General features: G+C 39.7%; 5 protein-coding genes across 8 annotated transcripts; all 5 read right to left on the bottom strand.

The window, feature by feature from the left end:
* Positions 1 to 55312: 55312 nt before the first annotated feature.
* Positions 55313 to 69186, bottom strand: LOC310941871 (uncharacterized protein; the record flags this gene model as incomplete). Its single annotated transcript, XM_083907119.1, has 10 exons — positions 68602 to 69186; positions 65949 to 66180; positions 64299 to 64406; positions 64035 to 64218; positions 62275 to 62399; positions 61658 to 61725; positions 61407 to 61520; positions 57580 to 57814; positions 57070 to 57395; positions 55313 to 55346 (listed from the first exon to the last, which is right to left on the bottom strand). The coding sequence occupies exons 1-10, from the start codon at positions 69132 to 69134 to the stop codon at positions 55313 to 55315; spliced, it is 1959 nt and encodes a 652-aa protein (XP_083763245.1). The 5' UTR covers positions 69135 to 69186.
* A 1776-nt stretch (positions 69187 to 70962) lies between these two features.
* On the bottom strand, positions 70963 to 204656 carry LOC310941869 (pleckstrin homology domain-containing family A member 5-like). Its single transcript, XM_083907117.1, has 32 exons — positions 204448 to 204656; positions 204241 to 204317; positions 203388 to 203445; positions 134272 to 134355; positions 128162 to 128215; positions 122188 to 122362; positions 118391 to 118495; positions 113942 to 114014; positions 111187 to 111287; positions 109554 to 109669; positions 107373 to 108479; positions 101182 to 101468; positions 100018 to 100256; positions 99059 to 99142; positions 96199 to 96318; positions 94231 to 94284; positions 93291 to 93371; positions 88873 to 88926; positions 88708 to 88788; positions 87264 to 87416; positions 86150 to 86251; positions 85957 to 86065; positions 85080 to 85123; positions 84566 to 84769; positions 82751 to 82883; positions 81850 to 81971; positions 80163 to 80354; positions 78712 to 78831; positions 78426 to 78545; positions 76300 to 76442; positions 75397 to 75563; positions 70963 to 74249 (listed from the first exon to the last, which is right to left on the bottom strand). Exons 1-32 carry the CDS (start codon positions 204537 to 204539, stop codon positions 74215 to 74217), a joined length of 4686 nt encoding a protein of 1561 aa, XP_083763243.1. The 5' UTR covers positions 204540 to 204656; the 3' UTR covers positions 70963 to 74214.
* Positions 204657 to 211050: 6394 nt separating this feature from the next.
* nfyba (nuclear transcription factor Y, beta a) lies at positions 211051 to 222895 on the bottom strand. Of its 2 annotated transcripts, none has more exons than XM_083907373.1 (7): positions 222800 to 222895; positions 217814 to 217907; positions 217605 to 217735; positions 214965 to 215162; positions 211623 to 211701; positions 211444 to 211523; positions 211051 to 211365 (listed from the first exon to the last, which is right to left on the bottom strand). In XM_083907373.1, exons 2-7 carry the CDS (start codon positions 217905 to 217907, stop codon positions 211333 to 211335), a joined length of 615 nt encoding a protein of 204 aa, XP_083763499.1. In that variant the 5' UTR covers positions 222800 to 222895; the 3' UTR covers positions 211051 to 211332. The 2 variants fall into 2 exon arrangements, with proteins under 2 accessions (XP_083763499.1, XP_083763500.1); XM_083907374.1 differs by lacking the exon at positions 222800 to 222895 and adding an exon at positions 222530 to 222751.
* Positions 222896 to 227010: 4115 nt separating this feature from the next.
* On the bottom strand, positions 227011 to 255979 carry tmtc1 (transmembrane O-mannosyltransferase targeting cadherins 1). The gene is made up of 19 exons (XM_083907007.1): positions 255904 to 255979; positions 254197 to 254374; positions 252655 to 252728; positions 252251 to 252427; positions 251521 to 251596; positions 251239 to 251342; positions 249711 to 249900; positions 247257 to 247378; positions 245635 to 245802; positions 244502 to 244615; positions 243035 to 243178; positions 239888 to 239996; positions 238447 to 238549; positions 234288 to 234423; positions 233392 to 233536; positions 231062 to 231199; positions 230067 to 230189; positions 228662 to 228739; positions 227011 to 227357 (listed from the first exon to the last, which is right to left on the bottom strand). The coding sequence occupies exons 1-19, from the start codon at positions 255957 to 255959 to the stop codon at positions 227172 to 227174; spliced, it is 2421 nt and encodes an 806-aa protein (XP_083763133.1). The 5' UTR covers positions 255960 to 255979; the 3' UTR covers positions 227011 to 227171.
* A 3128-nt stretch (positions 255980 to 259107) lies between these two features.
* On the bottom strand, positions 259108 to 282399 carry ipo8 (importin 8; the record flags this gene model as incomplete). 3 transcript variants are annotated; one of them, XM_083907196.1, is made up of 25 exons in its annotated part: positions 259108 to 259587; positions 259998 to 260127; positions 260383 to 260610; positions 262070 to 262275; positions 263069 to 263289; positions 264359 to 264454; positions 264552 to 264649; positions 265493 to 265618; positions 267181 to 267256; positions 267340 to 267465; positions 267572 to 267732; positions 268405 to 268570; positions 269616 to 269705; positions 270824 to 270940; positions 272946 to 273022; positions 273199 to 273298; positions 274642 to 274776; positions 274867 to 274951; positions 275048 to 275142; positions 277257 to 277346; positions 277976 to 278132; positions 279145 to 279303; positions 279493 to 279649; positions 279846 to 279927; positions 282316 to 282399. In XM_083907196.1, coding segments are annotated over 25 exons (3063 nt in total). The 3 variants fall into 3 exon arrangements, with proteins under 3 accessions (XP_083763322.1, XP_083763323.1, XP_083763321.1); XM_083907197.1 differs by having other exon boundaries at positions 267190 to 267256; XM_083907195.1 differs by lacking the exon at positions 259108 to 259587 and having other exon boundaries at positions 259994 to 260127.
* Positions 282400 to 288358: the final 5959 nt, after the last annotated feature.

Raw genomic sequence — 288358 nt, 5'->3', positions numbered from 1 at the left:
TTCATTAAAAATATTCCTTAAGCGATATGCAAATATTTTCAATGGATTCTTGTTCAGGGCGTCGTTGACTATGACCGAGTACAATTTCAAGACATTCCAACATACTTGGAATGTCCAAGTGCATGGATCGCTTTCCGGATTTTCAAAAATTCATTAAAAATATTCTTCAAGAGATATGCAAATATATTCAACGGATTCTTGTTCAGGGCATGCTTGACTATGACTGTGTACAATTTCAAGACATTCCAAGATACTTTTGGGGTCTTTTTTGACGAAAAAGTTAAGTCACTGCCTAAGTGCACAGACTTTCCTCATTTTCAAAAATTCATTAAAAATATTCCTTAAGAGATATGCAAATATTTTCAATTGATTCTTGTTCAGGGCGTCGTTGACTATGACTGAGTACAATTTAAAGACATTCCAACATACTTGGAATGTCCAAGTGCATGGATCGCTTTTCGGATTTTCAAAAATTCATTAAAAATATTCTTCAAGAGATATGCAAATATATTCAACGGATTCTTGTTCAGGGCATGCTTGACTATGACTGTGTACAATTTCAAGACATTCCAAGATACTTTTGGGGTCTCTTTTGACAAAAAAGTTAAGTCACTGCCTAAGTGCATGGATCGCTTTCCTGATTTTCAAAAATTCATTTAAAATATTCCTTAAGCGATATGCAAATATTTTCAACGGATTCTTGTTCAGGGCGTCGTTGACTATGACTGAGTACAATTTCAAGACATTCCAACATACTTGGAATGTCCAAGTGCATGGATCGCTTTCCTGATTTTCAAAAGTTCATTAAAAATATTCTTCAAGAGATATGCAAATATATTCAACGGATTCTTGTTCAGGGCATGCTTGACTATGACTGTGTACAATTTCAAGACATTCCAAGATACTTTTGGGGTCTTTTTTGAATAAAAAGTTAAGTCACTGCCTAAGTGCACAGACTTTCATCATTTTCAAAAATTCATTAAAAATATTCCTTAAGAGATATGCAAATATTTTCAATTGATTCTTGTTCAGGGCGTCGTTGACTATGACTGAGTACAATTTCAAGACATTCCAACATACTTGGAATGTCCAAGTGCATGGATCGCTTTTCGGATTTTCAAAAATTCATTAAAAATTTTCTTCAAGAGATATGCAAATATATTCAACGGATTCTTGTTCAGGGCATGCTTGACTATGACTGTGTACAATTTCAAGACATTCCAATTTACTTTTGGGGTTTTTTTTGAAAAAAAAGTCAAGTCACTAAGTGCATCAGGGCAAATGGATCGTTTCCTTCGTCTCACCTGATATCCTGCTGTGTGATCCACGGTGTCCAAACGTTTGTTTCCAGCGACTGGACGACATGGATGAACTCCTGCAGCTTTAATTCTTTAAAAACAACCCAAAAACATCAAAAGTTAAGTCACTGCCTAAGTGCATGGATCGCTTTCCTGATTTTCAAAAATTCATTAAAAATATTCCTCAAGAGATATGCAAATATATTCAACGGATTCTTGTTCAGGGCATGCTTGACTATGACTGTGTGCAATTTCAAGACATTCCAAGATACTTTTGGGGTCTTTTTTGACGAAAAAGTTAAGTCACTGCCTAAGTGCATGGATCGCTTTCCTGATTTTCAAAAATTCATTAAAAATATTCCTTAAGCGATATGCAAATATTTTCAACGGATTCTTGTTCAGGGCGTCGTTGACTATAACTGAGTACAATTTCAAGACATTCCAACATACTTGGAATGTCCAAGTGCATGGATCGCTTTCCGGATTTTCAAAAATTCATTTAAAATATTCTTCAAGAGATATGCAAATATATTCAACGGATTCTTATTCAGGGCATGCTTGACTATGACTGTGTACAATTTCAAGACATTCCAAGATACTTTTGGGGTCTTTTTTGACGAAAAAGTTAAGTCACTGCCTAAGTGCATGGATCGCTTTCCTGATTTTCAGAAATTCTTTAAAAATATTCCTTAAACGATATGCAAATATTTTCAACGGATTCTTGTTCAGGGCATGCTTGACTATGACTGTGTACAATTTCAAGACATTCCAAGATACTTTTGGGGTCTTTTTTGAATAAAAAGTTAAGTCACTGCCTAAGTGCACAGACTTTCCTCATTTTCAAAAATTCATTAAAAATATTCCTTAAGAGATATGCAAATATTTTCAATGGATTCTTGTTCAGGGCGTTGTTGACTATGACTGAGTACAATTTCAAGACATTCCAACATACTTGGAATGTCCAAGTGCATGGATCGCTTTCCGGATTTTCAAAAATTCATTAAAAATATTCTTCAAGAGATATGCAAATATATTCAACGGATTCTTGTTCAGGGCATGCTTGACTATGACTGTGTACAATTTCAAGACATTCCAAGATACTTTTGGGGTCTTTTTTGACGAAAAAGTTAAGTCACTGCCTAAGTGCATGGATCGCTTTCCTGATTTTCAGAAATTCTTTAAAAATATTCCTTAAACGATATGCAAATATTTTCAACGGATTCTTGTTCAGGGCGTCGTTGACTATGACTGAGTACAATTTCAAGACATTCCAACATACTTGGAATGTCCAAGTGCATGGATCGCTTTCCTGATTTTCAAAAGTTCATTAAAAATATTCTTCAAGAGATATGCAAATATATTTAACGGATTCTTGTTCAGGGCATGCTTGACTATGACTGTGTACAATTTCAAGACATTCCAAGATACTTTTGGGGTCTTTTTTGAATGAAAAGTTAAGTCACTGCCTAAGTGCACAGACTTTCCTCATTTTCAAAAATTCATTAAAAATATTCCTTAAGAGATATGCAAATATTTTCAATTGATTCTTGTTCAGGGCGTCGTTGACTATGACTGAGTACAATTTCAAGACATTCCAACATACTTGGAATGTCCAAGTGCATGGATCGCTTTTCGGATTTTCAAAAGTTCATTAAAAATATTCTTCAAGAGATATGCAAATATATTTAACGGATTCTTGTTCAGGGCATGCTTGACTATGACTGTGTACAATTTCAAGACATTCCAAGATACTTTTGGGGTCTTTTTTGAATGAAAAGTTAAGTCACTGCCTAAGTGCACAGACTTTCCTCATTTTCAAAAATTCATTAAAAATATTCCTTAAGAGATATGCAAATATTTTCAATTGATTCTTGTTCAGGGCGTCGTTGACTATGACTGAGTACAATTTCAAGACATTCCAACATACTTGGAATGTCCAAGTGCATGGATCGCTTTTCGGATTTTCAAAAATTCATTGAAAATATTCTTCAAGAGATATGCAAATATATTCAACGGATTCTTGTTCAGGGCATGCTTGACTATGACTGTGTGCAATTTCAAGACATTCCAAGATACTTTTGGGGTCTTTTTTGACGAAAAAGTTAAGTCACTGCCTAAGTGCATGGATCGCTTTCCTGATTTTCAAAAATTCATTAAAAATATTCCTTAAGCGATATGCAAATATTTTCAACGGATTCTTGTTCAGGGCGTCGTTGACTATGACTGAGTACAATTTCAAGACATTCCAACATACTTGGAATGTCCAAGTGCATGGATCGCTTTCCGGATTTTCAAAAATTCATTTAAAATATTCTTCAAGAGATATGCAAATATATTCAACGGATTCTTATTCAGGGCATGCTTGACTATGACTGTGTACAATTTCAAGACATTCCAATTTACTTTTGGGGTTTTTTTTGAAAAAAAAGTCAAGTCACTAAGTGCATCAGGGCAAATGGATCGTTTCCTTCGTCTCACCTGATATCCTGCTGTGTGATCCACGGTGTCCAAACGTTTGTTTCCAGCGACTGGGCGACATGGATGAACTCCTGCAGCTTTAATGCTTTAAAAACAAACCAAAAACATCAAAAGTTAAGTCACTGCCTAAGTGCATGGATCGCTTTCCTGATTTTCAAAAATTCATTAAAAATATTCCTAAAGCGATATGCAAATATTTTCAACGGATTCTTGTTCAGGGCATGCTTGACTATGACTGTGTACAATTTCAAGACATTCCAAGATACTTTTGGGGTCTTTTTTGACAAAAAAGTTAAGTCACTGCCTAAGTGCATGGATCGCTTTTCTGATTTTCAAAAATTCATTAAAAATATTCCTTAAGCGATATGCAAATATTTTCAATTGATTCTTGTTCAGGGCGTCGTTGACTATGACTGAGTACAATTTCAAGACATTCCAACATACTTGGAATGTCCAAGTGCATGGATCGCTTTTCGGATTTTCAAAAATTCATTAAAAATATTCTTCAAGAGATATGCAAATATATTCAACGGATTCTTGTTCAGGGCATGCTTGACTATGACTGTGTACAATTTCAAGACATTCCAAGATACTTTTGGGGTCTTTTTTGAATAAAAAGTTAAGTCACTGCCTAAGTGCATGGATCGCTTTCCTGATTTTCAAAAATTCATTAAAAATATTCCTTAAGCGATATGCAAATATTTTCAACGGATTCTTGTTCAGGGCGTCGTTGACTATGACTGAGTACAATTTCAAGACATTCCAACATACTTGGAATGTCCAAGTGCATGGATCGCTTTCCTGATTTTCAAAAGTTCATTAAAAATATTCTTCAAGAGATATGCAAATATATTCAACGGATTCTTGTTCAGGGCATGCTTGACCATGACTGTGTACAATTTCAAGACATTCCAAGATACTTTTGGGGTCTTTTTTTAATAAAAAGTTAAGTCACTGCCTAAGTGCACAGACTTTCCTCATTTTCAAAAATTCATTAAAAATATTCCTTAAGAGATATGCAAATATTTTCAATTGATTCTTGTTCAGGGCGTCGTTGACTATGACTGAGTACAATTTCAAGACATTCCAACATACTTGGAATGTCCAAGTGCATGGATCGCTTTCCTGATTTTCAAAAATTCATTAAAAATATTCCTTAAGCGATATGCAAATATTTTCAATGGATTCTTGTTCAGGGCGTCGTTGACTATGACCGAGTACAATTTCAAGACATTCCAACATACTTGGAATGTCCAAGTGCATGGATCGCTTTCCGGATTTTCAAAAATTCATTAAAAATATTCTTCAAGAGATATGCAAATATATTCAACGGATTCTTGTTCAGGGCATGCTTGACTATGACTGTGTACAATTTCAAGACATTCCAAGATACTTTTGGGGTCTTTTTTGACAAAAAAGTTAAGTCACTGCCTAAGTGCATGGATCGCTTTCCTGATTTTCAAAAATTCATTAAAAATATTCCTTAAGAGATATGCAAATATTTTCAATTGATTCTTGTTCAGGGCGTCGTTGACTATGACTGAGTACAATTTCAAGACATTCCAACATACTTGGAATGTCCAAGTGCATGGATCGCTTTTCGGATTTTCAAAAATTCATTAAAAATATTCTTCAAGAGATATGCAAATATATTCAACGGATTCTTGTTCAGGGCATGCTTGACTATGACTGTGTACAATTTCAAGACATTCCAAGATACTTTTGGGGTCTTTTTTGACAAAAAAGTTAAGTCACTGCCTAAGTGCATGGATCGCTTTCCTGATTTTCAAAAATTCATTAAAAATATTCCTTAAGCGATATGCAAATATTTTCAATGGATTCTTGTTCAGGGCGTCGTTCCAAGATACTTTTGGGGTCTTTTTTGACAAAAAAGTTAAGTCACTGCCTAAGTGCATGGATCGCTTTCCTGATTTTCAAAAATTCATTAAAAATATTCCTTAAGCGATATGCAAATATTTTCAACGGATTCTTGTTCAGGGCGTCGTTGACTATGACTGAGTACAATTTCAAGACATTCCAACATACTTGGAATGTCCAAGTGCATGGATCGCTTTCCTGATTTTCAAAAGTTCATTAAAAATATTCTTCAAGAGATATGCAAATATATTCAACGGATTCTTGTTCAGGGCATGCTTGACTATGACTGTGTACAATTTCAAGACATTCCAAGATACTTTTGGGGTCTTTTTTGACAAAAAAGTTAAGTCACTGCCTAAGTGCATGGATCGCTTTCCTGATTTTCAAAAATTCATTAAAAATATTCTTCAAGAGATATGCAAATATATTCAATTGATTCTTGTTCAGGGCGTCGTTGACTATGACTGAGTACAATTTCAAGACATTCCAACATACTTGGAATGTCCAAGTGCATGGATCGCTTTTCGGATTTTCAAAAATTCATTAAAAATATTCTTCAAGAGATATGCAAATATATTCAACGGATTCTTGTTCAGGGCATGCTTGACTATGACTGTGTACAATTTCAAGACATTCCAAGATACTTTTGGGGTCTTTTTTGACAAAAAAGTTAAGTCACTGCCTAAGTGCATGGATCGCTTTCCTGATTTTCAAAAATTCATTAAAAATATTCCTTAAGCGATATGCAAATATTTTCAACGGATTCTTGTTCAGGGCGTCGTTGACTATGACTGAGTACAATTTCAAGACATTCCAACATACTTGGAATGTCCAAGTGCATGGATCGCTTTCCTGATTTTCAAAAGTTCATTAAAAATATTCTTCAAGAGATATGCAAATATATTCAACGGATTCTTGTTCAGGGCATGCTTGACTATGACTGTGTACAATTTCAAGACATTCCAAGATACTTTTGGGGTCTTTTTTGACGAAAAAGTTAAGTCACTGCCTAAGTGCATGGATCGCTTTCCTGATTTTCAGAAATTCTTTAAAAATATTCCTTAAACGATATGCAAATATTTTCAACGGATTCTTGTTCAGGGCATGCTTGACTATGACTGTGTACAATTTCAAGACATTCCAAGATACTTTTGGGGTCTTTTTTGACAAAAAAGTTAAGTCACTGCCTAAGTGCACAGACTTTCCTCATTTTCAAAAATTCATTAAAAATATTCCTTAAGAGATATGCAAATATTTTTAATGGATTCTTGTTCAGGGCGTTGTTGACTATGACTGAGTACAATTTCAAGACATTCCAACATACTTGGAATGTCCAAGTGCATGGATCGCTTTCCGGATTTTCAAAAATTCATTAAAAATATTCTTCAAGAGATATGCAAATATATTCAACGGATTCTTGTTCAGGGCATGCTTGACTATGACTGTGTACAATTTCAAGACATTCCAAGATACTTTTGGGGTCTTTTTTGACGAAAAAGTTAAGTCACTGCCTAAGTGCATGGATCGCTTTCCTCATTTTCAAAAATTCATTAAAAATATTCCTTAAGAGATATGCAAATATTTTCAATTGATTCTTGTTCAGGGCGTCGTTGACTATGACTGAGTACAATTTCAAGACATTCCAACATACTTGGAATGTCCAAGTGCATGGATCGCTTTTCGGATTTTCAAAAATTCATTAAAAATATTCTTCAAGAGATGTGCAAATATATTCAACGGATTCTTGTTCAGGGCATGCTTGACTATGACTGTGTACAATTTCAAGACATTCCAAGATACCTTTGGGGTCTTTTTTGAATAAAAAGTTAAGTCACTGCCTAAGTGCACAGACTTTCATCATTTTCAAAAATTCATTAAAAATATTCCTTAAGAGATATGCAAATATTTTCAATGGATTCTTGTTCAGGGCGTCGTTGACTATGACCGAGTACAATTTCAAGACATTCCAACATACTTGGAATGTCCAAGTGCATGGATCGCTTTCCGGATTTTCAAAAATTCATTAAAAATATTCTTCAAGAGATATGCAAATATATTCAACGGATTCTTGTTCAGGGCATGCTTGACTATGACTGTGTACAATTTCAAGACATTCCAAGATACTTTTGGGGTCTTTTTTGACGAAAAAGTTAAGTCACTGCCCAAGTGCATGGATCGCTTTCCTGATTTTCAAAAATTCATTAAAAATATTCCTTAAGCGATATGCAAATATTTTCAACGGATTCTTGTTCAGGGCGTCGTTGACTATGACTGAGTACAATTTCAAGACATTCCAACATACTTGGAATGTCCAAGTGCATGGATCGCTTTCCTGATTTTCAAAAGTTCATTAAAAATATTCTTCAAGAGATATGCAAATATATTCAACGGATTCTTGTTCAGGGCATGCTTGACTATGACTGTGTACAATTTCAAGACATTCCAAGATAACTTTGGGGTCTTTTTTGAATAAAAAGTTAAGTCACTGCCTAAGTGCACAGACTTTCATCATTTTCAAAAATTCATTAAAAATATTCCTTAAGAGATATGCAAATATTTTCAATGGATTCTTGTTCAGGGCGTCGTTGACTATGACCGAGTACAATTTCAAGACATTCCAACATACTTGGAATGTCCAAGTGCATGGATCGCTTTCCTGATTTTCAAAAGTTCATTAAAAATATTCTTCAAGAGATATGCAAATATATTCAACGGATTCTTGTTCAGGGCATGCTTGACTATGACTGTGTACAATTTCAAGACATTCCAAGATACTTTTGGGGTCTTTTTTGACGAAAAAGTTAAGTCACTGCCTAAGTGCATGGATCGCTTTCCTGATTTTCAGAAATTCTTTAAAAATATTCCTTAAACGATATGCAAATATTTTCAACGGATTCTTGTTCAGGGCGTCGTTGACTATGACTGAGTACAATTTCAAGACATTCCAACATACTTGGAATGTCCAAGTGCATGGATCGCTTTCCGGATTTTCAAAAATTCATTTAAAATATTCTTCAAGAGATATGCAAATATATTAAACGGATTCTTATTCAGGGCATGCTTGACTATGACTGTGTACAATTTCAAGACATTCCAATTTACTTTTGGGGTTTTTTTTGAAAAAAAAGTCAAGTCACTAAGTGCATCAGGGCAAATGGATCGTTTCCTTCGTCTCACCTGATATCCTGCTGTGTGATCCACGGTGTCCAAACGTTTGTTTCCAGCGACTGGGCGACATGGATGAACTCCTGCAGCTTTAATGCTTTAAAAACAAACCAAAAACATCAAAAGTTAAGTCACTGCCTAAGTGCATGGATCGCTTTCCTGATTTTCAAAAATTCATTAAAAATATTCCTTAAGCGATATGCAAATATTTTCAACGGATTCTTGTTCAGGGCATGCTTGACTATGACTGTGTACAATTTCAAGACATTCCAAGATACTTTTGGGGTCTTTTTTGACAAAAAAGTTAAGTCACTGCCTAAGTGCATGGATCGCTTTTCTGATTTTCAAAAATTCATTAAAAATATTCCTTAAGCGATATGCAAATATTTTCAATTGATTCTTGTTCAGGGCGTCGTTGACTATGACTGAGTACAATTTCAAGACATTCCAACATACTTGGAATGTCCAAGTGCATGGATCGCTTTTCGGATTTTCAAAAATTCATTAAAAATATTCTTCAAGAGATATGCAAATATATTCAACGGATTCTTGTTCAGGGCATGCTTGACTATGACTGTGTACAATTTCAAGACATTCCAAGATACTTTTGGGGTCTTTTTTGAATAAAAAGTTAAGTCACTGCCTAAGTGCATGGATCGCTTTCCTGATTTTCAAAAATTCATTAAAAATATTCCTTAAGCGATATGCAAATATTTTCAACGGATTCTTGTTCAGGGCGTCGTTGACTATGACTGAGTACAATTTCAAGACATTCCAACATACTTGGAATGTCCAAGTGCATGGATCGCTTTCCTGATTTTCAAAAGTTCATTAAAAATATTCTTCAAGAGATATGCAAATATATTCAACGGATTCTTGTTCAGGGCATGCTTGACCATGACTGTGTACAATTTCAAGACATTCCAAGATACTTTTGGGGTCTTTTTTTAATAAAAAGTTAAGTCACTGCCTAAGTGCACAGACTTTCCTCATTTTCAAAAATTCATTAAAAATATTCCTTAAGAGATATGCAAATATTTTCAATTGATTCTTGTTCAGGGCGTCGTTGACTATGACTGAGTACAATTTCAAGACATTCCAACATACTTGGAATGTCCAAGTGCATGGATCGCTTTCCTGATTTTCAAAAATTCATTAAAAATATTCCTTAAGCGATATGCAAATATTTTCAATGGATTCTTGTTCAGGGCGTCGTTGACTATGACCGAGTACAATTTCAAGACATTCCAACATACTTGGAATGTCCAAGTGCATGGATCGCTTTCCGGATTTTCAAAAATTCATTAAAAATATTCTTCAAGAGATATGCAAATATATTCAACGGATTCTTGTTCAGGGCATGCTTGACTATGACTGTGTACAATTTCAAGACATTCCAAGATACTTTTGGGGTCTTTTTTGACAAAAAAGTTAAGTCACTGCCTAAGTGCATGGATCGCTTTCCTGATTTTCAAAAATTCATTAAAAATATTCCTTAAGAGATATGCAAATATTTTCAATTGATTCTTGTTCAGGGCGTCGTTGACTATGACTGAGTACAATTTCAAGACATTCCAACATACTTGGAATGTCCAAGTGCATGGATCGCTTTTCGGATTTTCAAAAATTCATTAAAAATATTCTTCAAGAGATATGCAAATATATTCAACGGATTCTTGTTCAGGGCATGCTTGACTATGACTGTGTACAATTTCAAGACATTCCAAGATACTTTTGGGGTCTTTTTTGACAAAAAAGTTAAGTCACTGCCTAAGTGCATGGATCGCTTTCCTGATTTTCAAAAATTCATTAAAAATATTCCTTAAGCGATATGCAAATATTTTCAATGGATTCTTGTTCAGGGCGTCGTTCCAAGATACTTTTGGGGTCTTTTTTGACAAAAAAGTTAAGTCACTGCCTAAGTGCATGGATCGCTTTCCTGATTTTCAAAAATTCATTAAAAATATTCCTTAAGCGATATGCAAATATTTTCAACGGATTCTTGTTCAGGGCGTCGTTGACTATGACTGAGTACAATTTCAAGACATTCCAACATACTTGGAATGTCCAAGTGCATGGATCGCTTTCCTGATTTTCAAAAGTTCATTAAAAATATTCTTCAAGAGATATGCAAATATATTCAACGGATTCTTGTTCAGGGCATGCTTGACTATGACTGTGTACAATTTCAAGACATTCCAAGATACTTTTGGGGTCTTTTTTGACAAAAAAGTTAAGTCACTGCCTAAGTGCATGGATCGCTTTCCTGATTTTCAAAAATTCATTAAAAATATTCTTCAAGAGATATGCAAATATATTCAATTGATTCTTGTTCAGGGCGTCGTTGACTATGACTGAGTACAATTTCAAGACATTCCAACATACTTGGAATGTCCAAGTGCATGGATCGCTTTTCGGATTTTCAAAAGTTCATTAAAAATATTCTTCAAGAGATATGCAAATATATTCAACGGATTCTTGTTCAGGGCATGCTTGACTATGACTGTGTACAATTTCAAGACATTCCAAGATACTTTTGGGGTCTTTTTTGAATAAAAAGTTAAGTCACTGCCTAAGTGCATGGATCGCTTTCCTGATTTTCAAAAATTCATTAAAAATATTCCTTAAGCGATATGCAAATATTTTCAACGGATTCTTGTTCAGGGCGTCGTTGACTATGACTGAGTACAATTTCAAAACATTCCAACATACTTGGAATGTCCAAGTGCATGGATCGCTTTCCTGATTTTCAAAAGTTCATTAAAAATATTCTTCAAGAGATATGCAAATATATTCAACGGATTCTTGTTCAGGGCATGCTTGACTATGACTGTGTACAATTTCAAGACATTCCAAGATACTTTTGGGGTCTTTTTTTAATAAAAAGTTAAGTCACTGCCAAAGTGCACAGACTTTCCTCATTTTCAAAAATTCATTAAAAATATTCCTTAAGAGATATGCAAATATTTTCAATTGATTCTTGTTCAGGGCGTCGTTGACTATGACTGAGTACAATTTAAAGACATTCCAACATACTTGGAATGTCCAAGTGCATGGATCGCTTTTCGGATTTTCAAAAATTCATTAAAAATATTCTTCAAGAGATATGCAAATATATTCAACGGATTCTTGTTCAGGGCATGCTTGACTATGACTGTGTACAATTTCAAGACATTCCAAGATACTTTTGGGGTCTTTTTTGACAAAAAAGTTAAGTCACTGCCTAAGTGCATGGATCGCTTTCCTGATTTTCAAAAATTCATTAAAAATATTCCTTAAGCGATATGCAAATATTTTCAACGGATTCTTGTTCAGGGCGTCGTTGACTATGACTGAGTACAATTTCAAGACATTCCAACATACTTGGAATGTCCAAGTGCATGGATCGCTTTCCTGATTTTCAAAAGTTCATTAAAAATATTCTTCAAGAGATATGCAAATATATTCAACGGATTCTTGTTCAGGGCATGCTTGACTATGACTGTGTACAATTTCAAGACATTCCAAGATACTTTTGGGGTCTTTTTTGACGAAAAAGTTAAGTCACTGCCTAAGTGCATGGATCGCTTTCCTGATTTTCAGAAATTCTTTAAAAATATTCCTTAAACGATATGCAAATATTTTCAACGGATTCTTGTTCAGGGCATGCTTGACTATGACTGTGTACAATTTCAAGACATTCCAAGATACTTTTGGGGTCTTTTTTGACAAAAAAGTTAAGTCACTGCCTAAGTGCACAGACTTTCCTCATTTTCAAAAATTCATTAAAAATATTCCTTAAGAGATATGCAAATATTTTTAATGGATTCTTGTTCAGGGCGTTGTTGACTATGACTGAGTACAATTTCAAGACATTCCAACATACTTGGAATGTCCAAGTGCATGGATCGCTTTTCGGATTTTCAAAAATTCATTAAAAATATTCTTCAAGAGATATGCAAATATATTCAACGGATTCTTGTTCAGGGCATGCTTGACTATGACTGTGTACAATTTCAAGACATTCCAAGATACTTTTGGGGTCTTTTTTGACAAAAAAGTTAAGTCACTGCCTAAGTGCATGGATCGCTTTCCTCATTTTCAAAAATTCATTAAAAATATTCCTTAAGAGATATGCAAATATTTTCAATTGATTCTTGTTCAGGGCGTCGTTGACTATGACTGAGTACAATTTCAAGACATTCCAACATACTTGGAATGTCCAAGTGCATGGATCGCTTTTCGGATTTTCAAAAATTCATTAAAAATATTCTTCAAGAGATGTGCAAATATATTCAACGGATTCTTGTTCAGGGCATGCTTGACTATGACTGTGTACAATTTCAAGACATTCCAAGATACCTTTGGGGTCTTTTTTGAATAAAAAGTTAAGTCACTGCCTAAGTGCACAGACTTTCATCATTTTCAAAAATTCATTAAAAATATTCCTTAAGAGATATGCAAATATTTTCAATGGATTCTTGTTCAGGGCGTCGTTGACTATGACCGAGTACAATTTCAAGACATTCCAACATACTTGGAATGTCCAAGTGCATGGATCGCTTTCCGGATTTTCAAAAATTCATTAAAAATATTCTTCAAGAGATATGCAAATATATTCAACGGATTCTTGTTCAGGGCATGCTTGACTATGACTGTGTACAATTTCAAGACATTCCAAGATACTTTTGGGGTCTTTTTTGACGAAAAAGTTAAGTCACTGCCCAAGTGCATGGATCGCTTTCCTGATTTTCAAAAATTCATTAAAAATATTCCTTAAGCGATATGCAAATATTTTCAACGGATTCTTGTTCAGGGCGTCGTTGACTATGACTGAGTACAATTTCAAGACATTCCAACATACTTGGAATGTCCAAGTGCATGGATCGCTTTCCTGATTTTCAAAAGTTCATTAAAAATATTCTTCAAGAGATATGCAAATATATTCAACGGATTCTTGTTCAGGGCATGCTTGACTATGACTGTGTACAATTTCAAGACATTCCAAGATAACTTTGGGGTCTTTTTTGAATAAAAAGTTAAGTCACTGCCTAAGTGCACAGACTTTCATCATTTTCAAAAATTCATTAAAAATATTCCTTAAGAGATATGCAAATATTTTCAATGGATTCTTGTTCAGGGCGTCGTTGACTATGACCGAGTACAATTTCAAGACATTCCAACATACTTGGAATGTCCAAGTGCATGGATCGCTTTCCTGATTTTCAAAAGTTCATTAAAAATATTCTTCAAGAGATATGCAAATATATTCAACGGATTCTTGTTCAGGGCATGCTTGACTATGACTGTGTACAATTTCAAGACATTCCAAGATACTTTTGGGGTCTTTTTTGACGAAAAAGTTAAGTCACTGCCTAAGTGCATGGATCGCTTTCCTGATTTTCAGAAATTCTTTAAAAATATTCCTTAAACGATATGCAAATATTTTCAACGGATTCTTGTTCAGGGCGTCGTTGACTATGACTGAGTACAATTTCAAGACATTCCAACATACTTGGAATGTCCAAGTGCATGGATCGCTTTCCTGATTTTCAAAAGTTCATTAAAAATATTCTTCAAGAGATATGCAAATATATTCAACGGATTCTTGTTCAGGGCATGCTTGACTATGACTGTGTACAATTTCAAGACATTCCAAGATACCTTTGGGGTCTTTTTTGAATAAAAAGTTAAGTCACTGCCTAAGTGCACAGACTTTCATCATTTTCAAAAATTCATTAAAAATATTCCTTAAGAGATATGCAAATATTTTCAATGGATTCTTGTTCAGGGCGTCGTTGACTATGACCGAGTACAATTTCAAGACATTCCAACATACTTGGAATGTCCAAGTGCATGGATCGCTTGCTGGATTTTCAAAAATTCATTAAAAATATTCTTCAAGAGATATGCAAATATATTCAACGGATTCTTGTTCAGGGCATGCTTGACTATGACTGTGTACAATTTCAAGACATTCCAAGATACTTTTGGGGTCTTTTTTGACGAAAAAGTTAAGTCACTGCCTAAGTGCATGGATCGCTTTCCTGATTTTCAGAAATTCTTTAAAAATATTCCTTAAACGATATGCAAATATTTTCAACGGATTCTTGTTCAGGGCGTCGTTGACTATGACTGAGTACAATTTCAAGACATTCCAACATACTTGGAATGTCCAAGTGCATGGATCGCTTTCCTGATTTTCAAAAGTTCATTTAAAATATTCTTCAAGAGATATGCAAATATATTCAATGGATTCTTGTTCAGGGCATGCTTGACTATGACTGTGTACAATTTCAAGACATTCCAAGATACCTTTGGGGTCTTTTTTGAATAAAAAGTTAAGTCACTGCCTAAGTGCACAGACTTTCCTCATTTTCAAAAATTCATTAAAAATATTCCTTAAGAGATATGCGAATATTTTCAATTGATTCTTGTTCAGGGCGTCGTTGACTATGACTGAGTACAATTTCAAGACATTCCAACATACTTGGAATGTCCAAGTGCATGGATCGCTTTCCTGATTTTCAAAAGTTCATTAAAAATATTCTTCAAGAGATATGCAAATATATTCAACGGATTCTTGTTCAGGGCATGCTTGACTATGACTGTGTACAATTTCAAGACATTCCAAGATACTTTTGGGGTCTTTTTTGAATAAAAAGTTAAGTCACTGCCAAAGTGCACAGACTTTCCTGATTTTCAAAAATTCATTAAAAATATTCCTTAAGCGATATGCAAATATTTTCAACGGATTCTTGTTCAGGGCGTCGTTGACTATGACTGAGTACAATATCAAGACATTCCAATATACCTTTGGGGTCTTTTTTGAATAAAAAGTTAAGTCACTGCCTAAGTGCACAGACTTTCATCATTTTCAAAAATTCATTAAAAATATTCCTTAAGAGATATGCAAATATTTTCAATGGATTCTTGTTCAGGGCGTCGTTGACTATGACCAAGTACAATTTCAAGACATTCCAACATACTTGCAATGTCCAAGTGCATGGATCGCTTTCCGGATTTTCAAAAATTCATTAAAAATATTCTTCAAGAGATATGCAAATATATTCAACGGATTCTTGTTCAGGGCATGCTTGACTATGACTGTGTACAATTTCAAGACATTCCAAGATACTTTTGGGGTCTTTTTTGACGAAAAAGTTAAGTCACTGCCTAAGTGCATGGATCGCTTTCCTGATTTTCAAAAATTCATTAAAAATATTCCTTAAGCGATATGCAAATATTTTCAACGGATTCTTGTTCAGGGCGTCGTTGACTATGACTGAGTACAATTTCAAGACATTCCAACATACTTTGAATGTCCAAGTGCATGGATCGCTTTCCTGATTTTCAAAAGTTCATTAAAAATATTCTTCAAGAGATATGCAAATATATTCAACGGATTCTTGTTCAGGGCATGCTTGACTATGACTGTGTACAATTTCAAGACATTCCAAGATACTTTTGGGGTCTTTTTTGAATAAAAAGTTAAGTCACTGCCTAAGTGCACAGACTTTCCTCATTTTCAAAAATTCATTTAAAATATTCCTTAAGAGATATGCAAATATTTTCAACGGATTCTTGTTCAGGGCGTCGTTGACTATGACTGAGTACAATTTCAAGACATTCCAACATACTTGGAATGTCCAAGTGCATGGATCGCTTTTCGGATTTTCAAAAATTCATTAAAAATATTCTTCAAGAGATATGCAAATATATTCAACGGATTCTTGTTCAGGGCATGCTTGACTATGACTGTGTACAATTTCAAGACATTCCAAGATACTTTTGGGGTCTTTTTTGACAAAAAAGTTAAGTCACTGCCTAAGTGCATGGATCGCTTTCCTGATTTTCAAAAATTCATTAAAAATATTCCTTAAGAGATATGCAAATATTTTCAATGGATTCTTGTTCAGGGCGTCGTTGACTATGACCGAGTACAATTTCAAGACATTCCAACATACTTGGAATGTCCAAGTGCATGGATCGCTTTCCGGATTTTTAAAAATTCATTAAAAATATTCTTCAAGAGATATGCAAATATATTCAACGGATTCTTGTTCAGGGCATGCTTGACTATGACTGTGTACAATTTCAAGACATTCCAAGATACTTTTGGGGTCTTTTTTGACGAAAAAGTTAAGTCACTGCCTAAGTGCATGGATCGCTTTCCTGATTTTCAGAAATTCTTTAAAAATATTCCTTAAACGATATGCAAATATTTTCAACGGATTCTTGTTCAGGGCGTCGTTGACTATGACTGAGTACAATTTCAAGACATTCCAACATACTTGGAATGTCCAAGTGCATGGATCGCTTTCCTGATTTTCAAAAGTTCATTAAAAATATTCTTCAAGAGATATGCAAATATATTCAACGGATTCTTGTTCAGGGCATGCTTGACTATGACTGTGTACAATTTCAAGACATTCCAAGATACTTTTGGGGTCTTTTTTGAATAAAAAGTTAAGTCACTGCCTAAGTGCACAGACTTTCCTCATTTTCAAAAATTCATTTAAAATATTCCTTAAGAGATATGCAAATATTTTCAATTGATTCTTGTTCAGGGCGTCGTTGACTATGACTGAGAACAATTTCAAGACATTCCAACATACTTGGAATGTCCAAGTGCATGGATCGCTTTTCGGATTTTCAAAAATTCATTAAAAATATTCTTCAAGAGATATGCAAATATATTCAACGGATTCTTGTTCAGGGCATTCTTGACTATGACTGTGTACAATTTCAAGACATTCCAAGATACTTTTGGGGTCTTTTTTGACAAAAAAGTTAAGTCACTGCCTAAGTGCATGGATCGCTTTCCTGATTTTCAGAAATTCTTTAAAAATATTCCTTAAACGATATGCAAATATTTTCAACGGATTCTTGTTCAGGGCGTCGTTGACTATGACTGAGTACAATTTCAAGACATTCCAACATACTTGGAATGTCCAAGTGCATGGATCGCTTTTCGGATTTTCAAAAATTCATTAAAAATATTCTTCAAGAGATATGCAAATATATTCAACGGATTCTTGTTCAGGGCATGCTTGACTATGACTGTGTACAATTTCAAGACATTCCAAGATACTTTTGGGGTCTTTTTTGACAAAAAAGTTAAGTCACTGCCTAAGTGCATGGATCGCTTTCCTGATTTTCAAAAATTCATTAAAAATATTCCTTAAGCGATATGCAAATATTTTCAATGGATTCTTGTTCAGGGCGTCGTTGACTATGACCGAGTACAATTTCAAGACATTCCAACATACTTGGAATGTCCAAGTGCATGGATCGCTTTTCGGATTTTCAAAAGTTCATTAAAAATATTCTTCAAGAGATATGCAAATATATTCAACGGATTCTTGTTCAGGGCATGCTTGACTATGACTGTGTACAATTTCAAGACATTCCAAGATACTTTTGGGGTCTTTTTTGAATAAAAAGTTAAGTCACTGCCTAAGTGCACAGACTTTCATCATTTTCAAAAATTCATTAAAAATATTCCTTAAGAGATATGCAAATATTTTCAATTGATTCTTGTTCAGGGCGTCGTTGACTATGACTGAGTACAATTTCAAGACATTCCAACATACTTGGAATGTCCAAGTGCATGGATCGCTTTCCTGATTTTCAAAAGTTCATTAAAAATATTCTTCAAGAGATATGCAAATATATTCAACGGATTCTTGTTCAGGGCATGCTTGACTATGACTGTGTACAATTTCAAGACATTCCAAGATACTTTTGGGGTCTTTTTTGACAAAAAAGTTAAGTCACTGCCTAAGTGCATGGATCGCTTTCCTGATTTTCAAAAATTCATTAAAAATATTCCTTAAGCGATATGCAAATATTTTCAACGGATTCTTGTTCAGGGCGTTGTTGACTATGACTGAGTACAATTTCAAGACATTCCAACATACTTGGAATGTCCAAGTGCATGGATCGCTTTCCTGATTTTCAAAAGTTCATTAAAAATATTCTTCAAGAGATATGCAAATATATTCAACGGATTCTTGTTCAGGGCATGCTTGACTATGACTGTGTACAATTTCAAGACATTCCAAGATACTTTTGGGGTCTTTTTTGAATAAAAAGTTAAGTCACTGCCTAAGTGCATGGATCGCTTTCCTGATTTTCAGAAATTCTTTAAAAATATTCCTTAAACGATATGCAAATATTTTCAACGGATTCTTGTTCAGGGCGTCGTTGACTATGACTGAGTACAATTACAAGACATTCCAACATACTTGGAATGTCCAAGTGCATGGATCGCTTTCCTGATTTTCAAAAGTTCATTAAAAATATTCTTCAAGAGATATGCAAATATATTCAACGGATTCTTGTTCAGGGCATGCTTGACTATGACTGTGTACAATTTCAAGACATTCCAAGATACTTTTGGGGTCTTTTTTGAATAAAAAGTTAAGTCACTGCCTAAGTGCATGGATCGCTTTCCTGATTTTCAGAAATTCTTTAAAAATATTCCTTAAACGATACGCAAATATTTTCAACGGATTCTTGTTCAGGGCTTCGTTGACTATGACTGATTACAATTTCAAGATATTCCAACATACTTGGAATGTCCAAGTGCATGGATCGCTTTCCTGATTTTCAAAAGTTCATTAAAAATATTCTTCAAGAGATATGCAAATATGTTCAACGGATTCTTGTTCAGGGCATGCTTGACTATGACTGTCTACAATTTCAAGACATTCCAAGATACTTTTGGGGTCTTTTTTGACAAAAAAGTTAAGTCACTGCCTAAGTGCATGGATCGCTTTCCTGATTTTCAAAAATTCATTAGAAATATTCCTTAAGCGATATGCAAATATTTTCAACGGATTCTTGTTCAGGGCGTCGTTGACTATGACTGAGTACAATTTCAAGACATTCCAAGATACCTTTGGGGTCTTTTTTTAATAAAAAGTTAAGTCACTGCCTAAGTGCACAGACTTTCCTCATTTTCAAAAATTCATTAAAAATATTCCTTAAGAGATATGCAAATATTTTCAATTGATTCTTGTTCAGGGCGTCGTTGACTATGACTGAGTACAATTTCAAGACATTCCAACATACTTGGAATGTCCAAGTGCATGGATCGCTTTTCGGATTTTCAAAAATTCATTAAAAATATTCTTCAAGAGATATGCAAATATATTCAACGGATTCTTGTTCAGGGCATGCTTGACTATGACTGTGTACAATTTCAAGACATTCCAAGATACTTTTGGGGTCTTTTTTGACGAAAAAGTTAAGTCACTGCCTAAGTGCATGGATCGCTTTCCTGATTTTCAGAAATTCTTTAAAAATATTCCTTAAACGATATGCAAATATTTTCAACGGATTCTTGTTCAGGGCGTCGTTGACTATGACCAAGTACAATTTCAAGACATTCCAACATACTTGGAATGTCCAAGTGCATGGATCGCTTTCCTGATTTTCAAAAGTTCATTAAAAATATTCTTCAAGAGATATGCAAATATATTCAACGGATTCTTGTTCAGGGCATGCTTGACTATGACTGTGTACAATTTCAAGACATTCCAAGATACTTTTGGGGTCTTTTTTGACGAAAAAGTTAAGTCACTGCCTAAGTGCATGGATCGCTTTCCTGATTTTCAGAAATTCTTTAAAAATATTCCTTAAATGATATGCAAATATTTTCAACGGATTCTTGTTCAGGGCGTCGTTGACTATGACTGAGTACAATTTCAAGACATTCCAACATACTTGGAATGTCCAAGTGCATGGATCGCTTTCCTGATTTTCAAAAGTTCATTAAAAATATTCTTCAAGAGATATGCAAATATATTCAACGGATTCTTGTTCAGGGCATGCTTGACTATGACTGTGTACAATTTCAAGACATATCAAGATACTTTTGGGGTCTTTTTTGAATAAAAAGTTAAGTCACTGCCTAAGTGCACAGACTTTCCTCATTTTCAAAAATTCATTAAAAATATTCCTTAAGAGATATGCAAATATTTTCAATTGATTCTTGTTCAGGGCGTCGTTGACTATGACTGAGTACAATTTCAAGACATTCCAACATACTTGGAATGTCCAAGTGCATGGATCGCTTTTCGGATTTTCAAAAATTCATTAAAAATATTCTTCAAGAGATATGCAAATATATTCAACGGTTTCTTGTTCAGGGCATGCTTGACTATGACTGTGTACAATTTCAAGACATTCCAATTTACTTTTGGGGTCTTTTTTGACAAAAAAGTTAAGTCACTGCCTAAGTGCATGGATTGCTTTCCTGATTTTCAAAAATTCATTAAAAATATTCCTTAAGCGATATGCAAATATTTTCAACGGATTCTTGTTCAGGGCGTCATTGACTATGACTGAGTACAATTTCAAGACATTCCAACATACTTGGAATGTCCAAGTGCATGGATCGCTTTCCTGATTTTCAAAAGTTCATTAAAAATATTCTTCAAGAGATATGCAAATATATTCAACGGATTCTTGTTCAGGGCATGCTTGACTATGACTGTGTACAATTTCAAGACATTCCAAGATACTTTTGGGGTCTTTTTTGAATAAAAAGTTAAGTCACTGCCTCAGTGCACAGACTTTCCTCATTTTCAAAAATTCCTTAAAAATATTCCTTAAGAGATATGCAAATATTTTCAATTGATTCTTGTTCAGGGCGTCGTTGACTATGACTGAGTACAATTTCAAGACATTCCAACATACTTGGAATGTCCAAGTGCATGGATCGCTTTTCGGATTTTCAAAAATTCATTAAAAATATTCTTCAAGAGATATGCAAATATATTCAACATATTCTTGTTCAGGGCATGCTTGACTATGACTGTGTACAATTTCAGGACATTCCAAGATACTTTTGGGGTCTTTTTTGACAAAAAAGTTTAGTCACTGCCTAAGTGCATGGATCGCTTTCCTGATTTTCAGAAATTCTTTAAAAATATTCCTTAAACGATATGCAAATATTTTCAACGGATTCTTGTTCAGGGCGTCGTTGACTATGACTGAGTACAATTTCAAGACATTCCAACATACTTGGAATGTCCAAGTGCATGGATCGCTTTCCTGATTTTCAAAAGTTCATTAAAAATATTCTTCAAGAGATATGCAAATATATTCAACGGATTCTTGTTCAGGGCATGCTTGACTATGACTGTGTACAATTTCAAGACATTCCAAGATACTTTTGGGGTCTTTTTTGACGAAAAAGTTAAGTCACTGCCTAAGTGCATGGATCGCTTTCCTGATTTTCAAAAATTCATTAAAAATATTCCTTAAGCAATATGCAAATATTTTCAACGGATTCTTGTTCAGGGCGTCGTTGACTATGATTGAGTACAATTTCAAGACATTCCAACATACTTGGAATGTCCAAGTGCATGGATCGCTTTCAGGATTTTCAAAAATTCATTAAAAATATTCTTCAAGAGATATGCAAATATATTCAACGGATTCTTATTCAGGGCATGCTTGACTATGACTGTGTACAATTTCAAGACATTCCAATTTACTTTTGGGGTTTTTTTTGAAAAAAAAGTCAAGTCACTAAGTGCATCAGGGCAAATGGATCGTTTCCTTCGTCTCACCTGATATCCTGCTGTGTGATCCACGGTGTCCAAACGTTTGTTTCCAGCGACTGGACGACATGGATGAACTCCTGCAGCTTTAATTCTTTAAAAACAACCCAAAAACATCAAAAGTTAAGTCACTGCCTAAGTGCATGGATCGCTTTCCTGATTTTCAAAAATTCATTAAAAATATTCCTCAAGAGATATGCAAATATATTCAACGGATTCTTGTTCAGGGCATGCTTGACTATGACTGTGTACAATTTCAAGACATTCCAAGATACTTTTGGGGTCTTTTTTGACGAAAAAGTTAAGTCACTGCCTAAGTGCATGGATCGCTTTCCTGATTTTCAAAAATTCATTAAAAATATTCCTTAAGCGATATGCAAATATTTTCAACGGATTCTTGTTCAGGGCGTCGTTGACTATGACTGAGTACAATTTCAAGACATTCCAACATACTTGGAATGTCCAAGTGCATGGATCGCTTTCCGGATTTTCAAAAATTCATTGAAAATATTCTTCAAGAGATATGCAAATATATTCAACGGATTCTTATTCAGGGCATGCTTGACTATGACTGTGTACAATTTCAAGACATTCCAATTTACTTTTGGGGTTTTTTTTGAAAAAAAAGTCAAGTCACTAAGTGCATCAGGGCAAATGGATCGTTTCCTTCGTCTCACCTGATATCCTGCTGTGTGATCCACGGTGTCCAAACGTTTGTTTCCAGCGACTGGGCGACATGGATGAACTCCTGCAGCTTTAATGCTTTAAAAACAAACCAAAAACATCAAAAGTTAAGTCACTGCCTAAGTGCATGGATCGCTTTCCTAATATTCAAAAATTCATTAAAAATATTCCTTAAGAGATATGCAAATATTTTCAATTGATTCTTGTTCAGGGCGTCGTTGACTATGACTGAGTACAATTTCAAGACATTCCAACATACTTGGAATGTCCAAGTGCATGGATCGCTTTTCGGATTTTCAAAAATTCATTAAAAATATTCTTCAAGTGATATGCAAATATATTCAACGGATTCTTGTTCAGGGCATGCTTGACTATGACTGTGTACAATTTCAAGACATTCCAAGATACTTTTGGGGTCTTTTTTGACAAAAAAGTTAAGTCACTGCCTAAGTGCATGGATCGCTTTCCTGATTTTCAAAAATTCATTAAAAATATTCCTTAAGCGATATGCAAATATTTTCAACGGATTCTTGTTCAGGGCGTCGTTGACTATGACTGAGTACAATTTCAAAACATTCCAACATACTTGGAATGTCCAAGTGCATGGATCGCTTTCCTGATTTTCAAAAGTTCATTAAAAATATTCTTCAAGAGATATGCAAATATATTCAACGGATTCTTGTTCAGGGCATGCTTGACTATGACTGTGTACAATTTCAAGACATTCCAAGATACTTTTGGGGTCTTTTTTGAATAAAAAGTTAAGTCACTGCCTAAGTGCACAGACTTTCCTCATTTTCAAAAATTCATTAAAAATATTCCTTAAGAGATATGCAAATATTTTCAATTGATTCTTGTTCAGGGCGTCGTTGACTATGACTGAGTACAATTTAAAGACATTCCAACATACTTGGAATGTCCAAGTGCATGGATCGCTTTTCGGATTTTCAAAAATTCATTAAAAATATTCTTCAAGAGATATGCAAATATATTCAACGGATTCTTGTTCAGGGCATGCTTGACTATGACTGTGTACAATTTCAAGACATTCCAAGATACTTTTGGGGTCTTTTTTGACAAAAAAGTTAAGTCACTGCCTAAGTGCATGGATCGCTTTCCTGATTTTCAGAAATTCTTTAAAAATATTCCTTAAACGATATGCAAATATTTTCAACGGATTCTTGTTCAGGGCGTCGTTGACTATGACTGAGTACAATTTCAAGACATTCCAACATACTTGGAATGTCCAAGTGCATGGATCGCTTTCCTGATTTTCAAAAGTTCATTAAAAATATTCTTCAAGAGATATGCAAATATATTCAACGGATTCTTGTTCAGGGCATGCTTGACTATGACTGTGTACAATTTCAAGACATTCCAAGATACCTTTGGGGTCTTTTTTGAATAAAAAGTTAAGTCACTGCCTAAGTGCACAGACTTTCATCATTTTCAAAAATTCATTAAAAATATTCCTTAAGAGATATGCAAATATTTTCAATTGATTCTTGTTCAGGGCGTCGTTGACTATGACTGAGTACAATTTCAAGACATTCCAACATACTTGGAATGTCCAAGTGCATGGATCACTTTTCGGATTTTCAAAAATTCATTAAAAATATTCTTCAAGAGATATGCAAATATATTCAACGGATTCTTGTTCAGGGCATGCTTGACTATGACTGTGTACAATTTCAAGACATTCCAAGATACTTTTGGGGTCTTTTTTGACGAAAAAGTTAAGTCACTGCCTAAGTGCATGGATCGCTTTCCTGATTTTCAGAAATTCTTTAAAAATATTCCTTAAGCGATATGCAAATATTTTCAACGGATTCTTGTTCAGGGCGTCGTTGACTATGACTGAGTACAATTTCAAGACATTCCAACATACTTGGAATGTCCAAGTGCATGGATCGCTTTCCTGATTTTCAAAAGTTCATTAAAAATATTCTTCAAGAGATATGCAAATATATTCAACGGATTCTTGTTCAGGGCATGCTTGACTATGACTGTGTACAATTTCAAGACATTCCAAGATACCTTTGGGGTCTTTTTTGAATAAAAAGTTAAGTCACTGCCTAAGTGCATGGATCGCTTTCCTGATTTTCAGAAATTCTTTAAAAATATTCCTTAAACGATATGCAAATATTTTCAACGGATTCTTGTTCAGGGCGTCGTTGACTATGACTGAGTACAATTTCAAGACATTCCAACATACTTGGAATGTCCAAGTGCATGGATCGCTTTTCGGATTTTCAAAAATTCATTAAAAATATTCTTCAAGAGATATGCAAATATATTCAACGGATTCTTGTTCAGGGCATGCTTGACTATGACTGTGTACAATTTCAAGACATTCCAATTTACTTTTGGGGTTTTTTTTGAAAAAAAAGTCAAGTCACTGCCTAAGTGCATGGATCGCTTTCCTGATTTTCAGAAATTCTTTAAAAATATTCCTTAAACGATATGCAAATATTTTCAACGGATTCTTGTTCAGGGCGTCGTTGACTATGACTGAGTACAATTTCAAGACATTCCAACATACTTGGAATGTCCAAGTGCATGGATCGCTTTCCTGATTTTCAAAAGTTCATTAAAAATATTCTTCAAGAGATATGCAAATATATTCAACGGATTCTTGTTCAGGGCATGCTTGACTATGACTGTGTACAATTTCAAGACATTCCAAGATACCTTTGGGGTCTTTTTTGAATAAAAAGTTAAGTCACTGCCTAAGTGCACAGACTTTCATCATTTTCAAAAATTCATTAAAAATATTCCTTAAGAGATATGCAAATATTTTCAATTGATTCTTGTTCAGGGCGTCGTTGACTATGACTGAGTACAATTTCAAGACATTCCAACATACTTGGAATGTCCAAGTGCATGGATCACTTTTCGGATTTTCAAAAATTCATTAAAAATATTCTTCAAGAGATATGCAAATATATTCAACGGATTCTTGTTCAGGGCATGCTTGACTATGACTGTGTACAATTTCAAGACATTCCAAGATACTTTTGGGGTCTTTTTTGACGAAAAAGTTAAGTCACTGCCTAAGTGCATGGATCGCTTTCCTGATTTTCAGAAATTCTTTAAAAATATTCCTTAAGCGATATGCAAATATTTTCAACGGATTCTTGTTCAGGGCGTCGTTGACTATGACTGAGTACAATTTCAAGACATTCCAACATACTTGGAATGTCCAAGTGCATGGATCGCTTTCCTGATTTTCAAAAGTTCATTAAAAATATTCTTCAAGAGATATGCAAATATATTCAACGGATTCTTGTTCAGGGCATGCTTGACTATGACTGTGTACAATTTCAAGACATTCCAAGATACCTTTGGGGTCTTTTTTGAATAAAAAGTTAAGTCACTGCCTAAGTGCATGGATCGCTTTCCTGATTTTCAGAAATTCTTTAAAAATATTCCTTAAACGATATGCAAATATTTTCAACGGATTCTTGTTCAGGGCGTCGTTGACTATGACTGAGTACAATTTCAAGACATTCCAACATACTTGGAATGTCCAAGTGCATGGATCGCTTTTCGGATTTTCAAAAATTCATTAAAAATATTCTTCAAGAGATATGCAAATATATTCAACGGATTCTTGTTCAGGGCATGCTTGACTATGACTGTGTACAATTTCAAGACATTCCAATTTACTTTTGGGGTTTTTTTTGAAAAAAAAGTCAAGTCACTAAGTGCATCAGGGCAAATGGATCGTTTCCTTCGTCTCACCTGATATCCTGCTGTGTGATCCACGGTGTCCAAACGTTTGTTTCCAGCGACTGGACGACATGGATGAACTCCTGCAGCTTTAATTCTTTAAAAACAACCCAAAAACATCAAAAGTTAAGTCACTGCCTAAGTGCATGGATCGCTTTCCTGATTTTCAAAAATTCATTAAAAATATTCCTCAAGAGATATGCAAATATATTCAACGGATTCTTGTTCAGGGCATGCTTGACTATGACTGTGTACAATTTCAAGACATTCCAAGATACTTTTGGGGTCTTTTTTGACAAAAAAGTTAAGTCACTGCCTAAGTGCATGGATCGCTTTCCTGATTTTCAAAAATTCATTAAAAATATTCCTTAAGCGATATGCAAATATTTTCAACGGATTCTTGTTCAGGGCGTCGTTGACTATGACTGAGTACAATTTCAAGACATTCCAACATACTTGGAATGTCCAAGTGCATGGATCGCTTTCCTAATATTCAAAAATTCATTAAAAATATTCCTTAAGAGATATGCAAATATTTTCAATTGATTCTTGTTCAGGGCGTCGTTGACTATGACTGAGTACAATTTCAAGACATTCCAACATACTTGGAATGTCCAAGTGCATGGATCGCTTTTCGGATTTTCAAAAATTCATTAAAAATATTCTTCAAGAGATATGCAAATATATTCAACGGATTCTTGTTCAGGGCATGCTTGACTATGACTGTGTACAATTTCAAGACATTCCAAGATACTTTTGGGGTCTTTTTTGACAAAAAAGTTAAGTCACTGCCTAAGTGCATGGATCGCTTTCCTGATTTTCAAAAATTCATTAAAAATATTCCTTAAGCGATATGCAAATATTTTCAACGGATTCTTGTTCAGGGCGTCGTTGACTATGACTGAGTACAATTTCAAAACATTCCAACATACTTGGAATGTCCAAGTGCATGGATCGCTTTCCTGATTTTCAAAAGTTCATTAAAAATATTCTTCAAGAGATATGCAAAAATATTCAACGGATTCTTGTTCAGGGCATGCTTGACTATGACTGTGTACAATTTCAAGACATTCCAAGATACTTTTGGGGTCTTTTTTGAATAAAAAGTTAAGTCACTGCCTAAGTGCACAGACTTTCCTCATTTTCAAAAATTCATTAAAAATATTCCTTAAGAGATATGCAAATATTTTCAATTGATTCTTGTTCAGGGCGTCGTTGACTATGACTGAGTACAATTTAAAGACATTCCAACATACTTGGAATGTCCAAGTGCATGGATCGCTTTTCGGATTTTCAAAAATTCATTAAAAATATTCTTCAAGAGATATGCAAATATATTCAACGGATTCTTGTTCAGGGCATGCTTGACTATGACTGTGTACAATTTCAAGACATTCCAAGATACTTTTGGGGTCTTTTTTGACAAAAAAGTTAAGTCACTGCCTAAGTGCATGGATCGCTTTCCTGATTTTCAGAAATTCTTTAAAAATATTCCTTAAACGATATGCAAATATTTTCAACGGATTCTTGTTCAGGGCGTCGTTGACTATGACTGAGTACAATTTCAAGACATTCCAACATACTTGGAATGTCCAAGTGCATGGATCGCTTTCCTGATTTTCAAAAGTTCATTAAAAATATTCTTCAAGAGATATGCAAATATATTCAACGGATTCTTGTTCAGGGCATGCTTGACTATGACTGTGTACAATTTCAAGACATTCCAAGATACCTTTGGGGTCTTTTTTGAATATAAAGTTAAGTCACTGCCTAAGTGCACAGACTTTCATCATTTTCAAAAATTCATTAAAAATATTCCTTAAGAGATATGCAAATATTTTCAATTGATTCTTGTTCAGGGCGTCGTTGACTATGACTGAGTACAATTTCAAGACATTCCAACATACTTGGAATGTCCAAGTGCATGGATCACTTTTCGGATTTTCAAAAATTCATTAAAAATATTCTTCAAGAGATATGCAAATATATTCAACGGATTCTTGTTCAGGGCATGCTTGACTATGACTGTGTACAATTTCAAGACATTCCAAGATACTTTTGGGGTCTTTTTTGACGAAAAAGTTAAGTCACTGCCTAAGTGCATGGATCGCTTTCCTGATTTTCAGAAATTCTTTAAAAATATTCCTTAAGCGATATGCAAATATTTTCAACGGATTCTTGTTCAGGGCGTCGTTGACTATGACTGAGTACAATTTCAAGACATTCCAACATACTTGGAATGTCCAAGTGCATGGATCGCTTTTCGGATTTTCAAAAATTCATTAAAAATATTCTTCAAGAGATATGCAAATATATTCAACGGATTCTTGTTCAGGGCATGCTTGACTATGACTGTGTACAATTTCAAGACATTCCAAGATACTTTTGGGGTCTTTTTTGACAAAAAAGTTAAGTCACTGCCTAAGTGCATGGATCGCTTTCCTCATTTTCAGAAATTCATTAAAAATATTCCTTAAGCGATATGCAAATATTTTCAACGGATTCTTGTTCAGGGCGTCGTTGACTATGACTGAGTACAATTTCAAGACATTCCAAAATACTTGGAATGTCCAAGTGCATGGATCGCTTTTCGGATTTTCAAAAATTCATTAAAAATATTCTTCAAGAGATATGCAAATATATTCAACATATTCTTGTTCAGGGCATGCTTGACTATGACTGTGTACAATTTCAAGACATTCCAAGATACTTTTGGGGTCTTTTTTGACAAAAAAGTTTAGTCACTGCCTAAGTGCATGGATCGCTTTCCTGATTTTCAGAAATTCTTTAAAAATATTCCTTAAACGATATGCAAATATTTTCAACGGATTCTTGTTCAGGGCGTCGTTGACTATGACTGAGTACAATTTCAAGACATTCCAACATACTTGGAATGTCCAAGTGCATGGATCGCTTTCCTGATTTTCAAAAGTTCATTAAAAATATTCTTCAAGAGATATGCAAATATATTCAACGGATTCTTGTTCAGGGCATGCTTGACTATGACTGTGTACAATTTCAAGACATTCCAAGATACATTTGGGGTCATTTTTGACGAAAAAGTTAAGTCACTGCCTAAGTGCATGGATCGCTTTCCTGATTTTCAAAAATTCATTAAAAATATTCTTCAAGAGATATGCAAATATATTCAACGGATTCTTGTTCAGGGCATGCTTGACTATGACTGTGTACAATTTCAAGACATTCCAAGATACCTTTGGGGTCTTTTTTGAATAAAAAGTTAAGTCACTGCCTAAGTGCACAGACTTTCATCATTTTCAAAAATTCATTAAAAATATTCCTTAAGAGATATGCAAATATTTTCAATGGATTCTTGTTCAGGGCGTCGTTGACTATGACCGAGTACAATTTCAAGACATTCCAACATACTTGGAATGTCCAAGTGCATGGATCGCTTTCCTGATTTTCAAAAGTTCATTAAAAATATTCTTCAAGAGATATGCAAATATATTCAACGGATTCTTGTTCAGGGCATGCTTGACTATGACTGTGTACAATTTCAAGACATTCCAAGATACCTTTTGGGTCTTTTTTGAATAAAAAGTTAAGTCACTGCCTAAGTGCACAGACTTTCATCATTTTCAAAAATTCATTAAAAATATTCCTTAAGAGATATGCAAATATTTTCAATGGATTCTTGTTCAGGGCGTCGTTGACTATGACCGAGTACAATTTCAAGACATTCCAACATACTTGGAATGTCCAAGTGCATGGATCGCTTTCCGGATTTTCAAAAATTCATTAAAAATATTCTTCAAGAGATATGCAAATATATTCAACGGATTCTTGTTCAGGGCATTCTTGACTATGACTGTGTACAATTTCAAGACATTCCAAGATACTTTTGGGGTCTTTTTTGACGAAAAAGTTAAGTCACTGCCGAAGTGCATGGATCTTTTTAATGATTTTCAGAAATTCTTTAAAAATATTCCTTAAACGATATGCAAATATTTTCAACGGATTCTTGTTCAGGGCGTCGTTGACTATGACTGAGTACAATTTCAAGACATTCCAACATACTTGGAATGTCCAAGTGCATGGATCGCTTTCCTGATTTTCAAAAGTTCATTAAAAATATTCTTCAAGAGATATGCAAATATATTCAACGGATTCTTGTTCAGGGCATGCTTGACTATGACTGTGTACAATTTCAAGACATTCCAAGATACTTTTGGGGTCTTTTTTGAATAAAAAGTTAAGTCACTGCCTAAGTGCACAGACTTTCCTCATTTTCAAAAATTCATTAAAAATATTCCTTAAGAGATATGCAAATATTTTCAATTGATTCTTGTTCAGGGCGTCGTTGACTATGACTGAGTACAATTTAAAGACATTCCAACATACTTGGAATGTCCAAGTGCATGGATCGCTTTTCGGATTTTCAAAAATTCATTAAAAATATTCTTCAAGAGATATGCAAATATATTCAACGGATTCTTGTTCAGGGCATGCTTGACTATGACTGTGTACAATTTCAAGACATTCCAAGATACTTTTGGGGTCTTTTTTGACAAAAAAGTTAAGTCACTGCCTAAGTGCATGGATCGCTTTCCTGATTTTCAAAAATTCATTAAAAATATTCCTTAAGCGATATGCAAACATTTTCAACGGATTCTTGTTCAGGGCGTCGTTGACTATGACTGAGTACAATTTCAAGACATTCCAACATACTTGGAATGTCCAAGTGCATGGATCGCTTTCCTGATTTTCAAAAGTTCATTAAAAATATTCTTCAAGAGATATGCAAATATATTCAACGGATTCTTGTTCAGGGCATGCTTGACTATGACTGTGTACAATTTCAAGACATTCCAAGATACTTTTGGGGTCTTTTTTGACGAAAAAGTTAAGTCACTGCCTAAGTGCATGGATCGCTTTCCTGATTTTCAGAAATTCTTTAAAAATATTCCTTAAGCGATATGCAAATATTTTCAACGGATTCTTGTTCAGGGCGTCGTTGACTATGACTGAGTACAATTTCAAGACATTCCAACATACTTGGAATGTCCAAGTGCATGGATCGCTTTCCTGATTTTCAAAAGTTCATTAAAAATATTCTTCAAGAGATATGCAAATATATTCAACGGATTCTTGTTCAGGGCATGCTTGACTATGACTGTGTACAATTTCAAGACATTCCAAGATACCTTTGGGGTCTTTTTTGAATAAAAAGTTAAGTCACTGCCTAAGTGCACAGACTTTCCTCATTTTCAAAAATTCATTAAAAATATTCCTTAAGAGATATGCAAATATTTTCAATTGATTCTTGTTCAGGGCGTCGTTGACTATGACTGAGTACAATTTCAAGACATTCCAACATACTTGGAATGTCCAAGTGCATGGATCGCTTTTCGGATTTTCAAAAATTCATTAAAAATATTCTTCAAGAGATATGCAAATATATTCAACGGATTCTTGTTCAGGGCATGCTTGACTATGACTGTGTACAATTTCAAGACATTCCAAGATACTTTTGGGGTCTTTTTTGACAAAAAAGTTAAGTCACTGCCTAAGTGCATGGATCGCTTTCCTCATTTTCAGAAATTCATTAAAAATATTCCTTAAGCGATATGCAAATATTTTCAACGGATTCTTGTTCAGGGCGTCGTTGACTATGACTGAGTACAATTTCAAGACATTCCAACATACTTGGAATGTCCAAGTGCATGGATCGCTTTCCTGATTTTCAAAAGTTCATTAAAAATATTCTTCAAGAGATATGCAAATATATTCAACGGATTCTTGTTCAGGGCGTCGTTGACTATGACTGAGTACAATTTCAAGACATTCCAACATACTTGGAATGTCCAAGTGCATGGATCGCTTTTCGGATTTTCAAAAATTCATTAAAAATATTCTTCAAGAGATATGCAAATATATTCAACGGATTCTTGTTCAGGGCATGCTTGACTATGACTGTGTACAATTTCAAGACATTCCAAGATACTTTTGGGGTCTTTTTTGACGAAAAAGTTAAGTCACTGCCTAAGTGCATGGATCGCTTTCCTGATTTTCAAAAGTTCATTAAAAATATTCTTCAAGAGATATGCAAATATATTCAACGGATTCTTGTTCAGGGCATGCTTGACTATGACTGTGTACAATTTCAAGACATTCCAAGATACTTTTGGGGTCTTTTTTGAATAAAAAGTTAAGTCACTGCCTAAGTGCACAGACTTTCCTCATTTTCAAAAATTCATTAAAAATATTCCTTAAGAGATATGCAAATATTTTCAATTGATTCTTGTTCAGGGCGTCGTTGACTATGACTGAGTACAATTTAAAGACATTCCAACATACTTGGAATGTCCAAGTGCATGGATCGCTTTTCGGATTTTCAAAAATTCATTAAAAATATTCTTCAAGAGATATGCAAATATATTCAACGGATTCTTGTTCAGGGCATGCTTGACTATGACTGTGTACAATTTCAAGACATTCCAAGATACTTTTGGGGTCTTTTTTGACAAAAAAGTTAAGTCACTGCCTAAGTGCATGGATCGCTTTCCTGATTTTCAAAAATTCATTAAAAATATTCCTTAAGCGATATGCAAACATTTTCAACGGATTCTTGTTCAGGGCGTCGTTGACTATGACTGAGTACAATTTCAAGACATTCCAACATACTTGGAATGTCCAAGTGCATGGATCGCTTTCCTGATTTTCAAAAGTTCATTAAAAATATTCTTCAAGAGATATGCAAATATATTCAACGGATTCTTGTTCAGGGCATGCTTGACTATGACTGTGTACAATTTCAAGACATTCCAAGATACTTTTGGGGTCTTTTTTGACGAAAAAGTTAAGTCACTGCCTAAGTGCATGGATCGCTTTCCTGATTTTCAGAAATTCTTTAAAAATATTCCTTAAGCGATATGCAAATATTTTCAACGGATTCTTGTTCAGGGCATGCTTGACTATGACTGTGTACAATTTCAAGACATTCCAAGATACCTTTGGGGTCTTTTTTGAATAAAAAGTTAAGTCACTGCCTAAGTGCACAGACTTTCCTCATTTTCAAAAATTCATTAAAAATATTCCTTAAGAGATATGCAAATATTTTCAATTGATTCTTGTTCAGGGCGTCGTTGACTATGACTGAGTACAATTTCAAGACATTCCAACATACTTGGAATGTCCAAGTGCATGGATCGCTTTTCGGATTTTCAAAAATTCATTAAAAATATTCTTCAAGAGATATGCAAATATATTCAACGGATTCTTGTTCAGGGCATGCTTGACTATGACTGTGTACAATTTCAAGACATTCCAAGATACTTTTGGGGTCTTTTTTGACAAAAAAGTTAAGTCACTGCCTAAGTGCATGGATCGCTTTCCTCATTTTCAGAAATTCATTAAAAATATTCCTTAAGCGATATGCAAATATTTTCAACGGATTCTTGTTCAGGGCGTCGTTGACTATGACTGAGTACAATTTCAAGACATTCCAACATACTTGGAATGTCCAAGTGCATGGATCGCTTTCCTGATTTTCAAAAGTTCATTAAAAATATTCTTCAAGAGATATGCAAATATATTCAACGGATTCTTGTTCAGGGCGTCGTTGACTATGACTGAGTACAATTTCAAGACATTCCAACATACTTGGAATGTCCAAGTGCATGGATCGCTTTTCGGATTTTCAAAAATTCATTAAAAATATTCTTCAAGAGATATGCAAATATATTCAACGGATTCTTGTTCAGGGCATGCTTGACTATGACTGTGTACAATTTCAAGACATTCCAAGATACTTTTGGGGTCTTTTTTGACAAAAAAGTTAAGTCACTGCCTAAGTGCATGGATCGCTTTCCTGATTTTCAAAAATTCATTAAAAATATTCCTTAAGCGATATGCAAACATTTTCAACGGATTCTTGTTCAGGGCGTCGTTGACTATGACTGAGTACAATTTCAAGACATTCCAACATACTTGGAATGTCCAAGTGCATGGATCGCTTTCCTGATTTTCAAAAGTTCATTAAAAATATTCTTCAAGAGATATGCAAATATATTCAACGGATTCTTGTTCAGGGCATGCTTGACTATGACTGTGTACAATTTCAAGACATTCCAAGATACTTTTGGGGTCTTTTTTGACGAAAAAGTTAAGTCACTGCCTAAGTGCATGGATCGCTTTCCTGATTTTCAGAAATTCTTTAAAAATATTCCTTAAGCGATATGCAAATATTTTCAACGGATTCTTGTTCAGGGCATGCTTGACTATGACTGTGTACAATTTCAAGACATTCCAAGATACCTTTGGGGTCTTTTTTGAATAAAAAGTTAAGTCACTGCCTAAGTGCACAGACTTTCCTCATTTTCAAAAATTCATTAAAAATATTCCTTAAGAGATATGCAAATATTTTCAATTGATTCTTGTTCAGGGCGTCGTTGACTATGACTGAGTACAATTTCAAGACATTCCAACATACTTGGAATGTCCAAGTGCATGGATCGCTTTTCGGATTTTCAAAAATTCATTAAAAATATTCTTCAAGAGATATGCAAATATATTCAACGGATTCTTGTTCAGGGCATGCTTGACTATGACTGTGTACAATTTCAAGACATTCCAAGATACTTTTGGGGTCTTTTTTGACAAAAAAGTTAAGTCACTGCCTAAGTGCATGGATCGCTTTCCTCATTTTCAGAAATTCATTAAAAATATTCCTTAAGCGATATGCAAATATTTTCAACGGATTCTTGTTCAGGGCGTCGTTGACTATGACTGAGTACAATTTCAAGACATTCCAACATACTTGGAATGTCCAAGTGCATGGATCGCTTTCCTGATTTTCAAAAGTTCATTAAAAATATTCTCCAAGAGATATGCAAATATATTCAACGGATTCTTGTTCAGGGCGTCGTTGACTATGACTGAGTACAATTTCAAGACATTCCAACATACTTGGAATGTCCAAGTGCATGGATCGCTTTTCGGATTTTCAAAAATTCATTAAAAATATTCTTCAAGAGATATGCAAATATATTCAACGGATTCTTGTTCAGGGCATGCTTGACTATGACTGTGTACAATTTCAAGACATTCCAAGATACTTTTGGGGTCTTTTTTGACGAAAAAGTTAAGTCACTGCCTAAGTGCATGGATCGCTTTCCTGATTTTCAAAAATTCATTAAAAATATTCCTTAAGCGATATGCAAATATTTTCAATTGATTCTTGTTCAGAGCGTCGTTGACTATGACTGAGTACAATTTCAAGACATTCCAACATACTTGGAATGTCCAAGTGCATGGATCGCTTTTCGGATTTTCAAAAGTTCATTAAAAATATTCTTCAAGAGATATGCAAATATATTCAACGGATTCTTGTTCAGGGCATGCTTGACTATGACTGTGTACAATTTCAAGACATTCCAAGATACCTTTGGGGTCTTTTTTGAATAAAAAGTTAAGTCACTGCCTCAGTGCACAGACTTTCCTCATTTTCAAAAATTCATTAAAAATATTCCTTAAGAGATATGCAAATATTTTCAATTGATTCTTGTTCAGAGCGTCGTTGACTATGACTGTGTACAATTTCAAGACATTCCAAGATACTTTTGGGGTCTTTTTTGACGAAAAAGTTAAGTCACTGCCTAAGTGCATGGATCGCTTTCCTGATTTTTTAAAAAATTCATTAAAAATACTCCTTAAGCGATATGCAAATATTTTCAACGGATTCTTGTTCAGGGCGTCGTTGACTATGACTGAGTACAATTTCAAGACATTCCAACTTACTTGGAATGTCCAAGTGCATGGATAGCTTTCCGGAATTTTAAAAATTCATTAAAAATATTCTTCAAGAGATATGCAAATATATTCAACGGATTCTTGTTCAGGGCTTGCTTGACTATGACTGTGTACAATTTCAAGACATTCCAAGATACCTTTGGGGTCTTTTTTGAATAAAAAGTTAAGTCACTGCCTCAGTGCACAGACTTTCCTCATTTTCAAAAATTCATTAAAAATATTCCTTAAGAGATATGCAAATATTTTCAATTGATTCTTGTTCAGAGCGTCGTTGACTATGACTGAGTACAATTTCAAGACATTCCAAGATACTTTTGGGGTCTTTTTTGACGAAAAAGTTAAGTCACTGCCGAAGTGCACAGACTTTCCTCATTTTCAAAAATTCATTAAAAATATTCCTTAAGAGATATGCAAATATTTTCAATTGATTCTTGTTCAGGGCGTCGTTGACTATGACTGAGTACAATTTCAAGACATTCCAACATACTTGGAATGTCCAAGTGCATGGATCGCTTTCCTGATTTTCAAAAGTTCATTAAAAATATTCTTCAAGAGATATGCAAATATATTTAACGGATTCTTGTTCAGGGCATGCTTGACTATGACTGTGTACAATTTCAAGACATTCCAAGATACTTTTGGGGTCTTTTTTGAATAAAAAGTTAAGTCACTGCCTAAGTGCACAGAAATTCCTCATTTTCAAAAATTCATTTAAAATATTCCTTAAGAGATATGCAAATATATTCAACGGATTCTTGTTCAGGGCGTCGTTGACTATGACTGAGTACAATTTCAAGACATTCCAAGATACTTTTGGGGTCTTTTTTGACGAAAAAGTTAAGTCACTGCCTAAGTGCATGGATCGCTTTCCGGATTTTCAAAAATTCATTAAAAATATTCTTCAAGAGATATGCAAATATATTCAACGGATTCTTGTTCAGGGCATGCTTGACTATGACTGTGTACAATTTCAAGACATTCCAAGATACTTTTGGGGTCTTTTCTGACGAAAAAGTTAAGTCACTGCCTAAGTGCATGGATCGCTTTCCTGATTTTTTAAAAAATTCATTAAAAATATTCCTTAAGCGATATGCAAATATTTTCAACGGATTCTTGTTCAGGGCGTCGTTGACTATGACTGAGTACAATTTCAAGACATTCCAACATACTTGGAATGTCCAAGTGCATGGATCGCTTTCCGGATTTTCAAAAGTTCATTAAAAATATTCTTCAAGAGATATGCAAATATATTCAACGGTTTCTTGTTCAGGGCATGCTTGACTATGACTGTGTACAATTTCAAGACATTCCAAGATACTTTTGGGGTCTTTTTTGAATAAAAAGTTAAGTCATTGCCTAAGTGCACAGAAATTCCTCATTTTCAAAAATTCATTAAAAATATTCCTTAAGAGATATGCAAATATTTTCAATAGATTCTTGTTCAGGGCGTCGTTGACTATGACTGAGTACAATTTCAAGACATTCCAACATACTTTTGGGGTCTTTTTTGACAAAAAAGTTAAGTCACTGCCTAAGTGCATGGATCGCTTTCCTGATTTTCAAAAATTCATTAAAAATATTCCTTAAGCGATATGCATATATTTTCAACGGATTCTTGTTCAGGGCGTCGTTGACTATGACTGAGTACAATTTCAAGACATTCCAACATACTTGGAATGTCCAAGTGCATGGATCGCTTTCCTGATTTTCAAAAGTTCATTAAAAATATTCTTCAAGAGATATGCAAATATATTCAACGGATTCTTGTTCAGGGCATGCTTGACTATGACTGTGTACAATTTCAAGACATTCCAAGATACCTTTGGGGTCTTTTTGGACAAAAAAGTTAAGTCACTGCCGAAGTGCATGGATTGCTTTCCTGATTTTCAAAAATTCATTAAAAATATTCCTTAAGAGATATGCAAATATTTTCAATTGATTCTTGTTCAGGGCGTCGTTGACTATGACTGAGTACAATTTCAAGACATTCCAACATACTTGGAATGTCCAAGTGCATGGATCGCTTTCCGGATTTTCAAAAATTCATTAAAAATATTCTTCAAGAGATATGCAAATATATTCAACGGATTCTTGTTCAGGGCATGCTTGACTATGACTGTGTACAATTTCAAGACATTCCAAGATACTTTTGGGGTCTTTTTTGACAAAAAAGTTAAGTCACTTACCTAAGTGCATGGATCGCTTTCCTGATTTTCAAAAATTCATTTAAAATATTCCTTAAGCGATATGCAAATATTTTCAACGGATTCTTGTTCAGGGTGTCGTTGACTATGACTGAGTACAATTTCAAGACATTCCAACATACTTGGAATGTCCAAGTGCATGGATCGCTTTCCGGATTTTCAAAAATTCATTAAAAATATTCTTCAAGAGATATGCAAATATATTCAACGGATTCTTGTTCAGGGCATGCTTGACTATGACTGTGTACAATTTCAAGACATTCCAATTTACTTTTGGGTTTTTTTTTGAAAAAAAAGTCAAGTCACTAAGTGCATCAGGGCAAATGGATCGTTTCCTTCGTCTCACCTGATATCCTGCTGTGTGATCCACGGTGTCCAAACGTTTGTTTCCAGCGACTGGACGACATGGATGAACTCCTGCAGCTTTAATTCTTTAAAAACAACCCAAAAACATCAAAAGTTAAGTCACTGCCTCAGTGCATGGATCGCTTTCCGGATTTTCAAAAATTCATTAAAAATATTCTTCAAGAGATATGCAAATATATTCAACGGATTCTTGTTCAGGGCATGCTTGACTATGACTGTGTACAATTTCAAGACATTCCAAGATACTTTTGGGGTCTTTTTTGAAAAAAAAGTCAAGTCACTAAGTGCATCAGGGCAAATGGATCGTTTCCTCCGTCTCACCTTATTTTCTGCTGTGTGATCCATGGTGTCCAAACGTTTGTTTCCAGCGACTGGGCGACATGGATGAACTCCTGCAGCTTTAATGCTTTAAAAACAAACCAAAAACATCAAAAGTTAAGTCACTGCCTAAGTGCATGGATCGCTTTCCTAATTTTCAAAAATTCATTAAAAATATTCCTTAAGAGATATGCAAATATTTTCAACGGATTCTTGTTCAGGGTGTCGTTGACTATGACTGTGTACAATTTCAAGACATTCCCAGATACTTTTGGTTTTTTTCTGTTAAATCAATCAATCAATCAATCATTTTTTGTATAGCCCACAGTTTACAAAACATAGTTTGTCTCAGGGACTTCACAGGGTTGGTAACATCCTCTGTCCTTAGACCTTCGACCAGGGTAAGGAAAAACTACCAGCGAAAAAAACTCTTCTAACAGGGAAAAGGGTAGAAACCTTAAGGAGAACCACAGTTGAGGGATCCACTCCCTGGACGGACAGACGTGCAGTAGATGTTACCAAAAACATACAATACACAATGACAAAGAATAAAAAGTGAAAAGTCTTTAAATGCCAGGATCATCTGTCACAGCCTGTCGTGAAGGCTGTTGTGGTCAGAGACTTGAAGATGACGGAGTCCTCTTTCCTGTCCTGACCTCATGTCGTTCACTGGTGTCAGCAGAACTGTAAGAGATTAAACATCAGTTAGAGAAGGTCTACATGTGAATTTATGGTCTACATGTGGATTTATGTGCTACATGTGGATTTATGGTCTACATGTGGATGTATGGTGTACATGTGGATTTATGTGCTACATGTGGATTTATGTGCTACATGTGGATTTATGGTCTACATGTGGATTTATGGTCTACATGTGGATGTATGGTGTACATGTGGATTTATGTGCTACATGTGGATTTATGGTCTAAATGTGGATTTATGGTCTACATGTGGATTTATGGTCTACATGTGGATTTATGTGCTACATGTGGATTTATGGTCTACATGTGGATTTATGGTCTACATGTGGATGTATGGTGTACATGTGGATTTATGTGCTACATGTGGATTTATGGTCTAAATGTGGATTTATGGTCTACATGTGGATGTATGGTGTACATGTGGATTTATGTGCTACATGTGGATTTATGGTCTAAATGTGGATTTATGGTCTACATGTGGATTTATGGTCTACATGTGGATTTATGTGCTACATGTGGATTTATGGTCTACATGTGGATTTATGGTCTACATGTGGATGTATGGTGTACATGTGGATTTATGTGCTACATGTGGATTTATGGTCTAAATGTGGATTTATGGTCTACATGTCATGGGGGACATCGGGTAAGTGGTGAGGGTTGAGAAATTGAGGACGGGGTAGAGAAAGTGCGGCTCGTGCAAAGTCTGTGTGCTCATTCTAAGTGCATGATGGGAAATTCCTCCAGCAGTCTAAGCCTATGGCAGCATAAGATAGACTATTCTAATCAGGACATACCTGATCTAGCTTCGACTATAGTCTATGTTAAAAAGGTAGGTTTTCAGTCTCACCTTAAAGGCAGAGACAGAGTCAGACTGTCTGACTGAAAGCAGAAGTTGGTTCCACAGGAGAGGAGCCTGGTAGATAAATGTTCTACCACCGATTCTACTTCTAGTTATTTTAGGAATAACCAGTAGACCTGAGTTCAGGGTCTATTGGGTTGATATAAAGTGATTAAGTCACAAATATAAGAAGGTGCCTGATTATTCAGGGCCTTGTATGTGAGTAGAAGTATTTTAAAATCTATTCTACTTTTCACTGGGAGCCAGTGAAGAGAAGCCAAGACAGGAGTTGTATAATCACGTCGTCTGGTTCCAGTCAGTATCCGTGCTGCTGCGTTCTGGACAAGTTGAAGGCTTCTCAAGGACTTACTAGGACATCCAGACAGTAAGGAGTTACAGTAATCCAGCCTAGAGGTTATAAAGGCGTGGATAAGTTTCTCAGAGTCTTGTCGTGATATAATATTTCTAATTGTCTTAATGTTGCGAAGGTGGAAGAAGGCTGTTCTACATATATGCTTAATATGTTCATCCAGTGATAAATCCTGGTCAAACAGGACTCCTAGGTTCCTTACTGTAGTGCAAGGGACTGAAGTGTTACTGCCTCGGTTTAGAGCTCCACTTAAAAGTGCTGCTCTTATATCTTTTGGCCCAAGGACCATGACCTCAGTTTTTTCTGTGTTAAGCATCAGAAAGTTCAGAGTCATCCACGTCTGTATGTCTATGAGACAATCCTGGAGTTTTATAGATGGGTTTGGGTCATCCGGTCGTACAGATACATATAGCTGGGTGTCGTCTGCATAACAATGGAAATCTATGTTGTGTTTCCTGATAATGTTGCCTAATGGCAGCATGTACAGGGTAAAAAGAATAGGTCCGAGCACGGAACCCTGAGGAACTCCGTAGTTGACCTTAGTGAATATGGAGTAGTCCTCGTTAACACTAACAAACTGAAATCTGTCCCATAAATAGGACTTGAACCAGACAAGTGCAGATCCTCTAATCACAACATCTTGTTCTAGTCTATGTAGCAGGATCTCATGATCTATCGTATCAAATGCTGCACTGAGATCCAGCAGGACCGATCTGGCGTTGTCTGGTAAACCAGCAGATGGCAGCAACTTTCAAGAGACCAGCTTCTCCATCTCTGAGCCCAGTAATGTTCAGGTAAGGCATTGGATATTTGAGATATTATTCAATAGAATCTTCCTCTTACTTCTAATCTTACTCTACGTATGTAGAAGATGTTTCTCCTGCTTTGATCTATTCTCTCTCATGCTCTGCTTCATCAATGAAGAACGAATTCATCGACAACATCCTTTCAGCTAATGTTCTACCTTAAAAACATCCCTACAGTTTCTTCCTTTCATCACAGTGACTCAATAATGATGGATTGTCATGAGTGAAAGTGGCTTCAGCTGCTTTTCCTTGTGTTTCAGGTCCGTGGAGATTTGAGGCCGAGGAGAAGCGAGCCTGGTGATGAGTCCAGAATCCCTCAAGGCTCCATCACACTTCCCTCCTCTATCACAAAAGTCACTTTACATGTAGAGGGAAAAAAAAGAAAACAAAGTCACACACTCATCCAACAAAGCAGCCTTTCAGCACCACGGACAGCGCCCGAAGCTCCACAGTTACCGTAGCGACCCGCCCTCACCTATTCCATTCTTACTCACACACACAGGGATTGGATTGGAACAGAATGGCTACTTGAACTTTTTAAATGTTAAACTTCAAAAAAACATATATCTATATTATATATTTTATAAAATCTAAAATAAAATGCTTGAGGGGCTTAACTGGGGCTACACAGATGTTTGACGGTGTAGCGTGTTCGGTGTGAGTGAATGGGGCGATGGAGGAGGTCTGAAGGTAAGAAGGATTTGTAGGTGGTGAAGAGGATCTTGAAATGTGTTTACATGTTGAAACTGCCCTCTGGTGGACACGTTTGACATTACATGTAAGGTCACATGAGATTTAGAGCTGCTAAACTGGTGAAATAAATAGTAACTTTTGTGAGGGAAACAGTTTTTTTATGTTTAAGACCCTGCCAGGCCATAAATAATTCATCATAAAACAGAACTGCAAAAACCTGACCTCCAGTGGACAAAGGTGACATTACGTGTAGATGAAAAATGTATTCAAAGCTGCTGAATTCAAGTCACTGCCAGCCCATAAATAACTTGAGAAAACATTCAGGGTTCAGGCCATACAGAGTTTCACCGAGGGCCAGACTGTGGCACACATTTGTTCAGCCAGTTCAGCAGAGTGAGTGTGAGTGAAAGAGCGAGAGACTTCAAATAAGTGACTTATTTATTTATTTAACACAAAAGATTCAAGATGGAAAAAACATCAACACAAAGCAGAAAAGAAACAAAACGGCATCAAAGAAACATATAAAGGTTAAGTAGAAATTAAAGTCAAACAATCACAGGCTCTTTTCTTCAACGCAATAAAACAATACAGAGAAGAAAATACAGTTAGCTTTAAATAACAATAAAAACAAGAACTTATTCTTCATAAACCCTGTTGGCTTTAAACCCCACTTACACTGTGAATTAGAAATGGAAAAGAAAAAAGACTCAGCTTCACCCACTGAGGCTGAAGTGGCTGTGACGCCCCCTGCTGGTTGGACTAAAACCTCATTTAATCAGAAAAAGGAAGGAAGCAATAAAGTCCATTAGAGAAGGAGAGAACACAGGGATGGAGGAAATGGCAAAAAGAAAGGGCTGAAAGACATGAAAAAGAATGGAAGGAAAGAGAAAAGGAAAGCAATAAAAGGACAGCAAGGAAATAAATGAGTTTGTCGACTCACAGGGAAACCACATCAAGTCCAGTCGGTGAAATCCAGTCCATGTTTTGCTGCCGTTTCTGGACACATGAAAACACATGAAGTGAAAATTAACTTGACTATCGTCACAACAATGACAAACATTCAAACACATTCTACACATTAACATTTACTCAAAAAGATCAACTTTTCAAATAAGTCACAAATGTCCGGGTAAACTTATCGTTTGCCGCCGTCGTTAGCGTTACCCAGAGTGCACCACGTGGAGGTGACAGTCGGACTTGCACTCCTTTTTTTTTTTTTTTTTTTTAAATCATTCATAATATTAGAGAGAAGAGAAACCCAACAATTCACACAATGAGCAAGCAATCGTGGCAACAGTGGAGAGAAAAAACTCCCTTTTAACAGGAAGAAATCTCTGGCAGAACCAGACTCAAAGTGTGCGGCCGTCTGCCTCGACCGGTTGGGGGGAATGGGAGGGGAACAGAAAGGACAAGAGGTGGTAACTTTTGTTAGTCAGTGGTTTTGGTTGGACGACCACAAGGAGGCCATTTTGTGCAGTTCATGTTGGGTTTTTTTCAGATTCTTGTGTTCCGTTCCTCCAGGTTTTGAATCCACTGATCCCATTTCCTCAAAGATCATCATGCAGATCCATCCATTTTCCAAGAGTAGATTCACTGAGGTGAATGAATTCCTCCATTTGCTGCATCATCGTGTTGACAAAGTTGTCCAGAAAGTTACTTTTGCATTTCCAAGCCATGATTCCAGTTTGTCCATCCTTGTGAGCAGATTTTTGTTTTGCTGTCACGTATGGAGAGTTCCGTCCAATCAGAGTTATCAATCCTCCGACACCTGCACCCGTTTACTGTCAACTAAGTTTTGCTAAGTGTACACATTTGTGTAACAACGACAACACAGGAAGATGAAACGACAGACCAAAGTAGAAGTGCATATTGACACAAACAAAAAAACACTCATCTTGTTTTGACAGCCGGTGTTCAGAGTTCGTCTAAGTTGTCCAGGACGTAAGAAGTCCACCAAGTGTTAGGGTCTCAATTCTGGAACAGATTAGGAAAAACAAAACTGAAAAGCAGTAGCAAAGTGTCATTGATGTCAAAAGGAGTCTAATATACTCACCACTGTAGGTTCTTGTGTAGTGGAAGTGGTTAACGAGCTCTGCAGAACTCTGATAACCTGTGCACCTGAACCAGGTGTTTTGGGGATAACTAACTAAGGTTAGCTAACCCTAACCCCCTCATTTGTTCCTTGTTGCAGAAAACGGCCCCTTGCCAAAAACTGCTGTAAAAATATCTTAATATTTATTTCCACTTTAAATGAGTCAGTCTTTTGAAGCTACTTCATCCTGAAATATGCATATCAAATATTAATATTTTTAAAAGGTGAACCTTTTAAAAATATTTTTAAAAGGTTCACCTTTTAAAGGCCATATTGTTTACGCAACTACACTGTTTTTATTGGGAAAAAAAAACTACAATAACTTTTGATTCTGATGCATTCTTATTTTTTGCAATGTCAGATTTTTCTAAAAACAGTCTCCTACAAAAATATTGTTCATATTTTTTTCAACTTTAAATTGTCACTCTTTTAACGCTACTTCAGACTGAGATATACTCATCAAATTATATTTTTAAAATTCTAACCCTTTAAAGGCCATAATGTTTATGCAACTCTTTAAATCAACAAAAAAACTACAATCCTTTCCAATCAATCATAAAATACCTTTCAAGGACTATTTATTATTATCAGGCCCTGAGATGGTCAGTGATTGGAAGAAACATTGATTTTGATGCATTGTTAGTTTCTGTAGTGGCAGATGCAATTTAATAATCTTGTGATATGATGGATTTTGAACCGTCTCCTTATATAAGCAAACTTTTTTTCCTACTAAATAATTATTACCCTGTTTTGTTTTAAGATAAATAAACAAGAATAGGTTCAACCTGAACAAATATTTATTTTGCAAAGACGACCCTGAATGATGAAGACTGAAATATAAACATTGAATATGAAACATGGGGCAGTTGGGTGTGTTGTTGGAGATGGGGAGAAAGGAAGAGAGATGGTGAGTGAGTGCATCATGTGTGACTGAGTGAGGGAGTGAGGGAGTGAGGGAGCGAGTGAGCGAGCGAGCGAGAGTGAGTGAGTGACTGTGAGTGAGTGAGCGAGCGAGAGTGAGCGAGCGAGCGTGACTGCGAGTGAACGAGCGAGATTTGGAGTCTCTGCTCCACCTGAGCTGAACTCTCACATTCACACATGATGAACTCACTCACCATCTCCATCTTTTCCCTTCTCCCCATCGCCAACAACACACCAAACTGCCCCATGTTTCATATTCAATGTTCATATTTAAGTGTTCATCATTCAGTGTCCTTTGCAAAATAAATGTTTTTCAGGTTCAAACTATTATTGTATGTTTATTCATCTTAAAACAAAACCAGGCTATAATTGGGTTAGTAGGAAAAAAATGTTTTACTTGTAGTCGGAGACCGATTCAAAATCCATCATATATCACAAAATAAGATTACATTGGATCTGCTACTACAAAAAAGTAATAATGCATCAAAATCAATGTTTCTCCTAGTCACTGACCCATCTCAGGGTCTAATAACAACCAAATATTCCTTTAAACCACACCAAACATTTCAAAAATGAAACAAACTTGAACCCTGAGTCTGTTTATATATCAAAAAACAACCTGTGTTTGAATCGTATTCAGTGCTTTGTGACTATAGTGATTTTTGTACACTTAAAAAATAATGGAAAAAACTAAATAATGAAAAGGGACGAGAGCAGCAGAAAACAACAATACTCATCTTCTTCTGACAGTTGGTGTTCAGATGTTCAAAGTTGTCCTGGACGTCAGAAATCCACCAAGCCTTGGGTCTCCATTCTGAAACAGATTAGGAAAAACGAAACTGAAAAGCAGCATCAAACTTTCATTGATGTTCAAAGGAATCTGATATACTCACCACTGTAGGTTCTTCTTGTGCAGTGGGAGTCACCGATGAGATCAGGGAAGAGGCGACTGTAGACAAAAGTAGAGGTCAGTTTTCCGGCCAGTTTTCTGCTGCCTTTAACCAGCTCTGTGTCCCCTCTGAATTATTACCAAACACGGAGGTGCTCAGTTCTTCGTTTCACTCCTCCTGCCGAACCATATTGGACTCTGTGGCTCCATTTAAAACCGTGCAGCCCAAAGCTAAACCTGAGCCCTGGTTCAATGCGAGAACTCGCGCAGCCAGACAGGATTGCCGCAAAGCTGAACGCAGGTGGAAAAAGGACAAGCTGCAGGTTTCTCGCCAAATCCTAAAAGACAGCTGGCGCTGCTACCAGAGCACTGTCAAAGAGTCCAGAAGAGAGCACCTGTCAAATATTATTGAATCAAACTCTCACAACCCACGTGTGTTATTTAAAACCATAGAGTCTGTTCTTGGCTCACCTCAGCCTGTGTGCACAGAGGAATCCCCTGAAATGTGCAATAGCTTCCTGCAGTTCTTCATTGATAAGGTTGCTACCACAAGGGCTCTAATCACCACACCTGTGTCTGACCCCTCTGACAGTGTGCTTTTCTCAGCTGTGCTTGATTCGTTTGAGCCCGTGTCTCTGATTGCCTTAGAAAAAGTGGTTGCCCAGATGAAGCCATCAGGCTCTCCCTGTGACACTGTCCCGCCTCACTTTTTTAAAGAGGTATTTCCTTGTATAGGGCAGTCAGTCCTGGCCATTATTAACAGCAGTCTGTCTTCTGGTGTTGTCCCCCAATGTTTTAAACATGCTGTTGTACAACCCCTGCTTAAGAAACCTGGCCTTGATCGTGTTATGCTAGCCAATTATAGACCTATCTCCAAGCTGCCTTTTATTTCAAAGATCCTGGAAAAAGTTGTCCACGCCCAGTTGCAGTCGTTCCTGGACGAGCATGATATTCTGGAGATTTTCCAGTCTGGCTTTAAAACAAGGCATAGTACAGAGTCAGCTTTATTAAGAGTGTTCAATGACATCCTCCTGACGGTTGATTCTGGAGACTCTGTGATCCTTGTCCTGCTGGACCTAACTGCAGCGTTTGACACTGTGGACCACAATATTTTAGTGGCACGCTTGCAGCACCTAGTGGGCATTAGTGGTAGCGCCCTTAAGTGGTTTAGATCGTATCTTGAGGGAAGATCTATGTGTGTACGCCTCGGTGGCTCTGAGTCCCGCTCTGCTCCACTGTCATATGGGGTTCCACAGGGCTCAATTTTAGGGCCCCTGCTCTTCTCCCTGTATCTGCTTCCCCTGGGCTCCATCTTGAGAAAACATGGCATCTCATTTCATTTTTATGCAGACGACAGTCAGATTTATGTCCCACTGAGTAAGAAAAATGCCTGTCTGCAACCACTTCTATTATGTCTTGATGACATAAAAGCATGGATGTCACTGAACTTTTTAAAATTTAATGAAAAGAAGACGGAAGTCATAATGTTTGGTCCTAGCGGCTCTAGTGAACCCCCCCCTGCTGATTTGGGCCCTTTGGCATCGTATGTGAAGCCTTTAGTGACAAACTTAGGTTTTATTATGGACAGTGATTTTAAATTGGACCGGCAAATTGGGGCAACAGTAAAGTCCAGCTTTTTTCACCTCAGGCAGCTGGCAAAGGTGAGGCCCTTTCTCTCACAAAAGCACTTTGAAACAGTAATCCATGCCTTTGTTACATCTCGGCTGGATTACTGTAACGCTCTTTATCTTGGAGTCAGCCAGTCCTCCCTCTCACGTCTCCAGTTGGTCCAGAACGCTGCTGCTCGCCTCTTAACTGGAGCACGTAAGAGGGAGCACATTACTCCCATTTTGGCCTCCCTTCACTGGCTGCCTGTGCATTTTAGAGTCCATTTTAAGATTCTTTTATTTGTTTTTAAATCTTTAAATGGTCTTGCCCCGCCTTACCTCTCTGAGCTTCTCCATCCTTACACTCCTGCTCGGTGCCTCAGGTCAGCTGACCAGCTGCTCCTGGAGGTACCGAGGTCTAAACGGAAGCTCAGAGGGGAAAGAGCTTTCTCCATTGCCGGTCCCAAACTTTGGAACGCCCTCCCGCTTCATATTAGACAGGCCCCCTCACTTTCCATTTTTAAAACTCATCTTAAAACACATTTTTATTCTTCTGCGTTCAACTCAGCATGAGACTCTGCTCTTGTTTTAGTGTTTTATTGTTTAAACATTTTTATTGTTTTATAGTTTTTTTTATTATTTAAACATTGTTACTGTTTTATAGTTTTATTGTTTTTATTTTGTCTCCTATGTTTTATGTGCCATGTTTTATTTATTGTACTGTTAAGCACTTTGTACCAGCTTTAGCTGCCTAAAGCGCTCTATAAATAAAGTTGAGTTGAGTTGAGTTGAGTCAACAACAATGACGCAAAGAAAAATAAATATCACCATTCTCCTCCTCTTCCGACAATCTGTGTTCAGAGTTCGTCGAAGTTGTCCAGAACGTCCACCAAGCACCGCCTCGAGGTTGACCATGTTGGGTCTCCATTCTGGAACAGATTAGGAAAAACAAAACTGAAAAGCAGTATCAAACTGTCATTGATGTCCAAAGGAATCTGATATACTCACCACTGCAGGTTCTTCTTGTGCAGTAGGAGTCACCGATGAGATCAGGGAAGATGCGACTGTAGGGTAGAACGTCCAACAAGCACCACCTTGAGGTCGACCATGTTGGGTCACCCTTCTGGAACAGATTAGGAAAAACAAACAAATTAACAGAGACAAAAGCAGCAGCAAACACAACTACTAACAATACTCATCCTCTTCCGACAGCTAGTGTTTAGAGTTTGAAGTTGTCAAGGACCTAGGAAGTCCACCAAGCCTTGGGTCTCCATTCTGAAACAGATTAGGAAAAACAAAACTGAAAAGCAGTATCAAACTGTCATTGATGTCATAAGGAATCTGATATACTCACCACTGTAGGTTCTTCTTGTGCAGTGGGAGTCACCGACCAGATCAGGGAAGAGGCGACTGTAGACGAAAGTAGAGGTCAACAATAACTCAAACAAAAATATCACCATACTCATCCTCTTCCAACAGTCTGTGTTCAGAGTTCGTCGAAGTTGTCCAGAACGTCCACCAAGCCCCGGCTCGAGGTCGACCATGTTGGGTCTCCATTCTGGAACAGATTAGGAACAACAAACAAATTAACAGAGACAAACGCAGCAAACACAACAACTTACAATACTCATCCTCTTCTGACAGCTGGTGTTCAGAGTTCGTCAATGTTGTCCTGGACATACACCAGGCGTGACCGTTCCATCACAAGGTCCATGTCGGGTCTCGATTCTGGAACAGAAAATTTGTGTCCAGCCATGGCAAAAGGGTTCACATGTCTACTTCGGGACATTTGGAGTTATTTACAGATTCCGAAAGTGTGATATCTAAGCTTTCCAACAATGTCAAACCCATGTCCATCTGATCATTTTTGAAGAAGATGTGGTCATTTGAATGTAGACACTCCTCAAACTGCTTTAGGGAGAAATTCAGCCTGAAAGATTTCGACCCTCTTGAGGAGCCAGGCCAATAGCTGCTCATTTGCATGACATTAACATGGTCACAACCCCCCACCCAGTCTAGCTGTCAGTGACATCTGATGTCTGTTAGCCCACAGGACAGTAACAGTGTAGCAGTTTGGAAAAAAAAAGGAATGAATGTAGTTCATGTCAATGTAAGGCAAGGCAAGGCAAGTTTATTTGTATAGCACATTTCAACAACAAGGTAATTCAAAGTGCTTTACATAAAGCATTAAAAAGCATAGAAAAGAGACATTTATAAAATCAGATATAACATCAAAATAAAAACAAGCAGGTAAAATTTAAAGATTAAGATTAAAAAATAAAATAGATACAAATAAAATAAAAAGATAACAAATAAAATCAAGAGTATATATAAGGAATAAAGGTTACAGTGCAGTATTGGAAATGACTGAAATGCAGCGGCAAACAGAAAAGTCTTCACTCTTGATTTAAAAGAGGTGAGAGTTTCAGCAGACCTACAGTTTTCTGGGAGTTTGTTCCAGATATATGGTGCATAGAACTAAAATAAAGAAATAAAATATATCTAAGTGTGTGAAGGAATATTTTCCAGACCATGGACTATATTATCATCTTCAATACCAGTTCCTCCCCCACAATGTGGCTGTACCCACTCTGTCCATCACAGTTGATATGCGGACTAAATGATGACATCACAAACGCACCCTCTTCTGTGCTGTAACCTTTGGTGCTGGGCATGTGAAGAATTTTGCCTCATCAGAACAGAAAGGCCGGATTTTTTCAAAAAGATACGTCTGCCTGTCCATGGTCAGTCCAGGTGGGGCCAGGACGGGGAGACTGTCAACAGGGGGCAGAACTCCTGGGTTGCGCAGTAGCTGAAACTCGATAGGCTCTGCATCACTGTGAGTTTGAGCAAGCACCACACCTGGTCTGTTGGCATCAAAGCTGTGACAGAATAGAAGCACACAACAGGATATTTAAAACATGGCTCACTGTTCACATGGAACACTATTATGTTCATTCGTGATTTTTTTATTCATAAAATGCAGAATTTTGAATATAAATACCTAAAGTTCTGATAACTCTTGATCTGTGGGAGCTTTTGAAAGTAGGGACTCAGATGTGTCTGCCAGTCGATGGTCTTTACTATCACTCTGCCATCTGCCGTTCCAACAAGCTGCGGAATATTGAGGCGACTTTCAGCAGAGCTGTGTTCCACTACCTGTTGACAGCAAGAACCACAATGAAAATAATGATTTTATTTTTCCAAAAAAATCACATTTTACACATTACATATTGCAGTCTATATAAGCATTTGGCTATTGTATAGAAATCAATTTATACACATACCAAGAGCCTTAGCCGACCTCATGTATTGACGCCACACTGAGGCCTTGGACACATGGGTTGGCAGCAACTTCACATGCCAATCCTTATGCCCAGGATTCTGAAAAAATTTTTAAAAAATACTTATTTCAGATCATGGTTCATGTTAAAAGGCATTTAATCACTGAATCAGTATAGATTGATCAGTAGTATTGCTTGAATTATGTGTGAATGCCACACCTTTATGTGCATGAATTGCACGTGTAATTAACACGTTCATCACACATTGTGTTAATCATGTGTGATTCATGCATGCAAAGGTGTGGCATTCACACATCATTCAATGCAATGTTAGGTTTCGAACACGGGAGTTTCGTCTCAAAGCATTTGAATTATCAAACTGAACCTGCGGGTGTACAAAATCTCAAAGAGGGCCGTGACATGCTCCTCTTACGGCTTATAATACGCTCATCTGACCGAACAAAAGTTTCGATGTGCGCATCATTCTCATTGTAATAATACAGTACCGAGCTAGCGAGCTAAGCTAGCGAGCTAAGCAAGCATGGCTAATAACAATGTAGCCAAACGGCGTTATGAAACGCACAGTGGATTATTAAAAGACAGCTTCCCTATGTGCGTCTGTATGTGACTTTGAATGAACACTAACATAACATCGATTAACAACGTTAAGGAAAACTCACCCCATAAGAAAATGAGTTCCTCTGATCATAAGAGGTCCGTGCTTGCTTCCTTTTCGTTGCAGTTTTACGTCTGTTCGCCTCCAAAAGTCCAATTCGATAGGAGATAGAGCGGTGCTGGCGTCATGTCATCATCTCAGACAACTACCGTGTGTGTCCTGCTCTCTTTCAGCCGCGGAATAATCATCTGTTTGTTGTTTTTGTGACGATGAAGTCTGCTAACACGTTAGCATAAAGATCGCTAGCTTAAAATGCTAACAGTCCACACACAGCAGTCTCTGTACGTTCGCTGTCCTTGTCCGTGAAGAAGCTGCTCAGCCACAGACTTATTGTCCTTTTCTCTTTGTCTTCCTTTGTCAAACAAAGCTTTGATGATGACTGCTTTGATGATATTCACGCTTTAATTTCGCACTGCACACACACACACTGCACACATACGCTGGACATTCGACACACTCTCTCTCCCTCTCCCTGTCTCTCTCTCTCTCTCCGTATAATTAGCCATGTGTATTCTCTGTGATCGTCAGCTGATTGGCTGAAAAAGCCGATTGGCTGACACTGTTTTCTTCACTTTTAAGTTTTCACAAAGCATTATGGGTAATGGATTGGTTCACATGGTGTAACAGCTTCCTGGTGAACCAATGTGTTTTTCATGATATGTTGATTGTACTTAGCAACCACATCACGATAAGGACCTTGCATATACCGGTACAAATACATGCACACACACGAACGCGCACACATACACGCACACACACGCACGCACGCGCACACACACACACACACACACACACAGATAGTCGGGCAACTACACATACACTCACAGACACACACCCCACATACATACATGCACACCAGGACTTACACCTACACCCATATACAGGATTATAATACTGATTACACAGATACACACACACACACACACACACACACACACTCACACAAACAGACAATACACACAACTACATTACACAATTAGATAAGCCAGGATGACCACACTGAAGCTTGTCTCTTGGAATGTACGAGGAATCGGCTCTAAAAATAAAAGACTTAAAGTTCTTAATCACCTTAATAAGTTGGAAGCAGACATTGTCTTACTACAAGAGACTCACCTGCCTAAGTCAGACTGCCAGTTAACTTCACTACAATTCCCTCACATGTACCTAGCAAACTATAACTCTAGACAGAGAGGAGTAGCTATTCTGATCAATAAGAAGTTACATTTCACACATAAAAACACTATTACAGATCCAGAAGGCAGGTTTATAATAATTACCCTACTAATCAATAGTACAGACTTCTGCATTGCCAACATATATGGACCAAATGTTGATGACCCTTCCTTTTTTCACTCCTTCTTCTCCTCACTATCCACTCACCTGGACACAACAGTCATATTGGGAGGGGACTTCAACATGACACTCAACCCAGAATTAGACAGGCTCAGTATGACAGAAACAACACGAAACTGGCAGTCGACAGTGATTCTTAAAAAATATATGGAGGATTGTGGTCTCTGTGATGCTTGGCGCTCCCGGAACCCAGCTACGAAAAAATACACCTTCTTCTCACCGGTACACAACTCATACTCACGACTTGACTTCTTCCTGACCAGCAGCTCAACTTTAGCAAATATTGCAGACACCGATATCCACCCTATCACTATCAGTGACCATGCACCAGTCTCACTAAACATAACTATAAAGGCAGTTACCCCACCAAACAGAAACTGGAGACTTAATACATCTTTGCTAAATGACCCAAACTTCATCAAATACATCGAGGACGAGTGGGCAACCTTTCTGGAGTTCAATAACCTACCAGGAACTTCGCAATGTATCCTGTGGGAAACAGCTAAAGCAGTAATAAGGGGTAGAATAATCTCCTTCTCCTCATTTAAAAAAAAGAAAGACAATTCACTAGAAATAGAATTAGAACAGAAAATTAAAACACTGGAGACTGCTTACACCACCTCACAAGACGAACACCTTTTGAACAATATACGACAATTAAAACTTGAATTAAATAAAATAATTGAAAGGAAAACACAGTTCCAACTGGAAAGGCTACGCTTAGAAAACTTTGAACATAGTAACAAATCCAGTAGGTTTTTAGCTTACCAACTTAAAATAAATAAGGAAAAAACAACTATCCATTCCATAAAAGGTCCTGACGGGAACTTAACCCACACACCGGAGGAAATAAATAACGTCTTCAGAGATTTCTACAAAAACTTATATTCTTCCAATAATACCTCATCTAGTACAGAGATAGACACATTTCTAAACTCTATAAATCTGCCAACACTTAACAATGAACAGATCAGCACCATAGAATCTCCCATTTCAATGGTAGAACTCTATGATGCCCTTCACCACATGCCAAACAGGAAAGCCCCAGGACCAGACGGATTCCCAGCGGAATTCTACAAAACATTTTGGCCCATACTGGCACCCATATTTCATAAAATGGTAATGGAAATTAAGGAAAGTGGCACTCTCCCCCCACACATAAACACAGCACATATCTGCCTCCACCTCAAACCAGATAAAGACCCCTCACTCCCATCCAGCTACCGACCAATCTCACTCATAAATGCAGATCTTAAAATCATCTGCAAAGCCTTAGCGAGGAGACTGGAAAAAATCACCCCCTTCATAATTCACCCAGACCAAACAGGATTTATCAAGGGCAGACACTCAACAAATAATACGCGCAGGTTAATCAATATAGTAGACTATTGCACAATCAATAAACTTAAATCAGCAATTATGTCACTAGACGCAGAAAAAGCATTTGATAGAGTAAACTGGAAATTCCTTCTTGCGACAATGGATAAATTCGGATTCAAACAAAACTTTGTCTCCTGGATCAAAATTCTTTATAGTTCACCCAGTGCCTCGGTCAGGACAAACGCTCAAACATCTCCAAGCTTCAAGCTCCAGAGAGGCACCAGACAAGGTTGTCCACTCTCCCCCTCACTGTTTGCCATATTTATCGAACCGCTTGCAGCTGCAATTCGAGAAAATGGAAATATCAAAGGTATTCAAACAGAAAATCTGCACCACAAGATAAGCCTATATGCCGATGATGTATTACTCTTCCTTCAAAACTCACAAAACACTCTCTCTGGTACTATCTCACTCATCAATAAATTCTCAGCAGTCTCAGATTACTCAATAAATTGGACAAAATCGACTATTCTACCGATCAACTCCGACTTCAAAACATCTTTACCGACTCCTTTGAAATCAGGCAACATTAAATACCTAGGAATTAGTTTATCCTCTAGGATCTCAGATCTAACTCAACTAAATTATACACCGCTACTTAAAACAATTGAAAATGACCTCCAACGATGGACCTCTCTACCCATATCACTTATGTGTAGAGTCGCCACTATAAAAATGATGATCTTACCAAAAATTAATTACCTCTTCTCTATGATCCCTACCAAACCTTCACCAACCTGGTTTAAATCATTAGATTCAGCTACCACAAAATTCCTGTGGAAAAATAAACCAGCACGTATAAGTCTAAAAACCCTTCAAAAAGTAAAAACCTGTGGAGGATTAGAACTTCCAAACTTTCATAATTACTTCTTGGCTAATAAACTACAGTATGTCCATAAATGGATGAAACCTGACCCACTGGACAATCAATGGTTAGACATAGAAAAAACATTCTGCAAAGATATCCAAATCTGTGATCTACCTTTCATCAGTACAACCATTAAACAGCACCAATGTTTTAAAAGCATAACTATAAGTAGCTCCCTCTCAGCCTGGTGGGAATTTATTAAAATCACTAAGTCCTCACATATACCCTGTAAACTTACCCCAATCTGGAACAATCCTGACATCCTGCGAAATAAAGTTATGTTAAACTTCTCAACATGGCACGAAAAAGGAATAAGGCACCTGGAACAAATACTCGAACATAATACATTCATCCCGTTCCAGAACCTGATGGAGCAATATAACCTCCACAGTAGTAAGTTTCTCAAGTACCTGCAAATTAAATCTGTAATTCGAACAAGGTTTAGAACTAGTAAATGGGAACTAGAACTACCTCCAATAATAAATCAATTTCTAAACCTCACATCTCCCAGAAGATTATCAAAAACGTATGCTCTACTGACAGAAAATGACACAATAATCTCCTTACCAACTAAAAAATGGGAAACAGACCTAGGCATCAGCCCAGACGAAACTTTTTGGAGACAAATATCAGCTAACATGTTCAAAATGATTAAAACCCCAGACTTACAACTCATACAATACAAAGTTCTACACAGAATACACTACACAGGACAAAGAATGTTCAGAATGGGGTGTTCACAATCAAACACCTGCTTAAACTGTAATGAAGACAAAGCCAATAATTACATGCATGCTATATGGATGTGCACACCTGTACATACATTCTGGTATAAGATATGTGAGGACCTATCAGCATGCCTAGACCACACTATACCACCTTCTCCTGCACTGTGTATACTGGGAGATTTAAGTCAAATAAATATAGAAACAGGAAAAGAACGCATGCTAATTACTAGCCTAAGCATCGCCAAGAAAACAATCCTCTTAAACTGGAAAAACAAACAAACAATAAGTATAAGCCAATATAGAAATCTTCTGCTTGACCACATCTCTATGGAGAGAATGTCTGCCTCACTTAAAAAACAGTTGGCCGACTTCAATTCTACCTGGGCACCTTTAATTAACTATATTACTTAGGGCAGTGGGGGGCTGGCGTCTCTGCTGGCCGGCCTCCTGGGGTGGGGGCCGGGGGTCCGGGGTACTGGGGCTGTTTGGTGGCCTTTGGCGTCTGGTGGTCCCGCTTTCCGGCTGTCTCTCGGTGGCTGTGGGCCTGGCCCGTGGGGACTGGGGGGGGGGGGGGTGGCTGGGCGGCTGCCGCCCTCGTGCGGGGGGCGCTGGGGGGGGGTTGGGGCCGGCGGGGCTGCGGGTGTGGGCTGGACTGTCCTGCGTCTTGGGTGGGGGGGGGCCCTAGGCCTCCGTATGCTGGGGCTCGCTGGGCCCCTATGGGTGGGCTTGGCCCCTGCAGGTGGCGGGGGGGCCCTTCTGGAATCGCTCCCCAGTGAGGTGGGGGGGCGCTCGCTGCGGCGCCCCGGCGTTGCCCTGGGGTGGACCGACGCGTCTCTTTTCCCCTGGGCGGGTAAGGTGGTAGAGGCGGGTGGGCTTCCTGGCATGGGGGGTCCCGGGGACTGGGGGGGGGGGGGGGCCTGGCCCGGCCTGGGCTGTCTCCGATCGGTGGGTGGGGCGGGGGCCTGGACTGTCATGGCGGATGCCGTGCTGACCTGGCTACGGGTCCTGTCGGCGTCCGGGGTGCGGCGCTCACTGTTGGCTTCCCCCCCCGGGGGAGCGGGGGCGGACCTGGCCCTGCCGCACCGGTGGTGCCTGTGGAGAGCTGCGGCGTCGCCCCGGTCTGAGCGTACTGGCCTCTGCTGGGCTGGGGGGCTGGGTGGGCGGGGATACACGGTCTGCTAGTCAGGAAGCTAGCAGCCGGCCCGGGTGGCCAACCTTGCCTGCCCTCCGTGCCCCCCACCAGATCTGGTATATCACTCTCACACACACAACTAGGGTATTGGGGGAGATACAGGAAGACCATTGGGGGGGTTGGGGGGCGGGCCCACCAAGTAGTGGGCCTATCCCCCATCTTCCCCTCCAGGGGTCTCCGCTCTCCCCCAATATTTTATGGCATATTAGACACTAGGGCCTGGGGGTGGGGTGGGGCATATCGACTACCCCGCTGTCAGCAAGCAGCGGGGTGTTGTCACCTCATCCTCCCCCCCACATTTTTAATGCATACTAGATACCAACATCCGCCATACACACATCCCACAGCACACATACATACACACCACACCACATCCTGGTGGGGGGGGGTGGGGGATGGGTGTGGGGGGCCTCCCGGGTACCTGTGTCCCGCCCGCCTCCCGGCTGGGCTGGGGTCGGTGGTTTGGGCTGGGGGGCGGTTGTGGAGCTCCGGGGCGCTGGCGGCTGCGGCGGGTAGTTGGGTAGGCTGTCGGTCTGTCGGGGGGAGCCCCGGGGGACCTGGCCATGGCTCTCCATGACTCCTGGGAAGGGTGATGGTGGGCGGCGGGCTGGTCGCTCGGCGGGGGCTGACTTTGGGCGCCCTGCCCTGGGTGGACGGTGGGTCCCTGTGCCGGGTGGGCGTGGGGTCTGCTGTGACAGGTCTTACGGCCTCTGACCCATACCTGCGTGAGGGGGCTTGCCCGGGGCGGATCCGGGACCCTGCTGCCTCCTGTTCCTTGGGGGCCCCCCCCGGCTCCCCTCTGGGGGGGAAGTCGTGTGGTTGGCTCCGGGGTAGGCGTCGGGGATAGCTGTGGCGGGCTCCGGCCTGCCTCCTGGGGGGGCGTTCTGGGGGAGGCTCTACTGTCCCTGGTGATGGGCTGGGCTGCCCTGGGGGCCTGGGTGGGTCCCGGGTGTGGGGACCTGGGGCCTCAGGACCTGCCTCGGTGTGTGGTGGGCTGGTCTGTGCTCGTGGTGCCGTCGTCTCCTGCCCCCTCGGGGCGTGCTCTGCGCGTGGGGGGCGCCGGATCTGCGGCGCCCTGCCCTGGTCCTGTGCGGGGTGGACCCGCGGCTGGCCCTGGGTCGGGCGGTGGCGGGTATCTCCGGGCCCGGGGGGCTGGTGGACGCCCCGTGTGCCTGGGTTACCGCCGGTCTCCTTCCGGGGGGCTGGGGGGCGGCGACACGGTTTCACCACCGATTCCCGACCACACCAAGTGACAACCTCCGCACATACATATATATGGATGCGCGAATACACAGACATACAGATACACACACAGACAAACTCTGGTTCATGATAGAACCAATATAAACTGATACAACCGTTATAGACAAGATCACCTTATCTATATGTGGTTGTTAACAAATTCTAATGGTACTGTAATACAAATGCATATCAGTGTTATTAATGTTGTAATGTTGTCATTACTGCCTTAGTGTGTTATGCTACTAATGTCTATCTAGTGTCTCTCTTTCCCTCCCTCTCTCCCTCCCTCCCTCCCCCTCTCTTATCTCTCCCTCTTTCTCCCCATCTCTCTCACACCTCCCTTGTCTGTCTACCCACCCTCACCCCCACCCCCCCTGTCTGGCCCGGTCCTCCCACACAACCTAATAAATAAAAACATAAATAGCAGGACGGGCATTACAGCGCTGTAATCACTCGCCCTGCAAACAGCAAAATCTGTTCAACACCAACAGACATGCAGTCAACCATAGTGCATGCCCAAGGTACTGGACAGGACAGGTTTTTAAAAAAAAAAAAAAAAAAAAAAAAAAAAAAAAAAAAAACCCTTTATAAGGTAAATGCATACGTGTTGTGTAAGTGAAAGGGAATATCAGATCTGTTTATTTATACGTTATTAATAACAAGAAATGTTACTAATAAAACGACTGTTGTCACTTACTAATCAGGTGTATATGTGTCACTTTAATTATGCAGCAACTCACAACTGTTGATTCACTGGTGGAAACGTGCTTTTTGTTCAGCAGCGTTTGGATAATACACTGATTACTTGTACTTCATTTAAAATGTCAAACTGTGATGTGGTGTCAATATTTATTAGACATAAAATGAGTAACTAGAGCAGATAGAGGTTGGAAAAGTTTAATAACATCAAACCAGAGCAATGCTATATGCACATGGGCAATATTATCAGTTTTAAAATCATCTATTTAAACATGTCCAGTGAAGGGAAAACAAAGACATCTACAGTGAAGTAAAAAAAAAAATTCAAAGTATAAAAATATATTACAAATCTCAAGTATTTACAGAAAAGCTTCTCTCTACACATGTCTAACTGTCTACAGTTAAAGCACCATCAGTTAGTTTACAGTCTAGTTGTGTAAATAAAGCAAACCTGATGCTCTACAGTTCCTCAGTAAACTCAGCACCTATTGAGAAGAAACACTGAAGGTCTCACGTCGCCATGACAAATGAGTAACTACAACTCCCAGCATCCTCTGGGGGGTGGAGAGGAGTAGACAAGGAGACGACCTCCCTTCCAAAGGGTCTGATAAGCAGGAAGTGACGACAGAGCTTCACTGAAGCTGCTAGAAGAACATCCTGTGGGAGAAATGCTTCATTATTCACAAGTGTTCATTTAAAAAAAAAAAAAAAGGTATATTTCAGGTTATATGAGGTCAAATGTGCTGTTGGTATCTTCTAAACACCACATGCACTGAGATCATGGCTGCCATTTTAGGTCAACAATTGCTGTGTGTTGTCGTGTAAAATCACCGATTTTATCAATGGATTTTGATGCAGGGAGTAAGTGATTTACTTAAGTGACTTCTTTTTCAACATAATAGACCTAATGTAGAGTAAAGGCCACATTATACTTCTCCGACTGCGTATGCGTTATCTGTCTGCGTCACCACGTAGACCACTCGAACCTTTATACTTCTGCGTCGTGGTGACGGATAGGCGCTGCAATTTCCCGCCCGATCAGTAGGGGTCGCTGCGCAAGGTTGTTGTGCTTTTGGCTACAGTGAGCAATGGCGTCCGAGAGAGAAAGACTGTTGTTGTTGAAACAGTGGCCGTTTGTCACTTTTCTGTGTCCCGGAACACAGTTTTAAGATAATTTGAGGCGAGAAATTGGCCATTTAGAGTCTAAACATGTGCTGTGTGTGTTAAGATATGACGTATTTATAGTTTGGCAGCTACGAAGTCGGCGGTGTTCAGCTCCGCCTCTGTGGACGCTCGGTGCTCACTGTGAGCCGGCACAGAGCAGCTTATCTCGGCCTGTCCTGAGGACCAATCGCAGCTCTTGCCGTCTCCATTGTCCCTTGACGGAGTGACGGACACTTAAAAAATATTCCGTGCACCCGGAGACGACGCAGAGGCTCTTCGACAGGCTCTGCGTCAACGCAGAGGACTCTGTGTAGCCTACGCAGAGCACTTTACGCAGGAGTATAAATTGGGCTTAAGCAGGTTTGGATTTTATTGGTTGAGTCTTTTGTTAGGTGACACGCACGCACGCACGCACACACACACACACACACACACACACGCACACACCTGTAGATGTTGGGGTCGAGCAGCACAGCCGTGTCTGTGGGCAGCTTTGACAGATGAACCACCTTGGTCTTTTGCTGCAGTCTGTCGCTCTCATTCACCCACACATCTGGCAGTCTGTGGATGGCAAACATCATACTCAGTTCATGAAGACTGTTTGCAGTGTGGATGATGTCAGCAGCTTTAACAATGAATCTAATCTAACGGCAGAGGAAAACACAGGACAGGGCTAAGAGGAGAAGATCAGGTCTCACATGTCTTCGGGTGTCCAGTGCAGCAGGACCTTCACTTTCCCAGAGTCCTCTTTCCTCCTGGCTATTACCTGAAAACACACACACACACACACACACACTGATATCAGGAGTCTCAAACTCAAATGACCTCGAGGCTAATGAGCATCTAGTCTTATGTGAAAAAAAGCAACTGTTCAGTGGAGGCTGGTGATACAAGCTTAAAATGATAACCAATTCCATCATGATTGGCCAATACCTGGAAGTGATCAGCACACCAGCTCTCAGAAGCACAGCTCCCCCCTCTGGTACGGTGGATGCACTGCTACTCATTATCAACACATTGTTTTAACAATGTTTAAAAATGGCTTTGTCACAACTCCCCGTCACAGTCCCTTTTTTACGACTTTGACCCGGCGCTGAGCCCGAGATTACAATACAACACAGCGTTCTCAGCAGTGGCTGAACCGTTTGTTTAGAAACTTCAGGGCTTCGTAAACGAGGTAATGACGCAGATATAGATCAAAAAAAAGCGTTAATTGAAACTTTCTGTCTAGGTCTGCTTTAATACCTGATACACCACAACCCTGAAGTATCACCTTTAATTGTGTCATGTTGTGTGTGTTGGTGTGTGAGCCCACCGTGCTGTGGAAGACGACACTATGACCGTTGCCCAGGCTCTCGATGTGCGTTGCCAGGTTGAGGCAGATGGCTCGATGACGGATGGCGTCCATGGTCTGAGCGTCAAAGAAGTCATGAGGTCGGGCTGGAAAAAAAAAAACAGATTGATCATTTAATATATGCAATTTTCTGTTTTCCTGTGCAAATCTAGCAAGGCTGTTGACGAGTTGAAGCCAAGTCTGCATGTGTGTACAATATGGTGCATAGTTCTGGTTTATTAGCACATTTATAAATAAACCATCAGAGAAAATAGATGTTTGAGTGAGGTAGAAACCAATTATGGTCTTATGGTATGCTAGATAAAAACACAATAACAATGGGAATATGATATGAAAAAAAAATGTGGTCGAAGAATTTCCGAGGCGCATGTGTAAGAAACACTTCCCTGGCATTTCCAACTCGACTCAAAGCAACCTCACCAACCCCAACGGGGGATTCTAAAATGGCTGCCACCATACAATCACTGCTACTCTTACTAGCCGTGTCCCAATCCATGTGCGGTAACCTACTGCGGTTCACTTATGTTTTTTTCTCTCCACTGATGCCTAGCGTTTGCTCATTGTGTGAATTGTTGTGTTTCTTTGCTCTCATTGATGTTGTCCATGTACAATGCCTTGAGATAATGTATGTTGTTAATAGGCGCTATACAAATAAAATTGAACTCCCAGCTCCAAATGTTGACTTCCAGATGGAACGCAGCATTACTTTGCCTGATATACAACCAGAAATTCATACATATCTTGCTTTTCAGCAGCTTTGGTGTCTTGGTTATTTGCTCAGGAGGACAGTTTACTTTGTTTATTTCCTGTAGTGATGTTGTTTTGATGTGACAAAACAACATCACTACTTTCCTTCTCATGAGCAAAGAGGGTATGGATGAAGGCCAAAGGCTCACAGCCCCCTCTCCTGGACAGATTTTTAATTACTTTTGAAGTGTTTTTTTTTTTTTGTGTTGTTTTGCTCTTATTTCGGGGCTGGATCCGTGAATCTTGTTCGTAGAGTGATAAAAATAGTACTGTTAGAATCTGTGAATTCTCCACTGTTTACATAATCACACTGACGCTCCGGTGAGCCGTAACGTTTTCTTTCACCTCCTGCTGGTTTGATCCATTGGTGTTTTAACTGTGTTTGGTGAACATAATAATGATTTATATGAGATTTTAGCTGAGTGTCTGACCTTTCTGTGGGTATGCAGCATGTCTGTGTTTATTAAAGTTAGACATGGTTTTATGACGCTTTTGTCGCTATGTCGGAGGACATCAGTAAAGAAGAGATTAGCGTGATTAAAAAACATCAACGTGTTAATGATGACTGTAATTAATTAATCACAATTAATGCGATTATTTAACACCCCTAATAAAGATAAGTTTGGTAGCACTAACAGCTCATATCATGTTGCTGACTGGAAAAAGAACTGGGAGTTAGAAAGAGCTTTTCGCGATTCTGTTTTCTCACGCCACGAAACAGGTTCGTGGCTCCGAGTATCGCGATTTCGATTACAATACGCATATCGTTACAGCCCTAGCAAGAACCTATGTTTTTAAGGACATTTTGTCCCACAACTTTTAAGGACTTTTTCAGGGTTACGGTTAGAATTGGGTTTAGTTTAGGCACTTAGTTTTGATGGTTCAGGTTAGGGTAAGGGGCTAGGGAATTAATTATGTCAATGATGTGTCCTCACTAACATATAAAAACAAGTGTGTGTGTGTGTTATCCATACGGAGTGAGCGTCTGTGTTTGTTCTTCAGTTTCCTCCTCTTGTTGAGGCCGGCCTTGGACGGAGACTCCTCCTTCACTCTGCCCTGACTGGACAGTTTGGACGAACCGGAGCTGAAGTGAGTGGGGACATGACGGGCCAGCCCCCCCTGGGAGGCAAACGTGGCATTGCAGCCTCCGACGACACACTGCAGAAACACAGATGATTTATAGTCAGGGTAACCCAGGCTGATGCACAGTGTGGTATACATGAGGCGTGTGTGGTCACCTTGAATGGTTTGTCTCCACTGTGGGTCAGCATATGTCTCTGCAGCCAGCTCTGACTGGTGGATGGTGTGTTGTACACTTTGCAGCCCTTCCACAGACAAACAAACACCTGTGACACACACACACAAACAGTCAAATCAGAGAAAGAAAGCGAAACATTTATGGTCCAGGTCTTTGGGCCACTTCTTGTCCATAAGCAGGAAGCAGATTTTCTAGTCTAGCTCCAGAAAAAGCTGATAGTGTGTTTTCCATTTGTCCGTACACAAGTAACCACAATCTTGAGGATTTTAAATGAAAACCAAGCAGGCAGCATTTTCAAACTCCACATTTAAGGTGCACAAAAAACTCTAGTTAGTGTTGACAGCACTATAGTAGATTTAATGAGCTTTAAAATTAAAACGTAACAGTGTGAAATATAGTCTTAGTTGAGTTGCACTACATGTGGAGACCAGCAGATGATAATATGTCTGTGCTCTAGGTACTTTCACAGGAGGAGGACCCAGTGTTGCTGACCATGACTGCAGACGTAACATAACAAGCTGCAGTTTTGTAATGAAATCCTTTCAGTGGGTTTATCTATGGCCCATTTTTTATAAATCAGGGGAGCTGACGACCAATGACTGGTGCAGAGTTTTTGGCCCATATATTTAGCCAATTATCCGTTTCCCCCCCCTCTATCTGATAAAATATAAAAATGACTTCACTTCAATAAACAACACTAATCCACATTTGTATAAACTGCAGAGCAATATTACTGTCAATGGGAAAATACAGGAAACAGGTCATTTACATCCTTTATACCATGTCATAATATATATATATATTTTTAAAGAAAAATAAGTTATAGTGAATTAAGTTTTAGTGACTTTTAGTGGCAATTTTCTGAGAACAAAAATGTGTTATTCCAAATAACTCGGCAAAAACTATTATCAAAAAATATCAATTATCTGGCACATTAATCAGCCTTACCAATAATAGATGAAAGAGGTAAACAACATGATGAATTAAAAGCTACCGATATAATCTTGTGTTCCACATCGAGAGTAGGAGCAACGTCATGAACAACTTCCAGTTCAGAAGTCAGAAACACGCATCTCAGGTAACAGTGCTCTATGTGGTATTTCGCACACACAAACACTGTAGTAACATGTCTGCAATAAAAACATAAATAAAACAATACTACAGGTGAAAGTGCTATTAATGGTAAAAGTAGCAGTATTTGTATGGTGGCAGCCTTTTTGGAATCCCAAGTCAGGGTTGGTAAGGTTGCTCCTAGTTTCCGAGTTGGAAATATAAGGAGTTATATCATAATATGAACCTACTGATATGCATCAGAAAGGTTTTGATGCTTTCTAGAGGTGAAAAAGCTAGCTTGTCAATAAGAGAATAATTTATTCTGGTTTCCGGCCAAGTATTTCCTGATTTTGGCCAAGGGTTTTCATTTCGCTGCATCCCTAATGGATGGACAAAACGTCATGAATCAACAGCTGTCGACTCAAGCTGCTCCTCTGTATCCTTCAGTGGTGACACGGAGAGAAAAACCCACAGAAGTGAGTTTTATTTCATCACATATCTTAATCTTCCAAATAAATGAAATGACACGAAGGCAGCTGTTAGAGTAGAGTGAGCTAACGGAGAGACGGACACTGACCCCTCCTCTCTGTCCGTCCACATGCGTGGCTCTGATGTGTTCAGCCAGGTCCGGGCTGCTGAGGAACAGCATCTGACAGTGATCCCAGCAGCACGTGTAGCTCAGAGACTTTCCTCCAGGGGGCACCGCGCCGCTCCCCGACACCACACCCCCACCATGGCCATTGAGCATGGCCGGAGTGGAGCGACCACTGGACGCCGTGCTCTCCATGTCCATCAAGGTGCTGCTGATACTAGACAACAACAAAAAGATATCAGATGATTGTGACAAGTTACATTCATAATGGACTGGGAAGAAATAAGAACTTTTAATTTATGCAGAAAAATCTCTGGACGATTCACATTCAAAGTGTTTTCTTTCTGCATTCTCCACCCAATGTTGTGTATATTTATTCTTGTGAAAACAGATTAAAGACTTGAAGAAAGAATTTCTAGAAGTCTTGGCTGCCAGCAGGGCACAAGGATCCACTTAACAGAAACACCAGCTAAAATCTGCCATCTTAAAGGGATAGTTCAGAATTTTGGACATAAGACCTATTTTCCAACTCAGCCGGTGTGATGGAGACATTTTCAAGAAATTTCATTCAGTTCTTCTAGTTGCCGAGTTCGCTGATGCTATGGCTAGCGCAAGTCAATGATACAAGTTAGCATGGCATTAAAAACACTCATACTGACTCCACAGTGCACCCGAGGCAAATCGATTGTAACGGCAGACTATCAATGTACATATCTGTGTACAATCACAATTTTGGTCGAGCCAGAGCGTGTCGACCAATTAGTCGACTTTGACTTTACAGCCCTACAAATTAGATAATACAAATTCAAATTACGTGATTCAAATTCAGTTTTTTAATGCTATTATTCAAGTTTAGCAATTCAAATTCAAATATAAACGATTCAAATTCAGTTTCTGGTGGCACATATTTCATTCCATATAAAACACGTAGAGAAATGATCCAGTCTGCTTTAGACTGGATCATTTTTTTTCTACGGTGCGCAGAAATAAAAGAGCTGTCTGCACCAGATGAGGCAGATGAGGGGGCACTACCACTTTTATATTTATGTTGCTTTATCTTACTTTTAAATGAGTAGCAAAGTATTCAAGTAAAAAATTGTTGCATCGAGATGCATCGATAATCGGGTTAGAATCGAATCGTTGACCTCTGAATCGTAATCGAATCGTGAGGTGCCAAGAGATTCCCACCCCTAGTAGGATTTAGCAACATCTGTATCTGTTGCACATTGCTGGTGAATATCTCTCACCTCACCATTTCCCTAAGCACATAGCCAAATGCTGCTATGTGCTATAAATGCAAAATGCTGCTACATTAGAACTCAGAAGTGGGAACTGATAGTGACATCACCTCCGACTTCACTGGTTCAAGTTGAGAAGTTGAGGAAAAAATTAGATGCTTAACATATCTTGGGCTAGCCTTTGTTGGCAATACCTGTCAATGAAAACATGCTTTTAACACACACTTCTACACGTCTACATTTAAACAACACAATGACTAAACAATACTTTGAGAATTAATGACTTAACGTGATACAAATGCGACAGAAATGCCATTAATGTGAAAAGTAATGAAAGATGCCGAGTGTTCCAACTACAAATGGAACACGTCATTACATAATTATAAGCCTAAAAGGGTGGCAGAGCAACATGGTGGCCTGTTGTCAACTCCTGTTGTAAACAAAGAGGTGATTTTTTTTTTCCATAATGAAAACTCAAATATTCAGGTAATTGTACACTCAAACATCAGTATAGATCATTGGTTCTCAAAGTGCGGCCCACGGGCCAATGGCACAATGAATTACAGTTGATAGTTTTAATCCAGGAAGTACTAAGCTTGTTAAATGTTTATTGGACATTACTGGATACAGACCATTAAGTGTAAACAAAAATACTGGGTATTTACCAGGTTTCTATATGGTAAATTTTAGTGTATTATTGGGTTATAAGCTGGTATATATATACAGCCCCCAATTACTAGCTACCCAGTAAATATATGGTAACAGAAATGTGTTACTTGGTATTAACCTGTAATTAGAAGGTAAGAACAATGGCCAAAATACTGGGTAATTACCCTGTAAATTATAAAAAGCGTCGTCATTAAAATGATTACAAATGGGATTTCTTTCTGGGTTTTTTTCTTTGGTGGCCCTCAGTCCAGTGTTGGGTTCCTATATTGGCCCTCAGGTATCAAAGCTTTGAAAACCCCTGGTCTAGATATTTTACATCACATTTCTGCTAAATGGACCTAAAATGACGACTACCACACCTTTAATGGTTCTACTTCATCATCCCTCTGACAATTTCAAACTAAAGAAAGTATATTTTAGTGTTAAGGGTCACAAACACAAAGTTCGGCAGTGTTTGAAATGTAAGTCTCAACAGAAGTTATTGTGGTGACATTGTTTCCCTGCACCACGTGTGTTAAAGGGAAAAGGTGTTTGAGGGTGAACAGTTAACAGAACGAGCCTCTTCAGTGGATAAACTCGTCATGTTGTGAGTGAATATATTAAAGGAACTATAGAATGTTTAAAGCAGTAAAGTCAGTGTGTGTGTAGCTAACACCGAGCACACAGTGAAGTTACTGTGACCCATCACCAGCTGTATAAATCAGTGAAGGCCTCGCGATGGTTCAACAGACCTGTCCTCAGAATCCATGCGGCTCAGCGGTTCTCCATCCGAGGAGGTCAGCTCCACGCTGGCCCGTCTCTTGGTGCCGTGGGCGGCATTTGTCTCCGCGGTCTTTGTGCGCTCGGCGGGCGGTGAGGAGGAGGACACGCTCTCCGCTTCTCTTTGTTCTTGCTTCAGCAGCACCCGGGAGCCCTCTTGTGCAGAATCGATACTACTCGCCAAACTCCCCTGAACGGGACTTTTCCCCGGCTCAGAGAGTTTGTCACCGGGATCCCCCTCGTCGCCGTGTTGTTTTTCGGTTACAGAGTCGGCTTCTTTGTCAGCCTCGGGGACTCGGGACGGTTCTCCATCGTGCTCTTCCGGTGCACCGTGACCAGCGCTCGCGTCCATTCCTGTTCTCTGCTCGTTGTTGTCGCCCGGTTCCTGTTTGGGGTCCGGCACGGCCTGCTCCTCTGAGCCGGTTTCTGCCGTTTCACCGGTGCCGTTTTGCTCCGGCTTCGACTGTGACTCTTGCTCTGCCCCCTCGCTCGTGATTTGAGCCATTGTGGAACAACACGCCGATCTATTCGAGTGATGTTCCCGTGGAAAAGTTGCCCCGGGCTGCCCCTCTCCTCGACTCACACTCTCCGCTTGAAGCTACAACACAGCGGTGTGGGTTTGCATTACGTCGGGGCCGCGCATGGTCGAAGATGCTCTAAAGAGGAAGATGTCTCACTCGGTGTTTGAACAGACACCGGGCGACAAGGAAACGATGACGATCTCGACCACAACAAACACACAATTGCATCAGTTTTGCTTGAAAGGTCACGTGTGTACATTTTAGGTGGATTCACAGCGCATGAAATCCACAGACATGAAAAAAGTAATGCAGCTTAAATTACGTTTGGGTGATCAAATCAACTTAACGGTGGCGAGCATACTAACTTATACCACACACAAACACTGCTAGCATGTACTGCTAATAGCAGCACTGCCATATTTGTTCCACAGTCAATCACTTGTACACATAGTTCAAACTGAGGTTTAATGTTAACCACAGACATGGTGTCATACTGTTTTTGTCTGCAAAATACCACATAGAGCGTTGTTATCGTCTGCTATTGTTCACAATGTCTAACATTGACTAGCCCGGGATACACTTGCGTCCATGTTTTTTCTGACTTTTCAGAGATGACATCACTCCCAGTTCTGACTTCTAAGTTACAATATTATACACAGTATTCTACCAGGTAGTTGATTTATTCAAATAATTTATTCTGTTCTGTTTTATGTCTCTCTGTATTGTTCTGTTAATTTGTTTAAAAAAAAAATGTCGCCGTGGGTGTAGTCGATTGAACATATGCTGAGTGAGTCATCTTCGCACGCATAGGCGATCTTGGGCATTGTGGCCTCTCAGCTCCACGTGTTCCGACAAACAGAAAAATGATCCTGGTGTAAAAAAAAGTGCTGAAAAAGCACGTTCACTTCTCACTATAATATATTTTTTATTTTCTAATAGATCACATGGTTTTCTTTGAAGGGGGCGGGATTGATTGGCTATAAATTAAGGCAAAATTAAACAAATGAAGAACTGTTCACACAATGTAAATAAATAAATGACCAACTCAACGTCCACTTATCATTTTCCAGCAGTTACAACCATAGACTAAACCAGTTTGCCCTCAAATGTTCTCTGTGGGGAGTGGACTCACCCTTTACAGACAACATACTGCCTTGATCCAAGGTATGGTGGGTCACGGGCCAGTGCCAAATGGTGTGGCTTGACCCCCCCCTTGCGTCCAGGCATGGGTGGGGGTGGCCAACACTGTTCTCTCCCTTTATTTATTTCTTTGTATACTGATCATTGTTGTGTATATTTTATCTGTGTGTATATATATATATATATATGTTCTGGTAGTCAGATGACATTGGCCCCCGGGCCGCACTTTGAGAACCAATGTCTTAGTCCGACTAAAATCAGACTTTTAACATGCACATAAATGCACTCAGTAAATCATTAAACCACTCACACAATAACTATCACATTCACTATTCTTTTTGTGCTCATATAGGACAGGTTTTTCGATACGATAAAAGGACATAAAAACATTGTTGACATAACATTTAAGTGAACGCTTTCTTTTCTTAGATTTTCACCCATTAAGGATAGGAAACATTTCAATGAATTTGCTCACAGCTATAACCACAAATAGACAAATAAATATGAAATCAGAAGTATATGAGGAAAAGAAAAGCTACAAACACATATTTAAGAACATCAAAGTTTATTTCACATGTTATAAAACAGATGGGTTTGAACTTTTTGCATATTGACCCTAATAATAATAATAACTTCTTATAATTTTGATATTCACTTTTTCTCTTTTCAGTGTTTACATAAATTATTCTATCTGGTTTTATTTATTTACACTTTTTACAACTCTTTTTATGTCCTGGAGCTCCCGAGTCCCACTTATTGCTTCGTACATGTGCTATTCCCCCGGCTCTTCACCACCTCAAAGAAACCGCAGACAAAAAGAAGTCTCACCTGTGTCATGTCCCTCAGCCTGTTCGCTCTATAACATCTGAATAATGTCAAACAAAGTGAGAGACACAAAGAGAGACAGACTGGAAATCCATCAGAAACAAGGAGAAACATTCACAACTCTTGCAAGATACATATTTCTGTCCAAAAGGAAAACAGCAGCATGACGCGGCACCTTGTTAAAGTAAAAACCTGCTTTAAGTTTGTTCATATACTCTTCATTTATTTATATATATATATATGTGTGTGTGTGTGTGTGTATAATCTTTTACAAGGCAGGTGCAAATGATGTGAAAATAGAGTGGAAAGGGGAGCAAACAATTTAAAGATGGAAGATAAATCACTTAAAGGTGAGAGTAAAGCACTGCTGAGTCCATCTTTGTTGCTTACAGCTCTAGTCTCCTCTCGCCATCAGTGGGAAGTCAGGATGACTTTAACACTGAGAAAAGTTTAAAAAGTTGCATGTAGTGAAGTGAAGTGAAATCCCAAAACAAGTGGAGATTGTGAAACATATTTTCTAGCTCTAGTCAAACACTTTAAAACGAATTAAAGCTGGAGTAGGTGACATATATTTGGCATATTGGTGTAAATCAAAAATAATTCCACAATAACAAAATTCAGCACAATGTGAATCAAATGATCTGAGAGAGAACTGGACTTCTGCACCTTCTCTAGACTCTGTTTTCAGCCTTTAGGGAAATCTGACCTGTGACAGGAGGCTTTAACCAATCACAAGGCAGTTGAGAGGGGCCTTCAAGTGGATGTAATGCATGCATGGACCCTTCAATGGAAAGATTGCTATTCCAGCATTGGTAGCTACTAGGGATACGTCGGTATCGGAATCACTGGATCGGATTTTGGAAACATAAAAACACACGAAATCTGACATAATCCAAATATCCAATATATACTGTGCACAGACTGTAACAATGTACATAAAAATCAGCAACAGTAAATATATGGTAACAGAAATGTGTTACTTGGTATGAACCTGTAATTAGAAGGTAAGAACAATGGCCAAAATACTGGGTAATTACCCAGTAAATTATAAAAAGCGTTATTATATTAATGCTTAAATTACATTATATTAACGCTTATATTACTTGATGCTAAACTGTAGACCTGCAATCTGGTCATTAAAATGATTACAAATGGGATTTATTTCTGTTTTTTTTCCTTTGGTGGCCCTCAGTCCAATGTTGGGTTCCTAAATTGGCCTCAGGTATCAACACTTTGAGAACCCCTGCTTTACATGTAACATTAACTACCATCAGTAAAACAGAACGTTCTGATGAACTCCAACTGCGACTGTGACTGGCTTGTATAACAAAGCAACCTTTTGCAGTAATGTTACTTTGACCTCGTACGACATGAACGTGCCAGGAAAACACCTCAACACAGTTCTCCACCATCTGCCTTTGCAGATAGAACCCAGTGGAAATAGATGTTCTAAAAGTGTACATTGTAAACAAAAATGCACAGAGTCTGAGTCCGGACAGTAAAATAGATCTGCAAGTAACGATTATTTTCATAATCGATTAATATGTGGAGTATTGGTTTGGTCCATAAAATCAGTGTTTCCCAAACCTCTAAATGATGATTAATTTAGCAATTGATTAATAATCAAGTAGAAGAAAGAAAGCGTATGTAACCCATACAAATGGCCATAAGGTGGCGACTTTACTGAGCTGTATGTAAAGGGGTCGTACCTATGTTCCCCGTTTTTCCCAAAAAAGGTCCTATGTTCCCCACTTTGTATGTGACAGGGGAACATGGGACCCTTTTTTTGAAAAAGGGTAGGGTTAGGGTTAGGGTTAGAGAAAGGGTCCTATGTTCCCCGGTCACATACAAAGCGGGGAACATAGGACCCGGGGAACATAGGTACGGTCCCGTATGTAAAACGTCGTTGATGTCAGTAAACATTTTCCTGAGGGGTGTATGGTCTCAATCACTAGTTTCAGGTCTTCTTCATGATGTCCCAGTCTAAAAGATGATAAATCAGGGTATGCATTTGGGTGCGGACGCTGTGTGACGGCTAGTTACTATACTGTCCAATAGGTTGCAGGTGAAAGTGGACGAGCAATACAAAATACGTACAACAGAAGTTGTAATTCAGGACTGAGAATGATAGAATCATAGTTAAAAGCATTCTAATTCCCACTAAACTTCACTAGTCAGGTTATTTTGTGGTTAATGTTAGCAATATAACTAGGTTCCCTAACTAGCAAGTGAATCTACTCCATTCTATAAACACGTTACGTGGTACATCTGAAGCAACATGTCCACCGATACTATGGAACAGCGCTAAAAACAGAATGGTAAAAACTTGGACGACTTGGAATGACTAATTCAGATGATGTCTCAATGGACTATATGCTCAGAGCGACACTTACAACTTCTGCTAAATTATAAGCCAGGTCCTTAATTTACAGTCAGTGTTAGTCAATTGAAAACATTTACATTGTCTTCTAGTAGTTGTTTTGATAGTTAGTCCTGATGGATTGAAGAATTATTAATTAGTATTAATTAATTCATTATGACTTATTAAGTATGCAGGTCCCAGATGATTTCAGATGATTTCCAAATTTGGAACAAAAAAGAAAGCAAACTAAGTGTTGGTGGCAATTTGGACGTTCTGTGAATTTCAGGGAAATCATGATTGTAGGATGGTGGACCTTTTGTTCTGCTTAACTGGTGTGAACACAGGCTGATTCAGCGAGAGTCAGCATGAGTCATGTCATGTCTTTTATATAGAATATTTCTTGCCTTGCTCAGTCAGCTTAACACAAATTAATTCACAATCTTATATCTATGCATCAATGTTTTTGGGACAACGTATGGATGGCTTCAGGACACGTCAACATGGACAGATCTCTCTCTTGTCTTGGATGTGATGGCGTTCCATCAGTATGTGGTTCAGTCAGGTTTTAGCAGGGCTGCTGTCCTCTCACTCTCACTCTCACTCTCAGTCTCCTTGTGGGCTTGAAACAGTAGTATCAAAGTAGTTCTGTTGTAAGAAGCCATGGAGCATGCTCTGTGCAGACTGGGCTACATCTGGGCTCTACGGGATGTTAGCGTAGATGTTGCAGGCGACGTTACTCATGTGTCGCTGCTCACCAAGGTGAATGTCTGTGCTGCGGAGAGGAAAAAGGGGGAGAGACCGAGCAATGAGTAACTTAGGATTCTAAATGTTGGCAGATCTTTATAGTCATACTGATTATACACGTACAAACATTTGAAAACCTTGTGTTGTAGGTGATCCGCGTGTTTGGGTTTTGCGTTGTAGTTAACATTGTTGTTGTCCATTGTATATCAATATGTAATTGTCTCAAGGAGGTGCCTCCCCCTAATTTAACTGACTGTAACTAAGGTATCTGAAACAAATCTAAAATGAACACAAAACAAGTTTAAATAACCCTAACTTTGGGACAAATATGCTAAAGGATACAAGATCAATAATCACTTCTCAAAGGAACTTTGATCCATTATACAGTTCTAGCACTACTCGGCTTGACACAACTTTGCTTGTTGTTTTTGCTTTTCCAACAGCAGTGCCTGAAAGCTGGTGATCGTGAGCCCAATTCTAACCTGTTCAGCTGTATTTCAGTTCAGTAACTCTGTCAAACGGAGTCTGCCCTCCAGTCATGCAGGAATTACTGAATCATTCAGTAATTCCAGTTTTAATTAACTGATTCTGTCGTGGCAAAAAAAAAATCCTATTTTTCTTATGGTTCCAATGGCTTTGCTTGTCACTACTGAAAGGGTAAATGTTTGATGTGCAGAAGAAAAAGAACAAAGGGGAGGTTGTGGGTTCAACGGTGATGTTAAAAGGGTGACGTGATTTAAAAATCCTTTGTGCTCAATGTTCAATGCTTTGAACTGCATTGCCTGTCACTATAGTTTGTGTGCTTGTGTCGCATATAAAATGATGTGACAGCAGTTTGGCGCAACTGTGCTATGACAACCACGTTGAGGAGGCACTATGAAGTAATGGAACATGTGCCTGATACCAAACCTTTTAAACTTCAATATATAATTATTTTTGACCAGTGAAATTGGGGATTATGTCAAATACAAAACATACATTTCTAAACAAAACAACGCAGATTGGTTGTGTGGGAAAGTCAGAGAAAGGTTTGGTTGATGACTTATAATATAAGACCCTTTTCCTTGTCTGTGTGACAGCATCATACCTGATGCACTCTAATCGGAAATAACATGCATCTATAAGTTCACTCAGGTCACATGTGCCACAGTGACATAGGGGAGGACTTCACTTACAAGCCAACACGTTGTTGTTGTTGTTGTGTTTCTTATTGTCTTCTTTCAGCTGGTTGTTAGAGTCCAGGCTCCTCTCCAGCTTCTGCCCTCTGCTGGTCTGCTGGGTCATTTCTACCTCCTCCTCCTTGGGCTCAGGGCTGGATGTCTCATGGTCTGGCGTCTGGAGACTACAATCAGCAGAGGCAGCACACTGTGTAAAACTGAAGAAATGGTCCAGCATCAATTTGATCCAAAGTAAAGAGCATTTCATCCCTGACAGAAGAGCTGAAAACGTCTTTTTGTGATTGAGAAAGACGTTCCGTCAGTGTTCCTCTGCACTCAAGTGTATGGACAAATCCTGACACACTGACAGCACCATCTTTGCTGTGTGTAGTCCACAAGCCTCAGGCTTAATCGCCACTTTATTTTCACTGTTAGACAGTGAAAATGTAAGCCACATTGTAAGCCACTTTCACACCACGCCAGAATCCATAGAGAAATTCAGCAATTTTACATTACAACACACAAGAGTTGTTGATCCACTGCTACGTACATCATCGGTCAGTTCAAATGTGTTATTTTGTGAATGTGGTGATTTAATCAGTGACACCAATGAACCAAAGGATAAGGCAAACCAGCAACTAACGTATCTGCAAGCTTAAAATCCAGGATTTTGTGTGAGTGAGTAGCACAACATTCTAATTCTAATTTCTAATTGTTATATTCTGCTATATTCATTCATTGCCTACATTTTGATCTATGTCCATTGGTCACGCCTCTTGGAAGTGGGAGGTGACTACACCCTTTCCAGACTCATCTCACTTGTTAATTTAAATGTGTGTTGATGATGACCAACCTTCATTAACCAAGGCGGTTGAGTTGGCCTTTGATAGTCTGCTGTTTTTGGTGTTTTCTATCACCTACCTGTTTTCTGTGGTGGTGTTTGTGGGTGAGCTCGTCAGATCTTGCTTCCTGCTGTCATCATCCTCAAAGGGCTCGAGGTTCATGATCTCAACATGCTGAGGCTTCGTGCCCAGGTCCAGAATCGTTACCCTCTGACTTTCACACTAGAAACACACAGACTCACAATTCTTTCAATATTGCATTGACGTTCATTCATAATGCACAGCTTTACATTGCAGGTTCAAGAGGTTCCCCAGGCATAAGAGTGCTGGGGAACAAAAGGTTTGTCACTATATTTTCCAGTGCTACATATCGTTATTCTGGAGTTTCAACCAACAGAGATGCTTTTATGGCACCAGTTTATATTTTGGCCGTAACCATATTTGGGGGTGGAGCACATGTGAGACTGTATACACTGGGATTTTCCACGTACACCTGCCATGCTCCTATACTGGCTGTCAATCATGCAGTGTCCATGCCCCAATACATGCTGTGCTTTATGATCCATTTGACCATAAATGGGAACATCAGCCACAAAAAGGATGTCATTCTGTATTGAAGGAGACCTGAAGCTTTACTGATGTTATAAATCGACTCAGAAACAAGCTCTGTTTCTCAGAGACTTGCATACAAACCAGTAGAGTCACCCCCTGGCCATTCTGGCCAATGGAGGCTTCAGAAACTTATTATCAATATTTGTAATTATTAATATTCCCGCTTTACCTAACCAATTGCAATGCCTAGCACATTTAAAGGTTCTTAAAGGCAGTGAGAATGGGGATATTGATTGATTGATTGATAAAGGGCCAGTATCGAGGACTAAGGGACAGGAGTGGAATATAATATTTAGAGCCTTAAGGACTTAAGGTTAATCGTACTTCCATAACAAACGTCAATTTGTACTAGACACATCAAAAATTAAAAGTTATCAAAAGCTCTCGCAGATTCAAAAGGGCATGGCCACGGTAACCAATTTCAACCAATCGCCACGGAACAGGAAGTGCCCTGTAACTTGATGACTGATCTACAAATATGAAGTTCACACATGAGAAAAGAATGGGGAAACAAATCATTATTTCCATGGAGCTTGATTGGTTGCTTCCAACTGGAGTGTAGCCCAGAAGCAGCGACCCATTGGGGCTGAAACCACAGGATAAACCCCTTAAAGTCAACCTGTCTTTCCTACAAATCCTTTGTTATTACCTCAGATTACAAAAAGATGCTACAGTCACTGTAGCTGGTTAGCTGCAGTGTGGCAGGCTGATTTGGGATTACACTCTGTGAATTTAACAGAGCTGTGGATGGATCATTAGATCCTCCACCATCTGTTGGCTGTGCACCCTCCAGCTGTACTTCATTTCATTCAACTATAATTCAATGTTCATTTCCGTATACTAGTATACTAATCTTCCATTGCACTTCTTTCCGTCCTTCACTCTATCTAGTTACCTCGGCCTGTCCTGATGAAATAATGACGTCTCAGTCATTAGATGCTTGGTGTGATCAACAGATTTGCGTTGTTGTTGACGCGTTATTTTGTTTTTTATGTCAACGTTTTGACCTGACAGTTTAAAGGTTTTGGAGATTATTAATGTTTTATTTATTTTAACTTTGAATTTTAGATTGACATCAAAGTTGCACTGTCATTGTAATGTATTGAAATATAATATGGACACCACATATATATATATATATATATATATATATATATATATATATATATATATATATATATATATATATATATATATATATATATATATATACATATATATATATATATATATATATATATACATATACATATATATATATATATATACATATATATATATATATATATATATATACATATACATATATATATATATATATATATATATATACATATATATATATATATATATACATATACATATATATATATATATATATATATATACATATACATATATATATATATATATATATATATATATATATACATATATATATATATATATATATATATATATATATACACACACACACATATAAACACGCACATATACTGTACCGAACCCCAATGTCCCATGATGGAAACATTCCAAAACAGAGTGATTTGATTATAAAAGGCCTTGCACAGTAGCTGTGCAGTGTTACAGTACCTCACTGTCTAGGCTGTTTATCTCCACCTTCTGCTCCTTCACATTCCCCAGGGTCGTATGTCTGCACTGCTGCATCTCCTGACAACTTTCATTTTTCACCTCCTCTGCTCTCTGCATATCCTGGATATGGAGAGAGAATCCATGATGGTCAATCCATTGACAACTGATCAAAACATACTAATTAGCATTTCCTTTTCCTTGGAATTGGTTGCCTCACTGTGACATTTGACGTTAAATAATGCGTTAACAAAGCCTGTGAATGTGTGGAGTGTGTCAGTGCACTGACCATGTGAGTCCCAGCAGCAGCAGCTGTCCTGCTCTGTTCTACATGAGACACCTTCAGCTGCTGCAAAGCTACTTCCAGCTCCGCAGGGTCTGCACAGGCTCCCTCTGCCTGAGCCTGGCTCTACACACACACACACGCACACACGCACACACACACACACACACACACACACACACACACACGGTCAAGGACAATCAAAATATTGTCCAAAAATACCTTCTTGACAAACAATATGAGAAACTGCCTATATATGGAAGAGCAAAACAAGGAATTAAACTATGTGCACAAACAGTTAGAAGCAGTATGAAAAACTATTGTACAGTTGAACCCTCCTTCACCCCCAAGATATGCTCTAAATTGATTGATAATACAGTACATGTGTTGGTGTAACAGGCCACTCTACAATCAAAATTCCCAACACTATGGTGTAGTGGTTAGCACTCTCGCCTTTGCAGCAAGAAGGCCCGAGATCCTGGGTTCAAACCCCAGTTGGAACAAGAGTCTTTCTGCAAGGAGTTTGCATATTCTCCCCTTGTGTGCGTGGGTATTCTCCGGGCTCAAAAAAACATGCGGTGATCATACATAAACGGCCCCTAGTGGTCGGAGGGGCCGTTTGGCGCACATTGGCAGCCATGCTTCCGTCAGTCTATAGCAGCAGCTGTGGCTACAAGTAAGCTTACCAGAGAACGTGTTAGTTAATAATGGCCAAAGCGCTTTGGGTGTCTAGAAAAACGCTCTAGAAATGTAATGAATAATAATAATAATAACAGTCCCTCAAAGCTGAATGTAATAACTTTCTCAGAGATTTGAAAAGTCCCCACAACAAACTGCAAACATTATGAATGTAACCATTTCCTAAATGTGGTTTTCACTAACAATGTACAGTGAACAGTGATTGGGCCATGAGCAGAACCCTGCAATAACCAGTGATGGGAATTGCAGTGATGGGAATAATGGCTTTGCAAATTACATTATTATTAAAAATAATCGCTTTAATTGTTACAACGCTGTTGCCGTTACTGACAATACAATGTGGTGCGTTACTAATACTATAATTAACCTCAGTGAAGCTGTTTTCATCTGACCAGGCTCTTTCTTTTCTTTGATGGGGAACCACATAAGTAATGATGATTGGCTCAGGTAGAGTAAAAAACTTTTCTTCAGAACCATAACTTCTACAAGCCAAGTTGATTCGGTCTTCTCAGCCATGAGCCATCCACAAGGCCTACTTGAAATATCACATTCACAAAAAATACACCTACAGGCCAGAGGGACAGAAAATAAAATAACATAATAATTTAAAATGTACATAATTAATTTCAATTCCATGTTATTTGTATATATATTGTTCATAACATACATTATCTCAAGGCGCATTATATGGCAAGAAACCCAACCCAAGGAGCACAATGAGCAAGCGTCCAGTGGAAATCCAGGGTTAGTGTACTGACCTGCAGGGTTAGAAAAGGGTTGTCCTTGTTGAAAGACGGTGAGCGTGATGGGGTTTCCCTCCTCTTCTCTCGCAGTGATGAAGCCTCCTGGTTTCTCCTCATCCTCTCCAGCTGTTCCTCCACACTCATCCTCATTCTGCCAACCTCTCGCTCCCCGAAGCCCAGCTGATCAAGTGCACTCCTGGGTCGGTCCTGCACGGGAACACATAACATACCACATTACCATTGTTGTGTTTATGGGTAAATCCAGAAAGATTTAGGAATTAGGAGGAGTATAAAAAACGAGGATGAGAACAAAGGACAACGTTACGAAAAGAGACTAGAGGGCAGTTGGGTGGAGAACTATGAGCTGCTTTGAAGAGCTTTGAACAGCAATGAAGAGAGGAACATTGAGGGAGAGAAAGATTTCAGAGGGATTAAAGCATGACTTCAAACTGGGGTGAGAAGCATTACACCTCTCAGTGTACAGCATGCCAGAAATTATTAGCAAAAGAAGAAAAAAAATAACTTCTATGATGAAGAATTTATCAGAAGAAGAGTGGTGGAAATCAAGAACTTTGAACTAACTTTGATTAAGTGGAACTTAAAAAAGTCTGGTCACTTTTTTGCCTTTTTTTCTATGGAGCTCCTGCTACAGCTTCAGAGTACATATTTTTAGGACACCACCATAAACAACCATCCATCCATCCATTGTCTACCACTTTATTTCCATGCCAGTCAGTCACCGTTTTGCATGCTTCTATGTTTTTCAATTGTCGCCATTCACAAAAGTCGGTCTGGTGTTTACTCGTGTGTGGCCCCTCGCTCGGTCAGAGAGTCGTTTCCTCTTCCTGGCTTCTTTTTGACAAGCTCTGTCTAAAACATAATAACGCTATCACTGCCTTGATCTTATAGCTGGTACCTGACTATGGCGTGTGAGTGTAGTGCTGTGAAGCAATTTGTCTTTCTTGCAGAACCCGAGGCTTCCCTCTGGGTCGGCAGACATGATCTTGCGAGGCTGGCTCTAATCTTGAATGTGATCAGGAATTTCGAACTGTGTGCAGCATTGTACAGCCTGCCGGAACGAAAAATAACTTATGTTTGACTGCTATATTTGGGGGCCCATGGTTGGTGTAGTGGTTAGCACTCTTGCCTTTGCAGCAAGAAGACCCGGGTTCCTGGGTTCGAGCCCTATTAGGAACAACTTTGGAACAAGGGCCTTTCTGCAAGGAGTTTGCATGTTCTCCCCGTGTGTGCGTGGGTATTTTCTCCAGGTTCTCCAGCTTCCTCCCACAGTCCAAAAACATACGATATGGGGATTAGGTGAATTGGTCATTCTAAATTGACCGTAGGTGTGAGAGTGTGAGTGAATGGTTGTTTGTCTCTATATGTGGCCCTGTGATGGACTGGTGAACTGTCCAGGGTGTACCCCCCCTATCGCCCAATGTCAGCTGAGATAGGCACAGCACCCCCCACGAACCTCTGGTGGAGGATGAAGCGGTAGATAATGGATGGATGGATGCTATATTTGGCTGTCAGCACTCTACATATTAATGCAAACAACCAATGGCTTTGAAAAACAGGGATATCTCTGGGGACAGAATTTGAATGGGGACGACTGTCACCCTGATCAAATTATCTACATGAATAAAGACGAAGAAGTTAGTCAATTCCATCACGTGTGCCTGTGTTGATGTTCAGCACTTACTGATCTGGATTCAGACTTCTTGGTTTTCCTCAAGGTGACGTAGGAAGCAATGGTTGAGGACTCAGGAGGGCTCATGGGAGATTTGGTCCTGGGAGGGACGATGCCCACTGGGCAGGGGGGACCTGTGTGGGAGAGGCAGTGGAGGCAGAATACTGTACACACATTAGCAAACCAACACTACAGCCAGGATAACTGCTCATACAGTGACAGAGGAGATTCTAAACATGTGGTAAGAATGTTTAGAGAAACAGGAAACAATCTGATTTACAAATTAAGCACAGGCTAAACTATACTAAAGCCAGATGTGTGGACTTATTTATGATAAAAGAAGAAAAAGGCCAATGTTTTGTATAATACACCCATTGCTCATTGCTGTAGCTTTCTTTAATTACATATTTTTTATCATTACCGTCTCTCTGAAGCACCCCTGAACTTTTGCATGTTTGGTACAGTCATTCACAAACACTGGGTCGCAATGTTTGTGAATGACCAAACACATGCACCCTCATATGGGTAGTGGGGTATTTTTTTAGGGTCCCCAAAGAAACATTTCTCTTTGTGGGAATGATTTGTTTGACAAAATAAACACTATATTAGGTGTTATAGATGTGGCTGTAAAGTAAGTAAGTAAGTAAGTACATTTTATTTATATAGCACTTTTCACAGAGGAAACTCACAAAGTGCTTCACAAGATACATGAACAATAACAATAATAATAAAAACATCATAGAAAGCATCATAAAAAAAAAATACAAAAAAAAAAAAAAAAAATACACCAACATATTTAAAATTCAAAAGTAAAGTAGTTTGCCACCTTTAAAAGTGGGTTCCCTGTCAGGGTAAGTATGAGCACAGGGCATGCAGACAACCACACTGGGGGTTCACATATGAGAAGTTTTACCTTTTGATACTGCAGTGTCTTTACTCTCTGAGCTCTCTGTCTTGTCCTTGTCTTCTCCATTGGCCTCGTCCACTTCCTCCTTCACTGTGGTCAGCTCAGGCTCACTCTTATACAGACGATAGTCTGGAGCTTGCTGTGAGGAGCAAAGAGACATCAGTCAGGTCAGAACAGACACTTACTCATCTGATACACAGCTGAACTTAAGAGTGAACCTCTAAGCTTTGTTGACTTGGATCATTTCTTAGAAATGAATCTCCCAAATGTCAATTTCACAGGATCTGAGACAACTGTAGACATTTTTGCATGTGCACAGAATTTTATTAATATTTGTAATGATTATGAGATCATTATGTCTCTTTATCACACATCTTCTGAATATCACAATCCTCTAAAATTACATCTTAACTGTGTAATTTAACAAATGTAATAAAATAAGCCGCTATTTCAGTTGCAAAGACAGGAAAAAGCCCTTTGATTTAAAATAATAATAAAAAAATTCTGATCCTGTAAAATGTCTTTTTATGAATATCAGTGTTGTAATCAAAGGGTCTGAGTCCAGTCCTTGGAGTTTAACACCACAAAAAATGATCAGTTAAAAAGTCTGTGTCCTTGTCTCCAACTTGTGAGTCCTTCCCAAAGGTCAAGTCCAAGTCATCAGCCTTTGAGCCTGAGTCAAGTTACAGTTGTGCTCATAAGTTTACAAACCCTGGCAGAATGTATGATTTCTTAACCTTTTTACAGAGAATATGAATGATACCATGGTTAGTGGTTGGCTGAAGCAAACAACTTTACTCTTTTTAGATCATATTTATATCACAAACTATCCAAATGACCCAGATCAAAAGTTGACATACCCCAGTTCTTAATAACGTGTATTTCCCCCTTTAACATCAATGACAGCTTGAAGTCTTCTGTGGTAGTTGTGGATGAGGCTCTTTATCTTCTCACATGGTAAAACTGCCCATTCTTTGTGGCAAAAAGCCTCCAGTTCCTGTAAATTCTTGGGCTGTCTTGTATGAACTGCATGTTTGAGGTTTATGGTTGGTCTGGCTGTGCCAGAAGGTTTGAGGCTTGTCTCTGTGCTGTTTGGCCTATTGCTAGCAGGATACTTTATGGCATTTGCGACCATGCAGCCCATCTTTGTTCAAGTGCCTCCTTATTGTGCATCTTGAAACAGCCACACCACATGTTTACAGAGAGTCCTGCATTTCACCTGAAGCTATTTGTGGGTTTTTCTTTGCATCCCGAACAATTTTCCTGGCAGTTGTGGGTGAAATTTTAGTTGGTCTACCTGACTGTGGTTTGGTTTCAACAGAAACCCTAATTTTCCACTTCTTAATTAGAGTTTGAACACTGCTGATTGGCATTCTCAATTCCTTTTATAATTTCTTATATCCCTCTCCTGAAGATGGTTACTTTTTTTTTTTTTTTTTTTTAAACCTGCCATTCAAACCCGTTTGTGTCAAGTTGTGTGCATGTTATCAGGCCAAATCACCAGGGTATGTTAACTTTTGATCAGGTTAATTTGGATAGTACCTACACATTAAATGATCTTCACAATGATGGTGAAAATGGTCTGATGACTCCATGGAGGCGGGACACAGCCTGAGTGTGACACTATAGGTGAGCAACAGTGGTGACTGGATAAAGCATGGGCTGGTTGGGGGGGGGGGGGGGGGGGCGGGTTGATGAATGAATCACATGACTGTGTGTTACTTCAGCATTTAGGATGGAGCTGAGGTATGAAAATGATGACAAGCAGAGCATGGACTGATTACGGTCACATGATGGAGGGCGCGTGGTGGTCGTCCTTACGCTGTGCGCGCCATTCCTGGAGCCAGCCTTGCGGTCCTCAGGGCGCCCCGTGTGGGGGGGCAGGCGGCTGCTGGTATGCATGTGGTGGTGGTGGGGCAGCGGCTGGTGAGGCTGCTCGGACGAGTCGTAGTACTGGGGGAGTGGAGGGCGGGGGGGCACGCTGTTGCCCTCCACCATGGGGGGGTTGAGGGCCAGTGGCGGTAGCTGTTAACAACACACCAGATCTCATTCCGCGGAAACGGTTACTGGATTTTACTGCTAGAAGCTGCTTTAAAACCTCATGAGTCTCACACAGCCACCTTCATGATGCTGGAATAACGGTGCGTTCCATCAGTCACACACATAGCAAGTGTATTATAGTTCAGGAAAACTAACGACACAATGCAAACTAAACATTCTCCCTTCAAAGAGGCTTTTGAGACACATGATAAAAGCCATATTTGAATAATCCGAGAGTTAGAGCGGTATAATAGTGAGAGTAATATGTGCTGTGTGTGCTGGGACACTGTCTTACCTCATTCTTCTGTTGACTGGAGAGTGGTTTAGAACCAGGGAAATCTGCTGAATACAAAGCAAAGAGAGACAAAGTTACTTGAGCGATTATGTATTAGGACACATTAAAAGTATTTGTAAACATATTTTCAAGCTGGGTTTTCTTCAGTATCTATTCTCCATCTCACAGAAACACAGATTTAACTGACTTAACAAAACCAAATAGAATAAAAGCCTGCGTAAGTCTACTATATTTGCTGCTCTGTCTCGCAGTTAAACAACTTTTCAGGCTGAAAATTGGAGTTTGTTCATTGTTGACTCTCCTGCACCAGAGTTCATGGAGATCTATCTTACAATGACACAGAAACTACTGATCTAATTCATGTGCAGTGATGCTAAAGCACTGATTTTCCAGTCATAAAAGGCATATTATATGGTTTCGCTTGTGGTGGTGGATTTAAATAATCTTCCCTGTTTGGTCTTTGTGATAAGAAATGATTATTTGTCTGCACCGCTCTCCATGTGAAAACACTCTCTCTCTCGAGCAATATCATCAGAAATAAGTGAACTTGATAAAATAATATATAGATTTTTTAAGTTATTTTTTAGTTGTACTAGTCATTCCACAACTTTTGTAATACATTAATGGTAACAGGAAGTAGTCAAACTTGTGTGTATACAGAGGCAGTGTCTATCAGCTATAGTCAAAATGTAAAAAATAAAATTGTAATTATCGTCTTTTAATCTGATATTCTCATGACAAATTACATCTCATGCATGCACAGAGTGTACAAGCTAGAGTGCAGTTGCCTCAAGTCTGTGTGCTGTTGTGCTGTAGCACATGCAACCCAAACTTTGATGGCATGAACCTGAGAATAAGGGTTGTTTCAGACTCTCACTGTTATCTGTGCAACGCTGCGGCTTGTTTTTGGACAGAGCCTCCATCACATCCTGGATCCTCCACAGCTCCTTCTGGATCTGGATGTGGCGCTGGCTCGGAGGCTCTGTCTGAGGAGACATACATGCAAAATACTGTTAAAAGCTTAACCACCCAAGAAAGTGTGTGTGTGTGTGCATGTGTGCGCAAATTACTTGAGGGCTGCCCAGGGCCTCCAGCTGCTCCAGCAGGTTGGACTTGGCCAGAGTGACGTCTGCCTCCAGCCTGTCATAATCCCTCCAGGAGCGCTCCAGCTCCTAGAACCAGCACACCAGCCAATATCAAGGTGGAACATTCATTTTTACTTCCTGTTTCTCTAAAGTCTTATCATATTATGGTTTAAATTACAGGGGAGCCCTAATTAAGACCTACTCTCAGGTATGTCAGTGATGAATTATTCATGTCAATGGGACTTTCTGAGCCATACTTCTAAGAAAAACTGCCCCCGTCGAGCTTCACTACAACCAGCTGCACAAAGAAACGAACAGAGTGGCAGAGGTAGTACTTGGTTTATGAACTCCACTTTGAAGCCTGGAGTGTAGTTTGTTTTTAAACCAGAACCATCTTTAGAAGAAATAAGCATTTTCACAGTGTATATGGATAAAAACTATCCTGTGCTTCCATAAAACCAAAACCAAGGTAGCTTTTGAGATATTGCCTTGTTTTCTTTTTGATATGGTGAGTTTTGGTACTTTTATGTTTCTCAGACATGATCTTTTGTTGTACAGATTAATTTAATGCAGTAGCTGGGGGATGACCAGAGACACAGTAGGTACGTGTAATGATTTGCACTTGGAAAAGATGGTGTAGGTGTTAATGGTTAATGGTCTGCATTTATTTAGGGCTTTTCTAGTCTTTACACTACAGTTTAGTTACACTTTAATGACTGTCAATTGGGATATTAATGAGTACTGTGTCTCTGCAGTGAGTTGACAATAACATCAATAATAAGAACAGCTAGTACAACATGCCATGGGGTACACAGATAGAGAACACGACAGCCAGGTTAAACCATAAGAAGAGAGGTTTTTGGCAAAGCATTTCCAGTGATGCGTCTCCGTGTGACTGTCCCCTGTGGGTTTGACTCGAGAAACAGTTCTTGAAACTTCTACTACTTCTCAACATTTGAGGCCACTGTGTTACGGGGAACACTCAAAGGAACCAACAAACTACCACTCGATGGCTCCTGTTATGAAGAGGTTCTCATCAATAAACCTCCTCCACCTGTCACCATAGAGATGTGTACGTGTGGTGTGTGTTGTTGCTCACAGCGTTGACTCTGGTCAGCTCTCTGCAGGTGCTCAGCAGGCCGTTCTGCAGCACGTCCCTCTGTTGGACCAGACTCTGTGTGGCTGCTGCTCCACTGCCGCTCTGGTCACTCAGCTCCTGACTGGCTGACAGCAGGGCTGTCTCTAGTGTGTGCTGCCACACAAACAAACACACACATGGTCACATTACTTCAGGGGGCATATAGTGGAGCGGGTAAGTGATATAATGGTTCAGTTTATGATACAAGCGTGAACATTGGCATGAGCACTCTCCATGAGTCACTTGCCAAGGAAATTGTCCGAGACATTTGAAATTTCAAGATGGCGGCCATTTTTCCAAGATGGTCAACACCGTAGTGGAGCACTTAAGCGATACAATTGTTAAATTGGTGATACCAGAATAAAAATTGGCATGAGCAGTCTCTGTGGGTCACTTGACAATAAGCCACCCTAAACCACTTGAAATTTCAAGATGGCCGACATCTTAGTGGAGCAGTTAAGCGATACAATGGTTTAATTGGTGATACAACCATAAAATTGGCATTCAGTCTTTGTGGGTCACTTGACACTAATAACATTGGGATTTATGTCAATTTTGAAACACGTCTTCACCTTAAAGTGGCAGTTTAGGCTCTATAAAATGCATTTGTATAAGGTAGTGACACATTGTCAGAGTCTTGCATATATAGCTGACTGTGCAGTGTGTGCCCCCTGTGCTTATAGAACCCACATGAGACAGGTAGACACTCTCAGTAAAAATGGCTAAAATGTGGCTACCAGCAGGGACATCAGGACTAGAATGAAATCTATATCACCTGTTTGTTTTAGGTGACACAGGTATTAACAGAATATCATTTTCAGTATTGGATGTATGTCAAATATAATCAAAAAAAGAAACTGAGCAAATCTGAAAACCGAATGGGATCCTTGCTTACGGCTTGTTTAACATGAAACAATTGGTTTGGGTTGCTATGTGAACCGCTCACACCCCCACACCAAAGACCTTAGCTTGCAGAGAAACAGAGCTTGCCATATGTAAGAATGTGGCCAAATTCAAAATACCAAGGTCTTTAAGGTTACGTTATCTCCACCATTGTAGCTCAGACATTACTGGCAACCCGTGGTTGCTCAGCAGCAGAGACTCTACTGAATGCCATGATTGGAAGACGGCAGTAGGTGGCGCCACATGCCAAAACATGATTCAAAACATAAACATGATTTGGCTGTATACCGTTGTTGTTGGTGAGTTCAGTATATTACATGAATACTATTCCTGAGTCTCTGTGACATATTATTTTATGGCCAGTTGCTTTAGATTGATTACATTATGCACCTTTAACAAAACTCCATCTTTTTATCATGTAGACACATGCACAAACACAGTTGCTTTTATATCTTAGTGAGGACACATCATTGACATAATATACACACATAGAGTGCTGTACCTTCTCTCTGTGTAGCTGCTGCAGTTTCTCCTCCTGCATCCTCACAGCCTTATCCTGCTCACACAATCTGCTCAGCTTGGTCTGTCACACATGAATTGAATGTTACATTTAACATAAATGTAATAGCTAAATATGTATCTGTGAATGTCAGTGTGTGTGTCTTACGTCGAGGTTAGCCTCCTCTGTGTGCTGGACAGCTGTCTTGTCTTCTGTGTTGACCTGAAAGGAGGCGGCACTGTCAGAAATAGGCAGCAGGGGGCGACAATTGCATATCTGCATATCTGTTCGGAGGGATAGCTGAGAGCTGCTGCCATGAAGAGTTATCTACCCAGAATGCTGTTTTATTTGGGGGACAGAATGACAAATGTTTCTAATTTACTTATAAATGAGAAATGCAAAATGAGGACATAATCTACGTTAATCAAATGGACATCTGGACATATCATCTGCTATCATTCAAGTTTTGAAAAAGATTCTCATTTGACCCCAAAGGTTGCAGCTGGAAAAAAGAAACTCTTCATTTCCCTCTTGCTCTTCATCCCAGAGGCAGTGAGTGAGGGGATGAAGTGATGAGTGTATGGCGGATATTCACTAATCTTGTGTAGCTTCCCTTGAAGCCCAGGTGTTACAACAGAGGCTGTAGCTGAACAGTGCAATGCAGATAAAGACAGATGGAGGTGTAGCCTGAGAGAACACATGCACACAAATTAAGAAATTGAGCCCCATACTCCATTAATCACATTTCCCTGTGATGCGTTTGACCCACACCTGCAGTTTGAACACCGTTGATGTTGTCGCTCTTTACCCGCAGACTGGATTTATGACATCACAACTGATCCTGGTCTAATATTAGAAATGTATTCAAGTTTTACATGAAAACCTGATTTGAGTATAATGAGCAATGGCAATTGTCTTTCAGTGATTTACTCGAGGAAACATCTTAATCCAAAACAAAAAAAAACACACAATCTTTGATTATGACTCTTTCACTGAGCACTGAATGTCTTTACTGAGCTTCTAACTTGTTGATTTGACTTTGTTTAAGATAAAAATCCTCATCATACACATCCTGCAACTTATTGGATGCGAGCTAAAATTGGGCAAACACAGGTGGGGTCACCATGGAAATGATGGACAAAACCACTTGGTACCACCAAATATAAATCTTATAACTCAAAACATTGACATGCTGGCAGGGAATGGAGAGAGACTGTGAGAGGAGAGGAGAGGTTTTGGTTTGGTAGGAAAAACAAAAGTTACTCAACACAAGATGCAAAAAAATAAAAAACACAAAAAAAACAAACATAGAAATTTAGAATCAACTCCCCTTCCCTCCCCACATCACATAAAACCCCATCCAATGCCCATGTGCGACAGAAAATGTCGACATTGTCTGTCATTAAATAATAATATAATAAGAGTGTTCCACTCTTAGTCTGGCTTTAACAAGTCCTTCTAGAACCGGCACTGGCTCAACACCCTGTTCCTGGTTCTTCCTCGTCAGCCAGATAGAAAGTTAAAGCAGAACTAGACCGGAAGTTCCAATTAACGCTGTTTTTTTAGTGTGTTTCTGCGTCATTACCTTGTTTATGAAGCCCTGAAGGTTCTAAACAAGCAGTTCAGCCACTGCTGAGAACGCTGTGTTTTATTGTAATCTCGGGCTCAGTGAGATCTCTGAAAAAACCCGGTCCGGTTACGCAAACACCGGTTCTCCTGAACAGCAGATTCTCCTGCTCCGGGCACTAGTCCGGGCACATCCGGTTGCGTACATTGAACCGCAGAAGAAGAATAACGTCCGTTGTGGAGGTGTTTCACGAGCGACAGTGTCTTCTGACTCTGGGTCTGACTCCGGGTCAAAGGTCGTCAAAGGGACTGCAGCGGGGAGTCGTGAAGAAGCTATTTTTAAACACTGTTAAAACAATGTTTTGATAATGAGTAGCAGTGCATCCACCGTTCCAGAGGGGGGAGCTGTGCTTCTGAGAGCTGGTGTGTGCTGAATAGTATTGGCCAATCACAAGACTCTGTCTGGGGGTGAGAGTTGAGTCTCGGCTCAGGAACAGCGTCAGAAAAGAGGATTTCTATCGGCTCGTTTACAGCAACTAGGAGGTTTTTGACCATAAAAACAAGTTAATATATGTAAGTAGACCTCCATAACTAACATATATGTGCAACAGGACCACTCTAGGTCTGCTTTAATGAGTGTCTGAACTGCTTTTTTCTTTGGACAGTATTTAGGTCCATACACAAAGAAAGAAAGAAAGAAAGAAAGAAAGAAAGAAAGAAAGAAAGAAAGAAAGAAAGAAAGAAAGAAAGAAAGAAAGAAAGAAGAGAAAACTTACCCTTTCAACACATCAAAAAGTGATTTTAAATGGGAGCATTGAAAAAATAAATGAGGAAGAGTTTCAGTTTGTAAACAGAACTCACACTCCTCCTCCAGCCCTGGACTCAGATGTGCTCTGTATCTGTTTGTAGCTATCGCACCCTGCACAATCCTCCATTGGAGGTCTGCTCTCTGCTTTTCAACAGGCAGCTTGTACAGGGATCGCTATCTGAGTCACGAAAAAAGTTTGGGCCAAAAAACTCAGTCCACCTCGAGTCCTTTAGCCCTGACAAAGAGTTCATGTTCAACACCTTCACACAGACCTGGTAGATGGTTTTCTTCCTTTCAGCATGAAATTTATCAAAGTGAGGAGTGAAGGACAGAAGCTGAGCTCCTCCCTCCATCCATCAGTCACAGAAGTCATTGTCCCTTGCAGCTGCTTCCGTGATTGTCCAGTCAGGCACACAGCAAGTCTGGTCAGTGTTCACAATCACTTCCAGGGTCTCTTTGAGTCTATTTGATAAGGCTCTGAAAAGCACCTTATAGTCAGTGCAAAGGAGAGCCACTGGCCTCCAGTTCTTGAGTGAGGCCAAGTCTCCTTTTTTTGGTAGCAGTGAGAGCACTGCTCGCTGACAGGACACAGGGAGTGACCCTTTTCTAAAGCACTCCAAGAAAACACCGTCCATACTGTGCAGGTCAGGTCCAAGAGTCTTCCAGAAATGTTTAAGAAAGTCCGTGGAGAGACCATCGATCCCGCGTGCTCGTCCAGAAGTCATCTGGTGAACAGCCACTGTTAATTCATCCAGTGTGAGTTCGCCACCCAGAGCAGCCCTCTCTGCCTGGCTGAGTTGAGGAAGACCTTCCGGGAGCTCGTTACGACTTTCAGTGTCGCATGGTTCAGCTCCGAAAAGGTTGGTGTAAAAGTCAACCACATCCTCATCTCAGTGGGGTCGGTGGTTATTCTGCCTTCAGGAAGTTTGAGGCAGGTCATTAGCTTCCTTTGAGCTACACACTAAGAAATCAAAGCACCTAAAAAGGTACAAATGCTTTGTCGCTCCAGTTGTACCCTATCTGGGTACAAGCACTGTACCTTAAAATGAGTAAATTTTTGTACCTGCTTGTTTGTACCTCGAAATAAACATTTCTACACCCCTAGTGACCTAAATGTACCTTTATGTCCTGGTACAAAAATGTATGAATTGATTGGTGTCACAAAAGTAATCACTTACTTAAACTGATTTTTTGAAGGTTTCATCCAGTAAGGGCTTTATTTCCTCTAAGGAGTGCAGGTTTGTGTTTACACTAGGGGTTTTCTCCCACTGAAGTGACATCTGACTCATATTCAAAGTCCATGTCATCCTCCTCACCTGTCACCTGACTGCTCAAGTCTTCATTTATGGACACAGTTTGACTGTTATTGCTGGAAGCTGCAGGTGACAGTGTGTCGCTGACTGCTTCTTGACTCTTGATAGAAGTTTTACAATGTTTAACAGTGGTTTCATCCATGCACTGGACAGAGAGGCATCGGCATCGTGCCGCTAACAGCGAGCGCAGCGCTAGGTGCCAACTCAACACAGGGCGCGGACCCCGGCGAGCCACTGGCAGCAGGCGCAACATCAGCCGCAGACCCAGCACCGATCGCAGCATCATGGAGCATGGAGGCATTTATGCTCAGTGCGTTCAGCGCGTTGTTTGTTGCAGTATTGGCCGCAACGACAGGGGGCATACAACCAAAATATTCAACTTGTGCGAGGAGAGAGGAGAGGAGTGGAGAATTTGGAATTTGCAGAATCACGCCATGAGAGATGCTCACGTCACAGCGTATCCATTGACAACAAACAAAAAGTAATGAAATGATATGTGCTGCAACCAAAAGCAACGCCATTTACACTAAATAATGTTATGATGACATCTGGGAAGGACGGCTGAGTGATATCTGTGACTGATTGCATCCAAAGTGGTAAAACAAGAGGTTTGATGGTGATGGGATTGAATGCACAACCACTGGACTACCAGGGCAAAGGTCTGGTTTGAGTCTGCTTTAATTCAGTCAACTCAACATGGAACAAACCCTCAGTTATTTAGGGTTTTATGAGGTTGTGTACATTGTGTACATTACTTGACTGAACTCTTCAATTGAAATACATTGAAGTCTATCTGTTGTTGAGTTTTTAACCCAACAACAGTAAAACAATTAAGTATGTCCACAGACAAGTGGACTGCCTTGACACAGTCTCAAGCCAGAGCATGCCAAAGACCTTACTTGCTGGTAGAGTTGTGGCCTCGGTGCTGAGTTCTCGATCATTGTATGAATCATGAAGATTAGAGGCTCATTCTCCTTTGTCTTGTGGCACACCATGGAGAAAGAGAATACAAAAGTGTAATAATAACACAACTGAAAGTAATCCAATGGTCATTGAGTGACTCAGTAACCATTACTCGTCTTACAATTTACTGTTCTACCGTGACAGCATGCTACAACCAGATAAAAATGTTGAATACCCCCAGTTAGCAATGATTGCAAGCAGTCATGGATTTAAATTAAATTACGAGCATGATGGACTGGAGATGGCACTTGGATCTTCATTGGTATGAGTGAGTAGATCACTTTTAAGTACCCAAACTGGGTCAGATCCAGATAATGCGGTTTTATTGTTTTGCCAACAGGCAAAGGCTGGCTTTGAAACTTAATGCATCCATGTTGGTTTTAAGAGGGTTCTCCAAATTTATTTTAAATCGTCCAAAATGTATATTTAAAGTGACTTGAAATGCTCGATGCAATGATAGTTACATTTTACTGGTATTGATACATATTTAATGCTTTCACAATGAAGCCTCAAAAAAAAAAACCTGCATTTTAATGCTCCCATAATCTCCCATCTTAAAATTCATATCACAATGTGGTATTATAATTTACAGAAGAGGATTAGGATTATGTGATTTTTTTTTATAACAAAATGAAAAATAAAATAAAACATTCTCAGAATACCCTTTTCCAAAAGATATTTTCGCATATGGCCCTAATCCTCTTCTGTAACGTTGACAGTGGTATGCAAAAGTTTGGGCACCCCTGTAAATGCACCCTTGAATGACCTATGGCATGCTCTAACAAGCTTAAAAAAAAAAGCTAAGTAAAATAAATACGGGCACAACGATTAGCCAGAATCAGACATGGACCAATGTGTAGGCCCAGACATTCTCACCTGGCTGTCCAAGTAAACAAGGTTCCTCTGGAGGTGATGTGAAAGAACATCAGTCTGCATTAGCCACAGAATGAGGACGGGAGAAGGCAAGAAAAGTGCCAGAAGCAGACAGGGGTAGGAGGGGGACGACAGAGAAAGGGAATAAAAAAAGAGGAGTCAAAGGCCCATTTCAGGTGACAGGAGAAGTTTGTAGAAAGAAGAAAAATATGGATGGGATAGATCTTTGGAGATATGGAACTGCAGAAGTGTAGGGGTGATGTGTTCGGTGTAAACGTTTGCTCTGCTGTACAGAAATAAAAGGCCTCTATTCACACAAGAGTTGATCTGGACCCAGATCTGGGAACTGTTAAAGGTAACACAAGCATCACAGTTGCATTACCAAAGCTGAGAGAATAAAGTCGAGATTAACAGATGTAGCTACACAAGCCTAGCAGCTGCATGGGTCCACCGTTGGCAAGACCAACCCATCCTGCTTTACTTCTGATTGGCTAATATCATTGCTCTGGATAGCTTTATTGGTTGACAGCAGCATCAGTTTGGTGCCTCGACGATGATTAGATTGAGTGGCCAAAATGAAACCACAACATGTTTCTCCACTCATTTTTTATAATTTGTATACCAACTCGAACCCCTGCATATGTTTCTATGGTTTAACCCTGCAGCATATTGAGTTTTTATGGATTTTGCAAGTAGTTGATTTCATAGAGAGGTTGTTGACACTATGAAGGAAAAACATGATTGTTGTTTTATGTGACTAAACCTAACCACAGTCATAACCAGGACATTGTTGACATCACCCTCATTTTCTTATTTATTGCATTAGGAAAAAATAATCAATATGTAAGTCTCGTGATCACATTACCATATCCACAATTCGACATGATGTGCACTTACTGGTAATGTGCATGCATAATCAAATAACTCAAATAAATTCCACATACTCTCACGTTAAGGTTATACTTAAACAAACATACATAAAACACAGTACGCTGATGGGTACAAACCGGAACTTGTGCCGCAAATCGAATGTTGTTTAATGCATCAGCTCTGATGCATCCATGCTATCCTGCACCACAACTGCACAGAAACCTCAAGCCAGCATGCAACAAAAGGGAAGTCGACAAAAGAAGACCCAAGGCACCAATTCCCCAGCATGAAACTGCACCCATCAGTCAGCACAAGACAACACTGCATAATCAAAATTGAACTTGGTGAGCTGACAATATTGTCTTAATGTTACAGGCAATTTAAATTAATTATGTGGAAAAGAAATCACAAGTTTCTTTTTCAATGTTTTGGATTTTTCTATGTACACTTTTAAATGATTTCAATTCATATTATTGTGTTTAGTTTCCTGCAGCACCAAAAAAATAAATAATAAATATCAGACTGTTTAAATAGCAACTATATGTAAATGAAAAAATCAGCACATTTCATGTTGCTGCTGACTCATAAAGGTTTAACTTTCTTCTAAGTGTTAATTGTTTTTGCCGTGAGCAAAGTTGATAGCGTCTACACAAATACTTTCTCCATGAGTTCAGCCAAATGCTTCAGAGCAAAATATAATAATTTACTTTAACTACTACATGCTTTTCTTCTACTTTTAAAACTACTTCATTTAACTAACATGAAACAACTTTGTAATCTTTAAAAAAATTTTATGACACATTAATTTAACCAGACTCATGATGGTGCTAAAATAAGTGTTAAATCAGACCATCACAACATTAAGACTTTGCATATTAAATCTGTGATGTTATTGACTTTGGACATAAGTCGTCTATCCCATAAGCTCTTGAGTTACAGATACCATTTATACTGTCAATCACCAAGTTCAGTTTATTTGTAGCAAACAGCCGCCCTACACAAGAAACCTTCCATTGCTGACACACAAAAACAAAATAACTTGTTTGGTTGGAAAACATAAATGCGTACATGCACACATATATGTATACACTCAGTGCTGACCTTGGCGTTGGGCCCTTCCAAACCCAGGGCCATTAGCTGAGTTACTGTGTGCTCCCGCAGGCTGTTGAGCTCCGCCTGCTGCCGGCGGAGCTTGATCAGCAGTAGTGTCAGCTCTTCTGGCTGCACAGGGCAACACACACAGAGGAGAGAAGAGCTGCTGCATCAACACAAACTGGACCAACTGGAATTAAACTTGATGAACTTTAGGAGGAGACAAACTACTACGACGGCTTTTTGTAATGTTATATGTAGATGACTACAATCTTTATGTTGCGCTGTAAGAGCAAAGATTGTTTTGATTGTTGTTCTCTTTCGCTGACATCGTCATGACATTTGTATCAAGAGTTTAAATATTTTGAATCGAGGACAAAAGCCAACCAGCATTGATATTTTCCCAAATTCCTGACAATGCACCAGTCTACCACTTTTATCCTCCATGAAGGTCACAAGACCACTGGAGCCAGTCTCAGCTGACATACGGGACAAAAGGCAGGGTACACCCTAGACAGGCCGCAAATCTATCTCTGGACATTTTATCAGTAAAGGACTATGCACAGTTTCTTTATGTTTACACCAGGGGGGGACGGTGTATAGGGACGATTTGGGCGACGCCCTACCAACTAGGAGGAGAAAGATAATTTTTCTTCCGAAGCAATTCCAAATATCCTTAGTACTAATATTTCTTTTAGTCGTCTCTTCCAGCAAAGGTAGTTATTATCAGTGTTCTAGTTTTATGGTTCCGCCTCTTTTGGGACAATTTGATAGACGGGGAGAATCGCCCAAAAAAATCTCCCATTGACTCTCATGTTAAAAAAGTTTTTTTTCGAAAAACATACCCTCCAACGCATTTTTAATGAGGATTTATGTGCATGCACTAACGTGCTTGCGTCATATGTAAACTGAGCAAAGAGAGGAGGGGATAACTTCTCTTCTCTTCACATCTTCACGTCTCCCGATAAGTTGTTCGCCTCTCTGTTGGCGGCGCTCTAAGCTTGTTTGCTAACATTGTTGATGTTTGTATCGCTCAGGGTTTTAACTGCAGGTTAAACTTCACACAAATCAGACAATCACACTGTTTCGTGTAAGAGAGTATTGTAAGATGTGTTTAGCAACACATCTAAATAATGATTTTGACTGATAATTTGTTGTTTGTTGTATGTATCTGGTAAAGGCTGTGAAAGCTCTTGATCCTTGGTCAGTTAATAAATACTTGACTTAAAATGCTGCACCTGTCTTTATGTGGTTGCTGGAAACATCTTGTGTCCTGTTTAGCTGTTTTACATCATACATTAGATTCATGTAAATAATATTTGTTTATCAAGCTGCCATCTAGTGGACACAAGAAGGACTGTTAATCATCTAACAACAAATTGATACCGTCTTGCTTTATGCACCTATTCAATGGGTCGCCTTAATCATTGCCCCCCCCCTGAAATTTTCTTCAGGAGCTGCCACTAGTGCACACCCCGAGGGTGTGAGAACCTGTCAAGGAGTGATTGAGGAAGTTCTGATATTATGTACGTGACTTAATTGAAGCTGTAGATCAGCTCTGTGGGAGAAAGAGAGTGTAAAAGTTAAAAGATCCAACTCCAGAAAGCCATATATGCAAGGAATTAGAGGATTCCACACTAAGCTGTCATAGGATTGTAAAATGTAAAGTATGTTACTACAGCACTTCTAAGTGGTTCAACCAGGTGTACCAATCAGGCCATTTGTCTGATACCACTAACTATTTAAATATACTGATACATGGTTTCTTTCACTGCCTGGTACAAGTATAAAGCTGACCAAGATGGCAATAGTTGGAAGTAGGCACAGCCTGGATTAATTTAAACCAGCCACACCAGCAAATGGTAGTCCTTGTTATTGTTCATTCATAAAAGTGGACTTCCGTCTTTGTTGTATTTTTGCATTTTTACAGGTTCTTTAGGGATCAAGTGTTACCTTTTATACAGGTATAGTTGTTTTTCCAGTTCTGAGAAGTAAAATCAATCATTTCTGTAGCTGCTTTGGACTCAAAGGTCTTCACTCTGCCCTAGCGCTTTGATGAAGCATTACCTGGTTTAAAAAAATGGCTAGGCAAAGCTAAGGAGAAAAAAAGAACTTTAGACAAAGTGCTGGGCAGCAGAGTGATGGTGCAGTGTTTTTCTCTTCACAGCTGATCCAAGCTTGAGAGACAATAAACTAAGCTTGACATGACCATCTTCAATGACCACCAAATATACACAAATAATGTGATGGAAGCCCAATCCTGATCTTAATTCAATTTGTATTTGCCTCAAATTGCTAAATTGTACATATCCATTATTAACATTTCCAATGATTTATACTTCAAGGACAGTCCATTTTATTAGGTGTCGTGTTATTATGTGGCAAGAAGTCAGTGAATATAACTTAACATTAGTGAACACGTTCTAACAATAAAAATAAAAAATTCTAGAAATACTAAAAACAAAAACTATAGACTAGAATGAGTGAACGCCATGAAATCATTATTTTGGGCCATTATAATGAATTACACAGATCACCTAGCAAAAAATGCTGTTGATAATGTAATACGGTGTGCATAGCACCTTAATTACAGACAAATAATGGTGTTATAATGATGGTATTACATCAGTATAACTGGGTGATATCAGTTAACTACTTTTATTGGATTGGCGCACTTACACATGGAAGTCAGCCAATCAGACAGCTTAAGAAAAATGTCAGTGGTGGACAGCCGAAAGTTTTTCTTACTGGAGTGATGTTCTCAAACTTGTAGTCACTCTTTGGAGAGTTCACTGAGGGGAGGTGATCAGTGGGTTGAAGTGTGTGTGTGTGTGTGATTGGAGAGGGGGTGTGGCACTGGAAGACTCACCGTCTTGCCTTGCAGCGACTGCGCGGTAATGGGCTGAGGAGAGACGCCAGCTGCAATCGATCGCCGGTCAGTTGGGAAGCCGTACTGTGGAAGAGGGATGAGATATTACTCAGCCAGTCTCTCTCTCTCTCACACACACACACACACACACACACGCACACAAACAGACCACTAATATCTCTGGCACATATTTGCACTCATACAAACAATCACAGATCCCCATTAAAACTCATTTGTATGCCCCTTGCCATACAAATGAGTCTGCAAATAAATGCATGTGAATTAACGTAAAAGTGATGGAGCATATAAACACACACTTTAAGACAAAGTGAACAATGTACATTTTAAGAAAGCCAAAGACCTACACATGAATGGAATGCTGATAATGAATGAATGACATTGAACTGAAACATCATTTGCACTGAATTGCAGTCATGTAACAAAGCAAAACGGGAACAATATTCAAATAAAAATATACTAACAATAGGAAACAATCAGCCATAGTTTGATCTTGTTATCTATCAGCCAACATTTGCTTTCTGTATTCAAAAACAGGATTCTAATTAGACACAATTCATATAAAAAAAAATATTTCACTGAAGTGGAACAACAGCTTAACTCCTGTTAAAGCCATTTATTAATTTGTAATATCACCTTTAAATAATTACTCGTGACTTACATTATATCTTGATCAGTATATTATTTTGTCGTTTATTTTTATCAGTAGTCCTCATTTTCCTCATTTGGATGATATATTGTTTTGATAACATGTGTTGTGCTATTATTGAGATTTCAGTTTCGTTATCTTCAAATCTTCATTATTGAGATTTCAGAGGTTAAGTAATATTTAGCAGCCAAAAGCTTATTATATTTAGTATTATTTTATAACTATTCCATACTAAGAGAATTACATTTCTATCATCATTATCATTATGTGAGTGAAGTGCATTGTCTTCTACCTTAGCGAGGTGTGTCCTCTGCCGGCGGTCCAGAGTCCCGTCCCCGAGGGGAACCGGTGACGTCACCTCGGAGAAAGAGCTTGCCGGATTAGGAGCCACCTGCTGGCGAGAGCCGGAGAAGGTGCCGTAGAGGGCCAGGGAGCCGTGCGATGGTGAGGTGGGGATGGAGTGAGCAACAGTGTGTTCAGAGATGTTGCTCATGGTCTTTGTGCTGGGCAGGGTGCCGTAATGACCTACAGCTGCAGCAGTGGGAAAGAAAGTTTCTGTGGAGTCAAAAGCGCTGCTTTCAGGGTTCTTTCTTGCTCATGAAACATCACTCACATACTGTACACTATATGGGCAAACGTATTTGGCCACACCTATTGTGTATTGAATTCAAGTGTTTCAATCAGCCTTTGGGCTGGGACCCTTATCTATTATACCAAGACATTTTAGACAATGCTATGCTTCCAACAGTTTGAGGAAGGCCCTTTTCTATTCCACCATTATATATTTGTGCTCCAGTGCACAAAGCAAGGACTATAAAGACATGTTTTGATGAGTTTGTGTTGAAGGACTTGATTGACCTGCACAGAGCCCTGACCTCAATCCCATCAAGCACCTTAGGGATAAACTAGAGCAGCCAGATCTTCTCGTCCAACATCAGTGTCTGACCTCATCAATTCTTTACAGAATAAATTGGGACAAATTCACATTTCACTCTTCAAAATCTTGAGGAAAGTCTTCCAAGAACATTGGAAGCTGTTATAACAGCTTCCAGCAATCTGATTGGCGAGCGGCCGTGTGAGGAGAGGACTGGGCCGCCTGTGAGTGCTTTGGGATGGAGGAGGTGCTCACGGCAGCAGCCACTTGTTTGTTGAGAAGTAAAACGATATGTGCTTTCATGTCAGAGGCTCCAAAAGTCTCCACTAACATCAGAAAAAGTTGCCAGATTTGTAACTGTTTAAACAAAGTTGCTAGAGGGGTCTGAATACTCCATAAGTACAGTGAGAAAGTTATTAAGTTGGCTGTTTGAATCTGTTTCAAAGCTGCAGACCCTTGCTTAGTATAAATGGAAATGCGGCCGCGTATGTGCATGTGAAAATGCTTGGCTGCACTTTGTCAACACTCGGTATGAAAAGTATGGCCCAAACATAATATGCTTGTGTAAGCATGAGCCAGTACCTGTTGGCAGAGCCAGGCTTTGCCTGGAGAAAGCCTGCCTCTGCTGCCACTCATACAGCTGCCACATAGTGTCATCCCTCATCGACCTCCTCTTCTCCGCCGTGGTGATAGTGGAGGTTGAGGCTGGGCGGAGTGCACGGTCATACACGGATCCCGCCGTGCTGGAGATGCTGTCCGGCCTCATCATGCTGTTGCGTGGCAGCGTACGATAGCCCTCTGGGTAGCGGGGCACAATCTGAGCACGGTGGCTCGGCATATTCCTGGGTAAGGTCTGGTAGGAGGTAATGCTGATGAAAGACAAAGACAAGACAGCAGATGAGAAATGATGAGTACTGAGGGTAATTATTAGAGGTGAAGGCTCGTTTGTCTTTCTCCCAATTACAGATAGGGAAGATTTCTGCAGCAGTTATTCTTGAGAATATTCAGAAACTGTATTAAATGTCATAATTTACGATGAAAAAAGAAAGAAAGGATCCACACGGTCCATTCACACCGACTGTCACCATTACTGTAACCTGAAACTTTGTATAAAAGGGTCAATACCAAACTGGTATAAGTGTCTGGACAAAAAGTGCTGCCATCAATTTTCATAATTCTAACTTTCCCAGGCTGCCTACATGATGTTAAAGATACAGTGGTCACAGTGAGTGCAGTGACTTAACAGTATTTCACTGCGATATCTGGAAGACAGTTAACAAACACAAGAGATTGGTTGCTGGCTAAAGTTTTAGATACTCTTGCACTTTTGATCAATTTACAAAATGCAATGTAGGAACAACCTACTTGTGTATTTTGTGTATTTCGCCAACTGCTTGACTAGGAACAACATAATTAGCTAATAGCTGTAATCTGGCATATTTACACATGTTTTATCAGCTGATGTTCATCAATGTGCAATGTACCTACTCAATCCAAAGTGTGGGCTGACTTTGCTCAATTTAAGTTAAAATGATGTCTCAAGTATGTACTGTATGGTGCAAGTCAAAGGGGCAACTAGCAAATAAAACACTCTACCATTAGGCAAGGCTGCACTTATTTTTTGAAAATGTCTAATTTATGTTCTGTTGAAGAAACTGTAAATATAATGAATTCATGTTTTAATATTCTTACATGTTCTCATATCAATTTTGCACTAAATTAGAGAATGCTGTAGTAAAAAGAACCAGTATTCATAGGCCGTACTGGTGTCAATACCCATTTCTTAGAGCCAGTTAATTCATGATTTTGAGCAGTGAGTGAATAGAAAGCAGCTTAATTATCTATATGTGTGTGTGTGCCTTGACATGTATGTTGTGCCTGAGTGAATTTAATGATTAAGCTTCTTACATTAACAGAGCTCTGCTTTGACCTGGTGACATGAGGTAATGAGGCGCTTATTCTCATTATAGCCATTTGAAGTTAATGATAAAAATGGAAGCCCTCATTGTCTTGTTACGTGGCTTTAACCTTAAGAGTCAGATATGACAGTGAGATATGACCTGAAGAGCAGTGTAACTTTGCCCACAGTTCTGAGCCTAACACTACACCCTGCATCTTTCTGATAAGGGCTCGAAAGGATGTACGAGTGTTGTGGCGGGGTTTTTGACATCATCGGGTCAAACACAGAGCTACAGATGGCTCAAATTGAGTGATATCCCCCTGAAGTGATATCCCCCCCGATTCAGGAGATCTCTGAAGAATATTTACATATTTTTTTCTATTCATTGCCAGTCTACAGTGCTTCTGCCACCACATTTCAGTGTTCATTTCACCAAGCAAACAGAACAGTATTTGATACTTATGAAGGTATATTTGGTGCAAAAGTCACAAGCACATTTAACTGCAGATTTCCATGCGCACACTAAAGTCACAAATGTGTAACCGTATATTTGAAGTTGTACATATCTTTTTATACCTTGTTAACACAAAATGGGGGCTACGGGTTCACAGATCCTTGTTACACAAATCCTATTCTGTGCATCACAACATCCAACAGTCATGCACTTTTGCTCCAATATGCAGTGCAGTTGGTGCAAAACACATTCACACATCCGTGTTTCATAATCTGAGAACATGCACAACATTTGTGCATTTGTGAACCCAAATGTGAACTAATGCATCAGAAGTTGTGCATCTGTGAAATATTTTCTCATTAATAAAATTCTATAGATCGCTATGATCGTTGAGCATTTTCTTGCACGACTACAAGTCAATTGATACAAGTGCTCAAATCTGCTTCTACGACTTTCAGCTGTTGTTTTCCGGACAGATACTTTTTCACCTCGTTAGGTGGTATAAGTGGTGCAAAAGGATTTGTAACTTGTGCATGCCGAGTGAATCGATAGATAAGAAAACAAGGCTTAGAGTGAGATGGGCTCAGAGGAGCAGAGTTACGAGATTGAAAGTGTCAAATCTACGAGAAAATAATGTCGCAGATTTATGAGATTAAAAGTACATTTCCATTTTATATCGACTCACACCCACGATTTCTCCCGCTGTTTATGTGTTATATATAATAATATATTATATGTATATAACACATAAATATATTCATACAGGATACGTATCCCGTCTGCCTCGCTGCGCTGGGCGAGAGACAGCACCCTCCTCTGCCTCTCAGAATTTTATTAATGAGAAATTATTTCACAGATTCACAACTTCTGATGCATTAGTTCACATTTGGATTCACAAATGCACAAATGTTGTGCATGTTCTCAGATTATGAAACACAGATGTGTGAATGTGTTTTGCACCAACTGCACTGCAACCATTGGAGCAAAAGTGTCGAGTGCATGACTGTTGGAAGTTGTGATGCACAGAATAGGATTTGTGAACCCGTAGCCCCTATTTTGTGTTAGGTATAAAAAAATATGTACAATTTCAAGTTTACGGTTACACATTTGTGACTTTAGTGTGCGCATGGAAATCTGCAGTTAAATGTGCTTGTGACTTTTGCACCAAATATACCTTCATAGATACTTGGGTCAAATTTCTGGTCTTGCAGAGTGTGATCGTGTCTGATAGTCAGACTGAACTGCAATTGTCGTACCAGTGATTTGTAAGAGCAGTTTTTGTTATTTATGAATGATCAAACCTTTACAATCTGGTCACTCCCAGCCTCTGTTCTGGTACATAAAGATAACATCCCTATTCTATAGGGTCAGTAAACCCCTTTCATTGGATCATAAAAAAGTTCCTTGAACACCTCCCTCATATAACTTTCAAGGTCTTGCTGTAATTGTGGTAACTTTCCAGAGCAGACATTCCATCAATCAAGCTCTATGTTTCAGTCCCACAGCTACTATTGCAACGTTTACACCAAAGCCTGTTTTGCTACTAACACTAATTTTTTGAATCCCTCATTAAATCAAAGTATGGGAAGGACAGAAGCTCAGATTTTAGCACCAGTGGATGATAAAGTTATGGAACTGATCTTCAGATTATTTCAAACACTTCCATGTTAGCACCGCTGAAGTGTAAACATTTAAATTTTTTCATATGTAGAACCTTCTCTTCTTTTTTGGGGGCAGTTTATATAGATATTTTTATACAATATGAAACATTTTGACTGTTTTAAACTGTCAGGCACAATTATAGAATTTTTAAAAGTTATTTTCTTATGTTTTCTCATCATTCATAGTAAAGTTACCATGAACAGCTGGGAATCTACACAATGTTGACACATAGGATTGCTAAGTTTAAAGGTGTGGTGTTATCCAGTAATCCAGTTTTTAACCACATAATACAATTAAATAATACTCCAATTGTTCAAAGAAATAATGGCTCTTCAAAATGTAAACTTAAATTCCTTCTACAGAGAAACAAACTAAGAACAAAACTTACATCTATTGAGCAAAACTCAATGGCTCCTGAGACTTGTGTATCTTTTCCGTGGAGACACACACTCCTGATTTGCATTTGAACAGATCACAACATGGTCATTTACATGTGAAAACCTTACCCGCTCCTGGGAGCTGGGGGGGTGACTTTCTCACCTAGACTGCAAGTTTACAGCAATTCCTGGCAGTTATCTGCAACTGACTGAAACACCCAGTTGACTGGGAGTTTCACAGCAATTCTGAGGGACGATAACTGTCGCAAATCACACTTTTCATGCAGTGGCAGCGTTCCATCTGTCATCCAATGCTAAGCTTTAGTTTAGTTTTTATTAGATTTAGTGTTAGTCCTTTTTTAATTTTTTTGTATTTGCCAGATGCAAAATTCAAAAAGTTTATCATAAGTATTGTGTCATAAAATCCCAGCAAAACCCTTACCCTAACCCATGCCATTTTAAAAATGCATTAGGACAGATGAACAACCATCCCTAAATCAAACGTAACAGTCTACAAGAAAGCAGACTGCAGTGCAAAAATGTGTGTATAATACTGCTAAGGTTGCATGCAGTTAGTGAGAGACATCACAATACTTTTACAATACAATTACCATTGCCTCTTATTCTGCATCCTCCTCAGTTAGTTATTGTGTTTTTATTTTTTATTTCAGTTAATCAAAATGTTTTTTCCAATGTTAGTTTTCATTAAAGGCGCCATATGTAAGAATGTGGCCAAAAACGGTTACTACATTCAAATTCAAAATACAGAGGTCTTTTAGGTTTCGTTTTTTGACGTAACTGGCAACCCATGGTTGCTCGGCAGCTGAGAATCTACTGACTGCAATGATTGGTAGACGGCAGTAGGTGGTGCCACATGAAAAAAAACATGATTTCAAAACATAAACATGATTTGCAGTCTGCAAAATATTTTTTTTAATGCAAATATTTTGTCTGTTCTGTTGTTGTTGGGGAGTTCAGTTTGTTATATGAACATTATTCCTGAGTCTCTGTGACATAAAAGGAGGATTTTACAGACAGTTGCTTTTGATTTATTATATAATGCACCTTTCACAATAATAACCTTGCCACAGACCATACCTAAGACAGGCTGAGTTACAGTGTATTGGGGGTACATGTACTGTTGCTACCACAGAAGATGAAAGTACTATAATAATGCCATGCAGCACTATTTCCATCACACATTATATATAATGCTGCCAGAAGCAATTTGAAGTTTAATGTCTTGCCCAGGGACACTTAGGCACATAGAGCTGGGAATTGAACCTGTGATGTTCCAATTAGAAGATTACCTGGTGTACTGACTGACCCACAGTGGTGGGTGAATACAAAGCAGGACAAGACATGGGATATTTTTTTTTTTCATGCATCACAATCTGAATTTTTCCATCACGCACAAAACTTCTGATTGTTTTCTGGTTAGGTTTGCTTTCGCCATGTGCAGAAACAAACCTATTGCATGCAATCACAAGCTGGCACTTTGGCATAGTGCTCTGAGTGAACACAATATTGATTAACATGGGGTGCTGAAGTTGAAGCTGGCAGTGCTTAAGAAGCACTTCTGCATTGAGTGTCACCTTAGTGTTAGTGCTCTAGTACTCTAGTAGAAAGCTAAAGTTCGACAGTTTTGACAATTTGTGGACAAAATACTAAACTCTAATTGCATCTGACTACTCAGATACATACAAAGATTATGTCATTTCCTCCATCAAAACAGCCTCACTAAACAAAGGGTACAATACAGGGCAAGGATCATGACGATATCTAGTGATATCTAAGATATGTATATGATTATATCAGTCTCAAGCTATTTTTAATGCTGTAAACATGCAGACACTACACAGAAAGGCCCTCAGTCGAACTGGTATTTGGGGACAAGGTTGACATGTTTGACCAACTCCTGGAACCTTTAAAGTAAAACTGTTCCTGTAGGGATTCATGGAGGAGTAGTGGCTAGCCCCACTGCCTAACAACAAAAGGTTCACCGGTTCGAATGCAGAGGGCCTTTCTGTGTGTGGTTTCCATATTTTCCCTGTGTGAATGTGGTTTCTCTTCAGGTACTCCTGCTCTCTAAATTCACCATAGGTGTGGATGAGGAGAGTGAATGGTTGTTCATCTCTATATATTGGTCCCGCATTTCGCCCTATATCATATCATATACAGCTAAACACAGAAAATTCATTGCATGAGCATGGTTCAAGTAGGTTGTCAGATTAAATATGAAACTGCACTTATAGCTGGTTGTGGTATTGGTTGAGTGGGGGTATGCGATGCAACAGACACAAACACCAAAGCAGAAATGAACAGAGTTTGCAGCCTGCAAACCAGATTACTGGAAAAAATGACAGAGGGTCAGCCTCACCTCCTGGTGTCATCGTCCAGTCCTCTTGATCTTTGTGTGCGGACCCAGTGTTCCAGCTGCTTCATGGAGTTGGTTCTGGACAGTCCGGTCACCGGCTCCTGCACAGGAGCAGGGGAATTGACCGGAGCCTTGGTCAGACTGCCATCCACATCTGCTGAACTGCATTCCCCAGTCTGCTCCCCAGACCCAGAACTGCTAACCTTCATGGGCTTCTGGACGTTGATGGTGGCCTGACCCTGGCGAGACTCAGACACAGCAGCTGCGATGGCGGCAGCTTGAGCGGGCTGTAATTTGATGCTGCTGATTCTGGTCTGAGATCTTTCGGAGCTTGGCTCTCTCTGGAAGCCATATTTATCAGTGTCACGCAGTGTAGCATACTTCTCTGCATCTCTGAGAGACGCATATCTGTCCCCTTCTCGTAGCGTGCTGTATTTCTTCACTTCCCTCAAAGTGCCATATTTGTCCACAACCTGTAGTGTACCATATTTGTTCTCCATCATACCGTACCTGTCTGTCTCCCTTAATGACAGCTGTCGTTTCACTTCCCTCTGAGGAACATACGTTTGTCCTTCTTTTTTGAGTGTGTGTCTGTCTCCAACTTTCTGCAGTGCATATTTTTCCCCATCCTTCGCAAGCAAATACTTCTCTCCATCTTTTGATGGAGCATATTTCTCCTGTGTCGGTGTCACTGTGTACTTATCACCCACTTTCTGAACTGCGTACTTCTCTAGATCTCTCTGTATGCTGTAGACCTCTCCATCTTTCTGCAGAGAGTATTTCTCTCCATCCTTTTTCAGCAAATACTTCTCTCCGTCCTTATGAAGGAGGTACCTCTCTCCATCCTTCTGCAGCATGTAGCTCACCCCATCTTTCTTCAGAGAATACCTCTCTCCGTCTCTCTGTAAGGTGTAGTACTCCCGCTCCCGCTGGCCGTTGTTTTTCTCTGAGCCTTTTTGCCGTTTGTCATCAGCCCTGGAGAGAGATTGTTGCCGCACAGGTTCTCGGTTCCGCTCATTGTTCTGGATCTCGGGCCTAGTTAGGACTCTGTGGTTCAGTAGGTTGTTCAACTCCTGAGGCGTTCGTTGGTCCACTTTCAACTTGTCTGTTCTGAGAGGAGAGAAAAAATTTAAAGTCAACTTTAATTTCTTGTTTGTCTGATAGCACTTCTGTCTTTTATCACCCCTCCTTTCTGGCCTTACACTTCTTAAAAGTGTGATCTCTGTCATTCATCCCTGATAGATGGAATAACACAGAAAATGGCCCTGAACATCCATCTTAAGTGATCTGATCACAAGTCTTGTAGAGGTGTGAATGCTAATATGATACATTGAGAATGCAGCTGAGATCCAATTAGGGCCAATTCACACATTTCCCTGTAATCAAACTGCTTAAGTCCATGTGACGTAAATGACCATCATCCACCAGACCCGCCGCTATTGACATCAGGTGGGGTGGTACAAGTGTGTTAAATTGGTGTCACAATTAGCAAGCTAAAAATGAAGCTTGTATTGTCAAAGAGATTTCTTGAAGTCAGTGAGTCTAGATAAACAGTGATGCTAGAGGACTGTCAATCACCTCAGGGCACTGTGAGGGAACACCTGTGTGCTTACTGTTAGTTTTATGCATAACAGGTATTGTTGGAATCCAGATCTAAAAGCTGTGGATTAGGCCACTTGCCTAATCTTCATCTACGTAAACAATGTTTTGGTTTGGACTAAAATATGGACATAAAGAACATTTTTCATGTCCATATTTTAGTCTAACCAAAACCAACTTCTGGAAGGACAGAAACCGGTTACTGTTGGTGGAGCCGCCACTGCTGGTAGCAGCATCAGCTATGATATTGCATTCAATTATACTATTTGCATTACATACAACATCCTGGACCAAATAGCTAAAAACTCAAATTTTCTCAATGGAATTTTGTAGTAGTGTGGGCAGTTACATATACACACATATACAAACTTCAGTTTCTTGAAAAAGGCTGTGAACATATTATTAGATATTGTGGGTTGGGTGTTTTCAGTCAGGGCAAGCGTCTGTGTGCCAGTATGATTTCCAGAAATAGGAGGTACTGAATCTCACACAACCACATTTCACAACTATCACTACTAATGATATGACTTATTTTAGTGCCATGTTTTCCAGACTCCAACAGTGTCCCCTGTGATGAGCACATACCTTCTGGTTGGTTCAGAGTGGACAAGGGCAGCATCTGTCATGACTTTCATCCAGGACTCCATCTCTTTGGCTGTGTCAGTGCAGAAGTAATATGTCCGCATGTTGGGGTGAGTGGCCTAGTCGAGAAAGAGAGAGGGAGAGAGGGAGACCTTGAAATACCATGGGGTGTTTCCATCATTCCTGCTGACAAAGGATTTTGATTGTGTTCATGTATACACACAGGTGTGTGTGTGGCTGGGAAGGTGACAACTCATTTATTTTCACAGTAGGTCAAATGCTACTTATACAGCACGTCACACTACTTCATCTCAAAATGCTTTGCGACACATGTGACTACAAAATATTTATAAATAAGGCCTTTAAGGAGCAGCGACACATTTTGATATCGTGACTAATGGACTACCTGTTCTGTCGTGAGATCAGATCAGAATCAGCATCATGTCTGCATGTGGAGTCAGGACACTGTTAGTCTAGCTTAGCATGAGAGAGCATGAAAAGAGACTGATTTACTGATGTCAAAAAACATTATTTTTATTAGTTTTAAGTTTTAATGACTATACCAGGGTGTATTTGTCCCCAGTATTTAATTTGCTTTAATTTAATTTAACTGGCTATGGGCAACCTGATTCAACTCATCTTCCCACCTGAGGACTGTGCTTGGTACCAAATGACCACACAGACAGGCAGAGGCTAGAAAAATCACCTATTCATGAATTTCCATAATTACTTTCACTTCATATGGTATAAAAAAAAGAAGAAAAAAAAAGACGTGGCAGTTAATGAGTCAGTTTAAGAGCATATCATGAATAAATATTTGTTCCTTAAGATAAGTGGGTATTTTCTACTACTAATATAGTTATATCGGGGACATTTGTGAGAATTTAGCAAATTTGTGGAAATATCTATTTGTAATTTTTCTGACAGATAATACAAATGTGATGTGTTCAATAGTCACTGTGTAATACATTTAACATGTCATGGTGAATTACCAACCACCATCACCATGAAAATACTGCTCTAAATTTTAAGGACGAAATTGTAAAGATACGAACTTAAAAAACTCAACTCAAAAAAAGAATTTAATTGAATTCAAACTGCAATTTTGATTTGAAAATCATTTATTGTTATGGGCCCACGTGAATTCGTGAATTGGACACCATTCACAACAAAGTGAATGGTTGTTTGTCTCTATATGTGGCGATCTGTCCAGGGTGTACCCCGCCTATGGCCCAATGTCAGCTGAGATAGGCACAGCACCCCCTGCGACCCTCTGGTGGAGGATAAAGCAGTAGATAATGGATGGATGGATTTATTGTTCAGCATTAAAGAGATGATGCTATGAAAAAACAACAGAAAAAGCTCATGACCAGCCTCTTTTATGTTGTAACATGTTAATTATTCAGTTAATATTGATAACAATAGCTAGTTTTTAAAGTCCAGGCCAGAAGATGATCAACTCCTATTTGATTTCATCCAATGCAAGTAAAAAATTGCAATCCAACACTTCACGGAACTTGATCACTATCCTCTTTTTTCCATTTGGAAGAAACTATATAGACTTTTCTATGATCTACTAATTCCATTTCCAGGCTGAATCTATCTTTGAAGAAGAGTTAAGGACACAGTGTTTTACCTTGAAGGCATATTTCTTGCTGATGCGATCATCCACTGACAACATGGAAATGTGGAAACTGGGCAGCAGGATACTCCCCAGGATGCTGTCCTCTTTCTCATCTAAAGACACAGAAAAATCAAGAGTAATGTACTTTTTCTTTAACACAGATAGGAGGCCATTGTTAGGATGTGGGCACATTGCAGTGGACAACAATTTTCATTTAACTGTTTTCAATTTACCAGTGGAAGTTTCTGTATTTTCCCTCTCTTGAGTCATGTTTGAAATCACATACACAACACCAACTTTGCTCTCACCTTAATCTTCCAACATTTCTAAAGCTTTCTAAAAAAAAAAAAAAAGCTGCAAAGCTCAGAAAATGTGATCCTGCTGCTGCCATGAATTGATCAATCAACGACAATCAGAGCTGATTCATGTTGGTTTGCTGACGACCTCATTACGCCACCTCTCTGCTCCACACAGCACCATGCTGCTTTGATGGGAGATGCAAACTGTGTGTGGAAGAGAAATATGTCCACAGCTGCAGCAACAAAAGAAGGAACAACCTATAGCCCCTGCAGCCAGTGAAGCTGAGGCTGCACACTGAGCCCTGTACCTCCTCTAGCTTCACAGCTGCTGCTGAATTACACGCACACACACACACGCACAGGGAAATTGAGCAGGAAGAAGGTACGTTGACATGCAAGGAGATGTTGTAGGCACAACGTTCACCTCCTTATCCAAGCATTTGAAGAGTGTGTTCAATTAAGAGTCTAAAACTATAAACATTTGTGATGAAATGTGTCACCTGAAATGTCATACAAACATGCAGATATATAGATAAAAGAAATGAACCGAGTCTTGCTTTAGAGATGGAATATTTCAACTGAAGCAACACATTTGCATGATGTTGCAAGAGCCAAGCGATGTTGAGGTTCTTTGATCCTGACATTGAATCAGAAAAGAAGGATATTTGCTGTATGTGCAAACACCAAAGAGAGCATGCAGGGCAAAGAGGAGAGCATGAAGTTATAAAATCTGGTAACTTGGTCACATTTTAATATAAACCAAGCCCTAGCATTAACCCGAGGTCAGTTGTAACCATTTGTGTTTAACTGTAGTATTGACACAAGTAACGAGGGGCAGCCCATGGTCTAATGGAATAGGAACTTGGTTTGTAACAGAGAGTTGCGGGTTCAAATGCCCAACAGGTCAAGGTCTACCTCTAAGGCCTCTTGATTGATTTCATTGATTGGATTGATTGGACACCCTTAATCTCTCTCTCTCCACTCTGTGCCAAATAAAACATGCGGATCACTGAAAAAGCAGGTGATCCACTGTGGTGGGAGAAGCTGAGGGAAAAAAAAAAAATACGATTTAAGAGATCAAACATTATATTATCCGCAGAGCCAACGTGCGGGGAATGTGGTTATATAATACATAATGTTATATAAGTTGCATTATGTTTACGTGTCGCCTGGTATTTCTGGCTTTTCCACACTTACCCCAGCTTTAAGAAAAAAGGCCATGTAGATAGATAGATAGATAGATAGATAGATAGATAGATAGATAGATAGATAGATAGATAGATAGATAGATAGATAGATAGATAGATAGATAGATAGATAGATAGATAGATAGATAGATAGATAGATAGATAGATAGATACTCAACCAGTTTTGAAAATTTAAATAATTTAGATTTTTGCGGGGGTACTCCCAGACGTGTCCTGCAGTGACTTACTGCTCTCTCTCCCACAAATATACAACAGGAGTGAGTGGAAATCCCTCCCATCCTGCAATAAATCCAGCAAAATCAGCAAACAGGTGAAAAAGAAAATGATATTTAATAGAGCCTTGTATGGCATTGTTCTTCACTCGCCTCCTCTCTCTCTCTCTCTCTCTCTCTCTCTCTCCCATCTCTAGCTGGCTGTCAGTAAAACATTTAATCCTCCCCTGAAAGCAGCTCCTGATTGCACTATGGGAACGACTAATTTGTCAATTTAAGGAGATGGCAGATGCTCTGGGGGCGGTAACTGGTCGATCACAAGAGAGTCGGTATTCTGGGGGTGTGGTTTATCTCTCAAACCACTCAGCTGACAGAGAAAGATTGAGAGGAGCAGGAGACAAACACAATGCTAATCTTTGTAAGTAGACCTCCATAACTCACATTTTTAGTTTAAAAGGCCATTCTACCCCCTTTAACAAAAACAAAAGAAATAACAAAATCTTTTTTTTTCTGAAATACAAAGTTACAAAAAAAACAATAACTAACTGAAACTGAATTGTGTGTGTGTTTTTTTGTATTTTTTATTTTTATAATAACTAAACCAAAATTAAATGTCCTCCGTTTTTGGCTCTGTCAATTTATTATTATTACTTTATTAATTATTAATTATTTATGTTGTTATGTTAATGTGTGTCTACAGTATAGTCTGATGGTTTTTTATTTTTTCGCCGACACACTACCTGCATCCAACCTCAGACGCAGTATTCACATGTTGGATGACAACCATACCTTTTTGGATCTTAGGCAAATACAACATATTACAAAAAAAAAAAACATAAGTAAAGCATTTACAAAATATACAAACTCTAACTGAATTTTAAAAGGCAAAACTAAATAAAAACTACAACTAATGAAAAATCCAAAAACTATTATAACCTTGTTCCAGCGTGACATAATACAGCACATACAGACAATTTCAAGACCAAGAACATGTCTAGACTAATGCAACGATAATCATTTGTGTGTTTGTATGTGCGTATGTATTCACCACGGTAGTAGAAGAGACACATGTCTGACAGCGTGAACCACCTCTTCTTCCACAGCTTCATTCCTGCACTGTCCTGCAGGGGTCAAACATTACAGAAAGTAAGTAATGACAGTACACACATACACATACACACACTCACTCTCTCCCACTGGCTGCCTCAGTTAACAGCTACTGTCTTTTCCTCTGAGACATTTTTTTATTTTATCTCTTTCTAATACAGTTACACTTTGCCTGCTTGGAGCCCAGGGCTCCTTTACACTGCTGCTGCTGCTGCTGTGGTTCTCCCTGTGTCTCCTCATCTCACTGGTGGTGCCTGACTGCAACGACAACACAACTCTTTCAAGGCTATTGGTCATTCCTTTTGAGCACAGTTTGTCTTGTCTGAATGTGACACACAGAGAGCTGGAGGGTAGTGTGGCTTCTATCAGGAGTAAACCTGTGTGTGGCCTGTACCGTCACAGAACACTCACAGAGATGTGCAACACTTGATAATGAGCAAACTGATGTTTGGTGCTGGAGACTGCTTTCAAATGTTAGTAATGGCTCACTATGTTTTCCTTATTATTAATAACTCAAAGTACATAGTACAGAAACCTGAAATAGCCTTATATATAATATTTACCGAAATATGACAGATTTGTATGAGAGAAGTTACCAAATTCTAATTCCCACTGTTTTATATGCTTATTATTGTATACATTTGGATATAAATTATTATTTTGATCTGTCCTCTCCTGTCCTTTGTGGGTTGTGTGGACGTGCATGCACAGCTGCAGCCTGGAGATGACACAGGTGAAGTGGAGATAAAAAGTAAGTATGTTATCAAAGCAGTTCAACCAATGTGAAATACAGCAGCAGCAGAGGGAGACGGACAGAGGACAAAGGCAAAGAGGAGAGGAGGAAGTCTGTGTTCTATAGTCTCTGTTATATTTGTCAGTTACAGTGCAATGTGCAATAATTAAAGGGATGGTTTGTAAATGTTTGTAGTGGGTGAAAGGCAAAAACTGCCAGTGAAAACATTGCTGCCAGCAGGGATATGAAAGGCCCACCTAGTAAAATTGACACCTTCTTAAAGGAGTCATATTATACCCTATTTCTACAAGTTAATCTAGTTCTCTGGTGTCCTAATGAACATGTCTGTGACATGCTTTGGTCAAAATACCTTAAGGATGAAGCACCACAGCAGTTCAATCACCCTGACAAAACAGCCCTGTTCAGAACGATTGGTTTTGAGTGCCTGTCTCTTTAAATATGCAAATGAGACACAGGAAACTATATCAGCATCACTGAGGCTCCTGCAGCTAACAGCAGTTAGCATTTGGAAAAGCTATCATTTGCCGATTCTAGCAGGCACATTGCCGTCATATATAAAATGTATCCACTTGACACGTAAATCCTCTGAGGCTGGAAGTTTGTGTAGAACTCTGTGCTGCACTGGGCAGCCAAGAATAGAACACTTCACATATTTCCGGATACTTTTGCCCTCGTCTGTACTCTCGGGACAAAGCGGAGTTCCACGAGACAGTTCCAGGAATGTCTCATTGTGATGTAGCGTAGAGTGCAGGAGTCAACATCTCATGTTTTATCTCCTGTACTTGGACTGAGGAGGACAACAAAAACATGACTGAGTCATCTTTTTTCACACTTTGCCTACTCATCGGGCCTCCAGAGTCCCAAATATAAGTATTAAAATGATTAAACAGTTGATTTTGCATAATATGTCCCCTTTAAGGGACTGTCCACACAGAAAACAGGTTTGGGTGAATATGCATACTTTTTTGTCGGAGAGGTGTTCTGTTCACACAGGGTCCTGAAACTGTAGATTTCTTGAAAACGCCTCCCAGAGTGGGAATATCTCAAAACGCTGGCCTCATGTTTCCGTGTGGACATTGAATACACTACTTTAGGAAAATGATGATGTCATATTCCCACCTCTCTCTTGCACTGGCATTCATTTAGTTGTATTTGGAGTTTGTTTGACAGTGTTACTAAATACTGTCAATGAAAAACAACTAAAGTTGGCCTGAAACAGTGCTAGATATCACTAGCACATGTCCTGTCTTTAGATATTTCACACACTGGGGTGAAAAAGTGTTGAATCGTAAAATAAAGAGAGGAGAAAACAAAACATATTTTATACTATTTTTATTTGAATAAACTGCACAGATCAGTGATTTTTCCACACAGTTGGCTGCACTGCACATCCACAGCTCATTCTTATTTGAGAACGTTCTTGTTTGTGTATGTGTGCTGTGCTCACACAGCGCTTCTCTGTGTGGTTCAGACCCTCCGTCCGCAGTAAATAAAGTTAGATGGCTGTCACTCATGGGGCAGAATTCTGCATTGTGCAATTGTGTATTTAGGTGTTTGACAGAAAGTCGCTAGATTTGTTGCTAGTCGTTTTTTGGAGAGAAAAAAAGTCACTAAATATGCACATGGTAACGCCATGAAACAATAACATACAAACAGAACTTCTTCTTTTCTCTCTGTTTCTGTTATTATATTTGTAATGTGTCGTGTTATATTATGTAATATCATGAATGAATGAATAAATGAAAGTTTTGCGAGATCTCGCTATAATGTCGGTAACATATACCCTTATTTTGAAATGCCCAATACGGCTACACAGGAAGTAACAGATGTATGTCTGTCTATGTTTGATGTGATTGTTATGCCGTGTGTGAGTCCAGCAGGTAAGTGGTCGCAGGTCTTTGCTCCAGTGTGTGGTTATGTCTCTCGCTTCTTGGGCAACCATGGTGGGCAGGGCCGCCTTAACCTAATGTCAGGCCTCAGGGCTGAGAGAACCTCATTTTAAAAAAGTGTACATAGGTAATCTACATCACATAATGCATTAGTTACTTTTGAGACACAACAGTGAGTTTTCCCTCTTTCAGCCAGAAAACACCATAATATTGTTATTAACATATCACTGAGCCCACTTGAGTATAAACACACACAGCAACTTATGGTGATAATAAAACCAAAATGTGTGAAAGTGTGATTTCAAATGATATTATGAAAGACATCACCAGCCATCACCTGTCTGCACAAACATTGATAATAGCTAATAACAGCATGAGCAAAGAACAGCAACAGGTCAAAGTAGGAGCCTCTTCTCTATGTTTTTCCAGTCAAAATAACCCCCACTAACAAATGCTGACTTTATATTCTCGCCAAATATTTTGCATGCAAAACAAAACACACTACCTGCTGATGGTGAATAACAGAGCCATTCTCTGGGCACACACTCTCCCTAACTGAGTTTGCGTGTGAAATGCATTTTTTGAAAAAAATCTTCTCTGGTGTTTATATTGGCGTTCCGATGCCGACAGGCTTTATTTCGACAGGACTCCAGTCCCTTTTTTGCCCAATAAGTGCGCACTTTAGCGTCATGGGAGGCCCCTGACCTTGGGAGGCCGCCTGGGCTTCAGCCCAGGTAAGCCATGCATTAAAGCAGCCTTGATGGTGGGAATGGACCCGTGGTGTCAGGCACCACCATGATTGCCCAAGAAGAAGCCGTAGTGAGAATGAAGCCATCACGTCAGAAGACCGAGGGAGCGTTTGTGTGTTTTCAACAATGTGCTGGGGTGGGCGGGGCAAGACGTGTTTATTCTGTCTCACTTGATTCTACTTTTAAAACACTGCCACCTGCTGAAGTAGGACTGCATTATAGAGACAAATATAACGTCTCAAAAATCTGTATCTGTGGAAAGCGAGGTATGCGTGTGATGGCGAACCACAAATGCGGAATCACAATTCACGAACGCAATTGCCTGTTTTACAAATGTCATATTATTTACAAATACACATCTATATTTGTAAAAATCAATGTACAAATTACAAGTGGGCTTTTTTAAATTGTGGATCTCAAAAAATGCATGCAAATCACTTACGTACTTAGAAGCACCATAGAATATTCTACGGTATTATTCGTCAAATATTTAAATATTCTAAAATTAGGTTGTCATTGGAGTAGAAATATTTGTTTTATAAATGTAATTATCTTGATAAAACGTATGTTTTGCATGTTTTTTAATACATTTTGAATAGTCACAGTAACTGATCTACATGTCATCATCAAGCAAATATGTGAATGCTCATGCACATCTCAATACACAGCCCTATTAGAACTCTGGAAGCAAGGAGCTATGATCTTAAAGAAACTGAAGTATGGAGGAAATGCTGGTTTATGGAAACTGCTCAGGCAGCAAAATTAGGAACTTTATTTATCTGGTGACATCATTTTCTGGGGGTGGGTGTCAGTACCAAACCCTATACATCTCATGTCAATTAAATAAAAAAGAGCAAATAATATGTTCTTTGTAGTTTAAAACTACTTTGTGCAACTTTTACCTTTTTTATTCCCTCACGTATCCTCTGACTGTCCTTATATACTCCCACACAAACTCACACACACCATAAAGTGTACATCAAATTCCTTTCCTGTACCTGTTTATAAAGCCAGTTGCTCTTGACCACTGGGGCATTAGGGTTCCTCTTGATGGAGTTGGACCTCTTGCCAAAGTTGTGAACTTTTTTGGAGGACCTGGAGGGCTGCGAGATAACAAAAGATAAAGTCTGAGTTATATTTGGACATATTTATCTGACATACATCATCAATCAGAAATAAACCCCACATTGCACTTGTGTTTGGACCTGGCATTTCAGAGATTCAGGGATACAGAAAACATCAGTTTCCTCCACTGATCTCAGACAAAACAGTCTGACATGACTACTGTTCTGTGCAGTGATTCTGTATAAAAAACAGCAGCATTTCCAGCACTAATAAACGTAACCACAGAAACAGTTGCTGTATATTCACATCCCATATTCCCAAAATATCAGCATAACCTGAAGAAAACACTGAATAGTTTTTTGTGGACTATAAAGTGGTAGAAAATGAGTGAGTGAGAGTCAACGTGATGATTTATGATGTGCTGTGAAGGCAAAAAACACAAAACATGTAGGCAGGTGCTTTGCTCCATGTCTTTCCCTCTCTCTCTCCCTTCACTGTCCATTACTTTGCATTAAAGTCAAACAAGGCTCAAAGCATCCAATGAGAGCAGGAAACATTGGTGCAGCATACTGTCAGATCAAGCTGCTCATTCTCTGGATTCATATAAACCACGAAAGTCTGGAAAAAAGTCTGGAAAAAATCTTAATATTATACCTAGTACCTGTATATCTAGTTTGTGTTATTCTTATATGTGCTTTAAATAATTCTGTATTAATGTATACATCTTTTCTACAATTTTTATCAACAAAGTCTAAGGTATTTCTCTCCTTTTAATATTTGTATTCAAATATCTTCAAGGACAAATGTTGCAAATTAGCAGCTGCAGTAAACATTATATGATACCTGTTCTAGGTGTTCTTCATTTTGTCTAGGTACAATGTATCTGCCTCTATCAAATGATAAATAATTAGTGTCTGATCTGGAACTGCATCAAAGATCTTGCCTTATATTGATGGTGACATTTTAAGCAGCAGATATAAACAACAACTTCATTATTTACACTGCAAAATTATGCAAGAAATATTCAAATGCTTCATGCATCTTTTACATACACCGTGAGTGGGGTTGTAACTAAGCTTGGTCATTGATAATGACTTCTCATGAATCCATGCAAATGATGCAGAGTTATGATTTCTTTTGGCCAGTTTAGCAGTGATCTAACCATGCATTTGTATTCCATGTGTGTCTGAGTGGTTTATGAACCTATATAAATGGACATGCTCTGCAGCCTAACAGAGCAGTGACCCATTCAGAGACATTCACTGGTCGCTGACTCAGATTTTTTTTTTTTTCTTTTTTACTAACCCACAGCATTAATGAAACAACAAATCAGCTGTGTGAAAGATCACAGCTGCTATTTCCTGTTCACTTATCAAAAGCTCTTGAGATAATAAACGCAAACAATGTAAAAGGAGAACTTCATCCATCCAATCACACGTCTCCTAAAGGCCTCTTTTCCATTCCATGAAAGCAGTTGGAAGTTTCTCGCCATAACAGATAGTGTCCTCATTATAATGACAAAGGAAGCTGCACTTCTCCAGTGGAGATGCTCTGCATTCCAGCTGCAAGAGGAATGTACTGACAAACTGAGCAGTGACAAAGTTCCTGCTGCAGCTGTGAACCTCAGAGCAGAGAAATCAGCCTGTTCCCCTTCTCTTTATATGGGCATAACAAATTCTCCATTCACCTGCACAGCTGACTTCAATTAACCCTCACCACAAGTATACAGTATCTATCAGGCTCTTCTCAATCACTGCCAGGTCTTCAGTTTCCACAGCATGGAAACAGTGTCTGTCAGCTTTTCTGCTGTGAATTAGCTAATGAGAATTTTAACATTTTGTCTGCTTACAGCTTGTCTCTTCTTTTTTTATGACCACCTCTACCTCTCGCTCCCTTTTTGTTTTTGTTATTAATTTACAACTAGTGAGCACTGCTTTTCCCTTAGTCTTCTTAATTTGGTAATTAAGTTGGTTGAAGATTGCTGTTGGTCCTGTTATTGGCTATTTTTAAATTTTATTTAGTGTTGTTTAGGTTCTGGGGGCGTGCAGAGTCCCATGGTCCTTTGCTGGGCTTGTTACTTGTTACTTTTTGCCAGGATCTCAAACCATTTTCACTTTGTTTTTGAATATGTTTTGTTCATAAAAGGAATTATCATTGGTTTCAATTTCTCCCCATGTGTGCGTGGGTTTTCTCCGGGTTCTCCGGCTTCCTCCCACAGTCCAAAAACATGCAATATGGGGATTAGGTGAATTGGTCACTCTAAATTGACCCTGTGAGAGTGAGAGTGAATGGTTGTTGGTCTCTATATGTGGCCCTGTGATGGACTGGCGAACTGGGGTACCCTGCCTATCGCCCAATGTCAGCTGAGATAGGCACAGCACCCCCCGCGACCCCCCACAAAACAAGGAAACAAGAATACCAATCCTATAGGAAGTGTTTACATATTATTGGAGGTGTCAGGGTCAAATCTAATATGCGCATCTCATCTTCTCATCTTAAAAAAAGTGCAAATATGTCCAATGCACTGTAAAATCATTTTAAACACCTTCAGCTTCTCTGTCATATTCCATATCCTGTCCTCTGACTGACACAAACTCTCAGTAACACATCCTCCATTGTCTTTAATCAACTACCTTTTATTCTTTTTTACTTCCAACAATTCAGACCATTCTCCTCTGACCTTTTCTTTTGGCTCCACTTAGACTAAAAACTCTCTAAAGACTGCAGTTTTGCCATTCACGCACACACATTAATATGCAGCACTTCTATCAAACATTATTCACACACATTCACATGCTGCCAACTCAGCTGCCAGGAGATATTTTGGCTTCAGTTTCTTGCTCAAGGACTCTTTTGTCATGTTTCCTTTATGGTACGGTTTGGTACAGCACATCACGGTTTTGAACTGTAAAGCCCTGGGTCAGGCTTGCATTTCGACAGTATTTTACTTGGAAGGTGGGGAATGGACACGTCGGTGCATGACGTCGTGCTGTTGCAATGAGTAACGACCAGCAGCTCACTATTTTTTTAGCTCGGTTTGTGCAAACTGTTGCTCATTGTGTGAACTGAGGGAGTGACGTTTCTCTGTAAGCCAATCAGCTGAATGTCATAGGTGGAACCGGTCTAGCTCCACCCTGAGTGTACCATTTTACTCTGGTACACCAAGGGAAGGGTGCCAAAAATGGAATGGTTTAGGACTGTTTGTTTGGTACAATATATTAGGTACAAGATGAGCTGGGGAGCGAACAGCAATATCCCCGTTTAGAGGATAACTACCTCCAACACCAAAAATCACTTCAGAGTCGCATTTGGTTTCATCACTTTTTGCTTCTACCCCTTTCCATGAACAGAAGCTCATGTGCTGTATTTGCCGGATTTGATACATCACTGGTCTTCAATATACATATAAGCCCACAGTGAATTGTGAGCCAGCCTTACATTCATGAATTTTCTACCACCGGGTTTGGCTCCAGCTGCCGCAAAACCCTCATGTGGAGAATAAAGAGGTACACAATGAGTGGGTGACTGGATCAGAGACTTTGCCATCTTTAAAAAGTGGGTCCAAGTTCAAAAAGTAAACTTTTGTGTAGACTAAAAATGGTCTGCTTAGCATCTGAAAAAAAAGAAACAAAAAAATGCATCCCTTGGGGTCTGTTTGGGTTGAAAGCCTGGTTGATTTGGACAGGCTTGGATTCATTCTCTCGCTCAGATCGCTCTATTAGTGACTGACCCGTGTGGATGAGGTGACAGTTGCAGGTGAAGTGTCCGTGATAGTGGGGCTGCCAGGGAAGGTGCTGTAGTCCGAGCCACCTGTGTAGTTTGAAGCCTCGCTCATGGTGCTCAAGGGACGTTCCTTCTTGTCACTGCTGCTACTGTCCTGCTCTGATGAAGCCTTAGGAGCCAGCCTGCCACAGGGCAAGAGACATAGAGAAACAAAGAGAGAGGGAATCAGTCAGACTTTTGACCTTTATAATAGGTGTACCGTACCATGTGTGACCGTGATTTTTCAGATGGTGGGTGATCCATCACTGAACACTTTAAAACCAATAGTCCCAATAATCCTGGTTTTTACTTCACTCTCAGAAAAAGTTCTACCTTGAGAGTACAACTGCTTTTCACTCTTAGACACAGGTTTGTACCCTTGAGTTTTGCACAGGTAGAGACCACTGTTGTAAACCTAGTGTAATTTAGGAGTGCAGTTTAATGAAGGGTGTAACCTGGACGGGCTTTCAACCTATTCCAAGTCCAACTCAGGAGCACAAATGGGGTTTTTCATTTATACAGTTCTAGCACTGCTTGACTTGACTGGACTCGGACCTTGATGATGTATGGCAAATACATATGGACAAATATAACTCAAACTTTCTAATGTGTTATCTCACAGCCCTCCAGGTCTTCCAAAACAGTTCACAGTACCTGGTGCTTTTTTGGTACCTGTTCAGGCGAGTATCCAAGCGAGCTGAGCCAATACTAAAATGTGACATCAACAGACATGCCACTGACTGGCAGAGTGCCATCACTGGAAGAGTCATAGACGCATCATCTGACATCAAACTGCACAATGCTGAACTGTAGATGATTTAAATAGATTTTTAGAAATACCCAAACATTTGTTAATTTCCAACATTTAGCAAGGAAATTAGTTGGTCATTAGTTGTGAGTCATTAACGTTTGTGTCTTCTATTCTAAATTCTGATATTGTCTTCTGATATTGTTCCTTATTTGAAGAAGTTGTACATTTATGTACTGTAAATACTTTGTAATCCAATCCAATTTGCCTAGATTGTATCTAAATAAATGGCACATAAATTAAGTAAAAATGTGCCCCAATAGTTTTGTTAAATTTGCTGTTTTTATTTTATTTGTCTTTTTCCTTTGTATAGGTTTGTGCTAATTGTTCTGTACCATCAACCTGCCTAGAGACAAGATTTGAATCCAATCTGGCATGTTTACAAATCGATGTTCATTTGTATGCAATCTACCTAATTCTTAAAAACAAAACAAAAGAAAGAAGACTATCTGATTCTGAACACTTTTAGCTCAGATTCTGTTTTGCTTGGCTGTCAAAAGATTAACATTTTTAATCAGATTAATCACAGGGTAGCTGTGATTAATCACGATTAATTACCATTCGTAAATATGCCAAAAAAAATCTAATTTTCTCTTTATATTGTTGTAGGAACGGAGAGATAAATACAGTATGTGAAAATATAAATGTAAAGAACAATAAAATACTGTAAATAACTTGTAAAAACCTATACAAACTTAGAAAAAAATAAACATTACATTGTAAAAAAAACCATTAGAAGACAACATAAATAAATAGAAAAAATAAAATGCTGTAAATAACTACACAAAAACTACACAGTGCACTGTAAATAACTCACATTATAAACAAAATATAAAGTATAGAAGTTAAATAGTTTTCTTGGGGAACTAAACCCACAGCAGGAGAAGCACTGCTTCTACTAGTTAGCTAACTAACGTTAGCGTTAGCGTCAGCTAGCATACTGACGCTAATGTTAGCTGCTGTCTGTGTCCACGTTAGTTAGACAGTGACTGTTAATGTTATGATTATATCATTATCTGCGCCAGCAGCGCCACTTACAACTGTGTGTCTTTCTTTCTTTTTTCTTCCTCTTCTAACTTCCTGATTGATAACTCCTCTTCATTTTCCTTCAGCTTCACACGGGTTAACGTGAGGAGACGTGGGGCCTCTTTAGGGAGGTTTACTACTGAGATGTCATTGCAAATCAACCCTTGTTGTTTAATGGAGACGGTGATGCAGCTGCTCACTGATGCATTTAGGCTCTGAGTGTCGGGAGCCCCCCTATCGGCTCAGGGCCCCAAACAGTTGCCCGCCGCCTTGCCTGTTCATAAACTGCACGTCTGCTCGTAGCGCGATGAAAGTGAGAAAGTGCGTTAATACGTTAAACAAATTAACGCGTTAATTTTGACAGCCCTACTTTTTTGGAAATACATATAAATAACCAATTATTCGACATGGTAACAAGTAAAATGTGGCATCTACTGATGCAAAAATAAGTAAATGAATATACAGTCCTGTGTTGAATCAAAAGCCCAAAAAATTATGTATTTTTTTAATGACAAAGGCCTTAAGGACGTGCAAAGAATGTGAGAATACATGATGAAAATATCTGTAGACAGGAAATAATCTCCTTTTATTTGTCCGTAGTTCAAGAGTAGTTTCTGTCCTGGAGGTTGGGAGCATGTCTCGTAATACTGCAAGGTACAGACAACCCATAGCCAGGTGGAAAGAGAACTTGTGACTGAAGGGTTGCCAGTTCCTGCCAGGTTAAGGGCTGTGGAACCCCTAAGCAAGGTACCCAATCCCCATTGCTCACTGTTAATTGGACACTCCTCCAGCCACTTCTTGTACTGGTCCCAAGCCCAGGAAAGGAAGGCCATCCCGCGTAAAAATATTTGCCAAATCATATTTGCGGATCATCTGCAATGGCAATGTTTTTGGACTGTGCGAGGAAGCCAGAGAACCCGGAGAAAACCCACACACACACGGGGAGAACATGCAAACTCCTTGCAGAAAGGCCCTTGTTCCAACCGTGGGCCCTTTATACATTCAGACACTTTAAATGAACTGCCAACTTGACCTGATGAATGCAACAAGCTCAGTGTTCTTTATTTGTTTGTCCTCAGTCGAACAGAGGGACAATAGATAATTTTAGAAAAACAAGGTTTAAAGGTGCATTATGTAATACATCTAAAGCAACTGGCCATAACATCCTCCTAATATGTCACAGAGACTCAGGAATAATGTTCATATAACAAACTGAACTCCAAAATATTTGCATTAAAGGTACACTGTGTAGTATTTATGGGTTTATATAACCCAAAATCCACTTTTTTATACATATTATGTGCTCCTGCATTGTCTAGTCGCTGTATAATATTGTTTGTTTCATTTTCGTAGTGTTTCAAAAAGTCATGTAAAATAACATGGTCGCGGGCCGCTGTTGCATTGCCACGACGCCATGTTTCTACGGGAGCCTGTAAGGACAAACGCGAGAGAACAAATCAAGCGTCGCTTTACTTGTAGCGGAAGTTCAGCCTCTCCTCTAGATGGCACTATAAACTACTTACTTCACCTTTAAAAAAATATTTTGCAGATTGAAAATCATGTTTATGTTTTGAAATCATGTTTTGGCGTCATGTGGAGCCACCTGCCGCCGTCTACCAATCATTGCAGTCAGTAGAGTCTCAGCTGCCGAGCAACCACAGGTTGCCAGTTACGCCAGAAAACGAAACCTAAAAGACCTCAGTATTTTGAATTTGAATGTAGTAACCGTTTTTTGGCCACATTCTTACATATGGCACCTTTAAGGTCCAAGACATTTACCTAAATAACAACTTAACTTAAACTTAAAATACTTCCCCAAGTCTATTTTCAGCATTTTCCAAAAACTTTCAAGGGCCTTGATTGTATTTATTTTTAAGGAATTCAAGGACCTCTTGTTATTTACCAAACCTGAGTGAGGAGGAGAATTTCCTGTCTTCCAGCTTGGACTGGTCAAAGCTGGAAGCACATGCATTTTGAAATTAGTTTCATACACGAAGCTCTGCAACGCGAGAAATTTTATTTACAGAGAACATTTAAAAAACTTAATAAAAAGAGAGAGGAAGTCAGTGCATGCAATAGACTCGAATGCACACCAACATTTTCTTGCGAATGATGTAATGGCAAAACAAATACATTGCATTTATTGTGATTGCAGCATACGTGGAGGTGTTTAGCATTTGAAAACATTGTTTCCAAAGGGGCCTGATATGAGATCGCTCTGACTTTACGACTCAGACTGTGCCAAATTCAGAGCAGCTGAGCATGAGTGTGAAACTAGTACTAAAACACACACAGACACTAATCACACAACCAAGCAGTTTTTTACTTGTCTTTTCAATCCTTCCCACTGTCTCGCTGTATCAGAATGTTCATCATTCAGTCATCAACCTTTTCTCCATAAAGCCTTTCCTTTTATCTGTCAGGCATGCAAACTGGTCAGGGGTGAAAAATGTGACAAGAGTGTGCAAGAAGGGAAATGGCCGTTACGTCACAAAACAAGCACGATTGACATTGAGACCAATAGTGCATAGTTAACTTAAGAGTAAAAAATTACTCAAAACCACACATTTAAAAAGAAAACTACAAAATGACAACGCATTGACAGAAAAGGCTTGTATTGTGGCCAACAACATACCTCAATAAACATGGGAATTCACACTGAAGGTGTGCTCGCTCGCTGCTGGTCAGCTCATATTGGCCCCGCGCTGATGTAGTCTATTCCTGCGAGCATTCTGCAATCAGAGATGCGTTGGCTTCCAATCATGTAATATTCACGCATGCGTTCGTGTTCATGTTGAGTCAAGATGCACTCGTCTGAGCGTGAGTAAAAAAAGAAGTAAAAAAAAAAAGTAAAAAAATATTTTCTGTGCGGATCTACACGAATCACACAAGTCAGTTTGGTATTCAAAACAGCGAATTTTGGCGAAAAGTGAGGAGTTTGCATGTCTGATCTGTTTCTTCTTACTTCAGTGACGTGCTGATGAAACAGGTTTGTGGGAGTGTTGTTGCTGCTGCTGCTGCAGGCTCTTACTCAGTCATATACGCTTGGCTGGATCCTTGCTTAATCCCCTTTCCCATGTTCCACTTTTCTTTACATTTTGTACTTTTCCTGCACTATGAGCACCAGTGTTACTGATGACTCAGAACTATCAGCTGACAGTATAGAATGACCATCATGTTTTTTATGACCCCTACGGGGTTGATCACTACGAAGGAGTATTAGGGCCAACCCCCCCAAAAAAATGTGGCAGAAGAAAAAAAAAAAGAGTCAGGCACAAAAAAACTTGTTTTGTTCAGGAGGATAAACCATAGAAACTTGGAGGAGGTGGTTGCATTCATGCAAAATGATATAGCTGGAACGGTAGATACAAGAATTACTTTTTTTTTTCTTGTGACAGATTTTTTTTTGGTGCCGTTTTTTTATTTCTTGTTGTCTGACCTTTTTTTTGTGCCAGATTTTTTTTTGCCTGACTTTTTTTGTTTTTTCTTGTGCCACCAATCTACAGGTCTTGCAAATATTCCACAATAGAAGTCATGTTGAAAAAATTATGCATACAGGAAACAAAAATGCCAGAGTGCTTTTACTCAGGACTTGTGTATGAGACACATGCAACAGATATTGGTAGACCTAATAGCCATTGCAGCAACAGCAGCAGCATCAGCAGCAGTTACAGTTTGGTGTCACTTAAAAACAAATTGTTGTGTGGTGAATCCAACTTTTTTTCAAACACTGGAATATAAAGCAACTTGGAGAAAAGACAGAGGACCTTAGTCACTTAATCAGGAAGTGAGCCAAAGCTCATGATCCCACACTGCTCTCAGATGTCATCAAACAAGCTCTTTTGTTATTGTTTTGAATGAGTGAGAGAAGCCTGGTGGCAGAAAGTACATAGTTCAAGGCAAAATCCTCAAACATATCAGCAATCATTTATATTGATCCTCTCATTTGAGTTGAAGTCATTTTTTCCATAGACCTTGAGTTGTTTGTTTAACCTAACAATGCCTAGCAAGACATGGAACATGCAAGATGGGTTTTAGTCACTTTGGCGTTAGTGCTATTGGAAGCTGCAGCTGCAGCAGCTCCTGCAGTCATGTGATCGATCATTACCTGGTGGGAGCCTCTATGGGCCCGTCAGGGTGGACAAGCTTTCCACAATTCATGCTGGAAACAGAACAAAGGAGGCATAAAAATGACAAAAAATAATAATCTTAATAATCATGTCACATGAATATAATAATGACAGAAATCATATCAGAATGGCAAACATAAAACAAAATGAAGGTTGCTTTAAGACAAGTGTAGAAGAAGAGGGTTTGAACTAATATGTTTTTCTTGAGGGTTTAAATGAATCATGTGGACATAAGTGAATGCAGGAAACTTTCACCGAAAACAGAAAAACCCTTTGTTCTGCCAGTGGCTCCCTCCAGGCCGACTACTGATCATTAATTTAGAAAATACATGGTTTTCCCCAACAGCTTTCCCAGTCTTAACTTTGATCCATCCACCAGCATTCTGAGCCTCCCGTTGGTCCAGGATCACCATAACACTGTGTCCCTCAGATTCTCAGTTTGGGGTGTCTGTTATCATCATGTTCATATGTTTTCCTCTTCTAATCTTTATGTTCTTTGTACAACCACGGGACAGCAAAATCAAAATCAGAACCTCCTCGAAGCTGTCCGGAAATCGTTCTCCATGGCCTCACCAAACTCCTCCCACGCCCGAGTTTTTGCCTTAATGACCACCGAAGCTGCGTTGCGGTTGGCCTGTTGGTACCCATCAGCTGACTCTGGAGTCCCACAAGCCAAAAAAGGCCAGTTACCCTAACCGCTGGAAGGTGGATGGAGGTGCTAAACATGGCCCAGTCGGACTCAATGTCTGCTGTCTCCCTCGGGATGTGTTTGAAGTTCTGATGGAGGTAGGAGTTGAAACTCTCTCTGACAGGGGACTTCGCCAGACGTTCCCAACAGACCCTCACAACACGTTTAGGTGTGCCAGGTCTGACCGGCACCCTCCCCTGCTACCGGAGCCAACTGAACACCAGGTGGTGATCAGTTGACAGTTTCGCCCCTCTCTTCACCCGAGGGTCCAAGACATATGGCCGCAGGTCTGATGACACGACTACAAAGTCGGTCATTGACTCACAGCCAAGGGTATCCTGGTGCCAAGTGCACACACCCTAATGGTTGAACATGGTCTCCGTTATGGACAATCCGTGAAGAGCACAGACGTCCAACAACAAAGCACCACTCGGGTTCAGATCCCACCTCCAGGTCTCACTGTCATTGCCAACATGAGCATTGAAGTCCCCCAGCAGAAGCAGGGAGTCCCCAGCAGGGGCACTTTCTAGCACCCACTCTAGGGACTCCAGAAAGGGTGGGTAGTCTGAACAGTTATAGGCACAAACAACAGTCAGCACCCGGTGGAGGAAGGCTACCCTCTCGTCTACCAGGGTGAACCCCAATGTATAGGCCCCAAGCCGGGAGGCAATGAGTATGCCCACACCCGCTCGGCGCCTCTCACCTGGAGCAACTCCTGAGTGGAAGAGAGTCCAAACCCTCCCGAGGAGACTGGTTCCAGAGCCCAAGCTGTGTGTCGAGGTGAGCCCGACTATATCTTGTCAGAACCTCTCACCGTCGCACACCAGCTCAGGCTCCTTACCTCTCAGAGAGGTGACGTTCCACCTCTCTAGAGCCAGCTTCTGCAGCCGAGGGTCGTACCGCCATGGTCCTCGCCTTCGACCACCACCCAACTCACACTGCACCTGACCTTCATGGCCCCTCCCACAGGTGGTGAACCCATGGGAAGAGGGACCCATGTTGCCTCTTCTGGCTGTGTGGTGTGTGTGTGTGTGTGTGTGTATGTGTGCACAAACTGCCTGTCACATTCTTGTTTTTTTCTGCTTTTCCATAAAGGATAGGAGAGTGTCATCACTGGAAGAGTCATCCGACACAAGAATCAAACTGAACAATGCTGAATTGCAGATCAGATAAAAAGACTTACAAATCCCAAAATGCGTTAATCTCCAATATTTAGCAACAGAAATGTAAAAAAAAATATTAAACAAAGGAGTCTGTTAAGTGACAGCATTGCAGAAAGCCAGCAACGGTGAGCTTCAACTGTATTTCAGTTCAATGACTGTGTCAGGCGAAGTCTGTGCTCTGGTCATGCAGGAAGTGAATGATGTTGAACTAATATTTTTAATTAACGGATTCTAATAATTCAGTTCACTGAACTAAACTGCTTTGCTATTTGCTAGGCTAGTGTTGGACGACGACGTCATGGTAGTTTTGTGCTATGCCGACCTCGCCCACGTTGAGGAGGTACTATGAAGTAATGAAAAACACTGTGACTGATACCAAACCAGATATGTGTCTGTCATATTTCTGACTTCTGAGTTTGTGTTTATACATCATAACTTGTGGAGAACACTGCAGTCAGTGCCAGGTCTTGCATGTCCAAGTCCAAAGACATTAATCGTACAGTATGTGCCACTTTTCAACTCAAAGATATTCTTTCTGCCATCATCTCTGTGCCAGTCATGTGAAACAGGGTGGACGTCTAATTAGAGGCATCACTGCAGTTACATCTGCACTAACACCTTTCCCCTGTTACTTTCTCACCTTTACTCTGCTTCAGTTTAAAAATACACAAACCATGCTCACCTGATTTACATAACACACACACACACACACACTAGCATTGTGGCAGCGTAGATAATTGGGACGGGAGATAAATCACGTGTGAAAGTGAGAAAGAGAGAGTGTGACAGACAGACAGAGTGCAGCTGCACTGAACTTGTTAGCTGTAAAAGTGTGTGTATCTTTATCTCAGCTGCACATTCACAGAATAGGCTGAAACAAATTCAAATACCATGGCGATGACTCTTTTGGAGGTAGAGTGTGTCATTGCAGCATTTTGTTTGTCTCTACCGCCCTAAATTTCGCTTTCAGCACCATATTCTTGACTATTTGTTGCCTTATTGTGGTTTGTCTCCTGGGGATTAAGAAATAGTTCAATTGTAAGATTTGTGTTTATCATTTGCAGAATTAATCCCATTTCTGAGCTGATGGGTTGGAGGCATCCAGTAGTCAGTCATCCTGTGAACAGGGTGAGCGAGGGAGAGAAAACTTCTGTGTAGGTTTGTGAAACTGCCATAAACAAACCTTTACAAAGAGAGGGGTCCATGAGCTCCAGAAAATTAGTCTGTAAAATTAATTCTGGACATTTTTTTTGTACAAATACAGTCCAGATTATCTTATCTTATCTTTCCAAGTGGTAGTGGTTAGCACTGTTGTCTCACAACAAGAAGGTTTGCACGTTCTCCCTGTGTCTGGGTTTCCTCTCACCATCAAATATACAGTATATGAATGTTAGACACATTCGGTTAGGTTGTTCCAATGTGGTGGCGCACTGAGTTGCAGCGGCTCAGATCAGCCCTCCGTCTCACCTTATCATTTTGTTGTGCAATTTCAGTTGTACAATGACAATAAAGGTGTGTTCCAGTGTTGTATTTTGTGACTTCAAATCCTTAATTCTGATTTACCTCAGTGACACAAATTTACTACGTGAAGCAGCAGTAGACCAAAAGTCCCTTTCATCATGAGATAAAAATGCTTATTTTCTCCATGGGGTTTGGTGTGGGAGAGGGAGCTGTCAGTTGAAAAGGGCTGTCTATAAATGAGACAAGTCTGTGGATATCATATATTTAAACAGGCATGGGTTTTATTCAAGGAGCTTTTTGTTTTTCCCTGCTAGTTCTAGGTGCAGGGGCACATACTACACTCAGCTACAGTATATGTCATTTGCTATTTATGTATCAATACTTTGTGGAAAGACACTTCAAAAACGAAATGTGGTGCTGTGGTACAATGTCTGCATATTCATTATATAGCTATTGGTGTTCTGTCAACATGCAACAAGTGCAAACAGAATAGTGAGTCTGATGTGTGTCCTGTGCAGCTCTCAGCAGCATGAACAGCCGCTGCCCTAGTCCACACTGTATGTAATCCACTGACAGGGTTTCACTAGAGAAAGCAGTCACAATGGAATCAGACCTGACTGTGAGGGGGTTATTGTGTAAGCTTCCCGCAGGCAGTGGCTGAAATGACAGCTGAGTGACTGTGGGTGTATGATACCTGCCCAGCATAACTGTGTCACTTTGCAGATGCGTGCAGTGTCACACAATGATTTACCATAGCTCTCTCTGACCGACAACTTGGTGTCTCTTGCCTTCTCCTGGTCTCCTCATGCTGAGCTGTCTGCCTGTCTGTGTCTGTCCATCCATGCTGATAATTCCTTCTCCAGTGGTCTGCTCACTCTGCTCACTCTGCTCACTCCCACACTCTTGAGCATCAGCCTCATCCATGTGTCACACAAGCATTTGGCAACTACGGAGGATTAACCAGTTGAAATGTGTGGTTTCTTGCAAACCACAGATACACATGAGTTTATGTTCCTGAACATACATGCATATCAAAGTGATAACACTGTATTTTTTTTTTACAGTTATGCACGGTGATATCTGTAATAATGTTTTCTGATTTTGTGTTTCTGTTTTCAGTTAATGTCATTGTGTTTTAAGTAGTGGTGGGCATAGATCTTTTTTTTTTTAATCTAGATTAATCACACTGTAATCTTGAAATTAATCTAGATTAAATGGATAGGTTTCATGGTATATGACGGTATTTTTTTTCATGCATAATCAGGTGTTCACAGTATTTTCTACTGGTTGAAAACAGAATGACTGCAGTAGATTAACTTAGGATGGTCTATTTTACTGACATGAATACTGTAGAGTAACTCCACACTAGTACAGGTTCACATGACCCCAGAAAATGATGCTGTTTACAAAGAAGAGCTACTCATGATTCTAAAGAAGTGAGGAATCGGAATGCAATGACAATTGCAGTCAAAATACAGAACTTTTACTGTGCAAATCAACATATTTTATAAAAAATTCCCCGTGTTACCTGATGTGGAGGGTGCCGACCTTAACTTCATTGATATTCAAAGACATGCTTGCGAGGGCTGTCAAAATTACTCAAAAATGATATTCGAATATTCCCTCTAAAAAACACAGATATTCTAATATATTCGCATAGTAGTCGCATCCGCTGCATCTGGAGGCTTTCAATCAGCCAGACTGTCAGGTGACGACAGCATGACGTCAATAGTTTAAACATATTTCACAACATAGTACCTTCATAAAAACAAGTAAATAAACTAATGACCAAGAGTGCAGACCTCACTCGCTCGCTCACTCACTCTCCCCCGCCGCCTCTTGCCGACAACACGGCTTCACACGCTCTGCACACACTGGCTTAAATGAACAACAAACAAATGTTGAGTGTTGATCAAAGTTTTGTGCAAACAGTTTGGTATTCATAGACCCAGCTCCCAGCTGGTGTGTTTTCAGTTAATGTTGTTGTGTTTTTCTATTTGTGGTGGTGATTTGCACTTCAGGGTCACCGTATACAACTGAAAGTTGTGAAGCGCGACCTGCACAGTTATCCTACAATTAAGGAGACTGTAACAATGGGTCCTATGTCGGAATTACAACCCATAGGTATGTCATTATAATAGGTGGCCCCTTGTGGTAGATAAATAAAAGCAATCTGGTATCTCGAGGAGTTTTCCACTGGCAGTTTGTGGTTAAGGCACTGCACTTCGGTGTGATCGACACAGGTGTCATTGTCTGTAACTTACTGCCTAACCCTGTGGGCCCGGATTCAGGGGTTGGTCAAAACGACCCAGTTATAATTCAGTTGGAGGAGAGTTTGACTGAATTTCATTTAGTGTGAACTGCACAGTGATCCTGACTGAAAGTCATGTCGTGAGAACAGCACAATGATCCTCCAGCTGAGGGTCATGAAGTGTGAACTGTACAGTGATCCTGTGAGTGAAAGTCGTGTAGTGTGAACTTCACAGTGATCCTACAACTTTGAAAGCCATGGAGTGTAAACTCTGAACTTGGAAGTCTGGACTTAAGACAGTGATCTGGTCTAAGCAGGAATTCTGGGTGCCCAGTCTCTTCCACAATGCCTTCTGTCCCCATACAGTAGCACATATTCACAGTGTCACAGCTGTACACTGCAGCTGCAGCAGGCTTTCCATGAATGTATCCATCTATTAGGAGTTCCTTTTGACTTTTTGCTTTCATAAATAATATATGCAGAAGTAAGAAGCAGATAGTGCTGTATGAGTGTACAGAGACTTACTGTTCGTTTACAACAAAGATGCAGTTGTCCTGGGAGGGAACTCCTGACACCGGGTGCTTACATGTCACCTTCCGCTCATTGTGGCTGCAGGGAAAGTCAGAGATAGACAGGAAGGAGACAAAAACAAGAGGAAGACACTGTTAAATCATTGGAACAACAACACAATAGCAACATGATGAAGTTACACATTTAAAGCAGCAAAAGGGTTAATTAGCTCCCTGAGAGACAAGTTGTGAGTGTTGCCCTCAGAATCATACAAGCTAACAGTCACACACCTGGAGCCGTGGGTGATGCTGAATTTCAGCATGATTATCCAGTCTGGTCTGAGCCGTGAAAACAACAAATCACTGCAGATGAGCAAGAAGTTCCTTTCATTCACATAAGTGCAACAAGTTCCCACAAGAAAACAGTATCCAGAGTGGATAGAGCAAAGCAGTGTGGACAGTGTGACAGAGAGAGCAGCAGAACTACAGTTAAGTAAGTCTCTCTCTTTTACTCTCTCTCTCTCACACACACACCCACAGACACACACGCACACACACACACACACACGCACACACGCAATGGCACTTCCTGCACACATTTTTCCCTCCTACATTTCCCCATCTTTCCTTAGATCCCTTCTTCAGGACCATTTTGACATACAGACTGAAGCAACTGGAATTTGAACCACACTCAAACTCAAACAGTGATCATGGACATAGATAAGAATAAAAACTACTGTTACAATGCTTGTATATTTTTCACTAGGAATGGTCAGAGGTCAGAAATAGGCCGGCCATGCTTCAGATCCAAATCCAGATGCCGGTCTGTCCAGTAGGAATGAGCCAATACAATACTTGGTATCTGCATCGTTACGATACTGAGCCACTATTAGTCAATTATTTAATTGCAGATAATCCCATTGATCTATTTTGTAATGAAATTATACTTAAAAGATTAGCCCCTTGGTATAACTGCACAACTCGTGCTTTAAAACAAACCACATATTATTTAGAAAGGATGTGGCGCTCCACCAATCAGTCCTATTTAGCCTGGGGCCAGAACATCCTTCACGTTAGCATTGACAATGGGTAGTGTAATGTAAATACTGTTATAATGTACATCTATAGAGGTCTCCAGCATCATTGTGTGCCAGAGGGCATAACCTTGGTTCCATAACGTCAGCTACTGGAGCTCTATACTTGGACATGTAGAGTAGACCAATTAAATCATGTAGTTTCTGAATGGAAAAAATACTGACATTACAAACATTCTAGAAAAGTGAGAACTTTACTAATATGGGGCATTTATTTATTTATTTATTCATGTCTGCAAATCAGCAACACATTAATGTGAGTGTATCACACAGGTGAGCACACTCATGTTCCCCTCATCTCTGAGACCACAGTGAGATTCCTAACAGATCGGGGTCTCTCGAGGTTTACCATGTGTTGGCAGCAGATAGCGGCTGAGAATGCACACTTTTTTTAACATCCACATCTGGGTCCAGCAAATGAGCAAGACCTGCAGGGAGTCAGGGAGAGAGTGGCAGTAGGCTAAGCAGACGTGCAGCTCCACCACTGGGATTACTTTGCTATTCCAAGGGCCTAAAGCTAGAGACTAGATTTGACTTTTGAGTCAAAATAACAAAGAAAGAAGCATCAGTCTCATCCTGCAATGCTGTATCTGGAGTGAAGCTGAAGTAAGTGAGGCACATCTGGCTCTGAAAATAAGACAGCACAGAAGCAGGAGTAGCATATCATAAAAAAAATGACAAGCAAGTGAATTCATCAGATTTCAACAGGCTTTCAGCTAACTTAAAGCGGCAAGGCACCATTACACTCAATTTCAGACACATAGCGAGACAAATCACAGTCTGATGTTGAGCAATAGGTCTCCATGTGAGTTGTGCCTGATCCAATTTTAACATCAGTCACATCTCTGCTGCTTCCCTGAAAAGCATGACGTCTCTCAGCAATTGCCTGAGTCACTCTGTGTCACCAGTGACAAAGGTTCATTCATCCCATAATCAGCAGAAACCCGTTGAACATGAGCAGCAACAAGCAGCAGTAGGAAAAAAACAAATTAATTGAAAAAAAAAAATATTGGACGGAATATTCAGTTGTGAAAATAATAGTTAGTTTTATCTCTAGTTTATTTGCATTACCATTAATGGTTGAACAGATGATCACATACTGTAAGTGTGTTTTTCTTTTTTAATCATAATATATTTTAAAAAGAAAGGTTACTATGGAATTATTTATCAAAAACCCTACCTACCTATTAATATTTGTCTCACAGTTGATTGTCTTTTCTGTAAATAACATTGTGTGAAACATTTTTTTATTATGTGTATCATAAATCATTTAATAATTAATGTTTTTCTTTCCATTCTGACCACGATTCATGCGGCTTTTAAAGTGGATACACATATTTTGTGGGTAATTATTGGGTCACTGAACCAGATTCCTTTTGTACAGTACATCTAATGTACTTTTTTTTTTTTTACACCAACTGTAACATTATTACACTTCATTCAGGAGGAGGACCAGAGTTAAGGGTAATGTTGTTTATGCTAGCAGCAAGAATATTTTCACTCATATACAGATGCATCACCCCAGTGTGAAAATTGACAGAAGACAAACAGGCAAACCTTTTTTGCCAAATAAATGAAAAGCATGTTTAAATGCAGCAATGTCTCCACTAACTCTAACCCTAAGATCTGTTGTTGATGTATGTATGTATTTCTAAAATCATGTTATGAACTGAACCATGGATCTTGTGAACCGTTATAGTCCACCTGTCTTGGTCTTGGTCATGTGCATTAACACACGTGTGGCACTAAAACAAACAGTCAGTGAACAATAGCTCAGCTAATTCTGTCAATGTGAAATGTCAAGTAATGTTTAATCGGTCCTCATTGTGGTCAAACGTGCTTTTGTTTTAAATGCCATGTGAACAGCATTTGCATGGTTCTCTCTCTCTCTCTGTGTGTGTGTGTGGCTGCCATTCACCCTGTGTCCCTCAGGCCAGGCCTCTAACCTTTCAGAAAGGCCATCAGCATTGACAGCCTCCCTCCCCTTTCTCTTCCTCCCTCAATTCCTTCCCCTCTCTTTTTTTCCTTCTCAGTCATTTTCAGGTTCTCAATCACAGGTCAGCTCTTCAGCTCTTGGTCTTCCACTTCTCTCCATTTCCTCCTCCTCCTCCTACTCTCCCTCACTTCTAATTCAGGGCAGGACAAACAAACACTATTAATCAATAGAATATAATAGAAAAAGACCTCTTGTACAGGTGTAAATACATCCAAGTATGGACGGATCCATTCTACCAGACCACTCCAGGAGGTGGGCAGTGATGCATTGTGAACAGATTAAACAGAAGTGTAAATGCCTTCAATGAATCTCCACTCACCTACAATCTGCGTTGGTCAGTTTTCTTCTTGTAAAGGGAGACTTTTTCCCCTGCTTCAAAAAGCAAAGAGGAATCCATACAATAACTTCACGCGTGGCTTACGTAGTTGCGCACAGAAGGTGAGGTGCCTTCCGACACATAATGCCAGGTGTAAAGGGGCCTAAAACAGTATACTGTCTGTCAACAGTATATATATATATATAAAACTGTCCCACATCTGCACACTAAATGACATTTAAATTAAGCAAAACTATAAGAACGGTCATTAATCTCTCCTTTAGTGACTACATGTGTCTCATTCACATCTGCTCACTGTAACATGCAACACCCTCCACCTTTATAATACGTCATAATATACAGCCTCTCTTGTCTCAAATCAAGCCCATGAACAGTGTTTTCAAGACCTGTCTAGAAGGTGCTCCAAGAGCTAATACCAGCATTAAAGCAAAAAAAATAAACAAACTGCACCATTTGACCTGATTATATGTGATTTATTATTATTATTATTATTATTTTTTATTATTTTACTTAACAATTACAATGCAGTTGACTATAGTTCCAAGACAAAGCATGAAGTTGATGTGCTGCACAAAGAGTTTATTGCCTATTTCCAACTCCAGTCCCTAGTTAAAAAAATGGGTCAATAAAAGAAGAGCCCAAGAACCAAACAAAACAAAACAAATAAATATATAAATACAAATATCCAAATTGGCAGAGATTCCAGAGCTTCTCAAATGAAACAGCATTACCACTCAGGGTCAGCCTATTTTTTCTCATTTAAAGGGGTAATAATATACCCTATTTCACCAAGTTAACCTGCAAGAAAAATAATTCCAAAGCAGCGATGTTTCTCTGGGAAAAATATGGAGAAAAATAATACTGCAGAAGCCTCGGGCTCGAGTGAGAGAGCTCACCGCTCCAGATGAGCCGGGGAGCGGCTACACAAGCAAGGCTCTCCTCCGAGAGAGAGATCTGACAGAGGCGGAGGATATGCAATCCAGGGACTGCACAAACTGACATAATGATTAGATATAGATAGATATACATATGTATAGATATAGATTGTAATCGCAAAAGGCTATAGAGAAGAGGCAGGTAGGAGAGCGGTTTTGTTAACCGTCACTGAAGTGGATGATTTATGATTGGATGATTTCCCACGACATAACCCGAGAACTCCGCCCAATTGAAACCCACATTTCAACAGTTAAAAAGACTTAGATTTGGAATTTGAATGAAAACTGATTTCTAATATTTGTACATGTTAAATATTATGTGCATAAGACCCTAAATTACATAGTTAGAAGACTTTTGTGGATTTGGGTTTACAGAGGCTAAGTTAACATAGATACGTGAGCATTATCTCTGCAAAGTTTGACTTTGATCAAGTAAAGCAAAACAACATTTAGAGAGGTTTTAGTACATACAGTCTCATTTGGCATTTTGGCACCATCTGTGCCATTCATATTTTCTCATGTATTTTTATATCTATTGGTGTTCAAAATAACAGTTTATGGCTTTGTTTGAAAGATGTCTATTTATTTCCCATTCCAAAAATGAACACCAGATGGCAGCACTGTACGCAAGCCTGTATCTCAGCAACCGATTGGTCGATTTGAGTCAATGACACCTCATTTGATTCATCGCCAAAATGAGATTGACAGCATGTGACAGATTTCAGAATGAGAATCAGCAGAACGTTGGCATTTGACAGGGACAGGCTTCTGCATATGGAGATTGTAATGCATCCCCCAGGGTCCTAATGTCCGTTACAAACACCCAGAATGATTTGAATGTAACACAATAAGTCCGTCTGACTGGATATTGCATTGTTTTAGCAGTGCTATAAACTTTGCACAGACAAACATCAAAGATGAGTGTAGAGGTTTGAATCGTCTTGAGATTTGCAATGGCTTACTCGCTTGTCTGTTGTTAGCAAGACTCTCGGTGTGTAAAAAGGCCATGTTATCTTCCCCCTGGCCTTTAGACAAAGCAAACTGCTGACTACAATTCTGAGACTGAAGGATCCATGTCACTGATGTCATAATATAGCTATTTAACACAGATTTGACCTACAGGATTTCAGTGACAGCAGCTCTAGGACCAAAAACAATCAACCATCAACATCTATCCTCGTGGGGGAAACTAATGTTATGGCACAAAACGGTCGTCATCACCAAACATCACATCACAGATAAGCACTATTCACACTCACATTGGCAAAATGCTATGTCCACATAAAATCTCCATTTAAAACAAAAATGTAAACAGTCTGTGTTGTTAGGTCTTAACCAGTACAACACCAACAGCACTCAGACGGATTGGCACTGAATGAGAAGTACAGTTACATGACTTATTTATGACATAGCAATGAAATCTTTACCACTTCAAATCCCAGTGCATTAAATACTTGGCACAGGTCTGGCTGTGATACGGCCTTCCATCTCATATTGTGTGTAGCAGTTGAACTCAGGATAACCACTTAATTTGACACTGATGTATTAAGATATGCATACATATGCTGAAATTGCTGCATGCAGCTTCTTTGCTTCTAACTCAGACAGCAGCATATGTGCAGTCATTACAAAAGAAAATGACGTGGCTCCAATTGCAAATACTAGGCCATGTGGACCTGTGTGTACACAAACAAGTTAGACAGCAAAATGTTTTGATTAAGCCACAGTGAAAAGCCCCAGCATTCTGATAAATTTCTCTGGTTTCAAGGAGAGCTAAAAAATAAGTGGTATTGCTGTTTGTCATGGTTCATGTCGGGGTTCTAGTCACTTACCGTGACCCTATTATTCAAAAAACTTACATACAACTTTTCTCACTAGCAACAGCAGCAGCGCATTTATCCTGTCATAGTGATGGTGATGCATTGTTCCATGTCCTGTTCTTCCTCCGGTGATGGTGTAACTGGCAAAATCTGTCCAATTCCCACAGTATCAGTTGAATCAAATGTTCCCATCCTTCACTCCTGCTATCACTATGAGAACAAGGTATGGGGATCTCTAAGTAAATACCTCACCATTTGATTTGATTTGATTTGATTCACAGGGCTACATCCTTACAATTTAACATTATGGATGCATTGATGTATCATAACTCATCTATCCAATCCACCATCATATTTTATTAATGAAAATGGAACAAAATGTTTGTGTTTAATACAACATTAATTCAGTCTACAAGTAAGTTGTGAGATGCACCCACCAGTGTATGTGTAGGACTGATGTACAGTATGGGCCAATTCCAATTCCTATCTTAACCCTCAATCTTAACCCTCAAGCTCAACCCTTAATCTTAACTGGCCTCAAAACCAAGTGTTGAGGGTTATTTTGTCACTTAGAAATGGGACACCCCTTAAATGCAGATACGTCTTCAGACTGTAGGGGGCAGAATAACGCGAAAGCTGCGTCCAGTCTGTCAACTCCAAAAAAGAAGAAGAAGAAGAACACATTTACGTCAGGATTATTTATTCTGATCCGTTTGTCAGTCAAGTTATTAGGTTGTCAGTTAGTTATAAGATGATACTCATACAAATATTCAGCTGACAGTTACCACACACCACGGCTTATTGAAAAGTAAACCGCACCGGCCGACTATTGACAAAAGATCGTAAAATAAAAATAAATGTTACGCAACAATGACGTCAGTAATCCATAATATGGGCCTAAAATAAGATAATACAATGGTTTTCATCATTTTTATATCTCTATTAACAAAGAAAATACTTCATTTGTATCGCACTCGCTTCTCTGCTTTCGACGCCATCTTTCTCATGTGAAAACACGCAATGCATTCTGGGTAGCCCTTGCTCCCAAGGGTGGTCTCGGAAAATCTCAATATTGAGGGCGATACAGCCCTTAAACTTTAAATGCACAGGACATATTTACACTCACTATTTGGTGCGTGTGCAAAAAAAGAAAACCGTTGTCAGAGGAAGCGAGGAAGTGGAAACGACTGTCTGACCGAGTGCGGGGCCACACATGCGTAAACATCAGATCGGCTTTGTCACGAATGTTGAGAATTAAAAATCACAGAATCGCGAAAAATGGACCGGCACAAGCATGGCTCCAGGCCTCGTCTTTGCCGACTCCATTGAAAGTCAGGGAATGGAGGGGGGAGTATCAGTGATGATAAAGTGCTAGATAATAATAAGATGTTTAGGGTGGTGTCGTAATAATATGTAGTCCTAGACTGTAGGGGGAGCCCTGTAGAGAAAAAGATGAAAAGAGTGACCAGTATTGTAAAATTAAAAACTATCTCCATTTAAACAAGCATTTTAGCTCAATAATAAACATAATCCACATCCACATAACCAGGAAATTACAGTACATGGTGTAGGTGCCTTTTGAAGTTTCATAAAGCAGTGGTTCCCAAAGTCTTTTTTTTTATTTTTTATTTTTTTTAATGGAGCCAGCAGAGTTTCCCCACATCTCAAGTGTGGACTGTAGCAAAACTGTGTTGTCGTTGTGACAGAAATTCTTAATCTATTGCCTCTCCCTCTGGTAAAATATTATAGAACTGTTTATCGGGAATCTTGTGACACTAATGCCAGAAGTGTATAATGGAAAAGCGCCATAAGAGAATCTAACGCATTCCAGAGACAATTATACTCAAAAGTATAAATTGTCTCTGGAATGCGTTAGATTCCAGAGACAATTTCTCTCTCAATCAGAGAGAGTGGAATCAAAGACCCTGTTCCTATAAATATGTCCAAAAAAGAATTGATAGTTTCTAGTCCAGATTTATTTCTTTACAGCAAAAGCCAGCTTATCGAGATATTAAGTAGACATTAAGTAGAAAGTGACACATGAAGTCTGCCACATGTAGCTTTTAAGGAATGCTGAGCATGTGTTGCATGTGTGACCAAAACGCCTACTATACTGTCATCGACCTCAATGTCATACTACACTATTTCGTCCAAAATCTGACAATTTTTTTGAAAAAAAAAAGTGTTGGTCCAAAATTTGACAAAAACGACATGCTATACTATGTCGTTCAAAATTTGACAATTTTTTGAAAAACATTTTTTTGGGTCCAAAACTTGACAAAAACGTCGCGCTATACTATGCAGTACGTCATAGTACAGTATGTTGTCCAGAAATGGTCAAAACTGGTCAAAAACGTCATACTATAGTATGTCGTCCATAAATGGTCCAAAACGTCATAGTTTAGCCCTGAATGATAGTATCACGTTTGTCCACCGGAGGGCAGTTTCAACAGTTGAGCAGCCATGAATGATGTAATATCACGTTTGTCCACAGGAGGGCAGTTTAGATAAATCCATCTGGAATCTTCCACTTCCTGTTTGCCATTTGGAGCCAGCAGGAGCAGGAGGAGACAACCGGGAGGAGGACGAGGAGCAGCGGGGACAAACATGTGGTAACTGCTGCTTAAAAATGATCCACACATGTCTTAGATGTTCTATTGATGTTTACAACTGTTGTTAACATCCGTGATCTGATCACAGGTGTTCACATGCCACCACCCCGCCGTAAATTGGTGTGGGTGTGTCCCACGCCACCCCACCGAGGTCCACACCGATTTACGGCGGTGTGGGTGAAAAAAAATGTGTGAAATAAAATGGCATAACCCATTCCATTCATGTCACCACCGGACTGGTACAACCTTACTGTTGTGAACGAAACACTACGCCACAGATCCCTGAGAGATTTGGTAGCTCTTGGTGCTTTTCAGTGTTCACTTTGGATGTGGAACCTTAAATGTTGGAGGATAAGGGAATCGAACCCAGAACCTCAAGCTAGCTATCAACCAGATCATCCCGATTAACTCCAAAAGAGGCAGAACATGATTCTTTTGACTGGATCATCCATCCAGCTCAGGATCATCACTAACCTGAGCCAGTCTCTGTCAGCCAACTCTTAATTTCAAGCTCAAGCCATTCTTCCCATTCTTCAACCCTGTTTTCCGATGAGATCACATTTCCCTGACAACTTCAAAATCCTTTCTTTATCCTGGAAGACTTCTGAAATAATCTTAATGGATATAGTTTTTCTTCCCTTAACATATTTGTTGTGCCTTTAACCTAAATAGAAGTCATGACACTAATAAATATATATTTTGTTTCTCAGTAATGAACAGCTTGGATAGAGCTTTTCCTTAATCGTTAAACAGATGGAAAATAGCTTCCTTTTTGACAGACAACTAAATTGTTACTTCAGCGATGATCAGAATGACGTCTTCAGAAAATGAATTTCCACCCACACTGTAACCAAAAAGCCATCATTACTAAGAAATGAAAACAAGCCGCACTCGCTGCTGTGTTTAGCTTTCACACTATGATGATAACAGCAGTGCCAGTTGGTGTGTGCAGCAGCAGTAATGACATTATCTGCTGTTAGGAGATTGCACCCCTGAATCACCCATCTGAAACAGCACACAGCAAAAAGCTCCGAGCCACTGAGGAGCAGCTTATTTTGTCTTGCTCGTATGTTTTTTTTTTTTGTATTTTTGGAATAGAAAGCCTTGGCAACTGCATGTGTGAGTCTTGCATCACAATGTACACTGCCAACACATCTCACCTCTCAGCATATGCTGCACTGTGAGGCATATTGCCAGTGTCTGCATGGCAGAGAAAAACAAATGCACACAATAGTGATAAAGTCCACGGTAGATTGACTCACCAGAGGAAGTGCAGAAGGACTTAAGGAGTGAATCGGATTGATGCTTCTTCCACGGGCTTCGCTGTGGTTGAAAGCAGCAGCACTGCTGGTGTGTGTGCGCTGCTCAACATGCCCTCCCTCCCTCACTCACTTTCTCTCTCTCCTGCTCTGCCTGCATCACCACCACTACTCCAGCTTTAAAGTCAGATGTTGTGACTGTGGAGTGAAATACTCCAGGAAATCACCACAACACTGACACACGAAGACAGCCGAGTTGAGCACGTGTCTGTTCAGGTGTCAGACCAAGGAGGATGGATTCTGCCTTCACAGACAGCTCATCCACTTGACATATCTTAATCCTTTCAGCTCACTGGGTGAATTGGTTCTTTCATTGCTTCAACAAGGCAAACGATAGCAAACACAAAAGCACTTATTTGGTTTGATGCATAATCTGGATCTTTTTTGAGCATAGAAGATCTCCTCATTCCATATCACAATGGAGGTTTTTCACGCAGGTCATCACGGCGTCATCAAACCGGAAGTCACCATTTTGGAGATACTCCGCCGTAAACAAAGCACACTCAAGCAGATCCCCAACGTCCAACGAAAGGAAATTATGAATTATCGGGAGAACAATGTCAAAAGTTATCAGAGGAAAGGAGGCACTTGTGTTTAACGAAGCTAAACCAGGATCTACGAGGCAAAAAATCTGGACAACATCCAAACTTGTTTGTTGTTGTTTGTTCTTGTCAGGTAAGTGAATTGTTGATAGCAGCAGCTCTTAACCCTTTCAGCACCTTAATAATAGATATATTTATATACTTTCAGGGGCAGTTCCAATGATTAAAATTGCACAAAGTAGCGAGGATTATTGTAATTGGAAATACACATTGCACCGCGGTTGTAAAAGGGTTTAACTAATTTTCTAGTGTGATGATAATAATATAATACATATAGTGTACAATGTATAGCAATATAAACTGTGGTCTGTGGACTAATGCACATCAAACTGTAAGGACCTTGAAATTGGCTAACGTTACACCTTGATATCATGATATCATACAGTTAAGGTTAGGTTGAATAAAGACGTTATTGACGATATCAGGAAACACAAGACAGACAACTCTCAGGGTCGTCATTGATCCAACTCGTATGGCTCTGCACCACCAATAAACCGTAACTTTTCCAAATATCTTGCCCTTTCCTGCAGACCAAGTTCTTGCCTGTATTTTTGCCTCTGAGGAGCCTCCGAGTACCTCTAATTACTGCCCCGAACGTGACGTAGGTGAAAACCCTCTATACTTGCTGAAAAACCACATGTTGAGGACAAAGGAAAATCCTGACCCACCAGGGGGTCCAGTCTGTGATGGACTCATACCCAACAAGCCACTGTGGTGCATGACATCAGCAGCAGGCAACTGTTCACCCATTGGTGGAAATCAGGGGATGCTCCGCCCCGAGGTGAAGACGATAAAACACGCATAACCTTTTTCCTTCCAAACTGGCCTGTCTGTGTTAACGGAGGTAAACCCTTCCAACCGGACTCCGTCTGTGTTAAAGGAGGTGACCACCACCTGAAGAATCGCCTCATTCTCGCTGGCCGAATTGAGCATTTTTCCTTTTTCCGTCCTTGTTTTTGTGTTGATCTTGGATCCCCGTGGAATAACTCACAGCCAGAGTTATTCCACCTTTATTTACCTGCAGAAGAGAAGGTGGTGATTACGCATTCCTCTACTCTAGTCGCCGCCGCTAAGGAACGCGCCCGCTTGGCTTCTCCGCTAATTGCTCAAAAAGATATTTAGCGGAGCATTTCTCCTCGCCTTCGCTGTTGTGCTTCAAGGAAAAGATATCCAGAACAGAGCAGGAAACCAACAGAACCATCCACGCTTTGGAAGAGCCCGCTCGGTTTATCCTCCACCTCAGCTGTTTGCCTCTAAGGCTTTGCAGCGGGTGGAAGCCTCACCTCTCGCCCTCAAGGAATACGAAGAAGAAGAAGTTTGTCAGGGCAGATTAGTGATAGTGATTGTTCTATATTAACTCAGCGCGATCGCGATCTGTATGTTTAGCACAGAGTTTTTACCTGATCAGCCGTTTAAAGCTCTGCTTTTGATCCGTGTTTACGTTCACTGTTTATTTGATGGCTGCTGCTCCGCACGGGGAGAATAGAAGATTTTGTTCGATCTGTAAAACTGTCTATAGCTGCATTGCCTCTTTTTCACTTCCACCTTTATTTTTAGATCACCCGCCAGTGCCTCATAATCCCAACAAGTCAAATTCTTCTTCTTTGTCCAATGAGTTTCAAAATCACAGTTTGAAGTTCTTCAACACAGATCAAAGTTGCCCTTTATTCTCATTCTTCTTTCCCTGCTCCTTAATCCCTCTGGATTCAGTCCATCCATTGTCTATACTGCTTTATTCTTCACATTAGGGTTGCAGGGCTACTGCTGCCAATCCCAGCTAACAGTAAGATACATTTGAAAATAATCAATGTTAAATGCTTTACAGAAAACCTTAATGACAAATATGGGAATAAAAGTAATAGGCTCAATGAATAATAGTGATTTAAATGTAAGTTGATCTCGGGAAAATGCACTAAAACAAGGGGCAATATAAAAAAATGCATCACAACTTAAGGACAATAAAAGGCTTGAGATAACATCAAAGTGTTAAGTTTACTTTTGAATATATGAGTTGAGGGAGAAACCATTTGTAATTATTCTGGATTTAATGGGTCACCTCATTTCATCCTTTCCCCCTTCTGGTTCATAGTCAGGAGCCGGATCATCAAGAGCTTAAGAGGGGTAAACGCAACACATTACTGTGAACCAATGAAGCCTTGTGAATAAATCCTAACATCACCAAATCCTTTATAAAAGAATGTTGCTGTTATTTCTGTACAGGAAATGTGTGATATATTTATGCAGTTCTTGAGCCAAGTGAAAGATAACACCAATAATGTTGTTAATGTTGTCTGTGAATGAATGTCTCTTAGCGCTTGTATGACAAAACATTATGTTTACAAGTGGTTGGCAATAAAACATAAGCAACATAACAACAGTGCCAGGAAATAAATTGCAACTATTAAAATGCATTAGGATTTACTGGGGTGGTTTAAAGACACCAACAGGATTTGATTTGTTACAAATTAGTAAGTGATTGGAGTTAATGTCTCCTGTCCTCAGATAGTCAGATAGTATTAAGAGATTAAAAGTGTGGATCAGGTGTGAAGATGTCAATGTTTGGCTATGATGCAGGGTTTGTCTTCATGTTAGGTGTGAAGGGAAACCAGACACTTCACTGATTTTTATATCTCAAACATCTTTTTTAACATTCCTTCAGGAGAACAAGACACACAAATGACTGTCTTCTTCTCACAGCTATTGCATGCTGTTCCTTTATGCTGCAATAGAGTTGAAGATCTTTACCCGAACCCAACCCATTGGGTCAGGATGATGCGTTTGGATTAGCGTGAGTAAGTATGTAAACATGGATGCTGAGGAGGCACGGGACACTGGGCTTTTTTTTCTCTGGAGTCTAACCCACTCCTGCTCCTATAGGCCTATTTAGAGTGCTGAGGATTTATTTGATTTCTTTGTTCCAACTTCCAACTGGCCTAGGTAAATGTATACATGACTAATTCTTGACAAAAGGCAAAAGAGCATGTTAAACTGGTTCGGGGTGTCAATCAAAATGTACTTGTCGGGCTTGGGCTGAATTAGGGATGAATTCTGTTGTGCTCAGGCCTTAAAATTTATGCCCGACAGCTCTAAGCTACAACGTTACTTTACGTTGTCACTTTGTTTTATGTCCTTGCTTCTTCCAGAATGAGATGTCACACACCTTTAAAATCAAACAAATGTATCACTCATTAAACAGGTAATGTTTGCTGCCAGATAAAACCTACGTATCACACAGTCTGTAGAGGAAATGCAGCTCCAACGCTAGCATTGTTAACAGTGAGTTTTGCTGGACTGTTATACTTTTGAGCTCAGTTTCGGTTACGAGTTTCCTTGAATGCATTAGCAACAGGCTAGTGGATTACATATCATGTGTTAACAGAAGTGATGACATTTACAAGGTTCCCTGAATATACCAGCAAGAGGCATTTGCTTAGTGGTCTGTGTATGTATTAAACGAAGGGATGACAATACCAAGGTCCCTTGAATGCATCAGTAACAGGCATCTGGTTAGTGCAGTGCCGTTTTTCTGCTTCTATTTCTTCTAGACTGTCGTAAAAGGCACTGTAGGTTGTTGAGGAGCTGTTCTGTGGATAAAAGTTCCACTTGAGGGCTCAGGGCTTGGTGTAAAGTAATGAGTTTGACCTTTCAAAGAGTGCCTAGCACTTACGGTGCCATGGTGAATGAAGCGCATCTGGTGCATTAAGGAAAAAGCCCAGTGCCACTGTTCAACAGTGGAGGGAAAGGGCAGGTGAGGGGGACGTCCAGAGTGAAAACACATTAGCTGAGATATCCGCGTTCAAATGTGCACAGAAAGCAAAGAGTGAGTATGTGAGTACAGAAAGCAGAGTGAGCATGTGTGCAGTGAGCAAGTGTGCCATAAAAAATATGCAAACAAACAAACACAGTCTCCAGCTTTCAACGCAGTCTACATTGGGAAGGCTTTTATTCTTTATATTCCAGTTTTTAGAGGTTGTTTCTTAAAAGCTAGCAGCTACTGTCAGTGTATTGTTGACCTGGATTTCCCTCTGAGGGAACCTGACAACGTCCCCAAACAATATTTTATATGGATATTAGTCTCCACAGATAATGTTCTCGTCTATTGATAAGTGATCGATTGAATTGATTTGAGTTCGCTCCTCATTCCTTATTATGCTAAACTACAGTATCAAAAAAAGGTACAAAATGCTGATCTTGGGATTGGGTTGAGGTTAGGATTATGCTGCTGTCAGATCATTTTCCTTGAAAGTTTGTGAATTTGTAAAATCACCCGAAATTGAAATGGGTCATTGAAAGTGCTTCAATTCTGTGCATGAAATAAATTCAGTTGATATTTAGGTAAATGTATCCCCCTGTGGATGTGCCCTTGTTTGTTACGACGCCACCTATTGTTTCATGCACCCTGCATTGGTCGATGTACTTAGACTAGGTCCTACACAGAACAAGCGTCGAGTGGTTAAATTTTAATACTAGGTATTAGGGCGGCATTGGAGCACTGTACACTGTCTCTCTCCATCATTGATTCCATGCAGAACTATGAGCAAGTAACGTTAAGCAAGAGCGAGCAAATTACATGATGCCTGGAAAATGTAAATGATCGCTGGAACATGTCAGTAGATTTTTTTGCAGATCAACTTTATTTTTATTTACTTCACGTCTCGTTTTAGACAGGTGTCAACGATATTAACACTAATACTATATGATGATGATCGGGGCCGAACAATTGTTAATGCAAAAACTGTGCAGTGAATGTATCACCCGCGACCCTAATTGATCAGTTACTGTGGAGGAGCCATTACATAACAACCTACAGTTGACAATGGCTAACAGCAACAGCAACCTCTCATACTTCCTTTGTGTTGCTTGGCAACAAAGGCAGATCTTGCTTGTGTGTACAAAAGGATTCATGATTCCATACAGATTTTTTTTCCTCGGGGGTTGGTCTGAGGGCAGTGATTCAACAGCTCCATGGGAGAGGAGAGGATTATACAAAGTCAGTGTCAAAGTTAATCTGTTCATCAGTGTGTATCATGCTTAAACAGCACACTTTACATTTTCACAGATCGAGCAAAAAAATAAATAAATTAATAAATAAATTGAAGGTTTTATTAATGCCTTATTGTCTTAACATACAATAAGATGCATACAAAAACACCACAATGTTTCCCTTAAGTTTAGCCTAAAATCTCACAACACAAACAAACACACGTGCCCAGAGGTCTGCACAAATTTATTTTCTCTCTCTCTCTGTCTCTCTCATCAGCCACCGGATGTACCCTGCCTATCGCCCTATGTTAGCACAGCAGCACCCCCCCCCAGCGGTAGAAGATGGATGGATGGATGGATTCCCCATAATGTTACATATTACATTCTAAGGTGACAATATGTTGTATGATAAGATGAGGTTCATTTTAGGCCAGTAGTTGTTATGGTTAAGGTTAGAGTAAGTCTCCAGGAAAGTAATGTAAGTCAATGCAATGTCCTCTGAAGTCATTGAAACCATACTGTGTGTGTGTGTTAAAAAGCTGCAGCAGAAGATTTTTTTTTCTCCCTTTGGAGAAGCTCAGTTCATAGGGACATAGCAACCTGAGAAGTTGTGTGTAGATTCGTAGAATCTGATATTCTGACCAGATTTATTTGGTCAGCATTTATCTTTTTGTCTGTTCCTCCCTCTCTTTCTCTGCCGTTTGCCTTTTCCTCTAATGTCCCATCAGTTCATTTTCACATCAAACTTCATTTCTTTCCTCTTCACATGCCGCCTCTGTATGTGTGAGTATCTTCCATCAGGCACGATGCTTTCATGCTCTAGTAGCATCCCAGAATCTGCAGTATTTTACTACCCTCTAACTCTAAGAGGTTAAATCAGAGCCATAGATTGATCTACATGAGTCATTTTAGTCCACCGAGAGTTAACTGAACACCTCCCACCTCAACAAGTTGTAAATTAAGACTTTGCTGGAGTGCAGGCTCTTAAAAGATCTTTTAAACATCTGACATCACTACTAAGCAGAGCCATTAGTCTCAAAGAAGCTGTACGAAGCAAAGCGGTGATGACAAGTCCCTGCAATTTAGAGCATTTTATTACATTAAAGACGACATAAACTGTTATTTTTGTTGCTCATATACTCCTGGAAGAGACAAATAAACTGCGTGAATACCTTTGGGCTTTTCATCACAGGCCACTTTGCTGCTTTACTTATTATTTGTAAGCACAGATGAGTATATTTTGGGAAAACGTTGCTTTGAAGACTTCCCCATGAGCGTGTTTTGTATCCATGCATAAATGTGGCATTTAACAGTTTGCTCAATCTAGCACTTAAAGCATCAGTCTCCTTTAAGAGTCTTGGAGGCCATTGGTCCAGGTGAACTTCAAATGATACACATGCCCAGAAAGTGTGCATGAGCCATTTCCCACACATGAACTGGCATTTAAATTACAATTACACCTTCAGGATGACCCCTTTACTTCCTGCATCAGGTTGTTTTGTTTTTTTCACAAAATGCACATTTTGCCCTCATGGCTGCTTACTGAAAAAAACCCTGATTGTATTGATGACAAATCAGATATGATATGAATTAGAGGTTGACTGATAGTGGGTTGTTAAAGGCCTATAGAATAATAACAGACTGAATTATAATTAGCCAATAGCCCACAACCACTCATTCCAAAACATAAAACTATATACAGTATATAATGACAGGAAAGTTACAATATCCATTACATTAGAAAGACGGTAATAATCAGACTACTATTAAGCATATTTCCATACTTCTATTTCAACCTTATCCAGAGGTCTCACATAGCTCCAAACATCAAGTTATAATAAGGTCTTTCTGCATTCCTTTTCATTTACAGCATAAATTAAAAAAGGTCAAATTATTACTCTCACTCACTCTTGTGCATTGGATTTTATGCATTTTTTCTTGGAGTGGAGAATTACCATTTGACAAAATATCTGCTGTAGAAACATCATTTAAAGCATGTTGTGTAGGTTTAGCTGGCGCACCAATGCGTTTCTTCCTTCCTCAAAATAACTGAGTAAAGTTAGCTTGTTGCAGCCAATGAATCAGTTAAAACACCCGGTTCAGAGTGATATTTTATCTTAAACCATTTTTGATGCAGATTCATGAAAGTGTCGATGCACTGTTTTCCACCATTGTGCATGATGTTGTCCTTTGAATGTAGACACATACACACACACAACGACAGACAGGGTCTGCCTTCATCTGGTGCTATGATGTAAAATGACACATGATTAGATTTGGCAGGTCTGTCCTTTTTCTGCCTGACATTATCACCTCAGTGCTTCTCTTACCTCTGAGTCATCACCACAGACCCAAAGAAAAACACACAGACACACAAATGTCAGGCTAAATGACAAATCCTGTCTATAATACAGCCTTTTCCAGCTGCTCTCTTACAAAATAATGAAGGTTGAAAGCAGCTTGCTGGACAAGAGACACTAAGGGCCAATTCCAATTCCAATCTTAACCCTCAAGCTCAACACTTAATCTTAACTGGCCTCAAAACCAAGTGTTGAGGGTTATTTTGTCACTTAGAAATGGGACACCCCTTAAATGCAGATACGTCTTCAGACTGTAGGGGGCAGAATAACGCGAAAGCTGCGTCCAGTCTGTCAACTCCAAAAAAGAAGAAGAAGAAGAAGACATTTACGTCAGGATTATTTATTCTGATCCGTTTGTCAGTCAAGTTATTAGGTTGTCAGTTAGTTATAAGATGATACTCATACAAATATTCAGCTGACAGTTACCACACATCACGACTTATTGAAAAGTAAAAATAAAATAATAATAATAAAATCAAAATAAATGTTTCGCAACAATGACGTCAGTAATCTATAATATTTGGAGTGAAAAACATTCTGAAAATGGGGACGATAAACTACTTGAAGACGCAGTATACTTTGTATAAGATGAGAATTTTGTTGTGTGATGCTGTTGATAATGCTGTACATGATGGCATAGATGTTACGAGAAGTTGTCCCGAATTTAAAAGACAAACAGACTGTTGGTCTGATTAATGGTATGGAATATATCAAGCTCCAGTTTAATACCATCAAAAATACTCAAAAAAGTGACCCAAAACAGATGTTTACTTAGGTGATAAAAAAGTCATGGATTCATCCCTATGCATATTCCATACGAGAACATACAAGAAAGAAGCTGGATATTTTCATAAACTATTTTCAGTCCTGCACTGAAGTCCCGATGTGTTTCTGAAAATGTACAGAAATTCATTGAATAAAAGTTTTGGCTTGGGTGTCACAAAGCCTCAAATTCTTGTATTTGGATGTGCGGCATCAATATAAAGTGATGTTTGATAGTAATATAAATTGACAAACACATTTAGCCTATCATTACATTATAGATAGAACATGTTTCATATTATTTTTTACATATGGAACTTTGTTATTTCAGTCAATGTCTTTGAACAGGGAGATTCAGGCTCACATGTGAGTAAGGCCAGTCTTTCTTAGACCAGAGGCCAGAATGACACAATTATGATACACAATATATTGCAATAATGTAGACATAAAACAATGCATAGCAAACTGCACAAAAGGAGATGCTGCAGGTGCTGCTCTTAAAATAGCAGCATAGAAAAGTAATAAACGAAAGTTCCTCTTTCTACAGTAATGGATGAGTGGATATATGGAGGTCTTCAGCACCCGCATTTGATCAACCATACTATTCTAAATTCAATATTCAAGAACAAGAGGACACTAAAAGGCCCAGACAGTATGCTTTCTGGACTTAACTGATCAATTACTCATAATTACCAGGTTTTGACAGATCACTGTACCAGGAGCACTGGTTAAACCCTTTACTGTTAGTCTGACCGATGCTCTTTGTGACTCTGCGGAATAACACTGTCATTTGTTGAATAAGGACTTTCAGCCTGTGACATGGACTTGTACAACATAAATATTTCATGGCATAACAAAGGCTGCAATGTTGTTCTGTAATGCAATTTCCCCCAGCGTGGAGGACGACTCAACCATCAGCAGTCAGTTGCGTTACACTTTACAAAATATTAAAGCTGAATCATGGCTCAGAAGGAGGTTTTGTGAGTGTTGTATTTATTTATTCAGAGATGACTTGCTGTGTTTGCACCGCTGGAGAAACCTTGTCATTCTCTACACAGCTGATTTCTTTCAGGCTTTTTTGAGTTAGCTCATCTCACTGAGCTTTATTTAAAAAAGGGAAAAGAAAGACAAAGAGAGAGTTTTGTTACTATAAGTATATTAGCAGAGTGAAATCTGCTTGAAGTGGCAGCTGTTGCCAACTGAATATGTTTTTAACCATTCAATCAAAAAAGTTCATAGAAGGTTATGAAATTCAGTGGGAAAAGGAATGACTCACAGTCATGTCACTTCTTCTTTTGATCATGGTGGCATTTTCTTACACTATTAATGGAGAAATATGACTTACAGCAATTTAATGGATTTCATTTTTTCTCAGCATGTCACATGACACTCGGAAGAAAATAATTACTGAAATAATAAAAAAAAATGCTAGTTAAGGGACATACACTGAGCCTATAGAGGCGCAATATATGTTGTTAATAACGTTTGCAGTTCAACCCCCACGTCCTACTCCCAGCTAACATCTGGAAATAATAGAAGAAGCATTAGAATTAGACATATAGTGATTAAACAACAAGCAACAACATTTGTTGGACTGATGAGTAAACTGATTTTATGTTGTGTCAGCCAAAGGAATAAAATCATTTACAGATTATGGATGTTAGAAAGACAACAAGTAGCCACTTTATGCTATTTCAGCTTAGCGAAGTGAATATATAAAAGCTCACGTATGTTAGAAGAACTCAAAATGGCGTTTGCCACAAGTTAAAAGTACACTGCCCAATACTAACAAGATGAAAGGGGGCATACTGCCTCATTCAATACATTGATTCTTGCTCTCGGTTGTATTCTGGGACAATGCTAATCCAGTTGCACGGTGAAGTTAAGCCAAAAATGTAGCTCCACTACAATGAACATGGAAACAAACTACGTGATGCAGGCCTGGAACCATGGTAAATTGTAGTAAGAAAGTATTACAGGGATATAAGGAGCTGTACATTTTTATGATTTTCCTTTATAAATCATTGGTTGTTTGGATAAGACATTTCAGTTAAATATATCATATAGGAATCAAGCACAGTGATATTTGAGAAGTAAAATAAAGTTTATATGATTTACAGAAAGTGTGCTAAAATTGATTAAACAAAATTAGGCATGTGCATAAATTTAGGCACCACAAAAGAAAAATTAACTAAATATTTTGTCCTGCTTTTGTAGAAATAACAGCCTCTAAACTCTTCCTATAGCTTCTAATTATAGTCTGGATTCTGGCAGAAGGTATTTTGGACCATTCTTCTTTACAAAACATCTCCAGTTCAGTCAGGTTTGATGGTTTCTGAGCATGGACAGTCCGCTTTAAATCACACCACAATTTTTCAATAATATTCAGGTCTGGGGACTGAGATGGTCATTCGTTGAATGTTGAAACAATCATTGTTTTCAGGTCATTTGAGAGTTGTTTTGAGGCTCCCATGTTGCCACTCTTCAGAGAAGATGCAAAGAGGAAAAACACTTACAATTGACCTCCTTAAATACTATTTCTCATGATTGGATTCACCTGTGTATGGAGGTCAAGGGTCACTGAGGTTACCAAACCAATTTTGAGTTCCAATAAATAGTGCTGAAGGTATTGAAATCAATAAAATGACAAGGGTGACTAAATTTATGCACATGTCTAATTTTGTTTAAATAATTCTTGCACACTTTCTGTAAATCATATAAACTTTATTTCACTTCTCAAATATCACTGTGTTTGTTTCCTATATGATATATTTAACTTAAATTTCTTATCCAAACAACCAACGATTTATAAAGGAAAACCATGAAAATGTACAGGGGCGCACTGTATATTTTATGTACATACTTGTAGCCTGCCACTGCATATACCTCTGCTTCAGACTTTTTTTGTGAGCAAAATCAATGTCATTCAGTGTTGGAACCCAATGTCAACTTCATGAAAATTAACTTCTTTTTAAATGGGTGCGAGGAAACATTAGCTACGTTTGATGATGATCCAATTGGTGTGCGGTGCATGGGTCGGATTAACTGACGAATAATTTAAAAAGAATAAAAATAGACTATGACTGATTTTTTACAACCCGATCTGTCAAAATGAAGGACAGTCAAAAATGCTAGCACAATCGATGCGTACCAGATACCTGTATACACCTGAAAAAAGTGCTTTTGGGGTTTAGTTTCACTTTAACATACACACATTTTGTACATAGATATTAGAGTTCTGGAATCTTATAAACAGCTATTACTACCTCACACAAAATATTCCTGCTTGCAGAGAGAGTTGATTCATTCTTCTGACAAGCGTTTCAATATTTAATGTACAAGTGCAGAAGCGGAAGAGATTCTCTCTTTATGGCGGTGGAAGTCTTTGGAGTTGGGAGACAACGTGGAGCTAAAATATTCATCACTCTGCTGGAGTATGACTGAGATTTCCACTGAGATGTGAATTAAACAGGGGTTTATCTTGCACAGAAATACACTGTAAATGTTGTAAACACAACAATGGGAACAGTTTTTCTACCGACCGAATAAACAGGAGCATGCTGAGCTCACAAGGACTCTTTCTGTGATGTAATATAGTGAAATACCATGTGGTGTCAAAACGGGAGCTTTTATTTTAAAAAGTAAACCGGATGTTTTATTTTCCTACTTGCACTAAATGTATGCAATGTGTTTCTTGTTGGGCCTTTAAAACTCCCAGTACACCAATCAGCTGTTTTTAATCCTTTGTTTTGACAGACATTTTTACGTTCCCTCGCAATACTTTATACGTTCCCTTGCAATATTTTTGCATTCTACATTCACAATAGTTGTCTCTCCCCGGTACTACCTGAGATACACTCTGGGTATCTCAGGTAGTACCTGCCCATGCAGGCCAGGTAGCACCAGGGAGGGAAAACTATTGTGAAGGAACACAAAAGTTATTACGAGGGAATGCAAAATTATTGCGAGGGAACGTAAAAGTTTGGTCTATAATATTTGCCACTATTTGAGTGGATGCCATTATAACTCTCATAGTGGAGAGAGGTTTGTCCATCCATCCATCTCCATTTCATCCTCCACATGAGGGTCGTGGAGAGAGATGTGCCTATCTCAGCTGAGGTAGCTGTGATTTGACTACCTAGCACATACTTCACCATGTAATCGGTCCAAAAAATAAAATGAAATCACATAGAATCTTTGCTCTTACTTTTGACCATTAATGTTCCACGTTTGTTGCATTAACTGTACTGTACTGTGGCTGTTTTAAAACAAACAACAAAAATATCTTCAATTTACAAATTACACTCTTCATATATTATTTTTAACCAGAACGGAGACAAATGTGTCAAGATGCGTTTGTGACTCCCAAAGAAACACTGACTTACAGAATTTGAACTTCAGATTTTGGATACATCTCCTACTTTCAAGCCTTCATTTTGCACTAATTTTCAACTTCTTTCTAAACATTCAGATATTCATTTTGACACTTTAACTCATCCTTTCAACTGCAAATTCCCACCAATTAAATGCAGAATGTCAGATCAGCTTCAGTTCAGGCAGAAGGCAGCAATCCCCCAGCAATTTCTTCAGAAACTGCCTTCCCTGGTTTGCTCTGTGGCTTAAATGTTCTTGGTGAGCTTTAGTGGTGAGGCATCTGCTCAGCTTTCTCTCCTCTGTTACAAGAAACAAGCTCCAACATTGTCTTCTGCAAACGCAGAAGCTGTAGACACACATGCTCACCTAACATGTGATGCATGTGTGTCTACAGCTTCTGCAAACGCAGAAGCTGTAGACACACATGCTCACCTAACATGTGATGCATGTGTGTCTACAGCTTCTTGTGTTTCTTCAGACATGCAAAGTATTCATTAGCAGGGTGGTAGCCTCCAGTCTAAACCGCAGTACTGACAGGTCCTATTTGTAGACCTTTGTCATCTACTTTTTCTTTGTACAGGCATTCTATGGTTTTCCAGGAAAGGGCAAACTTAAAGTGTGCAGGGAGAACAGAGGGGAGCAAGAAAGGAAGGCAAGTGGGTGTATGATGGAGCTATGATTGATGAGTGCATCTATGATGAAACTACATCATTGCTCAGCTTCGCTAATGATGCAGTTTTAGTCTACACATTTCCCCCCAAGACTTATACAACAAGTGGCATTACTTTAAAAGAAGGATTATAGTGCCATCTAGAGGAGAGGCTGAAATTTACAACAAAGAACTGCTCACCCCCTCCCTTCCCTGAGCGCTACGGTATCCTCAGCTGGTCAAATGTCGTCCTCCGGGAGGCGGGACTTCAGCTACAAGTAAAGCGACGCTTGATTTGTTCTCTCGCGTTTGTCCTTACAGGCTCCCGTAGAAACATGGCGTCTCTCTGCTAACAGTGGCTATGCAACCAGGGCCCGCGACCATGTTATTTTACATGACTTTTTGAAACACTACGAAAATGAAACAAAAACTATTATACAGCGACTAGACAATGCAGGAGCACATAATATGTATAAAAAAGTGGAATTTTGGGTTATATAAACCCATAAATACTACACAGTGTCCCTTTAATGTATGGGATAACCCCCAATCCTCCTTGTGTTGTTATTTTATCAAGGAGAGCTCTGAATGACTCAGACTCCACAGTGGACAGGGGGAGCATGTCCTCAACAACATATCTCAGTAATGGTAACGGCGTTGCAACGATAGGAAAAGTAATTATTTAGATTACTCCCTTGCTGAAAAAATAACGCCGTTATACTTAAACGCCGTTACTCCCAACACTGGTTATTGGTGTGATTAGTGAGATTTGTTGATGTGACCCTGCTGAACAATGAGCATGTGTGAGCTCCCTGAGCTCAACACAGACATACTATCAAGCATGTGGCTCCATTCATACCAGCCTCCTTCACTGTAGTTTGACCTTCCTTAGCCAAGTAAACAAGGAGACGTGTGTGAAGAAAAGGCTCAAACACACACACACATGCATACACCCTTTCATTTCAGCCCACATCATTTCGATTAGCTGTGGAGGGACTTCATGGATCCCTTCAGGATTTGATGAAAAATGCCTCAGTGCACATGGGTTTGTGTGTGTGTGGTACAATAATGGGTGGGAGTGGGAGAGCAGCGATTTGCTTTGGTGATGAACCCCAAGAACCTTTGTTTTGATCTTCATGAGGAGATGGACACACACACACACACAGGTTTTTGAAGCTATCCTTTTAAAGACTCACATGCACTTCCATTCATTTGAACAGTCTACCAAGCCTCATCATTAACCTTAATCATATCCAGTTATTACTTAACATTATCTTTGCCACAATTCAAATCTTAGAGTCACTGTGATGGATAAATGGCTTGTTGTGGGGAGATTGGGGACCCAAACACCAATTGCTTCACAGCTCTACACACAAACACAACTTTGATAATAAAGTATCTGGTTTGCTGATTTAAAAGACTCGATTACAAGTGACAAATTCATTCTGACTTAAGTATTTTATTTTGAACCAACACAATTCAAAAGCTGGAGTTCTGCAGAAATCTGTGTTCTTGCTCCAAGTAGTTTTGTGTTGCAGCAACAGCACGTACCAGAATTAAAGCTGCTGCACATTAACTCATTTGGAATATTTTGATGGCGTACCAGCTGGTTATCTGTCCTGTCCTCATTTTGATGACAAAAATAATGAGATAGCGACAATATTGCATGTTATTATAGTCTTAGTCAGGGTTTTAGGACATTGGTGCAGTCTTGTCATTGTCTCACGTTAAGCCCCAAGGGATTACTATTACCTGGGGATCTCTGGTAATACAGCATTTAATAATTGTGGTGGATATCTGTGATCATAATCCTGTGCATACCATACATATGCACAGGATATGTGCACATGTATGCATATGTATATGTATGTAGATATTGTGGTCCTGTGATAATATTAGTCCCCAAAGTCGATTTACAAACATCAGTAACAAGGCAATCAGTGGTCCGTTTCACAAAGCAGGTTCAACAAACTCTGAGTCTAACCCTGAACTCTGAGTTGATCTACTCTGAGAAAGGATTCGGTTTCAGAACAGCTGATTTGAGTTAGTTTGTTCAACTCAGAGTAGTTTCACCTCGAGTTAGATTAAGATTAAGATTAAGAACCCTTTAAGTCCCGCAAGGGGAAATTCAATTCTGCAGTGAGTTAGTGAACACACACAGCACACAGTGAGGTGTAGAACATGTAACCCAGCGCAGTGAGCTGCCATGCCAGTGAGGGGGTTAGGTGCCTTGCTCAACAGCACTTCAGCTGCGGACTGGTCGGGGATTGAACCGGCTACCTTCCGGTCTCGAGCTCGAAGCCCTAACCATTAAGCCACAGCTGCCCCTAAGCGCATGCACCACAAGTATAAAAAGACAGCATGAATGGAGCCCCGTTTCGACGAGTCACCATGACAACAGGGAAGCAGAGGGTGACGTTCTTCATTACACTGGAGAAAATATTACTGCGTGAGTTTGAGCATGTTTTTAGAAGGAAGTGTAACATGGCTGCAAAAGAGAGGGAGACGGCGTCGGAGAGAACACTGCTGCTGATGAGGAAGTTTAAATGTCGTCCTTTACAATCACAATAATATTACAGGGGGAAACTGCTTGAGTTGTAGATTATTAATTTATTTATTTAGGTGTAATCTCGCGGGGGAGAATCGAGTTGGCAGCAGTTTAAGATGAAACATAAAAACATTGTTCAAACAGGTAAGACCTCAGTATAATCTCATGGGATTAACCTCATTTTTATCATGTTTTACTATGATCAATAGTATATATTTAATTCTCTGCGCAGTAATGCTGCACCTTCATCCACAGGATCACTGTCAAAAGGACATGGTAGTGAAAATAGTCTCCACCTAATATAACTTCTAATGTAAACGCAGAACAGACGCAGAACTATACTACGCTAAAACTCTGCTGAATGAATGAATGAGGAAATCAAATACCGTGTGTGTCTGAAAGAGGGCGGAGACAGAGAGAAACTCAAGGTTTGCGGAGAAAAACCTGGTCCCGACCAGGTTAGTTTCAAAGAGCATGTTACCATGGTAACTGACCGAGAGCTTAAGTTTCCTCTCTCTGTGAAACAGGCTAGAGTTACTCCTCTTTCTCTGGTTTGACTTACCTCCCTTTGTGAAACGGAAAACTCAGAGTTTCCCTCATTTCAGGGTTAACAGACTCAGAGTTTTCACTAAACCTGCTTTGTGAGACGGACCCCAGAGATGGCAGACTTCCATAGAAGTGTGGAAGGACAAACAAACAGACACACAGGGATATGCCAATGATGCCATTAAAAATGGTAAGGTTATTAATGAACATATTCCATCTCGTCTCAAATAAGCACTGATGTGAGTGTGTGTATAACCTATACACACTCACACACAAATTTGAGTACATTTTGTCTAGGTGAGGACTTTTTGCCTCGTCATCATATTCTGTCAAACCCTAAAAGAGCTATTTTTGGGATAATGCTGCATTCCATTCCATTTTGGAACCCAGGAGTTGTAAATATGTGTGACCAGCACCTGAGTTCACCACGTTCCAGTTGAGAAGTCGGACAAAAACATGGACACAAACATCTCATGCATCTGCTTAACAAGGTATTTTGTGCACACAATGGAACTGAATGTAAATAAAACAAATCAGAGATGTCAGACTTCACCCTATTCATGCAACAAGCCTCTGACATCCTCTGCTGGTCAAAGTGGCAAGTGCAAGTGGAAGTGTGGAAAAAAAAAACGGACAAACAAACAAAAAGACAGAGCCGCCAAAAACAATAATTCACTCCCACTCAGTGGGGTGAAGTAATAAATATGACAAGTGTGAACACTGCCACACACCATTTTAATGGTAAATTAGCAGTATTTTATAGGAGGTGTTCATGTGAAAAGAACCCCATGACCTAAGAAATTCTGAGTTTGGAATTAGGCTAGGTTTGTCTAGGTTTGTCACTAAAATAGCTTTGTGCAAATGTGTCTGTGAGCGAGATGGAGATAGAGAGAATACCAAGCAGAGATTTCATATTTGTCCAGCATTGCAACTCCCCTGGTCTCCCTCTCTCTCACAGACACACACACTTGCCACAAAAGCAACTGTGTTTGTTCGAGAACATAATTTGCGCCGCAGCCAGACCTGTCTGTGTTTCCAGCCACGCCTCACTTCCTCACCACATCAGCTTCTTCTGCATCATCCTCCACGACAAACAAACAGTGTTGTGGGCTGAATAACAAACAGCTCCCTGCTATTGCTGCTGACTGAACAGTCAGGGAATATATCATGTCCTGAACTGACAGCTGCCATTCCTCACAGGTGAAGGACTGTCAGTGACACAATAATACAGCAGTCAAAACAAGAGGTTCAATATATACCAACATATTGTAACAGAGGTTTGAAGGAATCGTTATAAATCAAGTAGCTTTGAGCAACAGAGGTTGCGGGTGTGAGTCGATATATATTTAAAAAAAATGGAAATCTCTTTTAATCTCATAAATCTGCAACGCTGAGCCTGTGATGACTGCCGTTCTGTTGAGCTGCCACTCAAAACTCAGTAGCCAATCAGCAGACAGCTTCCTAAGGCCCGCCCACAAACCAAAAGCCATGGAGCATAGAACAAATCAAATTTATTTCCAAAAATTGAAATAACATATTTTTGAATGATTAAATGAATAGTTTTTCCGCTTCTCACAGTGTTGCTTCGTGAAAGGTGTTGTTTGGAAACACTGACACAAATCTAATCATAAATAACACAGAGGAGATTTTATATCTAATGATAAATCTTGTGAATTTGTTATGACAAATTGAGGTTACGGCCATACACGCGAAAACAAATTCACACGTTTTTGGAAAAATTTGTCAGGAAATCGGAAAATTTCACCTTTGCATGTTTGTGCAGATAAGCGATACACTTTTATTTATTTTAAATCACTTATTAGAAGTCGGCATGTGCTACAGTCTTTGGCTGATTACAACGGATAATGATAGTCATCCAGCGATGACAGTAGCTCCTCCCACACAGGAAGCTGATTGTTTTAAACTACTTAGTAGGTTGAAATGTGGAAATCTAATTTTATTCACACTATTTGATATCTACATTAGCAAGGACGAGTAAAAATGCAACTTAACGAATTACTTTAATTTTGGCCTTGAAAACATTTTTGAAAATATGACTTGACCAAACAGCTTTCTGCTCGAAACCCTTTATTCATTATTCTCAGAGTGTGTTACACCCTTGACTATTTTCATTCCTTTTCCCATCTTCCCTTGTGTGTTTACATTCTCCCTTCTCTTCTCTCTTTCTCTTTTTTAAAAGATAAACAGAACATGGTCCAAAAATGCCTTCCGTTACACCCCTGACATGCAGCAGCCCAGATGGGGAATTTAAAAACACATTGTGTGACACACAAAAAGCATCTTCTATGAGACTTGCATCACTGACTACACTCCCACATGACATGCAGTCCAGCTCTAGTTTTAGGGTCGTACAGAGTGTCTTTGTGTTCAGAGGAGAAATGTTAAAGCCTCCAGAAATGTTTTGGAATGGCTGCCAGCAGAAGAGATAATACAAATACTCTCATACTCTCTCATACACAGTACTATAGTCACGTACATTTACTATCATACTCTCTATCTATCTATTATTTCATTTCAAATGATCAGAATATTATACTAGAAGGTTGATCAGTGTCTGCGACAACAGGGTGTGGGAACAGGAAACATTTGTGACTCCAACATATCACAGTTTAGGCTGAAAGAATCTCTGCGGGCCATACCAAATCAGCACTGCAGGGTTCCCAGATGAGGTTTGAACCAGGATATGCAGCTGTAATCTGAGAGTAAATCACTGCCTTAGGCACTGGATGATTTTGTCCAGGGAGCCACCGATGGGTGTTTCAGTGAACTTAATTAGCCTGTGACTGCTGTTAAATGGTCCTCAGAAGGAGGAAACAACATAAACATGCCTGCCTCTAATGATCACAGACACACTGGTTGCCATAGAGTCAATCCAGTATAGCTGATTATGTGCTCGAGTGCAGTGGAACCAGCTGAAATGTCTTATCTCAGCCTGTTTGATGTTCCAAAGTTAACTCTAGTTACAGTCACGTGATGATTAAGACAAAGTGAGAACTTTGCAAAGGTCCAGTGAATGTCTGAATGGCACAGAACTTTTAATTGAAGGACATTTTCTGGAATTGAGTCTAGGCTGGTTGAACTTAAAAACACTTTCAGATTAATGTCTGGCAACAACCTGTCAAACAATTTAAACATTGCATGGAGAGAGCATATTGCAGCTATGAACTCAGAACACAATATGCTGGCCATCATATCATATTTGACAATGTGCACACTCTATTCCTGTTTTTCAATAAGCCAACCTGGCTATTCATGGTAAGCTGTCAGCTACAGATGCAGACACGCTCTACAGTCCGGGATCCACACCTTGGTCGACATCAAATTCAAATATTCCAAGGACTTTCCAAGACCAATTTCCTCAAATTCAAGGACCAAATGTGCTGACACAGCTTAAGATGGTAGCGCAACTTGTAAGAGCAACTTGTAAGAGTGGTGTCCACTAGGGCTGTAAAGTCAAAGTCGACTGGTCGACTAATTGGTCGACACGCTCTGGCTCGACCAAAATTGTGATTGGTCGACCAACTTTTTTTTTTTCTTTTTTTTTTATGGTGAATTTCATTAGGAGGAAAGTACCACATGCTAATAGGGGTATTTTACAGCACCCGTGCTTCACAGGTAACAGTCTGTCTTTAGAGAACACCCGCCTTCTTTTCCACTATTTTGGTTTAGTCCAGCCCAGTGGGTTGTTGTCGCTCAGTCAGCGGAGCGACAGACACAGATTAGTGTTGCCATTAATTAGACGTGAATTTTGAGCTTTTCATGTGAGGCTACAGTCAGTCCTCCTGTCTGACTGTAGCTGTCTGTCCTGCCGTCTACCAATCATTGCAGTCAGTAGAGTCTCAGCTGCCGAGGAACCAGGGGTTGCCAGTTATGTCAGAAAACGAAACCTCAAAGACCTCTGTATTTTGAATTTGAATGTAGGAAATGTTTTTGGCCACATTCTTACGGCACCTTTAAAAAATTATTGCAGACTTTCTGTAAATCATATAAACTTTATTTCACTTCTCAAATATCACTGTTTGTCTTCTATATGATATATTTAACTGAAATATTTCTTATTCAAACAACCAATGATTTATAAAGGAAAATCGTGAAAATTTAGAGGGGTTCACAAACTTTTGCACTGACATGATGTCTGCACAGCCGCCAGACGAATATAATACTTGTTAGCTTCTCATTCACAGCTTTAAAAGGACAAGAAAAACACAGTTGTGTTTGATAGAGAGCTGGCTTCAGATACTCAGCAAACACCTTTGAACCACACATACTCAGCACAATACCTAAGAGACCTGTAGCATAATAGAGGACAGAAATCACAGTTATTATTAGAATAACAAAATTAGGGCAAGTGACTCTCACACTTTATTTTCATAACACATATCATCTTCCTGCCAAAGCCTTTCTGCATGGAGGGAAATGGCCAAACAACAAAGGAAACAAACAATGACACATATTTCCGATGCTTTTGGTCTAAATACTTCACTCTCTTCTCTCACACTGAGCTAAGTGTGAGACAGCCAGTCTTTCAGGTTCAGTATAAACACACTCACGTGTTGTGGAAGATCAATATGACTGGAACCACCTGACAAGCTCACACAGTGTGGTAATGCACAGAGGCACAGAAAGTCCCTGCAGCATGCCTGAAGTGGGTCTGCTCATTCTCTATTCACTTTAATGCATCTGTGATCATAACTTTGTAGATGAATAAAAAAAAAATGCTGTCTCACTGATTTGTGAACTGCTGTGATGTGAATACATGAATAGGGATTAAAACGCCATACAGTTAGACTATTTACAATGGAAAACTGTCAATAAGAACTGTATTTGACTCTATTCCAATAAATACAGTGGTAACACACTGACATACAAGTACTTCAGTATCTTCAACATGTGCAAAGAAATGTTTATGACGATGCATTCACATCAAACACGCAGTGAATTGTTGCATTGTGTAATTTACTTCAGTTTGGTTTTTGGATAATATATGTTGTACCCAGGTTATTTACACAAGTAACAACAGTAAACACGACCCCCAAAGCTCGCCTGGGGCGAATGCTAATTCTATGTTTTCTTGAGTTCCCTGATTGTCTGTTTGTGAACAAATAGCAAATAGCATTTTGGATCTCATGACTAAAAGATTGAAAGCAGTAAGAATTTAAACACATAAATTATCTTCTTAAAAAAGTTTGAAAATGCTGTGTATACGATAACGTTTTTTATGGCATCTGTATTTTATCCACATGGATTTGGCCAGGCCTGTCCATAAAGGGGCGCTGAAGATAGGAATCATCTAAAATAATTTATAAAAACATGGGGAATTTAAATAAATGAGCTACACGTTGTACTTTGTAAAATGAAAAAAAGGTTCCTCGTGCTTTTGTGTGAACAACCATGTGCTAATTTGGGAAAACGTTGATGTCATAATCCCACCTCTCTCTTGTGCTTGTGTTCGATGCCCTTATCTCATTGTCATCTTGCTGTTGTATACATTATAATGTACATATATGAATAAAGCTTGTCTGTTTTTTGTATAGCAGTGCTACAGCTCCACAAAGTTGACAGTTGTTTGGATGAAGATATTTCCTGAAACAATGCTGTGATTACGAAACTTTTCAAAACGACAATCCGTGAGTATAGGACCTTAGTCTGGACTATAATGAATGGTGACTGGTTGTCATCGGCAATGAACCTGCCCAGTGTCCTGAATAGTCACCTGATAAACTGTTTTTAGGGTTTTGTTTAAAAACCCTGTTTTATGAAAATGTAGTCTATGGACAGCCTCAAACACACATTTTTTAAAAATGGTAGTTCCAACATTTTTTTAGTTTGTGCCAAGCCTTGTCCATCATCACCCTTTTTGTGACAAAAGTGCTGATATTTTGACCTAAGCAACTACACTTCCTTAGTGTCGCTTCTTTTACATGATTTGTCCAACGTGAGTGACGCAAAATTCCCAACTATTTATATCTTTGTCCTGACGTTTTGTGTAGCTTAATCTGCATAGTTTACTCGTTTAGCAGATGTAGCGACTTTCCTTCCTGAAAAGTAGCTAAGGTTTGGCCAGAAAGTTGCTAGATTTGTCACTAGTCACTTACAAAAAAAAGTCAGTCGGGGCGTTTGAAGACTCACTAAATATAGTGACAAAGTTGCCAAATTGGCAACACTGTTCTTTGTTGTCAAATGTCACAACCATTCAGTACACACACACACACACAAGTGGAACAGCTTTACCATGCTGCTACAAACTCCCAATAAAACGTGACTTGACTTTTAAAAAAAGAGAAAACAGTAGATGCAGCATTGGCACAAAGAGAGAGCAGGAGGAGAGCAGTTCAAGAACCATTATACATTAAATTAAAAAGTATGTCTTACCTGGTGAGAAGTTGTCATTCAGTTGTAGAGTACATGTAAAAAAAAAAAGAAAAGAGAGAGAATCTGTTAGCTGTGTTATATTAAGATGAAATGCTTAAGAAACACTAGTAATGGACAGTATCAGTGGAGATTTTGGTCTGGAAATTCTGGTGGGGCCATGCAGGAAAATCTTATAATGCAATCCAGAAATACCACATATTACTCTCAGACCCTCACAACAAAAACACAGTAGCATGTTAGAGAGGGGACCACAGCACTTTAGACACTAAATTGCAGCTGAATAATTCCATCATTCAGAGTGCAGTCTATAAAATGGCAGGAGTGGAGTCCAAACAGGTGAAGTTCCTTCAGACAAGAGTACTTGCGTGCAAGTAGAGCTAACTACCTTTTCTAATTTAAAAGCTGTTCTTGAGGCCAACAGGTGTTGATTGTTGACTTATTTTATTGTTTGTGTTCCAGTGACCTGAAAGATGCTGAATTTGATTTTATATTGTAGATCATTTTAAATAATAAATGTTTTCCAAGATTCCAGTATTGTTTAAGTGTTTTTTGCATAATATAATATATTATCATATTATGCTTTGCGTGACCAAACTCTGACCAGCTTAACCAGCTATACCACTGTGACCAGCTTAACCAGCAATGGTGATCAGCTAGACCACTGTGTTTTTTCAGCAGGGGCATGTCACAGTATAGCATGTGTAGCAATGTGTAGACATTACGCAGGAATTTGTGGTGCTGCCAAAATGCTGATTGGAGTTAATGAATTTGACCCATTAGTGAATGCTGATTAAAAGCATTCCCACTGATTACAATGGGGTATATGCGTGTTTGTTCACTGTACTTCTGTGAGGTCTTACGCTGTAGTGTGTACTTCAAAGAAGACACCTGGCATAAACAAGGACCAACTGAGCCAAGATTATCTATGTACTGTATACAGTAAACAATCAACGGAGAGTATTTCGGTCCTGATCTGGCCCTTACCACAATCATGGATGCCTTCTGGTTTTAAGCTGATTTTAACAGATTATCCTGTAGTGTGAGGGGTTAACAGACGCTATTTTAACGTCATATAACGCAGCAGCGTCTTCAAATTATAAATATTAAACATGTTTCCCAGCACAAAACATCACACACACACACAACAGCTATTAACAGACGACGCCAACAGTCCACCTCCATGTCTGTTTATATTCTAAAGTCATCTTAAATCACGCAAGTATCTGTGACGTCCCAAATCCCTGGAATCTCCTCCCTGAAATGGTTTGATTAAACACCAAGTGTTGCATCTTGACTACATCATCATAGTCTGTGCTTTGTCATCATAGTCATCACAGCCTGTGCTTTCCAGAATTAAAACCTTGAAAATCCGTTATAAATTTATTTTATTTTATTTTTTTTATTTTTTTATTTTTTTTTTAAATCAAGCCAAATTTCAAAATCCTCTAGTGTAAGGCAGTTATCACAGGCCACGTTGTGATTGATGAACAATGTTGGAACAACCATGAAAGAGGAAGATATCAATTTAACAGACAGAATCACATCAATCTTTAAGTTAAACTGCTTTGGAGGGTTAGGGTTAAGTATTGATTAACAAATGGTATGATATGATATGATATCAGTATATACTGATAGTATTAGAACTTGGTATACCAAGGAATGCATGATTATTTTGCGTACTTCCACACTTCTGGATACTATTGCCCCTCGTCTGCACTCTTGCATTTTTTAAAGAGGATCTCCACGAGACAACAATGCCAGGAATTGATCAGTCTGACGTCATATACTCTGCAGAAGTTAACACCACGTTTTATCTCCTGTACTTGGACTGAGGAGGACCACAAAAACATTGAGTGAGTCATCTTTGTTCACATAGGGCCTCCAGAGTCCCAAAAGTATTAAAATGATTAAAAAGTTGATTTTGCATAATATGTCCCCTTTAAATTATATATGTACACAAATAAACAATATTCATGACAGACAGAAATATGTGAAAACATGAATACTATTTAGTTCTCAATAAAAATAAACATAACTCACATAGCGAATGACAACACTTTTCTTTTGACATTTGATACCATGGAAATCCTCTCTGACAGCACGAGTGTGAGGGAGCCAAAGCCAGAGTCACATTTCTGGATTGAGCAGAAACAGAACCTTGTCTTGTTGGTCTGAAATAGGCGTAACTAAAAAAGACTGCTGTGGTTTAAGACTTTCTGTGAATTTGGTCAGATTTTGCCCTACTTAAAACTTAAAAACCCCCTGAAACATCTCCTTCTCTACTCACCTCTGTGATCGTTTCCCTGTTGTTTCAGTGCCCACACGCACATTTACCTTCCAACATAAAGTTATTAGTGCAGGTGGCTCATTTATAAGGTTTGCTTCACTCAATTCCATTGTTGTCACTGCCTACACACAGATTTAGCCTCTTATGTAAAGCCCTCACTAACAGGGGGTCCCTTTTCACAATATTTAGACACCCACACAGCTGTTCTGTCTGAGAGGAATATGTAGTACTAGCAGGCAAATACAAAGTAGTGAGAAGGAGGAGGAGGAGGAGGAGGGGAGAGAGGTATGGAGAGAGGACTAATCTGACAAGAGACAAACATTATCAGGCTGTGATGTCATAGGTAGATTTCACCACAGAACTCAACGTGTCTGCAGAGAATCTATGGCTATAGTTTTAATAAAAATGGTACGTATTTGAACATAGTTGTGCTCTGGTCACCAGGAAACTGACGTGTCAAACACACTGCAACCCACCAGTCCTCTTCTCTACCACCTGGATTGTTTTTCAAAACCAGTCAAATAATAAGTCATAATAGGATGAACAGCTGAACAAGGCCAGTAGACCTGCTAATCATAAACCCACTCTATTTCTCCAAATCCCCAATACTGTTCACATCCTGATATATTACTGTGGCCCTGAAGAAACCCATGTTGTGTTCCCACTAGCCAAGCAGCAGGTTTCCACCCAGAGAGGCACCACGGTTACCATGGCAACCATGGTAGTATATTTGCAGTTAGCATTTGGAAAAGCGATCATTTGCAGACTCTGGAATAAAATGGAATAAAGCTTCCAGGTCATGCGACCTTAAGACTCAAAATCAGTGCAGAAACAGTGTCAAGACGCACCTTTTTTTTTCTGTTTTAGTATTTAGTAATTTTTTTTTAATGATTTTATTGTTATTATTGCAGTAAAGTTATATCTGTGGACTAAAGATACACACACATTTTAACAGACTTAGGGTGAATTCCAATTCCTATCTTAATCGTCAATCTTAATCCTCAATCTCAAATATGTGCGCTCCCTCTAGTGCAAGTTCTGTCCCGAATCTCATAAAAATTCATTTGAGGGGCAAGTTTAAGGGCTGTATCGTCCTCAATATTGAGATTTTCCGAGACCACCCTTGGAAGCAAGGGCTACCCAGAATGCATTGCGTGTTTTCACATAACAAAGATGGCGCAGAAAGCAGCGAAACGAGTGCGATACAAATGAAGTATTTTCTTTGTTAATAGAGATATAAAAATGATCTTAGTTTAGGCCCATATTATGGATTACTGACGTCATTGTTGCGTAACATTTATTTTTATTTTACGATCTTTTGTCAATAGCCGGCAGGTGCGGACAAGCGATCGTTTGCTATGGTTTACTTTTCAATAAGCCGTGGTGTGTGGTAACTGTCAGCTGAATATTTGTATGAGTATCATCTTATAAGTGAGTTGACAGACTGGACGCAGCTTTCGCATTATTCTGCCCCCTACAGTCTGAAGACGTATCTGCATTTAAGGGGTGTCCCATTTCTAAGTGACAAAATAACCCTCAACACTTGGTTTTGAGGCCAGTTAAGATTAAGGGTTGAGCTTGAGGGTTAAGATTGAGGGTTAAGATAGGAATTGGAATTGGCCCTTATTGGGTTTTTCGGTGTCATGAGAGTGAGTTTTGTACAATTCAAGAAAACTGTCACCTTCTATTCCTGAATATATGAGCTAATCTGCTATAATTACTTAGTGCTAATGGTTCCATTATGTTTATTCATGAACAAACACACTATCTTTCATTCCTTGACCCACCATGAGGGCCCCCACACACCCCATTTAACACTAATGTCCATAATAGTATGAATTAGGACTGCAGCTCAAATGGGTGAGAATGTGTTGTCATGACAACATAAAAATTAGAGGATAAATGAGGAAGGGAAATGTCAGAAGAGGAGAGTGTGAATCCCTGCTCCAAACTGTGCCTGATTAAATTTTCTTTGACAATGTAAAACTTTTGTAGACGGTTAAATTAAATTAAATTGGATAGTTTATTTTTTTTAAGTGTGTTCCCCCCTGCAAAGCAAGGAAATAAATAAATAAGTGAATGTATCCAAAAAGCCTATGGATACATTTTATCCATTCAAATAGAGGATGCTAATGAGTGTGGTGCTCGCCTACATTTCCTTTTCACCTGGTTGCTGCAATGATACGGAAATCGGTTTAACTCATGGACAAAGAAAAAGAAACAAGAGGCAGAGCTGCTCATTTACAGCTGCACAGGGAGACATTTTGTAAAAGTTTGCTCAAGGGCATGTGATACTTCACTGCGAGAAAAAGAAATGCCCGGATTCATTTTTAATGAAGGGTTTTTTTCTCTCTCTTTTTCTCTCAGTTTTAATTTATTAATCAGGATAGTTGGTGGAGGAACAATAATGTGTAGAATGTCACAGTTTTGTGGTAACGATGGTCGCCACGTCTCCTGAGAGCTACGGACACCACAGATTCCTCGGATAACACCAAAAGCTACAGATTGCTACACTTCACTCAGCGTCTGGAACTTCTCCACAACCAGTGAGTTCGTTCCACTCTGGAAACGGTTGCTTAACTGTCCATGAACTTGACATAATCAACAGCAAACTCTGGATGGTGTGGTGTGTTACAACTAAATCTAGTTGGTTGTTGCAATGCCGTGTGTTTTGAGCATGTAGATCTGCTCTTTTCACAGTTTTTGATCCTTTCTACCTGCGATGACATCTCCCAAATCGGGTCAGAGTTAAAGTATTTAAAGTGCCAACATGCACCTTTCTTCTTACCCACACTCCAATTTGGTCATGAAGGACATTGGGGGAGGAAGACGACACCTTCACGAGGTCCCCCCGTCAGTACCAACACAGTTGGGAAGCTAAAGCGGTCAAGGATAGCGAGCTGACAACCGCATAAAGAGGGAAACCTCAACCTTCTACCAAAGAGCTGCGTCCGCTAAGCTAAAGTTGTATAATGCCACGTGTGTCAATCATGCTCTACAACTGTAACAGCTGGGCTGCTCCACAGGCAGCGATAGACAAGCTAGACGCATGCCACCGAAAACACCTACGAACAATCACAGGACATCGATGGCCAAATAGCTTGATCTCCAACCAAACACTGTACAAGCTGTGTAACACAAGCCCACTATCAACAAAAGTGAAACATGCCAGGTGGTCCATGTTCGGACACATCCTAAGAATGCCGACCGACACACCTGCACAACAGGCTTTGGACTTGGCCCTGATAGGATCCAACACATATAGATCCAGAAAAGGAAGACATTGCAAGAACTTACTGAGTCTACTGAGGGCAGACCTGAAAGAAAGAGGACAAGGACCGTTGCGGTCAGAAAGAAACCTACGGGAGCTAAGGAAGCTTGAGACGAACCGGACTAAGTGGAAAAGATTGAAGGAAGACTGATCCTGCGGCTGCAGGATGTTTGTAGTACTGCAGCAGCAGAAAACAGTGGACGAAGGAAGGACATTGAGCTAACAAATGTATGCTTTACATAGTTTTTATTTTGTGTAGTTATCATTTATTTTATTCAAGCCTTCAGAATATAAAGGGATATTGTTTAGTATAGTGGTGTTATTAAGAGCTTGCGTGTTTGTATGTACATCTACGGGAGCGAATTGGCACAATATCTTGTAGTGGGCTGGTCTGGACCAAAACATCCAGGGCCAAATTTTTGTCTCAGTCCAGCCCTGCACAGTTACATACACACACATACTTCACCATGTTGAAAAACCATGCCATACTCAGAGTTTTCTAAACTATGGCTGGACAGTTGATTTGTTTGGGTTTGAGCTTTGCCACTTTTCTGATCCACTGTGTGACACACAAGCTGTGGGTCCTTGCACGTTGTCACAGAGGTTGTGCTTGTTAAACGCTAATTTATATAAGACAACAAAAATGGTTTATTCCCAGCAGCAGCAGGGGAAGAACAGAGGAGCCCAGACTCTGACTAAACCAGCCTTGAAGCGTGACCACAGTTAATCTGTGCAGAGACGAAAGATGACAGGATTTGAAATGATCCGTCAGAGACCATGAACAAATTAGTACATCTCGATTAAAGAGTGAATATTAAAGCAAACAACTCCTCTTATGTGTGTATGGAATTGCCAGCTTTGATGTGATAATATCCAATTGGCCTTACCCTGCTGGATTGTTAATGAACCCATAGCAAACTACAAGTTTAATCTAATTACCTCCCACTAACTTGACTAAAGTGTTGCCTGCATGTGCATTGATACATGAGTGGTGTTATTAGTAAGTGTGTGTAATGGTCTGTACTTACACAATATAGCACTGTTCTAGTCTTGATGATTTTGCCATTCACACACAAGTGTTTGACCAAGGACACGTTGGCATGTAGATTAGTTGAACCAGGAATTTAACCTACAACCCACTGACACCCCCCACCATTGTGTGTGCATATACTTTAGGTAATGATCAGTTTACACCTGGGGCTCGGTGCACCAAATAGACCTTACCAAGATTGATCTTGACTGGTTGGTTGATGGTTCTTTCATTTTTTTGCATTAAATAGAGCAAAATATTAAATAATTAATGCACTTTTGAAGAAAAAAAACATTTAAGTCCTGAAATAGAAATAACCCACCTAACATTGCCTGAAACCACTGAGACTGCTCAGACCAAACTTTATGCACCAACAAAACAACAACTTGATGAAGTGCCAACTGACACAAACATGAGATTGCAGAGCCAGCAGAATGACATCATACTCCTTCGTTGTGTGTTTACACCCTTAACCCAAACACGAGCAGGCTGAATTATACCCACACACACCTGATTCACATCCTGGGAACCAAGGTCACCAGCTGCACAGACAACACTTAGAGCACCACACACGCCAACTATAAACCATACAATCTTAATAAGAATAAACCAAAGCTTCAGCAATCAATTTCTGTTGCAACTTTATTTCTTCATCAGACACCTTATGACAAACAGTACCACAGGAAACACCAGGCCATGTTAACACGAAGGCTTCGTTCAAATTCAAGGTCATGAGCATAGTAACACATTTGAAAACTACCCCTTAACATGACCTTAACTTCACTGTCTACCTCTTCATCCTCCAGAGCCAGTCCCATCTGACATAGGACAGAAGGAGGGGTTCACTCTGGACAGGCTGCCAGTCCATTACAGGGCCAGAATATAATATCAAGATGAAGCACCACGAACAACCAGTCCCTCTCACACTCTCCTACAGTCAATTTAGAATGTCCAATTAACCTCAGCATGCATTTGCATTAAATGTGCAGCAGTGTTTGCACAGTTTGACTCCTGTCAGCTCAGGCTAGAGGAAGAGAGCAGACGTCAAACACTGTGCTGCTAACTTAGTCTGTCTGCAGCAGGAACACAGCACTTTTTAACACAAGCTCCACATAATCCAGTTCTGGTGTGTGTATGTTTGTAGTAGGCTGTGACGACACATTTTGATTCAAACCTATCTTTATATGGACATTCTGACCTTGTGAGGACAAAGAGGATTTTTTAAAGTATATTTTTCATGTATAAAGTTTTGTGTGTAACTTTTATACATAAACAAATGTTCAAGTTCGAACCATTGTCAAAGCACTTCAGACAATGCCAGTTAAGTATAACAGCTGTGTTCAAACAGTGACTGTTTGGAGTGATTTTAAACACAAATAAGCCCACAAAAAGTTTTGGGAATTAAATCTACTGCTCAAAATACCCATTTGTCTGCAGTGTGATATGAAAACCGATTCCTGTCCCCATCCACCCGTGTTCTGCAGCTGTACACACACAAATGCTTCCTCAATCAGATCTAACAGTATGACTTGACAGAGCATATCAACAATGTTACATAATGTCTTTCCACTAAGACCAAACACAGGCAGAATAATGAATTAACAACAACAAAAACCAACAAAAGCTACCAGTAACCTGATATCTAATCCAAACATTTGTGATAATTCACACCTCACTCCAGAACCAGAGCCTCATTAGGACCAGGCTTTGGTCTCCATGAGGACTACTGGTCCTGAAAAAGTCAGAAAAGTCACAGTTTGTACCAGAATAAAGGTCCTTAAGAGGCAGCGTCTCTCCAATTGAAGGGTGTGAATCAATGCTGCACTGCCAGCAGAGTGTGGATATATTTGTAAGGGATTGCTGGGTAAAAGTGAAAGAAAATAGGTTGATTGTTTAATCTGCCGATCTGGGAAAGAAACAGCAAAAAACTAAACAAAACACATGAACAATGGTAAAAATCTGTTTGTGCTGCCACCTCCTGCTTTTAAATTCATAATCATAAACCAAGCATAAGCTTCCTATTGACTGCAGCAACAGTCTGACATTCAAACATCCCATTTACGTTATCCATTTGTTTGTTTGAACACACACACGCACGCGTACACACACACAAACACACAAACAAACTCATCCGCACAATGACACATGATGAAAGGGGATTTGTGAGCTTGAGCTTGCCTCTTGAAAAACCCAGCTTGAGAACAGTAATGTGGTGAGAATGGCACTGGCAGCTGCCAAGTGTGGACTGAGAGAAATTCATAAGCCTGGCATTGAGCAGCTCAGATCCCTAGCATCACTGTAATCCCAGGAAGGCTCAGTTGTAGATTAAATATTCATCCAGGCTGCAGTCTGCTGGGAGACCAGCCCAATGAAGACGATGGAGAGAAGGCTGTGAATACTCTCTGTGATGCATGGTGGCGCTGTGCAGTAGTCTCCTCTGCTGTGCTTATCAACTGCTGCACAGCATCTTGGCCATTTTTCAGAGAATGTGAATGATTACACAAAAAGTTTTCTTTAACTCATGTTTATTGGTTTGCTGAAGCCATTTATTGTCAAGCGACTGTGTTTACTCTTTTTAAATCAGAATTACAACACAAACTACCCAAATGACCCAATGATCCAAAATTCATTGACGTATTTATTTATCCTATGATAAAATAAATAGTGTTTAGTGGGGGTGTGGCTACAAAAGTTCCTGTAATGCATGTCAATATTATTAATTATTATTCTCATTATTGTTGTTATTATTATTACCAGTATTACTATAATACACTTCTTCTATAATTGACATGATAATATGTATTATATAATAGGTAAACTTAAATAGTGACTCAATAGTGAATATCTTTTAAATGTTATAGTAAAATTACTAAAAAACTATTTACAGCTTTACTTAATACATTTATTTTCAAAACTATTTCGAGAATAAATACTGACTTTATCTGGCAATATCTGTTATTTATTTTATTTATTTTTTTGACACTGTTTATGTTAAGAAAAAATAATAAAAAACTCATACATGGTGGAAATAATTAATTTCGTTAAGATTCTTGGTGTCAATATAATTTCCGGTAGGTGATCTTTTGATGGTGACATGAGCTCCATCACAGTTTTAATCTATCACACAGTGAACTTTTACTTAAAATGACATGAATGTCAAATAGCAAGTGTCACAAATCACTAAGCCCTTATAAAAATAAAACTGTTTACTTAAAGCTCACATAGAGTGGTCCTGTTGCACATAGATGTTAGTTATGGAGGTCTACTTACATATATTAACTTGTTTTTATGCTCAAAAACCTCCTAGTTGCTGTAAACGAGCCGATAGAAATCCTCTTTTGACGCTGTTTTTCTGCTGCGAGATTTCAGAGTGAACTTTCACCCCCAGAAGACAGAGTCTTGTGATTGGCCAGTACTATCCAGCACATCCGTTCTCAGAAGCGCAGCGCCCCCCTCTGGAACGGTGGATGCACTGCTCCTCATTATCAAAACATTGTTTTAACAATGTTTAAAAATAGCTTCTTCACGACTCCCTGCCGCAGTCCCTTTGACGACCTTTGACCCGGAGTCAGACCAAGAGTCAGAAGACACTGTCGCTCGTGAAACACCTCCACAACAGACGTTATTCTTCTTCTGCGGTTCAATGTACGCAACCGGATGTGCCCGGACTAGTGCCCGGAGCAGGACGATCGGTTGTTCAGGAGAACCGCTGTTTACGTAACTATTACGGGATTTTCAAAGATCTCGTTGAGCCCCGAGATTACAATAAAACACAACGTTCTCAGCAATGGCTGAACTGTTTGTTTAGAACCTTCAGGGCTTCATAAACAAGGTAATGACGCAGATACACACTAAAAAAACAGCAATAATAGGAACTTCCGGTCTAGTTCCGCTTTAAATTATTGTGGGGTTTTTTTCGCCATAGTGTCTCTTCTGTGTAAATCCTTCTGAAGGTGTGTGGGTTGTATTGTGGCCTTCCTGTGATTGGTTATGTCCACTCAAGCCTCACGACTCGCGCACATAAAGTTACTCTAATCCCTGTGACAGCGGCCAGAGTTTTATTCTCTCACCCTCTCATCTGCCTGGAGAGAGTGAGCACAAGCAGATGGTACAGAGAGAGCAGCCTCAGCCAACGCAGCATAAAAGTCCACCTTTTCTCTTCAGCCAGCAGACATTAATCACACTTTGCCTTGCACCATCTTGTACCGCTGTAACACTCGGCCTATGTGTGAGAGTGTAGCAGCGCTGTTACACACTGCAAGGTGTTAGGAGGAGCTAAAGGCCTGCACATACTCAGACTAATGTGTTCTCGCTCTCATGTTTCTCTTGCAGCCCTGCTTTTCTGAGTTCTTGCAGCTTGTACTTGACACATCGTCTGGGCAGAACTTTTTTCCTGTGTGGTGTCAGACAACTATTGTGTGATTGGTCAGAAAATTTGAAGTGGGTGTGGTTAATGCGGAAATGTCATTCCCTGTGGGGACTTCCCAGGAGTTCTGCACTTGAGGTTCTCGTGAAGTATGAAATGTCCTGGCCAGAACTAGCTTTGTTCTCGTTCTTGCCACCTTGAGAAAAAGATCTATGTCTCTGTTCTTGCGGTGTATGTACAGGCCTTTAAAGGAGAAGTGGAGCCAGATGGCACATTATTGGGCTGTGGACATGAAAGGGAGTTCAGGAGAATGTGCTAAAGTTTCTTTATCCACACAGAAAGAGCATTTTGGGAGCGAAGATGATGTCATGGTCTCACCTCTCTCGTGTTTTGGTTTTATGATCATTTTCTTTTCTTTTCTTTTCTTTTCTGTCTCTATTTCTGTGTTGTCTTGTTGTATTGCAATGTATATACGAATAAAGCTTTATTTTAAAAGAAACATTTGTACACAATGTAAATGCTAACGTCAGCGTTTCAGCGCCATGTACAAGTAAAACAATGCCAGAAAACATTAAATGTTTTTTAAAAAATATAGGCAAAATTCTACACAATGGTACCAAGAAACATATAAAGTTTTACCCTTAGAAAGATTACTGCACGAATGAACAATTTTATGTGATTTATTTAGGTATTTTAAATTGAATTTTATTGTTTTTGTTTTCATTTCATTTACTTTTTTCTTAACATCTTCCACCCTGTTTTTGTCTCGTGTACTTGTATAATTTATATTTTCACTCCCACTATACTTGGATGAGAGAAGGCACAGTATGCGTATAGGGTGATGGATGCGACAGTAGGGGGCGGCGGTGGGACTTCTTTCTTTAAGATTTATATGTATATATATGTATATGTATAGATATGTGTACCAGGTAATAGTCATGGGGGAACTACACAAAGGTTTAATATCTCTTTATAAGATTGATTTTCTGCTTTTATTCTGCTAATGATTTTTCTTTTAAGATTCATTCACTCAAAATATTTTTAATCAAATATTTATTAGGGGCCTCGCACACAAAGGTGGTCGGGGAACCTATTGAAATTGCTCAGATTATTATTTTCAATTGAATTTTGAATCGCTCTTGACTTATGACTACTTCAAAAATGATACGTAAAATGAATTATTCGACAATGACCTGTATTTAAACATATATACAGGAAGCCACAAACCCAAGAGTAAATTAACGTGTGCGGCACATTGAAGACCATGGTGTCAGCAGCCAGTTGGTTGAATCAGTACATTTTCTTATCTAATAAACTGTTACACAAGCTCCTGCTGTCACACTGGCTGGTTCAGGCAATCAGAGCAGATGACACATGACTGTGACTGCATCAGTAATGACTGAGCCACGACAACAACACTGCTGACCCTTCATTATACACACACAAACACACTCATTATGGTCTGAATGTTGGTATTCCTGCCCTGAATTAATATAGTTCTGCTGATGCATGAGTGTGCGTGCGTGTGTGTTCTTGGCACAGAGTGATTGCTTCTATGCTCACAGGTATGTGCAAGTTGTTGCAGGTCTGCCGTCAATAATTTTCTCTGAAATAAGTGTGAGAACCTTGTCTTCAATAAGACTGATGTCAAGTGGTGATTTTTTTTTTTTTTTTTTTTCACCAAATCACTTCAACTGCGAATTGAGCAATGGCCTGTATTAATACCTTATTAATAACATTGTCTTTTTTTCAGTGTACCTTCCTCCTGTGGCCTGAGCAGGTAAAGAATATCAATTTTATAATATTTTTCACAATACCAGCACAATACCCCCCCCCCCCATTTATTTTTTTATAATAAATGTCGCAATGTATTACTACTATTATTATTCATATTATTTGTTACTCATGATGATGCGTGATTGTGTCCGTATACAGTATAACTCCTTCATGTATTTGTTGTTGGGGTGGTGGGTGGCAATAGACAATGGGAAGTGGATTCACGGTGTGTCTGTAAAGTTACATCTCCCATCTTCTTTTTCCTTTGGATAAATAATATTCAAACTAAAACACGGAGGTGGCATCTCTTAGCGTAGCTTTCTCCACCATTATCCTGCTGTAAACTCCTTCTTCGGCGCAAAGTGACATCAAGTAGCGATGCCCAGCGAGTGAAACTGGCAGGGAATGTTTACTTTAGAGTACCTTCATTTATTTATTAACATATTGATATGTGCCATGGTGTATCAATGATCACGTTGCACAAGGAAGGAAGACGATATAACACCGAATCAATATTTTGACCACCACCACTACACTCAACGTATTCTCATGAAAACGTATGAAAAATGATGTCCCCCATTTTTCGTGCATTATCCTATGAAATGACACGAGCGCTTCAGTGAAGAATAAAAATCTGAAGCGCGAGTGAAGCGTGAGTGTGCATGCATTAGGTGAATGGATTATCTTCTGTTTATTTCCAGATTTTTCAGATCTCTACTTAGCGTTACAGTTACTGTTATGGTTATGGTGACGTTAGGGAGAGGGACAGGGTTTGGGGATATAGCACATACACATCTTTCATGAGAATAAGCTGCTACTGTACACTGTGCAAATAGAGCTGCTGTCACAAGGCTGTTTGTCCTGTTGCCGGAGACACTGCACTCAACAACGGCAGACAACAATGGCTTTAGAAGTCTTGCTAAGACGTTGGCCAATATAGGGAAAGCAACACATACATAGGATTACAGAATAATTCTTCAAATAATCCTTTGTGTATCATGGATGAATAATCAGCATGTTTCTCTTACATTAAGCAGGTACAAATATTTCACTGTGACCCAAAAATCTGCTGCAGGGGAAATGATGTTGAAACATGTTATGAATTGTAAAGTTTTTAAGTATGTGTGAGAATTACCTGAGTCACCTTCAGCTCTTTTGAATACGGTGGAGTCAGTACTGTTAGCTAAAAATATCATGATGCAGTTCACCTTAAAGAATGTTGAGTCCAGACATTGGTATTTTTTCTACCCAATTTGTACCAACCTGCTAAGTACGATAACTTCATTTTATCACTAATGTCTTACGACAGCTGTGGATATGTCGACTACAAAAAAGAAACGGTTGAATAACTACTAAAACCGTAATACAACATTATTTATGTATTTATTTCTGCACTTGGGACACAAGCAGAACATAATATCTGCTTCCTGGTACAAATCAAGTGACGTTTTTTTACAAACATACTTGTCTCTAAGATGGAAGAAAAGCAGTGAATGCCAGAAAAGTGGTTATAGTTGATTCACACTTTGCACAGGCTCTCAACTTTGATTCTTCTCTTGAACGGACAGAAAGAGGCTAAACCACACATCTACACATTTCCCTCTGGCTCTGTGCTTTCCCCCTAAATGTTTTCTGGGTACATGTGTCAGCCTTGTTTTGCTAGTCTGTCTGTCTGTGGGCTTATTTAAGAAGACAAGCCCTGAGACTTATTGCCTCACTGACACTCTGCATGTAAGACATTCTGTGAGTACTGCCAGACGCTCAGTCAGTCAGTGCACACATTTGAATTATTTTAAATAAAAATAAAAATAATAATAAACTTTTCCCATGATCATTTGTTTTGAACTTGTTACATGCTATGGTAATTTTTTAGTAGGTTATTATTGGCCATACATGTGAAAATGCCTCTCATAATTCAACATTTATGAATGTATTGCCTTGTGGACATGGTCTAAATAAGCCATGAGCAACTCTGTGTTAATGACTTTCTGTTTGTTCCTGCAGACAACAGGAAAGCTCAGTGTCATAAACTCACCGCTGGCAGGTTTCATGGCATCACACTGCACAAACTTCTGCTTTAAGTAAAGGTTGGGGTCAGTACTTCTTCCAAAAAAGAAATTCTGTTAAACAAAGCAAGTGTCTGAACTCCCATTTTGAAGCCTTCAGAATCACAATAATGCCTCTTCTTGAACTGTTCGTTAATTTAGAAGACGTTTGATACAATCATTTATTATCTAAATCTATCATTTCTTATGTTCTTTTTGTTTTTGTTTCTCTGTCTTTAAAAAATAATAAACATATTTACATAATGAAAGAAAAAACTTCTGCTACCCAGCTTTGTGGCAGCATCAAGGTCAAGTTGTCTGTCCTGAGGTTTTTTCCGATTGATCGAGAGTGAGGGAAGATTTCCAACATATCTTTTACACAAACGCTCACACAGCACTTTATTGTGACTAATTTGAAGATATGCCTGCATGTTTGATACATGAATGAATACTTGACCATTTTTATAGTCAATTGAGTAATCATTTTTTATTTGGTTTGTGGACAAAACAAGACAATGAAGGACATCATTATTATGCGGTTTAGGAAACAGCATATCTGTACCATCCTTGCATTTTCTGAGCGATGGACTGTACAAGAGTACAAGACCATCGGCAGAACATCTTGAATAACCTAAAACAAGTGTCTATGACTATTGATCTTGTCTGGTGTCTTTTCTTGACCAAAACAAGAATGTGCCACCATTGGACTGGAAATTGTTGAACTACAGACACACGGTAATCTGTGTGTAGTCACAAAATGCGGAGGTGCTTGTGTTTGTCCACAAATTGTCCACACACACACTACTGCTGACATTACATTCCAGCAAGGACAGCCTTGTGTATCCAGTGTGAGGAAGACCATATTATATCAGAGATAGAATGAGGACAAAGTGTCTGCACCCAGCCATGGTCAAGGTTAAAGTCTGCAGCCTCACATACATTTGTGGGAATAAGTCGAGGTATTTGGACAGCAAGTGCCTGACACAAAATGACTATGCTACATTTAATGGGGAGAAAGAAATAGGACAAAGTTCCAGATGAAAACAAGCAAATGGGTGAAGTGTGAGAATTCTATACAGGGAACACATGATAGAATATTGCAATTAACATGCTTTCTTCCCTGGTACCTGCAGTGGAAATGAGCATGTTTCTTGGTAAAAGAGACGGTCGCTCAGTGATAGAGGTAAAAAGTCATTTTAAACTGAAGTTTGTGTGTTAGATTCCCGGTTCCACTAGTTGACATGACAATGTTTCCTTGGGCAATTCACCTAATCCCATGTTGCTCCTGACAGCCGTGGATATGGAAAATGGAAAAGAGTCCGCCCTTTTCTCTCTCGTGCTAACACAGAGACGCTAATGCATGCTTTTATCTCCAGTCGTATCAACTATTGTAACGCCCTGCTTTCTGGTCTTCCAAAAAAAAAACATCTCAGGTTAACAACTTTTACAAAATTCAGCAGCACGTGTGCTGACAAAGACCAGAAGGCGGGCACATATATAACACCGCTTTTAAAATCACTGCATTGACTCCCTGTGTGTTTTAGGATTGATTTTAAGATCCTTTTAATGGTTTTAAATGTATTAGGGTCTGTGTCCAAGTCTGTGGAATAGCCTGTTGAAGGACCTGAGGGCTGCAGAGAATGTTAATATTTTTTAAAGCAGGCTCAAGACCCACACTTAATCTGGCTTTAAACTAATATCTAATAATATGTTTTTAAATATGTAAAGCACTTTGTGCTACACCTTTTAATGTATGAAACATGCTATATAAATAAAGTTATTACTATTATAATTATTATACATGCACTGTATGAAAGAGCGAGTGAATGGATGTGAATGGCAAAACTTTATAGTGAAGCAGCTTTGAGTGGTCGAGTGATCAAGACTGGAAAAGCGCTATATATATATAAAAAAAAAATAAGCTTTACCATAAAAGTTCCTGTGTCTGAAATGCAGCGTAATATTGATTAATTCATTGTGTACCACTTTATACTTCACACAAGGGTTGCAGTATTGCTAGTGCCGATCCAAGCAGACAAACAGAGACGAACACACATTCACACCGACAGTACATTTTAGAATTTAGAGAGACTGTGGGAGGAAACTGGAGAACCCAGAGAGAACAAACAAACTCCACACAGAAAGGCGAAAATTATGACGAAATTTCTTGTCATAATTCACTTTGACAACAATAATAAGCAACAATAAGAACAATAAGAACTCAACCAGGTATTTGTTCTCAAACGATCTTGATTGTAAATTGAATAGTGATTGAAATAAAGTCACACCATCTTGTTTTTTGAAAGCAAAGGTGGAATCAAGGATCAAACCACCCCCGTGTGACGTTCCAGAGGGGGGAAAACACACTGTTGTGTTTCTAGCCATTGTAGCACGACTACATGTTACCTCCTCCCACTAACCTGAAGCTGCTGACAACTAATAAGATTATATATAAGAGATAAGATCCTTTATTCGCCCTGAAGTGGGGAAATGTACAGCGTTACAGCTGCAAGACAGTAATAGTAACCATGACAACTGCTGATTTGGGACACCAAACTCCAACCACCCTCCAACTTCTCTTAAATCACCAGTGTGGAATCACTGGTGCATTCCCAATGAGTTTTGTCAACAACATTTGCATTGTTGACAATAAGAAAACCCCAGTGTGAAAGCATATGTTATGCATGTGTAGTATAGCACAGGATGCACACACAGGATCCACATGCATCATAAGGACGACAGAAGACGGAACTACGAAAGCGATTACTAGCGCTTTTCAGACAATTCTTAATGTGAATTTGAGTCTTTCAGCTTTATATTTGTTTCCCTGTTGGCCTTTATTCTCCCTCTTGTTTGTCTTTGTGAGTGACCTCCAGCCTTGGCCCACACACACACACGCATACACACAAACAAACACTAAACACATGTCGGGATAATTCCATGTGGTGTGGGCGGAGACACAAACACACCCAGTCACATGTATCACACACACACTTTCCAGTGCATGGGCCGTCATTTCTCTTCACCATTGCTGATTTGTCTCGGATCACTAATGTCTTTCCGATTAAAGTGGAATTACTCGCCACCACCAAGATTGATTGATTGAGTCTGAAACATCCCCCATGATGCATTGTGGCAGTTTCAAGGTCAAGTTTGTGAGGTTTTGAGTGCGATGGAAGATTTCCAAGATAATCTTTTACAGAAAGGCTCACACAGCCCTTCATTGATTAGTCTGAACAAACCCCTGCATTCATGATATAACAATAGTGTTACTTTGAGATCTAAAACTAACACTATTTTTCACAGAAGGCAGATTTGATCCCAAAAAGATCATTTGCTCTCCCATCATCCTCCTCTTCAGGCACTGGTATAGCCACATAAGATTAAGCGACCATCACCCCTAAAATACCAACATTTTGGCTTGTGAACCAAACAAGACAATTGAGGACGTAGTTATGTTTAGGTTTAGGAAACATAATTTTTTTTTTGCCATTTTCCTACATTGAAATGACCAAACAACAAATTAATTACTCAAGAAAATAATTGTCAGGTTAGTAATCCATGAAAAAAAATGTAAGTTGGAACCATAGATATGTTTTCGCCTCAATAGCTGACCGTGTGATTAAATCCATAAGTGAAGCTTTGACTCATGGGCTTTTCTACAGGACGTAAATGCATGCGGACAAAAACATACACAGACTCCACCTGAGACCTGGCACATGTAAGATTACATCTTTTGAAAACCAAAGAACAATCTCTGAGTGTGACCATCTGCATCAGTCAGAGGTCACAACCACCTGTATGCAGCTTTCTTATCACTTCCAGGAATTATATTTTCATGCTGCAGTAAATGGTTGAAGGGGGTGACGTGTGTGTGTGTGCGTGCCTGCGTGTGCATGTGCGCGCGTGCATGCGTGAGTACGGATAAGCCAAGAAGAAAAATAAAAAAAATCGGTGGAGGATACTTCTGGGGCCACAATTATGGCTCAATTATCGATTGTTTTTGAAGTTTTCAGATTTTTCAGCCTCTGAAATAAGAATATTTCCTGTTTTTTCTGCTCATTATCGTTATCATTAAATATGTCAAAGTTTAACAACCAAATAATCCAAATGGGAGGTAGTTGAACCTGGAAATGACAGAAGAATAATGGCACTTTTCTCTGACAAAGTTTTAGCACTACTCTGCCCTTCTTGACTATTCGCTTTGGTATCATTTTTATCGTATCGTTATTATTTCATAGAACATTGTCAGCGTGGGCGAGATCATCATAGCGCGGCTGTACGAAACTGTGGTGACCTCTATACGCAACACGAACACACAAACTAGTGACGGGGGAAAGTAGTTATTTTTTGTGTACTGAACCATTAGAATCAGTTAATTAAAACGATTTGTTTACTTCCTGCATGACTAGAGTGCAGACTGACACAGTGACTGAATTGAAACACAGCTGAAAAGAGCAGATCTGTCGACTCCTCCTTAATTATTGAGATTTAAAATAATAATAATAATAATAATTTAAACTGACGTACAGTTCGACATGGTTTGGTTTGATTCTTGTGTCAGATGTTGTACTCATGACACTGACATCACTCTCACCTTTCAGTATACAAGTTAGACAATTTTTTTTTCATAGAGATTGGCATAATGATATGAATGCATGGGATACATCAGCTCTGTTAGCTAATAATCCTGATGCAGTGTTAAATGCTACCACAGGCGGAGTGTTGTGTGTGCGTTCAGCAGGAGACCGGAAGCACTTAAAGCCTCACTCATTGCCATGGATGACCATAATCAGCCTTCCTCGGAGGGCCCTTTCATTTTAGAAATATCCAGTACATCGCCAAAAAACTAGCATGCCATGAAGAATAAAGATGAAGTTCTAAATTACAACAAATTGTTGCTTTTGTTGTCCAGTGTGTCCCTGAAGAAGCCCCGGTCTAAACACAAACACAACCCATACAAGAAATTTGCTTTGATCAAAATAACAACCTAAACTCCAACTGAAATTAAAATCCTTTAAATAAGATATTGTCATTAATAACAACCCAGTGACGGTCATGTTTTTTTTTTAAGGCTATTGAACAGGCAGGCAAACATGGAGACAGAGACAATGGGGCAAGGTCTTACTGACATTTCAGCCCAGGAGAGGACAGAGAAGTGCTTGTTTACCTGAAGGTAACTCGATCAAGCTCAGTTTAAAGTTTTCTGTCTCTGCACAGTCACATCAGTGTGCTTCTTTTTTTCCCTTGTTGGCTGATCAGCAGACACTGGCTCCATTCAATCAGACCAACCAACGTTGCTCCTCACAACAACACACTCGAGTTCAGTTTTTTGTGACGGGTAAATGATCACCCAAGTATCTTCCCATTAAATTTAGAAAATAATCTACCTGAAAAGATTTATAAAAATTCTTATGAAATCCCTCTCTTTTAACAGAAAATCTGGTATTTGTACTTTGGTATGTATAGGATCAGACACTGGGCAGTCCCTGGACAAGTGGAAAAAACTTGGCTTGCAACTGGAGGGTTGCCAGATCAAGTCCACCCAGGTCAAGGGCTCCGGTACCATTGCTCATTGTTAATTGGACACTCTAAATTGACACCAGCCACTGGGGCCCACACCCAGTGTACTCCCGGTGCGCAACCTCAGATAAATGCGACGGTTGCTGCAGAAAGGGCAATCTCTACCAAATCAAAATATGTGGACCATCAGTTATGGTGACCTCGACAGAGGGAGAAGCTAAAATGTAGGATCAGACTGTTCCAGCGAGATCTGATCAGATAACAGATTTAGTGGCAATTCAGATTTAACACTCATTGAAAGTTCAGATGTGTATATATCAGTGACATCTTAAGATGCTTATGTAGGATGGGAATAGCTATAGGTAGGTAGAGTTGGATACATATCTAGGATTTTATATCCAGTGGATCAGAATGGAAAACATTCAGGTGCCGTTGCATTCTCTGAGGGCTCTTGTTTAATATACTCTTGTGCTGCAATTATGTGTGGGTTAATAGTTTTGACCTTAGCAGCACCAGACTGTGACTGGACTGGAACGGTGGATGCACTGCTACTCATTATCAAAACATTGTTTCAACAATGTTAAAAAATGGCTTCGTCACGACTCAACCCGCCACAGTCCCTTTTATGACTTTGACCCGGAGTCAGACACAGAGTCAGAAGACACTGTCGCAAGTGAGACACTGCCACAACGGACGTTATTCTTCTTCTGCGGTTCAATGTACGCAACCGGATGTGCCCGGACTAGTGCCCGGAGCCCATGTCTTCTTACTGCAGATGCAAGAGTGCTCACCACAAACCTCCATTTCTGGGGCTCAACAACACTGGAGTAGTGTGAACGGCACACACATCATGAGAAGAAAGTAGTATGAATGCATCTTACAGCACACAAAAGATGAAAGATGCTATTTTGGTATTAGCTAAATGCAAATCAATACTTTCCAAGTCCACTCTGGTCCTTGTGATGTAAATATCATCATCATCCACCCATCCGCCTGCTAAACTGTGCTGTGGGTGTCTAGCACGTGTGTGCCACTGTATCTGACTTAAGTTTTGTTTGATTTATGTATACATTATGTTGGAATGATCATTGAATATGGGCTCACATACGTAGGTATGGAAGACCAGACCAACACAGACACAAGAACTATGAGCATGTACATGTGAAACACGTGCAACTCAAGGTGCAGAGGGACCACGTCAACAGAATATATTGCTTGCTTGATCTTAGCTTTGATCACTCATTTTCTTCAGATTGCTTGGAGCATGAGGAAAAGTGGTTTCACCACAAACCTTCAGAACTGAAGAAGCCTATTGGATCAGAGGTGAATAACTATGACCTGATAAATGAGAAACTACACAGACAAGAGGGAAGTGGTGCATTGTCCCTCTTGTAGCATTGGCTGCATCATGGACTTTGGCCCATTTGCCCACAGTGAGTTCTGACCTGAACCTCACTTCCCTGTGATTGAGCTGTGGTGTGGAGCAGCTTTGCAGGGTTCAAGCTTATTAACTTGGTTCGTTGCATTACTGAGTACCCCCTTAGCCAACTTTTAATGTGTCAAGTGACATAAATGAACAAAAAAATGTAGCTCAACACTTTCCTCTCATTATTGCCCATCTGTAGAACTGTCTCGTCTCCCACAGATATGAACACTGACAGGTGGATATACTGGGGTCACACATAGGAGACTGAAACCTTTTGCAAGATGCTTAAATTGAAAATGCCTCATGGCTCGTTAAGTTTCGTTGAGCTAGAGCATATACTGTAAATCAGGTTTCACTGAGGTCTGATAGTTTGAACAAAGCTCATTCAGTGCACTGAATGCTGCACCTTTTTGCTCTGTCTGCCATCTGTACCCTACTAAGCTCATTTCCTGGACATTGAACCAGACATAATAGCTCATAACTGGTTTTAATACTGCTTCACTAGTGGCATAAAATGTCTCATTTTGACATTGGTCATTTTATCGACTCTATTGCACGAAGTAGAAATGTGGTCAATGAGCCACGGGGAGGACAGGAATGTTGCATCAATGTGAATTCTAAACGGTAATAGCTAGGGATGTGAACCAGGAAAAAAATGTCCTGGTATCAGTTCTATTGTCAATACTGGAAAAATAAATCAAACAGATTTCCACTTGTCAATGACACTTTTTCAATGTTCAAGAAGAGGAGTCAGGGGCAGAAAGTCTCTCTAATGCTACAGCAACACACTGAATCCGTAAAAAGGGAACAATCCAAAGCAACCTGAAGCCTACACATGGCATTAATGCAATTACACAAACATGGCGTGATGTAACAGGGTTGTACAGTGTGAGCATTTCACTCGCATATGCGCCTAGAAATAGATTGTGCGGGTAGAAAAAATAAAAAGAGAGCACACGTGCGAGGACTGATTTCAACTAGGGATGCATCGGAAACTTGTCAGAAAGACTCTTATCACCGAAACCGTTGTGATGACTTATGCAAAATCTGCGGCCAGCATGTGCCTGTATATTCACGCTTAGAGAACAGCAACTATTTAATGCTGGAAAGTCTCTTTGGATAAGGAGAGCCTGCTTGGAGACAGAAAAAAAGCCTGTCTTTCAGCACCAGATGAGGGGCGTGCTCTATAATATAATATACTATCATTGCAATGGCTTGACTTAAGTGAGGTAAGTACACACAGTCCCAGCCATAACAACACAATTAGATTACAGAATTTTGGTACAGAATTGGCATAATAATTTGTTTTCTTTTTTCCATTCCGGTTTTCAACCTTGAGATTCGGTTGTCGACTTTGTCAGTTTTCTAATACTATGCATCACGTCATAAACCTTCAGTTTTTAGCTTAGTTGAATGCTCCGTGTAGGACAATAATGAAGAAGTAATGGCTCATGACTGCTTCCAGTTAAAGGTGGAAAAGGCCCAATGACTCAATATGCAGTGAGAAAATCTCCCTTTTAAGGTCAGTCTGATTGGATGTTGAGCTGTCAGAATAAAGGATGATCTGTAACTCCAGAACATTTTTCACAAGTTTCAATATCCACTCTGACCTCTCAGACACATCCACCAACGCTCTTCCCATGACTCTGACTCAAGTTTCCTGAATCTGTAAATATCAACGCTACAAATTAAAAGCCAGTCTGTATTACCATTTATTTCACAGTCTTGGCACCAATCAATAGTTGTTTAGTAGTGAAACTCCAGATCTGGATCAGTACCAAACCCTAATTGATCTTTTCTTTGGCAAGGTGCCAAACACTTCCTGAGATGTCCTGCCTTTACCCACAGACCAAAGTAATTCAAACACATTACCTTCCTTGCTGAAGGAAAAAGCCGAAAAATAAAAATTCAGTTTTAAATACTCACAGAATTTCTCAAGAACATAAATATTAAATTATTATTACTTGCGTCGGTAAAACCTTACATTTAAGACAAATAATACTCATGATCACAATGTCCTAACACTTAAACCGTCGGAACTGTGTTGTTTTAGTGCCAGAAGTGGTTGATTTGATTATTCAAACATTATTTGTACATTACTTTAAAAATCATTATATAATCGAAGAATATATCTATAATGTTAGGATAGATAATTATTAAAAAATCAGGCAATCAGACACATCAGACAGATAACTGATGGATATTCATATTAAGAAAAATAAATCAATTGTTCTTAAACTCTCACAATAAATATATTTACAATAACTTCAAGAATCAACATCTTTATCAAAAAAAAAAACTTGAAGCATTCTTAAAGTCTGTAAAATTTGTAAACACTCAAATTGACTCCATTGGTAGGATCCAAGGGTTTATGTTGTTATATGTTGGAGTTTCTAATGGCAAAATTGTTGTAGAGTTTGTTGCAAGTGGCAACATGGTACATTTTCAATAAAAGTACATTAATGGTGCTTTTCCATTATACAGTTCTAACACTACACTACACTACTCATTTGGTACATGCTCTGACCGAACTCCAAGCTGATACGAATGTTACCTCAACAGACTGCCAACCAGAGAATGTCATCACTGGAAGTCATGAGCTCACACAAGAATCAAACCAAACAGTGCCCAACTGTAGATCAGTTTAAAAATCATGCGTTCATCTCCAACATTTGGCAAAGACATTTCTAAAATCTCAATATTTAACAGAAAAGTCTGGTGTATTTAGCAACAGCACTGTAAAATGCTGGCGATGTGAGCCAAATCACAGCCGTATTTGGTGACCGTGTCAGACGGAGTCTTTGCCCCGGTCATGCAGGAAGTACTGAGCGAGGGCCACGCGGTCGGTGTAGTGGTCAGAAGATGCCATTGCACATGAGTGACATAGCCATGAGTAAAGCTGGAAACACAGCACAGTGGATCACACAGATATGGAGCGCAGTATTTCCCAGTGATTTACTGAGGTTTGAATCTTATCGCCTTTCCTACAGCATCTCTGTCTCTCCTCAGTGAGGAAATGTGTGTTTCCTGGTTCGTCTGATGAGTCGCAGAAGGGGGTGGAGCTTTGTTATGTTTTTGCAAAGAATGCTGGACCGAGTGCGTCCTCTGAGAGCAGAGGAAATGTCATTACTTGGACTGCTGCTGCTGTTGTGTACACATGTGCATGTTAGTTCAGGATGACAACTTTTTGAGACATTTGAGAATTAAAAATGAAACATGCAATTGTTACAATGTAGCTATGCAGTGCTACAGGAATGAGTTTGGCTTATGTCATATTTTCCAGATGCAAACCAATTTCTAGTGTTTGTGGGATTGGGGCCTAAATGGGTGTTTTGGCTGGGTGTGGCAGATTTAGTCATGAATAGTTTCCTGTACAATCTGGACACACACACACACACACACACACACACACAGGTTTGCACAGCTATACTTAAAATGACACTTTCCCTTAACCCTAATCAAAACCAAACCTCTTCCTAAACTCATGTAATGGTTTTCATGAACGAAACTGCAGTTTTTTGTCCTTTAAAGAAAACTAGAGCCCATAAACTGACTGTGTTAACAGCTTTTTGTCCAAATACCACATTTGTTCTGTTAAAATGAACTGTTGGTGTTCCAATATTATATTGAGCTCAGTACTCAGTATAATAATGAGTATAATTATTTTAAATGTCACATTAAACCCAGATCACATTTTATTTCATTGAGTTGGAACTGAGACCTTTTTTTTTTTAATTAAAGGGACAGAAACCTAAAAATGGCCCAACTTCATTTCTGATATTACTTGGCAGAAAATCCAGTCTGTCAACCTGAACAGTATCGAGTTCTCTTTTTATTTGCAATATTATCCGCGGATGAGAAAATGTGGTCAGAGCTTACTTACATTATGAAAGAACACAAATGCTTGATCTAACCTCTAGAGTGAAGTCTGCTATACAATCAGATTAGATGAGGTTATTAGTGTGTATTCTGTGCACGCCGTGCATCTCCACCAAAGCAGGAAGTACGATCTGCAGAGAGAGGAGAGACAGGAATCTCCTTCTTGTGCTATAGACATCTCTAACATGTTGTCGCTGTTGGGCCTGCAGCTGACAGTCAGTGTGTTTATGCATGTTTAAATCGAGCTTAGTCTGACTAACATACCCGAATAAAGCAATTAATAATCCGATTAGTCCTGCATACATACGGCTTAGGCTATGTTTACATGATGATGGTCTGAACAGACGACGCAAAGGTGGCATCGCGTCTTCACTTTTTATTTGACGCAAAAGTGTGTGAAATTTGGTTGAGTATGCATGCCAGGCGGCTAGGTGGTGCTGTGATACACCATCACACAACACAGCTCAGCCATGTCTGAGCGCATGCATAGAATGGTCCTTCTTCTCTTACCTGGGTAAGGGTTAGCCTAACCCTGGGTTTAGTAATACCATCTGTACATATCCTGTACATTCTATAGAAAGACTTTGACCCAGAGTCAGACCCAGAGTCAGAAGACACTGTTGCTCGTGAAACACCTCCACAACGGACGTTATTCTTCTTCTGCGGTTCAATGTACGCAACCGGATGTGCCCGGACTAGTGCCCGGAGCAGGAGGATCTGCTGTTCAGGAGAACCGCTGTTTACGTAACCGGACCAGGTTTTTTCAGAGATCTCGTTGAGCCCGAGATTACAATAAAACACAGCGTTCTCAGCAGTGGCTGAACTGTTTGTTTAGAACCTTCAGGGCTTCTTAAACAAGGTAATGACGCAGAAACACACTAAAAACACAGTGTTAATTGGAACTTCAGGTCTAGTTCCGCTTTAAAACATTGTAGACTGACGTGTGTTCATGTGTTCACTTCAGCAGCTGTGTGTCTATTTACATAAAGTCACTGTAGACACATTAATAATATTATTTTGAAACACTGTGAAAAGTCTCCACCTGACAAGAGTTTGCAGAGCTCTCCCCAAATTGTGTTGTGTGCGCGAAAGCAAGCGTAAGCCATCTTTCTGTGTGTGTGTGTGGGGGGGGGGGTTCTGTGTGTGTGTGTGTGTGCAGAGAGAGAGAGAGAGAACCTGGGACAAGCTTCACCAAGGACACACTGTGTGCTGTGTGTACATGGTGAAGCTAACACACTGAACTGCATTGGCTGGAGGGCAAAAATAATAAATCATCTATTGTTAATTAAAAGTCTGAATAGTAAAGAATTGTCAACAAAAAAAAACAAAAAACGCCAAGAATGAAATAAATAATTAAAAAAAATAATACTCTGTAAAGTAGCATGCCACAGCAGTGAGGCAAGATGTGACTCATGCAGACAGCAAGGCTGCCAACACTTAGACAAAAACCTAAATGTACACGGGCCATGGTAACATACACACATACTGTATGTTCCCAGTGATAGCTCTTTTCATTTTGCCTAAAAAGAAAGATAATCTTGATTTTGATGGGCTGAAATGTAAAATACTGAATATTGTTGCATCCCTAATATACAAATATATATATATAGAGGATAGAAGAGGAGGTATTGACAGGTGCCACAGAAGTAATGGGAAGATGGAAAAGAGTATTTTGAAGAGCTAATGAATGAGGAACACGAAAGAGAGCAAAGGGTAGAAGAGGTGACTATTGTGGACCATGAAGTAGCAGCAGTAGTAGTAAAGATGAAATGAGGAGGGGAGGTCCTGATGATAGAGAGTTTGTGGTTAGACAACAGGATCTTAGAGAGTGAGAGGATGCCTGAGTAATGGAGAAGAAGTGTGATGGTGCCCATTTTTAAGAATGAGGGAGATGTTCAGAATTGCAGTCACAGAGAGGCCAGAATGAGATGGTTTGGTCATGTACAGAGGAGGGATGATAAATATATTGGTAGAAGGATGCTGGGGTTGGAACTGCCATGCTAGAGGAAGACCAAAGAGAAGATTTATGGATGTAGTGAAAGAGGACAAGATGTTAGTTGGTGTGAGAGAGGAGAGGATACAGAGAACAGGGTTAGATGGAGGAGGATTCGCTGCGTCCGACGCTGCCCCCGTTACCAGGGGCAACCGTGAAGAAGAGGTTAACAATTCACAATGGTAAAGGAAAACTTACTATTTACCAAAAATACTAAATCATGTTGCAGAAAAATAAATGAGCACATTCACCCAGGTGTTAGTTGTGTATTTATCGCTGCCAATTGGAACAGGAGTTGGAATAATTTAACCCAACAGTGAATGCCAAATGCATTTATTCCAATTATAAACAGGGCAGTCAGAGATGGCAGACTTCACCCCATTCACGCTTACAAGCCACTGGCGCCCTCTGCTGGTCATAGTGGCAAGTGCAAGTGCGGAAGCACAAACGTACAATCAAACACGCAGAGCTACCAAATACAATACTTCACTCCCACTCAGTGGGGTGAAGTAGAGCTTAGATCGGGCCCAAAAAAAATCACGCCCGACCCGACACATTAACTGTAATTACGAGCCCGAGCCCGATTTAAACCTTTTTTTAATATGTGAGCCATAAATGTACACATATGTCCGCTCCACAGCGGGAGCTTGTTGTACCTGCTGCCACAAATTTACAACAAAAACTGAGCCGCTAAGATCCGCTTATGTTGCTAATGACGATACACTTCCTGGTTTTTAAATGATACGTTCATGGCCGCAGGTTTTTACACCTTCACAGAATACGACGTGCTATAACACACCACGCGAACACGGCGAGGGAGAAAAAACACAAATGCTTGATCAAGGGAAACATTGGCCCGACCCAGCCCAGGCTCGGGCTCGGGCAGAGAATCTAAACTCTAGGGTGAAGTAACAAAAGTCAACTTTTAGCACTTTATATTATTATATTATATTATTATTAATTATAAAAGTCATGTTGTTTAAAAACTCTACTAGCATGTCATTGTTACGTTCAGGAATAATTATTCTGCTGAACAATACTTAACACCTTGTAAAGATTGTTGCAAGTGGTGGAAAAGAAAGAACATGTTTTGGGTTGTGACTCTGAAGACCAGCAGCTCCGAACTCTGAGCTGAATCTGAATGAGAAACACGTCAACTGCAACTGCGGCCAGTCCTCATGTTTCTTCCTGAAGCAGCAGTGATTTGGATTGAAGACATAGTGTCTGGTCACAAAGCACAAGATTCATCTCTTCCTTTTATTCCAGTGCAGCTTTTCATGCTCTGACATCAGAAGTGCATTTGTTATTGAATCAGTATGGTTTTAATCTTAGTTCTTCGTCTCAAGCCATGAGCTGAGGAGTCAGTTCAGCCTCACACCATCCTTGTTACAGAAAACCCAACATTTTGGCAGCCCATAGTTGAATAACTCCCAACAGGCTTATGAGGACACTTATGAGGATATAAACAGACTTAAAATTTGAAACTAAAACAAACGTAGGCACTGAAGGCTGAGCCTGGTGAGTGACTCTGTCAACAGGCATTTAAGGGTAGCATCGCCTTTAACACCATGGATACAGAGAAAGCAGCAGTGCCAGAGTTCCAATAATAGCTTGATAGAAAAATGACCCAGCTGGAATTTGGTATGAATTTGAAGAATCGGAAGAAATGGTGATGATGCATGTGCTATTCAGTCAAAATGACACAGGGCCCAACTGTTCACAGTCAAAGACTGCTCATTGTAATCAAGACTCGGTTGCTTTGCTGAATTTCAACATGAGTCAGACAATTCCAGAAACATAGCAGTGGCTTTTTGTTAGGACCTAATGTGCTCCATCTATACCCACTCTTACTGAAGAAATAAATCACAGCAGATTTACACCAGTATTATCACATTGTAAACGTCAATGGATAGCAAAACATCAGAAACTAAAATGATCCCAGGGCGAATGAGCATATACAGTATAATACTCAATATTTCTGCACTGGTTATTGAAAACATTTAAATAAAAATCTGATATATTTTAACCCTTAATGTCATATAAATGCTACACTAAGAACATCACCATCCACCACTGTCAAGTGACCAGAACATCAATGACGGCTGTCATAATGGCACATTTCAAGGTAAAAGAAAAAAAGGTGTAATTGTGGAAAACTTTAAAAAAGGAAAAAGAAAAATCAGGAGCAGCATTTTAACTGAGTCATCCGAATCAGCACAACAGTGTTATTATTAACAGCTTTTTATTCCAGACTCATATAGAGCATTAAATATTCAAGAGGCCAAACATAAGAGAGTGTTTGTGCCAGGTGTAATAAAATGTCCTACAGTTGATCTAAATATATCACACCCATAAAACCATGAGGTCACCTTATCCTCCTGATCTTCAATGACTAAACATCTAACAAGATTATGTTTTGACACAATGTCCAAGTCAGTGTTTGTGCCAAATGTGACAGGATTTGTTCCTGACATTCGTGAGACATAATATTTACAAGGGGAAAAAAGATTTCTGAGGTTGCAGTGATGTTGGACCACCTCATGATCAAGACAGCATTTGTAGCACATTTGAAAGGACCCTTGACTTAAGATGGAAGAAAAGCTGATGAAGCCTCTTGGGCGAGAGGTAAAACATTAAGGCTGTAATCAAAAGCCCTGAAATTTCAACTAAAAATCGATTAATTGGGAGGGGGGGGGGGCTTGCTTTGCGAGTGCGGCTATTTTAATTTGAAAAGACGCGCGGCTGAACAGTCTGACGGCTCTGACAGCGTTTTGCATTACGTTCATCTGCGCAACACCATAGCCTGTGATATCCAAAAATAATGTACTATGTCAACTAGGGGTGGGAATCTCTCACGATTGGATTTCGATTCAGAAGTCAAAGATTCGATTCTAAACCGATTATCAATGCATCTCAATGCATCTCGACCCTGCTAGCTGACTGCAAAAAGTGGCCGCAGTAAATAAAGTTAGATGAATCTCACTCGTCCGGCAGAATTGTGAGTTCTATTAGTATTTATGACAGAAAGTCGCTAGATTTGTCACCGTTTTTAAAAATAAAAAAATGATTTTCCCCCCAAGGGGCCACATGAGAAACTGGAAATAAATAAGTATCATTGAGGGCCAGACCAATGGACTGAATTAATTCTGAATTAATTCTCAATATTAATCTCTTTATTTATTTAAAAAAAAAAAAGTAAATTGTATTGTTTTGGTGTAAATTGGGCAGTTTATATGAGTGACGGTGCTTTGCTGGTTAGATGATAGATAATAAATAGGGAGGGAGATGAGAATAACTCCCCAACTTAAACCGAGACACTTGTAGAAAAAGAATACCATAGACATTGTTCCAAATGTTGCCTATGACTCCTTTGTGTGCTCTTCATCTGATAGGTTCAGATTTTAATCTTTAAACAAAGCGAGTTGTGTACCACAAACTAAGCACACGGCTTTACCTTTGACTTCTGAAAAGAAATATTTCGCAGTCCATGTATTGTTGTATTTTTTTGAACTTGAGCCGACATTTTTTAGGGGGACACTGGGGGAAAGTGGCTAGTGTCACCTGTCACTGTGCAGACAGGCGCAGCATAAATACTTGTTCATCTGTGTTTTTGACTGTTATACCACAGGACGGACAGGGATGCCCAAAGGGCCGTATGTGGCCCACGGGCCGTAAAACCAGTCTGGTCTAAAGTGTCCAATTAACCTAATTTGCATGTTTTTCAACTGTGGAAGGAAGCAAAAGAGCCCACGTACGAACCAGAATTTGAACCAGTGACTCCCTTGCTGCGAGGCAACAATACTAGCCACTGCTCACCATGTGGAACCCTCCTGAACATCTGATTGTTAACAAATTGAAACAAAGCAAACACCAAATCAGAAATGGCTGCAATTTAATTTGTCTATTTTTGTGTGGTTGAAAACCCAACTTGATGGTGATATGTGAATGATCCATCACATTTTCTGTTCAGCCCCTTTTATTTGACTTCCAACACCTCCTTGAGTGTTCAGTGAACCAGCACCTAGTGTTCCAGTGAGCTGATGTAACATAGCTGTGATTCTGTTCAGCTGCCTGAAAGGTCATTTAAGCCTAAATCTGTCTCAAAGGCTGGTGTTTCATGTGCTAGGTAAATAATATTTTAAAAAAATAAGATGAAAACTAAGCGATCTGTATCACATGATCTTAAAATACAGTTATTATCATGATTGTCAACGCAACGGCCTTTAAAACCAGGAAAAGTCTTCACAGATACCTTATTATGACAATATAAAAAAGACCATATCTTGTCACATGCCATGATATAGATTTAATATCGATATATAAGTTATCAAAAAAAAGATGCAAAACAAGGGAATCGACATTGAACTTTAAGGTGATTACTGGTTAAAGTAAAAACCTGAATAAATGAGAAGAGAGAGATATTGAGTTCAGGTGTTTCCACTCAGAATGAGAGCAGCATAACATCCAATCATGTCCTGTGTAGAGGGATGCACCGATCCACTCATTTCCCCACTTCCGATTATTCCAATTATTCATTGATTTCAAAACTCAACTTGAAATATAACTTAAAGGAACAGCCAGAAATAAATTAGTAACAAGTAAAAATATATTTATAATAATAATCATAATAATAGTAAATTAAAAATAATGATAGCAATAAAACAATAAAATAAAAATAAATAAATCAACTTCACTGCTGCACAACAAAAAATTACAACGTGTAAAAAACACAGGCAAAATCAAAACACAATACTCTGGCAGTGCAGCTCCAGTCCTGCCTGACACGAGTCCTTGTGTCCACTAGATGGCAACTTGATAAACAAAAATGATCTTCATCAATCTAATGTTGTATGATGTGTCCAGCAACCACATAAAGACAGGGCCAGCATATTATGTCAAGTATTTATTAACTGACCAAGGATCAAGAGCTTTCATATTCAGAAATTTCCCCACATATGACAAGATAGTGCAGTCAAATTATTCATTAAGTGTAAAGGAAAGTGCAGAATTGGATCTTTAGATTTGTTGCTCAACGCATCTTACAACACTCTCTTACACGAAACAGTGTGATTGTATGATTTGCGTGAAGTTTACCCTGCAGTTAAACCCTGAGCGACACACCCATCAACAATGTTAGCAAACATTTTTAACATGAGAGTCAACGGGAGAATTTTCGGGGCGATTCTCCACATCAAATCAAATCACCCCAAAAGAGACGGGAACATTAAGCATGACTTGAATCTGACGATTCTGATCGGACAATGACAGATATGTCTAGGACACTGATAACTAAACCACTTTTGAGGGCAGAGACGACTGAAAGAAATATTAGTACGAGGGATCTTTGGAATTGGTTTGGAAAAATTCTCTTTCTCCTCCTAGTTAGTAGGGTGTCGCCCAAGTCATCCATATACACTGTCCGCCCATGGCAACACGTAACGCTTGTCCAAAGTCTTGAAAGTCACAGCTGCACGTAACACAGGTGCATTCAAGGTATACTTCTAGCATAGGAATTTACACGCGCGCCACACCGTGCCGCGCATTAATCGCTTATCTTCTATCATAATGTTTTTATGAACGTGAAAAGCCAAAAATCGAAATTGTGATTAAAATTCAATTAATTTTCCTACCTTAAAAAAAGAGTTGATTGTTGGAGCAGAGACAGCAGAGCTTTATTCACTGCTATGCTCCACCAGCTCCTGCCTCAACAATAACAGTGACTAACTTGACTTCTGCATTTTGATCGATGGGTAAGAGGTCTGTGCGAAACGGTCGGAGAGTGTGGTCAAATCAAAAAAGATCTGGTCTTTCCTCAGTGAAAATAGTCTGTCAACAGTGACAAACAGAGAGAACATATTCAAGACTCGATTTTAAAGAATGAGTCGTCGTTTAACCTATTGTCAACAAGAGAGTAACACGGAGAACCACACAAGCCTAAATGCTTGGCCTTCCAGATAATTCACAGCCAGAAGAGGGTGAGTGTTCTGCCTTCTGAATGCATTCTCAATTGAGACTCAATTCCCCCACAGGCTGTGCAGACTCCATGTCTCAAAATGACTCAAATGCACACAGACAGTGTAGACTTTTCAATGAAATAGTAAACGGTCTGTATTTTTATTATACTTCTCTAGTCTTGTTCTCACCACTCAAAGCTGCTTTCCACTACCGATTTTTTGCACATCTTTTCCATTAACACGCTGCCCGCATAGCTGTCAAGAGTAATGTAGTGTCGGGTTAATTGCTTACCCAAGGACACATGGCATGAAGACTACCTGAGCCAGGAACCGAACCCACAGCTTGCCAGTTGAAAGACGTCTCGCTCTACCACTGATCTGCCGCCACCCCCAACTCCAATACTCATGTCATTGGATTGTGCAGAAAATCACCTCTCATAGATGGAATGCAAACATTAAATACATGTAAATAAATGTTAACAGTATGAATCACATGCTACATTATTCACAGCAACCCGATCTCAAACCCAACAGAGCATCTGTGGCTTAGTTTCAATATTTTTTTTAAAAACAGTCAAGAAAATTCAATAAAACAGCATTTAAACCCTACTCTGCTGGATGACGGTTCAGAATGTAACCCATGTGGACTCTTCTATCATCTATCATCACCTAAAGATTTCTGGACACAACAATATCAGCTGACAGTGAAAGGTGACATACACCGTGGGCAGGTCGCTCGTCCATCACAGGACCGTCACACAGAGACGAACAACTGGTGTAGCCAGAGAGAACTGGGGAGAACATGCACACTGGGGAGAACATGACATTAAAACCTTCTCAGCAGTGGTGGTGTGCTTTCTGTTTATGTCACCAACTTGCTGCAGCCAACTCTGAACGCCGCCTATTCTCTCACTGTACACGTTTTCTGGCCGTGATCACGGTCATCAACTCGTCACATCTGCCTGACCATGCAAGCATTTAACAGAGCAACTATGCGTGTATACGACAACACGTTTATGTGCACAAATGCATGAATGCATGTATGCATACAAACACGTCGAGGGTCCACGGACACATTCTGCAGGCATTCATACATACCAATGAGCAGCGGTTCTGAGCTATTTATAGAGCAGCTATATTAGCTCACCATATGTGTCAGCTGCTCCTCTCAAAATGGCCACAGACGGAGAGAAAGAGAGCAACAGCAGGAAAACTAGGTGGAAGAGGAACAAATGAAAGTGTGTGTGTGTGTGTGTGTGTGTGTGTGTGTGTGTGAGAGAGAGAGAGACTGCAGGGCATTTTAGTCGTCCAACAGGTCCACAAAATATACGCTACATGTACGCAAATGACCATGAAGTCAATCACACACAAACACACACACACACAAAGACACTAGCATGTGCACACATGCAGCAACACCGACAAGTAGAGCCTGTTTAGCGCTTCTGAGTCACACTTGGTTGATAGACGTGCGTCCAACTGACAGCAGAGAGAGACAGCAGACATGTTTCTGGGCAAATCTCAAACACACCCCAGTGTGTTCTTGCATTTTTACCAATTGATGACCTTTTCTGTCAACACCAGCAGTCCTCATGGAGACTAACACCTGGTCCTAATGAGGCAGAACCTCAATTTTCAAACAAAAATAGAGCCAGCAGCATTTTCTAACTTTTGTTTTGGTGCTTGAAAACACTGGACTTTATTTGTTATTTTCCTATTTTCTTGGTGTGTGTGCTTGTATTTGTCACCTCTTTAGAACCTTTAGGTTGAGGTCAAAGGTTAGGCATTTAGTTGTGATGTCTCTGTGTGTCTTCAGTGGGTGTACTTTGCAGGAATATGTGTGTATGTGTACTTGTATTTAGTACTTCTTTAAGACCATTTTGCAGCAGAACCCAGTTTTTGAGGAAAGTTTAGGGCAGAGATTCAAATTGTGGATAGGGTAAGTTAGGGTTATGCATTAACTGGTTATGGTTAGGGAGTTTGCGAAATTGTGTGTGAGTGTGTGCGCGTGCATGCGTGCGTGCGCACGCGAGGGAATAGCTGCATCTGTGACTGGCCTGCTCCTTCAGCAGGGTAGAGATGCAGTGGTGTGGGCGTTGATGAAAGCAGAGGGAAATCTGTACACCAACCAAACAACAAGCTCCTCAATCCACCTCTCTCTCTCTCTCTCTCTGCATCCATCCATCTCCATCTATCACTATTTCTTCACACATACCCACCCCCCCCCTCATCACTGCACATTCTAGACTCACTTGATGAAGCAGCGCGCTCCCTCAAATGTGTATCCTTCTTCCCATCCTGTTGGTAAATCTGAGAACAAGGAGAGCGGGGAGAGAAAAACATGAGCAGAGCTGCAGGAGCGATAAGAACACACACATTCTCTCTCTCTCACACACACACACACACACACATACCTGCACAGAAATGCAGTGTCTGGACCGCACGTTTTACACATTTCATTTCTCCCTCCACGCCCCTCTCCCTAATTTCAAGCTGCACTTACTGCGGGATTGCGCAATCATACTTTGTGTGTGTGTGTGTGTGTGTGTGTGTGTGTGTGTGTGTGCAACACCAGACGTTTCCTGCCTGACACGCAGATTTGTGCGAGGTATGTTTAAAAAACATAATGCGCAGTAATTCCGCATTCGCGCGTGTACTCTTCCGCGCTGTGGTGTAAGTGTGTGTGTTTTTCTGCATCTTGCAGTGGTGCATTAATGTCCAATGTCATTGCAGGGAATCGGTTCACGCCTACGTGACGGAACTTTTAAAAAGTGTGTGGCGTGGTGTCCAGGTGGAGCAGCAGCAGCAGCGGCAGCGGCAGGAGGAGGCGGCGGCTGTGCGTAATGGTCATAATGGTCAGCTGGAAGAGAATGTGAACACAGGGCTGTTGCTCTGCTGCAGAGAGAGCAAATCTCCCCTCACGGTCTTCCTTCTCTCCGCAAGTTGTGTCTCCCCCTCCTCCTTTTTTTCCCTCCTCTCTTCTCTCAACCATTACGCGCACATAACCTTCCCCAGACGCCGCATGCGTGCGCGGTTTGTGCCTGCGCGCAAATAGGAAAATAGAACAGCACACACACACATCAGCATCGGATGATTATTGTGTACCTGGAGTTTTCCTGTGCCCAGTGATCACAGCTTCTCCAGTGACAGGATGTAACCAGGTTGTGCTCTTCGCTTCTTCGCTGTTAGTGGAAGAAAACGGAGGGAGGGAAGGGGAAAAGAGGTGAACAGAGAAACGCCGAAGAAAAGACAAATGCGTGGGAGAAACAGGCAGTGCGTGTCTGCGAATCCCTGTGTCCGCGTGATATTTACTTGATGAAGAATATACGTCCATCCCGAGTCACGCCGTAACTCCAAGAAGAAGGAAGGCAGGAGAGCCAGTCCGGCTGAGGATCCGCCGCCATGTCTGACTGAGAGCTCTGCTGCTCTGGGTTACCACACACACATTCTCTCTCACACACACACAGTCAAACACACACACACACACACACAACACAGCATAGGAGCTGGAGTGCGCGGCGCCGCGTCGAGAGCGCGCACCAGGAAATCCTCGCGCGCCCTCGCAGAAGACACGGGAGCGCGGATCGCATGGAGGATAAAGACAAACCACAATCATCACAAGTTGTATTTAAATATATGTTTCATTTGTGTGTGTGTGTGTGTGTGTGTGTGTGTGTGTGTGTGTGTGTGTGTGTGTGTGTGTGTGTGTGTGTGTGTGTGTGTGTGTGTGTGTGTGTGTGTGTGTGTGTGTGTGTGTGTGTGTGTGTGTGTGTGTGTGTGTGTCCAACTAATCCAATCAGTGCAAAATCGCAAAACAACACATTTGAACTTAGTGATGGAATTACTAGATTACATTGATTTAAACTGACACACAGTAGACCTCATTTCAAGTGAAGTGGCTAAAATCAGTTTTTCTATGTGTCCTTTAATGACAGTAATGTTTTAAAGTTGGGCATAAGACAGCATTCCTGTCTGATGCTGGTTTGGGCTTTGTGCATGGAAAAATAAGCACTCACTTTATGTTGGTACCTGGAGATCACTGTCTCACATGTCAGTTCAGCTGCATCAAACCTAAATAAGTCTGAACACATTGTGGTGACTTTAACAAGAAAATTAAAACATTTCAGATATTCCTCAGAATCATTGAAGGATGTTTATTTTGAAAATCCCACTTTTCTGCAGAAGAGCTTTCATGAGAGCTAATGACAGAACTAGTATCCTGTGAGGACCACAAGAGCTGAGCACTTAAACACTTATCAGAGTTTATCATCCTATCCACGGTCACTGACGGTCACACACACTGACCTGACTGGAAATCCCCCCTGCCACCCAAACAAACCCCCTACCAGCCCCCCCCCCCCCCCCACCCACTCACACACACACTAATCCAGTAATACAAATGCATGCTATCCAACGAGGCTAGACAAAGCACACACGTGTGCGTTCTTAAGTCTATCACTAAGGTCAGGAATAGCCCACAGACTAAACACACACTCACACACACACATATGTCACTAACACCCTCCAGATACACAAACACACCCAGGGGTCAAATGGTCTTCGAGGAGGAGGAGGAGGAGGGGAATTCCTCCCAAATGATTTGAAGAAGTCAGTTAACCCTATACTTGTCACATAATACATCTTTGGTATTTGATTTGGAGAAAAATGTGTTCACTGAATTGTTCGAACTGAAGAGGAAATAAATAATTAAAGATGAACAGATATACATGCTGTATTCATATTAATACTATGATATAGATATTTATACTGTAACCATGGATGTATTGTAAGAGCTGGATAGAGTACATGTTCAGTGACCATATTATGGCTGAACGGCTTGTGATTTGGCCCACGGTCATTTCACGATTGTTCGATTTGATTCTTGTAACTCTTCCACTGATGACACTGACCAATCACTGGCCAGCAGTCCAATTATATATTATATACCTCATATTTTAGTATCGGCTCAACTTGCTTGGAACCTCACCAGAGCAGGTACCAAGTACCAGGTACTATCCCTAATGGAAAAGCAAAAAAAACATTGTATAATCGAATAAAGCCAAGTAGTGCTCAAACTGTATAATGGAAAGCCCCATTAGAAATGATGACTGGGTTGATAGAATGTTATTATTTAAAGGGGAAGTATGTAGTTTCTAGTGACATCTAGAGGCGAGGCTGAAATTTGCAACGAAGAACTGCTCCTCTGCTCACCCCCTCCCTTCCCTGAGAGCTATGGTAGCCTACGCCGATCAAATGTCGTCCTTGTTATCTGTGACTGTGTCAACGGATGAGGTTCCCATATAAAGACACGCGTATACATTTTACTTCTGTAGAAGCAGGAGGGAGGAGAGCAAATGTTACTCAAGAGAAGAGAAGAGAAGATCCTCACACTGAAGACAAGTAACTGAGGTTTGTACTGGTAATGTTGTATGATTCTCTTATCTGGTCTGTTCAGTAACAACAGAATTACAATATGTATTTAGCATCATACTCTAAATGACAGTGTAATCTACAACATGTTTTCTCATCATAACAGTGGTTGTCTGAGTAACTTCAGCTGAATGATGATATGAAAACCAGGAGGGAGAATTATGACTAATATTTATGCACAGACCAAATTATGTTCCATACTTATGTTATTGTAATACTGAATAACCTACTAACCATAGCATGCAGTTTGCTGTCATCTATCAAACATCATTCAAACAAAGACTTCATTTTTCTCTGCTGTGTTTTATGTTCATAGACTTGTGGTGAAGACGACTCTGGAGGAGCACAGAGATCTAACAGCTCAGCGGCTGGAGACAAAACCAGGTTTAGTTTTTGATGCTCTGATGATGCATCAGTGGGTTAGTGTTCTGCTGGTGTCTCAGGGGTAAACTGGTGTTCTTGTGTCAACTGTAGGGACATTACTACAGACCAGGAGTCATGTCCCTACTTTTGTATATAGAACCAATTCATAACATACATGATCAAGACACTTTACAAACTGACAGCTGCTGTGTTTAGATTATCAGGGAGAAGTTTCCTGATCCTCCAGGACAGTACACACAGTACAGTCTCTGACATGTTCACATAAAGTACTCAAACATTAACAACAATGTTCATATCAGGGCATAATACTTAATGTTTATATATGGTTCTAGTATTTATAATAACTGATAATGTATTTATGTTAATTTTTAATATAATTTTACACTTATTTACTTGTATTTATACCCGTTTATTTTTTCTAGTTCAAAATGAAGTAAATAAATAATAAAAGACGATCAGATATACATGCTGTATTCATATTAATACTTTAAAATAAATATCTATACTCGGGGTGCAATTTGTAGGGGCGTTTCACCCCTTCTGGTTTTTTGTCTATATTGCAACCATGGATGTATTAAAAGAACTGCCTTGAAGACAATTGTGTCATGGTGGCCACTCTTGGTACTGCAACAAAAAATACTCATGGGGCCCAAAAAGCAATTTTCCCATTGACTACAATAGTAGAAGAGACGCCTGTAAAACTGTCTACAGGACACCTCAAGACATGGACATGGGTTTTTATAAATCTTTATATTGTATATTTTTAATTCATGGAGTTTCATATTTGAAAAATCTTTTAAGTTAATCAGAGTGCTGGGTTAGGGTTAGGGGATTATTCCCATGTAAGGAAGAGGATTAGGGCCACGGAGGGAAATAATTGAGATCTGACTTTATTCTCAGAATTCTGACTTTAAAGTCAGATCTCAAATATTGTTTTCCTCCGTGGCCCTAATCCTCTTCTGTACCCATGCACCAAGAGGCCTCACTAACAGTTTAAATGTCAATAAAGGCTTTGGCCAGCAGGGGGTTTGTGTGCACATGAAGCCTCAAGAAATGAACCTTTTCTCGAACCAGTTGGCTGTAAAAGGTTCAAGGCTTCACGGGGCTTCATCTGCCCATCACTAGTAAACAGGTGTTAAAGTTTGGACAAGACACTCACCTTTTCTTCTGTGTTGCAGCATGGTGTTCGGGCAAAAGTGTCCCAAAGCAAACGAGAACTTATTTATGGTTCCGGGGCGGACCAAGTGGGAAAATAGGAGAGGGGAACTGGTGGACAATGGTTAGGTTGTTGGGGGGTTCTTAACGGTGACACAGACTTTATTTTTAATAAAATAATTTTTAAAAAGCATTATTAAAAATTGGTAAAAACATGTTAAAAATATGAAGTTAAAAAATGAAATTGTTTGTTGATTGTTTGTTGTTAATTATGTGGAGAGTTCACCTGCAAATGGTAGTGCCAGAGCTCACAATCAGGGACACAGTATAAAAAGCGCCATTTTCCATCTGTCTGTGTTACTGGTCAGGGCGAAGCTCGTTGCCTGTGAACTATGGTGCTGAGTTTTTTGGGGGATAAAATGTCAATTGATCCCTCTCTTACCTTTGCCGTTCATCATTTGTCGCTGTAACATCCAGCCGCATTTAATGGTCATTCTAACAACATGATCAACTTATTTCTGTAGCAAATTTCATGACTAAAGTATCACAATCTCACATAATTCACTTTACAAATCAAATAATATAATACAGATATTATGCTCCACTTTGACTTATGATGGGCTTTTATGAAGGGACAAATATAGTTGTTTTGTAAAGATGTGTAAAGCCTATACATTATTGTTTGTGAAATGCAGCCATCTGATGTTTTCTGCCTCATAAAAGTCAGACTGTTGGAACTCCCCCCATCAAAAGCCATCTCCCTGACCAAGCCCTGTGTCTTGTGCAGGGAAAGCACTTTTGCAGGGCAAATAAACTTACCTGGCATATCAGGGAAACAGGCATGAATATGAGGACTGTCGGGCCCCTGCTTCACAAGCTCGTGACAGACGTGACCCTGGCCACAGACCATGGCTGCTGCAGAATCTGAAGAGCTGTAGGAGATCACTGGCTCTCTGTGGGCTCTGAAAAACCTGTAAATAATACAAGTTAAAAGATATATCATTGTCAAAAGAGAGGAATAAAAACACAGCAATATACAGCACTTAAAAATGTATTAGACCACCATCCAAAGCCATGGCTGCCTTAAATTAATAGCATTAATCATTATAAAAATCATTGTTTATGTTTCTGTGATAGTTAATACACCAGTATGTAGAAGCTCTTTAACTGAAATTATATTTTCAATGCTAAAATATATTTATTATTGTGATCGATGAATTTCAAAAACGTAAAAACAGAAAAATAGCACATTGTTGTTTCTTGATGATTAATATTTATTATATTAGTTATTTTCTTGCATTTATGAACATAAAAAAATGTTTTACTGGTTGAATGTTTTGTAATGTACTTTCTGAGCTCAAATCCGGATATAAAAAGATGGATTCAGTTATTTGCCAAATAAATAATAATAATATTTTTAACAGGTTTTGCACTGTATACATACTACTGTAACATCTATTAATGATAGATAGATATTACTACTACTATAGATACTTACCTACTTTTTAATTAAGATCTGCTGTTCAGGAGAACCGGTGTTGGAACACTGAGGAGGCGTTGGGGAGGCCAAAATCTAACCCGAATCTAAATTCTGTGATTCGTCGCGAGTCGCTAGCTCATCAGTTAATCAATCAATCAATTAATTAATTAATTAATTAACCTTCATTCCTATAGCCCACAGTTTACAAAACATAGTTTGTCTCACAGGACTTCACAGGGTTGGTAACATCCTCTGTCCTTAGACCTTCGACCAGGGTAAGGAATAACTACCAGGGAAAAAACCCTTATAACAGGGAAAAAAAGGTAGAAACCTTAGTGAGAACCACAGGTGAGGGTTCCACTCCCTGGACGGACAGACGTGCAGTAGATGTTACCCAAAACATACAATACACAATAGACTCTTTTCACATGACGTCACGCAACTTCCGTTTTGAAGCGAAGCAGGGTATCCTGACTTCCGTCTTTGTTTCCCCTATCTCACTGAGCGGTGTTTACAAAATGGATTTCACAGTCACTCAATGAAATGAAATGAAATGGTCAATGAAGAAAACAGAGGAGCCTCATTATCTCATTAACTATTATTAGTTTTTTTTTAAATAGGATTTTAGGGTTCAGTTTTCTCTTGTGTTGTGTAACGCTGCAGTTGCAGACTTTACAGTGTCCCACAAAGTTCCACTGTGGGTGTCTTTTGAGCCACAATCAATAAAACAGCTGCGCACATAACTGTTAAGGCATACTGTAGGTTAGTTGAGGACAACAAAGGCTGAGAAAGAGTCTGTTGAAGATGCGGTAACAGGACAGCACTCAACAAAATTCAGTGTGTTTATTCTATACTATAATATTTCACTTGTGGTAGTATATGTATAATATATTACATATGCACTATGTCTCAATCTTACCTTTAGAAAATACACTGAAGTTTGTTGAGCACTGTTCTGTGTTCCCACATCTTTAGTTGAAAGGGCTCAAACCGGATGTAGTGATACCTTCACTTCACTCCAAAACGGAAGTTGTCGACATCACTGTGAAAAGGGTCTATTGAAGAGATCATATTTGCATAGTCATGTACTTGGCGAGTATATACTCCAGTTGTACTTCTCAAGTCAACAAGCTACACTTATTACAAGTATCTTTATCACTAAAGGAGGCAGATGAGTAACTAAACATGGCACACAACACAGGAGAGAGCAGGGGAGGAGAGGATGATACTGATGCAATGCAATGGAGAACATTCAGTGTTGAAAATCCATCTTTGAATCTACAAAACATGATGTATTTGTTACAATCCAATCCATTTCAATGTCACTCTTTTTATTCAAAGGATTTACATTACATTAAAGCACAGTCAATTTTGCAAATTTACAAAATAGCAACATGATCTGATGTGACACCAACAAGATGAACTTGCTTCACATTACCTACCCCCCCCCCCCCCAAAAGAAAAAAATACATAAAAGGAAACAAACTAACACATACACAAAAAACGTTGCCACTACATTGAGTAATAAGACTAGCCTTTAAAATAAAGCCTCAACTTTCCCAGCTGCTGTAGATGCTCTCAAAAACATTTGGTACCTCACAACTAGGAGGGCTACTCAACAGGTAGTGATTTTTCTGTACATGAAGGTTAGTCTGGATGCTTCTCGCTGCTCTGGCTGTCTGGAAATCTTAACCCTATGGCAGTTGCCAGAATTCATGCACTGTGGTCATGCTAGGAGGAACTCCTCGTCAGGAAAACTGGATCTGTTGTACAGTGGGAATCTGGAAGACAACCACAGAGTTCAGTTTATGTTTGAGATTTTTTAACAAAATCATCCACATCAGGTGTGTTGGCTTTACCTGTTGATATGCGGTGGTGTACACCATGACATTCTGCTGCTGTCCATCGGCTGTGATAATACCAGCTGGCAGTGGATTTGCTGATGAGGGGGAAAATGTATTTTAATAACACTGAAATGAAAACACAAAGAAATTGAATCCACATACAAAGCATTCGAAAAAAAACAAGTTCTACTTACTGAAGGAATCATCTGTGAGATCCTCCCCCAGGCTTTCTCCCACCACAACACCAGGCATCCCCTTCTCTCCCTTCATTGACTGAAAGAAAAAACACCACATGTACCTTAAGTACACATGTAATCACAGCTATACACAGAACTAAAATAAAACATTTTCAGACCTTTCTAGAAGGGTTTTGTGATAATGTGAGATAATCAGCATCCTGCAGTATCACTAGGGCTTAGCAATATATCAAGATATGGTCTTAGATTTTGGATATTGTCATATTGTGATAAGGTATCTGGATTTAAAGATATTGCATTGTAAAAGCTATACTTGACTTTCTTGCATTCATTTTTACACTCTTTTGTAATCTTAAATTGCTCCTAATAAGCGTATGGCACTCAAAAACTAAAATGTGAGATAAACCCACCAGGTTTATTTAATTCTCATAGTATTACGATAAAAGTATAAACAATTTAAATATTTGGAACTAATAAAATAACCGTCTGTCATCTGTCACGCCCCTCGTCGATCGCTGTCACAGCTTGCGAGTCGCGTGCATCTCTGACAGAGCAGTGTTGCCAACATGGCGACTTTGTTGCTAAATCTGCTGACTTTCTGTGGTCTTTGGAGACTCTCACATGAAAGCATGTATCACTCTGCAGTTACAAAGCTCAACAAGCAGCGTGTGTTGCCGGGATCACCTACCAAAGCACGGAAACCTCCGCCACAACCTTCCAACACATTTTTTCTAACCCCAAATATCCTTCATTTAATATTAAAAACACAAAGATATAAGGCCTGAAATTAAATTTAATATATATTACCTTAACTGAAAGGTAATAACTGTATTTTAAGCATGCAATACAAATGAACGATAGTTTTAGAGTGTATTTACAGTGTATCGTCGCTCTCCTTTCGAGTGCAATCATTTTAAAAGAAAACTTTCCATGAGACCAGAGAAAAAGCAGAAGTAGATTGGGATACAGCCTAAACATATCCAGATATCATTTATAAGCCCCATTATCCCCCGATGGACTAGTCCAGTGACAATTGTTCTTCGGGATTGTACCAAGTACAGTGACCTTCACCAAAAAAAAAGGGTTTGTCCAACATGAGATTGGTATCGTGTTTTTTAATGTCATGTGTCCAACTTCAACACCACTCGTCCAATATATTCACTATCCTTTCTCTGCACATGACCAAACCATCTCAACCTCGACTGTCAATGCTTTGCAAACCATTCAACCCGAGCTGTCGCACAAATATGTATATATATATATATGCTCAATTCTAATCCTTTCCATCCTGGTCACTCCCAATGAAAATCTCAGCATCTTCTTCAACTTTCCCTTTTGCCATTTCTGCTGGTCAACATTACCACTGACACTCATCTCCACTCATTCTATCGTGCTTGCAATCTTCCACAAAACTGAGAAAACATTTTCAATGCAAAGGATTTAGACTTTTGTTTCTTTGCTTTGGGCCCGTTGCACAAAACTAGGATTCAGATATTCAGGATGAATGACTGAGCCTGGTTCAACAAATCCAAAACAAGGGTGTCCAAGCTCAGTTGGTTGCACAAAGACCAAGCCAGGCTGAGCAGACACAGATTCATCAAGCCAGGTGAAACCAATCCTGGATCAGTGCGCGCACACGGCTTCCTCAATTAGACCTCGCTGTCGATCACAGATTCTCAGATTCACCATGACAACTGCGGGTGTTCTTTTCCTCCTCTGAGACTGAAACCCTCATAGTACGAGGAAGTGAAACAACAAATCAAAAGCAAATAAAACACGGCTACGATAATAAACCAGTGACTAAAAGCGAACGCCTGAATATGTAAGTAGTGCGGAAATACATGTTAAATCCTCCGCCGAATCTATCACATTTACAATCCAAAAAGTTAATTAACATCTTTGAAAACGTAGTTGTACTCTGAACATGAGTGGAAATTGTGAGTGAGAATGTGTAAATGTCACTTCCTTTAGATTGTAAAATACACTTTGTGCGTGTGTTGTGCAGATTAAACATAACTGGGCCAAAGCAGACATGGCAGCATGTCAAAACTACTAACATTTTTTTTTTTTTTTATTGTACATGATGTGGACATCACAACTACACTGGACAAAGCAGATGCAAGTGCCCGGACTAATACTCAACAATGCACAAGCATACATTATTTGACCTACATGATGCCCACTAACACAGCATCTGTGCTGTCCTTCACAATGCGTCCTGCCTGAGGAAGGAGAGGGCATCCCAGAGTGTCATCACCACTGTGTGAAATACAGGGGGGTCTGGGCCCCCTGAAAGCCTCAAAAGCAAAATTTGATGGGGGTCTAACCATGTTACAGTGTAATTGCAAAACATTTTTCAGTTTTACATATACAGTATGATCTACATGCATAATACATGTCTTCTTATCCTTTATTATTGCTCCAGAGCAGGCTAACTGCACAGGATAAATCTCCATGGTAACTGATGTCATAACATATCCTTCTGTCTCTTATCCTGCTTTTGAACAACCGGATCACGGATAAATTAAGCCAGGATAAGCGCGGCTTAATCCTTTATCCTAGTTTTGTGCAACGGGCCTTTGGTTTCCACTGAAATGTGTTGTTCCATTTTGTTTTAAGAAATGTCAATGGAAGTAAACGATGAATGGTTTGTGTTTATATAGTGCTTTTTCAAGTCTTGATGACCACTCAAAGCTGTTTTACACTATAATTTTGCGATTCGCCCATATACACTTTCATACAGCCCATCTATGTGCAGCACATTTCCTGTCACCAATCGTTCATTCCCATTCACACGCTGCCAGCACAGCCTTCAGGAGAAACATGGTAAGCACAACCTTCAAGTTAATATTTTATTTTTTTAAACTACTAAAGACAAAATAATTATTCATATGATGTACTATGTGTAAATGCATGACGTTTTACACACACACACACACAAATACACAGTGTTTCAGTGTAAGGTTGTTAAAATATTTTAAATAAGTCTGTGTCACAGTCTCTGGACTAAAATACAAGTGCTTCTAAAGTCTAAGTATGAAATTCTTATGCTTGGTTAGTATATTTACAGTACAAGAAACACTGCGCAGCATTGATTTAATTTTTAATTTCCCTGATGTTCGAATTAGATTTTTATTGATATCTTCATTGATTGCAAACAGAAAGCAATTCATGTCAGTAATTAACCTGCACATTCCTGTGAAGATAGATAAATGAGAGTCATAGTGTTTGTCAGAAAAATTCCTACAATGGTAATAAAGTACACACATTACAGTCCAGACAAACAAGAAACACACATGCAAAACTATTATGAACAATAGGGGTCCAAACTTTTCTCACCTCTCTGAACTTCTGTAGGTAGAGCTTCAGTGGCTCCACATACATGTCAAAGCCCAGAGTAGACATGGCAAACAGGATGTCCTCCCCGTTGATGGTCTTCCGTTTTTCTTGGTGGCATCGCTCACTCGCCTCTGATGTGATGAAGCTGATGAACTCACTGACACATTCCTGCACACACTCCTTGGCATCTTTTGCAATCTGTAGAAATGCAACATGGCGAAATAGCAGGATGTATGCGATTCAGTTTTTGCAATTAAATATATTTTGTTGGCTTCATGTGACCAAAGCAAAAATCTTTTTGAAATTCTACGTTTTAATTATACCATTATCATCATTATCATTATTATTATAATAATAACATAGTTTAATGTTCCATGTTTGAGAAGGTACATGTGTAATAGAGAATTAGGGATGGGACTTTTTTTTTACAGCAGCAGCAACGCGGGGGTGTCAATTATTCTACAGTGTACTACTTTATTTTAGGCTCGTAAACATGGCTGTAATGTCCATTCTGACCATCAGAACAGCGATAATAAAAATGAGGGGCAAAAAAAAGGCCACTCGCCAGACGGCTCAGGTTTTTGAACCTGCACTCGTTAGGTGTCCACCAGAGTGAAGTACAGTGATCTTGACTGGATGAGATGCCGTGTTCATTTGTGTAGCGCTTGTGTTATGTCCCCCACCCCCGTCCTAAACTTAAGCACAACCTCGTTCGCACTGCACGCACACACACACGCACGGACGCACACAGTCACTCGAGAGAACGAGCCGGTGACACGCATGTGAGAACCCAGAGAGCCTGGACAGCAGGATCACCTTTCCGTGCACAGCTTCTTTTAACCTCAGTGGTCGTGAACTTTACGCGTTTGTGACACTTCGACTTTTTTTTACTTTTTTTAATTTTTTTGTCGAGGTGCGCACGTGTCGATTGTCGGTCGATTTGTCGACAAAAAAGTCCCATCCCTAGTGAGAATACATATGTACATATCTATCAGTTTAAATCAGGTCCTAAAAGTAACAAATCTGATGCTTTCAATATAAGGTGTACCTACTTAAGCACCTAAATAAAGAATGTGCAACCCTTTCAACACATCTGCATGGGTGGGTGAGTTTAGTATACGAGTAGGGTAAGACTGGTGATCCTGGAGATGACGTTTAGTAAAGTTTATTGTCATCATGTGAAAACTTCTCAAAAAAAAAGAGAAACTCATAAACACAAGTTAAAGTCAATATAAGATGAAATTCTTGTTGGGCACCCCAGTACTAACCCTAACCCTAACCCTAAAGGGACATGGAGAAAAAAAAAAAGAAAAGTCTGCTTTATCTCGCAAGGTTTTGCCAATGCCTCCTCACCGCAGCCCTTAAGAGTTATGGCTGTCAAATCTCCTAACACTGTAACAGTCCCACAAGTACTACATATATATAGATAATACATATATTATATATTGTATGGATACCGATTTATTTATAGTATTGAAAGAATTGATAAAATTGTGGCTATGGATGTGTGGAGAGAGAGGAGCGGAGTGCAGACGGCGGCAGAAACAGCTGAGTTCATTTGTTTTCTACGGAGCTCCTAAAGCGACGTGGCTCGCTTGGATCGCGGCTCGACCAAACCTTCCACAGTATCCCGATGTCGATGAGAGTGTTCAACTGATAAATGTGGGATTCTGGACAAACTGTTACTTAGGGCTTTGGTGTTGGCTGATCGCGGCTTTGACAAACAGGACAGTGTGGGACTTATGTGCGCCGAGGTAAACATCCCTGCCGTCGCAAAAGGACGCTGTCAGCTGGATGATAGAAATGTGGAGAGCACAAGAAAAACTGTATTAATTAGTGTCTGTTGCATGTGAGCTTCCCACTCACAGTTCGTCGTTCTGGAAGGATGGAGATACGTTGTTGTTTGCGTAAATAGTCTGTTTATTGTCGGCAATAACGTAAACAAATGAACTCGGCTGTTTCTGCCGATGTCTGCGCTCCGCTCCGATTCTCTCTCTCCACACATCCATAGCCACAATTTTATCAATTCTTTCAATACTATAAATAAATCGGTATCTATACAATATAATATATGTACTATCTATATATATGTAGTACTTGTGGGACTGTTACAGTGTTAGGAGATTTGACAGCCACAACTCTTGAGGACTGCGGTGAGGAGACATTGGCAAAACTTTGTGAGATAACCCAAACGTTTTTTTTTCTTCCTCCATGTCCCTTTAGGGGCTCCGTACCCCAGCCCCCCACTTGGAGATCAAGTTCATATTATTTAATATTGTATTCTATATAGCGTCAGAAGAGAAGTCATTTAAGATTACCTTTCCTATAGAACAGGTCTATACCTTGTCCTTTCATGAAACCAACTAAATAGCCTTATGTTATTTATCTTATTTACACTACATGTCATTTCTGTCGCGAAATGGCCACGCATTCACAATTCTCATCTGCTCTCTGATACACACATGGCAGAGTTCTGCCCCGATGCACTGAGCTTCGGAAAATGTTATGTCAACCACCTGAACATTTTTAGCAGTTTACACGTGCTTGTTTATTTATCTGCAATCTTGAAGTTGGCGACTCAACCATCAAATATTAATACTAATAAAGATTTTTCCCACTCCCTTTCTGTCCCTCACCAACCTTTCCAGTTTGAGGAACAGCATTCTTCATGATACGGGCCACATTAGCTATAGGAAGATAGATGTCCTGCTCTCTGTAATTCTCCTTGATTCCACCGTCGTCATGGTCATTCAGACTCTCCTCTGCATCATCTGTAACGCGCGCACACACATACAGTCAGTCGGAATTCACTGCCCATACTGAAGGTTGTTTTCAGACCAGCTCCTCACCATCTTGAGACTGGAGAACATAGTGACTGGAGGCCATGTACTCTCCCGTGATTCCAAGCTGGGAAGCGTCGGTGGTCGAGCCGTCTCCGTCCATCTGAAATGCAAACACACTGATTCTTGAGCAAAGCCTGAATTGACAAAACCTATAAGAACCACTCTTTAAGTTTGCCTTAGCTGGTTTTTACCAAGGTTCTCACACTGAAAAACTTTACTCATTTTACTAATGTCAGAACCATGTACAGTACAATGAGGAAATACACAAGAAAGTAACCGTTCTGACTGGGAGACTTTTTAGTAGGGCTGCAACGATTATTCTATTAATCAATTTTTAATCGATGACTAAATTAATGATCAACTTGTTTGATAATCAATTAATTGGTTTTTCTTTTTCACAATTAATACAAGCTTTCTGATTGTTCAGCTTTTCTTAAACATTAATATTTTCTGGTTTCTTTGCTCCATTGCACACAAAAATTATTACAAATGAAAAGACATTTGAGAACATCAGGATTTCCAGGTTTGATCAACATTTAACTACATTTTATGGACAAAAGAATAGTGAGTAGAGAAAGCGCGTATACATTTTTTAAAACATGGTTACTCTCTTCCGTATCGGCTACTGCTCTTTATTTAAATTTTTGAAACACACTGCGCGCATATATTCTCTGGTATGTTGCGTGTCTCCGTATATCGTATGAATTAGGGATGCACCGATTGCCATTTTTGGGGCCGATTCCCATTTTTCAAGAAGTTTGACCTGCCGATACCGATTTTAGCCGATTCCAATTTCAATAATAATTAGAATATTCTAACGCATTAACGCACTTTCTCACTTTCATTGCACTACGGGTAGACGTGCAGTTTATGAACAGGCAAGGCGGGCAACTGCTTGGGGCCCCGAGCCGATAGGGGGGCTCCCGACACTCGGAGCATAAATGCATCAGTGAGCCGCTGCATCCCCGTCTCCCTTAAACATCAAGGGTTGATTTGCAATGACATCTCAGTAGGAAACCTCCCTAAAGAGGCCCCACGTCACCTCACGTTAACCTGTGTGAAGCTGAAGGAAAATGAAGAGGAGTTATCAATCAGGAAGTTAGAGGAGGAAGAGAAAAAAAAAGAGGATGAAGAAAAAAGAAAGACACAGTTGTAAGTGGCGCTACTGGTGCAGATAATGATATAATCATAACATTAACAGTCACTGTCTAACTAACGGGGACACAGACAGCAGCTAACATTAACGTCAGAATGCTAGCTGACGCTAACGCTAACTAGTAGAAGCAGTGCTTCAAAGGTGCTGATGAGGAATTTCCTGCTGTGAGTTTAGTAAGAAAACTATTTAATTCTATACTTTATATTTTATGTATAATGTGAGTTATTTTACAGTGCAATGTATCATTTTTTACATTTATTTACAGTATTTTATTTTCTCTATAAATTTATGTTGTCTTATAATGTGGGTTCTTTACAATGTAATATTTATTTTTTACTAAGTTTGTATAGGTTTTTTTTTTTAAAGTTATTTACAGTATTTTATTGTTCTTTACATTTATATTTTCACATACTTTATTTATCTCTCCGTTCCTACAACAATATAAAGAGAAAATTTGAATTTTTCTGGCATATTTACGAATGGTAATTAATCGTGATTAATCCACAGCTACCCTGTGATTTATCTGATTAAAAATTTTAATCTTTTGACAGCCCTAGTATATGTACTTTGTATGCATTACTACAAAATACTGTATGTCCTACCAAGTCGCGTTAGGATGTATACGTTTGCACACTGCACCATGCCTTATCTGTACTATATAGTGTGTCTGACCATCCATTCTCCATTACTTTCAGTTTGTCTTGTGATGAGGAGCAGCCATACTCTGCATAGACCTGCAAACTCTGCAAGAGAAACACTTCCAGACAGTAACTGTCACCGGCAGTACCACCAAGACCTAAATATGAAGGGACTGTGTCTACTGGCAGAGGAGAGTTGGAAAAAAAAACAAAAAACGCAAAAAGACTCAAAAAATGTTATTGTAAATATATTTTATACTGTTCAAATTCAACATGCAAAATCTCTAGTTCACGTACAACTGCACTGTTATTTCAAAGTCTGCTGTTTCTTTCTTTCTTTATTTTAAACAGTTATACACTCTTTTAACATGCATAACTGCTACATATTGAAAGTTTTATTAAAAAATGGGCAAAAGCACTTAGGACATTTTTTTGGCACTTGCCTGGTTAAAATAAGCAAAAGAGTCCATTTTGAGGCTTAGGTGATAAAGGGTGAATTTAAAGGGTGTGAACCTGTGATTTCTATGTATTTTTCTAAGTATGTTAGGAACTATACATACAATTCAAAGCGAAAAAACCTCCTTTTCTATCCACTTCAATCAATTCGATCAACTTTACCAACAAACAAAATCTAAAAGGGAAATTCTCACATTACTGAGCATAAATGTACACTAATGCTTTTAGGCGGTTACGACTGTAATTCTCTAAACCCTAAACAAAATTTATATTTGAATAATTAAAATATTTCCTTTTACAGTTAAACAACAGGTTCAGTCCTCAATAGGGTTGGGCAATATGGAAAAAAATTCCAATCAGCCACCAGCAGCATAACAACCGGCAATCGACAGATATATTCTTGGGGTGGGGGCAGGGCAATACGCAATCACCTCACAGCATTGGAAGAGCTTGTTTGGAAAAAGAACACAAAATCACTGATTTGGGAGTAGTTTGAAAGTTAAGTCAGCGGACGTGAATATAGCCATTTACCGTCTTTGCAAACGTGCGCATGCCAGCCAAAGATTCTACCAAAACCAGTCTGCACAAGCATTTCCATCATCCTGCTGAGCATGCAACTTTCAAGAGTAACTAAACCCTTAAACCACTTTTTTTCCAGGTTAAAACTAGTGTATACAGGTCCAAGTCGATAACTTGGTAATTTTGTGTATTCGAATTACGTATTTTGTGTTAAAAAATGGGGGTATGTAGTGGGTGGCGTGCACCAACTCTTCATTTTCAACATGGACGCCTTCGAGTGAACACTGACTGAGCAGTAGGAGTGGGAATCTTATACTATCTCACAATTCAATTCGATTCAGATTTTTGGGGCTACGATTCAATTCAAATTACATTTTCAATTCGAAACGATTTGATTCATAATGATTTCTGCTTCAATCTATAGATGTGCAAAGGATGATATACCCACTCTGCAAGACAAAATGACAAATAGAGACATTAAAGTGTCTTTTTCAGACTTTTTTCAGTTTTAAACATTTATCCATGCTTAGATGGAATTGTTGCAACTGTTACATAAAAGTAACAAAAGTAAAAGTGCCTCTTTATTAGTGCTGGGCACGTTAACGGCGACAACTTTAATGCACATTAACACATGGCGCGTTTCCATTTCCCAATTGTTAAAATGAGTCTCTAAAGTAACGCTAAACTTTAAAAACAGAGGCACACATGTCATTTGTAGTGCTGCTCTTTTCGTTTAATAAACAGACCGCTCCAGCTCGACTGTAGGGGCGCTAATGGTGCTAAAGGAGCTAATGCACTTTCACTTTCAAGTGTCTCATTTAGACGGATGAGAACACAGTGCAGACGAGCACTGGGCGCTTGTGTTGTACAAAGGTATTTATGAGACAGCTCTTGTGGTGAACTATACATCTGCAGACAGAGGAGAGAGCTGAGTCTTCCTACAGTCAGCTTGCATGTCATCTTCGCTGCTGCAGCTTATGTTTTTCAACAGAAGTACAGGACTGACTTTGCCATCACTGATCTACTGCAGTGTGCTGTGGAATGCATGCCACCAAACTTAAATATATCATGAAATCTACTGATTGAAAATGCCTACAAACCTAATGGATTTCATTTTAATTATGCATTTGTTACATGGAGCAAAGAAACCAGAAAATATTCACATTTATGCCTGTTTTATTTATTTAAAAAAACAATTTCAACCAATTCATCAGTTATCATCAGTATAGTTGACAATTAATTCAGTAATGGTCGCTGTCCTACTGCCAATGCTGCTGGCACATTGAACACATCGTTTTGCACAAGTGCTGTATATAGGTTTTAGAAAACATTTGGCACATGTGATAACGCTGTTGGACTTTAAAAGCAGTTTGACAACGTAATATTTTGAGTTCGTCTGGGAGGCTGAATTTACACCCGTTGGGATGGTTTTTATCGGGCAGATCTGGCAACCCTGCGCTCAGCCCTTCTAACGTATCATTGACAACATGTGACTAGACGCAAAGAAAGCCGTGAATTGTTTTATTTTTTTTGCTGATGCTAAATTTCATATATTTATTCTATTTAACTCGGTGGAACAGTTACCCATTAGGATTAGCCGCATTTCCCTTTGCTTTGTTTATGTGTGGGTGGGACTAGCAACCAGACGATTTTGCGATCACGTCACTTAAGACGCCGGTATCCTGGTTTACTCAGTCGAAGTAGACCCCGTTTACGTGACCCTTCCTTTGAAATGTTACATCATGAACCCACACGGTGGTGAGGCTGTTATCTGGCGCTAGGGAGGTAAAATGATAACACGCGCGCTGGGCAACTTCACGTTAGCCTCGGGCTAAATATGGCGAAGCTATCGAGTGCTAACTTCACCTGGTGATATAATAGCGAGCTCGTGTATGTTGTCCCTACATTAACACGCTCCGTACACATTGAAGGGCTGACCGGCAGTCACGTTACCTTCTGTAGTTAACATGTTCCGGTACACATTGACCCATAAGCAGAATCCCACGCCGCAGCTGGCCCTGTTCTTTGTTACACGGAGCAGTGACAAACATGGCCGAGGCCGAAATGACGAGACTTCATTTTCAAACTTTCACCCGCTGGATACTTCCTGATGAACAACCCTCATTCACTCAGACAACAAATAAAAATCAGACAGAGACGGACATTTCCATTCGAGCTAACGAGAAATCGGTTAGCAATCATTGGCCGGAGCCAAGCTCAAACCTGCAATGAAGCCCTGGTTGGTTACCTCCCTGAAAGCGCCGTTTGGTTGGACAGAAAATGGCTGCGAAAGGACCAGTCCCAGCGCGGAGCAGCAGCTGCACCGCGGTCTGTCGCCGATAGGGGGGGCGTGCTGCATTCACGGCGCAAAGGACTCCTCACTTCTAATAACTCACCAAGTCCTAACGTAAGAGTCGCGAGGTCCGAATTTTGAATTTGAACGTGGAATATCATGCAAATTACATTTAGTGTACATGTGCACTTCGCCTATTATGTACAACAATTAAATACAAAACGAGGATGAGTTCAGTCTGAAACAACACATTCAGAAGAAAGTATGCATCAAAAACTCATTGATATTTTATAACTATAATAAAACGGAAAACTTTCGCGGTGACATGCGTTTATCTCCTTTAAGAGTACATTAACGTCAACAATGCGGGGTAGCCCTAAAATTCGCACTGAAGAGATCTTTCGTTCATAATTCCCACATTTCTGGCAGCAAGTGAATGCATCTCTCCTCCCGCTTGAACCTCTACGGGTGTGTGTGTGTGTGTGTGTGTGTGTGTGTGTGTGTGTGTGTGTGTGTGTGTGTGTCCTGACCAAATTAATGAAAGTTAGTGCAGTATCCTAAGAACAGTTGTGCAAACCTGTATGTGCATGTATGAGCTGTGTGTGTGTGTGTGTTTTTGTAACATCTTGAGGACTTTCTGGCATAAACGCTGGTCTTGTCATGACCAGCAGTTCATTTTCCTTTATTTAACCAGGTTAAAAAAAACTGATTGAGATTTAAAACATTTGAGATGTGTCAATTTCATGTCCTTCTGCACATATCGGCTGTGGTTTCTACACATATTTAGACACAAATATGTAGGCAGAAGTTCAATAATGGATTTATAAATAAAAGTCAGCCAGTGAGAGAGTCTGCAGACATACAAAGATGGACAATGTGCAACGGCTTATAAGGAACAATGATGTACACGATAGCTGCAGCCAGTAATAAAACGCAGAGCACAGTGGTATACAGAATCCAAGAGCATTCATAAAAAGCAAGTCTCCATAGTCCATCAAGGGTAAAAAAAAAAACGTTGTGGTGATCAAATATTTTCTGACTTGAAGTGAAAAACATGATTTATTTCTAAAAAAGAAACCCAATTTCAATTTCAGCTTTGAAACAAGTTTATCAGTGTGCAGTTTAAAAGACAGATGCTCATCAATTAGAATGCCTAAGTATTTATAAGATGTGACCATTTCAATTTTGACCCCGTGAACAGTCAACAACTTCTAGGTGCCATTTGAAAATAACATGGTCTTTGATTTCACTGCACTGAGCACTAACTTGAGCTGTGTCAAACAGAACCGAACAGTGTCGAAGGCTGACTGCAACAACTCAAGTGATTTTAAAGCTGAAGAACATGTGCAATAACTTACTGTATCGTCAGCATAAAAATGGGAGACTTTTTGCAATGGGTCTTCATGAGAACAAAACTCTGGTCCAAGTACGGCAGAAATAAGGCTAAGTTCCAAGTGTCTTAGCTAGAGTTAGGTATTGACCGGTTATGGTTAGGGTCAGTGTCTCAAAGTAAAATAAGCCAGAAAGTTTCCTGTCACAATAACTGGAGCAATTACATTCCTCAACATTTCCTGGGCCTGCGTCTGTGAGCTGTGAGCATAACAATTATTTGCAGAGTATGAACTCGTGACATTTATGCCTGGATTATGTAAACAAAATGCCACTTCACAATTCATTAAATAATGAAGACCACTGACGAGCATTAAAATATCCAAAAGGCATTTTAATGTCAATCAAACACCCAACACTGTATTTTCTTTGTGCGATTCAGTCAATTCACAAGTCCATTTTTATCCCATTTTATCCATCCATCCATTATCTACTGCTTTATCCTACAATGGGGGTGTCCCGTTTTATATCTAAATGAATTCACAGTCATATAGAAGACTACAATCTGGACACATCGCTGTCATGTACAGTGAATATGGAGCCACTGGAATGAAAAAAAAGAAAACAATAAATCTCACTCATACACACAGTCTATGTGAATAAACAAATGAAGAAAATAGTCATTTGAATAAATACATATATATATATACAAATATAAAATATACAGAACTGCGCTGGCCCTGTGATGTCCAGGGTGTACCCCTTCTTTAACCTTATGTCACCTGGGATTGGCACCGCAGTCCGCGATGATGGATGGATACAGCAACAAATGAGAAAATACTTACTTAAAATAGTTCATTTGTATGTTACCATTTTATATTTGATTCTTTTTATCTTTTACCTTAGTATGGAGCACTTTGTATGATATTTGACCTTTGACCTGTCCTTCATTTTTGCCTCCCCTTTTATAACGTTTTATAGTTTATGACAAGTGTTTTTCAACCAGCGTGCCATGGCACACTAGTGTGCCGTGAGAGATCGTCAGGTGTGCCGTGGGAAATTATCCAATTTCACCTTATTGGTCTAAAAACATTTTTTGAAAACAAATATGAATTATCTGCAAATAATATGGATAAAAATATATTCAAGACACTTTGATAAGAATGACTAAATTGTTAATATAGGCTACAGAGTATCATTTTTTAAACATTTTTGTTTGGTGGTGTGCCTCGTGATTTTTTTCAATGAAAAAAATGTACCTTGGCTCAAAAAAGGTTGAAAAACACTGGTTTATGACGATATACATGCAAAGACCTGAAGAGGACTCAAATTTGGCTACGTCTCCCTCAGTTCCTTCAGATTTCTCAACTGTTCCCTCGGTTTTGAAAATCCGTTGTGGCAGTGAAGGCAGCGGCTGCTGGAGGAGAGGCTCAGCCGGTGATCAGAATCAAGTCATCAGTCGGCGACATAAGCACGTTCGTAACCTGGTTCTGATCGCTTGGAGTTCGTTTGGGATGGACGGAGAGACGGTGTTGTTTTGGTTTTTTGTCAGCAATACGGAAAACAAATGAAAACAGCTGTTCCTGCTGTGTCTGTGCTCCACTCTCTCTCTATTCGTGCCACTCTCTGTGAGGCTCACTTTACATTACTCGAAATTAACGTCTTTAGACCCACCGCCCGGAAATCTGGCAGGACAGGACACCTTGACCTCCCGCTCTCACGAGCCCAACGCATTCTCTTTATACGCACTCAGAAAATTTGAAGACAGCGGGATTACAACAAGATCGATGGACTTTATCACAGTCTCCAAAATGTCTCTCCACTAGGTCACACATTCTCAGGTTTTCTTTTATAGATCACAGAACATTTGCGAGGGAATTTCTTCATATTGCATACGTTTCTGTACAGTAATATGATCACTGATGTATTTAGCTAATTTTCAGAGGTTTGGTACACTTAAGCCCCAACCTGACGGTTTCGCTGGCAGCCTGTGAGTGGGTATGAAATATGATTCATAGGAAATGCGCTGAATATAGTTGCCCTGCACGAAAGTATGAGTAAATGGGTGAATGGCAAAACTGTAGTGTAAACCAGCTTTAAGTGGTCATCAAGACTAGAAAAGTGCTTTATAAATACAAACCACAAAATACCTGTTGTGGCTGATGGGTCATGTGATGACACCTGAGCCAGCTGAGACTGTTCCTAAAACACTTTACCTACCTTTCAAATACCTACCCAGCCTTATTGTCAGACATATAGCACAATATAATATCATATACAGTAATATAATATAATTTGTAGTGGTTAGCACTCTTGCCTTTGCAGCAAGAAGACCCGGGTTCCTGGGTTCGAGCCCCATTTGGAGCAACTTTGGAACAAGGGCCTTTCTGCAAGGAGTTTGCATGTTCTCCCCGTGTGTGCATGGGTTTTCTCTGGGTTCTCCGGCTTCCTCCCACAGTCCAAAAACATGCGATATGGGGATTAGGTGAATTGGTCACTCTAAATTGACCGTAGGTGTGAATGGTTGTTTGTCTCTATGTGTGGCCCTGTGATGGACTGGCAAACTGTCCAGGGTGTACCCCGCCTATCGCCCAATGTCTGCTGAGATAGGCACAGCACCCCCCGCGACCCTCTGGTGGAGGATGAAGCGGTAGATAATGGATGGATGGATAATATAATATAATATAATATAATATAATATAATATAATATAATATAATATAATATAATATAATATAATCTATGATCAAATGCCATAAAGCTAATCTAGTTAATAAATCAATCAAACGCAAATATCTAAAGCCATTGTGGGAGTTAAAGTAGAGCTGATGCAGTTTCATAGTGTTCATCGAGATCTTCAACCATGGAAGGTTTCTGGACTGTGGCTCCTGAGATCCGCACACCAAACCCACTCTGCAAGGTTGTCCAAGTCTATGTCCATTTTCATGTGATCAAATAGTCTGGTGGCTATTATTTAGGCTCCAGTGGTCTGGACAGGGCCCTCCTCGTCGGATCCATGTTCAGGATGATGCAGCGTTTGTTGTGGCAGTTGTTTCATTTGTAGACGGTCCAGCTTGGCCAAGTTTTCCTTCAGATGTTTAGAACCAGGGTTCAGCAGCAAAGCTTGCTGGTAGTACATCCTGGCTGCTGCATAGTCTCCCTGCACACATTCACACAAGAACAAAGTACGCACTATTATCAGATAATAGTGGCTCAAACTGAAAATAACATCAACAGTTGGCTCCACAAAAGTGTTGTGATTTTTTTTTTACCTTTTTCCACAATTACACCAATATTTGTTAAATTAGAAATATATTAAATAGTGAAATCCATCCATCCATCCATCCATCCATCCATAAATAAAATTAAATAACTAAATATTAAATGTCACACCTAAATGTTACATATTAAATCTAAATCTTCTGGGTGAAACAAAACCTCTAGCTAATATGTAAATTCACATGGTCAGTACCAAAATAAATGCTTGAAATGGTCAGACTGTTTTTATAATCAAATAACAAATTAAAATATGGGGAAATTAAATTAACTCAGTCTACCGACCTGCCCAGCGGCCACTGTTTGTACTTTGAACAGATTATATCCAATTATTAGGTCTTTGAAACATAGCTGTGAGGAGATGTGCTTTCAAACGTGTATACGGTGATCTGAGTGCTTTTATTTTGAAATCCGGATGTGAATGTCCTTAAAATCAGCTTGAATGCAGGGTTCTTTTTCCTTTCTTTCTTTCTTTCTTTCTTTCTTTTAACCGTAAAATCCCTTGTAATTCGGGCGTTCAAATTCAGTGTCTGATAGCTTGACCTGTCCTCTCTACTTTTAAAATACAGCAGCCAAAGTGTTGTGTAATATATACCAAATACAGTGTGTACTGTACGTGTGTGTGTTATGGATTGTTTCTCATAATTTAGGTTCTTTGTATTCATTTATTTTCTCTGACTTTCTTTTAATGTTTGTAGTACATCCATACTGTTAAGAATTTGACATTATATTTCTTGCTGTGAAATGTAGTAATGTACATACAATATGCATAATATAAATAAGTAACCACCCACAGTCGTGCAGCTGGCGTCACAGAACACGGGTTTAAATAGGCGAACTATCACACCTTTGGATACTGTCACTTCTGTGAGAATTCCTGTTTTTGCCCTTTTCATTTAATCATACCCTACTTTCCTTTCATCGTATCCTCATGTCCTACTGAAATGTCAGTAGAACAAAAGAAACAAGAAAACAGGTTGTCTGTTCAAATGTTTAAATCTGAGTGCCTAAATTGGAAATAATAATCTATTTTTCTAAAATGTAAAATTATTTACTGATTCTGCTAAATGCCTTAGTGTAATGCTGAAAAGTTCTCCTATGTTTATTAGCGGTGTAATCTGTAAAATGAGTCAATCAAATATTTTTCGTATTTTTTTTTTACCAAGGACTCTTTGACACAAGTACTACCTTAATGTGTTGAATTCCTCCCATGTTCATCCAGGCCTGCGACTGGTCAGGTTTGAGTTCAACAGCAAGCTTGTAGGTCTAATGGGAGGAAAAAAGTCAATACATTCAGATACAACTGAACCCAACTCCTTAAATAAACAATACAGACTCTAGGAGGACAGCATATCCCATAATCAAAATCATATTCAGTATTTTCAAAATGGATGTAATGCATATTTTTGAGTCCAGAACAATGTGTTTGAACATTTCTCATATATTGAATAACTATTCTAACTGTTTTAACTCATTTTTTAACAGTATCTTTAACTTCACAACAAAAAAAATGTCAGGTGGCACAACCAACTATTTATAAAACAATATATAGATTCCTAATATTTATTTTAATATTAATTATTTGGCAACTATACCTTAAGGTGTCTACACTAAATAAACATTATTATTTTTATCATTGTGGGTTTTTTTTACAATAATTTAAGATGGTTTTTTTAAGTCTCTGAAGGTCAGGTTTTAAACATCCGTAACATCCAATTTTACATTTAAAGACAAGAAAATAATCACACAAATACACAAATTCATATATTCAGTATAATAGCTACACACATTACATTTATAAACCATTTGGTCACTTTAACGTATTATTGGTTTAAATTGGTTGCACCACTTGACAAATATTGGTTGCATCACCTGACCATATTAGTTATGACATGAAATATGCTGAAATGTACAAATTATCATGCAAAATTATTTAAAGTGTAATATCTTTCCATTCAAAACTAATAAACATTCTAGAAGTGTCATGGATAACCTTAGAGCTTAGAGCCACCTGACAATTGCAACTAAACTCAAATTAAACAGCTTCTGTTTGGATGCAGGCATTATTTTCTACCCTTGTCATGAAGTTCACACAGAACACTTTTTAAAAAAAAAAAAAGAAAATATTTTTTTTTCTAATTTTACATTGGTTTACATTAGTTTTCCACCTGACATGGAAAGTGTACCAACCTACATATCGTTGAAAGTAGTTATTTTTATCAGTATTTGAGGGTTAGGAGGTTTTTGACCATAAAAACAAGTTCATGTATGTAAGTAGACCTCCATAACTAACATATATGTGCAACAGGACCACTCTATGTGAGCTTTAATGTATTTGTCAATTGTATCTCCGAGTCCCTGTGTCCCTGAGAAAAGCAATAAACAAAGTTTGGGGGAAAAAAAATGCAAACCTATAACGACTACATGCATCCGGTAGTACTCAGACCATGTATAGAATGAAAGTCTTTTTGATAAAATCACAAATAGTCACATTAACTGAACAACATTTTATTATCAAATGAATAATTAAATTATTCAATGTTCATGCCCATGCCTAATGAGATGAAAATGAGAAAGAAACCGAGAAAGGTACCTCAAAGGCTTGGTCCAACTGGTTCATCTCTCTGAGCTGGTTTCCTTTGGAGAAATACAGCTCTGCTCGTACAGTCACATCACTGGGATTCTGTTGCAAGGCCCTGTCCAGAGCATCCAGAGCCTGGACACATTCACATATACAGTCAACTACACAATATGCTCAGACAAACCTAGATCAATGCACTTTCTGCCTCAACTACTGGGAGTTAATTCTGGTTTAGAGGAGAAATCACAAACGGCACTGCAACAAATCAATTTCCTCAGCTTTTAATTTGAATCGTGAATGGGGTTAGAGATGCAGAGCAGGAATGAACAGTTTAGGAAAATATCATAACTTTCAATTAAATTAAATTGTATTTGTATAGCAACATGCGCCAAATCATCTCAAGGCACTGACATAGACAACGAGCAAGCACTAGGCATCAGTGGAGAGAAGAAACTCCCTTTGAACAGAAGAAGAAATCTCTGACAGAACCAGACTCAAAGATTTGCAGCATCTGCCTCGACCGGTTGGGATGAAAGGAAAAATGGAGGACAGAGGAGAGAAAGGATGAGAGAGAGATGAGGTAGAGACAGAAGACCAGGAGAGAGACCAGAGACCAGAAGCAGATATACAACAACTGTATCAAGTTATAAGTTTAAGTCATCAGTGATGACATGTTTCTTTTTAAGATTAAGATTCCCTTATTAGTCCCGCAGTGGGGAAATTTCCAATTTCTGCATTTTAACCCATCTGTGAGTTAGTGAACACAGTGAGGTGAAGTACATGCTAACCCAGAGCAGTGAGGGCTCCAACCGGCTACCCTCCGGTCTCAAGCTTGAAGCCCTAACCACTACAGCTGCCCCCCTAGAACTATGATGTCATTTATATAAGCAGGAGCAGAAATTGTTGACAAAAATTTTACTGATATGGAATAATAATGTGATGAAATGTATGATAATAATATACGTATGAGACAGACACACAAATCTGTGACGAACAAACAAACACACCTCTGTAAAGTGGCCGCGCTTGCTGTAGATGGCAGACAGGAGGCGGTAACATTCAATACAACTGTCAGCTCTGGATATGATGTCCAAGGTCATCTTCTTAGCGTCTGTGGTATAACCAGCCATGACTAAAACCTGAGCCTGGTAAAGAAAGTCAGTCACAAAAATGTTAAGTCAGGGTTTGGCAAAGTGTTTACATTGATACCTTTTTTTTTTAAGTGTGTATTGTATGGCTTCCTGATACAGAATCAGCGCAGTGCACACCCTGTGTTTTTCCTGAAAATATGTTCGAAACCTGTTTCCTGTTTTGGATGTGACCCAATAAAGTGAACTGAGAAATTAATGTACTTTATGGTCGTTATAGCATTGCTGAAACCACAAATCTGGATTCAAGGATTTTTATGTCACATGTTGACGGTTACACAGTAACACACAGTGAAATGTTACTTTAGAATCGCTTTGATGCTGAACATTTACTTCAATTTAACTTAGTAATATGGTAAATATGGTAAAAATATATGGTGTAAAAAAAAGTGACAGGAAAAGTGATGGTGATGCTAAAGTGCAGTAAAGCAGTAGTGCAAATTGTCCATAGTTATATTTATCGAGTGAGAGGCATGTTCTGGTTGAGGAGCCTTATGCTGTGGGGATAAAAGCTCCTTCTCAGTCTTTCTGTGCAGGTTGTCAGGCTGCAGAACCGTTTGCCTGAGTTTAGCAGCTTGAACAGTTTGTTGCTGGGGTGGGAAGTGTCCTCAAGAATCTTGGTGGTTCTGCTCCAGCAGCGTCTAGTGTAAGTGTCCTGCAGAGAGGGCAGATCTGAGCCGATGCAGTGCTCGGCTGCTTTCCCCACTCTATGCAGATGCTTGTTCTTAAAACACTCTCGACAGCAGCTGTACAGAAGGTTTCCAGGATCTTCGTGGAGACCCTGAACCTTCTCAGGTGTCTCAGGTGGTACAGCTGCTGTCTCGCCTTTTTGACCTGGGTGTGAGTGTGGATGGACCAGGTGAGCTCACCCGACGGTTGAACTCCGAGGTACTTGATGTTATTAACCACATCAACTGGAGCACCGTCAATGAAGAGAGGGGAGTGGCAGTGCTGCTGCTTCCTGGTATCCACAACCACCTCCTTGGTTTTGCTGATGTTCAGCTGGAGGCAGTTATCCTGGCACCATCTCTCCAGGATCTCCACCTCCTTCCTGTAGGCCATTGGTTCTTAAAGTGCAGCCCGGGGGCCAAAGGCAGCCCACAGAAACATTTCTGGCGGCCTGCAATGAATTACAGTTGATAGTTTTAATCCAGGAGGTACTAAGCTTGTTAAATGTTTATTGGACATTACTGGATACAGACCAATAAGTGTAAACTGTACAACTGCAATCTGATCATTAAAATTATTACAAATGGGATAGCTTTTTGTTTTTTTTTCCTTTGGCGGCCCTCAGTCCAACGTTGGGTTCCTAAATTAGCCCTCAGGTATCAACACTTTGAGAACCCCTGCTGTAGGCTGTCTCGTCGTTGTTGGAGCAGCAAACTTGGCAATGGAGTTGGAGGTTTGAGTGGCCACACAGTCATGGGTGTACAGGGTGTATAGCAGGGGGCTCAATGCACAACCTTGTGGTAATCAGGAAGTCTGTCAGGAATCACAGTGTTGAAAGCTGAAATAGTCAATAAGCTCGGAGCTCTGCGTACCTCCTGTGCCGTCACGGACACCTCCTGTGCACGTCATCTGCATGCGGCAGAGAGTTGTAGTCCATTCTGTCCTCGAATCGGGCATAGAAATTGTTCAATTCGTCGGCAAACGCAGAATCGGCATTAACCACTTCTTCCCTTACCCTCTTTTTGGAGTCCCTGCTCGAAAATGACATGGCCAAACTAAATAGAGTAAACCTCTGCAGTTACAAGCTCTATGTGGATTTTCTTGGTATCAAAATAAAGATAACACTTGTGAGATAAGTTTCACTGTAGATGCCACTGTGTCAGAGTAAATGTACATGGAACACAGCATAAATAAAGGATTTTTTTTCCATCCATCCATTATCTACCGCTTTATCCTCCACCAGAGGGTCGCGGGGGGTGCTGTGCCTATCTCAGCAGACATTGGGCGATAGGCGGGGTCCACCCTGGACAGTTCGCCAGTCCATCACAGGGCCACATATAGAGACAAACAACCATTCACTCACACTCTCACACCTACGGTCAATTTAAAGTGACCAATTCACCTAATCCCTATATCGCATGTTTTTGGACTGTGGGATCTGATCTGTGTGCATTGTCTTCACATAAATAGAGAAAACCATCCAGAGTAAAAACTTGTGTGCACAGTGTGTGTGTTTTCACCAGAGCCAGCCAGATGTCAGTGCTTTCTGGCTGGAGGGCAACGGCCTCTCTGTACACCTGCACGGCCTCTTCATAACGGCCGGTGTTGTAGTATAGAGCTCCAAGTGGTGTCAGGATTTCCACCTTCCTCGTCACCCGCAGCGCCCTGTAGGCAAATGTCAGAGGTCAGGAGGATGGCCTTCTATAGAGGTGATGCAAAAACACTAGCACAACGGCTGCCAACAGCTGTGTGCCTGTCACATTCATATTCATGAATTGTGGAAAAAATATGCTTTTAAAATATGTGAATTAAATAATACTATAATTCAATCTCTGTGAAGCTCTTTGGAAAAATTGATGGGGGCCAGTGTGCTCCTTCTGCCAGGCCCAAGTTAAGATAAATGGGAGGGTTGCGTCAGGAAGGGCATCTGGTGTGGTTTTTTGACTAAAGTTGCACACAAGCAATTCCTTTTTACAAATAAAAGTTAAAAACGTCAGGCAATGCAATTAAAAAACGATATAAATCATCATGTCAGTCACTCAGTGATGCTCTGTTTTGTAGGCAAATATGCTGGTGGTCTGGCAACCCATGCAGCTTTCAGTGTATGTGTCTTTTGTAACAAGGTAGAATGGGCTGGGATCAACAGGCTTGACCATAGTGGTTTAAACACTGCATACTAATGCATCACATTTATATAAGCCTTTGATGCCACCGAAAAATGTTTTCTTTTCTCTGTGAGTCAGGTTGGTTTGGGTGTTTGTATGAACGGAGAGAAGTTTAGCACCGTCTTTGACAAAAATGGAGGGACAGAAAGTTAGTAAAATACTAGTCGCATGTGTACAAACCGGGTGGGGGGTCGTCTCTACATTAGCCCAACCACTTCTCTGTAAAAGCTACTACTGCTAAATATACTCACCTCTTGTACCAAGACTCTGCTGCTTTGTTGTCTTTGGATGATCTGAGCAGACGGCCCAGGTTCACCATGGCCACATAGTGTGCTGGTTTGAGCTGAACTGCTTCCTGGTAATGAGTTGCTGCTTGGTCTTCCTTTCCTGGAGGAATGAAAATGCAAGGTCCACTTATATTGACCAACACAGTCTCTATCTACACAACTGTTTACACACATGCATAACAAGTGCTCTTCGAATATTAAAAGGAATTTCATATTTAAAATGCCAAAAAACATGACTGTGAGGCCAGCTTTACCTTTAATTTTTGGGCACCCAAATCTAAAAACATTATCTGTGAGTCTAAATGAGTGTTTTTGCAAATTTGGAAAGAATTTCCAATTCCTGAATGTGTTTTCAATGTATCATGTTCATAAAAACTAATGTCACCTTGACGCTTATCAATATCACACTTACCAAATATCAAATCACTTCATCACTGAGTCAATGAAATGTTTTGTCATTTAAATATCACACTCCCAAATATTCGGGGGTTCTGATGCCTTGCCCCTTTAAAAACATGGAGAAATGTAGTCAAGGAGAGGAATTTATCTGATAAGGACATCACAAGTTTAATTTAATTCAATTTAATAGTTTTTATATTAGCCTGAAAAGTGATATTAAGTCAAGTTGTCACAGTCCAACTCCTGCGACAAACGCATGAATGCAAATAATTAGAATGAATACAATATAGAACTAGATCAGATCAGTCCCCCACCGGATCACACCAACAATTTTATCACTTGTTCCTGGTCCCATTGCGGACATTTCATCCAATTCAATTGGATGAAATTATGCAATTATGTTGCTAACAAATGACCTCCTGGCGGACAAATAAATAAACAGGTTAATGAATGTGTATAATTTGGGATAAACATTTATGAAGTGAGTAAACAAGAGGAGACACAGACACTCCCCCTGCGATGGTAATGGTAAAAAACTGTAGTAGTAGCTGACACACCTCACCAGCAAATTGTGCTTACTCGCAAAGATTTAACAACTGAGAAAACAAAAGTCCTTGTGTGTAATTTCAGCAACCACAAGACAATATCTGCTTGGGGGTGGACATAGGTTGGGGGTGGATACCTATGGGAGAACCGACACTGTAGGTGGCAGTATGCACTTTGATATTATTCTTGCAATCCCACAAAAACGAGAAGGAGAATCAGAAGAAGAACAAGACAACGAATGCCGCTTTTCCACTACATGGTCCCACCTCGCCATGACCCGGCACGGCTCCACTCTACACAGTTTGGTTGGTTTTCCATTACGATATAGTACCTCCTCAACGTGGGCGGGGTTTCAATGTTGGACGCCATGCTCATGCCTCTTCTAGTGACGACACTGTGACCAATCAGTGGACGGCAGTCTGACGACACATAGTATCGGCTCAGCTGAATGAAAAAGGTTCAAAAGTTCTTTGTGGTGTATTGAATTATTAAAATCAGTTCACTTTTTACAGATTTGTTTAAAAGATTTGTTGACTTAATCGTTCAGTACTTCGTGCATGAGCCAAGCACAGACTCCGTCTGACTCACTTTAGTCAGTCAGTAGTTACTAAACTGAAACAGAACGGCTTATGATTCAGTTCAGAACTTCTTGCACACGTGTCAGCTGGACAGCGGAGAATCTACAGATTCCAGCGGTACCATTTTTATCACTCTACGACCAAGATTCACGGATCCAGCCCCAAAATAAGAGCAAAACGACAACTGACTCAAGAAATACAACCAGAAATATTGTCTTACCTTTGCTGTTTATCAAAACAAGCTATTTCCACCGGAACAAAACCACTTCTAATGAAGAACTACACTTCCCAGCATGCTTTGGGAACAAATCCCGGTCAGATTGATCATTACAGAGCGACATTAGATCGTTCTGATTAGAGAAGGGCGAATGTCCGCCTAAATGCGTCATATGCATTTATGTCCTTTTGACTCACTAATGAAGTGATTCAGACACATTTGGAGACCGAGGTCTGATTCTACCGGTTTAGAGGTTTAAAAAAACGAGCTGTCAATCACCCTAATTGACCAAGGTAAGCCAGAGCTATGGCGCTGCGTAACTGAAGACGCTGCAGACTCACAGAGTTGTTATTACGCACTGCACAGGGAGCATCAATTTAGAGCGAGTTATCATACTTTTTTTTTTTTTTTTCAAAACAAGTTCTTTTTAGACATGTAGTGACATATACATACAATTAAATGGGTTTTTAATAATTTGGTACCTAAGAAATCTCAAATGGCACAGATGATGCCAAACTGTGCCAAAAGTGAGAACGCCCAGACATCTCTTTAATAAAACATCTGTAATTTTACTCTGCTTCACTTCAGCAGCATCAGACTTTGCACAGCTCATGTCCACATGTTGTTACATGACCTCCATGTGTTTTTAAGCTCCTACTGCACATTTTAAAGGTGATATTTGCTTCAAAATGCAATATTTTTTTAGGCGAGAGAAAAAAATCAGTGTTCCATGTACATTTACTCTGACACAGTGGCATCTACAGTGAAACGTACACCTCTGGTGGAATCTCACAAGTGTTATCTGTAGTTTGATATCAAGATAATTCACATAGAGCTTGTAACTGCAGAGATTTACTCTATTTAGTTTTGGCATGTCATTTTCGAGCAGGGACTCCAAAAAGAGGGTCAGGGAAGAAGAGGTTAAATAAGTTTGTAGAGGAAGAGGCAAATCATGTTGCTTGTACTAAAGTAATTAAGTTGGCCTAACTAGAAAAGTTTTGTGGCATGTACTCAATACTAGCTAAGTTGAAATAACTTAAAAATACCCATGCAAATTGTTACATCAATTTTTTAAGTTGAGCCAGCACATCATTTGCTAGAGTGCATGTCTGCACTGCAGGACAGACCTCAATGTATTACAATTAGATAAAATTGTTTATATCTGGCTGTTCAAAGGCCCTGGTATACACACACAGCGTGCACGGAGCCAACATGCATCATGCGCATGACACAATTTGCACCATCAACGGTTAGATCGCCCAAAGAACATGTAGACAGCGCATGCTTAAGCTGAATTCCAGCCCCACCAGTATGTAGAGTATTAAGCACCGCTCACCAAGCAGAACAAGACAACAGAAGAAGTAGTCGCCGAGGATAGTCATCCAAGCCTCGACCGGGCGACCATACGAACCGGCTGACGCCCTGACTCCCCTGCCCAACGGACCTTTGAGCTGTGAGCCTCTTGAACCAGACGTATCCAAAGGAGCTGTGGTTCTCTTCTTCTTTGGTAGGAATGCATCCTATTTCCTGTGTCCAGAATTCACTGAATGGTGAAGTCAGGTACTACAGGACCCTGATGAGCACGTATACCAGGGTCCGTAATTATGCAACACACAATGCGACATGCACATCGCCGCACGTGGCTTGTCTGCAGAAGTATACTACGGCCATAACAACTTTTGACCAGCAGGGGGTATTTGTGCACATGAAGCCTGCAGAAATAAACCTTTTTATGAACCTGGAAGGGCTTCAGTGCTTCAAGAAGCTTCATCTCCCCATCACTAGTGCATACTGCCACTTACAGTATCGGAGTATGTGTCACATGTCAATCAATGGTGCAGGTTTGCATGACCAATCACGAGGGGTCACATGCTCCCATAGGGACATGCCCCTAAACGCTCAAAAGTCAAGTTGACTCACTCAAGCAGATTTCATCTCCTCACTGAAGAGTCCAGCTCCGTGAGAAGAAATGACGCATATAGCTGAAACTCAGGTGTGAGCAATGACTGTCTCTCACCCACGAGTGCCTGCAAAAACCTCTTGGTTGCTGAAAGTACGCACAGGAACTTATTTGGCATGAGCGGTTGTTGAATCTTCGCGAGCAGAGTGAGTACAGTTTGCTCACTAAGGTGTTGTTACGTGCTCCTTTTGACACAAATCTGATTCCATACTCTTCACACTATAAGATTGGCAACCCACTGCGGTCACATTGCAGACGCCTAGAAATAAGATCAGGGTCTGAGAGGAATTACGCCACCCCAGACAGATGGGTCAGGGCTATATAAATACAGATCATTTTGACTTGGTTAATTTTGTCCACTTTAACTTTTAGTTTGTGTTAACCTATTATCCCAGAGCCCTGGGTAGAACTGTTTCAACTCACCTGTATCCACCAGAAACACTCCGTAGTTATTATGCAGGTCTGAGTTGTCTGGACAGTTCTCTAGGCCTTTCAGATACACTGCATTGGCTTCAGAAAAGCGTTTCTGTGGGAGTGTGGATGAAATAACACTGGATTAAAATAAGAATTCAATTAACTATGGTTTCAGGAAGTTATGGTGCAAACACGACATGAAATTGAGATATGATTAATGTTCTATTGCTGCCTGCACTCACTTAAATATCTGCAGATAAAGCAAATGTATACATATATATATAATATATATGTTTATATTGTGTATATATAAATAAATATATATACACAATATAAACATCAATACTTTAAAGCTTTAATTGTGTATATATATATAAATAAATATATATTTATATATATAAATACACAATATAAACATCAATACTTTAAAGCTTTAACAAAAAACATGATTTAGATAATTTCCTGATTAAATTTGCTTTATCTGCAGACAGTTAAGTGAGTGCAGGCAGCAATAGAACATTAATCATATCTCAATTTCAATATTATTAATTCTCAATATATATATATATATATATATAGCAGTACAATTATTCATTTACATTTACCATTATCTCTTGTGAGACTCTCCCTGTGGTTTTTGTTTACTTGATTTCATTTTTATACAATCTTTGGAGAGCTTAATGCTTTACCTATCCTATCCCACTTTTATTTTTTACTAACTAAACCAGGGCTATTCAACTAAAATTTCAGGAGAGCCAGCTTTTCGGAAGGCTGTCCAGCCAGTGGGCCGGTCAACCCCTGTCGTGCTATTTTGTGTTGCATGTACAGTAAATGGATACAAATAGCTGCTAGTTTTGTGCTAAACAGTTAAGTAACAAAACCACCAACATTCAGGTACAATACAATTTGTGTATAGTGCAAAAAGGTCACAGTACCACCAACATTTGGGTATAACAGTCACAATTGGCTCTTACAAATTTAGAGGTAACAATATAAACAACATTAAGGTGCAATGCCCAGAAAAGGCTATTTTTGCAGAAATATAAGTAACAGTACCAATAATATTGAGGTACAACTGCTACAGTTGGCTCATAGTGCAAAATATTCTGGTACATACATAGGCTGCCTAGAATTACAGCTGTACTAAGTATCACAAAGTGCCAGAAATAGGCGAAGCTACCGTTTTATTGGCTTTTTAATAATACATCATAATAGCCTTGAAGTAAACCATCAACTTGCCCTTTAGAATGCCTTCCCTGTCAGTTGAGGGAAAGCCAGTTACATTACTATTTTTTTATTTTCTGTCAACAGGAATAGCCTTCCTTATTTAAACATGCCATTATTACATTTCTGCTTAAAATCTGGTTATTTACCATGCCACTCTGCAGGCAAGTATGTGATATGTGCATGAATGTATGAGTGATAGCACTTTGTCTTATGGAAATTTCACCTGTTCAGCATAGAGTGATGCCAGACTGGAGTATGCATCAGCAAAATGTGGACCAAAGCATATGGAGTCTATAAGCAGAGCCTCAGCCTCTTTCTCCTTTCCCTGGGACCTAGAATATAGCATCACCTCATTGTCACATCATCATTAGTATCATTATTGGCATCACCATCAATATAATCTTGGACATCATTATTTGCCATCTTCTGATCCACAATCAAACACCTTTTTTGAATGAATAAGTGTGTTCATCATGAAAGAATGCAGTGTTCTGTAATACTCATAGTGGAAAAGCTGTGAAACACCAGATACTCACCCTCACAAGTCCCCATTTCCGAGTAAGTCAAACATGAACTTTTTTTTTTTTTTTTCAAAATTAGGGATTTTCGTTTTTTTCAAAATTGTTCAAGTTGAAGTTTCAAAGAAGCCACTACATGCTTCAAATCACAGCTCATTGTGGGTCTTAAAACCATACACCATATGAGGTGGTATCACATCCTGAAAGAGCATGCATGGCCAGAATGGAACAACATTGGTCACCCAGGTACTCTGCAGTTGCATTTATGTTGAGAACAGTGCCATTCCAATTTTCCATCTGTAGGTTAGTTGTGATAGCAGCCTTCCAACACCAATAAACCATAAGCAAAAAGACATATGTGTCATCATAAAGAATGCAAACAATTGAAGCCCCATATCTGACAGCATCTAACATGTAAGATATAGCTGATATATCAGCCTCATCATGAGTATCAATGCTGTCAGCTTTACTGGCCATCGTGATCTTACTTCTTACATTGAACGTACACAGGAGTTGGCTCAGCCTTCTCTTGCTGTGCTTGTTTTTGAAAACTTTGTCTCGACCAGGTAGAGGTGTAGTCAATGAGAGCTTGTACTCTGTGGAGCTCTCCCCCGCTCTTCTTTGTCATGGTCCTTGGCAGACACCTGCAAATATTTGTCAAAGATGACAAATGTCTGGGTTTTGTAAGAACTTGTAAGAAAGACGATTGGCCGAACCACGTGATAATTGAGCTGAGATGCATCCACAATGACAGCATCTGGTGGCTGGGGATTGTAAACTGGAATTCCAAACTGCTGGACAAGCACTGACTTATTGCCCTTTCGAAGGCATCCGTAGTCATCAATGATTGACAAGGGGACTGGGCTAAGCTCATATTTGAAAAGAGAAGAGAGCTCTATTTTTCTCTGGCCACCACAAACAATCAAGCATATAATGACTCAAGGTCACAAAAAACTTTCCCACTGACCTTCATTCCCTTTTTCTGTAACTTCATAGTCACTACCTTGTGAGAGATTGGTGCATAAAATGCAATGCAAATGTTTTCCCACAGCATCCTCACAATTTTAGAGCGGTCTTCAGCATCCAAGTCCTGTCGTGCTTCACCCTCCTCTTTGTGTCTGTTACTGCTACTTTACCACTGTACATGTCATCCAATGACTGAGAGAGATGAAAAAATATACCAAAGGATTGGATCCAAACTGCAACCTGTTCAGGGTTGGTTGAAATACCCTTCATGCCCCCTGCTTATTTCCCTTGCCTGATGCATATCTGCACTCACTGCAGGTGCACCATCTGAATGGCGGCACAGAATGTCATCCTTTGCAATGGAAGGAAGGTGCTGCATTTCACGTAAATGCCAAGTTATCCATCTGACATAGTGGTGATGATCAGCAGCAAAAAAATAGGGTAGCATCTTTCAAGGCAGTGTTGTTGCAGCAACCAGTCACCCTCCCTCTCTGCTTGCCAGAATCTATGTGCAATTAAGGTTGGCGTGATAAAGCAATCCATCCATTATCGGCCTGTTGGTCGCTGCCTTTCTTTTTCCAGGAATTCCAACATCTATCTAGATATTACACTTTTTCAATATTAATAATTCATGAAGAAGGGCATACATAACCATCCGGAAGGTTTGCATGGCCTTAGGCCAGGCCTTTCCATTGAAGATAGATGTCAGGCCACTAAATGATGTACTTACTAGCTCCTCAAGGCCTGTTGAATTCATCAACTCCCCAGTTGAGCCAATGAACGACATCAGGGTGTGCATCATTCCACGTTTGAGTACCACTGATGCCCATCGCTGTGGGTGACTCCAATTGATCTGGCAAGCAAACTTGTACAATTTCATGTCAAATGGAATATGACTGTAGCTCATACCAAGCTGCTGAGTGATGTGTCCAGGTATGTAAGGGCACTGAGCACTGTATCAGGATGAGCAGGAGGTGAGTCCAGCAATGGTCCTAAGACACTTATAGTTCTCATTTTGTATTTATTTTTTTCCTTTATTTAACCAGGTAAAAAACTCATTGAGATTTAAAACCTCTTTTCCAAGAGTGACCTGGCCAAGACAGCAGCACAAACACAGAAATAGTGACAACAAGACACAAGTAGAATACGATCACACACTACAGGTAAAACAAGAGTGGGATTTCACAATAACAAAGTGCAATCACAAGATCCTAGTGAACTAATTTCTCTGGCTTTTATCATTGTGACAATGCTATATCATCCATCATCCATATCAATATCATACCGATGGATAACAGTGGCACTGTTCATACCCTTTTGAACAGTGCCACATTTGTAAGGGAAATGCATTTGTGGGATGAGTACAGCAGAGTTGAGTATGTGGATTAAACCCATGAAAAAATGAAACCCCAGGTGCTGACAATTAGTTGTCTGTCCTGACCTCAACCCCACTGAACACTTGTGGGGTCAGCTTGTGTCTGCTATTTCTTGCCAGAGTGACCGACACAACCACATTGGCTGATCTCTTTGATAACAAAAGAAAAGTTGGATTAGGGTTAGGGTTAGGTTTTGCAAGATTAATGAGATTAAAGCCTTCACACCACGGTCAAAGGTTTGTATTCATGGGTTTTATGAAACAATATCATTATCATTAAACATCAGATCACTTTTAATATTTTAATTAGACCCAGCCCAAGTCTCAATGTGCTTGAGTGTTCAGCCTTCAGTTTGTTTTCATTTTCTTTTTTTTTCAGTGCTGCTGATATAAATATATATTTCATAAAATGGTCAGGCGTTTGTGGTGTGTTTGAGAGCCTTTCAGTGTGTGTGTGTGTGTGTGTGTGTGAGAAAGAGAGAGAGAGAGAGAGAATGTGTGTGTGTCTTACTTTAGGAGGTTTCCTAAGTTGAAGAGAGCTCGGTTATGTTGAGGGTTTGTGACCAGTGCTTTTCTGTAGTAGTGCTCAGCCTCCTCTGCTCTGTGTGTCAGAGTGCCAAGATTGTTTAAGGCACTGGCATGTCGCGGATACAGCCTGAGAAGAGAGCCAAATGCAAAATCTTCACGTTAAGAAAAAAGTGCTCCATTAAATAACTCATTTGGGGGATTATCACAAAAATGGTGCAGATTTTAAATTCAGAACCCACTTTCTACAGTTGTATTTGATGGAAACTGTAGTAGACAGTGATTCATCAATAGGTAATTACTCATGAGGATCTTAAGCACTGTTGAAGCAGTCATGCTTGCAGGTCACCATGGTAAGAAACCTGTCATTAACGGTATCACTATCAAACTCTACTCATTTTAGGATCTTAGAATGGCCCCACTTTTCAGACACTGCGACATACATCAGTGGTCAATGTTAGGAGGCCTCTCTGCAGACATTTACTGCTACTATCCATCAGTGCTACAAAAGACCTGTCTAACTGAAAAACACACACTTTTATGGTTAATGACTATAATGGTGACACAAGCTTGACAACTGGATTATGGTGGGAGGAAAGCGGGTGCCATGGTAAAGATTGTTCATTGATTGAACATTGTTCGACATGCCTGAGTCTTGGCAGCAGTGGAATTGATTGATAGAATAAAGACACAAACAGCACAGATTAGCAGCCTTTAAGCCATTACAACCACATTGCAATGCATTCTCTTCCAATCAGAGAATACGTTTGCTGCTCCAGGATAACAGTCAAATACTACAGAAAGATAGAGTAGGTGTGTCAGTAACTAAGTTGGCTAAACATTGCTTGTGAACTGGAAAATGCAGATTGTTATCCAGTGCATGATGTAATTAGTTAATATTTATAAACATACTATAGGTTCATAACTTGCTATTCCATTTAAAGAGCAAAAAGCAATGGCATTTTCCTGCAGTCTCCCTAAGGATGCACAAGTTTGGCTGTAACCTCCACTGTCCTTCACAGACACGGCCTACATGTAAAGGCCTAAACTCCATGTGAGAGGTGGGGCTTGTTAAATGTGAGTCAAAATCATCACAATTAAAAGAACCAAAGACTTAAACTACTGTGAGGGTATATTGAATGTATATAATACACAGGTGTTCACTATTTGAGTTGAATTACTGAAATAAATGAACTTTTCCACGATATTCTAATTTATTGAGATGCACCTGTATGTGTTCTCTCATCTCTCTGACTCACCCCTGTATGATTATAACACTGTGGCTTTTATGCCATGTGTACACTACTATAATGTGGGTTTTACAATTATCCTAGCTTAACTCTGAGGCATCTACCTACGGGTTACATTACAATTAGCCCTATATTTGTAACAGTCATTTGTCTCTGTATGGTTAAAATGGTGAGGTATGGTGTAGTGTGACGTGGCATCAGACCTGAGGGCAGTGGTGTAGTGGTGAATGGCCTCCTCATAACGACCACTGTCTTTCAGGAAATTAGCGTAGTTGTAATGAGCTTTTGCGTTGTGAGGCAAAGTCTGGATACCAGACCTAAAAAGAAAAAGAAGAAAAAAAGCGGGAGAAAGAAATAAGTAGAGGTAATGTTGATCTGAGGAACAACAAGCTCAGCAAAATCCTGCTGAGAACTACAGAAAAGAAAGTATTTGAACAGTATCAATGCAGTGGTCTTAATAAAGTGAATTCTCGCACTCTCGCAGGACACTTCCTCCAGCTCTTCCGGGGGGACCCCAAGGCGTTCCCAGGCCAGCCGGGGGACGTAGTCACTCCAGCGTGTCCTGGGTCTTCCTCTGGGTCTCCTCCCGGCGGGACATGCCCAGAACACCTCCCGAGGGAGGCGTCCAGGGGGCATCCGATACAGATGCCCGAGCCACCTCAGCTGGCTCCTTTCGATGTGGAGGAGCAGCGGCTCTACTCCGAGCTCCTCCCGGGTGACAGAGCTCCTCACCCTATCTCTAAGGGAGCGCTCTGCCACCCTGCGGAGAAAACTAATTTCAGCCGCTTGTATCCGGGATCTTGTTCTTTCGGTCATAACCCAAAGTTCATGACCATAGGTGAGGGTAGGAACGTAGATTGACCGGTAAATCGAGAGCTTTGCCTTTCGGCTCAGCTCCTTCTTCCTTCTCAGTTGCATCACTTCATTCCAAATTCCAATGATCACAGAATTTGATAGACAGAAAAAACAACAGAGCTGGTGGTTTAAAAACTAGACCTGTGCAGGAGACCCAAGCAAGGGAGAGGTCTATCTTTGCAATACATTGCATTACCACAGGGGGACAAAACATTAAAATGCTAACATTTGCTGCACCGCGGTACCGTATGCAAACAAGTAAGCCCAGCCTTTCTTCAGATCTGAGCTTTTGCAACTGGATTTTCGAAAAACACCAAGACAGGGTGGCTCTGTTTAGCTAAATCTCTATATTACGTTAATCTTACTTGAATGCCAGCGATTTAAGAAATGTAAAGAAAGTTGCAAGACTGTATTGCAGTTGTAAAACTGACAACATGGTGTCTCTCTGCATACGTTTCAGACTCTCTCTCTTAACATTTACTTGAAAAGTGCCTCCCTTGAAAGCCAGACATAGTTCTGTTGGACCGTCTTCAAGGAGAACAGCAGAAGGAGTAGCAGCATGGAGACACTGAGGACCGTGGTACCACATCGACCAACCAATGAACACAGCCGACCCAGACCATGAGTCACCAGGATACAGTAGCCCATACTGTGGAAGGAAGGAGAAAGCAAAGGTGGAGAAAGTAGAGACAGTGGTCAATGGGAGGGGATGAAAATAAAAAAACGGGAAATAGCTCAGTCAATTAAACTGCCCACACAATGACTTTCATTAACATTGTATCACATTTCACTGCTTTAGTTGTTTTTTCGGCCAATCAGCTGCTCGGCGGTCGGTCGTGGAGAAAACAGATGGCAACTTAATGTGCAGCCGAGGCAGAGGAGGCTCCTCACTGCTACTGTGGAGCTGTGTGTGTTCACCATTGAATGAAGATGGACAAGGAAAAACTCATAATTACTAAATTATGGCTGTACTTCTTAACCCATTTAGGCCGGGAAAGCATTGCCGCATTTCTACCATTAAAGCCGGGGGGCATTGTTGCATAATTCTACCATTGACGCCGGGAAAGCAGATAGTCATTTTCGTCTTGTTTTAAATTTATCCGAGCAAACATGGAGGACTTTGACAGCAAAGAGATTTCTGACGGCAGTGATTTTGAGGAGTTTCTCAGCTTCGATGACATTACTGCTGATGACCTTGAACGCGCTGAACCAATCGACCAGGATTTTGAAGATGACAAGGTCGACGATAACAACGATGAGTTTGAAGGTTTTGAAAGTGACTGGAAGACAGAGAATTACCACCACAATCGACGGAGTGTTTTTAAGCGCACACCAGGGGTGGAAGTCAATTTTCCTTCAAATGCCACACCACTGCAAGCACTATCGCCGTCACATGTGAAGTTGATATCGCTGACACAAGTTGATATGACTTTATTTTCTTACTGTTTTTTAATTGAAAATAGTGCCATTCAATTGACTTTTAATTTTTCTCTGTGAAGGTGTATCTAAATAAATTTCCCAGGAAAGCCACAGGTGTACGCTCGCAAATACTTTTTGAATTTTGTTCCTATCTACTACAGAGGCTGAGAAATCAATCATTTAGTAGGTATTGACACAACTGCTGAATCATTAACACAACATAATTAACATCACTGATACAGTGGTATGCAAAAATTTGGGCACCTCTGTAAATGTTCATGATTTTCCTTTATAAATCATTGGTCGTTTGGATAAGAAATTTCAGTTAAATATATCATATTAGAGAAAAACACAATGATATTTGAAAAGTGAAATAAAGTTTATATGATTTACACAAAGCGCTCATGTACTGACGCATATACTATGCTCATTTGCATGAATTCCACATGAACTTTGACCTATGAATTATTTATTCTGACATGACTGAAACCTTTTTTGAAAACAAAGTCTTAAAGGGGCTGTACTTAAGATTATTCATGGATTTTGTTATTGCCATTGAATAAATATACCATAACGTGTCACTAGGTGCAACCATTTGTTACCTACAGCCCCTTTGTCCCTCAAAACGCCCCCAAAGTTATGACACACAGACACACACACACACATGTGCACACACACACACACCTGGGCATGTAGAGGACCCTCTCTGCCACAACAAATCCAACACTGAAGAAGAGGTTACTTGCAGGAATGAAGGGAAACACCAGGAACAATAGTCCCACTAACACCTCCCTGCTTTCTTGTCTCTGCAGAGAGAAAGATGAAGAGAAAAAGAGGACAAACAAAGAGAAATTGGTTATTTACAACAACAAAAAAGAATAGAGATGAAAAGCATTTTCATTCTGTTACAGTAAGGCCTTCGTTGAATAGAAGCACGGAAAACAGCAGGCTCTCTTGACCACTGCACAGATTGAATAGACAAGAGAAAGTGTGAGTCAGTTTACCACGGCCTGTATGAAACGGCATAAGGTTGACTCCGAAAACTAGGGTTTTAATCCGGAATGGACTAAGGCGTTCTTCCTTTAGGAAGTTCGAAACCGCTGTGTCTCATTTGCTCTGAGAAAGTTGTCAGTGGGAAACCAAGCATAAAAATACATTTAATAAATGTTACCCGCTAAATTCTGCAGTAAGCTTTAAAAAAGAAGTGATCTTAAAGCCAACTATGATTGGTCAAAGATGATTTTAACACATTCATTTACTGGCCATCAACTCACTAATGAGTGTTCCCTCAGGGTTGTGTGGATTTTGGGATGCCACAAAAGCCTGTTCAGCTGTGCACACAGACTAAAAAAGTCTTATATACTGTAGTTGATGCAGCCTTTGTCTTTGTATTTTAACTTGTTAATATTATTATTGTTATGAGTACTTATTATTTATAGTTCTCAGTTGAATGTCCAATTCACTTTGCTTTTACCTTTGTTATTTCTTTTTTTCTTATTTATTTTATCTATTATTAATTATTGTATAGTCCTCCAGGGTTGCACCAAAAAATAAATATTGCTTAAATGGCATTGAATTACAGCTTTCTTCATTTTAATTGAGTCCTTGACTTCACACAGTGCAGATATTGATACAATGACAATGCTACTTGCATATTAAACATGATGAAGCTTTAAGATGCTGGCAAACTGCCCAGGGTGTTACGGATAAAGCGGTAGAAAATGGACGGATGGATTTTAAAAAGGTTTTCCATAAACACGGCATTGTTTCATGTAACATCATCATTTCCATGTCTTCATCCAACTAAAATGCTCAAAATGACTGGAAAGGCTGTATGACATATGCCAGTACTTTAATGCATGACAACTCCTCCTCATTTTATTGTTTATATTTCAAATATAAATACATTCAAATAAATAAGAAGCTGACCAATTATTATTGATATCAGGAATATGGAATGATCATGAATATTATGAAGTAATTCTAAAGTGTGCTACTGTGGCTCCCACTAATTAAGTCGACTAACAAAACAGAAGCATTTGACAATAAGGAATGGGGCCAATTACCTGTCACTTCCTGTAAGAATGAGCAAAAGTCAGAGTCACAGAAGCAGACAAACAGACATATTAACAGTATTACAGTTGTTTCACACTAAATATCACTATCACTATTCTATACTTCTATACTTACTTCTATAGCAGTTACAGATGTCTTTTTGGGAACCGTGAGTTAGATACATGTCTATTTATGTGTAAGTGTCTATTTATCTTTTTACCATATTACATTCAATATGGGGATTCAATAGGTTTATTGTCTTGTCAGCATATACTGATGCAGTAGAACTGAACCACACAAAAAAAGAGAAGAAATCAACCTCAGCACTTTTGGCACATCATGCATATCAGTTATTTCTTTGGTTCAGCTTTCTATTGTTGCTTGAGATTTAACTGTTAACTATTTAATTTCTGAAGCTTTAACAACCCAGTGTCCATGATCATATATGTACATGTCTGAAAACCAAAGATCAATGTAATCAGTTCAGCTGTCAGACATATGAACATGAATGAAATGGTGTGATAAGGGAATGATACTTGGTTATGACTATGGTTCAGTTTCAGTGCACAAAGCATGTTATGGTGGAGAAAAGATTATGCTGAGTCAACATCTTCTTTAAAAAGTGCTTTGCAGGATTAAACCACAACATGTTCTCATGTCAGTGATTAAAGTTCCTTACATTTGGGGTTGAAGATGTAAAATCGTTTCACAGAGTTAAAACATCCGGTTTTTGCAGCACTAAAACACTCCATGTCCTCGTAACAGTGTAAAAACACTCTGCATCACAGCATTAAAACAGCACATTTCACATCTTGACCATTACACACCAACACATACCTATATACTTAGGTAGCGTAAACTTACTTCAGAAATATGACACAAATAAAAATTATGGCAAAACTTTTTTCAGAACAGAAGTTGGTTTACTAAAAAAAAGTTAAATAGCTTTTTTTTTTGTCTGGGAGACCAGACTAACACTTGATAAACTAAAATTAAAAACCATAGGACTTAAATGTTTTGCCTTTATACCTCTGGGATGTTATCACTAATCACGTCTTACGCACTTCATGTTCTTGCTCTTACCTGCAGTGAAAGGATGCAGCGCAGGCCAAAAGAAATCATCACAATGGCCAGAAGCATTGAGGCAGCATTGCGCACGTCACTCAGAGATTCCACCAGGGGGATGCTACCCACCTGCCAGTCATAACAGAGCATGACGGGGGCGAGCAGCAGCCAGACATTGAATGACAGAAGATATGAGTAGGTCAAAATCCTGTGGGGAGGACAAATAAATGGATGAGAAGAAGGGTGCAAGAGGGAAAGAAAGCATTTGTCATTTAAATCATTTAAATCTCACTCACGCTATTTATCTTAACCCTGAGGACAAACTACGGCCAACTGCAGCCCATGGTCCATTTTTAATTGGCCCGCAGCAAACAAATATATTTGAATATGGCCCTCACATGAAACTTGCTCCTGAGCATGTTGTAGTTCTTTGTTTCAACACTGGGGAGAGTTGTTGTATTGAATGAGGCAGCTCCTCCACCCAAAAAGATCAATCAATTGTGTGACCAAAGATGCCAGAAGCAAAGAAATGCAAGATAGAAAGTGAGTGTAGAAAATTTTACACATGGTGGGAAAATGAAAAGTTGAAAAGGGGAGATCTTTCTGATCTGCAATGAAACAGTTGATGAAAGATGATGATGATTATTTTTTTTGCGGGGATTTGATGATAACTTTTGTATTACGGAGGAGCTGCTTGATCTGTGTCTAAATTGCACAACATTGGGTAAGGACATTTTTAAGCTGGCAGTATTGGAACTTAAATTGGAAAAGCTGTATGGAGTTACAGCAGAAGGGCCTCCGGCTATGACGGACGATGGCCTCTATGGTGTGCACCAAAGTAAAAGAGAGCGTAGGTGAGGCTGTTGTAATGCACTGTATCATCCACCAAGAAGCCTTCTGAGCCAATCAAGACAGTTCAGCTTGGTGAAGTGATGAAAACCTGATGTGAAAACCGTCAACATAATTTGAGCATGAGGGCTCCAGCAAAGACAATATCAAGCTTTCCTATCTGAAGTGGATGTGAAATATGGGGAGCTATTCTACCACTCTGGTGTGTGCTGGCTAAGTCGTGGCGCCATACTGCAGCGGGTTTATCCCTGAGATCGGAAATGGAAAAGTTTTTGAAAGAGAAGGGCCGACCACTTCATGAGCTGAGTGACCAGGTTGGCAAACCTGGCATTGTTAGTAGTCCACAGGCTCTCACTCCAGATGAACATGTCATAAATGTATTAATGCCAATATGTTTATATATTATATTATTATTCTATCTGGGATAAAATAAATCAGATTACTCTTGGTATGAGCCCCACGGTGTCATTTCTGTGTTTCTTCGCATCTACTAATCTAACAGGTAATCTCTTTCATCATCGACCGGTGATGCTTATTCAACATGCTGACTTGGCTATAAACCTGTCATTAAAGGTTCTGATGATGCTGTCAAGGGTCTACTGCAGTACACACTGGCCCTGTGAGAACTACGGAGGGTGACATACTGCCCTACAATTGACCGGCTGGGTGGTGTGTCCTGGACCTAAGAAATACTGGCCTGGTGAGCAGATATTGGGAGAAGGAAGTAGGGTTGTCCTGTTCAGAGAAGAAAGGCATGGATCCTCCCATCAGCCACAGTCTGACTGACATGATGATCACAACCTGGCAAAGGGAGAAGTTTTGTCAGGTGACACAAATTGTACAAAACAAGGGTGAATTTTGTGTAGTGTAAAGTGTAAATGACTTAAATATAATGCAAAATGAGGACAGATATATTGAAATTTTGTGTGAAGACAACTGACAAGGTTTTCACGGTAAGAAGGGGAAAACAAGTACTCACATATCCAGATATCACACAGGCTCGTTTGATAAAGGGGCTGTAGAGGAGTTTGCTGGGTCTGAAGCCATACAGGTGACTGAGGGACACAGACAGAGAGGTCAGTCACGTTTTTACTATGGGCTTTAACCAACAAAGTGCAGTTGCAGCAAGTGAAGATATGGCAACCAGATTATCATTAGGGGTGGGGAAAAACATTAGTGTCTCCGTACAGAGCCTGGATCCTCCCAAGTCATGCGACAAAATGAGACATCTAGCCAACACAACTCACAGGTTTTCCTTCTTCTTCTCAAATTAAATTACGGCAGTCTGTACACCAAGATGCTAAATGCTGCCCTCCAAAGTTCAAAGTCCTGAATCGCAATCTCCTGTCCCTTGAAGTCTAATTGTTGATACAAGCACTTATCAGCCAAAACATCCTAAAAATATATTATATTATGTATATATATATATATATATATATATATATATATATATATATTTTTTTTAAAATATGGTTTATTTATGGAAGTGTTTTCCATCATCAGTGACACAGAACATGAACCTCCACATGCACTACTGGACAAATGAGTAAACAAGAACAATGCATGAGAGAAACCACAACACAAACAAATATTGAGGATGTTTTGACTATCCTCCAACAAACTGTGCAAGAGATTGACAGCATCACCATTGCCAAATAAATGAAAAGAAAGGGAACCAACATCATTCAAACGTTTAACAGTGGGCTTACTTTACAAGAGGCTTGTGGCAGAGAACCAGGGCATCATACAACACACACACTCCAAACACGGTAATGCCTGTCTCCTTCACTAACATGGCGCAGGTGCCCAGCAGCAAACTGATGACCAGAGACCACACAGAGGTAGCAGATGGCACAGAGTTTTCCGAGACACACCCACCAACACTTCTGAAAGAGAGTAAAGAGGAAGAAAATGTATTTTAGGACAAATTATTCCAGATTTGATTGCTTTTTTGCATTCTATCCCTGGCTCCTTTTTTTACAAATACTTTCTGAAAGAGCTGCTCCTGTCTCTTTATGACCTGCCCCTAAACCTTGAGTGCTGTTTAGAAGCAGGGATGAGTATGTGCATGCATGTGTGAACACAGGGCAGGGGTGGTGGAGGGTCAGCTTACCTAATATAGGAGAGAAAAGTCAGCAAGAACAGCAGGCAAGCCAAGACATCAGCCCTGCCTACGACACCAGACACCTGCAACACACAAAGATGTTAGAAATGACTCATGTGCTGAACCGCTCTGGTAATGAAACACTGCTGGATAGTGATTAGGAAGTCTAGTCCAAAGATCTTGCTCTTTTGGCCCAGCTCCCTTAGAAGCTCCCTCTCTTATGGCTCCCAAAAGGCTCTTCATTTAGTTTCACCCAGAGCCTTCTATTTTTAGCCCAATTTAGCAACTATGAATGGTTTGTGTGTTGGTAAGCAGTTTTTTCAGTGTTTTCATAAAAGCATTATTTTCATGCATTTTAATTACAAAAAATACACTGTTACAATCTCATGATTTCAAACAAATTTCTCAGTCATCGGATGCGATGAGTAATTCTTTTAACTATTTGGTTTCATACGGAAGGGAAGCATTCCATAAGGCTCAACTATGAGGTGTCATTTTTCATCGGATTTCAGGAAAAAGTCTCTACTGGTGCAGTGGTTAGTTCCCTGCCCTTCCTGCAAAAGTTGGGTTCAAGGAGATTTATACATGTTGTCAGTCCAATCACATGCAATATGGGGATTCGGCACTGGACATTCTTATGTAATTCTGAACAAATATTGGACATCTATCTATCTATCTATCTATCTAGGTGGGCTGAAGCTGGAGGGTGGGCATAAGTGCCCGACTCCTGCTCGCTCCTCGTGGGCTGATGGTCTGGGTGGGGATGGCAGTGGTGGGCTTCACTCGGTCTGGGGGTTGCCTGGATGATCATGATGCAGCTCCCTGAATGTGCGGCGGTGGGCGGCGGATTTGCTCGCCGCTGAACTTATCAAAAATTTTAATGAAACGTATTGTAGAAATGTAGCGGAGTAGAAAGTATAGATAATTGCTGCAAAATGTAAGTAAAGTAAAAAGTATGCACAAAGTATTTGTACTTCGTTACATTCCACCACTGCCTGTTATACAAAAGTATAATATTATACAACATAATAATAAAAATAATAATAACTACAGACTCTTCCTGCGCACAGCAAATCTGTCCGACACCACAAGGCATGCAATCAACCATATTACATACTGTACAGGACGGGTTGAAAAAAAAAATGCAAGATGTTCCATGATGCAGATGTACCGCACACGCTTCCACCCACTCTTAATGACCATTCAAAGTGCATTACCACATAGCTCAGTAGTTTCTCACTCATCCTGATCCAGATAAATTGTAGATAAATATGTGCTGTTTACCCAGTCACATCAATTTACATGCTTATTCATGGAGTGCTGAAATTGTTGCACATCTTTCACACTCATTCAAACATTGCTGGCACAGCTTCCAGTAGCAATTTGGGGTTAAGTGTCTTGTGCAACACATCAACACGTCAGTATGTGAAGGAGCTACGGATAGAACCACCAATAACCAGATCTAACTAATGTATTTTACTGATGAGTATACAGAATGATTTTGTAAAAACTGCATAGCTTCCTTCATGTTTGTGACAGTCATATACTCACGGCCTCAGTGTGAACAGGGTGTACAGCAAAGAGTAGTGCTGTGAGGAAGGCCAGGCGTGACTCTGCAAACACACAATACTGACATGTGTGCAGAAGCAGGCAGGTCACAGCACAGTGCAAACAGACATTGACCATGTGGAAATATAGAGGAGTCATTCCGCCCAAGAGGATGTTCAACCTGAAAGACAAGACAATATCTGACTGTGATGTGATATCTCAAAGTGATCTGGTCATAGTAGAAGAACATACACTCAGTTTCCTAAAAAACCAAGCCTAACTACAGCGACAAGAAAGCCTTTGTGAAGCCTTTAGATTTCTGATTGCTTTCTGATTTAGAAAAATTAATTTGTGATAAAATGTGACACGTTCTTCCTCAAATTCACAAATATTAACAAACGCAATGTGCTTGAGGTAATAACACAAACCACCGCACATTCAGGGAGCTGCATCATAATCACCCAGGCATCCCCCAGAGTGAAGGGGACCAGATCCCACGCATCCAGCAATGCCTCCAGGCCACTTGGATGCCTGGGCATTAAACTTTGATATCAAGTGGGGGGCCACAACATATCGTCCCGTGGGCCACGTGTCTGAGACTACTGGTCTACAGTATGCCCATTATACTCAGTTATTTAAAAATGAGTTGAGTACTACAGCACAGACTCTGTCTGACACAGTCACTGAATACAGCAGCATGGTTTGTGATGCTCACATCAGCAGTGTTGTCGCTATATACACCATACTCATATGCTTGCCAGAGCAGGTACTAAGAAAAGCACCAGATACTATCGCTAATGGAAAAGCAAAATCACGAGGCGAATTGAGCCAGTGTTGTTTTCGTCAACGAGGACGATGACGAAATCTTTTCGTTGACGCCACTTTTTTTCATGACGATAACAAGACGGTGACAAGATAAACATGACTCTTTGATGACGAAAACATGACGAGACGTGTGTGAGATTTCGTTGACGAGACAAAAATGGACGAAAATGTCAGTGTGTGGTCTGTCAGACGTTTAAAACGCATGACAGACAGATCGATTATTTAGGAACATGACAGTAACTGGACACAGTAGTTGTAGTAGTGGCTAAAGTTAGCTTTTGTTAAGCTAACGTCAATTAATTATGTGTGTTTCTTTAGCAGCATGTTTAGCCATGTTTACATTCAGTGACGTGTGGTGATCTCTTTGTGTGTAATAATAGCCAATCTGCAAGCTCACAGTGTGTTGAACTTATAGATCTGCTGCTATTTTCACAACTTATGTGTGACACTGCCCAACAACAATCTCCAATACTTATTGACCTAAATACATTTGTTAAAAGACTATACTTCTTTTTTCGACTAAAACTAGACTAAAACTATCACATATAGAAGTGACTAAAATGTGACTAAAACTAATAAGCATTTTCCTCCAAAAGACTAAGACTAAGACTAAATCTAAGATGGTTGTCAAAAACAACACTGAATCGAGCTAGTGGAAACACAAATGGAAAAAGAACCAAACCGCGTAGAGTCGAGCTGTGCCGAGCTACAACTGTGGAAAAGCGTCATATGAGGCTGCCACTGTTGTATGACGTCAGCGTCCGCGTTTATTTACCGTGTCTGTCGTCATCATGCTGTGGTTGGTGATGTGTGTGGTGGTGACAGAGCAATTCGACTGACACAGACTGTTGTCGGGTTCAAACTGCGGCAGCAGAGATCACTTACTTGAAGGTGAGGATGCACAGCGGTCGGTAGGATTTGTGGCTCGTGTTGTCCACCATCCTCTTGCCCCAGAAATCGTTACTGAAGATGTTCCTAAGGCTGGACCCCGGTCGGACGTCCGGGTTGTTGATGATAGCCCACACATCGTCGTGCACCAATTCCCCGTGAAGAGAATTACTGTAGCACAGGACACAGAGGGCGGCCAGCACGGCGTAGCGAACCGCAGCCCACAGCGCCGGTGGTTGGACGATGAGCCGGCGTCGCCAGTGGCCTGTCTTCTCCGGCTCCAGGGCTGTCATGTCGAGCCTGGCCGTTTCCACAGTTCCACTGGGCCGATGATGAGGCTGGGGGTACCGGGATTTCCGTTCATTCCGCCCTGTGTGATGTTAACGCTGTGTGGACTCAATCCGGGGACAGAGTAGATGGGTTGTGCTGCGTTCAAGTCCGATTAGGGAAATTTCAGTTTCCTGAAGAGACCTGTGGGCACCATTTTGATCATCCATCCGACGACTACTAATATTAATTAACACCAATGGCATATTCACGCACAATAAAATAAGCAGTTATAATAAAATATTCCTAAAACTGATTTTCAAACCCGATCAGGTCAACTATTATTGTAAGGAGAGAGACACCTATTTTGACCACACTTGATAAAATGACTGTCACTTCGATGTCGGTCCTTATGTAAAGCACTCGGATGCAACATCGGGAAAGGACCCGCCCATGGATGTATCATATGAACTGGATGGAGCTCCGCCCCCTCTGCCTTGAAGACAATTTTTGCATGGTGGCCACTGTGGGTACTGCAACAAAAAATCCCATGGAGCCCAAAAAGCAATTTTCCCATTGACCACAATAGTAAAAGAGACGCGTGTAAAAGTGTCCACAGGACACCTCGAGACATGGACACGGGCTTTTATAAATCTTTATATTATATTTTTTTAATTAATGGAGTTTCATGTTTGAAAAACATTCCTAAAAGCCATAAAAAGCCCAGACAAATCTTATTTCTCAGAGTGACGTCACAGCTGTGTACGAGCACAGCCAACCTCGGTCACGTGGCGTCTCGGGAACAGCGCTGCTGTCAGTGAACCGTACGATATGAAAACTTCATGAGAAATGTGAATAAATGAAGACAATGGGGGGGTTTCGTTAACATTTTTAAAATATTATGACAAAGCAGGTTTTAGTTGTTTATTCGGCGCTCATTAACATTTCTTTTCAAACGTATTATCGATGTATTAACGAGCTGCTTTGTGGGTTCATCGTGACACTGATGACGTTGTGGACTGTGGAGCTGTGACCGTGTGATGCACTGAGACCTGCGGTCACTTCACCACTGATTCCCGGGGAGGATGTTTGTCTTATCGTCACTATCGGTTCATAAAGTTACTGTTAAATGTGATGAACACGCAAATTATAGTTGAATATAAACGTGTTGAGTGAAAGAATCGGGAGTAATAAAACTACTTTAACACGTTGTTATTGTTCGTAATATAAATTATACAATTATATAAGGGAAATCAGACAAAAACAACATGACTCCTGTAACACATATAAAGTAATAGTCACGGTCCTAACCCAAATAAACCATTTTTATTGATCGTTTTAATCTTTAACTACGTCATTGTACTTTTCAGTTTACTATATTCACTTCGATATCGTTGGTTTTGCATTTATTTACAAATCCATGGTTAAAAGCCGAAGTTAACGTGACGGCGGTATTCATGAAATCCGCTAGCGCACGTCATTAGCGCACTCCCATTATGCCTTTCGCTGTTCATGTACGCGCACATAGTACGCGCCGAGCATGGATGTATTGTAAACATCTGGATAGAGCTCCGCCCCCTCTGCCTTGAAGATCATTTTGTCATGGTGGCCACTGTGGGTACTGCAATAAAAAATACTATGGGCCCCCAAAAGCAATTTTCCCACTGACCGCAATAGTAAAAGAGCCTGTAAAAGCGTCCCCGGCCGGGTGCTGAAATCATGTGCTGGGCAGCTAGCCCCTGTCTTCACCTCTATTTTCAACCTGTCCTTGACTCACTCCGTAGTCCCTGCCTGCTTCAAGAGGTCCACCATCATCCCTGTTCCAAAGTAGCCCAGCCCTGCCTGCAACAACAATTACCGCCCAGTAGCACTCACCTTCGTGGTGATGAAGTGCTTTGAAAGACTGATAAAGGACTTCATATGCGCTTCACTGCCCAGCTCACTTGACCCTCTTCAGTTCACCTATCGCCCCAGATAGCAGCACTGATGATGCCATCACACACGTCCTCCACTCCACCCTCACCCACCTGGACAGTGGGAAGGGGAACTATGTGCGGCTGCTGTTTATAGACTACAGCTCCACATTCAACACCATAGTTCCCCACAGACTGGTGTCAAAGCTCAAGAACCTGGGGCTGAACTCCTCACTCTGCTTCCTGACGGACAGACCACAGGTGGTGAGGATAGGGAACCACACCTCCAGCCCACGCACTCTCAGCATCAGAGCCCCCAAAGGCCGCGTCCTGAGTCCTCTACTCTACTTTCTCTGCAGAGCCACTCACTCCTCCAACATCATCGTGAAAATTGGCAGATGACACGGTAGCGGTTGGCCCGATCACGAACGACAGGGAGACGACCTTTAGCAACTTTATCTGCAAATTATTCTAAATTTAATTGAATTTTATCATATTTTTTATTTTATTTTATTAGTGCTTCACAGTTGCACAGAGGGGCTTGTTTTGCAATGTCATGTCACTGGGGTGTACCTGTACATCCACATGTGACAAATAAAAATCTTGAATCTTGAATCTTGAAACCCATCCACAGGAAACCAAACTCAAGTCCAGTTGCCTACGTCTACAGCATTGAGCAACATACAGAATATTTTGTGGGATTGTACTTCGACACAGTGGTTCTTAGGGGAACAAAAAATTAAAGTAACGTGTCAAGTCAAGAAACGGCACAAAAAAATGTTTAATTAATTTTTATGACTTTCTTAAATTAGCTCAAAAAGCATTACAAAAACAAAACTCCGGAACAAAAAACAACAAAAAAAAATGCTTCCCCTTGGATCTCTCATTTACAACCCATTTGTGTGACAACAGATGTGGAGGCCCCAAGTCTTAAGACCTCACAGTTCCAGTTTTTAGTCTGATGAACAAGGAAGGCACCCTGACAGACATACGACATGAAGAAAGATAGACACACCCCAACAGACAGAGGGCTTGTCTTTTTGTGAGATAATTAAAAAAAAGTGTTCACTTAAAGAGATTTTAAAAAGTGCACACACACGCACGCACGCACGCACACACACACACACCTTAGATTTCAAGGACTGCAGTGTATGAATGAATTTTGCTGGTCAAAGACGTGAATTCATAATGCAGAGCTATCTGTGAAACACACACCCACGTACAAGTACACACACGCAGACGCACGCACACACACACACACACACACACACACACACACGTGTGTAAGTTCTGTCCTGGTTCTATACAGGGCTCTAAGATCCAAACTGATATAATGCCACTGCACCCCCTGTTGCTCGACCATCCTTCCAGCCATCCTCTGATGTGGTATGATATGGACTGAAGTCATTCAGAATCAAGCAAAACTCTCTCCAGGTCAGGTAAGATCAGCTGTTCTCTTCATCATCCTTCTCTGACATTTCAGATCTTTATCATCAGTTATCTGAAAATACACAAAGACTGTGTTTAACTCGGAACACATACAGTTTTATGTTCAAGTTTCCGTTTCTAAACAAATGCATTTACTGTCCCGTAATTATTCAGTGACAGCGCTCATACCCAAATTTTCACTGGTGGACCTTTTAAGTGGCAAACGTGTTTTTCCTTGTATCTCATGGTGTTCTCATTGAGAACAAGCATGGCTTGAAGCGCACAAAGGTCAGTAGACACACTTCAAAGAATAGGAACAATCACTTTGAGAATAACCGAGATGGATTATGTTCTTTTAGATTTCATTAAATAAAAAATAAAAACATTTAAATGCAGCGCTCAGTGAATGTGAAAGGCATTTTCTAACATTTGTGTTATGTGTCTGTATCTCATTCATCCATTTTCCCAGTGTATTTCCCTCACCATTGGCCCTTGGTGGCCGTGCTCCTGCGCTGCTGGGAGATGCTGTAGATTTCTTGCAGCTGTTTCTTCTGGTCATCACTGAGTGGAGCAGTCAGACTGTGGTACCAGGCTGCGTCAGTGCTCTGGACCCCTAACACATACACAAAGGCAAGCGTGTGTGTATATATACACATATTTGTCGATAACATAATAAAAGATTAAGGCTACACAGATGATTAAATTGAATGGCCAAAACTAATACACAACAAAAACACGGTTTATTTCTCTTTCTTTCTTTTTTTTCTTACCACCAACAGAAATAGTGACGGAGATCTTTAACCTGTGTTTCCGACTCCTCTTGTGCTTTAGTTGTGGCTGTAACTAAACATTACAAGTGATGACTTACTGAGCAGAGTGCATGTGAAGAACTGATACTCGTCCTCTCCATTGTCATAGTCCAGGGGTGTGCTGTACTCCTCTAGGGGTGTTCCTTCAAAGCCATCATCATCATCATCCCAGTAGTCATCTTCATCCTCATCATCGGCCTCACCTCCCTGACACATCTGCGTGCTGGACTGCTGTTGCACGGCATTTCGGTTTTCGTTCACTTCATCTTCATCACTGGGAATCTCCTCTGCCGACAAAGAACATCCATGAACAGAAAATACTTTCAAAGGGATAGAGCTCAAGGATTCTGAATTGTGATTGTATGTAATACACAGTCAGGTGCCATGGCCGCACCTCGAGCCAAGTCTAAATGCTTGCCCTCAAAACCAACATTATCAATCATTAAAACATGGCTGCCAGTGAAGGACATAAAGAAAAAGACATTTTAGTCACTTATTAAAAGGCTCATCTGATTAAATCTACGGCTTTATGTCTTTGACATCTCAAGAATCTCAAGACATCTTGATCGCTGCTTGATTTTACTGGTATAAGTTTGTCCCCCTCAGTAATCTACTGACCTGCTGCGGTTTCACAGTAACCGTCGTTTACTACAAACACCAAGTCATCCTTCTCACATACAAAGGGCTTAATGATCAGGCCCATCACAACTTAAAGAACTAGTTTTACCTGCCATCCCAGAGTCAGTTGAGGAGGTGGACACCCTCTCTGTATTTAAAGTTAGACTTAAACTTTCCTTTTTGATGAAGCTTATAGTTAGAGCTGGCTCAAGGAAACCTGAACCATCTCTTAGTTACGCCGCTATAGACCTAGACAGCTGGGGGAATTGTAGGACTATAAGCATAATCCATTCAGAACTGTCTAAACGTATAACTTGAGACAGCTGTTCTACTGTATCTGCTCCTGGTCTGGGCTTTCTTCTGTTTCTACCTCACCTCCCCTCTGTTCCCCATTGTTCCTTTCACCACAATCGGTCGAGGCAGATGCTGCACAACTTTGAGTCTGGTTCCGTCAGAGATTTCATCCTGTTAAAAGGGCCTTTTTCCTCTTGACTGATTTCTAATGCTTGCTCATCGTGTGAACTGTTGGGTTTCTCTTCCCTGTATAATATTGTAAAGGTTTCTGCTTTACTATGTACAGTGCCGTGAGATGTAATTGTATTATTCACTTGTGCCGTGAGATGTAATTGTATTATTCACTTGGCTCCTCCTGAATCTTTTCTCTCTAAACAGACAAACTGATAACACATAGAAAAGTAATGTTCATATGCTTTGCTTGCACCTACAGCATGTATGCGAGTACATGTCATATATGTCCATGAATGTTACTAGATTAGATTAGATTAAGAACCCTTTAAGTCCCGCAAGGGGAAATTCAATTTAGCAGTGAGTTAGTGAACACACACAGCACACAGTGAGGTGTAGAACATGTAACCCAGCGCAGTGAGCTGCCATGCCAGTGAGCGGCGCTCGGGGAGCAGTGAGGGGGTTAGGTGCCTTGCTCAACAGCACTTCAGCTGTGGACTGGTCGGGGATTGAACCGGCTACCTTCCGGTCTCGAGCTCGAAGCCCTAACCACTAGGCCACAGCTGCCCAAAATTTACACATCGTGATTTAATCTGCTTTCTATTTTTAATCATCCATAATGTTTTTCCCCCCCTCTTCTTCCGTCTTTGTCTCTTCTCTCACCATTTTGGTCTTCCTCCTGAGGCCCTGCCTGGGCCAGCAGATTGGGCTTGTTGATTAGGCGAGAGGCATAAATATGTTTGAGGCCCAGGAAAAGGAGTAGGATGGACGGGACAATCTGGGCGGCGACACCGTCCAGCACTGCCGGTCGGCTGGGCAGTTCCATCAGCACGCTTAGTCCAATGATACACATTTTACGGTCATGGAGTCTGAGGAGTGAATCAAGGAGAGAAAGGAAGAGAGAGAATGAGTGACTTATTTCTGAAAAGGCTTTCTCTAAGAATCCAAACAGTATGGGACAGCACTGCGGATCGAAACCAGCATCACAATCCCTGCCAGACAGATTCTGTGCTCCGGTCATGGAGGAAGTACTGAACTATATGTGTAGCATCAGGCATGTGACCTTATTCCGTGGTTTAAACATTTAATTAGCATATTGGAGGTATGAGCAGTGCATAGCGGCCTTGAAAAATGATTGCAGGATCTTCATAGCAACACAGAGCTATATGACTCTCTATGACCTCTTCTTTTTACTCTTAGTTTCCAGTTGACAGCTGTTTATTGTTACATTCATATTGTTGTCTCTGACCACAACAGCCTTCACTACAGGCTGTGACAGATGGATCCAGGCATTTAAAGACTTTTTACTTTTTATTCTTTGTTATTGTGTATTGTATGTTTTGGGTAACATCTACTGCACGTCTGTCCGTCCAGGGAGTGGATCCCTCAACTGTGGTTCTCCCTAAGGTTTCTACCTTTTTTCCCCTGGTAGTTTTTCCTTACCCTGGTCGAAGGTCTAAGGACAGAGGATGTTACCAACCCTGTGAAGTCCTGTGTTTTGTAAACTGAGGGCTATACAAATAAAGATTGATTGATTGCTTGATCAATTGAACTGTGTGTGAGCAATGTGTACACAGGTATTTAATGACAGCTAAATATATATATAAATAATATATACATATAACTTTTTAACAAAACAAAAGCATTCTTTCCCCTTCTCACCCCATGAAGAACTCGGTGTCATTCATCCACTGGTTGATGAAGTGGGCAGTGATGGGCTGTGGGCTGTGTGGGAAGTGCATGTTGTCCACAGTGTGTATGAGCAGCGCTGGGTTGTAATAGAGAGCAGCAATAGCCACCTGCAGGCACATGGTTCTCAGCTCACTGGTCTTCACTCCTCTCATCAGACGCTCCAGCACTGCCTCCACAAACAGAGGGATGCACTGCAACAAAGAAAACAGACATCAGGCCCATACACTTGTTTATATAATAATATGAAATTGTGATATTCTCACATCAGTTTTTTTGTTTTGTCCACAAACAAATATATTAGTATGTAAAGTATTGTTTTCTCTCCCTCCCTCCTTGTTCATATTTCACAGACATCCCTGATTCCAGAGCTTCAGCACCACAGCTCAACTATAACTATTGCTATATATTTTTATAGAGATACTCATTACTGCTAACGTTAGTAGTATCCTCATCCCCTCTTCATCTACGGTTTGTCATTTTCTGAAGGTAACATGAGGAGCTGGACTCGACCCCTGATGGCGATGGGGAAAGCGGCATGACGTCACAACCTGGACGAGATTCAGTTCAATTCAATTCATTCTGAAAGTTTTGTTAATATCATGTTATAATGAAAACATGGCCCACGACAAAGTTGCCAGCGCGGTGATAGAATAATATTTTTGCTAGCAATGTTTATTAATAATAATAATAATAATAATAATAATAATAATAATAATAATAATAAGACATTTGTTCATACTTATCCCATTATTAAATGTATCATATACAACATTAAATTACATAATTATATAAATACGCTCGTTTGGGCCCGAGTCATGAACAGCAGTGGCCGAAGCTGATACTGGTACGAATTTTAATTACAGTTGTCCACACTTTGATTTTTGTAATTTAAAATAAATGTCTGTTTTTGATATTAATACATTAATTGTGCATCATAAATAGTATTATTAAGTATATGTGTGATGATGATAATGCAATATTGTAATTTTTTCCCCCACTTTCTGTTCATTAGGCCGGCCCCCTCCTGACCACAATAGATGCGCATTGGCCCCCAGGTCATTTGAGTTTGAGACCCCTGATATAGATGTATAAAGCACAGCTGTAAATCGTTAAACTGAATCATACAAATTAAACTCAGAAGATATGGGAGTGTACTGAAACAGTGGGAAACAGAGGTTTTTCCCTCTCTGAGTAAATTCTATTATTATAAAAGCCTGAGTGCATTCAAATGCTACATGTCCATCTCCATCTCTTACTGACCTGGTCGATGCCTCTGCCTCTGCATTGCAGGATGATGACCTCCAACAGTTTGGCAGCGTGACACTCAGCATCCTCTCCTGGATCTGTGGTCAGCACCTACAGGTCAAATGTCAGAAAACTGCTGAACAGTCAACATTGCAGAAAGTGAACTTATGTTCAGACTTGATGCAACTGTGAGGAAATATAGTCTGACCTTTTTGCACATGCTGTAGATGACCTCTAAGTGTTTTGGGTTGGACAAGAGCATGTCTGTGTCCACAGTAATGTAATTGTGCAAGAGAGGCATCATATCTGTAACAAACACAAACCATGATTTTAATCGTTACCATTTTATCCTCATAAACATGTGGTTTGTTTTGGGATTTTTAAGTCTTTTTTTAGTGGTCAACAGTTTTGCACGGTTGGGTTTGATTCTTGTGTCATACATCGCACTCATGACTCCAGTGATAACACTCTCTGACCAATCAGTGAACGGAAGACTGTTGATGTCACATTTCAGTATCGGCTCAGCTCGCTTGGAACTTCACCAGAGCAGGTCCCTAAAAAAGCACCATGTACCAGGTACTATGCCTAATGGAAAACGAGCCTCCTGCTGATTCGATAAGAGAGTAGCCAGTGAGAAAGGGTTGGACTAAAATATCCAATAGGAAATCTGAACCCAGACACACTGAAACAAAAGCAGTTTAGGGTTAAGTTACACTTTAAAGTGATAGTATAGTTCTGTGTGCACTCCCTGCCATGGGAATAGTTTGAGATACGGGGATAAGGGCTTGCTCCAACTGCCAGCGGGGACACAAGTAAAATGGAGTTTGAAAGTTCTCCATGTGTGTGAGTGGGTTTTCTCCGGGTTCTGTCTCATATGACCAAACTTCAAAAAACATGGACCAATCCTCCAACTCTATCAAGATCACTAGATGATTTTTGTAAAATAAAGTGCTACACACACCACCTTAAAAAGATATTTGCAGCAGAATGCCATTGAGGCTGAAAACAACATTTCTGAACACAGCTTTAATACATAGGGCTCATAATACACTATTATGGTTATAATGAGCGTAACAAGTCATATATTGTAGAATTACAGGTCACTATTGAATGTTTATATTCAGCAAGTCTGTTTCATGTGGGAGCTACCTGTGAAGTAGTCAAAGCAGTCATGTTGGAAGACCTCATACAGGATTCCCAGTAGCTGCCACATCTGAGGGGAGATTGTCTGACAAGTGAGGCCAAATGCCAGGGACAAGATCTCCTCATAGAATTCTGCAGAGGAAGAAAAAACTAAAAAGCTAGTACAGCTGATACACACATTCATCACATGTAGTTTTTTTGTCTTCAACAACAACAACAATAACAATGATACATTTTAATTGTTGGTGCCTTTCTGACACTCAAGGTCACCTTACGACATAAAAATAGAATAAAATACAATAAAATATGCTTCAGAACTCATTGGACGGAGCTTCACAGTGCAGATGGACAATGACCCAAAGCAAACTGCAAAAGCAACCAAAGACTCCTTTTTTAAGGCAAATGTGGAATGTTATCAGTCAATCACCTGACCTGAATCTGATTGAGCATGCATTTCACTTGCTGGAGACCAAAATGAAGGGAAAATGCCCCAAGAACAAGCAGGAACTGAAGAGCGTGTCAGTAGAGGACTGACAGAGCATCAGCAGGGATGAAACCCAGTGTCTGGTGATGTCTATGCCTTCAGACTTCAGGCTGGAATTGACTGCAAAGGATTTGTAACCAAGTATTAAACAATGAAAGTTTTTAATTTATGATTGTTTAGTTTGTCCAATAACTTTTGGTCCCCTAAAAAGTGGGAGGCACATATAGAAAGTGTTGTAATTCCTACACCGTTCACTTGATTTGGATGTAAATTAATTTGGATTATCAAATTAAAGCTGGAAGTGTGCAGTTAAAGCACATCTTGTTCGTTTCATTTCAAATCCATTGTAGTGGTGTATAGAGCCAAAATAAAGAGAACTGTGCCGATGTCCAAATATTTATGGGCCTAACTGTATATACATACATACATACATACATATATACATACATATACACATATTTATACATATATACATATATATATACATACATACATATATATACATACATACATATACACATATATAAGTATATACATACAAAAATATATACATACACAGATGTGTATATGTATGTATATATATATATACATACATATACACAAATATATATATATATATATACATACATATACACAAATATATATATATATATATACATACATATACACAAATATATATATATATATATATACATACATACATATACACATATACATATATATACATACATATACATACATACATATACACATATACATATATATACATACATACATATATATGTATATATATATATACACACACACACACACATTGACTACAGTGACTTCTGTCACATGACCATCGTTTTCAACAAACATAATTCAGTCTCCACTAAACAGTCATTACTAAATATAGTAAATATTGAACTTTTAGTTCTCAAACACTGCAAAATCTACATTTTTGAATAACAAAATAAGATTTTGATGGAAGATTTTTTTGTTTTTGTTTGTGCTAAAGGATCATATCAACATGTCAGGGAGCAGGTGAAATCATGAAACAAACCTGTGATGAAATCATGAAACAAACCTTTGATGATTCATAGCTACACCTTTTCAAGCTCAGATGCAATCAGCGATGTGTTGACACATCAGTAATATGAGTGAGACTGCATGTGTGTGTGATTGTTTGTGTGTTGCTTTAAAAACACTGGAAGGCCCGTGCACACACCTGCCATACCTATGATCGGCTTCTGCAAGACCAGGCCAATCACCTGCAAACAGATCCCTTCAAGTTGCTGAGTGATCTGAAATGTTTCAACAAACAAGACATTACAAAAAATACGGAATGCCAGGCAGGGTGTGTGTTTACGTGTGCGTGTGTCGAGACCTCTTTGTGATCCTCCATGACAGTGAGAATAGTGTCGATGGTGCTAAGGATGCCGAGGGCCATGACAGTCTTGTCCTCGTTTTCTTCGTACTCCTCGCTCTGAAGTACCCTGGAGAAGATCTCTGCCTGCCAAACATACACACTTAAAGGTTACATATAACATCACAGGTACATATTTTAGGCCCTGCCGTAGATGAAAACATGAGAACATGAGCGTGCTTTGTGTTCCTACCAGGTTTTGCGTCATGTCCACAGCTATGGCCGCCACTTCCTGGTTGTACTCGCAGATCATCTTCTGAATTACATTGGTCAAATCATCATTCTCTGTCTCTTTCACCACATGTAGCAGTTCCTGCATGACTGGACGGATATACGGCCTGATGTACAGCTTAGCTGCACACACGTGAAAATAGAGCACATGTTTGTCACACTGTACATCACACACATTTGAAAGTTTGAGAGTCCAGTATTAAATGTTTTACAATGGAAAAGGGTCTAAGTATCAAAAACTAGAATCATAGAGATATTATTTTGTGTGCATGTTGTACTTATTTCATGGCCACGATGTAGGTATAATGTGCGAACGAAGTAATAACAATATCATTCCTGGACAGCTGGGTAAGCAAATTGTGCGCACCTTCTATAAGGTCTCAGGTAGAGGCGGCGACAGCTACGCGCTGGAAAGGTTAAATTGTTCATATGATAGATTTTTATTTTAGGCTGGGAATGAGCTACAGAGATTTTGGACGCCGGGATAGATTTCATTGTTGACCAACTGTAAGGCCCTGGAAAGGATCACGGTTATTGGTGGATGTATACAAAGTGTAAATAACACGCCATTTCTATCAGGAAAGAAGACGTGAGGATCCTCCTCTCTCTACTGGACCCCATGGGTTCTGCAGCACCCTCTGCTGATGACCCCAAAATGTATTTACCCCACAAATATGTGAAATAAAGTGAAAATAATTAAGTGGTAAAAAAGAAAATACTAAAAGTTAACATGTCTGGGGCTCCGTATAAATCAACCGCAAAGCAATGAAGTCCCCTCCCTATTTATCCACAGACCTTGTTCCTGGTTGCTGACCAATGCTTGCAGAGCAATGGCAGCCTCCACCTTGACGGGCATCTCTTTGTCGTTGATCAGATCCTGTTTTACCAACTCCACAGCGTTCCTCAGAACCACGTCGTCATGGAAACGCAGTGAGCTGAAGCAGTGGAGCACCCAGCACGCCTGACAAGACACAGCAGAAAGAAAGCAGATTAAAACAGCAACTGGAAAGCTCTCATTCAATCTACTGTGTTCTGATTTAAATCAGGCCTGATAACATGGTTTACTGCAGCTTCCTCTGAAATTCTCAATTAATTATAATGCATTTGAAAGACAAGTATGAATGATTTAATAACTATTATTTATGCTGCGGGGGGATGGGTCGTTCGTCGGTCTGTCGGAGGGAGCCCTGGGGGGCCTGGCTGTGGCTCGCCATGACTGGAGGGGTGGTGGCGGGCGACGAGCCGGTGGCTCTGTGGGGGCCAACTTTGGGCGCCTTGGCCCCTGGATGTACGGTGGGTCCCTGTACTGGGGGCGCGAGGTCCGCCTTGTCGGATCCTCGGGCCTCTGACCCATGCCTGCGCTTGGGGGCCAGCCCAGTGCGTGTCCGGGACCCTGCCGTCTCCTGTTTCCTGGGGGCCCCTGGCTGGGGTACCTACGTGGGCCTCTGTTTATTCCCCTCCAGGGGCCACCCTGGGGGCCTAGGTGGTTTGTGGTTTGGCCTGTGCCCGTGGTGTTGTTGCTTCCTGAGTGGGGGGGCTCAGACCTTGCGGCTCCCCTCCCTGGTCTTGTGCGGGGTGGACGTGCGGCACGTGGGGCCGGTGGATGCTCCACGTGCCTGGGTTACTAGTGGCCTTCTCCCAGGGAGCTGGGGGGGGGGGGTGGTGACATGGTTTTCATCATGGATTCCCGACCACACCTAGTGACAACCTCTGCACATACATGTGCATAGATGCACGCACACACACACACAGATATACAGACACACCCTCACCCCCTCATCCACACCCATATGAAAAATAAATATATACATAAATATTATATTGTATATTAATAGTATTACAGTCCTGTAATTACTCGTCCTGCAAATAGCAAAATCTGTTCAACACCAACAGGACATGCAGTCAGCCATAGTGCATGCCATGTTTCAAAAAAACAAAAGCAAATCACACTTTTATCACACGACAAACATACAACTGTTATACCATGTGAAGAGAGGTTCACATACTCTGGCTCGCAGGTAACCACTGGTAGAATTAAGCAAAGGGAATGCGTAGTTCTGCAGCAACAGCTCCATCTGTTCCCTGTACATCCGCTTCTGGAGAATCACAGAGCACAGCACATCACTTTGACAGTTTCTTAAAGGCTTCATCTGGTCATGGCTTCATGTAATTTGTGACCCGCCAGGGACCAAGCGGGAACAAGTCGGCAAAGCGCAAAACGAGAAAAAACAGGAAAAGGTTTTTTGTTTTTTTTCAAAATTAGGGATTTCCGTTTTTTACTGAATTTTTGGTTCTTGTTAAATGTGAGCCAAAACCATCACAATTAAAAGAACCAAAGACTACTTCAGTATGTGTGTATTGAATATATATAATAAAGTGTTTCACTATTTGAGTTGAATTACTGAAATAAATTAACTTTGCCACGATACTCTAATTTATTGAGATGCACCTGTAAATACAGACAAGTTACCATTTAACCCACTAAATACAGTCAGGTCAGTGAACAAAAAGGTAAATTTTTAGGGCATGCTACCACACTAATGGCATCCTACTGACTCCCATCTCCCATACTTCTCTGGATTTGTTCCTACACCTTGGTTGATGTCCAATTCAGGGGCTTTCAAGCAATTCCCTCAAATTCATGGGCTGATTGTGCCGACACAGCTTAAGATGGGAGGGCAATTTGAAAGAGCTGCTTAGCCCATGGCATTCACTTTTATTGATTTGCAGCACCATCTGGCCAAGTGATTGTCCTGGGGATCTTGAGCAAGTTTGTCTTTGTCATTTTCTTTGGTGAGCCAAATATCTTTGAATTTACATTTCCCAGGCATTGCATTTCCCTTCATGTAAGTTGCTCTCTCTTGCTAAACGTTACTCGCTCATTGTTCTGCACGGAATCTCATGTCAACGGTAGAGAGAGACAGTGTACCTTAATTGCTCACAACACCGCTCGTACATCAAGCAATGCAGGGCACATAAGAGTAGGTGGTGTGACAAAAAAGGGCACAGTGGCAGGAGAAATTTACCTAAATATCAACTTAAATTCTTTCTTGCACAAACTTAAAGACCCATGTCTTTTTAGGGCAATTATTAAACACTTTTTTTCCTTTCTTTTTTTCAAATTAACACTTACAATAAGTTCAATGACCCACAGAAACCCTGTATATGAAAACAAAACAGACACATAGATGTGTTTCTGTGGATGTGTGTGCACCTTCAATAAAAGGTCACTCAGAGCACCAATGCAGTGCAGTGCTCCATCCTTCCTGCAGGGGTCAGCAGAAGGGTTCATCAGTATCTGGTGGCAGAACTCCATCATGTGGGGAAGAACCTGCCATGAAAATGAAACCACTTTGTTAAGACTAGAGGCTGTGTTTGTGTGCTCTTTTGTACGTGTGTTCCCTCAGTCTCCAACTAACTTAACTGATTTTCAGTGTTCTACTCATTGTAATATCTCAGACTAAGATTTCTGATCAGCATGTATTTCATAAAACCTCATAATACCTGCCTTAAAAAAACTGAGAACAATATAAGAGAAATTTCACTCATTCCACACATTAAAGGTTCACTCTATGTGTTAAGTAAGTTAGTTGTTTTTTTGGCTCAGCAATGAAGTTTTGTAGCCTATTATATTATATATATATACATATACACACAGTGGTATGCAAAATGTGGGCACCCCTGTACATTTTTTTTTATAAATCATTGGTTGTTTGGATAAGAAATGTCAGTTAAATATATCATATAGGAGACAAACACAGTGATATTTGAGAAGTGAAATAAAGTTTATACTATTTACAGAAAGTGTGCAAGAATTATTTAAACAAAATCAGGCATGTGCCTGTAATTGTACTGATTTCAGTACCTTTAGCTAGCACTATTTATTGGAACTCAAAATTGGTTTGGTAACCTTAGTGACCCTTGACCTCCATACACAGGTGAATCCAGTCATGACAAAGGGTATTTAAGGAGGTCAATTGTAAGTGTTTCTCCTCTTTGCATCTTCTCTGAAGAGTGGCAACATGGGAGCCTCAAAACAACTCTCAAATGACCTGAAAACAATGATTGTTCAACATCATGGTTTAGAGCAGGGGTCACCAACCTTTTTGAGACAGAGAGCTACCTTAAGGGTAAAAAATAATATGGAGGGCTACCATATAATATTTTTATGGTTTGTTTACCATTTAAATGATTAATATTATGCATTCAACTGCATACACATTCATTCCAGTGCTTACTCCTAACGATTATCAGTTTGTATAAACAATATCAAAGATATTTTACTGAGCGATCATACGGATACATGCAAGTGAGGTGAAGTGAAGTGAGCCCGCGGGCACCGTATTGGCTGCCCGCGGGCTACCAGGTGCCCGCGGGCACCACGTTGGTGACCCCTGGTTTAGAGGAAGGATACAGAAAGCCATCTCAGAGATTTAAGCTCTCAGTTTACACTGTGAGGAACATTGTGAGGAATGTGAAGACCACAGACACAGTTCTAGTTAAGGCCTGATGTGGCAGACCAAGAAAAATCTCAGATAAACAGAGGTGAAGGATGGTGAGAACAGTCACAGTCAACTCACAGACCAGCTCCAAAGACCTACAACATCATCTTACTGCAGATGGTGTCACTGTGCATCGTTCAACTATTCAGATGCTGTATGGAAGAGTAACGCAGAAAAAGCCCCGTCACAAACAGAGTCACTTGAGGTATGCTAAAGCACATTTGGAATAAGGTGCTGTGGACTGATGAAACTAAAATAGTTATTTGGGCAAAACAAGGGGCGTTATGCATGGTGGACAAAGAACACAGCATTCCAAGAAAACATTTTTGGAGGTGGTTCCATCATGCTGTGGAGCTGTGTGGACTGGGAATCTTGTGAAAATTGAGGGTCGCATGGATTCCACTCAATATCAGCAGATTCTGGAGAACAATGTCCAGGAATCAGTGACAAAGTTGAAGTTGTGTCGGGGCTGGATCTTTCAACAAGACAACGACCCTAAACACTGCTCAAAATCTACTAAGGCGTTCATGCAGAGGAACAAATACAACGTTCTTGAATGACCATCTCAGTCCCCAGACCTGAATATTATTGAACATTTGTGGTGTGATTTAAAGCGGACTGTCCATGCTCGGAAACCATCAAACCTGACTGAACTGGAGATGTTTTGAAATTCTTTCACACTTTCTGTAAATCATATAAACTTTATTTCACTTCTCAAATATCACTGTGTATACATATAGAGTATATACATATGTATACATATAAGGCTGTCAATCTTATGCAGTTCAAGGGAGCCAGTTCTAGATTCTAGACCAGAGAGAAAAGGGTCCTCACCTCCTTGCGCTTGCGTGCAGCTTTACATAAGAGGCTCTGAGCAGCAGTGGCAGGGAGGGCGTGATCATCATACATGTCTGTGACCGAGACAAACACAAAGGAAATTAAACAACACATTTCACAGCATGTGGACATTCAGTCTCTGTGACTTTTTTTCCCCACTGTACACTAACTCTGATGCTACAAGGTCCCAAAGAATCTTGGGTAAACTCGTAATAAATATAATGTTGGCCTAAAATGTTTGAATACTCACTGAACTTCATGCGGATGTATTCATAGGGGTCTTCCTGCCACAGTTTCTCATCCTCATCTTTGTAACACATGAGAGGGAAGACGACGTCTTGGCAAATGGTCTGTCAGACATGAAGGTGCTTTATAAACAGGAGGACAACTACAGTGCTACAGTGAACTAAAAGCAACACTCAACAACAATGAGACCAATGTAACAAGATACAAGACATACAAGAACGCTTTCACTTCCTCATTAAGTGGTTCAGGTTTTTTTGTTTTTTTTAGTGTGGCTATGAGCTACTGACACATAGTCAGTGCTCGCTGAGTCATGAGTGCCTCCTGCACCAGCCTGAGACACATACGCTCCCGCTCAGTTATCTCGTCATAAAACCATATTCGACTTTAACAAACACAGACATGCTGCATACCCACAGAAAGGTCAGAAACACTTCTAATGAAGAACTACACTTCCCAACATACTTTGGGGACAAACTCCCGGTCTGATTGATCATTACAGAGCAACATTAGATCGTTCTGATTAGAGAAGGGCGAATGTTTGCACAAATGCGTCATATGCATTTATGTCCTTTTGACAGGAATTTGGAGACAGGGGTCTGCACTAAAGCATCCCCAGAACATAATACTCCCACCACCGTGTTTTACTGTGGGGATCGTGTTCTTTGTGTTATACACTTCTCTGTTTGATGTCTTTATGGCCAAAGAGCACTAGTTTTATCTCATCTGACCAAAGGACCTGGTATGCACACTCTTTCTCCAGGTTGTCCTGAGCATACTTCAGTCTGGCTTGAAGGTGTCTCTTGTGCAGAAGTGGAGTTCTTCTTAGTCTGCAACCCCGCAGTCCATGCAGAGCTTTAGTGATTGTCTTCTTTGAGACTACAAAGTCATTCATGAGTGTCTTGGCAGCTGTTCTGAGCTCTGTAAACACATCTCTCACAGGTTTTCTTTCCGGAGTGAAATATTTCGCTTCCTACCTCTGCCTGGCTTGTTCTGTATGGTGTGGCTCTCTTTGAAGTTCTTGATGATGCTTCTCACTCCAGTTCTTGACATTTGGAAATGCTGTGATAACTTCTGTATATCCTTCGCCTGCTTTGTGAGCATCAACAATGCTTTTCCTCAAGTCTAAACTGATGTATTTATTATTATTATTATTATTATTATTATTATTATCATCATTATTATTATTAAAAAGGTCAGTTCTTAAAGGGGCTAATAATTTTGACCCTGGTAGTTTTTGCCCACAAATAATAGCGATATGTTTTGCCCATATCACCCACATCGAATTCAGCCTGGACACTAAAAACTAGAGTGAAAGGCATATTTGTATATAGGGCAATAATTGCACACTCTTCAGGACACAGACTGAGAATTGAGACACACCCAGTGATTATGATCCCTTTGATATGAGCTATGAATGGAAGTGGGCAGGGTTTCTCGTCTGACCCACCTGCATATGTGGCTTCATCTGTTTCCAGGTTAGGGAATGTGACAGGCTCTGGTTGAGGTAGTTGAGACACTTCTGCAGGACACGGGGTGTGATGTACTGCTTTTGTCTGTGCTGGTCCACCACTTTAAGCAGGACCTGTATCGATGTCACAACACATAAATAAAAACATGTATGTATGAGTATGAGCAACAATGAGAAAAGACAAAGAAATATTCACGTCCTCACCTGTTGTATGCCAACTGCGTATGTCTTTAGGAAAAAATCGGCAAACTCGCTGTACTCCTTTGTCACATTTCCAGGACTTCCATATCTGTATTTCAGAGCAGAAACATGTAAACAGCTTGTCATGTTGCTCCAAAATCTCTAAATCTGGTGACTGATGTGAAGTGAGGGCAACTTCACCCACCGCTCAAAAAGTCTAGTAAGGATTCCCAATGACCACTTCTTACACTTCCACCATGCCAGTTCAGGACGGTCGTCCTCATCAACCTCCAGTGTCTCCTGACAAACAGACATACTGTATGGTCAGATCAAGGATCAGACACTTCACACAGTCACACTTGGAAGATTCACAGCACATTCTCTGTCCATCTTGGCCCGAGCTCATCAGCAACAGCCTCTTTGGCTGTGTGGTCCCACAAGGCAATGTTTTAAGGCCCTCTCCTGTTTTCTGCCTATGGTATCCATCTTTAAAAACATCATGTTGCTTTTGCTGATGATGTTCAGAGCTATCTTCCGAACACCTAACAAGGACTTAATTAAATCCTTAAAGAATTCAAGGTATTCAATCATGAATGGATATATATTTTATATATTTAACAGAAAACTGAGATAATTTTATATGGAACATCTGATATTTTAAATGATATTGACACTGCTGTTGGTCCGCTCCCATCTTTTAGTCATTCATCCATGAAAAAGTTTGGTGTGTTCATTGACAATGCTTTCAAAATGGATTAACGGATCAACTCAGATGTTAAAAGCACTTATTAGGAGGTGCTGCGCTGTAGCTGTAGTATCGCAAGATTACATGAGATCTGCAATCAAACATGGTGGCACACATGTAGACCAAACATTTTCTCTAATCTACACATTGCCAAAAATCCTAGATTAAGTTTAAAAAGAAGACATAGAGGGAAGCATTTACCCATCATTTATCCTATGTTCTCTGGAAGAAAAAGAGAAAAGAAGAGGCTGGGGGATATGAAGGGCTATAATGACGAGCATTTTCACTGGCTGGTAAGCCTCAAAACAACTCTCAAATGACCCGAAAGCAAAGATTGTTCAACATCATGGTTTAGGGGAAGAATACATAGAGTTATCTCAGAGATTTAAGCTCTTAGTTTCAACTGCGAGGAACATTGTGAGGAATGTGAAGACCACAGACACAGTTCTAGTTAATGCCTGAAGTGGCAGACCAAGAAAAAGTCAACCCACGGACCAGCTCCAAAGACCTACAACATCATCTTGCTGCAGATGGTGTCACTGTGCAACGTTCAACTATTCAGCGCACTTTACACAAGGAGATGCTGTATGGAAGAGTAATGCAGAAAAAGCCTTTTCTCTGCACCCGCCACAAACAGAGGTATGCTAAAGCACATTTGGAGAAGCCAGCTTCATTTTGGAATAAGGTGCTGTGGACTGATGAGGGTAAAATAGAGTTATTTGGGCAAAACAAGGGGCGTTATGCATGGTGGAAAAAGAACACAGCATTCCAAGAAAAACACTTGCTTCCTACAGTAAAATTTGGTGATGGTTCCATCATGCTGTGGAGCTGTGTGGCCAGTGCAGGGACTGGGAATCTTGTTAAAGTTGAGGGTCGCATGGATTCCACTCAATATCAGCAGATTCTGGAGAACAATGTCCAGGAATCAGTGACAAAGCTGAAGTTGAGCCGGGGCTGGATCTTTCAACAAGACAACGACCCTAAACACTGCTCAAAATCTACTAAGGCGTTCATGCAGAGGAACAAATACAACTTTCTTGTATGGCCATCTCAGTCCCCAGACCTGAATATTATTGAAAATTTGTGGTGTGATTTAAAGCGGACTGTCTCTGACACGTCTAATTAATGGCTAACGCTAATCTGCCTGTCTCTCGTTAGCCGCGGAGCGACAACAACACACTGGGCTGGACTAAACCAAAATAGTGGAAATCAAGGGTTAGGGTTAGGTTGAGTGCAATGCAGGTCGTTGCGTCATTGCGCTCCATCGACACGGTTAATGCGGCTAATTATATTATTAATGCTGCCATGAGACACCTGCAGGCCGCCAGTGTCCCATGCATGGCGCAGTGGACTTAACGTATGACAACTACATGATATTAAGTTGAAATGTATTAAAATTTTAATTAGAAAATTTAACTATAATTATAATATTAAAAATAATTTCACACATTTCATACACATACACATACACACACACACACACACACACACACACACACACACACACACACCCTAATAAACAAATGAATACAAGATATCTGGTACTGTAAAATACATTTTCAAATAAATGTGATTATTAAATAATCAATCCAATATATTATTTTAAAAAATACATATATGATGTGTCCTCACTAAGACATAAAAACAAGTTTGTGTGCGTGTGGCTTACAGCAGGGACGTCTCGGTCCATGATAGCTCGGAAGATTTCCATCCACTGTGTCATCACTGCATTGTTGATCAGCTGGAGAGGCAGCGAGTACTGCAGGACAATGACAATGACATTCCTGCTCTTAGCAACACAATTACTGTCATACTTACTGTATGTACACGTTCGCTGGACTGATGTTTCAGTAAGACAGAGGTATCGTTTAAAAAAAAGAGAGAGAGAGACTGAGAAAAGCAGCGGTGTCACTCTCCAAATCCTTGATTCGATTTGATTTTAAGGTCACGATTCAATTCAATTCTCAGTCTTATTTTCTCTCATTTATCGCAGATGGGTCTATCATTTATAGACTTGACTAGTTTAGTCTTGACCATTGGAGCATTGTTTTTTTAATTCCCATTTTTAGTGTCTACATTGCGTCATGTCAAGTGATATTAAATATTAAATTGTTAAGGCCCCTAAATAAATACTAATTAAATGCTTTAATCCAGGGTATTCCACCACCAAATAAGGTTGTATGTTGGTTGTATGCCAATGTTAAGAGGATAAATGGCCATATTTCAGGTCTTTGTTGTAAATATCAGCCTCTCCTCTAGATGGCACTATAAACTACTTATTTCCCCTTTCATGATTGTGATTAAAACGTCTCGCAAATATCAAAATAAATCCTAAAATGAAACCAATCTGTTAGCATCTTGTCCGACTACAAAGAGTTGAACACACACCTGTACAAGAGCGTGGAAGATCTTAAGAATCTGCTTCTGAATGAGGACAGAGAAGATGGTGCCGTCGACCATAAGCTGACTGATGAGCTGCTGGATTCTTGGCAGAAAGATCTGCATCGCTGCCAGCAGGGGTTCCCTCTCATCGGCCTTTCTGTACCTGAGGTAAAAACACACACAAATATGCCTCAATGCTGCCATTGGATTTCTCAATTAGATTTTAAGATATTTAGTTAAGTAGTTAAGATATACATGTACACATTTCAAATAACGTTTATAAAATAAGTTGTAATTAACAACTTTTTGTAAATTATTAATTCACCAAGTCAAAGGTGATATAGGCGATATATAGACATAGCTGTAAATTAGTTACCACAACTTTTTTTTGCCATTTGCCTATTGTCACAATTTATATTGTGATTTGGTTGTTGTTTAAAGCTCACATAGAGTGGTCCTGTTGCACATAAATATTAGTTATGGAGGTCTACTTGCATACATTAACTTGTTTTTATGGTCAAAAACCTCCTAGTTTCTGTAAACGAGCCAATAGAAATCCTCTTTTCTGACAGTGTTTTTCTGCTGCGAGATTTCAGAGTGAACTTTCACCCCCAGAAGACAGAGTCTTGTGATTGGCCAGTACTATCCAGCACATCTGTTCTCAGAAGCGCAGCGCCCCCCTCTGGAACGGTGGATGCACTGCTACTCATTATCAAAACATTGTTTTAACAGTGTTTAAAAATAGCTTCTTCACGACTCCCCACCGCAGTCCCTTTGACGACCTTTGACCCGGAGTCAGACCCAGAGTGAGAAGACACTGTCGCTCGTGAAACACCTCCACAACGGACGTTATTCTTCTTCTGCGGTTCAATGTATGCAACCGGATGTGCCCGGACTAGTGCCCGGAGCAGGACGATCTGCTGTTCAGGAGAACCGCTGTTTACGTAACTATTACGGGATTTTCAGAGATCTCACTGAGCCCGAGATTACAATAAAACACAACGTTCTCAACAGTGGCTGAACTGTTTGTTTAGAACCTTCAGGGCTTCATAAACAAGGTAATGACGCAGATACACACTAAAAAACAGCGTTAATAGGAACTTCCGGTCTAGTTCCGCTTTAAAAAAAGATGGTCCCGATATAGAAAGTTTTATAAAACACTGGTCTATACTCACTCATAAGTTTTAACCAACTGATAGAGAGCCAACAGGCTGCCATACCAGCTGCCACTGTTCTGAGACTGCAGATACATGCCGATCTTGTCCACGATAGCTGTCCAGCGGCCAGGGAAGTCGTGTTTGATGATTGCTCGCAGACACATAGTCAGCTGAGCGCTAGAGATAGTACAAACACATATGCAGTCACTAACGGCTATAGCAAAGAACCAACGGTCAGTTTTACTCATTACATGTTCTTTCCTATGCAGATGCAACACTCCCCTTCACACACTCTACCACCATTTTAGAATAATTATGTTTTCAAGTTAAAGTCATCTGCTGAGAACGATAGGAATTTTTTTTTACCGTATGGACTCTGGACAGCGAATGATGCCCTCCACAATATGATCTCTGATCTGCTGCCGGTCGTTCTCGTGGATATTGAAGGGAAAGACAACCTCACCCAGAGATGGCTCCCTGTCCTGCCAATACTGACTCACCATATTCTTCAGATAGATGGCAGCTACATATATACATGTGTGTGTGTGTGTATGTGTGTATATATATATATATACACACACACAGGGAGAGAGAGATAGAGAGAGATAATAAGGCCACACTTTTGACAACATGAATAAAGCATCGCATAATTACTTATCATAACGAGCTACGTTTGGATTCCGATTAATTTAATAATGGATAATAATCAGCAGTCTTACCTGCCTGGCGAATGGGAAATTCCACCTGCTCCGACACAATAATCTGGAGCAGAGTTGGCGCAAAGTTGATGATCTTGTAGGACTGCATCACAAAGCAGTGAAGATGAGTTTGAAAATGGTTAAACTGAGTTATTAACTCAACTTAAATCCAGCTTTTCAACAGAATCACCAAATTAAACTTTAGGCACAATGGTCACAGTGGTCAATTTAGTGCCACCTAGGTAGAGAAGTGGCATTTTACACTCAATCAAAATAGCTTTGCTTCACTCTCACCATACAAGTGCATATGAGAAACTATGGTAGCTCTCAGGGAACATATAAATAAATCAGACCCCTCCTGTGTTAATGTATAAAAAAACATTCTTAATGGATAAAGTTTTTCTTTCCATTAAATTAGAGAGAATAAGCCACATATTGAGAAGCTCACAGAAAAACAAATGATATGGTTTGGGACCCTTTCATTAAATATAAAGAGCTGGACCATTTGAATATTTCCTATTAATACTATAATCTAACCTTAAACTCAACTAAATGATGACAGGACTGGCAGGCAACAGACATGCATGTTTCTTTTTTCTTTCCTTATTTGTTATACCATGCTTTGTTTGCAGGTGTACACATGCATGCATCTTGTGCAGTCTGCATAGTATGTAACAGTGTCACATTTGGTCTCCGTTTTTTAAACAGTTATTGGGAAAATGTAATTATTGATTATCAAAATGGATGAATTTAGTAATCGATTAATAATCCATAACTGAATAATTGTTGCAATCCTAGAAAGATTTAAATTACTAAAACTCTTAAAGTGGTTAATTTAATGTGACACAAATCTTGTCCCAGAACCTCTCCAGATCGGGACTTTGTTTTGAAGACAAAACATTGTTCAAGAGGAGAAACAGCAGCAGAAAACCTCGCTGGTCACTTTATTAAGTCCACACAAAACCAAAAAGAAGTGGTTGATGACTGTACAGGCTAATCCAGGCAGGAAACAGAAAACAAACTCAATGAGATTATGATTGTAATTGAATATAAGACATGAATACAGATTATAGTTGATCAGTGCACATTGCCTCTTTCTATTTATAAATGCCTCTGTGGAAATCATTTAAATGATGCTTTTCATCGTCGATTAATCCGGGGCTATTCAACTATTCAAAATCTCCGGAGGGCCAGCTTTTCTGAAGGCTGTCCAGCCAGTGGGCCGGTCAACCCCATGTACTGCTATTTTGTGTTGCATGTACAGTAAATGGATACAAATAGATACAAAATGCTATAGATTATTTCGCACTTATTCATTGAAATTGCTGCTAGTTTTGTGCTAAACAGTAAGGTAACAAAACCACCAACATTCAGGTACAATACAATTTGTGTATAGTGCAAAAAGGTCACAGTTACAGTACCACCAACATTTGGGTATAACAGTCACAATTGGCTCTTACAAATTTAGAGGTAATAATATAAACAACATTAAGGTGCAATGGCCAGAAAGGGCTATTTTTTTGCAGAAATATAAGTAACAGTACCAATAATATTCAGTTGGCTCATAGTGCAAAATATTCTGCATACATACATAGACTGTGTACAATTACAGCTGTACTAGTATTTGCCAGAAAAGGGAGGCAAAGTATCACAAAGTGCCAGAAGCTGAACAATCAAAGTTATTTTATCTTGTAAATATGTACACTTTAATGACCCATTTCGTCAATTACTTGTTTTTCTTGATTCCATGCCTTTCTATGGTACTGTGCACCTAGACACTTAAGCTTTTATTTCATTTTATTTTTTACTAATTAAAACATAACTATGTGATTGTTTAGTTTCTTAAATGTGAATATGTTCTGATTTCTTTGCTCCTTATTACAAATACATCATTAAAAACTAAATCATTTTGGTTAGTGGACAAAACTTTGAGAACCTCGTAATTTCTACGTTTTAGAAAACATTTTCTGAAATGTTACGGACCAAACGTGTACTCATTTATTCGATAAAATAATTACATATACAGATTAATCGATTAGGAGAATCGTGAGAAGAATCTACCTACATTAACATGTTCTGACTGTAATGTCTTGGCAATGTTACCAATAGACAGTATTTTTTTTTTAGTCGATTATTTGTTTCAGCACGACATTTGTATAAATCCCTGTGATGTATTGATCAAATGCTTCGTTTATTGTTGTTATTGCTAGCTAACGTGTGCAGGCATGATCGAGTCTCGCTGCTCCTGAGGAACTAACTCCTATTGTTAGGAGGGGAAAACGCTGTAATCACGCTGCTGATCCTCAGGCCTCCTGGCACAAAACAGCCAGAACAGGGGCGAACATTCACCAGTAAAAGACCGAGTTGGATGACACAAACACGGCCTGTCCTCCACCACAAACACCGGCATCATTTCTGAGCCAAAAAACGGGTTCCTACAGCTGCGCTCTGAAAACAAACATACAAAGCAGAACTACTTCAGCTCACCCACCTGATTGAGCTCATTCTCGGCTGCTATCCTCAGGTTTGGGTCGATGGTTCCTTTCAGAGCCTGGATTATTCTGTTAGGATCCATGTGTGTCCAATTCCACAATCCTCACAGTTAGAACATATGTAGCTCTGGCTAACGATTGTCTTCCGCAGCGACTGTAGCAACACAGAGAGTTAGTGGCACGGCTTCCGGTAAGTGCTTTCAAAATAAAAGCATCATAGGTGGAAACCGTGGTTTATCACTGTGTGGCGCAGCATTAACAAGTTTACATTGAAGGCGGAAGATCTTGTGATTCCGTTGTTTCAATCAAAACTTCACAGCTTTGCGGTAAAGAAACAAAGTTCTACCGTCAACCGACCGGCGGTAGACGTAAAACAGTAGACGACGCTGAAGTTGGCACCACATTCGCCTCCGGTTCTCTTTAAGTTTCCGTTCCACCTTAAAAAGTGCAAGTTTCAGCCACTGGGTGGCGAGCTATTCTGCAGAGCAGTGCTGATCACACAGCTGTTGATATGGGGGTGTTTTTTGTTGTTTTTTGGTTAAAAGGTGCATATACATACAATAGATAAAAATATTCTGGTGCATACTTGTATTTATTAAACAACACAAAAATTAAACACTTTAGAAGAACAGCATTCAATAATATTTAGTCATGTGAGGGGGAGATTGTTGATATACATTGTTATAATGTTATTGATATAGCACTGTGGAAATCTGGTGAAAATCCACTTCAAAAATCATAATTTTGACACTTTTATTGCAACAGTTGCTGACTTTGCAGTGCCACCTAATGGCCAAATAAGGTTTCCTGTTGAATGTCTCACCTGATTCACATACTACAGCTTCTCACCTTTCCAGTGATGACCCATATATTCACATTTACTGTGGAAATTTGGAGAAAATGCATTTCAAAAACTGTATTTTGGAAGCAGCGGAATAAAAAGTCTTATACTTTCTACACAGTGAATGAACTATTTAAACAATAACATATACATTTTAAATATAGTGATAGGAGGTAGAGTTTATATTGTTGTTTAGAAGTAGTTTTAGTATGAAAGACAAAAACGACTGTTTTAAAAAGAGAAGCACGCGAGGTCACGTGGAGCAGAGACCACGCCCCCCAGCGGCCAGGTATCACAGGTGACGTAAATGAGCAGGTGATTAGGCCAACCACTGACACCTGTGTGTGTGTGTGTGTGTGTGTGTGTGTGTGTGTGTGTGTGTGTGTGTGTGTGTGTGTGTGTGTGTGTGTGTGTGTGTGTGTGTGTGTGTGTGTGTGTGTGTGTGTGTAAGCCAACTCCTTCAAATGCTTCATTCTCCGCTGAACCTCAGTGAATCATCACTTGAGCAGCTGAGCCTGAACTGAAGGTGAAGTAAAAACGCTCAGTCGATCCTTTTGTCTTTAATCTTGTTCACGTTTGAACGCGTTGTTTCTTTCTAACGTGTCTTTGTTTTTTTTTTTAACAGACTCTGCGGCTGAAATACTGCTCATCCACCCGCCGTGATGTCTGTTCGGTGAGTGCCACAAACCAAACCCCGTTCAACTTTCTGCCATTTTTGTGAACTAACGCTTTAATAAGTGACTCTCTTTCCAAAACCCTTGTATCTAGGACTTGTTCCGGCTCCGTTGGATCAAGCTGAACAATTCGTCTCATTGACGTTTGCGAAAGATTCCCACCTTTCACTAAACTTTTGTTTTCATCCATTTGTAGGTTCCAGCGGTAACACCGAGACACACGAAGGAGGTGTGTAGATAATGACTTTTGATAGAAAACTAGTGGAATTCCTTTTGTGTACGTGTGGGTTTTTTTTTTCCCGTTAACTTGCATCCTTATTCATCACCAGGTGAAAGAAGACGCCATGACTCACGGCCTGCAGACCGGCCGCTTCTTAGAAAATACATCCATTGAAGTCCATGCAGCCAGAGGTACGAGCTGCAAGACTGATTTTGTAATTTTAATTTTTTAAATGTTATATTCCCCCTTGCTCGGTTTTTTTTTTACGTGCATTTCTTTTTCAGGATTCTGGCCTGTGTGCGACTTCCTGCAGCAGTGGAAGCTTTTGTCCACAATCTGCCAGAGAAGCGGGTTAATCCCCATCCACTATCTGTTCTTTTTCGCCACAAGATGGCGCCAGAGGGTGGACTTTAATCTTGTGATTTCCTTTTATTGGACTTTTACAAATGTGCTTGACCCTTTCGTCTTTATTTCAGACTCTGGGGATGATGTCTGAAGGAGTCATGCAGGAAGTCAACCCCTTCAAGTAATCTGCACAGGTACATTTCATGGAAAATGTTCGCAGTTGTGTTGAATAAACCTATGCTCAAAGTTACTTGTTTGATTTGAGGTGAAGCATTTTGCTTTTATTTAATCTGGACTCTGTTTTTTCCACTCCCTACCATAGTGCTTCCTGTTGGCCACATTCATGCAACAAGCTGCTAATTTGTAAGATGTTGAGCTTTGAATACTTCTCATGTTGGTGACATCTGGAGATGTTTTTTTAAATTTCTTCCATCCTCTCCTGCTTAATTTGGAGTAAATTCTCTCACGCTGTAGTCTTCTCTTCACTACTATAGTCCTTGTGTCTTTCCTGTTAGCCACATTCCAAAAAGCTATCTACTCATTCCGAAGACATGGAGCCATGAAAACTTGTTCTAATGTTGTAGGCTAATGTCATTTTTAAATGTCTTACATTGTCCCCTTGCTTAAACCTAGAGTAACTGACTAAAAGTTTGGTTTAAATTGCCTTGATGTGTATCAAGCTTTAGTTTTGCATCCCTTTGATGCCCATGTCTAACTTTCAGTGCTTTAGATATTGTCCTCAAGTAGGAGTGACTTGTGCCCTTCCTGTTACCCACAATCCAAAAAGGCTTTAGGATTCATGCAACAAGCTGCTAATTTGGAAGACCTTGATCTTTAAATACTTGTGCTAATGTCAAATTTGTTTGAATGCAGATGCATTGTGTCTTCATGAATTGGATTTAAATTACCCTAACATTTATTGGTGTACTGCTAAGCAAGGGTCCATTTGTCATTTATGTCCAACTTGGTGTCTTGTCTTCTGCAGGATATCTATTGTCTTCAGTAGATAATGACTTTTAGAAAAAGAAAACTAGTGGAATTCCATTTGTGCGTTTTGCCATTAACTTGCATCATTATTCATCACCAGGTGAAGGAAAAAGCCATCACACACGGCCTGAATCAGCCTCTTCACTTCCGGTTCTTCTTATTCCGCTTCTGCCCGGAGTCAGCATCACTTCCTGTTCAGAGTCACTCGGACATGGAACAGAAGCTCCATCCTGAGTCCCTGCAGCAGACTTGCATCAGGTCATTTTTTTTTTGTAACCACATCCTCAAATGTGCTCACTTGCTCACAGCAATTGTAGCAAATGGGGATAATGGCATCTTAAACTTAGTCCCTGCACCATTTTCTATAGAGAAATGTTGTTTTTTAACATCATGGCACACATGCATTAAGCCAGTGCTACCTTGACTAGTGACTTAAATGTTTGTGATTCCCTTATCGAGATTAACCATTTAATGTTCTTTAAATTTCACATTCTCCTCTTGCTCTTTATTCTTATAAACTTGTATTTTTTTTCAGGATTCCTGACTTCCTGCAGCAGTTGAAGCTTGGACAATCTGCTAGAGAAACAGGTAAATCTCCAGCGTCACTGTTTGACCACAAGATGGCGCCAGAGGACATATTATAATCTGCAGTTTTTCCTTTATTGACCTCTTACAAATGTGCTTGACCCTTTTTTCTTGTCTTTACTTCAGACTCTGGGAATGTTTGAAGGTGTAATGCAGGATGTGAACCACCTCAGGTACACTTCACAGAAACTGTTTGCAGTTGTGTTTAATAAACATGCTCAAAGGCATTTAAACAAAGTTACTTGTTGGTGTTTGATTTGAGGTCAATCATTTTGCTTTTATTCAATCTGGCATTGGTTTTTTCACTCTCATAGTCCTTCCTGTTGACCACAAATGCAATTCATACAAGCTGCTAATTTGGAAGATGCTAACATCTGAAGATGTCATTTATAAACTTCCTTCTTTGTCCCCTTGCTTAATTTGGAGTAACTGACTAAAAGTTGGGTTTACATTGCTTTAGTGTCACAGCTCCTTGACTCATGTCTAACTTTAACTGATTTAGAAATTGCCAATGTCCCCAAGTTAGAGTGACTTGTTGCGTCTTTTAACCACTATAGTCGTGTCCTTCCTGTTACCCACAATCCAAAAGGGCTGTTAGATTTGAGTCATTCATGCAACAAGCTGCTAATCTGCAAGACCTTGATCTTTAAATACTTGTGCTAATGCTGTAGGCTAACACCTGAAGAGGTAATTTTAAAGGTCTTCCATTGTGCCCTTACTGAAAGTTTGGTTTAAATTACCTAGATGTGTTTGTGACTTATGTTGCGTCTTCACTGCTATAGTCCGCGTGTCCTTCCTGTTAGCCACAATCCAAATGATTGAATACCCAGCCTTATGTTGACTGTCATTGTGTCTCACATGGACAATCTTTATTAGTGTTCTGCTAAACAAGGGTCCATTTGTCTATGTGTAACTTGGTGTCTTGTGTTCTGCAGGATGCTGTTGAGATGATGCTCCACTTAGCTGAGAAACCAGAAGCTCCTTGAAGAGACAACTGCACCATCATGTGAGTATGTTGTCTTGCAGCATGTCACCACTTCTGTGGTGTTTGTTGAAGTTGTTGTGCTTTGTCTTCCAGAATGAAGATGGACTCTTGCAAGAACTTCAGTTTTGTCTCTTATTTGCTGCCATTTGGAAGAAGAGTGTTCAAGAATCCCTTGAGCTCTCATTGTCCAGAGAGAAACATGCGTTTAGATAGTGCAATGCAGGGATTGTTGTGTTTCAAAATAAAAACTTGAACTATACTTTTTTTCATGTGTATCTTTATTATAAGGAACAGAAGAAGTAAAACTAATTTACTAAGTACATTCAATGAACCAGTTAACACTGGAGCTAAGGACAAAAAATAATAACAAAGTACAACAACCAGAGAAGCTGAATGAAGTAAAGTTAAACACATTAAAACATGGAGAAAAGATTACTAAGTATAAATGTAGAGTGACACAAGCTGCACAGAGAATAATTATAACAAACAAGACAATCAGAGGAGCTGCTGAACTAAGTTAGACATTAACAAGATTAAATCTAGAGTTAAAGTCAAATAATCTGACAAAGTATAAACAATATAACAAATTTGTCTCAGCCAAAATAAAATGCTAAGTTAACAGCTAACAATTGTCACAGAAACATGTTCAACAGCTCTGTCAGTAATCAGTGACACAACTGCAGAGACAGTAGAGACTTGCACTTATCATTAAAGAAGTTCTCTTCAGTGATAAGTTTGAGACTCAAACACTGTCTCTGCAGTTGTGTCACTGATCACTGACAGAGCTGCTGAACATGTCTCTGTGAAAATGTACAAGTGTTAGTTTGCAGTTAACTTTGAGTATTTTCTTTGGCTGAGAGAGAGAGAGATGGTCTTCACCTGCTGAGACACACTGACATTATGGTTTAGACTGGATGGGCAATGTAATTGTGTGGTTATTTTTGAATTAATCTGAGTTGGAAAAATAAATTGGTCTAAAAATAGATCCTAAAGGGACTTGATTAGATCGTTTAATAAATAGACAGTACACCTTTATTTAATGCTGTAACTTTATTTTCACTCTTTACATTTACAGTTTACTGTTAAATTACTCAATGATTATTGATTGAAATCTTAACATAAGTCACTGAAGAAATGATAATAGTTCATGTTCAGTACTTGTTGATAATATTTAGTTTTGGTCTAATAATCAGTTAAAGTAAATCTATTTTTATGGTGAGCATGGGATTAAAGTAGCATTTTTTTTTTTAACGAATTTTTGATTATTTTTGTATGCAAGATTGTATAATTACATAATGATTTTATGCATTTCCAAAATTGTACTCCTTTAACAACCCAATATTATATTCGTTTTAAATTTATTTTGTGAACACTGGGTTTATTTATATTATAGAAACTACACGAA

The sequence above is a fragment of the Microchirus variegatus genome (assembly GCF_963457635.1).
Source record: "Microchirus variegatus genome assembly, chromosome: 20".
Classification (NCBI taxonomy): domain Eukaryota; kingdom Metazoa; phylum Chordata; class Actinopteri; order Pleuronectiformes; family Soleidae; genus Microchirus; species Microchirus variegatus.
Note: the sequence above shows the minus strand (reverse complement) of the source record. Positions and strands in the feature narration are given on the sequence as shown.

Coding starts and splice junctions, on each gene's coding strand:
- tmtc1 (XM_083907007.1), bottom strand. CDS start 255,959: ATGGTGGACAACACGAGCCACAAATCCTACCGACCGCTGTGCATCCTC. Junction 251,343..251,520: donor CCTGTGTGATATCTGGATAT/GTGAGTACTTGT, acceptor TCCCTTTGCCAG/GTTGTGATCATCATGTCAGT. Junction 247,379..249,710: donor GCTGCATCCTTTCACTGCAG/GTAAGAGCAAGA, acceptor TTCTCTCTGCAG/AGACAAGAAAGCAGGGAGGT.
- LOC310941869 (XM_083907117.1), bottom strand. CDS start 204,539: ATGGCGGCGGATCCTCAGCCGGACTGGCTCTCCTGCCTTCCTTCTTCT. Junction 88,927..93,290: donor GGCCACAACTCTACCAGCAA/GTAAGGTCTTTG, acceptor GCCTCCTTTCAG/GTCAACACAGAAGACAAGAC. Junction 82,884..84,565: donor CCAGGAATGGCGCGCACAGC/GTAAGGACGACC, acceptor TGCTCCTCACAG/CAAGCTCCAGACTATCGTCT.
- nfyba (XM_083907373.1), bottom strand. CDS start 217,907: ATGGACGGAGACGGCTCGACCACCGACGCTTCCCAGCTTGGAATCACG. Junction 217,736..217,813: donor TGTTCTCCAGTCTCAAGATG/GTGAGGAGCTGG, acceptor CGCGCGTTACAG/ATGATGCAGAGGAGAGTCTG. Junction 215,163..217,604: donor CTGTTCCTCAAACTGGAAAG/GTTGGTGAGGGA, acceptor GCATTTCTACAG/ATTGCAAAAGATGCCAAGGA.